Source organism: Eretmochelys imbricata, chromosome 15 (genome assembly GCF_965152235.1).
Source record: "Eretmochelys imbricata isolate rEreImb1 chromosome 15, rEreImb1.hap1, whole genome shotgun sequence".
Taxonomy (NCBI): domain Eukaryota; kingdom Metazoa; phylum Chordata; order Testudines; family Cheloniidae; genus Eretmochelys; species Eretmochelys imbricata.
The window spans coordinates 3383114-3654555 of NC_135586.1; the positions used below are offsets into that span (position 1 = coordinate 3383114).

Below are 271442 nucleotides of genomic sequence, written 5' to 3' on the forward strand. Positions count from 1 at the left end.
AAGTTAAAGCAAATTTAAAATTAAAATTCCTACAGCGCTTAATAAACGAGAAAACAATAGTCATTACCCAGCGAGAGCAAAGCCTCGTGGTTGTTCTTCATCACGTCCTTGTACAGCTCCTTCTGCCATTCCACTAGCTCCTCCCACTCCTCTGTGGAGAAATAAATGGTGATGTAATTGTACATGACCGGGGCCTGAAATGACAAATAAACCATGATCAGCAACATCTCTTCAGTCTCACCCTGACAGCGGGCAGCTCTGGATCCCAGCAGGGCAGCAAGAGTGTTTCCTGCGCATGTAGCCTGCACCCAGTCCAGCTGGTGCATCCCCTGTGGAAATCCCGTCCTGACAGCTCACCCCTGCCACCACAAGGCAAACGTAATTTGGGATGTCCCTGGAGATTTCCCACCAAGGTGACATCAGTCCCCTCCCCAATGTCTAAGTGGTTTGAATATTGTCCGAAAGGTGTGGAGTCCCAGCCATTGAGCAGGACTTCACTATGCAAGGTGCTGTACAAACACAGAGCAAAGAGATCAGTCCCTGCCCCCAGGGGCTTACAGTCTAGGTCAGTTCCTATATGTACACCCATTCGTGCCCTGATCCAGGCCTTAATACAAGAGTATATGTTTACTACCACCATGACACAGCTCTGAGAGAGACCTGCTTTCTACTGCTGTTCAATCATCATCAGTAGAATTGTTAAGTAAGTCCCAAGTGCATTACCCGGGATCATGTAGGACCCATAAAGAGCCCACCTGATGCTCAGCTCCCAGGCAGCGTCTGCAGGCAGGAACACAACGTCTTTGTTCCATGTAAGCTGGGGGGGGCACATTATGGGCCAACACAGATGGACACTCCGATGCACCATTGCAGAGAGGAATGGACCTTGAACAGCATTTTTGTGAGAGAGGAAAGCTTTGCTTAAAGGCCCCAGAAAGGACCCATTCCTTCCCCCTCCTGCTCCTCATCAGTAGGACCCTGCCTCTCTCTCTACTCCTGATTCCCCCACCTGCAGCATCATAGGACCCCTCTCATCTCCCAGGACCAGCTCCCTGTCATCCAGGTGGTCTGATGGTCCCTGTCCTCCAGACCTGCCTCCTTCTGGCTGATGTTGCTTGTTTGCTATGCCCAGGCTGGGCTCCCCTGCCCCTGCTGGTTCCCAGTCTGAAGGCAATATGGGTGGGGAAGCAAGACTGGGGAGTGAGGCAGGAGGGGAGCACAGACTAGCAGAGGAGTGGAACATCCCTGTGAGGGAGAAGGGCTGTGTCATCCCAATTGGTCCCACCTCCAAGGGGCGAGAAACCCTCCCTCTTGCCCATCACAGCGTGCTCTGCCAGTGACCTAGGAGCACATTATTCCCAGGGTGACACTGCTGAGATCAGGGAATTACAACAGGGGTCAGTGTGTCCCTTGGGGATGAGCTGGTGTCTTACAGGTTAATGAAGGCGGGCTCTGGGCTGAGAATATGTTACGCTCCCTGGAGAAGTCTGGCGAAGTTAAACTGTTATTTGTAACTGTGTTGCCAACACCCAGGGGTCAGAAATCATGAGACAGACCCCCCCAAGATCCTGAGACCAGCTTACAGATCCTGAATTTTTTTTAAAAAATTAATTTTGGTTCCCTTTTATCATTTAATTAATTATCATAGGGTCTAGGAGTCCCAGTTATTAACCCATACCCCATTGTGCCAGGTGCTGTACAATTTTATTCATCTTGTTTCTGAATCTTTAGAGGACACTGGGGTCATGTTTTCAGCCTGTTCTCTGCAACCACAAAGGCTAGAAACTTAAAATGCTAGCTGAGAGTCTCACATGATGACCTGACTCCAAGAGCTGGGGCTTTGTGGAAAACCCAACTATCTTGAGGCTGACGATCAAATCACGAGCATTGGCAACATTGATTTGAGGCAAGGTGGGATTTGTACATGTGAAAGACTATTGCTGTATAGTTCCTGATAAACAGGCCACCCACAGGCAAAACCCTAAGAAATTCAGAGGCAAAACCCTATCTGAGCAGAGCCCTCTCCAGCATCGCCTTCTGCGATTCTCCTCTGAATGAGGCAGATGGAGGGCTTGTTCCTCAGCTGTAGCTCAATAGCCATGGAGGAATCCATGCCTCTTGCTGGGACTGTTTTCACACTGGTTTCACACTGGTGTATCCATTTCTCCTCTAATTGATAAAGCACTAACTGTCCTAAATCTCACACACCTACACCCTACCATTTGCACCAAGAGATTTGTCCACAAGGGGGAAGTAAATAACCCCCTCTGGTGCTAATGCCAGCCGAGTGTTCGCAGTGGGGCAGAGTGGGGGTCATCATGGCTCGCCTCGCCAGCCCTATTCTTGCCTCCCAGGTGACTGGACTTGTTTGCAGCAGGTTTAACTAAGAAAGTGGTAAAAATGGAGCCTCAGCTCCACCAAGGCCTCCTCCGGTGCTAATCCTGCTTTAGCTGAACCTACGATAGACCACTTTGTAAATTCCTTAGTGTAGACAGGCCCTAAGTGAATATTTAAACTGGCACACAACATATGTTCAACGTGTGTGTCACAAGAACAGGTCAGATCCCGGCAGGAATATGAACCCAGAAGCTCAAATGACATTTAAAATAATGTTTGCCCAATTTCTATCCCAAGCAGCATGTGCCTGTGCCTCAGTTTCCCCATCTAACAAAAGGGAATAATGGCACTGACCTCCGTTATAAAGCACTTGGGGATCCACTGATGAACCGTGCTATGAAACAAGTGGGTATTATTATTAAGTGACTGACACCCCCAATCCAGTCTCCTTGTACTCCAGGTGGCTTAGACCTGATTTGGATTGGAAGGACCATTTTATGATCCTCCAGTCAAGATGCTACAGACAGTGACAAACTGAGGTATAGGAAGACAGTAGGTGTTTATGGTTCAGCTGACAAAATTCCCTATTCAGAGGGGAGAATTCCTGAGCCCAGTGGGACTTTATTCAGCATCTCACAGAAGCTTGCTCTCCCTAGATTGCTGGTTGGAGACTCTTACACTCTCTACAGCTGGATGTCTTGTTTGGATGGTGGCCCAGTGCTGCCCTGCTGCATTAAACTCTGCTCCTCTCCCTCGCCAGCATCACTAGGCCATGGGCTGCCCTTCCAAGTGCCACTTGTCCCAGAGACCCATGCGAGGCCAGCTGAGCTGCTGGGGTTGGAATACCCCTACCGCTCACTAGCCAGAGCACCGTGAGCGAGGAAGGTGGGGGCTCCAGGGGGCTCTGAGCTCAGCATCAACTCCTGGGCATCAGAAGGGCTGGAAGGTCCAGTGCTTAAAGTGGTCTGAAGAAAACAGGAGATCTCTCATAATCTGTGCAGGGCAGCTCTACTGGGAGGGAGCTGACAGTTCTGCCCTCAGTGACCCAGTTCAGAATTTGGGTGTTTGTTTATTTACTTATTGCCAGGTTTCCAACCCCTTGGGCACCACCCTTCCCCCACCAACCTCTTCAAGCACTGAGAAAGCCCCTGAGCAGAGCTGTGCTAGGTGGAATGAGCGAGCCCCCCCCCCTCCCCGCAAGCTCCACTAGACATGTGCCCCCAGCCCTCTTCTCAGCTAGCAGCTCTCCGGTACCCAGCCCCCTCTCCACCGCTGCCCAAACCCCTGTGCACCCCGTGAGCAAAGCCCCCTTGCTCCCCGGAGCCACTGGACTGTCCCTGACTTGCCCCCAGGCCAGATTCGATTCCAATACACCCAGCCAGCAGCTGCCCCCGGCCCAGCTTCCCGCTGCGGCTGGGCCCCCCGGAACCGGAGCCAGCTCAGGGGAGGCGCATCCCAGCGTGGGGGGCTCAGGCCGGGCCGCCCTCGAGGGCACGGAGGCGGCGGCAGGTTTGTCTCCTGGCCCCAGGCTGCGATCCGTGCCCCAGAGGCTGCAGCCGGCTGGAGAGACCCCTTCCCCGGCTGGGGGCCGCTCCCGGGCCGCCGGCGCGCAGGGGCTGGCTGGAGAGGGCCGGGCAGCGGCTCTGCGCAGCGCGGGGAGCGGCGCTAAGACGCGGCGTTTGCGGGCTCGGGCCGCGCTCGGCTGCCGGCGGAGGGGCCCCGGCGCGGCTCGGAGGGGCAGGCGGGGTCCCGGGGAGACGCGCAGCGGCTGAGCTCCCGCCTCGGGAAACGCGTCTCGCTGGCTACGAACCCGAGCCCCGGGGAAGCTGCTGCCTTTGTGCGTTTGCAGCGGGCTCGGCTCTTCCCTCCTGCCCGGCGAGTGCGCGGCGGCCGGGCCGGGCTCCGCGGCGTGGGGCCCGGTCCGCGGGGAAGCTGCGATTCCGCCTCCACTGCCGAGCTGCAGCCGAGAGACCGAACCTGCCGCTGCCAAGGAGAGGAGGCTCTGGCTGCCGGGGATGGCAGGGGCGCGCCCCGCTCAGGTAGGGCTTTGCCGTCGGGCCTCCAGGGGGGCCTGGGCTGTGGGTATCTCACTGGCTCTGGGGGCTGCTGCCGCTAGCCCAGGGGGTAATTTCCTGACCTGCCACAGACTTTCCAGGTGACCTTGGGCCGAGTCAGTGCCTCTGTGGGCCTCAGTTGCCATCTGTACAATGGCCTCATCCCCCGCCCCGCCAGCGGGGCAAGGGGGCGGGGCTGGCTTGTCAGGGTAATACACTAACGGTTGTGAAGCGCTTGGAGATCTCCTTTCGAAAAGTGCTGTACAGGAGCAAGGTCTTGTTGGTTATTATTACTGTGCCTCTTCTTATGTTCCCTGTGTAGCAAAGGCCCCTGTGCCAATGTTCCTTCAGTAGGTGGCCTCTGATCCCCACCCCAGTCTTCCCCGTCCCACCCCAGCTCATTCAAGGCATTATTCGGTGCTGTCTAAAATGCTCCCCCTTCCTCTCCCTCCCCCCCAAATACAGGAGGGTGTTTTGCAAATGACAGAAAATGCACTGAAGACTGAATTATAATGCAGCCCCCATGTATCAGAAATGTCCTACACCCGCATTAATGAATCGCAGCATCTGTCATGTGAACAGCTCCGCCTGGTGGCTGCGAGGAGGTCTTCATGGGTGTTTCCTAGCCAGATCTTATCCCCCGAGTCACAGTGAAATGTTCCAGCTTGGCCCTGACAAATGGTGATGGGACAAACCCAGCATTATGCAGCTTGCATTTGCCATGGGAGTCTCTGGGACAAGACCAGGAGTGATGTAAACCCTGGTGTGAGTTACAGGTTGGATTTGCTAGTCAGCGGGGTCTAATAAACAGCTGACGTCTCAAATGCAAACATGTGGCTACTGCAGCTAGGCAGGGAGGCCCCAGGTGCTGCTTCAGCAGGAAATCGCCACCGAGACAAAGGCCAGGCTTCTGCTCCCCATCCCTGCATCCACTGCACACTGTTTCCAGGAGAGCGCTCCGGTGACAGGTGTGAGCTGCCCCGGGGGATTCCCATCCTGGGTACACCAGCAGCGACGTGTGTGGTCAGCATGTGTTACACACGCAGGAAATGCTCTCCCTGCTCTGCCAGGACCCAGAGCTGCTGCTCTCAGGGTGTGACTGAAGCAGAGGCTGCCGATCACGGTTTATTTGCTGTTTCAGGCCCCAGTCACGTTTGACGATGTCGCTGTCTATTTCTCCGCGGAGGAGTGGGAGGAGCTAGCAGAATGGCAGAAGGAGCTGTACAAGGACGTGATGAGGGACAACTACGAGGCTTTGAACTCCCTGGGTAACAATTAGTGGTCACTCGTTCATTGGAAGCTGCAGCCCCCAAATAGGAGAGCTTCAAGTCATCCTCTGTAGTGTGATTACATGAAACAAAGAGCCCTGCCTTAAGCACCAGCCAGAGAACTTGCTGACTGGGAAGTCCTTCCATTTATTAAATTCCCCCTGTAACACATCCTGGTCCTCTCTGGTGATGGTGAAGGATCAGGAAGCCTATAACCACTGCACACGGTGTACAAGAGAGCGCTCCCTGCATGTTGTGTGGTACCATTTGTGGGAGTGGAATGGAGACATTTCCTGTGTCTAGGGAGAAGTTCGGATGTAAGTGGGCCGGTGGCTGAGGCCATGGGACACACCAAATATCATTCATCCTGTGCAGTAAGTGTAGGTACCTGAGTCTCTCGTGAGCTGTTCAGCTCATTTCAATCCATAAGGCTTTTTTGCCTCTGGATCTTCACTCTCTTCCCATGTAATTCATACACTGGGCTGGGATTAAATCAGGAGTGTCATTTGAAAATGGTGACAGAACAGTGAGTAATTGCTGAGCTACACATTAGGTGGGATGGATGGTCCAGTGGTTAGAGTGCTTGTTTAGAACTTGAGAGTCTTGAGTTCAGTTTCCTGCTCCACCACAGACTGTCTGGGCAAGTCACATGGTTCTCTGGGCCTCAGTTCCCCATCTGTAAAATGGGGATAACTGCCTTGCCCTGCTGCACAGGGGCTTGTGAGGATAAACACATTAATGATTGTGAGGGGCCAGCTAAGTACCTAGGATCAATAGATAATTCTCTTCTGTCATCACCAGGACATGCTGCCACTAAACCCGACATTATCCGGCTGCTTGAATGTGGGGAAGAGCCATGTGTCAAGGGTCACAAGGACTCTGGGAATGGAAAAGCTTTTAACTTTATCTGTGAGTAATGATTGACAAACTGTTCAGAAACAATGAGTGTGCGGAACCCAGCCGCCCCTTCTTGCATGCTGGCAATTACCTCTTTGCTCCCAGTAACAAACGCAGTAACCCTTGTTACTGGCGCATCATTTTGGCAGGTGTCAGCTGTGTATCCCCATCGATATATTTCCACTCCCATTGGAAATAGCAACGGAGCTCTTAATTTTCCCTTGCTAGTGGGTGAACGGCTCTGGAGAGCAAAGTGGAGCAAAGCAGAGGCTGCTAACGTGGAATTTGAAGTGGAGTGGAGAGGGAATGTTCTTGCTTGGAGCAAAAGAAGGTCACAGAGAACAGCCACTCCTTCTTTCCCAAACTGATCTAGAACTGACCGAATTGCCAAATTGGTACAGTTTGAGAGCTCCTCCCCTTCCTAGCAGAGGACAGAGGCTGTCAATCAATGCCTGTCGGTAATGCTGATCCTATTTATTCACTGGAAGCAAATGGAAACCTTTTAACAAACCTCTGTCTGTCTCTCTCCACTTTGTTACACTGTATTAACTGTCTGGTTAGCTATGAGATAACATCAGAGGAATCCAATTAACAGGTCAGAAATGATATCTAGGATGAAATTCTGGCCTCTCTGCAGTCATTAGCAAAGCTCCTATTGACTTCCAAAGGGCCAGGACTTCACCCTTAAAGCTTAGTGAGCGATTTCAGAAACATTTGTGAGACATATTGACCCAAGAAGGGCAAAGGCAGACCTTGTGTAAGCAGCTGGAGCTGCATTAATGTTAATGAAGTTGACCCACGTCCGGTAGATCTGATTTGGGCCCTCTGCATGCAGATCATAGAATCATAGAAGGTTAGGGTTGGAAGGGACCTCAGGAGGTCATCTAGTCTAACCCCCTGCTTGAAGCAGGACCAATCCCCAATTTTTGCCCCAGATCCCTAAATGGCCCCCTCAAGGATTAAACTCACAACCCTGGGTTTAGCCGGCCAATGCTCAAACCACTGAGCTATCCCTCCCCCCTAATTGCCAAGTAGGATGTAGTTCTGGGGTGAGATTCTGACCCCACTGAAGTCAATGGCAAAATTGACTTTAATGGAACCAGGATTTCACTCCTAATTTCTACATAAATCTGGGCGGAGTTTTCCAGCTGGTGCAAGGCTGAAAGTCCAACCTCATGGGAATGCTATAGAAATAAAATGTTAATGTCATTGAAATAAACTAGGGCTGTCAAGTGATTAAAAAAAATTAATCAGGATAAATAGTGCGATTAAAAAAAATTAATTGTGATTAATCACACTGTAAAACAATAAGAAAATACCATTTATTTAAATATTTTGGATGTTTTCTACATTTTTAATTATATTGATTTCAATTATAACACAGAATACAATGCGTATAGTGCTCACTTTATATTTATTTTTTATTACAAATATTTGTACTGTAAAAACCAAAAGAAATAGTATTTTTTAATTCACCTAATACAGGTACTGTAGTGCAATCTCTTTATTGTGAAAGTTAAACTTACAAATTTAGAATTATGTACAAAAAATTCATTCAAAAATAAAACAATATAAAACTTTACAGCTTACAAGTCCACTCAGTCCTACTTCTTTTTCAGACAATCGCTCAGACAAACAAGTTCATTTACATTTGCAGGAGAGAATGCTGCCCGCTTCTTGTTCACAATGTCACCAGAAAGTGAGAACAGATGTTTGCATGGCACTGTTGTAGCCGGTGTCGCAAGATATTTACGTGCCGGATGCACTAAAGATTCATATGACCCTTCGTGATTCAACCACCATTCCAGAGGACTTGTAGGGCTTGTAGACTCTAAAGTCTTGCATTGTTTTATTTTTGAGTGCAGTTATGTAACATCTACATTTGTAAGTTGCACTTTCACGATAAAGAGATTGCACTATAGTACCTGTATGAGGTGAATTGAAAAATATAAAGTGAGCAGTGTACACTTTGTATTCTGTGTGGTAATTGAAATGAATATATTTGAAAATGTAGAAAAACATCCAAAATATTTAATACATTTCAATTGGTATTCTATTCTTGAACAGTGCGATTAAAATGGCGATTAATTGTGATTAATTTTTTTGAGTTAATCGTGGGAGTGATTAATTGACAGCCCTAAATAAACCCATGATGTCATTGACTGCTGCTCTATAATTATGTTAACTGAACTATAGGCTGAGCGTATTCACAGGAGCTTTCTATTCTCTCCAGCCCATGCGATAAATAACATCTGGATTCTCTCTCCATTGCAGCAGATGCTGAGATCAGGTGGAAGAAGGAGACTCATCTGCAGAAGACTCTCAGGGGATTGGAAGTGCCCAGGCTGTTAGCAGGGGGACCCACAGAAGGTGGCCTCCAGAGCTCAGACAGGGAATTAGTCTGTCAGGCTCAGTCCAACTCAGAAGATCATCAGGGAAACTCTCCTGGAAGTGGAGTGGAGCCACCCACTCCTTGGCAAAGCAGGTTCACTGCAGCCACCTGGCAATGCTGCTCCCTGGGATGTAAGCAGGTGGCTCCCTTTGAACTCCCTGTGGGACTCCCGCGTGTGCTTGAGGGCAGGGTCTGGCCCTTGGATGTCCTTGCTCCCCAGCCATTCACTCCTGCTGAGACTCTGTGTAAACGCATCCAGTGTGAGAAATGGTTCACTCCACTGCCAGCTGCTGGTGGTCACGGCGGGACGCCCATGGGAGCAGAGACCTCCATGTGCCCCAAGTGCAAGGGGAGCCGTGGGGAGAGCTCTTATCTTAGTGCACGTCAGAGAATCCCCCCAGGAGAGAACCCCTGTATGTGCGCTCGCCGTGAGCCAAGCCCAGCCCAGCCTGTGCCCCAGAGACTCCCCCCGGGAGAGAACCCCTGTCTGTGCGCTCGCTGTGAGCCAAGCCCAGCCCAGCCTGTGCCCCAGAGACTTCCCCTGGGAGAGAACCCCTGTCTGTGCGCTCGCTGTGAGCCAAGCCCAGCCCAGCCTGTGCCCCAGAGACTTCCCCCAGGAGAGAACCCCTCTCTGTGCGCTCGCCGTGAGCCAAGCCCAGCCCAGCCTGTGACCCAGAGACTCCCCCCAGGAGAACGACAGTATAGATGCCCCAAGTGCGAGAAGAGCTTCTGCTACAGGCAGGAATACACGTGGCACCAGAGAGCCCACCTAGGCGACAGGCTCTATAAATGCAGCGGGTGTGAGAAAAGTTTCCGCTCCAAGCAGGAGCTGGTTTGGCACCAGCGGGCCCACGCAGCAGAGAGGCCATACAAGTGCAGAGAGTGCGAGAAGAGCTTCCGCTACAAGCAGGAATTCACATGGCACCAGAGAGCCCACGTGGGCGACAGGCCGTATAAATGCCCCGCCTGCGATAAGCACTTTCGCTACCAGCAAGAGCTCACGTGGCACCAACGGAGCCACACCGGGGAGAGGAGCTACAGGTGCCTGGGCTGTGAGAAGAGCTTCCGCTACAAACAGGAATTCACGTGGCACCAGAGGGTCCATGTGGGAGAGAACCCCTACCGATGCCCCACATGTCAGAGGACCTTCCGCTGCAAGCAGCAGTATGCAAGCCACCAGAGGGCCCACAGCGGGGAGAGGCCCCATAGATGCTCTGAGTGTGGTAAGGGCTTCAGCCGGAACTCAGCCCTTCTTAAACACCAGCGACTCCACACCGGGGAGGGACCTTACTGCTGTCCTACCTGCGAGAAAAGCTTCCACCAGTGCGCACACCTTCTCAAACACCAGAGATCCCACACACGCAAGAGAGACCGGCCGGATGGGCAGAAGCCTTCTGAGCGGAGGCAGCCCCAGCAAGACCCGAGCAAGGCTGCAGGCAGAGAGACCCTGTAAACCCCCAGAGCCTGCAGAACGTTTCAGGGGGAGCGCTCGCTTTCCTGAGCATCCGGGAGGCCGAAGCAGGAGAGGAGTTCGGCTGATGAACCCAGCATGTGAGAGCCTCAAGCACAAGCTGAAGTCGCACAGTGCCACATGGGAAAGAGCCTGGAAAGGGGCTGAACAGGTGGAAAGCTCAGTGGTTTGAGCATTGGCCTGCTAAACCCAGGGTTGTGAGTTCAATCCTTGAGGGGGCCATTTGGGATCTGGGGCAAAAATTGGGGATTGGTCCTGCTTTGAGCAGGGGGTTGGACTAGATGACCTCCTGAGGTCCCTTCCAACCCTGATATTCTATGATTCTATGAAAGGGCTGTAGAGTCAGAGTCCCTCGGGGACCCCGTGGAAGACACACACATGGCAACAAGTTATAGGTCAGTAGGACTTCTCTTCCTGTAGGTGCTCAGATACTTCGGTGATGGGCAGCAGGGTAGAACCCTGGAATCCAGGGCCCCGTCTGGCTGCTGACTCTGTGCCTTATTGTTACTAAATGAGTAGCTGCTCCTGTGCCCCTGAGGCTAAGGTGTTCACCCGCTCCAGTCCTGCTCCCCACACACTGCATCGTCAGCCTTAAATATGCCAGGAGATCTCCATTGCTGCGGGGCAAACCAACATGTTAATGCAATATTGTGCATTTGGAGGAGGATGTCAATGCCAAGGAGTCAGGACGGTTGAAGTGCCGGGACTCGCAGCCACTCTTGGCTGAGCCCTCTGGATAGCCATAACTCACAGCTGTAGGCAGGGTACTGGAGCGATGATGCTCTTCGGGCTCTCTTCTGGCTTCCACCCCTGCCCCAGATACTCAGATCAAACCGTTTTGCTGCCACCCTGCATCACACGTCAGCGTAAAGGAGCAGCTATGTGAGTGCCTTGCTCACTGTTACTTTGCTCAAATGTTGCACACGCAAGGTAACCGCGCCACCTCTAGAGGGCGATCTCATACTAACATAATGGGGCATTTCTGGTACTTGCCGTTATTTGAAAATCAAGGTCGCTGGGCCGTGACCCACCTGTACCCTGCTGCAAAGATCCCTCTGTGGGGAGATCCTGAGCATTGCAGGGGCTGTGAGGGCTCAAAGCGCAGCTTCCCATGTTCCTCCAAGTACAATCGCCTTTCTCACCAGCTCTCTTTCTGCAGCTTCGGCCCTGCATTACTGTGCAGACTGCGATATGGGAGCTGTAATTCTCTGAGCGCCCCCCCTTTCAGAGGGTGCTGCATGTGCACATCGGGCACCTCTGCAAGCTGACAGGGGCTCGGCTGTGATCCCTCCTTGGCCCAGCCCCCTTTGGGGAGTCGAATGCTGGAGCTAGATTCACACAGTCCATCAGCTCCTTCCTGGAAGGGCGGCTGGCTGAAGGAGGCGTTTTGGCTCCCTCTCACCGCGCAAAGCTGGCCCCATCGGGCGTTTTCTCGACAGCATTTCACACCCTCTTTTCATGCCATAGTCAGAACTTTTCCTGGGGCTAAATTCTGTTACACTGATGTAATTCCAGAGCAACTCCACTGACTTCAGTGGTGTTTACGCTGCTGTAACTCCGAGCAGAATCTGGCCCTTGCCCTAAGATCTTGTTGCTCCCTGGTGTTGCTCCGGGGCAGTGTGGTCAGTAGGAGCAGTAGCTGCCTCTACTCTTTGTCCTGTCTCCACCATCTTGTGAAGCAGGAGAGGTACCACAGGTGACTGTAGGAAATGGAATCTGCCACATGTGGGGGGTCTGGACTGTCCCTTGTCCTGATATGGGCTGAAATCCACTGGATGCATCCAAATCACTGACCCAGAGGCTGTAGCTGGCCCATTGCGTGTTTCCGCCACACCCAGGCTCTAGAAGAGTGCTCCTCTCTCCGGCTTTATTAATTAGAGGGTAGTGGGAAGGTGAGGAGTAGGCACTGGCTTGAGACCCAGGAGACCTGGACTCAAGACTCTGTGTGCGCCCTTGGCCCAGTCTCTCTGGCTGTTGGTCCCAGCTGCATAGTGGGGATAAGAGCAGGGCCCTGCTGCGTGGGATGGCTGCGCGCTGTTCTGAGGTACTTGGATTCTGCAGGGATGGGAGCAGGTCAGTACCTAGCCAGATATTCTCCACAGCTTGCTAGGCTATTCCACTATACTCGCTGACTCCATAGCATTTCACCTCCCCATGCCCGGTAGGGTCTGCTGAATGCGGTCGCTCAGTGCAAATGCCAATCCACTGGGGTTACCGCAGCTATAAATACATGCGACAAGCTTCCCTAATGCCACTTCTCTCATTAAAAGCATTGTTCCATTCTTAATGGCTCCTCCATGCTGCTCCTCTTGGCGCTGGGCGTGTCTGTCCTCCCCACCTCCCCAAAAAAAGACAGCTGGACTTCAGGAGTGCTTCACCCTGCTCCGTCGCACCCACCAGCTGCCTGCGCCATGCCGTTGCTGGTGCCATGAGTTACTGGGGGCCTCCCGCTTAGGTATCTTAGCAACTCGTAATGAACGAGTGCCGCGCAGCCTCATGTGCCTGCCCCAGTGACAGGCAGAGTAGGGTTATGTACAGGCCTTTCCCCAAGCGTCGCGTACTGCGGCCTCTTCTCAGTGGTGGAGCTGCGGCCTCTGCTGTGCATTAGATTGTACGCTCGTGGGAGCAGGGGCCTCACCTTCCTGTTTGCCTGTAAATTGCCTAACACAGTGTGGAAGCTACAAAAATAAATAGTAATAGATAAAAAATATGCCCATGGTACGAAATGCACTTGGGCACAAAGCTACTTATCTCTGTCTCTGTAGCTAGCTCGCTGTCGCGTCAGGAGGAGTGATCGGTGGGTTTCCCTCGTATGCAGCATTGGTGAGGCCATTGCGGGGTACTGTGTCCAGTGCTGGTACCCGCACTTGCCCAAAGATGTTGGGTTGAGAGATGAGGCACTAGAATGATCCGAAGTCTGGAAATCCTGCCGTATGGCGAGAGACTTAAGGAGCTTGAGCAATGTAGTTTATTACTGAAGAGATTATTATTAAAATTGATTGTGGTCAGTAGGCAGAGTCGTCCCTAAGGGGGACGGGGCAGGGAGAAAGTGACGAATCTGTCACTTCCGGGACCGATCATGCCAGCCAATTGGTCCAGCCTGCAGGACCCCCCAAAGCAGGGGGCCCAGAGCGGTTGCTCCAATTCACCGTACCCAAGGGATGGCTCTGTCAGTAGCTACCTACGTGGGGAGCAGATATCATATTTTAGGGGGCTCTTTATTCTAGCAAGCAAAGGCAGAACGAGATCCACTGGCTGGAAGTTGTAGTTAGAAAACTTCAAATTGGAACTAAGATGCAACTTTTTGACAGTGAGGGGAATTAACCTTTGGAACTGCTTAACCCGGAAGGTGGTAAAATTCTCTCTCACTTGGAGACTTTAAATCAAGACTGTATGGCTCTAAGAGACATGCTGTGGTTTGACCACGAGTCATTGGGTGCAATCTGGCCACTTACAGAGTAAGGAAAAATAATTGCCTTCGGTAAGAGTCTCTGGCCTGTGTATACAGAAGGTCAGACTAGATGATCATGGTGCCTTCTGGCCTTAAAATCTATCTAATCTATCTTCTCCCCCCGCCCCCTTAGCCAGTGACGGTGGTGTTTAGGTGCTAAGCACAGGAACGTTAACTCCAGTTTAGTTTTGGCAGGGTTGTAGACTGTGCTCTCCTCTATGTGAGGTTGTATTTCATAAGCTGACTTTCTTCATTAGAAGTTAGGGGAAAATTCAAGGGGGAAGGAGGGCTCTGAAGCCAAAATATCGCTGCCTTCATTGAGGCAAAGAGATGCTCTTAAGAAGGCAAGACATGGTTTCCTCCTGATTTCATGTGGTAAGGAGTTCTACAGCCAGAAATACTCACATTGGGAGAAGTAATGGCACTCACTTTATCGACACAATTTCCTTTAATCTCATAAGTATTGCAAGATACTTACAGAACTGTTCTCTTGGAACAAGATAGATCCATCATGAATACATTGTTTCGCTGCTGGAATTCAGACACCTACCATTATTATGTTTTACCTGATCCAGAATTTTTCCCTGGTGGCCAGCTCCAACTTCTCTTTAAGTCAGTTACAAGCCGCTCATCAATTCCAGCACAGATGAGATCAGGCCTTGTATAAATACAGCAGTAAGAGTGTAGAGGAGGGGCGGGCAAACTTTTTGGCCTGAGGGCCACTTCGGGTTTCTGAAACTGACCCCACCCTGCTTCTCACCCCCTGATGGCCCCCCCGGGACCCCTGCCCCATCCACCCCTCCCTGTCCCCTGACCGCCCTGGACTCCCAGCCCTGACTGCCCCCTGCCACCCCATCCAATCCCCCTCTCCTTCCTGACTGCCCCCAGGACTCCTGCGCCCATTCAAAACCCCTGTTCCCTGTCCTCTGACTGCCCCAACCCCTATCCACACTACTGCCCCCTGACCACCACCCCGAATTCCCCTGCCCTCTATCCAACCCCCTCACCTGCTCCCTGCCCCCTTGTCGCGCTGCCTGCCTGCTACAGCCACACCGCCCAGAGCACCAGGACAGGCAGCCGCGCCCCCCTGGCTGGAGCCGGCCGCCCGCCGCGCCGTCCAGAGACCGGGTCCTGCAGCCGCGCCGCCCGCCGCGCCGTCTAGAGACCGGGTCCTGCAGCCGCGCCGCCCGCCGCGCCGTCTAGAGACCGGGTCCTGCAGCCGCGCCGCCCGCCGCGCCGTCCAGAGACCGGGTCCTGCAGCCGCGCCGCCCGCCGCGCCGTCTAGAGACCGGGTCCTGCAGCCGCGCCGCCCGCCGCGCCGTCCAGAGACCGGGTCCTGCAGCCGCGCCGCCCGCCGCGCCGTCTAGAGACCGGGTCCTGCAGCCGCGCCGCCCGCCGCGCCGTCTAGAGACCGGGTCCTGCAGCCGCGCCGCCCGCCGCGCCGTCCAGAGACCGGGTCCTGCAGCCGCGCCGCCCGCCGCGCCGTCTAGAGACCGGGTCCTGCAGCCGCGCCGCCCGCCGCGCCGTCTAGAGACCGGGTCCTGCAGCCGCGCCGCCCGGCTGGAGCCGGCTGCCCGCCGCGCCGTCCAGAGACCGGGTCCAGCCGGGCTCTGCAGCTGTGCTGCCCTAGGAGCTCGCAGCCCCCTGCCCAGAGGATCACGCCGGTGGCTCAGTGAGCTGAGGCTGCAAGGGAGGGAGACAGCAGGGGAGGGGCCGGGGACAAGCCTCTCTGGCCAGGAGCTCAGGGGCCGGGCAGGAGGGTACTGCCGGCCGGATGTGGCCCACGGGCCTTAGTTTGCCCACCTCTGGTGTAGAGTGAGTGATCGGAAAAGCCAGATCAAAGAGAGACCTTAAAAAGAAAGAGAGAGGGAAATTATTGCCCAAACTGTAACTAGGAAGTTGAAGCAGCAAAGAAAGAACTTGGAAAAGTCCAGCAGGACAACTCTTCACGCGCCATTTCCAGCCATTTCCCAGAAAAAACGAAGCAAAATCAGTTGGCAAAGTTCCAGGGACTTTGGTCAAGTGGAAGTTTCAAATGCTACAATGGGGTAAAAAGATGCACATCTATGTATGATGCTTGGTATGATACATATTGGAAGGGATTGTCACAAGAACCTCAGGAAGTTAGCTGCCCAAACGCCCATTGAATTGCTCTGACCCTAAACGAGAGCTGAGGGCTGAGATTTATTTGTTCATTTCACTTCATAGCGGTCCATCTGCTCAGTGCTCTGGACACGTTCGTATAAAAAATGCATAAACCAAACTACAGCAATATGCCTGCAGTGTTCAAAAAACAACCCTAGAACGCTCCCAACCCTTCCGGCTTTCCAGGAAAACTCTTCAATGCTGGTTATCTACTGGTCTGTTTAACTCCTTTTATCCCTCTATCCCCATGTGAGGGAGAAATATGGGCCTCGTAGCACATCGCTGTGACCTTGGTGGGTAAGAAGAACAGGAGGACTTGTGGCACCTTAGAGACTAACAAATTTATTTGGGCATAAGCTTTCGTGGGCTAAAACCAACTTTATCAGATGGATTCAGTGGAAAATACAGTAGGAAGATATATATATACACAGAGAACATGAAACAATGGGTGTTATCATACGCACTGTAATGAGAGTGATCAGGTAACGTGAGCTATTACCAGCAGGCGAAAAAAACCCCAACCTTTTGTAGTGATAATCAAGATGGGCCATTTCCAGCAGTTGACAAGAATGTGTGAGGAACAGTAGGGGGGAAAAATAAACAAGGGGAAATAGTTTTACTTTGTGTAACGACACAGCCACTCCCAGTCTTCATTCAAGCCTAATTTAATGGTGTCCCGTTTGCAAATTAATTCCAATTCAGCAGTCTCTTGTTGGAGTCTGTTTTTGAAGTTTTTTTGTTGTAATATTGAGACTTTTAGGTCTGTAATTGAGTGACCAGGGAGATTGAAGTGTTCTCCGTGACGGAAGGTTTGGCGCTAGATAAGATTTAATTGTTGTTCAGGACTTTTCAAAATTGTATTTCAGTGCCTAAATATGGACTTAGGAGCCTAGCTTTAGGACTCCATTTTTCTTGCACTCTGAGCATATATGTGTGTATCTGCACATCTAGTAGATTAATACAACCAGTTGTGTGAAATCAGCTACACACATTTGCATGCACCAGTATAATTGGAATTTAATTTCCAGCAGCTCTCAGGTCCCACCAGCAGATGGTGGCCAAACACTCTCGGACTGAACAATCGGCTTCCTCCTTCCCATATCTGCTTCTTCACAAATTAACAACAGGGCCTTGGCGTCAACATCCAAAGCAGCAGCAGCAGCTGCTGCCTGGGGGACCGGGAAAGCCTCTCCCCACAGCTTGCGAGGCCCTTTCATCTCCTCCGTTCCCAGAGGAAGAGAGCAGCCAAAAGCTGAAAGAGCACAGCTGTCCTTGGTTTGTGCTCTAAAGGCTCATGGGCTTCTCAGGGCTAGTTGGTGGCTAAACGTGAAGCTAATAAACTACATAGCACCTTCCCCTTGTTTGTGTCACCTTGTGGGGCTCCAGTGGAGGCTGGAGGATATTAGCTGGGAGATGGCGATTGATCTCTTTGCCAGTGGGTGGCCACACTTGGTCTCCCCATCTGGGGGCCTCACTGAGATGAGCTGCGACTACAGACCTGCAGCCACCACAGCGCAAAGCATGGGTTGAACCCAGGCCGTCCAGCACCAAAACCACAGCCCTCCACTGCCTGAGCTAAAGGCACAACTCTCCCTCGTGTGGACAAGCAGCAGGCTGTTCTTTATTTGGTGGATGCAATCTGGTCAAGCCAAGCCACAGCGTTGTTCGTATCAACAATGCTCAAGACACAAAGACCTCCTGGAAGTTGTCATTTTGCCACAGCCAGCCACTGGGGGGAGCCCTTGCCACATGTACGAAGCCAAGGTCTTCTCTCCACAGCCACCCATTACTCCACTAGGTCCAGGTAGTTCCAAGCAAAGCTCTGTGATTGCCACAGTAACTTGGACCTAACTGCTGTTGTTTGGGCCCTGGCTTCTGCCACACTCCCTGTGGGGAGTCTGGCCAGTCTGCTTAAAATTCTATCCAAAACGTGAGGTTTGTATTGAATTAAAATGATAATGAATACTCCAAACTGTAGCGTGGTCCCCGGGACTGAGGGGTTCGAAGCACAGTCGCTGGATTTGGTTTTTGCTGGATAGTGGAAACAGTTCTCAGTGTTGCCACTGAAATTAGGTTTCAGAGTTGACTACCCATTGAGATGAATGGGCAGGTCCCAGCTCTTAGCTGTTGTCTCCGCTGGCCGCAGACTCATGTAGACTCCGCTTTATCCATTAGCAGTCAGGTCCCATTTTGAAAGCTCTCTTTGCTACCATAAGGGCTAGGAACATCAGGTTTTTCCAGGGACTAATTAGCTCCTAGAGCACACTTTAGCTGCAAAGGGGTTAACTCCCCAGACCCACAATTGCTGAATACACAGGGTCCCAATCCCAGGCCCCATGGGCAGGGGCAGCCCCCGGGGCATGCAGTGTTGAGTGCCTGGCTGGCACTTAACTAATCATAACACATTTGCGCGGAGGCAGCTGCAGTGGCTATTGGCGGAGGGGGGTTGCCTCATGCTGAAGAAAATGTGTTAATCAAAAAGAAAATACAACAGCTGTTCCCAGGATTGTTTATTTTCCCAATTAACTAGCAACATTATCAGTGCTATTAAAACCCTGGGGCAGGACCCAGAGCATTTCCTTTTTGGTCTTGCATTTTGCTGCTACCGCTGGCCTCTGGGCTCTGCTGACAGCAGCTGACCTGCCAGCATTAAGAATGGTCCTTAGCCAGGCCGGCTCAAGGTAACGCAAGCTAACGACATTGTTACCCAGGCGTTTGGTTCTAATCAGAAAAGAGATGCCTTCATAAACAAGCCCATCTCACTCAAACCCTGTGTATCTTATTGTTACTGCAGTTGCTTCAGCCAGGACCCTATTGTAGCAACTCTTGTACAGTATTGATTAGGTTCATTACGGTAGTGCCGGGGTGCCCCAGTCATGGCCCACAACCCCCTTGTGGTAGGTGCTGTACAAACAGAACAAAGATAGTCCCTGCCCCAGTGTAAATAAATACAGTGTTGTCAACTTTCTTGTCATGATTGCAAGACTCACAATATTTGGAGTTTCTCTTCAAGCCCCCAGCTCCTGGAGTCATGTGAATAGCTGAGAATCTCAGCTTTTGTTAAGGAAATACATTTCTAGCCCTCATAATTATGGAGAAAAGCCTGAAAATATGACCTTTAATGACTCAGAAACCAGAAGCACATTACATTGATCATGGTCTTAAAATCTCATGATTTTAAAGCCAATCTCATGATTTGGGGCAGGGATGTTGACTCATGGTTTCTGAACACTTGGCTTTAGCCAACTGCAAATCTAGTTGTTTGTGGTATTGACAAACCCAAATTTTTATTCTTTCTGCCCTGGAGCATCAATACAGTGATGGGAAAGGGAGCAGAAATCTGTTCTTCTCGGCCCAGTAGCAATGAAATTGTTCACTGGATCCTGTTTGCAGACTCTGCGCCTGGAGATGGCGTAGTGAGCCCGGCTGGATTTGCAGATCCCAGGTTAGCTTGTGGGGCTGGGATTTCAAAGTCCCTTTTAGTTTCTAACTGAACCAGTCTGACTTGCAGTGGATAACATCACTTGCAGATGGTTTTCATTGTGGAATCTATGAGGCCCTGAGATGTACCATCTCATAGATGCTAAGGCAGGAAGGGACTGGCATGATCAGCCAGTCTGACAAGACACAGGACACAAGCTAAATTTAATGCCAACAAATGCAAAGCAATGCACATTGGAAGGGGAGGGAAAGCTGTCAACTGCTTGTGCACCGTACAGGGTTCTAAATTGTACACAGCTCCAGGCAAAACCTCTGCTCAATGCGCAGCTCCTGTTGAAAAGGCTAACGAGCTGCTTGGACGTACAAGGAATGGGATGGAGAATATTGCCATGTCTTAATAAAAAACACTGCTGTGGCCACTTCTGGATGCTTTGTGCAGTACTAGTCACCCCAGCTCGAGAAGGGTAGCGCAGGTCTGGAGAGAGTTCAGAGAACAGTGATGAAAATTATCAAAGGCCTGGAAAAACTCTCCTCTGAAGAGAGATTGCCAAGATTGGGATTGTTTACTCTGGAGAGGAGACAGATAAGAAGGGATGTGATGAAAAATTTATGAAGTAAGGAATTGAATAGAGATGATAGATTGGGAGCGTCTGTTTTCCCTGTCTCATAACACAAGAACAAGGGGACATTCCATTAAGGTAAACTGCGTAAAATTCAAACTAGATAAAGGAAATACTTTGTCACACAATGGGTAATTAGCCCATGGAACTCATTGCCACAGGAAGTCATTGAGACCAAGAGCAGAACAAGATTCACAGAGGGACTGAACATTTATATAAACAACAAGGAGTCCCATCTGAAGAAGTGGTGTTTTACCCACAAAAGCTTATGCCCAAATAAATCTGTTAGTTTTTAAGGTGCCACCAGACTCCTCGTTGTTTTTGTGGCTACAGACTAACACGGCTACCCCCTGATACCTGAACATTTATATGGCTATCAAGAATAGTCAAAGTTGCCATAATTATAACACATTCAGAAGGGATATTAATCCTCCTGTTTCAGGGCTTCAGCCAATCTCTGGCTAATCAAGGTCAGGGTGAGAACTAAGATGGGGGCAGATTGTCCCACATCTGTTCCGCAGGGTTCTCACCCCTTCCTTGGAAGCATCCGGCACAGGCGCTGGCCTTGGCTCTGCCTGGCAATTCCCATGTTCGTGCCAGAGGCATTCACTCAGCAAACCCTGCACCATGCCTGTGCGTCTGCTTGAGCTGGCTGATGGACTGTCTCATTAGCCCCGTTTTACAGATATGGAAATTGAGACACACGGGGATGAAGCATCTCGCCCAAGGTGGCACAGCAGAGCAATGAGTAAACCAGGGACAGCTCTCAGCTGTCCCCACAACTGGCCACATGCCGTACCCACAGGGCCACACTGCCTTCCTCCAGCTTTCACAAGTGCACTGAGGGCTTGGGCGGGATTTGAACCTGGGTCTGCTCCTTCCTGAAGTGGGATCCATACCTGTAGGCCTACACGAATGCCAGCAGCATCACCGACTCCGTGGCCAGAGGAGCTGTATTTTGCCCATGTGTTTGCTAACTCCCGGTAACTAACGCAGGTTAAACTCCTCGTGGAGATGTTGTTGCTTTAACACATGAACTAGCAGCGGTATAAACCCCAGTGGGGAACCTCAGGTTCACCTTGGTCAGCTCACACTTGCTTAAACTACAGTTAGTGTCGTCCACACTAGGATTTTAACACCTGCTAGTTACCTGTAAACGTCCCGGTTTATTACTTAGAGGCTCTTGCTTTACATCCCTTTATTATTTTTTATTCTCTTGATTGACGTTCCCCCAGCTCCTCCCCCCCCCCACCGCCCCCTTCAGTTTCATCTCAAAATGAATTTCCTTCGGCGTGTGACCCTTGAAGGCTGGGCAACCCACAGAACAATGGGGCCATTTATAACACAGACACTTCACTGACCTTAGAAATCATTTGTTACAAAATAAAACACGAAGTCAGGTCAACAGCAAGTTCTGGGCCAGAGAGCGGCTCTGATAAGACGCTTCACTGACTATTAACAGCTTGAAATGCCAAGATCCACAGAATTATAGGGCCCCATCCTGAGACATACTGAGCACCCCTCCGCTCCCATTGAGGCACTTGGAAGTGAGGGACACTCACAGCAGCAGGCCCATAGGCTTCATATAGGGCTGATCCAAACCCCACTGGAGTCAATGGGATGTCAAATCAGCCCCAGAGGGTGGCAGGCTTATGTCAGAAGGAAGGGCTAGTGTTTGAGGCTGGCAGGAAATCCTTTGCGTTTGGGGTCAGGGAGCAGCAATGATCATGCATTAACATTGGATACGTACATCCTGTGTTCCAAAGGGTTCCAGGCTGGTTAAGGGACATCCCCCAGTGCAAAGCCTATAAAACAAGAAAATGCCAAGTGATGGGACTCCCCGCACTGGCGAGGCCCTTCCCTCGGCTGCCAGCTGATAAGGAAACACAAGGTACACAGCAGCTGAATCTCCCACATGGCACAACACAACCCCGCTTCCCCCGCAGCTACCTGGCACCCACCCACCAGGGTCTGTCTGGCCTACTCGCTGGGGCTGAGGTTGTTTTCCATTGTGCTGGGTGGGAGAGCAGCCTGGCCTGGGGATTGTGCAGCTTTCTCGCTAGCAGGGAATCCCCCCTTCCCTTGGGATTATCCCCGGGACCAGGGGATGGTGCTGACATGCAGGAGGGGCAGGGGCCCCAGCTGGGGAGGGCACCTCTTCACCTGAGCAGCCTCCCATCTGCAGTATAAGCTGCAAAGCAGCAGACAGGAGGTGGGAAACGAGGGGGGAAAGCGAGAAGAAGCGAGGGGCGCAGAGAAGAACCACAACAGTGTAGGGAGGAACATGGGCCCCTTGGCCTGCTTTGGGGCTAGCCCCTTTGAGTGACATGCAGTAGGCCAGTGCCCAGTGCATAGGGCCCTGGCATTCCAGATACCTGTATTCTCCTCCAGCTCAGCTGATGGCCTTCCACTCTCTTCTCTTTGCACTGCAAGCTCCCTGGTGTAGTTCCCAGCTCAGGCAGCCAGACACAGGCTAGCTCTGCCTGGGCTAACAGGCTAAAAATAGTGTGACTGTGGCATCACAGGTGGCAGCTCTGGCTAGCTCCCAGGGGGCCAACCTCCCCACCCACCCCGGGGGGGCGGTTCTCAGACATTAGCCACCTGCTGCCTGCCCCACCATGGCCACACGGCTAGTTTTAACACGCTAGCTTGAGCAGAGCTCGTGCATGTCTGGCTGCCTGAGCTGGGAACCACACCTCCCAGCTGCCGTGTAGACAAACTGGAAGGATCACTGTACATCTACGCAGCACCCAGCACAATGGGGCCCTGGTCTGAACCGATGCTGCTAAGTGCTACTGTACTCCAGATAATAATTTTCCAGCTGCCATGCTGCTGCCCTGGTACATGTGGTATCCACACATTGAACGAGTAGGTTAGGCATTTTCCCATGTAATTAAGAACGTTACCACTCCTCTGTGGCCTGCATGTGCTGGGGTTCTGTCTGTATTTCCGCTGGAAGCAACGCTGAGAAGATGTGATCACAGCTCGGGATTCAGCTGGCGTCACTGGCGATGGGATGGGGGAGGCAAGCTCCGCTGTGCGGGCTCGGGGCACGTCCCTTGGGCATGTTGCTGCCCGGGTAGGTCTGGGGGCACAGACGGTGCTCTTCAGAGGTATTTTTACAAGCCCCGGGGATAGGTCATCTCTGGCAGGCATGAAATAGCAAGCTCCAGAGACAGGGTGGGGATGGTTATCAGGGAATTCCCCTTCCCCTGTCCTCCTCCCTAATTTGGCAGTGCAATGTAGCCATCTCCCCCAGCAGTGGGCTGAAGGACACTGGGTGACACTGTAACAAGCTCTCTGTGGTTTTGGCTCTTTGTGGTAAGCTGAAGCCGTGGGCTTTGCAGAGGCACAAGTGGGTGTCAGGATCCAGCCAGCCCCAGCAGCCACCCGGCCCAGCGCTCACACCTCTCCAAAGGCATGTTCCCGCCCAATTGGGCTCTGCACTGACAAGCCAAGACCCTCCCCTGGGAATCCCAGGAATGTGCGGCTCTGCTCCTTAATCTGCTGGAGTGGGCTCAGCTCGGCCACTTCGGAATGCGGCCCCGGCCCCGGGGAGGGGCTCTTCCCCCTTTGCAATGGGAGGGGTCCCCTGTGGCTTACATGTCTCCCAAGACCCAGGGTCTCCCTGAAGAACAATACTCCTCCCCGATCCCAAAGCGCTTTACAGAGCACCATCCACAGGTTCCAGCTGGGGGAACTGAGGCACAGGGATTTACCCACACAGCAGGAAGGTGCTCCCATACAGAATCCTCCTTCTCCCCAGGGGCTAACTGGGAGCCTCAGCAGAGATTTCTCTCTGAGCCCTGAGGGCGTCCCTTCCACCAGGGCTGAGACACATGGGCAGGGGGTGGGAAGCTTGTACTGCGCTGTACCTGCTCTGTACCTCCATCTCCAGGGCCCCACCCCCCAGCACTAGGTTAACTTGAAAGCCCAGAAAATAGAAACATCGGGGGAGCTGCTTTCCCAGGGACTCTGGCTGGGTGCTGCTGGCCTGTATCGTTCTAGCTCCTGGGCTCATTGCATGTGGCAGCTCCCTGGCCTGGCTGAGCAGAGCCCACAGGCCAGATCCCTCTAAGCCCCCTGCCGGGGGATGGCCTGGGAGGCAGCGATGCCTTGGTTTATCTTCAGTAAATAAACCTTCTCTTCCAGGAATTGTTTTTTGCGAGCCCCCTCATGCTCTCCGTCCCAGCGCCAAGGCTCCTCCAGCCCCTGTTTATAAACAGTCAGCTTCCCAGCCCCCACTCTCCCTGAGCAGAGCAGGGGAAAGCTTTCTTTCTGGCTCCCTTAAATAGCTACAGTGGACCTGGGAGCCAGGATTATTCCTCCTCATCGTCTGTTTAACTGAGACTTTCCTCCCTCTGCTCCACCAGGAATGTGCACCCGCCAGGCAGTCATCAAGCTGGCCAACTCCATAGGCCTGGGAGAGTGGGTGGAGCACACGGGGATGGGGGCTGAATAAGGGAGCAGGCATGGGGGGTTTAAGGAGCTGGGGAGTGCTGAGAATGGGGGACCTGGAGAAGGCTGAAGAGGACTGAGGCTGGGGGGTAGTACAGGGATGTTAAACCACAAAGACCCCAGCATGGCTAGTGGTGTTAAATACAGGGGCCCTGGCACCGCAAGCCACATGTCACGGACATTCAACCAAGAAAGGCGTGGCACTGCCAAAAAATTAAACCGGGGCACTGACAGGGGTAGGGCCATGATACTGAAAGACACACTAGCACCTTTAGAGATGAAAATCAACAATCAGTTGGGCTGCAATTTCCTTGATTTAGCAAAGCCAGATAAGATAATTGCAGAGCACACACCGACCTCCATCTGCATGTGCTTATCAGAAAAGCATATGGTCCCTCCCCACCCCTGAGCCTTGTCCTCAATTCACAGATATACTAGTAACCTCCCTCGGCTGGGGATGTAACTTTCTTCCCTTTGTGCTGTGTCCTTGTGGCACAGCTCTACACCTAGAGGCGATAAAACACTTGCAGAAGCTGGTTTTAGAGTAACAGCTGTGTTAGTCTGTATTCGCAAAAAGAAAAGGAGTACTTGTGGCACCTTAGAGACTAACCAATTTATTTGAGCATAAGCTTTCATGAGCTACAGCTCACTTCATCGGATGCATAAGCTCACGAAAGCTTATGCTCAAATAAATTGGTTAGTCTCTAAGGTGCCACAAGTACTCCTTTTCTTTTTGCAGAAGCTGGTTACTCCAGTCACTGAATCAACCTAGGGCCTCACCCTGGGTTGTTCCGTGTGTAACTATCTGGAAACTCTTCTGGTCGCTCCATCTCAAAGAGGATGTGGTGGAACTGGAAAAGGTTCCGAGAAGTACAAAGGTAATCAAGGGTCTGGACAGCTTCTATAGGAGGAGAGACTAAAAAGATTTGGATTGATCAGCTTAGAAAAGAGACGACTACAGGGGGATCTGATAGAGGGCTATGAAATCAGGAACGGTGTGGAAAACGTGACTAGAGATGTGTTATTTGCCTGTTCCCACAATACAAAAACCAGGGGTCACCTGATGAAATTAGTAGGCAGCAGGTTTAATGCAAACAAGAGGAAGTACATTTTCATACAACACATAGTCAACCTGTAGAACTTATTGTCATGGGATGTTGTGATGGCCAAAAGTACTATAGGGTTCAAAAAAGAGCCAGATAATCTAATAGAAGATAGGTCTTTCCCATATCAGGACCAGGCTAGTCCATTTCCATCCAGCCACAGAAGCTTAGGGATCCAGTGGGTTTCTGTAACCTTCTTGTGCATTCTGAGCTGCACTTGGCTTCCCCGTGCAGCCAAGCTGCTGCCCACCACACTAGCAGCTTGTAGGAGCTCGCAGAGGGGACTCTCATTCTCCTTGCCTTAACCTGGCCATGTCTTGTGCCCCCAGATCATCTTTGCTTAATGAAGATCCTTAAGAGTCAGGGCAGCTGGCAGTGGAGACTGGAGATGTCAAGGGAGTCTCTTGAACTCTCATTGTCTTCTGCACAAGGTCTCCAGGCAGCCTGAGAGCTTTGTTTCTATATGATCTAACTGCCTGTTATCCATCCATCCATCCCAGATTTATCTATCTAATCACCAAAACATCCAGGGGCAGATACAACAGTGAAGTCTCAGCATTGCCCCAGTAGGACCATCTTCTCCAGTCCCCCTTGGTGGGGGTTCTTATGGGGTCCTTCTGTGTGGGGAGGTGTTTATAGGAGGAAGAAAGCTCCCCAGCTGACATGCTGCTATGCCACCACGTGGGACAAGGTATATCTTACATTATGTTCTAAAAGACATGAGCTCATCCTGCTCTTTTGAGGCAGGGAGTTCCACAGCTAGGAACCTTCCCCTGGGAATGCTTTGTGCACAAGCCCATGGGTTTTGTCATTGGGATGATGTTACCCTTGGAGATGTGCAGAGGGAAAGAGGCCACAGAAACTGTCCAGCAGAAATCATCAGGGTAGTGTCCAATCTGATTAGCATGGACTGACTCGCTACATTGGTAGTTCCTTCAAATGAGTGGCTCTGACCTGGTCTTTTCAGTCTTTTACATGTGAGAATGGACTCCTGGCTGGACTCAATGCCATTTCTCATAATGATGCCCATAGGCTTCTGGGTTCCCTAGCGCCTCCCAGCTGGAGAGAGCCAGTGGCATGACATTTGGGCCATTATTGGCAGGCATTAGCAGTGCTTTGCTTTTCGAGGGAAGGTTGCCAACCATTCTCTCACATGCTGAGGTCTGCTCACTCCTGGGTGCCGGAGTGCCTGCCATGAGCCCACCCATCAGCTTCTAGGGGAAGGGGTGGCTTTGCAGCTTCAAAGCACATGGGCACTAACCATAGCCTGGAAGCTCCACTCTGGATTTGGATTTTCTTCTGGGTTGGGGCCTGAGGTGGGACAGCACCAGGTATTCTTAGAGGGCATCCGCTGGCCATGCTCCGCATCTCAGCAGGGCTTGTGGTTTTGACAACCAGTGTGCTGTCTCTGGAAATACCTGCCCGTGGCTCCATGCATGCCTAGAAGACAGGATTTAATTTGAAGTGATGGGCAATTGGGCACCCTCACTGCGGGACAGGAAAGCCAGCAGCCCTGCGGGACAGAGCCTATCAGCCCTATTGGTCAAGGGATGGGTGTGGCATAGCGTATCATCACGGTGCTGATGGGATGTAATTGGACAGGTCTGGCCAGCAAACCCTGCTAGCTCACTCTTTTCCCTGGAGGGTGCTTGCATGAGATGGCTGTCGAGAGGCATCTGCACGGTCTCGTCCTAGCACTGGGGACGCAGACGTGGAGTAGGCCTCTCCCCACTCACTGGCAGGGCGCATTTAGAAGGAGCGAGCCAGGCTAAGAACCGTAGTGTTGTTTCTGATCCCCTGGATCAAGACAATATTTTCAGCCAGGCAATTTGCGCACCCTGGGCAGAGATACCACAACTCAACAGCAACATGGGCCCTGCCAGCCGTAACCATCCATGGCCATCCCCTACCAGTGGGGCTATCAGCATGCTGCTCCGTTGCTGGCTGCATTCAGAACACTGCATGTTTGTTCCCAGGATGGAGCAGCAGCCGCTATGGTCACATTGTGCATGCCCTGCCTTTAACGTTGTGGATCGATTTTAAGCACGCCCCATGTGTTGGTATTAATTATTAATTATTATTATATGCATGTCATTGTGTTAGACTTTAAGTTGTTGCAGAACACTCTGTGTGTGTGTGGATGTGTGTGTGTATTTTAATTAAAATAAACGCTTATTAATGGTTGCACAAGGCCCTCGAGTGCCCACAGCCACAGCCCCAGGGCAGCACACTGTGCCCTGGTCTACACTAGGACTTTAGGTTGAATTTAGCAGCGTTAAATCGATGTAAACCTGCACCCGTCCACACGATGAAGCCCTTTATTTCAACTTAAAGGGCTCTTAAAATCGATTTCCTTACTCCACCCCTGACAAGTGGATTAGCGCTTAAATCGGCCTTGCTGGCTCGAATTTGGGGTACTGTGGACACAATTCAACGGTAATGGCCTCCGGGAGCTATCCCAGAGTGCTCCATTGTGACTGCTCTGGACAGCACTCTCAACTCAGATGCACTGGCCAGGTAGACAGGAAAAGAACCGCGAACTTTTGAATCTCATTTCCTGTTTGGCCAGCGTGGCAAGCTGCAGGTGACCATACAGAGCTCATCAGCAGAGGTGACCATGATGGAGTCCCAGAATCGCAAAAGAGCTCCAGCGTGGACCGAACGGGAGGTACGGGATCTGACCGCTGTTTGGGGAGAGGAATCCGTGCTATCAGAACTCCGTTCCAGTTTTTGAAATGCCAAAACCTTTGTCAAAATCTCCCAGGGCATGAAGGACAGAGGCCATAACAGGGACCCGAAGCCTAGTGCCGTGTGAAACTTAAGGAGCTGAGGTAAGCCTACCAGAAAACCAGAGAGGCGAACGGCTGCTCCGGGTCAGAGCCCCAAACATGCCGCTTCTATGATGAGCTGCATGCCATTTTAGGGGGTTCAGCCACCACTACCCCAGCCGTGTTGTTTGACTCCTTCAATGGAGATGGAGGCAACACGGAAGCGGGTTTTGGGGATGAAGAAGATGATGATGAGGAGGAGGAGGTTGTAGATAGCTCACAGCAAGCAAGCGGAGAAACCGGTTTTTCCGAAAGCCAGGAACTGTTTCTCACCCTGGACCTGGAGCCAGTACCCCCCAAACCCCCCAAGGCTGCCTATTGGACCCGGCAGGAGGAGAAGGGACCTCTGGTGAGTGTACCTTTTAAAATACTATACATGGTTTAAAAGCAAGCATGTGAAAGGATTACTTTGCCCTGGCATTTGCGGCTCTCCTGGATGTACTCCCAAAGCCTTTGCAAAAGGTTTCTGGGGAGGGCAGCCTTATTGCGTCCTTCATGGTAGGACACTTTACCACTCCAGGCCAGTAACATGTACTCGGGAACCATTGTACAACAAAGCATTGCAGTGTATGTTTGCTGGCGTTCAAACAACATCCGTTCTTTATCTCTCTGTGTTATCCTCAGGAGAGTGAGATATAATTCATGGTCACCTGGTTGAAATAGAGTGCTTTTCTTCAGGGGACACTCAGAGGAGCCCGTTCCTGCTGGGCTGTTTGCCTGTGGCTAAACAGAAATGTTCCCCGCTGTTAGCCACGGGGAGGGGGGAGGCTTGAGGGGGTAGCCACGTGGTGGGGAGAGGCAAAATGCGACCTTGTAACGAAAGCACATCTGCTATGTATGTAATGTTAACAGCAAGGTTTACCCTGAAAGAGTGTAGCCACTGTTTTATAAAATGTGTCTTTTTAAATACCGCTGTCCCTTTTTTTTCTCCATCAGCTGCATGTGTTTCAATGATCACAGGATCTTCTCCTTCCCAGAGGCTAGTGAAGATTAGAAAGAAAAAAAAAACGCACTCGAGATTAAATGTTCTCCGAGCTCATGCTGTCCTCCCGCACTGACAGAGCACAGACGAATGTGTGGAGGGAAATAATGTCAGAGTGCAGGAAAGCACAAAATGACCGGGAGGAGAGGTGGCAGGCTGAAGGGAGTAAGTGGCGGGCTGAAGAGAGTAAGTGGCAGGCTGAAGACAGGGCTGAAGCTCAAATGTGGCGGCAGCGTGATGAGAGGAGGCAGGATTCAATGCTGAGGCTGCTGGAGGATCAAACCAGTATGCTCCAGTGTATGGTTGAGCTGCAGCAAAGGCAGCTGGAGCACAGACTGCCACTACAGCCCCTGTGTAACCAACCACCCTCCTCCCCAAGTTCCATAGCCTCCACACCCAGACATCCAAGAACGCGGTGGGGGGGCCACCGGCCAACCAGCCACTCCGCCACAGAGGATTGCCCAAAAAAAAGAAGGCTGGCATTCAATAAATTTTAAAGTTGTAAACTTTTAAAGTGCTGTGTGGCATTTTCCTTCCCTCCTCCACCACCCCTCCTGGGCTACCTTGGTAGTCATCCCCCTATTTGTGTGATGAATGAATAAAGAATGCATGAATGTGAAGCAACAATGACTTTATTGCCTCTGCAAGTGGTGATCGAAGGGAGGCGGGGAGGGTGGTTAGCTTACAGGGAAGTAGAGTGAACCAAGGGGCAGGGGGTTTCATCAAGGAGAAACAAAGAGAACTTTCACACCGTAGCCTGGCCAGTCATGAAACTGGTTTTCAAAGCTTCTCTGATGCGTACCGTGCCCTCCTGTGCTCTTCTAACCGCCCTGGTATCTGGCTGCGCGTAACCAGCAGCCAGGCGATTTGCCTCAACCTCCCACCCCGCCATAAACGTCTCCCCCTTACTCTCACAGATATTGTGGAGCGCACAGCAAGCAGTAATAACAGTGGGAATATTGGTTTTGCTGAGGTCTAAGCGAGTCAGTAAACTGCGCCAGCGTGCCTTTAAACGTCCAAATGCACATTCTACCACCATTCTGCACTTGCTTAGCCTGTAGTAGAACAGCTCCTGACTACTGTCCAGGCTGCCTGTCTACGGCTTCATGAGCCATGGCATTAAGGGGTAGGCTGGGTCCCCAAGGATACATATAGGCATTTCAACATCCCCAACAGTTATTTTCTGGTCTGGGAATAAAGTCCCTTCCTGCAGCTTTTGAAACAGACCAGAGTTCCTGAAGATGCGAGCGTCATGTACCTTTCCCGGCCATCGCACGTTGATGTTGGTGAAACGTCCCTTGTGATCCACCAGAGCTTGCAGCACTATCGAAAAGTACCCCTTGCGGTTTCTGTACTCCCCGGCTTGGTGCTCCGGTGCCAAGATAGGGATATGGGTTCCGTCTGTGACCCCACCACAGTTAGGGAATCCCATTGCAGCAAAGCCAAAGCCATCCACTATGACCTGCACATTTCCCAGGGTCACTACCCTTGATATCAGCAGATCTTTGATTGCGTGGGCTACTTGCATCACAGCAGCCCCAACAGTAGATTTGCCCAGTCCAAATTGATTCCCAACTGACCGGTAGCTGTCTGGCGTTGCAAGCTTCCACAGGGCTATCGCCACTCGCTTCTCAACTGTGAGGGCTGCTCTCATCTTGGTATTCATGTGCTTCAGGGCAGGGGAAAGCAAGTCACAAAGTTCCATAAAAGTGCCCTTACGCATGCGAAAGTTTCGCAGCCACTGGGAATCGTCCCAGACCTGCAACACTATGTGGTCCCACCAGTCTGTGCTTGTTTCCCAAGCCCAGAATCGGCGTTCCACAGAATGAACCTGCCCCATTAGCACCATGATGCATGCATTGGCAGGGCCCATGCTTTCAGAGAAATCTGTGTCCATGTCCTGATCACTCACGTGACCGCGCTGACGTCGCCTCCTCGCCCGGTATCGCTTTGCAGGTTCTGGTGCTGCATATACTGCTGGATAATGCGTGTGGTGTTTAATGTGCTCCTAATTGCCAAAGTGAGCTGAGCGGCCTCCATGCTTGCCTTGGTATGGCGTCCGCTCAGAAAAAAGACGTGGAACGATTGTCTGCCGTTGCCCTGATGGAGGGAGGGGCGACAGACGACATGGCTTACAGGGTTGGCTTCAGGGAGCTAAAATCAACAAAGGGGGTGGCTTTACATCAAAGAGTATTTCAGGCAGGACTTCACGGAGGATTCCAATAAGAAATGGTGCACCTAAGTTATTGTTCTTATTGGACCAAGGAGGTTAGTCTGGCCTCTGATTGATACATGGCTAGATTTACCTCACTGCACCTTCCCTGTGAGTGACTGCAGTGTGACCTAGAGAAATGAGTCCCCTAGACGGGGAAGGAGGCAAATGAGTACAAAACAAATCTGGTCTATTTCTTGTTTTGATCCACTCCATCTATCTTTTACATCTTTGGCTGGCAGCAGACGGTGCAGAAGGACTGCATGCCATCCACATCTCATGGCTGCTCGGCAGAAGATGGTACAGTACGACTGCTAGCCATCCTCATCTCTTGCCTGCCCGGCAGAAGATGGTACAGTACGACTGCTAGCAATCTGCATCGCCTGCCTGCTCACCATAAGACGGTTCAATAGGACTGACTGCAGGACTAAAGAGAATGACCTGGTCAAGTCACTCCAAATTTAGTCCCTGCGCCCATGTCTGCCCAGGCGCTCCCAGCCGACGTGGCCAGGAGCACCTCGGACACGACGATGACGGCTACCAGTCCTATTGCACCGTCTGCTGCCACAAGGCAACGGGTTGCTGCTACTTTGTAGCAATGCAGTACCGCGTCTGCCAGCACCCAGGAGACATACGGTGACGGTTACCTGAGCGGGCTCCATGCTTGCCGTGGTATGGCGTCTGCACAGGTAACTCAGGAAAAAAGGCGCGAAACGATTGTCTGCCCTTGCTTTCACGGAGGAAGGGAGGGAACGGGGGCCTGACGATATGTACCCAGAACCACCCGCGACAATGTTTTAGCCCCATCAGGCATTGGGATCTCAACCCAGAATTCCAATGGGCAGCGGAGATTGCGGGAACTGTGGGATAGCTACCCACAGTGCAACACTCCGGAAGTCGACTCTAGCCTCGGTACTGTGGAAGCGCTCCGCCGAGTTAATGCACTTAGAGCATTTTCCGTGGGGAGACACACACTCGAATATATAAAACCAATTTCTAAAAAACCAACTTCTATAAATTCGACCTTATTCCATAGTGTAGACATACCCTGTGTCTCTGAGCTCAGGCAGTGTGAAAGCTAGTGAGAGAAGCGGGTAACCCTGGGGCCCAGCTGAGCTGCAGAGCCGCTGATGGGAGAAGAGCATTCTGCAAAGAGCCATATGGGTTATCACATGGTCCCTCCTGATTGGGCCACGGTTAGAGGTGTTGTTCTTCAAAGCCATTTACAATGGGAAAGCATCTGACAAAAAACAGGCCAACACCAGAGCGAGCCTGTGTCAATCAGAAACCAGCTGCATCTCCCACTGAGGGATCGTATGCTGCTCTGAGCAAGGGGTGGATCCTTATCCTTGAAGGTAGCTAACCTTTCCTGTCTCATACTATTGTGATCCAGCAGCCTCCACAACACTAGCAGAGAGAGAACTGTCTATTGGCTAAAGCACTGGTTTTAGATGGTGCTTAGTTGTCCCAGAAACCACTAGAATAAATTAAATTATGTTTGATTCCAGCATAGAGAACTGGGGGTCCAGAGGTCTGAGTCCTGTCCCATCTCTGACACAGACTTGCTGTGATCATGTCATTGGGAAACTAATGTCACTGTTCCGTGCCTCAGTTTACCCATCTGCCAAAAACAATCACAAAGAGCAGGGATGTGATGCTAGTGTATTGTTGTTTGTCAAGTTAGCATCTGTAGGCTTTATAGGAAGGGAAACTGAAGCACAAAGAGGGGTGGAGCTGCACAAAGCCACACCACAAGGAAGCCAGGTCCCCATGACTCCCTGCTCTGTGCGGCCCTAGGAGGCACTCTGCCCGTCCATGAACTAGCCAGTGAGGGTATGCTGGGCTGGGCTGAGCCTTTCTGAAATGCCCAGTGACACAGGGCATACACGCCTCTCCTGTTTGTCCAGCTCCAGCAGGCCTGCAATGCCAGAACAGTTCCTTTTCTGTGCCTGCCTTGGACTCACTGCCCTGCTGCGACTGGATTTCAGTTCCCAGTGGAGCACTGTCCACACCCTGCCCCATCTCCCAAAGCAACATGGAGACTGACCCTGGGGAACCTGAGAAACAGGCCTGCTGCATGTTGACCAGAGCAGCAGAATGGCTACCCAACAGCTCAATGTCAGGCCAGTTGGGGGATCAGCAAGGTCAGGGGTCGCGAGTCCATCCCTCCCTCCTCCCTGGCTTTCCCCTGAGCATGCAGCATATCCTGCTGATTTGCCGGCTCTTGGATCCTCTGGGCCAGAGATAATACACTGTTGCTTTCCTCGGAAAAGTCAACTTCCCCTTCTCCTCCCTCTAGCATTTTGCTAAGACTCCGGTTCCAAGAACAATGTCAGCAAAATATTGGCAATCCGAGTGGGGCTAGCGATGGAGAGATCCAGGCAAATTATGTTGAACTCTATGGCGCAGTAAAATTAGGGTGATGCCCCAAACCATCCCCACCACATCTCTAAGGTGATGAAGGATCACACTACTGGGGTGGCCAAAATGAGGGGTTGTTTTCCATTAAGCATTAGCAGAGGGCCGCTCTGCCCCGCCTGGCTGGGGACTCACTGAGGTCCACATTACTGAGCCAAGAATCCCACCAGGCCAGGAGTGGCACGTCCAGCTGCTGAGCTGAACGTGATACTCAGCCTGGCTGACCTAGTAGGAGCTTGACGAAGATGCTCCCTCCCTGCTAGGAGCCTCTTTCTCTCCGTCATGGCTTGGACCTCAAGAAGCCTGTGACCCATGGTGCTGGGTTTTATTCCAGCAGCTGGGCCTCAAGCTCCTGGCCTTCCCAGCATTCCACATGCTGCAGGCCTCCACAGCCCAGGGGCAACACGGGCAGCTAATGCATCTCTGGATCTGGACAGCCTGGACAGGGCATCTTTAGGGGCAAGAGAGACGGCTCTGCCTCCAGGGCCCACTCACTCTCCAGCCTCGCTGCTGAGATGGCCCCCAGGGGCATCAGTTGCAATGGTGGGTTTCGGAAGTCATCGCCTTCCTCTCTGAGACCCACGAACTCTGTTCATGGAGGCCACAGGTTCTCTTGTCCCTAGATCTCTACACACAGAGCAAGAAATGCTGGCAATGGAGCCGTTAGATGCTGAGCACCATCAAACATGAAAGCTACAGATCTCAGTCCATCCCCATCACACAGATCTCTCACCCTCCTGTCTTTTCAAACATGTAACTGACATCACAGAGAACTCTCAGACCCAGCACTAACCTACCCTGGGACCCTGGGTCCCAAGACACTCCTCATATGGGCCTTACCAGTTAGGGAACTAGTCTCCCTAGGCCTGGACTCTGCATAGGCCCCCTGCCCAGGATCCAACCTTCCCTCTCTAGTGCGCAACACAAGTCGCCCGCTCAACCTTCACCCATGGAGTCTGGCCCAGTGCAAGTCTGGGCTTGCATTCTCTGCTGCCTTATTACCTTGTCCATAATGCTCATTGCCCCATCGAATGCCATTCACACCAGCCGACTGTCCATTCTCAGCTGCCTGCTAGGCACACAGAGCAATTAGCATGATAGCGATCTCCCAGGGCTGAGGGTTACCAGGTGTGAAACCTCTTCTGCTGCCTTTGAAATGGTCTGTTTACATCTGGGATGGGTCCCTTTGAAGCCTGGGGTCTCTCCAGAATACCTGCATGTTGTTTAGCTCTCCCCGCACTGTCAGCGAAGACAGGGGTTTTAATTAAAACAAGGCCACAGGAAGGCAGTGATTTTGCCATTTCCCCTGCTGGAGCACTGCTGATGGGTCTCTCAGGCCAAGATGAGGATCCATCAGCTTCAGGGGACAGGGAAGTTGTTTCTTGCTGCAAGGGGCATGCAGGTGTCTGCAGGATGACGTGAACTCCAGCCACACAGTTAGACAGTGACCTCAACACAGCAATGGGGCCATAAATCACACGGGAAAAACACTCGGAGCTGATCCACTGCTGTGCTACTCCAGATTCACACTGGTGTGACTCCAGTGGAGCGTCCAGTGCCTGGCATGTTCATAGCAGCTAGCATGAGTAGCCCAGAATCGTGGAGAGGACTCTCTTACACTGACTTGGGGGCCCTCTGCCCCATGTCTGCTAGCCATGGAGATGCCAGGTGCGACCCTATGCCAGAACCCTGCACACCTGTCCGTGTCTCAAAGCCAATAAGGGGATAATCCATGCCAAGTGAGATGCACTTGTTTCAAAGTGGGCTGTTGCTCAGTGGGAATTATGCAGAGTGCCCCAATTCCTTGCACAGAGACCATGCATGTCTAACGCTGACAGACGCCAGTCGTCATTGGGCAGGATCGAACCAGGGACCTCTAGAGCTTAGTGCATGAGCCTCTACCACATGAGCTAAAGGCCAACTGGCTCTTAGCTAAGGCTGGAGAGCAGACTCATTTAACTCTCTCTCGTGGTCTCGGTGCCACTAGGTGGGACAGAACACCACACCCAGGCGGTGTGTGGGTTACACGTGGACACCAGATGGCAGCTACTAGAGCTGGACAGAGGAAAATTGACAGGCATTTAAAACCTGTCCTGATGTTCTGGTACAAACATGAAATTTCACTGGAATTAGAAACATTGTGACCAGCTCCACAACATTCACCGGCCCCTGACAGAGATGGGCAGACCCCCATCCACCCAGTGTGGGTAGCAGCGGTCCCAGCTCTGAGTATAACAGGGTCAGCCCACCGTGTACAGCCAGGCACGACATGAAGTGAGATGGGGAGCCAGAGCCCAGCTTCCCACCTGCCTCATGGAGATGGGAAAAGCCACAGTGCTGCCCGCAGGTCACATCATGCAGGCGATATGTTGCCTTGGTCACCGTGGGCCAGATCCTGACCTGACGTAAGGGGTGGAGGGGCAGACCCAGTGAAGCCGACTCCATAGATGCTGCACCCGGAACAGCAAACCCAGGCACTGATGAACGGGCCCTAGGGCTTGCATCTCACACACGAGGCAGTTCTGCTGCAGGCCTGCAGACTCCCAATGGCCCCGAGATCGCAGGGAGTGCCTGCTGGAGGCATCATCAGCCCATATTTCTCACGCTGGAAACAGCCCACAGTCTGCCAGATTAACCCTCTGATGCCTGAGGACTCATCCCAGATCTCCCAGTAATGACCATGTGGCTTTTCCCCGAAAGTGAGGGCCTAGTGTATTGCAGTGTATTAGCTACCCATGGGATCTGAACTCACAACTGAGGAGCTGGGTATTCAAATACTTGGGTGCCTCTTAAAAAAAAAAAAAAAGCGGGAGACAGAGCCCACCCATAACTGCTTAACAACAACATCGATCTAAGAGCAACTGTTAGTCCAGACAGGGGGGTCCAGTGCCCAGCGGGACGCACAGGCATTTAGGAGCCCTGACTTCTATGCCTGGCTGTGCTGTGTCCCCTTTGTCTGCCTTATTTGTTTAGACTGAAAGCTCTCCGGGATAGGGACTGTCTCCTTCTGGGTCTGTGCAGGGCCCTGATTTCACTGATCTAATGCAAACAAGAATTGTATGACCAGTAAAGCTAGAATGGAAACATGTTTGAAAAATCTCTTAAGCAAGTTGAGATCTGCTCTGGGAATGAAACTGTCCCATCTTCACAAAGCCCTCATGAAAGGGCCTGGCCTCTTGTTTGTGACCTGCCTGGCAACGTTATGTTAGTAATGATTTTTGGGAATGTATCAACCCTTTTCCCTCCTGATTAACTGAAACTCAGGTTTAAAATTAGGACGGAAACATGATTGAATAAGAAGGATCTAAGTGTTTACCAAAAGGAAGCAGACATTGTCTCCTCTGGAGACAAGACAGAAATAGAGTGTGACAGACAGATGGACAAAGAAAGGGGGACAAACAGAAAGGCCAATTTTTTTAAGAAGGTGGAAACAAGACAGAGCAGTGTCTGCTGGACCCTTTTCTGAGGCTGGCCCAGGCACTGGGCAAAAAGCTGCTGGATTTCAGTTTTGCAGGAGGAGGAAGGGAGATTTGGCCTGATGTTTTCCCTTAAAAGGCATCTCCAGTTGGGCTGTCTTTGAAGTGGGATCCACACACATTCGGGAAGTTTGCTTGACAGGGAAGAGACCTGCAGACAATTTGTTTTTGTTACAGGATCTAATTCCAAACAGAGCCTGCCACGGCCGCCCATCTCTGGCTGGCATCCCTTCCTGCCTCTGGCCTGGGAGCTGTTCCTGGGACACAGCCCAAAGGTGGAGTTGTGGTGGGGTTAGGAGCAGGGGCCTTCCTTGAATGCAGGGGTGGGTTTAGGGAACTGCAGGCTATCGGCTAAAGGAGTCAGGGACAGGAGAGGTGTATTCAGCTGGGGTAAATTGGGATTAGAGCCAGCCATGGAAGGGAAATCCCCAGCTCATGTGGATTTGCCATTATAATGGGATTTGGGTTAGGGAAGCCGGCATGAAAGCAAAGCAGGAATGCTGCACCCCAGGAGAGGGAGGTGCCCTTCTAAAGGACGTGTGAGTTCTCCAAGGGGCTAAAACATAAGCCAGCGGCAGCAGCTGGGCAGTGTCAGTCAGTGGGAGCAGAGTGTCCCAGGGGAGGGGGGCTGCAGATCAAAGGGGGCTCAGATTGATCTGGTGCTGACTGGTGTTACACAGGTGGGAATGGGAGCAGGGGGTCATTAGGCCCAGGCTGCCCTGCAACTGGAGCTGTGTTGAAATAGCCCCTCATTTGGGATCTAATCAGAGGTGCGAGATGAGCCTGGCAGGCCCTTCCCCTCCCCTGCAGGGCTCTGCAGGAGAGCATCCCGCACTGCCGGGACCAGGGCAGCTTTGAGCCAGCCAGCCCACACACAGGAGAACTCTGGGGCTGCAATGGCTAGCAGGCCAGATTCTGATCTCAGTCTGGTGTAAATCCAGTGTGACACCACTGGAGGCAATAGCTTTAGATGGTGTCAATCCAGGGTGAGCGAGATCACAGTCAGACTCAGGGCCTTGCCCGCACAGGGGATCTGCCTGTCTACATTATGGATATCATTGATAAGCGATTACTGGAGCACCCAGGAGCCCCAGTCCTGGACCAGACCCCCACTGCGCTAGGTGCTGTACAAACACAGAACAAAGTGACCGTGCCTGCCCCAGAAAGCGCTTGAGGGCTCTAGCCAGGCTGCTACTCTGCTGGGCTGAGGGCAAAGGCACCATTACAACAATGACAGGCAAGACCCTGGGGAATGCAGACTGGGAGGATGGGCCCAGCGCTGCTCTTTAAGCCTCAAAATAAAGTGGCCCCAGGCCCTCCAGAGGCTGAAGGTCACACACATGCTGTGTTTTCCCAGTAGCTGGGGTCAGTTTATAGTCTGCGTTTCCTCCTCCACCTCCACAGAGAGTACAGTAATCTCCGAGTCTTCCTCTGACTGAGCACTCCCCTTTCCTACCCTGATTGCTCCTTTATGAGGGCGTCTTCCTGAAGACAGCCTGCGGAAGGCAAGGTAATGTAGAGCTGGTTCCTGTTTGCTGACTGCAGCCGTGACCTCTGTGCTCCGGGACTCTGGGCAGCCCCTGGGACACCACAACCACCAAAACAGTCCCCTGCGGCGCAAAACAGCCACAGCAAACTGGAGATTCTTTCCCCCGAATAACAGTGTCCTGCCCTGACACCGACTGGGCTTTGTGCCAGGAGAACGAGCTCTTACCAGCTATCTATGGCACCTATCTGGCCCCTGTCTCTGGGGCACCGAGGGTATGTCCACACAGCAACTAGACCCCCATGACTGGCCCAGGCCGGCCGACTCAGGCTGAGCTGTGGGGCTGGTCCACTGCTGTGTAGTTGTCTGGGCTTGGGCTGGGGCCCAGTTTGTAGGACCCTGTGAGGTGTGGGGGGTCCCAGAGCCCAGAAGTCTACACAGCAGTGAAACAGCCCCACAGCCTGAGCCCTGCGAGTCCAAGGCAGTGGGCATGGGCCAGCCAGGGGTTTTTGTTTGCTATGAAAATAGACCCCGAATGCCTCACAATCTTTAGCATATCTAGCCTCAGTCAGAACACCCTTGTGAGGCAGAGCAGTGCTCTTCTACCCATTGTACAGACAGAGAGCCCTGGCACAGAGAAGCTGTCAGTGAGGGTGGGGAGGTGGGGAGGAGCAAACCCGGGTTTGCCAACCCCAGGCTAGTGCCTTAACCACAGGGTCATCCTTCCATCTCCGCCCCGGCTGGCTTTTTCCATCCATCTGCCGCCATTCACCCAGTGCCGCTGCTCATGGAGTGAAGTGAATATTGTGTAACAATATTATGTAACAAAGCTCCAGGTTGGGTCGTCTGCAGGGATTCAACTTGGGAGCCTCTGGAGCTAGAAACTCCTGGAATCTGGTGCTGCTTGGGCCACAGGACGGTGTCCGCTAGCACACAGGCAACAGCTGGGCTGGGCTGCAAAGCGACCTTTGGTATAGCTCAGACCCCGGCCACACGGAAACCCCTCCTCTGGGTGCAGTGGTGATCGTAACACAAGTCAGCTGGGGATGGAGGCCAAGGCCCAAACGAGAGGGACAGCTGCCATCTTGGCCAACACAGTAGGGATTGAACAGGAAACCTCCAGAGCTAAAGCGTGAGCTGCTAAAGCTGTCTAGCTAGCCACGGTAACAAGCTGAATCCGCTGTGGATCAGGTACAGAGGGGAGCGTAACACACTCACCAGTGGGTTCCATGAGCACAACGTGTCAGCTGCCAACATGACCATCCTGCCGCGGGGATGCAGCCGATGGCCACGTCACAGGCCTCAAGAGCTGTTAGTCCTCCCGTGCCTTCCCTCAGCTCCCCAGAGGCCATCCCACCTTGCCATCTACCCACCAGCTGCTTCTGGAGCAGAAGTCACCTACCAATTCATAGAGGCCAGTTCGGCATTTGAACCCCAGGTTCTGGTGGATCTCTATTGTGAGGCCAGCAGGGATCATAGACTCAGACTTTTAGGCCAGAAGGGACCATCATGATCATCTAGTCTGACCTCGTGCACATGGCAGGCCACAGAACCTCGCCCACCCACTCCTGTAATAGACCCCTAAGCGCTGGCTGAGTTACCAAAGTCCTCACATCATGGTTTAAAAACCTGAAGTTACAGAGAATTCATTTACATAGTGTAAACCTGCAAGTGACCCATGCCCCATGCTACAGAGCAGGGCCATTCTTACCCATACGCAAAGCATGCGCCTGCGTAGGGCACCAGGAAGTTTGGGCAAATTTCCTGGTGCCCTGCGCAGCTGCGTGCTGCTCCAGCCGCTGCTCCAGTTCTTCCCCAGCTCCCTCCTCTTCTCCTGGGCCCCCGCCGTCCCAGCACTCACCCGCTCCCCTGAGCTCTGCAGCCGGGCTGGGCCTGCACACACCGGCCTCAGCTGTGCCACCGGTGAGTGCTGAGGGGTGGTTCCCCCCGCCCCCCAAGCCAGCCCCCTCCCCCCCGCGGAGGCCTGGGGCCCGTCCCCCTGCTTCTCCCCCACAGATGCCCCCCTCACAGGGGGGCTACATAGGGCCCCAGAATTGATAGTGACGGCCCTGCTACAGAGGAAGGCAAAAAAACCTCCAGGGTCTCTGCCAATCTGACCCAGCGGAAAATTCCTTCCCAAGCCCTAAAATGGTGATCAGTTAGACCCTGAGCATGTGGGCAAGACCTGCCAGCCAGACACCTGGGAGAGAATTCTCTGTCGTAACTCAGAGCCCGCCCCATCTAGAGTCTCCTCTCTGGTCATTGGAGCTATTTGCTGCGAGCCAATATGACTGATCTGGGGACAAACAGCCCCGTGCTGGGAGTCTGGGCCAGCATTGCACTGCATAGATGGCGGCTGTTGCGTGGTGCGAAAGACGTCACTGGGCCTAGACACCCACAGGGCGTAAGGGGGATGAAGTGATGCCTGGGCCTTGTGAAAGTGCCCCCTATAAACTGGATCTGAATTGTACCCGGAGGGTGAGACCCCAGGGCTGGGGGTCACTGAGAAGGCAGTTTACCCCCCACCCCCCACCCCACCCTCGGTGCCCAAGGGCTCACAGGCTTTTTAACCAGCGGCTTCCCCCTCCTTTGCCATTCAGGGTGTTCCATTCAGCTTTGGTTTCCTGGCTCAGGTGGGCTCCTGACGCCAGGCAATGGCAGGAGACAGAGCTCACTGACACACGAGTGCTGTTGCCAGGGTGAGGGAGTAGCAGAGAGGCCTGTAGATTTTATCCCCCCAAAAAGGACCTTGGGGTGCAATTGCCCCCTGTGCAGAGGGACAGCACAAGGCCTTTGCACCACTGGATTATTATTCCTCTGTAGTGTGGTTGTGGGCCAGGACCCGATGGCACTAGGTGCCAACCCACAACAGAACGATGGGTCCTGCCCCAAAGAGCTGGCGCGCTAAGTGTCACTAAAGCCATTAGGAGGCCATAGGACGTGTGTGATCCCTCGGACCAGGGGTGAAACCCACACACTGTAAGTCTCTTCCCACCCATGTCCTAGCACTGTCAGGCTCACATCTTCTACTCAGCGACACTTTCTTCCTGTACCCTTCACAGATTTTAAGCCCACAAGGGATCATGGGACCATCCAGTCTGGACCCTCATGGGGTCCCAGAGCCCAGGCTCTGGCCTGGGGCCGAATGTCTACACTGTGGTATTATAGGCCCACGAGCCCGAATCTGCTGACACTGGCTGGCTGCAAGTGTTGTATTGCAGTTAGACATCCCTGGAGCCCCACTCCCCAGGATCAGTCTCCAAAGGGGTTTTCACCCCCAGCCATTTCAGAAACATTTGGCCCTAATTCATGTGTTGAAAACGGACTCAGAACATGGCCTGTTTCAGGTCTGGGCTCTCTCCTCCAAGGGCTCTAAGAAAATCAGGGCTCCCATTGTCTTCAGTCCCAGCCATCAGAGAACCCGGGTGCCAGGGTGATTGTTGCCTAACCTTTCATTTTGTAATGAAATGCTTTATTGCCCTTCATCACGCCCCCTATTGTCTTAGCTGTGCCCTGCCCCGCCTCTGAGATCTCCGCTGTCTACCCCTTCTCACATGGCCCCATGGCAGCCACACAGGCAACTCTTTCCTCCGCTTTATTACCCTGTGCCCCCATTGTTGTAGCAAGTTGGAAGACTTCTTAATCTGATCTGGGAGTCACAATGTGCTACGTGCTCCAGTGAATCACGCTGGGGCTCAGACAAGGGGCACTGGCGTCTGCCTGCCAAATGCTCCTGTTTCAGATAATATGCAGAAATGCAGTTATCAGGGGCACCCATGAAGGCAACCAGCTGCCAAAGAGACACTCACCTTCTTTCAGAGCCCTTCCCCTCTTAAGTTACCTGATCCTAAGGTCAGGTGAGGGGCTTCAGTGAAAACATACCTAAACTGTCCTGATATGATTAAAAAGAACCACGTCAGTTAAAGAACTAACAGAATAAGGGAACAATACAGACACCATAGCCAGACCATCAGAATTAGGGTTAGCTAGCAATTAGTATTTACGGCTAACAGCACTGTCTGCTCAATACCACCCGTCAGCTCAGACACAAGATACCTTAGGCCCCATGCAAGCACCAATAGAGAAAAGAGATAATGAGATCGCTACAGAGCGCCAGAAACGGAGCAATTCGGTTTCCAGTCAGTACTACAGCTGAAGCCAAGTGGAGTGGAAAATAGCTAGAACAGGATTCACTAAAGTGGAATTTATCATCACCTAAAATTACTACTGTTGGTCACTTGTACACTCCATTGCTTGACAACACTTTGGTTCATTATGAAATATAGTCAAGAGACCAACTAACCAGCGTCAGTCGGGTTGATTGATCTAAGCCACTAATGCTGTCGTACAGGACACAGGTTCTATCCAATAGCAGGGGAGCCGGGAAGCCGTCTCATGCAGCGTTGTCACGTTCACCTTACGCAGAAGCTGTGTCCCTAAGCTCCACCCCTGAAGCCATCTTTTTATACCCTACCTGTTTACAAGTACCAGGCACTGTGTACGTCATCTTAACCACTCAGCCTTCTACCGTGTATTTCTGGTATCATGGTGTATCCCTCTTAGCTCTTTGCTCTGAACACGCACATTCCAGGGTCCACAGGGCGTGATGGCACCTCCTAGGTTTGCCCTAGGATAGAACAATCCTATGTCTTGTCATTTTCCTTTGGGACATTCCAGTTCTGGCCTGTGACAGTAGCTCCCTTCTGCTGCTAGCTCTCCTCTGGCCTGATCATGACAGCTTCCCTATTTGCTCAAGCCAAAACTTACGTCAGTGAATGCAAGGGGGTATGGGAAACTTAGCACAAGTGAGCAGGGTTATATAAAAATCATAAAAAGAACAGGAGGACTTGTGGTACCTTAGAGACTAACCAATTTATTTGAGCATAAGCTCTCATGAGCTACAGCTCGGGTCATCAGATAGGCCTTTTAACTGCTCTACTATTTGTGCGTAGTGTTTGCCACAGGGTGCTGTACTCACCACAGAAGCACCTCCTTGTGGCAGCATCTGGGGATTAGCTCTGCAAGTCTGACACCTTTTCCTGCGTGTCTCCTGACCAGCTCACTCTAGTTTTCCCCTTCCAGGGGTGGGGTCTGTGTGTGTACAAAAGTCTCTCCGTACCAACTCTTCCAGGCAGCCTTCCAATGCGCTGCCCCGCAGTGCTGCCACCTCCCCAGTGGCTGATAGGGGAACCCAGGCCTGCCCTCTACTCCGGTTCCAGCCCAGGGACCCTATAACCAGCAGCTAAGGTCTGCACCGTCCCACACCTCGCTGCCTTTTCCCTGGGCTGCTTCCTATGTTGCCTCTATCCGGCTCCTTCTCCACCCTCCTCCGGGTATGCCCTTCCCTCTGGGCCAGCTCCGGTCTCTCCATAGCCTTGGAGAGAGGGACCATGGACCTCCTCACTGCAGCACCCTTCTGCTCTCAGGTTTCAGAGTGGCAGCCATGTTAGTCTGTATCAGCAAAAACAACAAGGAGTCCTTGTGGCACCTTAGAGACGAACAAATGTATTTGGGCATAAGCTTTCGTGGGCTAAAATCCAGTGGGTTAGAAAGCTTATGCCCAAATACATTTGTTCGTCTCTAAGGTGCCACAAGGCCTCCTCATTGTTTCTTCTGCTCTCACCTACTTGACTTTAGACAAGCCCCACTTGTTCCTGTCCAGGTGAACCTCATCCCTTCGTTAGTCCTCACTGCTCCTGGCCTCTCCTCCAGGCGCAGCCTAGGCAGTTAATTGGCCAACCTAGCTACCTTAACCCCTGCTTAATGCATGCTAATATCTATCTGGGTGAATAATACATAGTATTAATATGATATGTGCAAATACTAGCCAGCAAATATTAGTCAACAACTACCCAACTTTGTGCAGATTTTTCCTTACCAGTTCTCACAACAAAATGCAAAACTGCCCTTTGCAGCCTCCCAGCAGCTGCTGGCACATCCCTTCCTTCCCCACACACTGCTCCCCACGGTGGATCAGGGACACTCTTCATAGCACAAGAAGCTCGTTATTTTTACAAACCATACCTTTTCTTTGACCTCCAGTAACCCCGTTGTGTGCATTTTCCCTCTGTCCCCCACGCAGTGCTGCTGGACAGAACGGCATTTACCTCTGTGCGTCAGTCATGGAGACATTATTACAAACAACAGGCAAACAAGAGTAACATTTAAAAATGGATTTTTTGAAATACGTTGATTGCTTCCCCCCCCCCCCCGTATCCATGGGTGCCAGCTGCTGCAATGCCCATGCTCAGCATGCCCGTAGGCAAGGAGCCAGCCCAGGGAGTGTTCGAAAAGAAAGCAAAGCATCACTTTCGGGGAGCTACCCAGTTATCCATGCTCAGAGAAGGGGCATGACCCTGAGATGCTGGGATCCCCCCATTTCCTGCTGGAGTCACAGCAGGCAAAGAGTTCTCAGCATCTCATGAAGTGGGTGGAGGGCAGCAGCCAGTATGCAGCACACTAGTGTGGGGGAGGAGAAATTCCAGCCAAGGACACTGGAGCAAACCCCACTCTTAAATGCCATGAGCTCTTTAGAGGCACAGAGAGCAAGCGGGAGCCGGCTCTTTAAGAGGTCGTCCTGCCTGGAACACAATTTATTTCCCTTGGGAGGATGGGGGCTCCCTACACCAGCAGTGCTGGGGGCTCTAGGTGTGTCATGCCTGGTGCTTAGATCACTGGATCGCCCTGTGGCTAGAGGGACTGGGCAGAGATGAAGCTGGGGAGTCACCTCTTTTACTGGCCAGAAAAGCCCCTTCGTGCACCACTTGACAACAGTGCCTGGGACATGGGGCCTCCTGGGTGGTGGGGGAGTGCACCATTGATGGATGCTTGTGATGCCTTTTGGGGTGCATTGGGCTGGATGGGGGGATAGAAACCAATGTCCGCTCGGTGCCCCACACTCACCCAGCAAGGGCGGCTCCTGACCTGCAGGGCTGAGCCCAGCTCCCGGCCCTGGTATTGCAATGCTGCTCAGATTTAGCCCAGCCACCCCTCTGCCATCTTACTCGCTAGACGTCTAGCTGAGGAGAAGTGCTTTTATCAGGAGACACTGCCCTAATCTGGCCTAAAAGAGAAGTCACCTATTTTGTTCATTAATTTTCAACCCCTTCTACGATCAGGCAGTAGGGAATCGTTAAACTAGGGACTTCTATAGCAAGAATGAATGTTGGGTCACATTATTATTATGATATGAATTGCAGTAGGGCCTAGGAGCCCCCATCATGGCCCTGGACCCTACAGTGCTAGGGGCTGTACAAATTCTGTACATTGAATGGAAATGATCCCAAGCCACGGCACTTGGATCCAGAGCTGGGTGGGAAATGTTCCCAAAATTCAAAGGGTGTTTGGATCAGGGGGTGTTGGGCCATTTATAAAGAATAATCTATTCAGCTGAATCTGCGACGTCATTAGTTGAGTGAGTTTGTTTTGCAGAGGCTATTTTTACTGATAATACTTTGTGCAGCTCTGTTGCCCCTTACCCCCAAGTGCATTGGGCTGGGGAGCAGATGTGAGCAGGAACGCGGGTCTGAGAACAGAGCCGTGCTGGATGACCCACAAAAAGTTCAGTGATTCTATCTGAATAAGGACCCAGAAGTCTGGCTGTTTATCTGGATCTTAGTCAAGCTCCTTGGGTCGGCAGGAATGTCGTGAGAACAGGTTAAGAGCTGCAGTTCTTGGCTGCCACTAGCTGGGACCGAAGCTCCATGAGAATGTCCTTTCTCATGGTATTTTGGCTTTTCCTCTCCCAGTGGAACAGAACAGGGGGAAAACAAGAGAAAGTGAACTGAACTATTCAGAACTGAAATGTTCAGAACTCAGGTAAGGGTCAGTTTGGGGGTCATAGGAAGGTTTGGGGTTGGGTGATGCTTATTTTATCCAAACTTGTTTTCCCACCGGTAGCAGCTGCTAGCCTTACTGGGAATGATAATGGTACATTTCCAGGCTGAGATTTTCAGGCGGACTAAGGGATTTAAATGCCTAGTTGCCATTAAAATGAATGGGGACCAGGAATCCAAATCCCTAAGCAACTTTGAAAACCTCACCCTTAAAGGCATTATTTCCAAAGAAGACCACCCAAGACACTTCAAAAGCCCCACAGCTCAATGGACAAGCAATATGCAGGGGATGCTTCATTCAGCACTGAAATGCTGCCACCTCTGGGGTGAATCATGGCAGCTGGTCAAAGAGAGCAGTCCCAGATCAGTTTGGGAAAATGAGTGAAGAGCGTGTTAGAGGAATTCACTTTCCACAGATTTATGTCAGAGCCAGCATTTTCCCACTTTTAGCAGGTGATACACAATGGAGCTCTGAATTCCAGCTTTCTCCTAAACAGGCCCTGTGCATTCCCTTTGGTGAGTTAGCACATGTCCATTCACTCCCACCCCAGCAAAGATCTGGTTGAGGTTATGAAGGGGAAGGGAATAAAGTTCCTTATTTTGGAGCATCCTCTCTTAACTGCATTAACTCTGCTATTGAACGGTCACCCAGGATGTTCTCTGACAGGTGCCTTAGAAATCATAAATACTACTGCGTCCAGTTGAAACAGCTGGGAAGGTACAAGGTAATTTCCCAAGTTAACACATGGCCAGGGTTAATACTGCTACACCTGTGAAAAGTGCAACAACTATGGGGGCAAGGCCTTGGATTTACTCACACTCTGAAAGACTCTGGAGGATCTTTCCCCTTTGGTGGAACCATCAGCAAAGAGAGCCAGCTTTCCCCTCTTCACAAGAGACATCCCCAGCCTTCAGCAGGCACCAATGTGCCTCCAGCCAGGTCTGGGTTTGGAGTGATGCAAGCATGTGCAAGATACGTGGTGGTGTGCATGGCCGCATGTGCCTTTGGGCAGGGGTGCGTTTGAGTCCATCCGAACTGGCTCAGACTCTGCTCCTGCAATGAGACCTGCTAGCATGGCCCCTCGGCACAAATGCAGAACAGCTCCCTGAGAAGGTGTCAGGTTGGAGGAGACCTTGGGGTGATCTGGGTCAACAAAGCAGGTACAGTGTGAGCTGGGAAAGCGGATGTGGTTTGGGGCCACAGAGGCATCAGATTCCAGGGTAGGGGGTGGAGTATCGCTCTCTATGCAGCTCTGCCGAAGCCGAAGCAAAGACAGCGCAGCGCAAGGGGTGCCCGAGTGCAGTCGCTGGAAGCGGGGGAGCATCGAAGAAGAGCAGCATGTGTGAAAGAAGGGTTGATGGGACTGACTGATGAGGAAGTTTAAACAATGGCTGAAGCAGGGCATGAAAACCATTGATGCCTGTCTGCGGCCGTCAGTGCCAAGGAGGGAGAGGAGCTGCATAGGGTGGCCTTAGGGACCAGGAACAATGGGCTGAAGCTACGGATGGGGATCATAGAATATCAGGGTTGGGACCTCAGGAGATCATCTAGTCCAACCCCCTACTCAAAGCAGGACCAATCCCCAACTAAATCATCCCAGCCAGGGCTTTGTCAAGACTGACCTTAAAAACCTCTAAGGAAGGAGAATCTACCACCTCCCTAGGTAACGCATTCCAGTGCTTCACCACCCTCCTAGTAAAAAAGTTTTTCCTAATATCCAACCTAAACCTTCCCCACTGCAACTTGAGACCATTACTCCTTGTTCTGTCATCTGCTACCACTGAGAACCGTCTAATTCCATCCTCTTTGGAACCCCCTTTCAGGTAGCTGAAAGCAGCTATCAAATCCCCTCTCATTCTTCTCTTCTGCAAACTAAATAATCCCAACTCAGCCTCTCCTCATAAGTCATGTGTTCCAGTCCCCTAATCATTTTTGTTGCCCTCCGCTGGACTCTTTACCAATTTTTCCACATCCTTCTTGTAGTGTGGGGCCCAAAACTGGACACAGTACTCCAGATGAGGCCTCACCTCAAATAGAGGGGAAACAATCACGTCCCTCGATCTGCTGGCAATGCCCCTACTTATACAGCCCAAAATGTCATTAGCCTTCTTGGCAACAAGTTTCAGAGTAACAGCCGTGTTAGTCTGTATTCGCAAAAAGAAAAGGAGTACTTGTGGCACCTTAGAGACTAACCAATTTATTTGAGCATGAGCTTTCATGAGCTACAGCTCACTTCATTGGATGGCAACAAGGGCACACTTTTGACTCAGATTCAGTTCTCATCCATTGTAACCCCTAGGTCTTTTTCTGCAGAACTGCTGCCATGCCACTCGGTCCCTAGTCTGTAGCGGTGCATGGGATTCTTCTGTCCTAAGTGCAGGACTCTGCACTTGTCCTTGTTGAACCTCATCAGATTTCTTTTGGCCCAATCCTCTAATTTGTCTAGGTCCCTCTGTATCCTATCCCTACCCTCCAGCGTATCTACCACTCCTCCCAGTTTAGTGTCATCTGCAAACTTGCTGAGGGTGCAATCCACGCCATCCTTCAGATCATTAATGGAGGAGGATGACTCTCAGGCAATGCTCTGGCAGCCAGATCTACTAGGCTCCAAGCAGTCTCCAAGAGAAGAACCCTCATGTGGGATATTTGGACAAAGCCCTGGAGACAAGATGTCAGCCCCTGGTGCGTGTTTGTGACAGGTCCTCTCTGGGCTGGATCTGCCCAGAATGTGAGTCTGTTACAGACCCTGCTGCAGGGCTTTAGCTCGAGCCATGCCACTCACACTTCCGGCTCTGGAGCTGCCCAGGTCAGTCACTGGTGTGGAAACAAGATGGTGGCCGTCACATACACACCAGAGAACAGTCCTGCACGGGCCAGCCAGGGGAGCTAACGGAGCTTCTCTTAGGTACTTAGCATAGGGCTGCCACCTGTCTGGGTTTGCCCAGGACCGTCCCTTGTTCGAGGCGGCTGTTCTGGGAACTCTGTAAGGCTGCTCAGTGTACACATCTGATGTTACGGGCTCAGGATCAGCCCAGCTGTCGCAGGGTTTTGTACCTGGGTGGTGGCATCGCTTATGTGGCTCCCGTCACGGCACTATCTGAGCAGCTTTCATTTCTGTCCCCAGACAAGCGCCATTGCTACTGGACAGAGAAGGGGCTGATTCCCCTTGGACCTCCCTTCAGCAGTGTTACTTCCGTGCCGAGACTTGCTCCCACGTCTGCTGTGCACACGGGCTGATTTTTCAAGACCCTTTTAAAGATCCAGGCTTTACCTGTCACCCCATTTCCACTTTGTAACCTCAGAGCTGACATCACAGGTAGGCAGGTTTTGTCATGCAAACAAACCTTACTGGTCACCATTGCAACCTTACTGGTCACTTAACCCAGTTATTTGTCCGGGAACATCCTCATCTTTTACAAATGAGCAGCGTTCTACGGTGGGTGCGGACGGTGACTATACTGTAGACTAGGCTGTGTCCTGCCCCTGGGCAGGTCTATAAGGGAACATAATGCAGGTCTCTCTCCCTCCTTTGCTTTCCCTATTCAGAGGTCAGGTACAGCCACAGTCCTTGCACTGGGCTGAGCACCAGGGTTGTGATGTTAGGACTGCGAGCGGCACTCGCCACCTAAAGGAGGCAGGGAGAGATGGAGCCCAAAATGGGACCATGGCTCTGCCCTAACACACACACCTCAATCATGGGCTCGCAAAGTGATTCATCTGCAGCCAAGGGGTGGGGTATGAACCCTGCTTCCCCTGCTGAGCTGTTGGAAGTATTGCACTGGTGTGAGTTACTCTGGCTGTGCACAAGCCCTAGTGTGGAGCAATGCCTAGAGCCCCCTTTGCTTTAACGGAAAAACTAGGGAGGAACCTTTAATGATGGACACCCGCCCCCACCATCAGTACTGCCCCAGAGGCAGGACCCTGTGTTTCTACACACACCTGGGGCAGGTCTCCATGCTCAGCAACAGCCTCGGCCCAGAATGGCTGCTTTGCCCATGTAAAGCCAATCAGCGCTTCTCTTCCCATGAATGCCCTTTCCTCCCACCTGGCCCTTCCTGGTCCAGGCATTAGTAGGAAGGCCTTGTAAGCCCATGGCCATGGCCGTCCCAGCTAATGGACTTTGAGAACAGAGCCAACAGCCATTGCTGCCCATGGGTGGGGGTGGGAATTATAGTGACATCTAATTGCAAAAACTTCAGTGGAGGGAAAGGGATGTAATTAAAACCCAAAAAAGGGCAAGACACAGATTAGATACAAAAAATAACTTGAGGAAAACATCCCATCTGGAGTTCAGGGCTTCCTGCCATTGTGCTGCGGGAGGGGCGGGAGAGGCAAGCGCTGCACAAACACACGGGCGCACCCTTCACCCCAGCCAACACCAGCGTCTTTTATAGACTCCAGAAGGGAGGTTTGCTCCCAGGAGCCGGCTTGCAGCCTCCTTGGTGAGTAACCATCCCTCTTCCTCCATTGCCCTACTCTCCAGAGGCAGACGCTGACCTGGCCCCAGCAGTGAGCCCAGTGCAGTTGCACCCCATTGGGACTGGGCTTTTCTTTCAAGGACAGTCTCAGACCTTCTTGGGGAGCCCCAGAGGCCCCCTGCCTGGGTGCGGCAGCTTGGAGAAGCTGACAGGCCACTGGCCCAGGTGCGCCTGAGTCTAGTCCCATGTCTGCCCCTCGCTCAGCGTGCGGCCTTGGCTACGTCATGGTCTTCCGCTGGGAAAGGGGGCGATGCACCTCCAAGGGCTGGAAGGGAAGGCCTACCGTGCCTCACAGAGATGCTGACTTTTATTTTTCCCTGTGGGTGCTCCCCCCCGCCTCTGTCCTGAGGCCCCGCCCCCTCCCCAGGCCCTGCCCCCACCCCACCTCCTCCCGCCTCTGCTTCGCCCCTCCCCCAAGACCTCCCCCACCTGCCGCTTGCTGTTCTCCACCCTCCTCCATGTGGCTCCCACCAACGGCCAAACAGCTGAGGCTGATGGGTGCTAAACACCCACCTTTTTTTTTTCTGTGGGTGCTTGAGCCCCGGAGCACCCACAGAGTCAGCGCCTGTGGTGCCTTGTGTTGTTAGGAGTGATCCCTGAGCTCTCCTGCACTGGGCAGGAGGGACTTCCCCAGGCGAGTGCTTCCCGACCCAAACGGGCTGGGACTGTACTGTCAGGGCGAGAGGCGGGAAAGTGCCTTTGGCGGCTGACTCGGGTTGATGTTGTTCTCCTTCTGCAGAGCATCCCCTGGCACAAACATCGTGCCCTCCTTGCTCCTGGGCTGACTGCCCTGTGTGCCGGGTGACTGTGGGTGATCTCCCTGCAGCCTGTATTCTGGATTTAAACATAGCTGTTCTGTTACTCTTTCCCCTTCCCGGAAGCATGGCTGCTTGGCTCCCCGGCCTGTATCTGGGGCCTTTATTTCTTCTTCCTGGACCTTGTATTAAGATAGACTTTCCCCTTTGGCCTGCAGAGCCCTTTGCTCTGCCCGCTTCAGCTCAGCCCCTGGGCACTTCCTACGCCACCACCAGCTTTGGTGTCCTCATTTGCTCATGGTTGAGTTTACACCAATGAAACACCCATTAGAGAAAGGGCACGTTACCAGACTTTATCCCTGGTGCAGCAGTCCAGAGTCACGTCAGCACACGAGGGAGCTCTGCCTGGAGACTGACACGTGCACCATTTCTAGGACGGCCAGACAGCGAACCCCCGTTTGTTGCAATGCTCCTTCTTTCTCTTTGGCTAAAAGCTGCGCCATGGCCCATTCCACCCTTGGCCCATTGAGATACACTGTGCTCATTGCCAGCATGTCCAGCCCAGCCCGTGAGCCTGAGCCTGCTTCAGGGAACAACAGAAGAACTTCTGATGCCACAGCACGGGGCCTATTTACCATGGTTGTTACCGAGCAGCTGACATTTCAAGGCAAACCTTCCAGTTTTACACCATGACTCTTGACGTCACTGCAGTGCAGTTACTCCTGGTGTACACCAGCGTGAGTAGAGAATCAGGCCCTCTGTTTAGATAAATACCAAAACCTCCTTATTTACCGTGTTTCCCACCCGTTCACTCCATGTGCTTCATTGCTAAGTCACATTCGCATGTAAAAATAGCGTCACTGGCCATTAAGAGTTTCCGATACTCCTCTGCTTGCTCCCTGCTTGGCATTACGTTGCATTAACATCATCCTGTCCTGGAGATGTCCCAGCAAGTTGCTGTGTAGATGACTACACTACCGCCAGCCAAGGACTCTCACATGAGATGGGGAACAAGCCCTTAGCAGCAGATGACCCCCCCGACAGATACATGGATGGTGAGGGAGGGGGAAAAGGGCTGAAATTGAACAATGAGCTGTAGTGCTCTCTTGACACCCCCATCTCTGAGTCCCTTGCCCAAAAGACGGCCAGGCCCTGCAGCCTGCGTATGGGAACAAATCCTCAGGCAACTGGGGAGTCGTGTCCCCTCCCTACAACCTGGGGTGGTCTGCGGAGCCAACACAATGGAATAGACTCTGCAAAGAGCCCACACCTTCCCCTCTGGGCACGAAAGGATAGGAAAGGACCAGGTAGTGTCCTGCAGACAGTGAGGAATGCCGGGCCTGATCCTGCTGCCCAGGAACCTCATAAAGCAGGATCAGTCTCTCCCTCCTCTTCTCCCCCTCCCTGCCCCGCCCACAGGGTTGGGAGGTCACTGTTCCAGCCAGCCACAGGCTTCCATGGGGAGTTGCCACTGGCCTGCAGCCCAGCATCCCTGATCCATATCATGGTCTCATGGGGAAGCCAGAGGGCATGGCCCCAGGAGTGACAGCTGGACCCAGGGGGGCACAGTTCACTGTGGGTCCTGCTGACTCGGGAGAGCCAGGGCTGTGATTGATTTGGGGACCGGGTTATCTTTCCCCTTCAGACATGGATAAAAAGGGCAGACTCAGCACCGTGCCCCAAGCACGGCAGGGCTTCCTGCAAAGGGCAGCACATGGTAAAATAAACAAGGAAGAGGAGCCGCTCCCAGTGATGAGAGCAGGGAACATCTCAGCTAATAGCTAGCATCCTGCCAAGACCCCGGCCCTCTCCCCCAGGCCCAGACTGAGGAGCTGCAGCTGGGGAAGCGCCACCTGGGGACTCCGGAAGGGAAGCATCTTTTGCAGGGCTTTCCTTGCACAAGCCTGTTTTTGTTGGGTGTATGGGAAAACAGCCACTGAGCCCATCATGTGTGCCAAACAAGCCCAAGGGAGGGAGACACTGCTTCCGGAGGCCTCCGAGATCCCGCTGGCTTTGGGGTCCCAGACTATAATGCCAGGGACTTCATGTCCATCAGAATCATTCTGGCTACAAGGATCAGGACTCAGCAGCCATTGCTGGGTGGGGGGCAGGATTTCTAAAGAGCTCAGCTCCCACGTGGGCATGTCAATAAGTGGCCTGTACTGCCTATCCAAGAGCTCAGGGATAGAGGAGGAGAGATGGGTATTAAGGAAAGAGAGAGAAACTACAAGGAACTAAGCATGTCGGGTGCTGAGCTCTGCTCCCATAGCTAGGATGTGCAGGGCGCTGCACGGACACAGAAAGACCTGCCCCCAGGAACCCCTAATCTAGGACAGACGGCAAACCACCCTGAGATGCCGGTGATGGGCAGGGGCCCAGGAGGGAGGGAAGGGGCTCCCAGCCCTTCAGGGCAAATGCATGAGTTAAGTCAACTTGTTTAGAGAAGGTTAGCAAAGCTCCACCGAGCAGGAATAAAGGGGGCATAATAACCCCATGCTGTTCCTGTCATTCAAAGGCAGCAGGGGCACATGGCTTTCATTCCGGGCTTGCTGCAGGCCTGGGCTGGAGTCTGGATTTTAATTGCTCCCTACAGCCAGGGTCTGCTTTTACGCAGCAATGCATTTACTGAATTACGGAATACATGTGAACTGGTCCCCCAGGGCCAAGAAATAACCAGAGAGTGAGAGCCGCACCACGCCGTCCCGCGGAGGAGGGAGCGGGATGCTAACAATGGCTATGCATCACTTTACAGCTTTGGGGGCCTGATTTTCAAAGAGGGGGGCAGTGATAACCCTAAATGACCAGGCACAATGGACTCCAGCCAGTGCCCTGTTCTCAGACAAGGTGGCACATACAGGTCCCGGTCCTGCCACCAGAGACATGGGGCTGGCAGGATCATCCCCGGTGAATCCGATCGCAGGACCGGGGCTGTGCACGCTATTGGCCTGAGTTTCAGAGGGGCTGAGCTCCAGCGGCTGCCCTTGGAGGGCATGAAAGCCAGTGGTGCTGCGCATCAGGCCACAGTTTGCACGAGTGCCTTCAAGGACCTGCTGCAATCCCCACAATTTAAAATTAAAAGCAATTAAGTCCAAAGCCAGGTCAAACACCAACACGCCTCCTGCCCCTCCCCCCACCGTACCAAGCCAACCTAGCCATTAAAACTCCAGTAGCCAGGCACTAGGAATAACAGACTCCTCAGATCTGGGGCCACGCCTTGTAGAGTGCCCCCTAGGAGTGCTTAGCATATTAACAAGGAGAAGGCTCCACCCAGCTTTCACTAACCATTTGCTCTAATCCTTAGGATAAAGGCTCCAGAAACAGATTTATCTTCTTACCAGCCACCTTCCCCTTATCACCCGGATCCTGTGGCTGGCAGCCCTTAGCAAAACACTGACCAAGGAAAGAAAAAACCCATGTGCTTCTCCCAGTGTTGAGAAAACACATTAAGGCCTTGGGTCCCCCGGGACGGAAAGGGAACAGCAACCCTTTCCTCCCTGCAACAGCCGGTCGAGGAGGGGCTGGACCAGCATGCACTTGGAAGGCAAACAGTCCTTCTGCATGTGGGTGTGATGAGTGTATGGGAAAGGGCAGGACACAGGTTGTGTGTGGCTAGTTGTGTGTTGGACGCACTAAGATGTGGGCGTGCTGTATGTGCAGGGTTATGGCCTTGCCCACGCCAACCTTTTCCCTCTCAAACCCCTTAGCACTGCTGCCTCGGTTCAGATGGGAGCAGGCTTGGTCAGAAAAGTGGTTGGAACCACAGCCCTGTCTGCAGTAATTCTCCCCAGCGCTGCTCCTGGCAGAGCTGAAAGAGCAGTGCCGAAGAGGGGAAACTGTAGGGCAAAAGGCTAGTTTAGATACAGTCTCTGTGTGTGTGATCGGGGGAACGTATATGTGGAGCAGAATGGGGGGGGGGGTATCTGGGTGTCCGTGCCGTATGTACATATGAAGTGTGTGTGTGAGACAAGGGGTGTTGGAGCCCACGTGGCGTGGTTTGGGTGGTTGTACACTGTATGCGTGCCTGTGGGGAGCTGGAGAGTGTGTGTGTGGCAGCTACCTGCTGTGTGGGGGGATCAACAGCGGGAATGAAAACGTGTGTGGGAGGGGGTTGAATGCACCTGTGTGATGCGGGGGGGGCGAGTGTATGTGTTGTGGGAGAGGGGAGAATGGGTGCGCCTTGGAGTGGGTGTGCTGTGAAGGGTGGATTTGTTTGCTTGTGTTGGGAGATGAATGTGTGTGTTATGATCTGTCTGTGTGTGTGTGTTATATTGTGCGGAGATATCAGGGTATGTGCTGTGTGTGGGTATGTGGGGGCGGATATGAGGGTATGTGTTGTGTGTGGGTGTGTTATGAGCATTTGTGTTGTGTGTAGTTGTGTGATTTCTCGAGGTTATATATGTAAGACTTCCCCATGGCAGATGTGTGTGTGTGTATGTGTGTGTGTGTAAGAGAGAGAGAGAGAGTCAGTCTAAAGGACAGTATGTGTGTGAGTGTGTGACTCCCGTGGCATGTGTGTGACTCCCATGGCAGTGTGTGAGTGTGTGACTCCCGTGGCATGTGTGTGACTCCCGTGGCAGTGTGTGAGTGTGTGACTCCCGTGGCAGTGTGTGTGACTCCCGTGGCAGTGTGTGAGTGTGTGACTCCCGTGGCATGTGTGTGACTCCCATGGCAGTGTGTGTGACTCCCGTGGCAGTGTGTGAGTGTGTGACTCCCATGGCAGTGTGTGTGACTTCCGTGGCAGTGTGTGAGTGTGTGACTCCCGTGGCAGTGTGTGAGTGTGTGACTCCCGTGGCATGTGTGTGACTCCCATGGCAGTGTGTGAGTGTCTGACTCCCGTGGCAGTGTGTGAGTGTGTGACTCCCATGGCATGTGTGTGAGTGTGTGACTCCCGTGGCAGTGTGTGTGACTCCCGTGGCAGTGTGTGAGTGTGTGACTCCCGTGGATGTGTGTGACTCCCATGGCAGTGTGTGAATGTGTGACTCCCGTGGCAGTGTGTGTGACTCCCATGGCAGTGTGTGAGTGTGTGACTCCCATGGCAGTGTGTGACTCCCGTGGCAGTGTGTGAGTGTGTGACTCCCGTGGCAGTGTGTGAGTGTGTGACTCCCGTGGCATGTGTGTGACTCCCATGGCAGTGTGTGAGTGTGTGACTCCCATGGCAGTGTGTGTGACTCCCGTGGCAGTGTGTGAGTGTGTGACTCCCGTGGCATGTGTGTGACTCCCATGGCAGTGTGTGTGACTCCCGTGGCAGTGTGTGAGTGTGTGACTCCCGTGGCATGTGTGTGACTCCCATGGCAGTGTGTGAGTGTGTGACTCCCGTGGCATGTGTGTGACTCCCATGGCAGTGTGTGTGACTCCCGTGGCAGTGTGTGAGTGTGTGACTCCCATGGCAGTGTGTGTGACTTCCGTGGCAGTGTGTGAGTGTGTGACTCCCGTGGCAGTGTGTGAGTGTGTGACTCCCGTGGCAGTGTGTGTGACTCCCGTGGCAGTGTGTGAGTGTGTGACTCCCGTGGCAGTGTGTGTGACTCCCGTGGCAGTGTGTGAGTGTGTGACTCCCGTGGCAGTGTGTGTGACTCCCGTGGCAGTGTGTGAGTGTGTGTGTGTGCAGTCACACAAGAGGGATCCTCCCCTGCGGCGTGTGTGCATTCCAAAGGCACCATGTTATCATAAGACTCAGAGACAAAGGCTCCCCACCCCCGCATCCCCAGAGCAGGGGTGGCTGGGCCCACAAGGTGGCTCCTACCAATGCCAACAGATCACCCCAAAGCTCCCCTCCTCTGCGGGTGGAATTTTAACTCAGCCCCTCCAGCTCCTCACTGGTGTCTATGCCCAGGGAGTAAGGTGGGGGGTGACCTTGTGTTGAGGGTGAGTGCATGTGGCTGTGTGCTGCCTGTGGAGGGAAGGAGTGTGTGTGTTGTTGCTTGTGTGTGCTGTTGACACTGGGGCACGTGTACCTGCGAGCTGTTGTTGCTGGGGGTGTGTAGGTGTACACTGTTGTGTGCGCTTGCTGCTGAGGGTGGGGGTGTGTGCAGCCCGCTATTATCGCTGGTGTGGGTATGCGCACTGGTGTCCGTGTGTGTGCACGCTCTGCGGGTGTGTGCTCCTGTTGCTGCTGTGTGTGTCTGTGAACCTGGGCTGGTATTCAGTTCCATCAGCACTCAACGGGGCTGGCCGGAGCCACCGCACCCGCCTCTCAACCCAAGCGAACAGGAGCCCACCTTGTTCCCTTCTGTCTCTCCTCAAGCTTCGCTCTGTGATGGGAGGCAGGGGGTGGGGGGGACACGCTGGAAGGGGGGGAGAAGCGATGTGCGGGGGCGGGCTGGGATTCTGGACGGGGGCAGGGCTGTGAGGGGGGGCAGGGGCTGGGAGTCTGGACCCGGGTGTGCCTGGGGCGGGGGGGGCTGGGATTCTGGACGGGGGCAGGGCTGTGAGGGGGGGGGCAGGGGCTGGGAGTCTGGACCGGGGTGTGCCTGGGGCGGGGGGGGCTGGGATTCTGGACAGGGGCAGGGGTGTGCGGGGGGGGGCAGGGGCTGGGAGTCTGGACCGGGGTGTGCCTGGGGCGGGGGGGGCTGGGATTCTGGACAGGGGCAGGGGTGTGCGGGGGGGGGCAGGGGCTGGGAGTCTGGACCGGGGTGTGCCTGGGGCGGGGGGGGCTGGGATTCTGGACGGGGGCAGGGGTGTGCGGCGGGGGGCAGGGGCTGGGAGTCTGGACCCGGGTGTGCCTGGGGCGGGGGGGGGCTGGGATTCTGGACGGGGGCAGGGCTGTGAGGGGGGGCAGGGGCTGGGAGTCTGGACCGGGGTGTGCCTGGGGCGGGGGGGGCTGGGATTCTGGACGGGGGCAGGGCTGTGCGGGGGGGGCAGGGGCTGGGAGTCTGGACCGGGGTGTGCCTGGGGCGGGGGGGGCTGGGATTCTGGACGGGGGCAGGGCTGTGAGGGGGGGGCAGGGGCTGGGAGTCTGGACCGGGGTGTGCCTGGGGCGGGGGGGGGGCTGGGATTCTGGACGGGGGCAGGGCTGTGCGGGGGGGGCAGGGGCTGGGAGTCTGGACCGGGGTGTGCCTGGGGCGGGGGGGGCTGGGATTCTGGACGGGGGCAGGGCTGTGCGGGGGGGGCAGGGGCTGGGAGTCTGGACCCGGGTGTGCCTGGGGCGGGGGGGGCTGGGATTCTGGACGGGGGCAGGGGTGTGAGGGGGGGCAGGGGCTGGGAGTCTGGACCCGGGTGTGCCTGGGGCGGGGGGCAGGGCGCTGGCCCAGGACAGCCCGGCCCCCGGGGGTGGGTCTCCGGCCCCGCCGCAGCGGGAGGGCAGTGGCGGGAGCCCCCTTTATAGGCGGCGGGCGGCGGCGGCGGGGCGCAGTGCGGGGCCATGGAGGAGGCGGCCGCGGACGCGCTGGGCGGCGAGCCCTACTATTACTACGGGGAGGCGAACGAGAGCGGGCCGGGCGCGCAGTGCGAGTGGCCGGCGGACTGGGAGGTCTCCTTCTCGCTGCTGCCCGTGCTCTACATGCTGGTCTTCGTGCTGGGGCTGTCGGGCAACGGGCTGGTGATCTTCACCGTGTGGCGGGGCCCGCGGGCCAAGCGCCGCTCCGCCGACACCTACATCGGCCACCTGGCGCTGGCCGACCTGGCCTTCGTGGTGACCCTGCCGCTGTGGGCCGCCTACACGGCGCTGCGCTTCCACTGGCCCTTCGGCTCGGCGCTGTGCAAGCTCAGCAGCTACCTGGTGCTGCTCAACATGTTCGCCTCCGCCTTCTGCCTGGGCTGCCTGAGCTTCCAGCGCTACCTGGCCGTCGTGCGCCCGCTGCCGCGCCCGCGGCCCCCGCGCCCCCGCGCCGCCGCGCGGCTCCCGCTGGCCGCGCTCTGGCTGCTGGCCGGCCTGCTGGCCCTGCCCGCCCTGCTGCTGCGCGACACGCAGCCCAGCGCGCCCGGCAACCTCACCGTCTGCGACATGGACTTCAGCGGCGTGGCCAGCCCGCAGGCCGAGCGCTACTGGCGGGGCGCGCTGGGCCTGGGCACCACGGCGCTGGGCTTCCTGCTGCCGCTGCTGCTCATGACCCTCTTCTACTGCTGCATCGGCGCCACCGTCAGCCGCCACTTCCAGCATCTCCGCAAGCAGCAGGAGAAGCGGCGGCTGCTGCGCACCATCGCCACGCTGGTGGTGGTGTTCGCCCTCTGCTGGCTGCCCTTCCACCTGCTCAAGGGCCTCTACGTGCTCAGCGAGCTGGAGCTGCTGGACCTGCCCTGCGCCTTCCTCGGCCTCATCGTGCTGCTGCACCCCTACGCCACCTGCCTGGCCTACATCAACAGCTGCCTCAACCCCTTCCTCTACGCCTTCTTCGACCTGCGCTTCCGCGCGCAGTGCCGCTTGCTGCTGGGGCTGCGCCCGGCGCTGCGCGGCCCGGCCGGCTCCGGCTCCGGCTCCGGCTCCTCCACGCTCAGCGCCCAGACGCAGAAATCCGAGCTCCACTCCCTGGCCACCAAGGTGTAGCGCCCGCGGGCGGGCGGCGCACGGGGAGCCCCGCGCCCCAGACTGACGCACTGCCGGGCTCGCAGCCCGCCCACGCTGGGTGAGGCGCCGCCGGGAGCTCGGCGCGGTTCGGCCGCGCTGGGCCGCTCCTGCTCCGAGGCGGCGGGATCCGCAGCAGCAGCCCCGGCTCTGGCCGCTGCACCCGCTTGGTCCCAGCCGCTGCTCGGGGGGTCCGGGTTCCCCGCCCGCCCGGCGCTCCCTGCCGGTTCGATTAGGGCCGGGAGCCCCCGGAGCTGGGCTGGTCCCTGCGGGAGGCTCCGTCCCTGTAAACCAATAAAATAGTTTTTCAGGAACTCTGCAGCGCTGGTCGGATTCTTGGTGGAGGCAGCGCTGGGGGGGTCCGGTGCGGGGCTGTGAATGGGGGGTCCGGTTTGGGCTGTACAGGATCCGGTTTGGGAGCGGGGCTGTGCTGGGTCGCACGCAATAACCGGGCAGCCCCTGGGCAGAGAATTCCCCATCCTTGGGGCGCAGCGAGGGGAGGCTCCGGGACTGGGGGAAAGCCCCGGGCTGATCCCTTTCACTTCCCAGCGGAGGGAAGGGTGCGGGGTCCAGTCCCGGGCTGGTCAAGGGTGGATGCCGGCCGAACTGCCCTTGCCACTTCAGCTGACGATGGAAAGAGCTTCCCTGCCGGGGCAGCCCCCGCCCACCCGCCCGCAACCTGCCCGCTCTTTGCCGGGCAGCCCCTCTCCCTCACCTCTGCGGGGCCGCTCCCCTCTGCCGCAGGATGTGCCTGGGACCGGTTCCGCCATGGGGAGCTTTAGGCGCAGGCAGCCTGGCTGGCCCCTGGGGTGCCCCTCTTTTGGGGTGACTCAATACCCCCAGGCACCCTCGCTCCCCGGGCCAGCTCTCTGCCCCTCCCCTCCAGCCCCCGGGCAGTTCTGCTGATCCCACTCATACAGATCGTGTAAGAGAAGGGGGAAGCCCAGGGGAAACCAGGGTTGATCAGAGAGCAGCTCCACTAGGGGAGAGGGGGTGGCTGGCCTGAGCAGAGGACACAAGGCCAAGGTGGAGTAGGTCTGGCAGGGCTATTCTCCTGATCCAGGGTGGAGGCAGAAATGGAAAGGGAGCCAACAGCAGCACAGCTAACCTGGGGAACTCACTGCCACAAGGTGTAACCGAGGCCAAGGACTTCGCTGGAGTCCTAACAGGAGTGGGCATTTAAATGGTAATAACTGTATCACCTGCACTTACACCAGAACATACCCCCCACCTGTAGAGGCATGAGCCAACTCCCGCCTGCCTGGAGCTGGAAGAATAAGTTGTGACATGAACCATCCGCAGAAGCAGGAGGTGCCGGGTCTGAAGGGGTCTAGCTGTCCCTGTGTGGTGTGCTGCCTGCCAGAGGTGCCATTAAAACACTGCCAGCTCCAGGCTCCAGCGTGCACCGGTGCTGTGACCTTCGCCATGGTCCCTGTTCCTAGAGTGGGAACCACCACAAATCCTGGGCCCAGTCTAAGGGCTGCTGGTGACAGATGCCTGGGTTATAACCGCACCCACACTGTGTGTCACTGTGCCCCCCACTAGAGAGGCTGCTGCCGAGCTGTTGGGGGAGGGGGGGGAGGGGGGAGCGCTCTAGTGGTAAATGAGATAAGCTCAAACTCATGGCCAGATGCTACCCTTAGCAGCACTGGTGTAAATCCAGAGTAACTCTGCTGATGGTGGTAACTGCATTTACATGTGTGATTGTGCCCCTGCTAATGTGTACACTCACACACACCATACACACACACAAACCACACATCTGCACGCACCTAGTATGAAAAATTGGGACAGGGTGGGGGGGTAATAAGAGCCTATATAAGAAAAAGCCCCAAATATCAGGACTGTCCCTATAAAATCGGGACATCTGGTCACCCTACACACACACACACACACCCCCCACACAGACACAAACACATTACACCCCTCCCCCCGAATTCTGGCCCTCTCTGACACTAGTGCCAGGATTCACCGTAAACCAGATTCCTTTGTATGCCACCATATTCCCATTGGAGGAGGAGTTGGGGATGGAGGGCAGGGGGAGGCAGCAGGCTCCATGCTTACCACAAACCCATTTTGAGGGTGGGAGAGGGACCCTGCCCTGCATTTGCTCGGAGCCCATCCTCAGGGACAAGGGCAGCAGCACTGGCCACTGGCAGGGCCGAGCCTGCCTGTGCTCGCTGGGGGACCAGCCAGGCGTGCCTGGGGCCGGGCAGAGGGCTGAGCTTGGGGGAAGGGGGCTGGGGGAAGGGTGGGGAGCGGTGATGGGAAAAGGCGGTGAGTTTGGGAAGGGATCAAGGTAAGGCGAGAGAGAAGCCTGGGAGTTGGTGGTTCTGGAAAGGGGGTGGGGAGGTGTGTCGGAGAAAGACGTGGCAGAGCACCTGGGGATGGAGGGAGTTCTAGAGGGCGACCCAAAGGTGGGAACAGTGGGTGTGCTTCTGACATTGATGGATGTAATCGCAGCTCTAGGGTTGAGAAGAGCTGGGTGGGGGATGGAGCACATGCTACCCGCCCCTGCCCCAGGACGTATTACATTACGATTCATTTTTTGCAGCACATCGGGAGCGAGCTCCCCGCTACAAATCAGAGGGCGTCTCAGTCCCTTCGTAAGGAACTTTCCTTGCCAGCCAACCTGCAGCTGAGAGCACTGAGCTGGTCAGAGCAGTGCAGAGGCTGGGGGGGATTCAACAGGGCTTCCTCTCACTGCCCCTCGCCAGTCAGGTGGGGCTGGGAGGGGCCAGGTTCAGGCCAAAGCACACACCTGGGTGTACAGGGCAGCAATTCTCTCCCATAACCAACACCCCTCCTCCAGCAGGACCCTACAAACTCGCTCGGCGCCGGTGCCCACGCACGGGTGGGAGCTTGCAGCACCCTGGCAGTCCTGTCACCAAGCCCAGCTTCACACTTCTCTTCTGGGCAGCTTGGCCTGGCACGAGTGGCAACACAAGCGGGGGGCCCGCAGCCCAGCAGCAGGGGTCCCTGTCATGAAGGGATTCACTCCTCGCCTGCATTTCCCCAGCGGAAGGCCAGGCGGCTGCCACACACCAGCAGTGTAACTGCTCGTCCAGAGGGCTGGGGCTGCTATCCCAGCACGTGACGCCAAGGCCAGTTCCCAGCCTGATCGCTGACTCTGACGGGGCTGAACTGGGCATCAGGACCCAGCCTTTCAGAACCACGGGATTTGTTTTTGAGGCTGGATTGAACCTGTAGGAGCAGTGAGCTCAGGGTGTCTGCAGGGAGGGGGGACAGAGAAGGGGGCTAGTAGGTTATAGGTCAGATCTGCTAGCTCCTCCTCCCCTGCACTGTCTGTAAGCTGTAAACGTAAAGAGCTCATGTTAGCCATCTCCCAGGAAGATCATGAGAGCTCAGGTTTCAGAGTAGCAGCCGTGTTAGTCTCTAAGATGCCACAAGGACTCCTCATTATTTCTGCTGATACAGACTAACACATTTATTTGGGCATCAGCTTTCGTGGGTTAGAACCCACTTCATCAGATGCATGGAGTGAAAATACAGGAGCAGGTATAAATACATGAAAGGATGGGGGTTGCTTTACCAAGTGTGAGGTCAGTCTAACGAGATAAATCAATTAACAGCAGGATACCAAAGGAGGAAGTGGTAAGCGACTGGCCCATTACAGACAGTTGACAAGCTCCCTTCCTGCCAGAGGGAACTCACTGCAATCCTCACCTCAGCCACCATAGTAGGATGTCTGTGAGCCAGGACGCCTGGTTTCCACCCTGACCCTAGGAGGGGAGTGGGATGTAAGGGGTTAAAGCAGGGAGAGTTGGGAGTGGGACTCCTGAGGTGTCCGGCAGTGACCCTCTGCAGCTTGGGCCCAGTGCGCTGTGCGATCCCACGGCCTGACGCTGCTGCCAGAGAGCCCAGCCTGTGCGTCCCACGTCTTCAATCCAGCCCATGCTTCCCAGCTGTGCCTTGTGTCTCGTTAAAAAACCTCCCTTCCCCTTGGGGGCTCATCCCTCCCCCGGACCTGCAGACTCCTGCCCCCTACCCCCACTCCCATACGCATCGCTCAGCCAGGCTGCTCATTGCCTCTCTGCTTGCTGCCAGTCTTGCCCTGAGACCCAGCAGACAGTGAGCCAAAGAAAGGCTAGCAAACCGTATTATTATTTGTGGGTGTATTCTCAGCCCAGTCGCTCCCCTGCCTGCTCCCTGCCCTGCCTGGTTACTGGACTATTACCTTGCAGCCCTTAGGCTTTTCACACATGGAAGCGAAAGCACCAGGCACCTCCAAGGCAGAGTGCCCCTCGCACCTCCCTGCTTGCCTCACAGGGGAGGCAGCCTGGGAACGGCTGGAGCAGGCCAACAGGAGCAATTTGTGACTATTTAACAGAGCATTGGAACACCATTAGCAGGGGACTTCAAAGGGGAATTGAAGGAGCCGCTGGGGGGCTGGGAGCCGGCAGGCGTCCCCACAGCCTGGCCTTTCACAGCCTCCTTCCAGCATACTGGGCAAAGCCAATGAAGCCAAGGTGGGGGAACTCTGCGATCAGGGCCGCAGAGCAGAGAAAAATCCTGGGGCTCCATTGCATTGTGGAAAGCCCAAGAGGAAGGAAGGAGGAGGGGCCAGGCTCTCCCATCTAATCCCCTGCCCCTCAGGGGCACTCCAGCCCCAGGGCCTGGCTGAGGCTTTTCAAGGGAGCAGAGATTTTAGGGCCTGGTTTTGAGGAAGAGCTCGGCACCAGCCCCCTGGATCTCAAGCCCCCTTCGAGGCATCTCCAGTTGAGCGCCCAACATCACAAGCGTCTGCAGGAAATCCTGGCCCAGAGTGTATGGCCGGCAGTTGGTGCGGCCTGACTCACCAGCCAGCTGTACGGAAGGTTACTCCAAGCCTGGAAGCTTTCACTGTCACTCTTGACAGTCTCTCCCCTTCCCCTGGCCTTGGATCAGCACCTGCCTCCAGCATCTGCCCAGTCAGCAGGGCCTCCCGCTCCATTTGTCATACCTCTGCCCTTCTCGAGGGCCCAAAGGACTTCTGCGTATGCCAGAGGAATTGTGCCCAGGCCTAGCAGAGCACCTTTGATCCCAGCTGCTCCTCACACTCGTCCTTCTCTCGGTCTCCACCCAGTGCTTCGGGACACCAGTGGCAGCTATGCCTTTCTGACCCGCAGGGAATGAGATATAAGATAAACTCACCACCCCCACCCCGCGCGGGAAAAGAGTGCCAGCACTCAGTGCCATTGCCCTGTACCCGCACCCACGGAAAGAGGGGCTGAAATGTTACTGTTTTACCCAGCCGAACAATCCCCTCTTCCCCCATCGACCCCACTGGCCCTTACTCACCATGGCTGCGGCTGGACAGCGGTGCTGTGCAAAGGTGCTCCAAAGCCAAAGTGTCAATAAGCATGTCTGGGAAGGGAGTTCTGAAACGCAGCTTTCGCTTTCCTCTGACACTGTCAATGCAAAGGTCTGTTTTAGCTGGAGCTGCTGCCCTTGGGCCTTGAGGGGTGCAGATGTCCCCTCCACACCCGCAGATCGCCTAGCCCCGATGAGAAGGAGAAGAAAGCAGATTAGGGAAGAATTGTTCAGTGAGACCCTGCAAGCCAGGGCTGCATCGGACTGAGGGGTGAAAAGAGCAGACAGCCTGGAGAAGGAAGGAGCAGACAGGAGAAAGGCCTGGGAGTCCCAGTAGGAAAAGGGAAAGGGAGATGCACCAGGACATAATGGGGCTTCTCAGGCAGAAAACACAAATGCTGCAGACTCTTGTTGACAAGTCCCAGGCCTGGATTACCCAATAGGCAGACTAAGCACGTGTTTAGGGCAGCAAAGCAGGGGGCACCAAAAAAACATGAGATTTTTTTTTGGAAAAAAGTTGATATTTGATATTTCAAAAAAAGCATCGAAGAAGTCATCATGGGAAAAATCAGAACTTTGTTAGACTTCCTTACACTCCACTACACACTCAGAGACTGACCCTTCTTCTATTGGTGAAACAAACACCATTCCAGAACATGGGGATGTGTCAGAGACTGTAACTGATCGTCCTACTCCTGGTGGTAAAACAGACATTGTTCTAGAAGGTGTGGATGTGTCAGAGACTGAACCTGCTCATGCTGTACATAATAGGAAAAAGATCCTGGTAAGTGGGTTGATTTCAGTACCAAGGATGTAGCTTACTGGATAGGTCGTGGACCAAATGACTGTCAACACCACACTGGGCTATTTGAGAAATCACCTCGGACTTTTACCAATGGCAAACAAACAAGATATTGTCCACAAAAAATATTTTTTGGCATGAAAGCGAATGGTGAGAAATACATTCGAGAATGGCTACTGTATTCACCGTCAACAGGGTCTGTGTACTGTTTTGTTTGCAAGCTTTCTGCATAAACCTTCAACATCCCAGTTTGCTGCAGATGGATTTAGTGACTGGCGGAATACTGTTTTAATTGAACAACATGAAAATAGCACTACTCCCAGAGAGTCAATGTTGACATATTTAAATCGAAGACAGGGCTTTGGATTGACACAAAAATGGGAAGAACAAATTAAAGGGGAGCGTGAATACTGGCAACGTCTTGCAGCATGTTATAACTGTTATTCAAACATGAGCTGAACGTGGTCTCCCTTTCCGGGGATCAAATGACACATTTGGATCATTGCAGAATGGAAATTTCTTGGGATTGTTGGAGCTTGTGGCTCAGTTTGACCCATTTTTAGCAGGCCATATCTCAAAATATGGGAATGCTGGCAAAGGTAACCCATCATACTTATCCAAGACAATATGTGACGAACTCATTGGTCTAATGAGTGACAAAGTTCATTCAGCTATTGTGGATGAAATAAGTACTGCTGGGTACTTCAGTTTATCTGTCGGCTCTACGCCTAATCTTTCACATATTGATCAATTGCGTATTGTACTAAGAGTGTCTGCCACAGATGTAAATTTATAACATTCCTCAATTTGAAAAGCCACACTGGTGAAGAAATGGCAAATCAAGTACTGCATTATCTGTGCCAACTTTGCAAAATAGAGTTCTCAAAGTGCAGAGGTCAATCTTATGACAACGCTGCCAACATGTCAGGGCGTTATCAAGGAATGCAGAAGAAGCTTTTAGAACAGAACAAATATGCCATATTCACACCATGTGCTGCCCACTCTCTCAATCTTGTTGGCCGCAGTGCTGTCGATTGTTGTCTGGTGGCAGTAAGTTTTTTCTCAACAGTCCACTTACTTTATACATTGTGACAAAGTTCCTCCTCTACCTTGGTGGGTCTTGGGCTTATTGGTGGATTTGCTCGTCTTGGAGCTTCACAGCAGCCCTCAGTTTGGCCATTTTTGTGAACCCACAGTCCAGGTAAACTCCTCCTGGGTCTGACCAGGAGTTGGGAGGATTTGAGCGGAACCTGGGCCCGCCCTCTACTCCAGGTTCCAGCCCAGGGCCCTGTGGAATGCAGCTGTCTAGAGTGCCTCCTGGAACAGCTGAGTGACAGCTACAATTCCCTGGGCTACTTCCCCATGGCCTCCTCCCAACACCTTCTTTATCCTCACCATAGGACCTTCCTCCTGGTGTCTGACAATGCTTGTACTCCTCAGTCCTCCAACAGTCCGCGTTCTCACTCTCAGCTCCTAGCGCCTCTTGCTTCCAGCTCCTTACATGCACACCACAAACTGAAGTGAGCCCCTTTTTAAACCCAGGTGCCCTGATTAGCCTGCCTTAATTGATTCTAACAGCTTCTTGATTGGCTGAAGGTGTTCGAATCAGCCTGTCTGTCATAATTGTCTCCAGAAGGTTCCTGATTGCTCTGGAACCTTCCCTGTTACCTTACCCAGGGAAAAGGGACCTACTTAATCTGGGGCTAATATATCTGCCTTCTATTACTCTGCTGGAGCCATCTGGCCTGACCCTGTCACATATCCCCGCCCCCCCTCTGCTCAGCACTACGGGGTTGGGCAACTTGGGATGTCAGGTAGAGTACTCATGACAAGCCATCTGCATTGCCATGGTGGCTTCCAGCCTGGTGTTGTATGGTGAATTGGAAAGGTTGTAGGGACAGGAACCATCTGGTCATCCTTGCATTGTTCTCTTTATTTCGCTGCATCCATTGGAGGGATGCATGGTCGGTCACAAGGGTAAATTGTCGTCCCAGAAGGTAATAACATAGTGTTTCCATGGCCTATTTCACAGCTAGGCACTCTCTTTCAACCACAGCATACTTCTGCTCTCTCGGGAGGAGTTTCCTGCTGAGGTAGAGGACTGGGTGTTCTTCATCTACGACCATCTGCGACAGGACAGCTCCCAATCCTACTTCGGATGCATCTGTGGTAAAATGAATTCTTCGTTGAAGCACGGGGTTACTGCAGAGGGTTGTCCGTAGATCCATGAATGCTTTCTCTGCGGCATCTGTCCACTTCACCATGTCTGGACCCCAGGCTTTTATCAGGTCTGTCAGAGGACTCGCTCCATTAGCAAAATGGGGAATAAATCGTCGGTAGTACCCCACACACCCAGGAATGCCTGGACTTGCTTTTTCCGATTCAGCCGGGGACAATTTTGGATAGCCTCTAGTTTGTTTAGTTGGGGATTGACCATGCTCCTTCCTACAATGTAGCCAAGGTATTTAGCCTCGGCTAGCCCTATAGCACATTTGGCTGGGTTGGCTGTGAGGCCAGCCTGTCTTAGCATGTCCAGAACCGCTTCCACCTTTCCTAAGTGGGTTTCCCAATCGGGGGTGTGAATAATCACATCATCCAGGTTTGCCGCTGCATAACTGGTATGGGCCCATTGGAGCTTGTCCATAAGACGCTGGAAGGTGGCAGGTGCCCCATGCAGTCCAAACGGAAGAACAGTATATTGAAACAGACCCTCTTGTGTTGAGAATGCCGTCTTTTCTTTCGCATCTTTGGCAAGGGGAATCTGCCAGTATCCCTTTGTTAAATCAAGGGTGGTCAAAAATCGGGCATTGCCCAGGCAGTCAACTAACTCATCGATACGGGGTATGGGGTATGCATCGAATTTGGATATCTCATTCAGCCCAGTGAAAGTCATTACAAAACCTAGTGGTGCCATCGGGTTTGGGCACCAACACAATCGGGCTTGACCACTGACTGTGGGACTCTTCGATGACTCCCAGCTCCAACATCCTTTTTACCTCTGCCTTGATCTCATCCCTTTTTGCTGCTGGGACCTGATAGGGCCTTAAAGTTACCTTTGCCCCAGGGTCTGTGATAATGTGGTGATATGCTTCAGTGGTCTGACCTGGTTTGGTTGAAAACACATCCTGGTATCGGTTGATCATCTCAGTTACATCCTTCTTCTGGTTTGGTGTCAGATCAGTGGATATCCTGATCTGCTCATTTAGGTTATTTCCCTGGAGCGGGGTCTCTTGGGCCACTACACACGTCTCTCGTTGGTGCCAAGGCTTTAAGAGGTTAATGTGATAAATTTATTCTTGTTTCTGGCATCCTGACTGCTGCACCTTGTAGGTAACTTCCCCCACGGGTTCAACCACCTCATAGGGCCCCTGCCACTGGGCCAGAAGCTTGCTTTCTGCTGTGGGTACCAACACCATCACCCGATCCCCTGGTTGGAACTGTCAGACTTTTGCCTGGCGATTGTAATGCGTTCGCTGGGCCTCCTGCGCCTTTTCCAAATGTTCCCGTACAATAGGGGTGACCCAGGCTATCCGTTCTCACATCTGCAACACATGGTCAGTTATATTTCTCCCCTCATTGGGTTCCTCTTCCCAGATTTCTATTGCGATATCTAGTACGCCACGGGGGTGGCGTCCGTATAATAATTCAAAGGGGAAAAACCCAGTTGAAGCCTGAGGTACCTCCCGGATTGTAAACATAAGGTAGGGTACCCCCAAATGCCCCCCCAAAAGATGAGAATGGGCCAGACTTAATACGGCATTCTGGTGTTTTTGTGGTATTAGGATCTGCTGTACCTTCTGCCCCTGTACTGGTGCAACCCGGTATAAGAGATTCTTCCTCATTATGAAGTAGGGTCCTGGTCCCTGGCTTTTCCCTTCCACGGGGACCCCCATCTATTTCAGACACCTCCTTCCTAATGTTGTCGTACCTTGGGTCTTCAGCCTGGTCCCGTCCAAAATTTCCTCTCCCGGGGCTAATCTGCCCAAGATATAGGGGTCCAGTCTCTGTTGCCTCTACTGGTTCAGAGGCGTTTGGGTGTGGGTCAGACTTGGGTGCTTCTCTCTCCTGGGTGGCCTCCTTTTCAGATGCTCGGGTCCGCCTACCTACGAGAGCGACCCTCTGGCTTTGGGCTAGTATTTGGGTTCCCAAGGCCTTATCTGCCCTGCTTTCCCTTTTCGTATTTCTACGCTGTCTGGGAGTGGAGAACAAGTCTGGGGATATTTCAGAGAAGGTTGGGGGTTGACGGTCTACTGTGGATGCATCACTACTTTCAGGGCTTCCCCTTTTCTCCAATTCCCCTACCGGGAGTAAGTCTTTGAACCCTGGGAAGTCCCTCCCTATGAGCACTGGGTATGGGAGCTTAGGGACTATACCTGCTACTACCTCAGTAGTGTTCCCCTGAATCTCGATTTTTACTTGGATGGTGGGGTAATAACCAACTGTCCCATGGACGCATGTTATCCCCGTAAGCTTAGCCCACAACAGCTGACTACACTTCACGAGCTTCCCCGAGACAAGCGTGATAGCACTCCCCAAATCAACCAGTGCTGTGGTCTACCCCATTTAGCTTCACTGGTCTAGTGTACATATGTGGGGTTAGTGAGACGCCCACAAGGTGGATTAGGAAGCATGGGTCTGCCCAGTTCCCCAGGTTGCACTGCATAGGCTCCTCGGTACTGGGACACTGTGCAGCTGTGTCCCCCCACTCCCCACAGGCGTAACGTCTGTATGGAGCCCTAGGCGTTCCCCCGGTCTCTTGGTTTGGGTAGTCTAACATCACAATCCTCTTCCCCGTCAGTGCTCCGACTCTTTGTGACTTCTGGTGGGCCTTCAGCCCCTCTCTTTTTCCACCTGGGTTCTCCTGGTGGCCCAGTCACCCGAGCTCTAAGGCTTGGTGCTGCTGGTTTAACCCGGGGTGCTTCTTCCTTAACTGGTCAGGTCAGCTCCCACGCCGTCCTTCGCCTTTCTACCAGCGCGACAACCTCGTCGTAGGTGGAGGGTTCGTTCTGGCTTACCCAGGTGCGAAGGTCTGGCGGTAGTCCTCTCATGTACTGGTCGATGACCAGAACCTCTAGTATCTCCTCCAGACTCCAGGACTCAGTTCATAACCACTTTTGTGCGAGATGGATGAGATCATATAATTGGGACTGTGAGGTTTTGTTTTCCTGGTACCTCATATAATTGGGCCCGCACTGCGGTCGTTACCCCAGATCTGGCCAAGATCTCTGCTTTCAGCTGGGGGTAGTCTGTATGTGGATGCCACACAGGAATGGAGCGAGGATGCCAGACCACTGTTCTCGGGGCCAAGCCTCCCATAGGGCTGTCCTCTCAAAGACCAGGAGGTATGCCTCTACATCATCCTCCTGCGTCATTTTCTGCAACCAATTGCTGGCCCGCATGATCTGCGTCCCATCATGGCCGCGGTTCAGCTCTGTAAGGGCCTTTACCTGGTTTACCAGTTCCCGCAATATAGCCCAGTCTTGAGTGGCCTGGTCCATCAGCAGGCGATTAGTCTCTTGCTGCAGCCGCAGTGCCTCCTGTTGGGCGGCTGCCTGGAAACGGGTAGCCTCCAGCTGGGCAGCCGTGGCTTGTATCTGTGCCCGCACTATATACTCCCTTGTGGTGAAAAAAAAAAAAACCCTCTTCCTTCCCCCCCCAAACACCCTCCTTCTTCTGCCACGCTGTGAACACCAGATCCCACTTCTCACACCAGTTGTGACAAAGTTCCTCCTCTACCTTGGTGGGTCTTACGCATATTGGTGGATTTGCTCACCTTGGAGCTTCACGGAAGCCCTCAGTTTGGCCGTTTTCGTGAACCCACAGTCCAGGTAAACTCCTCCTGTGTCTGACCAGGAGTTGGAAGGTTTGGGGGGAACCCGGGCCCGCCCTCTACTCCGGGTTCGAGCCCGGGGCCCTGTGGAATGCAGCTGTCTAGAGTGTCTCCTGGAACAGCTGTGCGACAGCTACAATTCCCTGGGCTACTTCCCCATGGCCTCCTCCCAACACCTTCTTTATCCTTACTATCGGACCTTCCTCCTGGTGTCTGATAATGCTTGTACTCCTCAGTCCTCCAACAGTCCACGGTCTCACTCTCAGCTCCTAGTGCCTCTTGCTCCCGGCTCCTTATACGCACACCACAAACTGAAGTGAGCCCCTTTTTAAACCCAGGTGCCCTGATTAGCCTGCCTTAATTGATTCTAGCAGTTTCTTAATTGGCTGAAGGTGTTCTAATCAGCCTGTCTGTCTTAATTGTCTCCAGAAGGTCCTGACTGTTCTGGAACCTTCCCTGTTACCTTACCCAGGGAAAAGGGACCTACTTAGCCTGTGGCTAATATATCTGCCTTCTGTTACTCTCCTGTAGCCATCTGGCCCGACCCTGTCACAACATTTTTCTCTGCCTCAACACACCGATGGGCAGTTCTTAAAACATACTTGGGCAATGATCGTGTGTTGAAATCTCTTTCTAATACTCGCTGGGACGCACATGCAGTGGCAACAAGTGCAATTCTGGAGTCCTACTCAAAGACTGTGGATGCATTAGAAAGTATAGCTGAAGACCAATCACAAAAGGGAGAAACTATACGAGAGGCAGAAAAGATTGCAAACAAGATGCAAGAACTAGAGTTTGTATTCATGTTGACCATGTGGAATGAAATTTTACGACACTTTTACCACACAAGTGAAGCTCTCCAAGAAAAAGAATTGGATTTGAAAACATGTGCAGACCTCTGTCAATCATTAGCAGACAACTTACACACGTTGAGGAATGATTTTGAAAGATTTGAAGACATATCAAAAGATATCTTGCCTGATACTAACTACTAAGAAGCCCAGTCCCGCAAGCGAATCAGGAAAAAACAAGCAAATGATAGCAGTGCAACAGAAACAGCATTGGATCCTAGAGGCAAATTTCACATATCTACTTACTACGCTATAATTGATACACTTGAAGCTCATATGAAGAGGAGAGCTGAAGTGTACAAAGAAGTATCAAGTAGATTTTCTTTTCTAAACGATATGGACTTATCTGAGGAACAATATTCACAAGGTTCCCAAAAGCTAGTTGACTCATACCCTGTTGACTCGAACATGAATCTCTGTGGAGAAGTGCGGCAGTTCCACTGTTATATGCGCACAAAGTTTAATGAAACAGGAAAAATTAAATTAAGTCACATTGATCTTCATGACACAATATTGAAAGACGGAATACAATGCGTATTTCCAAATGTAGAGATCGTACAACGTATTTTTCTAACAGTGATGATTACTAACTGCTCTGCAGAATGCTCTTTTTCTCAGCTTAAAAGAATAAGAAACCCTCAGAGAACAACAATGTGTCAGCACAGACTTGATTCACTTTCCCTAGTGTGCATGGAAGTGGACATGCTTCGCTGAGTCAGCTTCCATGAACTTATCCAGAATTTTGCAATCAGAGAATCTGGAAAGAAGCTATTTTAATTTCAGCATACATGTAAGTTTTGTGTCATTACGAAAAATAAAATTTTATTTTACGGTATAGTATTGTTTTTATTTTGAATTACATATAGGGGGGCATCATAATCTTTTCAGTGCCTAGGGCCTCTAAAGGTCTTAATCCAGCCCTGACCAGTCCACCAGTCCTGGGCCGGCCTCCCTTTGCAGTCAATGAAGAAATCAATTTCAGCAGCTCCCTACACCCCCCAACATTCCCCGTAGCATCAGGGGCCACATCCCTGCCCCTGCCGGACTGTGCCAGGGGACAGTAAGAAAAACTACAGCGTCATGTGCACTGACCTGAGAGAGCTGTGGCTGGTGTATGTTTGGCAGAAATGGACAGAAATGGGAACAAATATTTTCTAGTGTGCTAATGTTAAAGTTCTGTTAATTTATAAATTTTCACCATACTGGGTTTTAATTTCACATGAATGTTTTGTTCTGTTTCTGGTATGCAATACAGTTTTACATTTTGGAAATAAATTCCTCTTTATTACTTCATAACATATTCAACAGAATGCCTCATGCCACCAAAAGCACGTATTGCTTGTAATGGAGTAGGACCACAGAACTCTCAGGTTCAGTTACAAACACACTGTGCAGTAATTATAAATGCACAAGAAGCACTGCATAATTCCTAGGTTCATTAAAAGTCAATGTGACATTCATAAACATACACCAAGCACTACACAATTCCTAACAACCCTCAATGCTTCAGGGCCAGGTATGTCCAACACTCTGGCTGACGGTTAAAGTGGCCTTCCAGTGCTTCCCTCAGCTGCATAGCTCCATGTTGAGCTCTTCTAATGGCCCCTGAGTCTGGCTGTTCAAAGTCAGCAGACAGCTGCTTTACCACTGCCCTCCAATCCAGCAGCAACTTTGCCTCACAGATTTTGTGCAGGACACAACAGGCAGCTGTAACCATTGGGAAATTTAAATCCAATCTAGTGAGTGAACAACACCAGCGCCCCTTCAGTCTGCCGAAAGCACATTCAGTTGGCATTCAGCATCTGCTGAGCTGGCAGGTGAGTCTTTTCTTGGTGCTGTCAAGGTGGCCAGTGTATGGCTTCATAAGCCAGCGGAGCAAGGGGTGAGATGGGCCCCCCAAGATCATTATTTGCATTTCAGTATCACCAATGGTAATCTGCAAATCAGGAAAGAAAGTCCCTGTTGTCTGCTTCCTGAACAGTCGTGTGTTCTTAAAGATATGCACATCATGCATCTTCCCTGACCAGGAACGCCCAACAGGACCATCTGTGACTCTGGGGTAAGGCTGTTACAGTGCTCTGGGAGTTCATACTTGTTAGTGCGCTGGTGAAAGCTAACTATAGAACATGCAGCCAGTTTGGGGTGTCTGCCTTGCTTCTTGACAGTCTGCCCCAAGGTTGGCACACACAGTCGTGAACCACCCCAGGCAGCGTGACACAAATTTCAGCCCTAAACTGCTCATCTGGCTCTAGCTAAGGTCCAATAACCAGCAATGACACCACTTATTATAGGTTTTCTAGGGGTTTCTTTGTCAGAGCTTTTCCTTTCCCCACTGGAGTCAAACCATAGTGAGAAGGTACCTCCCAGACCTGATCCTGGCATAAATATTTTGGCCAATGCTTATAGCTGTATTGTTACTACGACATAGAATCAAAGAGTGTATAGGCTTATGGTGGGATTCTGGATGTGACCAGCACTACGGGGCCTTGGGACTACTAAAGGAATGCTTGTGGGGAAATTGAGACATTGTTCACCTTCAGAAACTTCTCAGGAAAAAATATTTCCAGCTTTATGGCTGGAGAACACAGGCCATGTTAACGTGAGGACACCCCCTGCCCTCCAGCTACCCGCTGTGTCAGGTTGGCGCTGTGCCCCACATTTGGCATCTTCAAAGGTCAGTCACAGGTTTATGACGGTTCCTCACACACTGGCCCAGGACCGGTGGGGGGGGGAGGGGGGCAGTGATGAGGGGCAATGGGGGACAGGAGGAGTGCCTCACACACTGGCCTGGGATCAGGGAGGGCTGTGATGGGAGGGTGATGGGGGGACAGGAGGAGCTCCTCAAACACTGGCCCAGAGCTGAGGGGGGCTGTGATGGGGGGCAGGTGACCCCAGTCGGTCGGGTAGGTGGGCCAGGGAGATACTCTCTGGGCTGGGCAGGTGACTGCCCAGCATGGAGCAGAGCTCTCTGATCTCAGCCCTCAGATAGAGCCTCCGATAGGGGCTCACTCCTCTTCCCCCAGTGCTGGCCCCCCAGGCAGGGGCCCTGCGAGTGGAGAGAGGATGCCAGCAGCTCACAGCATAAGACAAGGGCCCAGTGTGTGTGGCTTGGCTGCGCCCGTCCTGCTGCACCTTGGGATGTGCGCTGGGCCTGACTCGCTCCCTTCTGGGTGGAGGGGGAGGCACCAGCTGACCCTTTTCATTGCAGGGGAAGCGGGTGCTTCCAGACAGCTGCAGCGGGGAGCTGGCGGCTGGCAGGAAGAGGAAGAGGCTCTGCTTATCTCCCCAAACAAACCCAGTGGAGCCAACAAAGGCAGGGTCAGCACCAGGGTGCCCTGGCAGGGGCTGGGGATGCCTCTCCCTCTGCAGGAGGTTTCCCCGGTGATGGGGCAGCACGTGGGGATTAACATCTCCACCCACATGGCTGACGGTCCCACCACCGGGACAATGGGGTGCTTCATTGGCCTGCTCCCTGACTGCTCCTTCAGAGGGGGCTTCTCTGCTCTGCTTAGCCCTGATCCTAGCAGCTGAACTGCACCTCGTCCCCCTCCCTTCACAGCGGTAGCAGCAGTCACATACCAGGGCACAGAGGAGGCAGAATGGGGACAGTGATGGTGACAAGGTTAGGACAGTTTCCAAAGCCACTGGCTGGTTCAGGGGGAGGGAGAGGGAGAGATCTTGGGCTGGACTCTCCATCCTCCTGTGCCTTGTCCCATCATTTCCCTAGTACAAAGAGCCTTGATCAGGAAGTAGGGCCTTTAACCTCTAGGGCACCGTGTCAAACATGGTGCAGGTCAGCAATAGCCAGCCATGGTCACCAGCTGCTGGAGGCTCAGTGTCCTGTGTCACTGTGCAATGAGTTTACCTGGTCTCAGCGCAGCTCCCAGCAGGGAGGTGTTTGCTGTACATGAGCCCCAGCTGTCACTATTTACCTCCACTGCAAGAACTGAATGGGCCATCGAGAGTGCACTGCCCCTCAGCCCGATTGCTTGTGATGGTGGGGAGCAGGGCTCAGCAGCCCTGGGGCTCAGTCCCAGTTTATGATTTATGATCCTAAAAGCTCATGCTTCAGATCACCTACAGGGGCCAGGAAGGGATTCCCACCCCAGTGTAGTCTTCGGCTGCATCAGGGATGGCGGGTGGGCCAGGGCGCTGACAGGGTATGAGCATTCTCTCTCTCTCTTGGCTGCCTGGTTCTTCCTCCCATGCTCAGGGGCTAACTGATCACCATATGTGGGGTCAGGCAGGAATTTTCCCCCAGCTCAGCTTTTTCTCCTTCCTCCTGCAGTGTGTGGGTCACTTGCCAGGATTATCTGGGTATTCCTCACTGAATCGTTTCCTGGCCAGCGTGGGGGCCTCAGGCACTGGTGCACCTTGGACCCCTCTAGTCTCAGCTTGTGGCACCTACCAAGTCTCCTGTGGGCTGTAATACCTTGTCTCGATTCGGCTGCTGGGTTAGTGTGTGGGTGCTGGCTGAGGCTAGTAGCCTCTGCTATACAGGTCAGACTGGATGGTTCGTTTGTCTCCTCTCCTCTTAAACTCTCTGACGCTTGAGGGGAGGGTGGGGAAAACTCGCAGCACTGCTGCTTCCCAGAATGGTTCCTGTGGCTAGGAGCCCAGTCTCCAGGGCTGAAATTTCCTCAGCACTATATTCACTTGAAAACTACCACACCCAGCCAGAGTCATTAGATCCTCACCCACCCGCCAGTCCCTCCCTTCTGCTGTGCCTTCTGGACCATGTCTTGCCTATATGCTCAGGGTTTAATTGATGTGAATATTTCGGGTCAGGAAAATCAGATTGGCAGAGACATTGGGTTTTTTTGCCTTCCTTTGCAGTATGGGGCCCAGGTCACTTGCAGGTTTAGTGTAAATGGCAGATTCTCTGTAACATGAAGTCTTTAAATCAGGATTTGAGGCCTTTAGTACCTCAGCCAGAGCTCAGGGGTCTAGTATAGGAGTGGGTGGGCGAGGTTCTGGGGCCTGCAATGTGCAAGAAGTCAGACTAGATGATGGCAATGGTCCCTTCTGGCCTTAGGAAAATCTGAATCTGTGTGAAAACGGCTGGTGCAGAAGCGCTCTGGGTAAGACAGCAGTCCTGCACCGTCAGTAAATTCCTGGCCAAGGGGCCGTGTCATGCTTCTTGCCTTGGGCGCCACCTGCGGGCTGTTTTCTCACAACAGCTGCTTGGTGTTTTGGTACAGTAGAACCTCAGAGTTACAAACCCCACGGGAATGGTGGTTGTTTGTAACTGAACAAAATACGCTTTCAAAAGTTTACAGCTGAAAAATGACTTAATACAGCTTTGAAACTTTAATACACGGAAGAAAAATGCTGCTTTTAATCATCTTAATTTAAATGAAACAAGCACAGACAGTTTCCTCACCTTGTCAAATCCTTTTTATAATGTTCCCTTTATTTTTTAGTAATTTACACTTAACACAGTCCTGTTCTGTATTTGTTTTCTTTGGCTCTGCTGCTGCTGCCTGATTGTGTACTTCTGGTTCCAAATGAGGTGTGTGGTGGACCAGTCAGTTCATAACTCTGATGTTCTACTGTAATGTTAGGTCCTCAGTAAGCCAGGTGGCTCAGTGTGTTGCCAGTACGTCCAGGAGCTGAGAGGACAGTGACCAGAGAGCAGATTGTGTGTGAGTTCCCTTTGCGAGGGAGGGAGCAAACCGGACAGATGTCAGTCACCACTGGAAGGAGCTGGGACACAAGGCTGAAGGCGGTATAAGAACCTGGATAGGAGGGAGGCTGGAGGTAACAGTGCAGGGAGCCGAAATGCCCATGGGAACTCACCCACCCTTGCAGACATAGTGCAGAATGTCCAGGGTGAGTACTTGTCTAGCGCATGCCCAGGGTTAGTAGAGACCCCACACTATTGACTGCTCTCGAAGAGCCGCCAGCGTTTTGAAGCCTCCCCTGTCTTTGCCAGGAGCAGCACTAGTTTCCCCTCCCCACAGAACTGCCCGGCTAGCCAGCGTGCAGCACTCACTCAGCTTTGACTTCTGAGCTAGTTTTTAACCTACCTGAAGGGCAGAGGATACAGGCCACCAACTGTGAAAGCAATGGCTATGGACCCAGGAGACCAAAGCAGCACACAGATGCTTCTTCCTTTCACCATTGGTCATCGGTTTACATGAGTTTAACTCTTTACACCTCTTCACAAATGGGCTGGTGAGGATTCAGATTTTAGAGGGGTTTAAATAGCTGACCCTATATAATGAAGATGGATCTCTTGTTTCCTTTCTGGTTTGGCGTCAGTTTGGCAGAACCTCCTCTACGCCAGAGGAAAACATTTTTCCTAGTATTTGCTTGAACATTTCTTACAGCTGTGGGGTCAGAGGGCTCTGCACCTCTCGGACATTTCTTTGTGCATTCCTCAGCAATCCAGGCTGTGTTTGGTTGTGTGTACAAATCCTCCCCCGCAACAAAAGCTTTAATTTTCCCTAATGCAAAGGATCCCTCAGCGTCACAGAGCCACAATGTTGGCCTCATATTATTTACAGGCCTTGTTAATATCTGCTGGATTTAAGTACTTTCCCTGGAGAGGTTTCTGTTGCTGACATTTTTTAGTGTTGTCCAGCTGTTGGATGAGGGGCCTGTAGGCTTTATTACTGGAATCACAGTGAAGAGTCTGAGCAGGGCAGTATATCCTGCTCTTGTTTGCTACACGGCATGAGGCCATTAGAACAGTAGTTTGCCCAGCAGGAAGTAGCTGTTAGCTAGGAAAATGATGGAAAATTATTCGTATTGCAGCAGTGCGTACTGAGGCCAAACAAGCTTTTAGAGACTGGGCACTTAATCTTTTAACCCTTTGAAACCAGCCGCCCTCTGGTTAACTGGGGGAGGCACAAAGTAGCATCCCTCCAATGAGACGGACACCATCCAGGGAATGGCCCAGGGACAGGAGTCTACGGGCGACACTGTGCTAAGGAAGAGGAAGGGTTTCTGGCCAAGGGAGGCAGCAGCAGTTCAGAGGCAGACATGCAAGTCAGCTGGGAGGCTGGGCAGGGCAGCTGAAGCTTTTGGAGTAAGGTGAGGGTGCAGGAGAGGAAGGGAGGCTGAATGTGCTGGGAGTTAACACACGTCTCAGTGCCCTAAGGGTTATAACATAAGCTCCCCTCTTGAGCTTTTGCTTGTGGGAAGAGGTCACCGTGAGCATGCCGCTCTTGCTAGAATGCCAGTGCCTATACCAAGAGCTTTTTCGGTTAACACGATCTGCATTTCCCCAAAGCGAAGGGGCATTTCCTAGAGCAGTTTTGGCACAGAGAGAAGGGGAGTGATGAGGCTTAGTCAGCCCCCTTGGTGAGTGAGCATGGATGGCTACTGCATAAACACACCACCAGCCTGCCTGGGGTGCCCCATGTCTGTGACAGACCCTGGCCCCTAGCACAGGGGTTCTCCACCTGTTCCTTTCTGAGGCTCCCGGAACATGCTATAAAAACTCCATGGCCCACCTGTGCCACAACAGCTTTTTCCACATAGAAAAGCCAGGGCCAGCCTTAGGGGCGAGTAAGCAGAGCAACTATCTGGGGCTACGTACCACAGAGGGCCCCATGAAGCTAAGTTGCTCAGGCTTCATCTTCAGCCCCAAGTGGCAGGGCTGCAGCCCTATGAGGTGGGGCTAGGGCTTTCTGTCCCAAGCTTCAACACGTCTAACACTGGCCCTGCTTTGCAGACCCTCTGAAGCCTTCATGTGATCCCCCACGGGGCACCAGACCCCTGGTTGAGAGCCACTGCCCTACCAGTTTTAAATACAGCCTCCAACCCCCACATTAGAGAGGACAGGGCTCATCCTTCCTGCTGAGCTGGGGCTGGGTGCAATCCAATGACTAAAAGGGGGAACAGCTCCATTTCCAGTGCTCTAGTTAAAAACAACTGGAAGAGACCAAGTGGAGCAAAGCAAGAAAGAGCAGAGGGAGTGGCACTTAGAACACAGGGTCAGCTTTATTTTGAGCTAGTCAGGGAGTCCATCTGCCCCTCACAATTCACATCTCAAACAATGGCAGCACTGGTAAAGAATGTGCAATATGGGGCTGTAGAAGTAGTAGAAACCTTGCACTCTAACCCTTGCACTTCCCTGCCCTGAGAAATCACAAGGTACCAGGACCCCAGCAGGCTCAGTCCCAGCACTGAGAGCCTCTCCCCCCACCCACCCCCCATTAAAGCATCAGTAGGTCTAAGCTTCCTAGGCCTGCTAACAGAGCCCCATTGCCCCTGTTTGATCCTATGGCTGTGTAATGAGGGCTCTGAAGACCCCACCATCCATGCTTAGCTACAGCGTCCTTAAGGTTCACATCCCATCCCATCAATGAAGAATGTGTGCACTGATCTCCTTGTGTAGTTAGAATCCCTAGCTCTGAGCCTCCTATGACCCAGTTACCATAGCCCTGAGGGTCCAAGCCCCATCCAGCTTCTGCTCAGTCACTCAAGGCCTCAGAGTAGGTGTTTCCATCAAGTTGTTGCTAGATTTTTCCTTTCTTTATCTGAAGAGGCATCAGGTACAAGGTGCTGGAGAGGATGTTCTGGTGCCAAGAACTGGGCACAGATTACCAGCATACCGCCAAAGGAAAAAGGTTCTTGCACTTTTACTGCACTGAAGGGGGGAAAAAAAAAACAACACAAAACACAAACAAAACAAAACACAAACACAGATACCCTCCTGTCATACCAGGCACAGTTCCTGTTTCTTTTAAAAAATAAATATTTATAAACAAAGGGAAGAGATTTGAAGAACTACAATGTTAAAAACTGTCCTGCCAACAGCACCAATGTCTTTTGCATGTAAAATCACAAGAACAGGTTGTACACCGACACACCAATATGATACACAGTCTAATGGCCCTCCCCTTTCATGCGCTGCTTGGGTCCCCTCCACTGCAGGAATCCACATCTCAGAGATCACAGGGACCAACTCCTCCATGCTGCTTGCCAGTGCGGGGTCTGGACTGCTCAGTCTCCCTTGGTGATCAGATCCTCAATATATGCATCCAGCTCATCATCAGTATTAATATCGATGTCCTGAAACCAAAGGCGCAAGAGGAGGTTACTTACGTGGATGGGAGGCCCTTCGAGATGTATGGTCTCTTATCTGTATTCCACTGAGGGTTTAAGCGCGTGCCCAGAGCCAAGAATTTGAAAGTAGTAATGTTTGCTGGTAGGCTCATGGGCCCTTGCTTCACCTCATCGTTTTGTCCAAGGCAATAAAAGGCAGGGTGGACTGACCCTGGCCTCAGTTCCTTCTCCACCACAAACTGAACAGATGCACAGCGGAGGGAAAAGAGGGTGGGAAGTGGAATACAGATAGGGACCACACATCTCCAACAACCTCCAGTTGCATGTAAGTAATCGCCTCCTCTTCTTTGAGTGATGGTCCCTACTGTATTCCACTGAGGGTGATTAACAAGCTGTACCTAATTTGGAGGCGGGTGCAAGGAAGAGGATGGAATGGTGGTCCAGAAGACAGCTGTGCCAAACAAGGCATCCATCCCAGAGTTTTGCACCAAGGTGTAATGAGCAACAAACGTTCATACTGAACTCCACGTGGATGCCCTGCATATGTCTGGAAGCAGTACATTGTGAAGGGAGAGTGTAGTAGATGCTTGAGCTCTTGTGGAATGGGCTCTCCCCCCAAGGAGTGGAGGCTGACCCAATAACCAACAGCAGAGCATAATGCACCCTGAAATTCACTTAGACATCTTCTGTGTGGAGATTGCCTGCCCCTTAATCCTTTCAACAAACAGTCTAGAGGACTTCCTGAATGGTCTCGTCCTCTGCAGGTAGAAGGCCAAGGCCCTACAGAGATCAAGGGAGTGAAGGCGCCACTCCTCCGCTGAGGCATGAGGCTTCGGCAAGAAAGCAGGTAAGTGCATTGGTTGGGTGAGATGAAAGCAAGAAACAACCTTTGCAGAAACTTGGGGTACTGGCCCAGGGCAACTTTGTCACTATGGAACTTGGTGAAAGGGGGGTCCGCCCTCATTGCCCTCAGTTCACTTATCCTTCTCATGGGAAGTAATAACCCCAGGAAGGCAACCTTCATGGAAAGGAGGGACAGGGACATGAAGCCAGTGGCTCAAAGGGCAATTTCATTAAATGTCAAGAGAACGAAGTAGAGGTCCCACTGGGGATCAATAAGTTGAATGGGCGGGAAAGTTCTCAGGAGACACTTTCAAAACCTGGTAGCCAATGGATACGTAAATAGGGAGTGCCCTTCCATGGGGGGGAAGTCCACAGGGACAAGGCCCCTCTGTTGGGACAGGAGGCAAAGCGCTTCCATTTGGCCCACTAGCTTGAGCTTTGTGGACTCTTGTGGACTCTTTCCTGCTGCTTGAGAGGATGTTTTAGAATTATAGGACAGGAAGGGACCTCAAGAGATTATGTAGTCCAGTCCCCAGTCACAGCAGGACTAAGTATTATCTAGACCATCTCTGACAGGTGTTTGTCTAATCTGCTCTTAGAAATCTCAAATGATGTACTGCCAACAAACATTCTCATTCTAGCGAAGATGCCCATCCAAAAACCAAGCTCTGAGGTGAAGCATCTGTGGATCAGGATGCCTGATCCTGCTGCCATGTTGGGTGAGCAGCTCCAGGAAAGTTGGCAGAGGAAGCGAGGGAGAAGCTGACAGGAGAAGAAGGTGGGGAAACCAGAACGGGCCTGGCCAGAAAGGGGTGATCAGAATAATCATGACCCTCTCCTATCTAATCTTGTGGGGGACTTGTGGCAGCAGAGGTAGAGGGGGAAAGGAGTAATTGATCTGGTCTGACCAGTGGAGGACAAGGGCATTGCCTCGGGAATGGGTGCAGAGCCCCCCCCGCCCCCGAGCAGTATGTGCTGCACTTGCTGTAGGTGTGGGAGGCAAGAAGGTCCCTGGTTGGAGTCCCCCATAGGCTGAAAACGTCGTTAACTATGGTGTCGTGAAGCTCCCAATCGTGATCGACTATGTATTTGTTGCTGAGAGAGTCTGAAATCATGTTCTGAGTCCCCAGAAGATAGGCTGCTGACAACAGGATCTTGTGGGCAGTGCACCAATTCCACAGATGAACTGCTTCCACACAGAGTGTAGTTGATCTCGTGCCCCCATGTTTGATAATGTAACAAACACTGGTGGTGTTGTCAGAAATGATGAGAACATGATGGGAGCAAATGGATGGAAGAAATGCGAGACGCTCTCCATACTACCTGAAGCTCCAGGATGTTGATGTGCATTCTGGATTCCTGAGGGGTCCAAGACCTTTGTGTCATGCGCTCGCCCATGTGGGCGCCCCACCTGGCGAGCCATGTGTTTGTGATGATTGTTGTGTCAAGGAATGATGGGAGAAAAAGCATCCCAGTGCATCCCTAGCTCAGGTCCATCCACCAGAGGAGGGAAGAAAGCACCTCTCGGGGGACTGTTACAAAAAGCCAGTCAGCTGCGAACCAGCTGAGCGGCAAACAGCAGAGAGGCTAACAGAAGGAGTTTGCCTGGGATCTGTTTGAGAGGAGGTACACTAAGGGCTGCATTAGGGAGGCTGTGTTGGTGAGTATCTTGCGTGTCTGTTGTGGGGACAGTTTGACCATGTGCTTGATTGGTTGTTTGAAAAGTGTGAATTGGGAGTGCTTTGTTCCAGGTGAGCCCTGAGTAGGCCTGACTGTTATAAAAAGCCAGCCAGCTGCGAATCAGCTGAGCGGCGAACAGCAGACAGGCTAACAGAGGGAGTTTGCCTGGGGAGAGCCCACTGAGGCGTACATCTTGCCAGCTTTTCTGAGTAGTTACTACAACTCCTGTGGAAGCTCGTAGAAGGACGATAATATGGATGGAGAGTGTTCAGCTGTTGTGACCTGCACTGGATGTGCCATGTTTGTCTTTCTTCCACAGGACAGAAGCTACTTTGTCTGTACAAAGTGCAAGCTGGTCTCCATATTGGAAGAGAAGGTTCAAGGTTACTTACTTACTCGGCAGCTCGCAGAAGCTACTAGATCGCACACCCTGGTTCTCATGGGTGACTTTAATTTTCCTGATATCTGCTGGGAGAGCAATACAGCGGTGCATAGACAATCCAGGAAGTTTTTGGGAAGCGTAGGGGACAATTTCCTGGTGCAAGTGCTAGAGGAGCCAACTAGGGGGGGAGCTTTTCTTGACCTGCTGCTCACAAAACGGGAAGAATTAGTGGGGGAAGCAAGAGTGGATGGGAATCTGGGAGGCAGTGACCATGAGTTGGTTGAGTTCAGGATCCTGACACAGGGAAGAAAGGTAAGCAGCAGGATACGGACCCTGGACTTCAGGAAAGCAGACTTCGACTCTCTCATGGAAGAGATGGGTAGGATCCCCTGGGGGACTAACATGAAGGGGAAAGGAGTCCAGGAGAGCTGGCTGTATTTCAAGGAATCCCTGTTGAGGTTACAGGGACAAACCATCCCGATGCGTCGAAAGAATAGTAAATATGGCAGGCGACCAGCTTGGCTTAACGGTGAAATCCTAGCGGATCTTAAACATAAAAAAGAAGCTTACAAGAAGTGGAAGGTTGGACAAATGACCAGGGAAGAGTATAAAAATATTGCTCAGGCATGTAGGAATGAAATCAGGAGGGCCAAATCGCACCTGGAGCTGCAGCTAGCGAGAGATGTCAAGAGTAACAAGAAGGGTTTCTTCAGGTATGTTGGCAAAAAGAAGAAAGCCAAGGAAAGTGTGGGCCCCTTAATGAATGAGGGAGGCAAGATACTCCTAGTGACAGAGGATGTGGAAAAAGCTAATGTACTCAATGCTTTTTTTGCCTCTGTCTTCACTAACAAGGTCAGCTCCCAGACTGCTGCGCTGGGCATCACAACATGGGGAATAGATGGCCAGCCCTCTGTGGAGAAAGAGGTGGTTAGGGACTATTTAGAAAAGCTGGATGTGCACAAGTCCATGGGCCGGACGAGTTGCATCCGAGAGTGCTAAAGGAATTGGCGGCTGTGATTGCAGAGCCATTGGCCATTATCTTTGAAAACTCGTGGCGAACGGGGGAAGTCCCGGATGACTGCAAAAAGGCTAATGTAGTGCCAATCTTTAAAAAAGGGAAGAAGGGGGATCCTGGGAACTCCAGGCCAGTCAGCCTCACCTCAGTCCCTGGAAAAATCATGGAGCAGCTCCTCAAAGAATCAATCCTGAAGCACTTACATGAGAGGAAAGTGATCAGGAACAGTCAGCATGGATTCACCAAGGGAAGGGAAAGCAGTAGATGTATTGTTCCTTGACTTTAGCAAAGCTTTTGACACGGTCTCCCACAGTATTCTTGTCAGCAAGTTAAAGAAGTATGGGCTGGATGAATGCACTATAAGGTGGGTAGAAAGTTGGCTAGATTGTCGGGCTCAACGGGTAGTGATCAATGGCTCCATGTCTAGTTGGCAGCCGGTGTCAAGTGGAGTGCCCCACGGGTCGGTCCTGGGGCCGGTTTTGTTCAATATCTTCATAAATGATCTGGAGGATGGTGTAGATTGCACTCTCAGCAAATTTGCGGATGATACTAAACTGGGAGGAGTGGTAGATACGCTGGAGGGCAGGGATAGGATACAGAGGGACCTAGACAAATTGGAGTATTGCACCAAAAGAAATCTCATGAGGTTCAATAAGAATAAGTGCAGGGTCCTGCACTTAGGACGGAAGAACCCAATGCACAGCTACAGACTAGGGACAGAATGGCTAGGCAGCAGTTCTGCGGAAAAGGACCTAGGGGTGACAGTGGACAAGAAGCTGGATATGAGTCAGCAGTGTGCCCTTGTTGCCAAGGCGGCCAATGGCATTTTGGGATGTATATGTAGGGGCATAGTGAGCAGATCGAGGAACGTGATCGTCCCCCTCTATTCGACATTGGTGAGGCCTCATCTGGAGTACTGTGTCCAGTTTTGGGCCCCACACTACAAGAAGGATGTGGATAAATTGGAGAGAGTCCAGTGAAGGGCAACAAAAATGATTAGGGGTCTGGAACACATGACTTACGAGGAGAGGCTGAGGGAACTGGGATTGTTTAGTCTGCAGAAGAGAAGAATGAGGGGGGATTTGATAGCTGCTTTCAACTACCCGAAAGGGGGTTCCAAAGAGGATGGATCTAGACTGTTCTCAGTGGTAGCTGATGACAGAACAAGGAGTAATGGTCTCAAGTTGCAGTGGGGGAGGTTTAGGTTGGATATTAGGAAAAACTTTTTCACTAGGAGGGTGGTGAAACACTGGAATGCGTTACCTAGGGAGGTGGTAGAATCTCCTTCCTTAGAGGTTTTTAAGGTCAGGCTTGACAAAGCCCTGGCTGGGATGATTTAATTGGGGATTGGTCCTGCTTTGAGCAGGGGGTTGGACTAGATGACCTCCTGAGGTCCCTTCCAACCCTGATATTCTATGATTCTATAAGGTCTGGAGAAACAAGTATCGACCCTGCGTTGCATAAGAGAAACTGAAGATTTCCTGGACAGACATCAGGATATGCTTCTACAGGCACAACGTTCTGAAGATTCAGAGCAGGCTGCGCAGCGGGGACAGTAGGATGGTGAAGAAATTTGGTAGCATGTGACCTCCAGAAGAAGAAAGGGGAGTGTCCATGTACCAGCAATGCAGATACAGGTAAGCAACTGTTTTCATGTTCTCTCCACAGGTACTAATGCGGAGAGTGGACTAGATGATACATCTGAGGGAAGGGAACAGAACGAGACTCCGCCGATTGGAAGGCATGAGATGCACTGTCCAAGGGATGGGGGTTCCACAACCACCACTCCCAAGAGGAGGAGGCGGGTGGTGGTGGTCGGGGACTCTCTCCTCAGGGGGACTGAGTCATCTATCTGCCGCCCCAACCAGGAAAACCGAGAAGTCTGCTGCTTGCCAGGAGCCAGGATTCACGATGTGACGGAGAGACTGCCGAGACTCATCAAGCCCTCGGATCGCTACCCCTTCCTGCTTCTTCACGTGGGCACCAATGATACTGCCAAGAATGACCTTGAGCGGATCACTGCAGACTACGTGGCTCTGGGAAGAAGGATAAAGGAGTTTGAGAAGCAAGTGGTGTTCTCGTCCATCCTCCCCGTGGAAGGAAAAGGTCTGGGTAGAGACCGTCGAATCGTGGAAGTCAACAAATGGCTACGCAGGTGATGTCGGAGAGAAGGCTTTGGATTCTTTGACCATGGGAATGTGTTCCAAGAAGGAGGAGTGCTGGCAGAGATGGGCTCCACCTAACGAAGAGAGGGAAGAGCATCTTCACTAGGTTAGCCAGCCTGCTTGCGAGGACGGCTTTAAACTAGATTCACCAGGGGAACCTAAGCTCTGAGGTAAGTGGGGACGTGGGATACCGGGAGGAGGCACGAGCAGGAGAGAGAGAGAGAGGGGAGGGCTCCTGCCTCATACTAAGAAAGCAGGACAAACAGCAAGTTATCACAAGTGCCTATACACAAATGCAAGAAGCCTGGGAAACAAGCAGGGAGAACTGGAAGTCCTGGCACAGTCAAGGAATTATGATGTGACTGGAATAACAGAGACTTGGTGGGATAACTCACATGACTGGAGTACTGTCATGGATGGATAGAAACTGTTTAGGAAGGACAGGCAGGGCAGAAAAGGTGGGGGAGTTGCATTGTATGTAAGAGAGCAGTATGACTGCTCAGAGCTCGGTATAAAACTGCAGAAAAACCTGAGTGTCTCTGGATTAAGTTTAGAAGCGTGAGCAACAAGGGTGATGTCGTGGTGGGAGTCTACTATAGACCACCAGACCAGGGGGATGGGGTGGACGAGGCTTTCTTCCGGCAACTCGCAGAAGCTACTAGATCGCACGCCCTGGTTCTCATTGGCGACTTCAATCATCCTGATATCTGCTGGGAGAGCAATACAGCGGGGCACAGACAATCCAGGAAGTTTTTGGAAAACGTAGGGGACAATTTCCTGGTGCAAGTGCTGGAGGAGCCAACTAGTGGGGGAGCTCTTCTTGACCTGCTGCTCACAAACCGGGAAGAATTAGTGGGGGAAGCAAAAGTGGATGGGAACCTCGGAGGCAGTGACCATGAGATGGTAGAGTTCAGGATCCTGACACAGGGAAGAAAGAAGAGCAGCAGAATACGGACCCTGGACTTCAGAAAAGCAGACTTTGACAACCTCAGGGAAATGATGGGCAGGATCCCCTGGGAGAACAACATGACGGGGAAAGGAGTCCAGGAGAGCTGGCTGTATTTTAAAGAATCCTTATTGAGGTTACAGGGACAAACCATCCCGATATGTAGAAAGAATAGTAAATATGGCAGGCAACCAGCTTGGCTTAACAGTGAAATCCTTGCTGATCTTAATCACAAAAAGGAAGCTTACAAGAAGTGGAAGACTGGACAAATGACCAGGGAAGAGTATAAAAATATTGCTCGGGGATGCAAGAGTGAAATCAGGAAGGCCAAATCACACCAGGAGTTGCAGCTAGCAAGAGATGCTAAGAGTAACAAGAAGGGTTTCTTCAGGTATGTTAGCAACAAGAAGAAAGTCAAGGAAAGTGTGAGCCCCTTACTGAATGAGGGAGGCAACCTAGTGACAGAGGATGTGGAAAAAGCTAATGTACTCAATGCTTTTTTTGCCTTTGTCTTCATGAACAAGGTCAGCTCCCAGACTGCTGCACTGGGCAGCACAGCATGGGGAGGAGGTGACCAGCCCTCTGTGAAGAAAGAAGTGGTTCGGGACTATTTAGAAAAGCTGGACGAGCACAAGTCCATGGGGTCGGATGCGCTGCATCCGAGAGTGCTAAAGGAGTTGGCGGATGTGACTGCAGAGCCATTGGTCATTATCTTTGAAAACTCATGGCGATCGGGGGAGGTCCCGGACAACTGGAAAAAGGCTAATGTAGTGCCCATCTTTAATAAAGGGAAGAAGGAGGATCCGGGGAACTACAGGCCAGTCAGCCTCACCTCAGTCCCTGGAAAAATCATGGAGCAGGTCCTCAAGGAATCAATTCTGAAGCACTTAGACGAGAGGAAAGTGATCAGGAATAGTCAGCATGGATTCATCAAGGGAAAGTCATGGCTGACTAATCTAATTGCCTTCTATGACGAGATAACTGGCTCTGTGGATGAGGGGAAGCAGTGGACGTGTTGTTCCTTGACTTTAGCAAAGCTTTTGACACGGTCTCCCACAGTATTCTTGTCAGCAAGTTAAAGTAGTATGGGCTGGATGAATGCACTATAAGGTGGGTAGAAAGTTGGCTAGATTGTCGGGCTCAACGGGTAGTGATCAATGGCTCCATGTCTAGTTGGCAGCCGGTATCAAGTGGAGTGCCCCAAGGGTCGGTCCTGGGGCCGGTTTTGTTCAATATCTTCATAAATGATCTGGAGGATGGTGTGGATTGCACCCTCAGCAAGTTTGCAGATGACACTAAACTGGGAGGAGTGGTAGATACGCTGGAGGGTAGGGATAGGATACAGAGGGACCTAGACAAATTAGAGGATTGGGCCAAAAGAAATCTGATGAGGTTCAATAAGGACAAGTGCAGACTCCTGCACTTAGGAGGGAAGAATCCCATGCACCGCTACAGACTAGGGACCAAATGGCTAGGCAGCAGTTCTGCGGAAAAGGACCTAGGGGTTACAGTGGACAAGAAACTGGATATGAGTCAGCAGTGTGCCCTGGTTGCCAGGAAGGCAAATGGCATTTTGGGGTGTATAAGTAGGGGCATTGCCAGCAGATCGAGGGACGTGATCGTTCCCCTCTATTCGACACTGGTGAGGCCTCATCTGGAGTGCTGTGTCCAGTTTTGGGCCCCACACTACAAGAAGGATGTGGAAAAATTGGAAAGTGTCCAGCGGAAAGCAACAAAAATGATTAGGGGACTGGAACACGACTTATGAGGAGAGGCTGAGGGAACTGGGATTATTTAGTCTGCAGAAGAGAAGAATGAGGGGGGATTTGATAGTTGCTTTCAACTACCTGAAAGGGGGTTCCAAAGAGGATGGATCTAGACTGTTCTAGTGGTAGCAGATGACAGAACAAGGAATCTCAAGTTGCAGTGGGGAAGGTTTAGATTGGATGTTAGGAAAAACTTTTTCACTGGGAGGGTGGTGAAGCACTGGAATGCGTTACCCAGGGAGGTGGTGGAATCCCCTTTCTTAGAAGTTTTTAAGGTCAGGCTTGACAAAGCCCTGGCTGCGATGATTTAGTTGGAGACTGGTCCTGCTTTGAGCAGAAGGTTGGACTAGATGACCTCCTGAGGGCCCTTCCAACCCTGATATTCTATTATTCTATGACTGACAGTGGAAAGTACATGGTACGTCGCGTGGGTGAACAGACTCTTTGGAGCCACAGTTAAAGACAGCCAAGTCGGAGGTGAGCGAAGGTGATAACATATGTGCAAGCTGCCATGTGGCCAAGGAGGGATAGGCAATTCCTGTCCGGAACAGAAGGACCGTTTACTCAGACAACGAGTTCCTGCACAGTCTGGAACCTGTCCCTCGGTAAGAAGGGCCATGCTGAGACCATGCTGATGGAGGCCCCTATGAAATCCAGGGACTGTGTTGGAACCAGAGTTTATTTTTCAACATTTACACTCACCCCCAGGGGAGGAAAGGCGTCTGAGTGTCGTGGCGGTTGAGGCTCCAGGCTTGACCCTGTATTGCTCTGCTAGCAGCCATTCAGTCATCGGGACGGAAATATCAGGAACCCTGATGCCAGAAGTGGGTCGCTATGACAGAAAAATCTTTGGTGAAGACCCGTGGAGTAGTGGTGGATCCGAACAGCAGGCCCCTGTATTGGAAGAGCTGAGGGCCCACCGTGAATCTCAAGAACCTTCTGTTGGTTGGTTGGATGTCTGTGTGAAAATAGGCATCTTGCATACCAAGTGCTGTAAGTCACATGCCTCTTTTTAGTGACAGTATGTTGGCTGCTAAGGTAACCATACCAAACTTCGGCTTGCATATGAAACAATTGAGCCATTGGAGGTCCAGGATTGGTCTCCACCCATCCTTCTTCTTGGGTACCAGAAAATACATGGAATAGAATGCGGTGCCCTGATAGTCCGGCAAAATGTGTTTTATTGCCCCCCCTTTGCAGTAGGGAGTATACCTCTAGAGCGTGGATGCTGTCATGAGACTGGTCCCTGAGGAGGGATTGGGGCGAGGGATGCGTAGGAGGTAGTGTTGTGAACTTGATTGTATAGCCATGTTGAATGACATCCAGGATTCACTTGTCTGCTGTTATTGCTCTGCAAGTTGTTAAAAAGAGTGCTAGACAACCCCCAAAGGGGGTGGGCTGAGTGCATGGCAGGAGGAGGCAAAGCAGTTGGTGGCTCTCTAAGTACACTCAGAGAAATCGCTTCTGGGAGGACTGAACATGTGATGCTGAAGGCTGTGAAGGCAGTCACATAGGACGGGATTGCTGGGTCTTCTGTCGCTTGTGAGGTGGTTCATAGGGTTGTTGTTGGAAGAACTGGGGAGTCCTGAACTGCTCTGCAGGTGGCAGAATTTTCGCTTGGGTGCAGGTGTGTAGTTACCCAGAGATCGTAGCATGGGTCTGGAATCCTTGAAGGAGTGGAGGGAATTGTTGGTCTTCTAGTTAATCAGGTGAGACTAATCGAAAGGTATTCTGTACCTCCCTGGGGAAATCTATGGTATTCTGTACCTCCCTGGGGAAACCAGATGAATGTAGTTGTGATTTCCTCTGCATTAGGATTCCCATAGCCATCACATGCAAAGAGGTATCCACCGTGTCCACAGCGCCATTCTCATGACCAGTTTGCCCTCCTCCTGGATAGCCTGGAAACGGGCTTGACCTTGCTGGGGGAGTTTGTCAGTAAAGTCTTCCAATTTACTATAGTTGAGAGTCATATTTGTAGTTTGAGATCTGAAATTGGAGGCTAGCTGATGAGAAGACCTTGTGACCCAGAAGGTCCAGTCGCTTCCCTTGTCTGCCAGAGTGCAGTGTGAGTGCTGCTGCCTGGCCTATTCCATTGCCACTTGGATCACAATGGAATTGGGTGAGGAGTGGGACAATAGAAACTCAGACCCCTTAGCTGTAGGTACAGTAACTCCTCGCTTAACGTTGTAGTTATGTTCCTGAATAATGCTACTTTAGGTGAAACAATGTTAAGGAAATCTAATTTCCCCATAAGAATTAATGTAAGCGGGGGGGGGTGGGGGGGGGAATATTAGGTTCCAGTGTTACATACACACACAGTATTAGTTTTAAACAATTTAATACTGTACACAGTAATGAGGATTGTGACGCTTGGTTGAGGTGGAGGAGTCAGAGGATGGGATATTTCCCAGGAAATGCCTTGTGGCTAAAATGATGAACTAGCACTCGGCTGAGCTGTCAAGGGTTAACACGTTGTTAATGTAGTCTCACACTCTACAAGGCAGCGTGAATAGAGGGAGGAGACACAAACGCATGACAGTGGCTGCAAACATTCCCTGCGGAAACTGAACACGATGAACCACCCACGCTATCCCAATGGAGCACACCATTCCCTCCACTTTCCAAAGTGCCCGAGGCGGGGGGGGTGTGTGTGTATGTGTGTGTGAGAGAGAGATGCGTATTGCCCCTTTAAGTACTCTGACCCCACTCTAAGTACACTGCCTTTTTAAATAGATCAGCAAGTTGAGACAGCAGCTGCTGCCAGCAAGCTCCCTCTGTCCTGAGCCCTGTTGTGTGTCCCCCATGCTCTGTGGAGATGGGGTACAGGAGCAGGGGGAGAGGGACACCCTCACATCAGCATCCCTCTTCCCCCCATCCCCTGCACAGCAAGCAGGAGGCTCCCGGGAACAGCACATGGCAATGGGAGGGGGGACACCTGAACTGCCCGGCAATTGATACCCTGCTGGGCGGCTGCCACACAGGGAACTTAGGGGAGCCAATGGGGGGCTGCCAGACCACCCTGGTTCCAAGCCCCCACCAGCTCGCTGCAACAGGCTGCTCTTCCTGCAAGCAGTGGACAGAGCAGGTGGCTGCCAAACAAGGGAGCATTGCACAGCTTTAAACGAGCATGTTCTCTAATAGATCAGCAACGTAACAGCGAAACATTAACCGGGACGGCGTTAAGCGAGGAGTTACTGTAGTACTGCTTTTCCGCCCCCTTGGAGGCGGGTGCACAAGTGGCTGGGGTGTGCCAAACAGTTCCAGCCAGCTGAAGAATGGCATCGTTGATTGGTAGAGCCACCCTGGTTGGTGCTGAGGCCTGAAGGATGCCCAGAAACTGGTGCTGTTTGTCCTGTACTTCCTCTAGTGGAATATGAAGGTCCTCACCCCCCCCACCTAAGAGGTCTTAGAACTGGCGAAAGTCACCTGGAGGTGAGGGGGAGCCAAGATCACTGCTGTGTTTGGAGGAGAGGACGGAAATAGTCCCTGCTGTGGAATCAGCACCAGTGGAATCAGACGGAGAGGTTCATCCTGCAAAACCAGTTCTGACCACCTACTCAAGGATGCCTGAAGCGGGGATGGGGCAAACCCTCTCTTGCTGAACGGGAAGATACTGAAGATGGATAATATTGAGGCCAGGACCCATAGTGTGGCCAACGGGATGGATCCAGCAGATGCTGCAGAGGGTCCCATGGAGTGGGTTACCAGTGGCTTCTCTGCTGGGGGAGAGGAGGGTACTGCCAGGAGGCCCCTTCGGGTAACTCGTAGTGGCAGCAGTGGATGGGTGGCCCTTGTGCTCCATCCATATCCTCCGATGATGAAAACTAGGATTCCGGTTCCAAAGCTGGTATTGTTGGAACCCTATAAACTAGTGGTTCTCAACCAGGGTCTGGGGCTCCTGTGGGGTGGCGGGACACGGGAGGACGACGACACACGACCCGCATGCTGGTTTGAGGGGGTCCGCTAAGCATGGCTGGCGTTAGACTTGTTAGGGCCCAGGGCAGAAAGCTGAAGCCCCACCATGGAGGACTGCAGCCTGGGGCCCTGAGCTCCAGCACCTGGGGCTGAAGCTGAAGCCTAAGCAACTTAGTTTCGCAATTGCTTGTGGCATGGGCCACCGGGCAATGGCCCTGCTTCCTCTCCCTTAATGCCAGCTGTAGATTTTATATGGAGGAAAACAGCTGTGGCACAAGCGGGCCGTGGAGATTTTGCAGCATGTTGTGGGGGCCTCAGAAAGAAAATGGTTGAGAACCCTGCTATAAACTACAGGGGAAAGGACAGAAGCACGATCTGACTGAGGTAAGTCCTGGGTTGGAAATTGTACCTCCCTAGGCACAGACTGTAGAGGAAGGCTTAGGATCTTGCTTCCCCTAGAGCAAAGAGTTCATGAGGCCCAGACGCCATCTCCAACCTCTCCAGAGTCAGTGGCATGTGCTCTGTAGCTGGAAGTGGAGCTGGAGCGGAGGACAGTTTCAAAGCCGCCAGTTCCCTTGACTTAGGGCGGGCTGACTCGGAAGGCGTGTGCATCTCGGTCCTCGGTACTGGCCAATCTGCTAGCCTGTGTGATTTCTTGTCAAGCTTGTGAGCTTTGGAACGCACTGCTTCTCCGTGGCTGGAACTTGTGGAGGGTGCATCCTCCTCCTTGGGCCTGGAGGAAAACTTACTGCGTGCACATGGCGTATGCTTCCTTGCCTCTTGAGTAGGCCCCAGCACGGGGTCCGTAGTACTGGCAGAACTGGACTCTATCTCGGTGGTGAGAGACGCGTTCTTGGGTTTCTCAGGCTGATGTACAGCGGGGGTGCCCTGGCCTGGATCTCACTGCAGCCACATGGAGACCTCCATGAGGTGCTTCTTGAGGCAGAGATCCCGGCCTTCCTGGTTACTGCTTGGGAAGGACAAGCAGATGCTACACCTGGATGAAACATGGGCTTCTCCCAAGCAGTAGAGGCAGCGTTGTTGCTTGTCGCTGACTGAGAACAAGCGTGGGCAGGAGGTGCAGACCTTAAACCCTGGCGTCTTTGGTATAATCCAGTATAGGTATGGGTGCTGGGTTGGGGTGGAGGGACAGGTAAATGGATTCCCCAGTCTCTTATCTCCTAAAAACTACTACTAGACACTAAACTACAGTAAAAACTAGGCTAAAACCAACTATGTACAGTTCTAATTTTTTCTTTTCTTTTTTTAGTAGGTATGACTCAGACCAAGTGGCGGTGAAAAGGAACTGGAGATGCGGTCAGTCTGCCTCGCCCTTTGTCACCTCAGACAAAACCGTAAGGCAAAGCAAGGGTGTATGCATGGGCCAACTGACACTACTTTCAAATTCTCCAGCTCCGGACGCATAGCACATACAAAAACCCTCAGTGGAATACAACAGGGACCATCACTTGAAGAAGAAGAGATGTTACAGCAGATACATCAGGAGCAGGGGACGGGAAGCAGGGAGAGAAATGTTGTGATCTCTCTCTTCGGAAATCTCTGCAGCAACCCTTGCCATAACACTCCTGCCAATCCCCCTCAAGCCCGGCCTGCAGGATTCATTGCTATTCCAGGAGCTAAGAACTTCACATGTTTACACTGCAGATGTACGTGATGTGTACATGTGCAGATGTGATGTACACTGCAGATGTTTACACTGTAGCTGGCAGTGCTACTTACCGGTAGCACTGCCAGCTTTCCTATCTGTGGCCTTATTAATAGCCAGCCATCCCCCAAACCCTATTGGAGCCCTGAGGCTCCGCTCCCACCGTACAACCCTACGCTCAAGTTTCCACAGCAGACACCATCCTGTTTTAGAACTGGGCAGAAATTCCCTCCAGAGCACATCACCACTTCTTAACCAGCCCCAAGGATTGCTACTGAGAGACATGAAGTACTCCCTTTCCCCAGGAGTGGTGCACAGAGCTTCTTCTACACACGTGGTCTCTGGTGGCACAGAAAGCCAAAGCCAAGGGATGTTTCTCCTCTGCCTAGCTGTTGGTATAGTCATTGACACCGGAGGACAGTGGGGTGTAAATCAGAACTCCCCAATCACTCACACAAGGGGCAGCATCACGCACCCACACACAAGGTATAAAGCAGTGAAGAATCAGGCTCTGGGAATTTAACCCCACCTGCAACATAGAACACTGAGGGCTTGGCTACACTTGCGAGTTAGAGCGCATTAAAGCAGCCCCAGGTGCCCTAGCTCACTACCCGTCCACACTGGCAAGGCACGTAGAGCGCTCTGACTCCACAACCTGGTACTCCCCCTTGGCGAGAAGATTAACGCTTGTTGCGCCTTGGCTGAAATACCCGGGGGTCAGTGTGAATGAGGTGTTGCATTACTGTGCTTTGATCAGCCTCCGGAAACCTCCATAATCCCCTTAAGTCAAGTGGCTACTCTTTTCACGGTTTTGGAATCGCTGCAGGAATGCGGATATTCCCTTTGAAAGCTCTGTTTCTGACAGCCAGCATGCTTATCTGCTCCAGGACAATGCAACCATTACGGTGGAATGCTGTGTGTGAGAGAGAGGGGGGTGGGGTGGGCGAGGTGTGTGTGTGATGCTGTCTGAACTTACAAGACAGCGTGCTGACATGCTCTCAGCCCCTCAAAAAAACTCACTCTCTCCCCTCACATACACTTGTAGCCACGCCAGTACGCTTGTGGCTGTCAGTGTTGGACCAATTGCAGCGCTTTCCCTATTGCACTCTGCAAAGGCTCGTTTAACTCAAAGCGCTCGACATCTGCAAGTGTAGCCATGCCCTGAGTTACTGAGGACCAAAGACAAAGCTGGAAGTCAAGTCGTGGGCAAAGTGAAGTCCTAACTTTCCTCAGTGTCTCAGCTGGCCCCAATCCAGTGGCACTCAGTAATTTTAATCTGCACCTGGGGTCTCACCCACCTCCTGCACTTTCTGCAGAAGTGCCACAATATTAGTCCTCAGCTTCTGCAGTTTCTCCTCTGTCTCCTTAAGTTTTCTCTCTGAGCTGCGGAGGTTTTCCTCACAGGCTTTGGCGCGGGCATCAGCACGAGTCTGATAGGAATTGCACAAGTTCTGCAGACCCATCTCGTACTGTTTGAAATATTCTTTCTGTGGGTAGACGAAAAAGTGAGTCAAAACCCTGTGACAAGGGGCAAGATCAAGAAACACCAAAGGCCCACCCCCAGCAGCATTCCCCCAACAGCTGCAATCTGCCAATAGTAATGAAGGGAACTCCAGATGCCAACCTCTGATACTGACAGGAAAACAACAGAAAGTCACCAATTAGACTGTTCATTTCTGGCTTTTACCACAAAACGTTAGACAGACAGGCTGCCCTGTCCCTCAAGAGCAGAGCCCAAAGCTCAGAGATGCACTCTAACGTGTACCCTCCCTCTATCTGCGGCCACAGAGTCCCATACACCCTGCTCCCACCACTCCATTATGGTTTCCTCCCTGATTTACTGGTAGAAGCATCTAGGCAGAGCTAAAATGAAGTTGATTTGCCTCTCAAAGGACACCACTCCTTTTATTTTAGCATCTGGTCACCATCCATCCCATTTGTTTGCATTATAAAAACTGTGCCTTCATTTGCCTGATTTAAAAAAAAAAAGAAAAAAGATGGGTGGAAAAACCCTGAGCAAATCCAGTAATAAAACCGAAAACTTTGTTTCACAGGCTAGTTAAGGTTGCCTTGTGACAACAACGTCCTAGCATTTCTAAACTTGAGCAGCATGACCCTCAGTGGATCATAAGAGGCACTTGCTGGCTCACACTCCATCCACTGACAGAGGGATGAGGAGAGGAAGAAATCAGCAGAACTCCATGATCGTTCACCATTTGGCATCCCAATAGATCTCTGAAGAGCTATGATTTGATAAAATAAACATTGTGTCCACATTTCCTCAAGAGGATGAACACTCCTGGGGATTGGTTCTGCTTTGAGCAGGGGGTTGGACTAGATGACCTCCTGAGATCCCTTCCAGCCCTGATATTCTACGATTCCAGAAACATCCATTTGACCCCTCTATTCCCAAAGCAGAGAAACCCAGGATCTGAAAATTTTCCATTTGTAGACCCAGCACAAGTTTAGTGTAAAAGAGAAGCACTGAACTCACCAGAGGAAAAGCCATCAATTCTTCTGAACTCATGGAACTCAGCTCTTTCTTAGAGATGGGAAAATTTGGAGGTAAGAAGTACCGCAAACAATTCCTACCCAAGAGAAACAAGCAGCCACAAATAGAGTTTAAAGTCTTGTTTGGAGACTGAAATACTCAGAAATCATAACTGCTGTGAGCACCAAATAAACCCACCGGAGTGTCTGGACTAGCAAATCCACAGTCTCCTGGTTGCTGCTGGGACCGGTGGTGTCTGGCTCAATTCGGGCGCAGTCTGAGGTAGAAGGCTCAGCTGCAACCTCCTCTTCCTGCTGTGTGTCTGGACTCTGATACTCTGGAGAGGGAGGCTTCATCAACCGTACATCCTCACTGCCCTTCTCTACCCTAGGGGGGTAGCAGGGAGTCACATACAGCCTTCTCCAGACTACCCAGACCCTGTTAGTAGCCCCTGCCGCAGATCTGCCGTCACTCTGACAACAGCTCCTAGATTACACTGCTTCTTCCAGAGCCACCCCCTACATACAGATGCCTGTTCCCTTCACAATCACAGAGCAGCCTTCTCCAAACATTCCCGTGTACACAACCTTCCCAACGTAAGAATGGATTATTCCTCTTCTCAGCACCTGTGAAAAGCTAACAGGGTCCCACCTCTCCTCCCTGTTGAAGGGGGAGCATCTCCAGAGCCCCCGCAGCCAAAGATAATGGTTAATTACCAGCGATCTCTTGGTGTGGTGTCTGTAGGTACGTAATCGAATTTCACCTTCCAGCGTATGGCATGCTTGCCCATCTCCACAGCTGTGACACGGCCTGTGAACCATTCCTTGTTCACTCGTACCTCCACATGCAGCCCTTTGTCTGAGACACAGAAGGGTAGGTATTAGGGGGTTTGGACTGACGCTGAAAGCACATTTCACTCAGCTTTTTCCGGAGGGAAGCTCATGCTTCCTCAGTACTCTGCTGGGAATGAACCTAAATTTACGGAGGCTAAGCTCCCGAGCTTCCCAGGTGTGGGGCAGGAAAGACTTACAGATGGAGCAGTAAAGGCATCTCTGATGCTTGTCGCTCACAGAGAATGAGCACGGCCAGGAAACACAGTTCTTAAACCCCAGAATGCAGGGCATAGTCCCAGCGGAAGAAAGGTCCCCAGAGAGAAACTAATGCTAACTAACTTACTAATTAATTAATCTATAATTACTATATACACTAGCAACAACTACATACACCTACCTACACAAACGGACAAGGCCACACTCTTAGTCAAGCTCAAAGTGCTAAGGAACAGGGATTCCTATTCAGGCCACGCAGCGGTAAGAGGGAATTGGAGAAGCACCAACCTGCACAACCTATTATCCCCTCAGCAGCGAGCACAAGGGGACACACGACGCATGTGCGGGTCAACGGACACTCCTAAGGAAAGCTTCCAGGCTCTGGCACATGGCACGCATGCACACCCACATATGGAATACATACAGTGACCATCACTCAAAGAAGAACCTAGAGTTGTCACCACCCTTCACGTGTCCTGGGAATGGGACATGAGTCACTCCCCTTTGTGGAAGTTTTTCTTGTAACCCACAACAGGGATGGGACTGCCTGGGAACAAGTGAGGGGGCTATACTCCACAGACAGCCCTGCTGACTCTCTGCTGCAGTACACCACAAACAAGGGAGACTCAACGGATTCATGCAATGAGGCCCAAAGCCTCCTTCACCGTTAATATAAATGTGCAGCCCAGAGATTACAGGTCCCAGCATGCCATATTTCAGCACTATCAAAGCAACCTTAGCCATGATCAGTTAAACTGTATGTAAATTCCTTGGGGTTGGAAAAAACATGGTCACTTCTGGCACAAACATGGTAACTCGAGTTTAATGGGTTGCTCCTCACCTTTTTGGGCTCTTTTCAGATCTGCCAGCTCCTCCTCCCCTGCACTGTCTGTGAGCTGTAAGCATAAAGAGCTCGTGTTAGCCATCTCCCAGGAAGATCATGAGAGCTCACTAGCTCCCTTCCTGCCAGAGGGAACTCACTGCAATCCTCACCTCAACCACCACCTCGTTTGAGTCCTTCTTCTCCTCTTTCACTACCACTAATTTGCCCCGTTTCGTTTTCTCCTTCTTCTGCTCCGTTTCCTCCTCAGCTCCATCCTCCATGGTGTTAAATGTCCTCTTGCGGATGCTGGAGGCCTGCTGAGAGCAAGTGATTTCTGGCTGAATCTCAAGAATGCCACCAACCATCATCCATTTCAAGAGGGTAGGCTTTCAGACGAGCTCAGTGCCTCTACAGCCGCCTAAACAAAGGAGCCAGGGTTTCAAAAGAGCTCAGCACCCAACAGCTCCGGTTAAGAACAATGGGAGCAGCTGGATGCAGAGCCATTTTGAAAATCTGACCATAAGGCTTTCTACAGAAGGTCCTAGCACATATATATCACACATATATCCATCCCATGCCACAAGGGATAGCCACAAATACCACCAGTATCCATCACCATGAACCTGTTGTCATGTTTCTACCCCATACAGGGAAATCACTGGGGTCTCACACGAAGCAGCTGGGGCAAGTGATCCCACTAAGGATAGATCGTTAAGCTCTCACCTAGCACAGTACAGTTCTTCCAACCTATGCAGTTACTATAGTGTGTGGGGGAGGGGTCTCTCACAGCTGAAGGTGAGGAAGATGCTGGGTAAACACTGGGTTTGTCCATGTTGAGGGGTAGGGCTTTGATGATTTCCCGTCCTACCAAATAATGGACTCACCTGTGGAGGTTTGAGTGCTGCAGGTTTTTTCAGCACCGGTGTCTTTATAATTTTGGGGCTGGGAGTCTCACGCTGGCTCATGGAGTTCTGCAGAAGCATGGGGGGTGGCCTCGCAACATGGATCGGTTTGGCAGGAGTCCTGACAACTGTGCTGTTGGACTTTCCCGCAGTCACGATATGCTGCTGTGTCCTGGAAGTACTAGCTTCCTCCCTGGACAGCACACTTGCCAGTTTGGGGGCGCTGATGGCTGGCCGAGCCAGGGGGGCCTTTCGCAGTTGGCTGATGGACTTGGGGGGAGGCGGCGGCCTGCTGGGAGCATTTTTAATTACATCGGGTAAAGGAGGAGATCGCGGGCGTTGAGGTCTGCTCAGTGATTGGGAGTCCTGGGAGAAGAGAGAGAGCACAGGAGAGAGGAAGAATAAAGAGTCAGGAATTGCTCACAGAATAGTTCAGTATGGCACTGGAGCATACAGGTCTGCAGCAGTACAGGAGCTGTGGTACTTACCTCCACGACAGGCCGCGTGGTCACTTCCAGAGGTAATTTCTTCAGGTCAGCTTGGGACCGGATTGGAGTAGTTTTCTGTGGTAAAAACAGGAACACGGTCATTTTAAAAGCTGTCAGCGTTTCCCTAAAACCCAACATTAGCAGGTGGTGATCATGCTGGGGAATGTTAAACGGGTTCTGCTGGCTCACTAAGGCAGGTGGCTCACCCCACATCGAACCATAAAAAAAAAAAAAAAAGGGGGAGCAGCCCAATAAAGAGAGGACATAGGCTGTGGGCTGAGCAGTCCAAAGGGAGGAGTCCAAAAAGAAGTGAAGCCTGAAGTCTGAGCTAAACTTTGTTTTACTGCTGCTCATTTTTTTAACTAAAATAAACCCCAGGAGGTGTGAGGAACAGGATTTGGACTCTAGGCAGCATATGTTCTCCAGTTCGTCCATGATGCCTCCATCGTCCAATTATTAAATTTTCAAATAAGCACCTTCATGCTTTCTCCTGTGCTGACCCTCACACGTGGGAGGAGCTCCCGATAAACATCCACAAAACGAATGCACTAACCTCCTTCAAAACACTCCTTAACATTCTCTTTTTCCATTATGCCTACAAAAAAATTTACAGTGGCTAGTCTGCTGGTATGCTGAGGCTACTGCCTATCATGCTGAAGACTACCGTCGTTGTTTCCTTGTACTCTCTAGTCTATCTGCATCTATCTGTTGTCTTGTCTTATACCTAGATGGGAATTTCCTTGGGGGAAGTGAATGGCTTTTTGTTTTGTTTCTACACAGCCTAGCACAAGGGGGCGAGGCTATGACTAGGGCTCCTAAGCACTACAGTAATACAAATAAAATGAGAGAGGGTTGAGAAAGACATTTAACTCAGCAAAATTCATTTGCCCAAGGAGGCATCTCAGATTCTCTCCACCATGCTCAGCTCTAGGTCTCTAGATTCACCTGCAGAGCCTCCAGTTTCTCCTGCTGCTGGCGAATTTTCTCCGTCAGCTGCTTCTGCTTCTCCTCTTGTGATCTGATGTCTTTTTTCAGTGTTCCCAGGGGTACCTTCTGCTTCTGCTCTGAAGCTTCACACCTACAGTAGAGAAAATGATAATAGCCAAGCTCAGCAAGAGACCAAAACGTGAGTTACAACAAACTTTTACAGTTAGGGAGAGCAATATCGGCCTCAAGGAAACCTAGCTGTTTCCCTATTACTGCAATACCCTAATCTCAAGGACAATCAGAAAGATTCACAGATTGTAGCCAGGCAGAAATGCATACACAGCTTACTGGCTTTACAATTGAAGGGTTAAAAAAAGTCTTTAAAATAAACCTATTTACGCTGGGAGCCCACTGGCATGAGCCGCCCATTCAGAAAGCAGGAGCCACACAGGGAAATGCCACAGGCAACTATTCCAGCCAATGATGCCTCCAACTGTCAGTTCCTTCATTACTGCTGACAACTGAGGAGATCCCTCTGGCTACCATTACAGAGCCCCTTTTAACTGGTTTTCCATCTATTCCTGAATTTTAAAGCTGACTGGCACCAATTTTCTTGCCCATCAGTTCTACTGCAGAGGGTGATACTTTATGGGTTAATGATCTGGTATTTCTCTATTTTCCGTACAGAAACTTTGCCCTGGCTACCACAAACCCCATGAAAGGTCTCTGTGGTGCTTCTGCTTGGTAGCGTCTTGAGGCAGGTAGCCTTGCTCGCCTCAGACTGTCCTCGAACGTACTCTACACTGATAGTTTTAGACTCCACACTTGGCCTGTTGTGCATATGCCAGACTCCAGCGGCTTAATTCGTACTGCAACCTGACTGGTGTTGATGTGTGTGTCGTGGTTTGCGCTGGAGTTTACAAGCTGTGGAGACTGAGCTTCACCGAGAACACCTTAGAACAGCTGCCATGGGAGGACGGTGAGGACTCCTCTTCCCTATGCCAGTGCACTGAAGGAACACCATTAAGGAAACACCTGTGCTGAGGCAGTCTCCCTTGAGGAGAGGGTAGCAGAAAGTGGTCAATGTGGTGGACAGATCAGTGTCCTCCCTCATGCTAACGAACAAAGGGGAAGGGTGATGAGTAGCTTGAACCATACTATGGATGTTGTCCCATGGCCATAAATGCATTGGGAATACCCAACACATGCATTAGAAAAATCTCTTTGACCCTAGAGATCCTTGTGGAGGCAAGCAACACTGGGACGTCTGCAGGCGACTTCTAGGCCTCTCTGATAAACAGGCCAGTGTAAAGCTATTATAGCTTACTGGATCCTTCTCTTTCCTGAACTTCTGCTAGGGCCCTTCCTAGTTTAGGTACTGTATTTAAAGCATATGGAAGTTGTCTTCCCCAGTGGATGCAAAAGGTGTTCCATCAGGCAGTCCAGGGAAAATATCCAATTAGGAATGGGTTTACAAACGCTGCCCATCCAGATTACAGTGATCAGATGTGTTCACCTGTGCTGCAGAGCCCACACAGACATACACTATACCCAGGGATCCTGGCAGCTTTGTTAATGAGAACACCCCAAATTTTGGAGAGGAGGGCAGTCCCCGGTGCTCTAAGGACTTTCAGACACTGGGTAATCCAGAGAGCGATCCCCTCACTAACATGGACAATCAGCCCACTGCACTGTGTATAAGGAAAACATGGCTGCAGACAGTTGGAGTCCATTAATGATATAATCTCATGAATACTTTCTTAATCGGAGAGTATTGGATTAAATCTTTCTCCAGTGGGAATACAAGAGATGGATCTCCTAGGCTGCCTGTGCAGATTTCTATTCTTGGCTTTAGGAAGAGACTGTTTTAGCATGGAACACTTCTCTCCATTGGGGAAGGAGACTCCTCGCTGTTTTTCCATCCGTCATTAGGTTGCAATGGTCCTGGAAAGAATTCAGGAGGAACTGAAGGATCCGATAACCCAACAGCCTTCCGTGGGCCAAGGTCTGGTTCCTAATTCTGTGGCAGATACCCAAAGACGAATTTATCAGGCAAAGAGTCTAGCCTCAGATCCTCAATCAAAGCCAGTGCACCTTGCTGCCCCCAGCTTAGCAGCTCTGTCCCTGAGAAAAGACAGTTACCTTTTCCATAACTGGTGTTCTTCAAGATGTGTTGCTCATGTCTATTCCACAATAGCTGTGCATGCTCGCCATGTGCACCGGTGCTGGAAGTTTTCCCCCAAACAGTAACAGAAGGGGAGCCCCCATAGCGACCCCTGGAGGGGCGCCTCCATGGCATGGTATAAGGGGTGCTATGCGCTCCCCCCACCTTCAGTTCCTTCTTGCAGGACAACTCCAACAGAGGGGAAGGACAGTGGGATGTGGAATAGACATGAGTAACACATCTCGAACACCAGTTATGGAAAAGGTAACTGTCTTTTCTTCAAGTGATTGCTCATATGTATTCCACAATAGGGGATTCCAAGCTATATCTGTTGGAGGTGGGTAGGAGTTCACAAACTCTCGGGACGGAGCACGGCCCTGCCGAAGCCGAACCCGGTGTCCTCCCTGGTCTGGGAGACGATCGCATGATGTGAGGTGAACATGTGAACTGAAGACCAAGTGGCAGCCCTACAAATGTCCTGAATGGGGACATGGGCCAAAAAGGCAGCCGAGTCCTGAACCCTAATCGAGCACAGCCTCACAATTGGTGGCGGAGGGATTCTCGCCAGGTCGTAACTGGTAAAAAGCCAGAGCCCTTCTCACATCCAGCATGTGGAGGCGGTAATCCTCACTGGACACATGGGGCTTGGGGCAGAGGACTGGCAGAAAAATGTCCTGACTCATCTGATAAGCGGAGACCACCTTCAGGAGGAACGAAGGGTGTGGGAGGAACTGGACCGTACCTTTATGAAACGCTGTGTACGGGGGCTCGGAGGTCAGTGCCCTGAGTTCCAAGACCCGCTTAGCCAACATGATTGCTACCAGGAAGACTACCCTCCATGAGAGGTGCGACCAGGAGCACATAGCTAGTGGCTCAAATGGGGGGCCCCGTGAGGCAGGTCAACACCAGGTTTAGGTCCCACTGTGGGACTGGGGGCCTAACATATGGGAAGAGACGATCCAATCCCTTAAGGAATCGGCCAGTCATAGCATGGGAGAATACCGTGTGGCCCTGCACCGGTGGGTGGAAGGCTGATATGGCCGCCAGGTGCGCCTTGACTCTAAGTGAAGGAGATAGTCCAGAATCAGCTGGATTGGGGTAGCCACCAGAGAAACACCCTGCTCATCCACCCATCTGGAAAACTGAGTCCACTTTGCCAAGTAGGCTCGGCGCGTGGAGGGTCGCCTGCTTTCCAAGAGGACGTGCTGAACCCCTTCTGAGCACATCCTTATCTCCTGGCCTAACCATTGAGCAACCACACCGTGAGGTGGAGTGCCGCTAGGTTGGGGTGGAGGAGGCAGCAATGGGAGAGTAGGTCTGGGCGGGACAGCAATGGCCACAGCAAGGTGACTGCCAGCCCCATGAGGATCCTGTACCAATCCTGCCTGGGTCATGCCAGGGCAATCAGAAGGACCCGGGCCTTTTCTGTCTATCTTTTCCAGGACCTCGCCAATCAGCGGGATGGGGGAAAGGCATAGAGAAACTGGCCTGACCAGGACAGGAGGAAGGAATCTGAGATAGCGCCCCGTCCCAGCCCCCCTGGAGCAGAACCGGGGATAGCGACAGTTCTGCCGAGTCACGAACAGGTCCACCTGGGGAATTCCCCACACTTGGAAAAGTCCATGCACCACCTCTGGGTGAAGAGACCACTCGTGTTGAGAGGAGAAGTCCCTGCTCAAGCGATCTGTCCGTGAGTTCCGGGCGCCCAGTAGGTGGTAGGCCAGTAAGCAGATGCTGTGGGCTATACAAAAGTCCCACAGCCTGAGGGCTTCGTGGCAGACGATCGGGCCCCGCCTTGCCTACTGATGTAAAACAGAGGCCGTGTTGTCTGTGAGAACCCTGACCACACGGCCCTCTAGGTGTGAGTGGAAGGCCATGCACACCAGCTGTACCACCCTGAGCTCCTTGACATTTATGTGGAAGGTCAGGTCCTGAGCCGACCACAGACTCTGGGTCTCAACTTTCCTCACATGGGCCCCCATCCCAAGTTCGACGTGTCAGACACCAGTTTCAGCAACAGGGCCCTACTCCTGAACAGGACCCCATGGAGTATGTTTCCTGGAAAGGACCACCATCACAGGGAGGCAATCACTGGCTTGGGCACCGTGGGGACCTTTTCCATCCTGTCCCTGGCCTGGGAGAACTCTGAGGCCAACCAGAGCTGGAGGGGCCTCATCCTCAGTCTGGCGTGACAGGCCACACATGTGCACGCCGACATGTGACCCAAGAGCTGGAGGCACGGTCTGAATGTGGTCTCCAGAAACCTTGTGACCGTGTTGGTAAGTCCCCTCAGGGTCTCGAACCTGACTGGTGGGAGGAAGGCTCTGGCTGTCGAGGTGTCCAGGACCGCCCCGATAAACTCTATGCATTGAACCGGGACTAATGTGGACTTGGTGTTGTTTACCAACAGGCCCAAAGTGGTGCACATGGACAGAAGGAGTGCCACATGATCCCGCACCTGCGACCAGGAGCTGCCCTTGACCAACCAGTTGTCCAGATACGGGAAGATCTGGACCCCCCGGTGCCTGAGGTAGGCTGCTACCACCAACATACATTTTGTGAATACCCTGGGGGCAGTGGACAGGCCAAATGGGAGGAGGACCGTAAATTGGTAGTGTTCCTGCCCCACCGTGAAATGGAGGAAGCATCTGTGCCCCTCGAATATATGAATGTGGAAGTACGCGTCCTGCAGATCGAGGGCGGCGTACCAGTCCCTGGGATCCAGGGAGCGGATGATGGAGGCCAGGGAGACCATGCGGAACTTGAGCTTCACCATGTACTGGTTCAGACCTTGCAGGTCCAAGATGGGCCTGAGCCCCCCTTTGGCGTAAGGAAATAGCGGGAGTAGTACCCCTTGCATTTGAACTCCCCCAGCACCGCTTCTAGGCCCAGGAGCCACCCCACCTCCTACTCAAACAGAGCCTCGTGAGAGGGGTCCTCCAGGAGGGACGGGGGCAGAGGGTGGTTGGGAGGGGTGGAAGTAAACTGGAGGGTGTAGCCCCAGGAGATGGAGTTGAGGACCCATCAGTCTGAGGTCAGCTACGACCACTCTGGGAGGAAAACACACAACCGATTGGAGAAGGAAACTTTACTGAGGGTGGATCCCTGATGAGAACTTGCAGGGAGCCCCTGGGCGTCCCATCAAAACTGCCTTTTCTCTGCCTACTTGCCCTTGGAGGACCCAGGCTGGGGGGCAGGTCGAGACTGCCTCTGTAGGCGCTTCTTGTTGTCCTGTGACTTTTTTGCGGTCTTGTATTTTGAGCGGGTGGCCTGGGCAGGAGTCTGCTGCGGCTTGAACTTAGGTTTAGCCGGAGCCGGAATACAGAGACCCAGAGTCTGGAGCGGCGTGCGGGAGTCTTTCAGGCCACGCAGCTTTGTATCCGTTTCTTCTGCAAACAGAGCTTTGCTGTCAAATGGAAGGTCCTGCAGGGAGGTCTGCGCCTTGCTGGACAGCCCAGAAAGCAGGAGCCATGGTGCCCTTCTCATGCACACCACAGAGGCCATGTCCATTGCATCCGAAGCTGCCTGCAAGGTTGCCCTGGCAGCCGCTTTACCCTCCTCCACCAGCGCTTTGAACTCCTTCCTGTCGCACTCCTGGAGAGAATCCTCGAACTTGGACAGGGAGCCCCATAGATTGAACTCATACTGGCCCAGGAGAGCCTGGTGGTTCGCCACCCGTAACTGGAAGCTCGAGGATGAATAAATTTTTCTTCCAAATGAATCCAGCCTCCTTGAATCTTTTTTTTTTGGGGTAGGGGCCGGTTGGCCCTGCCGTTCCCTGTGGTTGACCGACTCGACCACCACGGAGTTAGGAGCAGGGTGGGTGTACAAGTATTCATGACCCTTGGCGGGCACAAAATACTTGCTTTCCACTCTCTTAGAGATGGGGGCCAATCAGACTGGGGTTTGCCACAGGGCATTTGAAATTTTTGCCACCCCTTCATGGAAAAGTAAGGCCACCCTGCCCAGTGCCGAGGTGGACAGTACATTAAACAGGGAGTCCAAGGGTTCCTCCACCTCCTCTGCCTGGAGGTTGAGGCTTGATGCCATTCTCTTAAAGAGTTCTTGGTGGGCCCAAAAGTCCTCCTACAGGACGGAGGGAGGAGGGGCCGTAATTGCCTCATCAGGAAAGGGCGAGGAGGCTGATGGGGTACTTTGCGTGTCCACCGGCACCGGAGGATCCACCACCTGCTCAGTCTCCGGGCACGGTGCCGAGGATGTATGTCCCACCGACTCCTTCCTCATAGGTCTGGAGAGGGAGGCCGATGGTCCTTCTGAGGCTCCGATCACTGAGTGAGTCCCCACCGGGGGCTGCATCGGGGGCCACGGAGCCCACTGGTACCATTGGGCCGGCCACGGGGCCCAGTGCCACTACACCTACTGTGGCAGCGGCGGAGCTGTCTGTTCGGCTTGGCCCATCAATAGAAAACTTCGAATGGAGGCTGGGCTCACATACGACCTGCCACTGTCCCTGGACGGGGAGGAGAGGCGGTGCCGGGAGCGATGTCGACCATGGGACCGCGATCCCAACGTGAAGGACCAGTACCGTCGGTAATAGCTGCTCTGCGATCGGCTCCGGCGGGCGGGCCGGCAATTGACGCCTGGGGCTGCGGGGGCAGTGCCATGGCGGGGTCCTGGAGCGGGATGACAAACGGGAACGGTGTCGACATTCGTGTCATGACTGGCTGCAATAGCCCCTCCAAGACGAGGACCTTTGGCGTCATCTGCCTCAGTCCCATCGGTGTTCGTTCCTCGAGGCGGAGCGGTGCTGGGAGTCTCTGACAAATGGAACCCAGCCAGACAACCTGGTGGGAGTTGAGGACAACCCATGTGGACTTTGCACAGAACGGTTGCTGGGCGGCAAACAGCGTCAGGAACGTTCCCTTGACCGAGACCAGTACCGAGACAGGGCAACTGCGGAGATCCCAGCGGTGGCTTGCCTCTGGAGTGTGGGGCCGACATCAGCGGTGCTCCTGGTACCAGCATGGACATGACATCCTAGGCCACTTGCAAGGCCTCTGGTGTGGAGGGCATCCGGACATCTGGGGAGGCCCGCTCCAAATGAGCCGGGCTACTTCGCTCGACTTGAGTCGGAGGCCTAGAGGCTGGTGGGGGATCGAGGACTGTCCAACATGGGTCTAGCCTCTGTCCCAGGTTTACTACGGTGCTGCGGCGAAGGCGGCCTCTTCCTAGCCTTCTTGGCATGCCCCGCGGACAGGGAGCGGTGCCGACTAATTGATGGCTCCAAAGGGTCGCTGCACACCTACACCACGGAGCACAGTGCTGACTCAGAGCGGTCCTCCAGAACTGGGGTCAGCACCAACTCTATCAGAGTAGCCTACTGTCCCTTTCTCTCTTGGTCCGAGGCTTAAACTACTTGCAAATCTTGCAGCTATCACTGAGATGGGTTTCCCCCAAACAGTACAAATAGTCTGCGTGCAGATCACTTTACTGGCATACGTTGCCTACAAGTGTCGCACGACTTAAAACTCTTAAAACCCGGGCACTCTAGCTAAACTAAACTAATCAATTAACCAACTACAGGTACCACACACTGAATGAACAAGCAGTTCTGGGGACGAGCTACAGCAAAGCTGGAGCAGAGCAGTTCCGGAGCACCTACACTGGGGGCAAGAAGGAACTGAGGGTGGGGGGGAACGCACAGCACCCCTTATACCGCGCCATGGAGGTGCCACTCCAGGGGTCGCTAGGGGCGCTCCCCTATGGGTACTGCTAGGGGAAAAACTTCCAGCACCGGTGCATGTGGCGAGCACACACACCTCTGGTGGAATACACATGAGCAATCACTCGAAGAACTCGGCTCATGAAAAGGCAAAGACCTCCAAATAAGTGAGGCCAACCTGCAAGTCCCTCCACTGTGCATGTAAAGGTTTACAGCAGGGTACAAACAGATCTTATTCCTAGTAGCAGTGTCTTTAGCTCTAAGAGCTGCTAAGTTTCAGGTACTAATAACCAGCCTTAGAGGAGACTTTACAAGGATAAGTCTGATTCATCACAATGTCTAAGTTTTATTCACATGGTGGTGTTAGTGTTCTAACCTTAATAAACCTATCATACTGTCAACAAACTGTTCATGCCACAGGACTATCCCAGCGAGGCCCTCCTCCACACTGTCAGAAGCAGTTAAGTCTGAAGAGTTCTACTTGAAACAGATTAGAAGCACCACAGTTCACGCAACTCTTAGTTTACTAGATACCAGTTCTTCGTGTATGAAGACTTCTATCGCATTCCTCACTATTATGGCCTAGCTCATGTTTCCCTCATATCAAACATTTTTTCCTGCCAATCTCAGGGATGCTGCAGTGTACAGAGGTTTGCACTCTAGCGATGATTCACCCTACATAAAAGGAATGGGTCTCCATTTAAGTTTCCACAAAATAGGGGAGCACAAGTTCTCTCACCTCCTAAAGTTTTTATTTAATTCAGGAACTTTCTTATTCTGAGCTAGCTAAGGTGGCTATTTTGTTCAACTCATCCTCAAGTATTTCTGTATTTAGACTTCATGCTTGTCTGGAGGTTTCTCTCCTTCCCCCAAACAAATCACCAATAAAGCTAAATTCTGGCTTACTTAATATGGCCTTTATCACTGCCTGTGTGGTTCTTCGTTTCCATTTGAAACACCCCTTGACCTACTTATTTTCCAAGACTGGGAATCCTATGATAATAGCATATTTAAGGAAACAGAATTACAGGTAAGTAATTTATCCTTCTTTAAAAGACATCTCAGAATTCTCTTATCCACCACCCCTCTAATAGGGATTCTGAATTTTCTTCCTCCCTGGAAAGTGAATCTACCATTGAGACTGTGTGTGTGTTAGTGTTTTTATGGAGGTGCTGACCAACTCCATAGCTAAGGCTAAGTTCCATTTTGCACTTAAAGCAGAGATTCAGACTTTGTTTTTATGAAAAAATACAACCCATCCCCCCCAAATTTGTGTGCTTACTTTGAGTACAGAATGAATTAATTGAAAATTAGTCCTTTAAGAAATTTAGCACCTACGTCAGGCTTTTATTTTCCTGGATGTTAACAGAATTACACAGACACTTCACACTTTCCATGTAGTTAAAATTAATTGAATTTATCCAGCATTTTGCAACCCTTAACTTGTAGCCTCAGCTTTGTTCTGTGGATGTCCCCAGTCATTAGCCCAACACCACTCTTAGCTTCAGACATCCCAACTGAAATCAACAAAAGTGTGTGTGTGGGGGGGAAAGCAGGAAGGTCCCCCCAGAGGAAGAAAGCCTCAAAGAAGATAATCCCTCATTTGCGTTGACTCAAACGAACAACAGCGTTGCCATCAGGGACATCAACTGGCTCACTGAGGCTCATTTTCAGTAGAAACATCCGGATTCACTGGGATTGTGAGCAGAATCTTCTGATGTAGGCAGAATGCCATTAGCTACCCAGTCAAGTGCCCAGAACAGCATGGCAAAAGGTACATTAACGCCAATTCCCTACCATGGCCCGCATTCATACTCACCTATCCTGCTCAGGGTCAGGGTTCATGGAGCACACCCAAGTATCCGGGTATTCCTTCTCCACGGAGCTCAGCTGGAATGGGAGGGTCCGCCATTTCAAACACATATCTGTTACACAGAACACACTACACAGTCAGCACACAGATTCTAAGCCATCCACATAGCCTGTCCTCTGGGTCCACAGCAAGCACATTTAGCTGTTGAGGACCTCACGACTTTCCAGGGCATTAGTCTGGTGACAACAACCCTTTCCAGCTGCTGGAGCACTTGGCATCAGGGACCACCTTCCATGTCCCTCCAAGACACTCCACTGTGTTGCAAAGTTTTGTTTTCTTTTAAAAAACAAAACCATAAAAATAACTGAAATGGTGATCAAGAAGGCTGAAACCAGTTAATGCCCAGGGTCTCCTTTAGTGACAAGAAAGACAATTGTGTGGGATGTTCCCATTTGATACTCAGGCTATTCCCACTTATAGGGAGGGAACACTCCCAAATGTCCTAGAAAATGTAGCACGGGGGGTGGGGGGGGAGGAGGAAGGCGAGAACTGAAGTGCAGTTCTGTCCTAGTGAGGGATTGTAAAAATGGCCCTGTGCAGCTTTATGTTCAGCCCCTCTGTGATGACTACTCCGTATTCCCAGCTTACAGATAAGACTATTAAAAAAAAAAAAAAAAATTTAAACTGCCAGCCTCAAAATCTCTCTGGGCTCTGAATATCTGGCTTGTGCATCGTCACCAGAAAGATATCTGGTTATGAAGCATGAGTCAGAAAAGCATCCAGCTCCCAGAGCTGTATGGGCTTTGTTGGGTAGCAGAAAAACTAACTAGCTATCTCCTGCCCATGAGCTGCTTTGCCTTCTGAACAGTAGTTTCTATTCCCTAGCCCACATGGCAGAACAATCTCCTAATCCCAGCCACCCTGCTCCCTCTGCCTGGTAGAGACGCACCGCACTGAATTGTGGTGGGAATCTCCATGGCTCGTCGGCGTTTGTAGCGCAGATCACTTGAGGGAGGTTGGTTCCAGTTTGCTGATAAATAGCCAAATTCATCCCAAAACTTGATTATACCTCTCTGGGCTGAAGAAAAACAGAACAAGAACATTCATCATGCTGCCACTATCAGCAGCATGAATATGAAGTCCTCCTTCTCTGGTAAGCTCTACCCCCTGTCCCACCAGCCACCCAGAGTCCCCTCCCCATCCCTGTCAAGTTGTGAAGCCTCATTACCAATAGCAACATCCTTCCAGTACTGAGCCAAGTGGTCCCCCATCGCCCTCAGCAAGTGTCGATACTCTTTAGCATCTGCAAAGTCCTGTTTATTGTGGGTGGGCTCCAGAACCAAGTAGGGTATGTCCACCACTCCTACCACTCCACCACATGCCCTGGGGGTGAGAAATAACTGTAACACTGTACACTGCTAACACCCACCAAGATACTTGTCCAAGGGAGCAGCATTGAACCACCACCAGTACCAATCACCGACTGCAACCAGTTGGCTCACTGAGTACCTCCTGCAGCAATATGCGTTTCAGACAGTGAAACCCTGGTGCTGCTTTTTCCAATATTAATATGGTATCAACCCCTTAACACCACAGATTTAGGGCTGTATTCTGAAGAAAGTTTTCTAGTGTGAAATGTCCACACCTGGGGGAATTCTGTGCCAAAAAATTAAGAATTCTACACAATATTTTAAACTTCTGTATATTTTATTTGTCAAAAACAACACAATATAATCATCAGGAGTCCCAGTCACCGTGGGACTAACAGCAGGAATATGGCTGGGCTGCCATTACTGTTCCCTGCACGTGTGGGTTGCCATTATTTTTTCCCCCCACACAGAAATCAAATTCTGCAGGAAAAAAATAAAATTCTGTGGGGAACATTAATTCTGCACAAATTCTGCATTGCGCAGAATTCCAGCAGGAGTAAATGTCTTTGTTTTCCTCACTGTGCACAAAAAGGGATCTTTGCTTTCAAGTATTGAATGTTCAACTAGCCCCAATAATCCTGCCTTGCCCTAAGGGTTAGTCTTCTTAGTGACAGAGAAGTGGTTAGTAAGTAGTGAGGAACTGTCAACTTTCATTTGGCACCTCTGGGAAGGGCTCAGTACCAAATGCTGGCAGAGCAGAAAAACCTTATGTCACTGCAGGGCAAACTCCTGTCTCTGCATGCAGAACTTCATTTTTACTGGGAAATCTGGGGCTTTAAATTACATAATAAAACAAAACAGACTATGACTGTGGCTGATACTGAGTGACTGTACTGTATACGGAGGGAATGGTTCATGCTGCCTCCCTAGCTCTGTTGTATAAGCTAATTTCAGTCCTAAGCCAAGGGAACTCTGACGATTTCTGAAAGGAACTCACATGCCACCCTCCAGCTGTGGGCCAACCTTCTCATACATCTTAATCAGCCGACTGCAGTTATAGATGAACATGCCATCCAAATCCCGCTGTTCGATATTCACCCCAAAGATGAAGTTCAACTCTTTAGGCTCCTTCAGTGCCCTGGAACAAGAGGCAGCAGGAATCAGAAACCTCCATGGTATACAGAGAAGAAACCCCCCCCTACCCCCAGCCCAAGTGACCTAGACCAGCTCTTTGCAACATCCAGGGATGCTAAACCAACAGCCATAAAATGCCCACTACTTCTGTCCTTATGTATTTCCTGATGATGTCACTGTTTACATTTTTTAAAAATTATTTACTGAATTCAAATTACAGGTTACATTTTGCAACACTGACACGTACATTTGTTGAGCTAACTATAGAACTGGCACATCATACTTTTTGACGTTTTTTGAAGGGGTCATGGTTCTAGCTTCTGGTCCAAGTATTTTTCTTTTAAGATGTCAAGGCAAAGGAGTTAGATTTGATCAGAGTCTGTAACTTGTCTATATGTTTTGTAGCAGATTATGCCCTTTAATGGTAACACATTCATTGTTTCATGATTTGTGGCTTGCAGAACATGCTAACTGTGCTTTGAAGGCAAAACTGGACTCAAATGTTTCAGTACATACATAGCATTATACCCAACAATTTTAGTACATAGCCCTTGGATTTCCTGGGGATGAGGGCTTACATTATTATGGATACTTATTTTGGAATACTGTTCCAACAGATTTTAAGCTGCAGACATACCCACACAGCACACAGAGCAGAGCTCCTTTCTAGGCATTATGGGCCAAATTTTCAGGAGAATTCCACTTCCATATAGGTACTTAAATAAAATGCATAGATTTTCAGCAAGCAGCTTCAGTGAAAATCTGTCTCCAGTTGTAACTGCTGAGCACTTTTGAAAAAGTGACCCCACATCTTTGACTACTGGGGATTATACCGGTTGGCATGTAGAAAAAAAAACGGTTACTCACCTTCTCGTAACTGTTGTTCTTCGAGATGTGTTGTTCACATCCATTCCAATCAGGTGTGTGCACACTAGCCGGAAGATTTTTCCTTTAGCAGCATCCGTAGGGTCAGCCTCGGTGCCTCCTGGAGTCACGCCTTCATGGCACCTAATATGAGGCCCTACCGACCCACCTTAGTTCCTTCTTACCGGCTACTCCGACAGAGGGGTAGGAGGGTGGGTATTGGAATGAACATGAACAACACATCTTGAAGAACAACAGTTACAAGAGGGTGAGTAACTGTTTTTTCTTCTTCGAGTGCTTGTTCCCATCCATTCCAATCAGGTGACTCAAAAGCCCAAGTTTAGGAGGTGGGGTCGGAGTCATCCACTGATTGTAGCACCGCTCTCCCAAAGGCCGCATCGTCTCTGGCTTGCTGGGTGATTGCGTGGTGAAAGTGTGTATGGAGGACCACGTTGCTGCTCTGCAGATTTCCTGGGTGGGAACCTGCGTCAAGAATGCTGAAGAGGAGGCCAGAGCCCTGCAGGAGTGCGCGGTGATTGAAAGAACGGGCACCTTTGCCAAGCGGTAACACTCCCGTATCCATGACATGATCCATGAAGAGCTATGTTGAGCGGGGACAGGAAGACCTTTCATTCTGTCCGCCATTGCCACGAATAACTGCTCCAATTTTCTGAACAGCTTCATTCTCTCCATGTAGAATGCTAGCACTCTGCGGACATCCCTGGAGTGCAGCTTAGGGTAGAATACAGGGAGGAAGATGTCCTGGTTGATGTGAAATTGTGAGACAACCTTTGGGAGAAAAGCCGGGTGAGGCCTGAGCTGAACCTTGTCCTTATGGAATACAGCGTAAGGGGGCTCTGATCTTAGGGCCCTGAACTCAGACACCCTCCTAGCTGAGGTTATCGCTACCAGAAACGCCACCCTGTCTGAGAGATAGAATGGGGAGCATGTCACCAAGCGCTCAAATGGCGATGCCATAGTCTGGAAAGGACCAGATTGAGGTCCCAAGCTAGGACAGGCTGTCGGACCCGCTGATATAGCCTGTCGAGACCTTTAAGGAAACGGTTGACCATTGGGTTAGCAAAGACCGAGAAGCCCTCTGCGCCTGGGTGGAAAGTGGAGATGGCCGCCAAATGAACCCTTATGGACGACATGGACAGCCCCTGCTGCTTGAGAGGGAGAATATAGTCCAGTATAAATTGCACCGAGGCGAGCGTCGGGGACGGAAGGTGCTGCACCAACCAGATTGAAAATCTCTTCCACTTGGCAAGGTAGATAGCTCTTGTGGAGGGTTTCCTGCTGCCAAGGAGAACTGGTCTGACCTGATCAGACCAAGAGAGCACCACTGTGTTCAGCCATGCAGCTTCCATGCTGTGAGGTGGAGCAACTCTAAGTTCAGATGTTGGAGGCAGGTGTGTTCCTGCATTATTAAGTCCGGGAACAGCGGCAGGGTGACCGGGGTTTCCATGGACATTTCCAGGAGTGATGTGTACCAGTGCTGGTGGGGCCAGCTTGGAGCTATCAATATCACCAAAGCTTGGTCCCTGCGAATCTTGAGGAGCACCTTGTGAACAAGAGGGACAGTTGGGAACGCATATAGGAGATGACCTCCCCATGGGAGGAGGAATGCGTCCGTGATTTAGCCCGGGCTGTGACTGAGGAAGGAGCAGAATCGCTGACACTTCCTGTTGCGTCACTTAGTAAACAGGTCTATTTGGGAAAAGCCCCATCGATGGAAAATTGAGTTTACTACGTCCAGGTGAAGGGACTACTCGTGGCCATGAAACGACCTGCTGAGACAGTCCGCCAGCTCGTTCTGTATTCCAGGGAGGTACAATGCTTGGAGGTGTATTGAGTGCTCTACACAGAAGTCCCACAGCACAAGTCTTCCTGACACACGGGAGAGGAGCGTGTACCCCCTGTTTGTTGGTATAAAACATTGCCGTGGTGTTGTGTATCAGTCCTGACAGACACACATCTCCCTGCTAGGTGGGTTCTGAAAGTCTGGCATGCCAGGCACGCTGCTCTCAGTTCCCTGACATTCATGTGTAGAGCGAGTTCCGCCTGAGATCAGAGGCCTTGTGTTCTGAGGTCTCCCAAATGTGTCCCCCAGCCCAAGTCTGACACGTCTGTCACTAGCAAGAATGATGGGTCAGGGCTAGTGAAGGGGACTCTTGCACCTACCACCTGTGGGTTGAGCCAGCACAGGAGGGAGTCAAGTGCTGGGCGAGGCAGGGTTATAATCCTATCCGGACTGGCCAATACACTGACACTAGCCACAACTGAAGTGGTAGAAATCTGAGTCTAGCACACTGTACTACAGGGATCAGAAACGTTTGGCATGCGGCCCGCCAGGGAAAGCCACTGGCAGGCAGGGCCGGTTTGTTTATCTGCAGCATCAGCAGGTTTGGCCGATCACAGCTGCCACTGGCCGCGGTTCACTGTCCCAGGCCCATGGTCAGCTCCCAGACTACTGCACTGGGCAGCACAGCATGGGGAAGAGGTGACCAGCCCTCTGTGGAAAAAGTAGTGGTTCAGGACTATTTAGAAAAGCTGGACGAGCACAAGTCCATGGGGCTGGATGCGCTGCATCCGAGAGTGCTAAAGGAGTTGGCGGATGTGATTGCAGAGCCATTGGCCATTATCTTTGAAAACTCATGGCGATCACGGGAAGTCCCGGACGACTGGAAAAAGGATAATGTAGTGCCCATCTTTAAAAAAGGGAAGGAGGAGGATCCTGGGAACTTAAGCCAGTCAGCCTCACCTCAGTCTCTTGAAAAATCATGGAGCAGGTCCTCAAGGAATCAATTCTGAAGCACTTAGAGGAGAGGAAAGTGATCAGGAACAGTCAGCATGGATTCACCAAGGGCAAGTCATGCCTGACTAATCTAATTGCCTTCTATGACGAGATAACTGGCTCTGTGGATGAGGGGAAAGTGGGGGACATGTTGTTCCTTGACTTTAGCAAAGCTTTTGACACCGTATCCCACAGCATTCTTGCCAGCAAGTTAAAGTAGTATGGGCTGGATGAATGGACTATCAGGTGGATAGAAAGTTGGCTAGATTTTCGGGCTCAACGGGTAGTGATCAATGGCTCCATGTCTAGCTGGCAGCCGGTATCAAGTAGAGTGCCCCAAGGATTGGTCCTGGGGCCGGCTTTGTTCAATATCTTCATAAATGATCTGGAGGATGGTGTGGATTGCACCCTCAACAAGTCTGCAGATGACACTAAACTGGGAGGAGTGGTAGATACGCTGGAGGGTAGGGATAGGATACAGAGGGACCTAGACAAATTAGAGGATTGGGCCAAAAGAAATCTGATGAGGTTCAACAAGGACAAGTGCAGAGTCCTGCACTTAGGACGGAAGAATCCCATGCACCGCTACAGACTAGGGATCGAATGGCTTGGCAGCAGTTCGGCAGAAAAGGACCTAGGGGTTACAGTGGATGAGAAGCTGGATATGAGTCAGCAGTGTGCCCTTGTTGCCAAGAAGGCCAATGGCATTTTGGGATGTATATGTAGGGGCATTGCCAGCAGATTGAGGGATGTGATCGTTCCCCTCTATTCAACATTGGTGAGACCTCCTCTGGAGTACTGTGTCCAGTTTTGGGCCCCACACTACAAGAAGGATGTGGAAAAATTGGAAAACGTCCAGCGGAGGGCAACAAAAATTATTAGAGGTCTGGGGCAAATAAGTTATGAGGAGAGGCTGAGGGAACTGGGATTGTTTAGTCTGAGGAAGAGAAGAATGAGGGGGGATTTGATAGCTGCTATCAACTACCTGAAAGGGGGTTCCAAAGAGGATGGCTCTAGACGGTTCTCAGTGGTAGCTGATGACAGAACAAGGAGTAATGGTCTCAAGTTGCAGTGAGGGAGGTTTAGGTTGGATATTAAGAAAAACTTTTTCACTAGGAGGGTGGTCAAACACTGGAATGCATTACCTAGGGAGGTGGTGGAATCTCCTTCCTTCGATATTTTTAAGGTCAGGCTTGACAAAGCCCTGGCTGGGATGATTTAGTTGGTGACTGGTCCTGCTTTGAGCAGGGGGTTGGACTAGACGACTTCCTGAGGTCCCTTCCAACCCTGATATTCTATGATTCTATGAATGAGAGCTGCGGAAAGGGCGGCCAACACATCCCTCGGCTCATGCTGCTTCCTGCAGCCCCCCATTGGCCTGGGATGGCGAACCGCATCCAGTGGGAGCTGTGATCAGCCGAACCTGCGGACTCTGCAGGTAAACAAACTGGCCCGGCCCGCCAGCGGCTTTCCCTGGCGGGCCGCATGCCAAAGGTAGCTGCTGATCCCTGCTGTACTATGTAGGTAGAAGCCTCCACGTATCCCAGGAGCTTCAGGCAATTCCTTGGTGTAGTGGTGGGGAACTGCCTGAGACCTTGTATGTTGTCGCCCAGGGACCAAAACCTCGCTTCTGGGAGGTATGCCCTGGCTTGTGTCGAGTCCAGCACTGCCCCTATAAACTCTATCCTCTGAACGGGGGACAGCACTGATTTCCCTTAGTTTCTAAGGTGCCACAAGTACTCCTTTTCAGTTTGCCAAACGTCATTCTTATGAAGCCGACCTGTGCCTCCACTTGAGACCTGGAGCAGCCCTTGAGCAGCCAGTCGTCGAGGTATGGGAACACCTGTACCTGCCATTTGTGCAGGAACGCTGCCACAACTGCCATGCAGGTGGTGAACACTCGAGGAGCTGCTGACAGGCAAAAAGGGAGGACTGCGAACTGATAGCGGTTGCTGTTCACCACAAACCTGAGGTATTTTCTGTGGGGTGGAATTATTGCTTTGTGGAAGTATACATCCTTCAAGTTGAGGGCAGCATACCAGCCCCCTGGATCCAATGAGGGGATAATGGAGGCCGAAGAGACCACACAGAACTTGAGCTTCTTCAAACTTGTTGAGTTCTCGCAGGTCTAAGATGGGCCTGAGCCCAGCCTTGGCTTTCGGTATTAGGAAATACTGAGAGTAGAAACCCTTGCCCCTTTGCTCCTGAGGAACCTCTTCCACTGCCCCTAGCGAGAGGAGCGAGTGAATCTCCTGTATAAAGATTTGCTTGTGAGAGGGGTTCCTGAAGAGGGACGGGGAAAGGGGCTGGAAGGGCAGGATGGAGAGTACCCACTGGTCCAAAGTGATACGGGACCATGCATGGTAGAAAGGGGATAGGATGAAAAGGTAGGCTGGGTAGATCCAGTTCTTGCACTGGTGTGTCGCCCTCGACATCACCCTCAAAAGGCTGGTCTGGGGCCAGGACGTGGTTTGGACTGGCCAGAGCCCTGGCCTGAGGATGGGTGCTGTCTTCTCATGCCGCTCCTATTCCAACTCCGAGGAGAATCCTGACAGTTCTGCAGTTGGTAGAACCACGAGGGAGGCCGCGGCCAGAAGTGCCTGCACAGAGTGGCGGGCGTGTGGAGGCCCAAGGACTTGAGGGTGGCTCGAGTCCCTTAGACTGTGGAGTCTTTTGTCCGTTTTATCAGAAAAGAGGGTTGAATCCTCGAAGAGGAGGTCCTGCATGGTTTGTTGGACCTCACAGGGGAGACCCGAGACCTGCAACCAGGAACTCCTCCTCATTGCAACCCCTGTGATCATTGTGCGGGAAGCCACATCTGCCGGGTCCAATGCCATTTAGTTGAGGGTTGCCACTTCGGTGGCCACAGCGCCGGATAGGGCTGGTGGTCACGGTGGGACCTGGACCGTCTGTTCCTGGTCCTATCAGAGCAGTAGGATTCCACCTCCGACTCCAAGGTCTCCGAGAAGGAGGACCAGAGAGGAGCAATGTTCCGCTGTGCTGACGAACAGTGCCGAGAAACTGTTCCGAGTGTGGCCCCCCCATGTGGGTGGACCGTGCTGGGGAGAGGTGTGCTGGAGATGGGAATCAATGCGCCATCATTGCCAGCTTGCCCCTTGATGGGAACGGGGGCCGGGGAGTCAGCGGCAACTTGTTTTTCCTCTGCAGGGAGGACAGTGCCATGAGATGCATAAAGTCCTGAGCTGCACTGAATGCCTCTGACATTGAGGGGTGCTGTAGCTGCCTGCCCTGTCAGTCCGGAAAGCGATGAGGCTTCAGACTCAACTGGACCCAGAGGAGGGCAGGAGTCGATGAGACCCTAGGAGGTAGAGGAGCCGAGGTGATGTTGCCCGAATCAGGTCTCCCTGCTGCAGGCTCCTTGGGCTTGGATGCGGGAGGCTCTCCAGGCTTTTCTTTTTCTGGGGCACTGAGGATTGAGACCAGTGCCTCACAGAAGACTGTCTATGGGCAGAGCTGTGACTCCTTGGGATCCTTCCTCGGTACTGGATTGTACACTGACGAGGAGGTGCTGGGCGTGGATTCTGCCGACCCCGGATCGCGGCCAGAGTGCCGCTTCCATTAGAAGGATCGTAAGTCTTTGATCTTGGTCCTTTAAGGTCCTAGGATGGAATCCTTTGCAAATTCTGCATTTCTCCTTCTGGTGGCTCTCCCCGAGACACCACAGACAGGAAGAGTGCGGGTCACTCTTAGGCACAGTCCTCACAGAGCTTGAACCCTGGGGACTGGAGCATACCCCGGTACTGGGGAAGAGTTGTTGGGGGTGAGGGGGAGGCCAAAAGGAAACTTCAGAACTACTAATACTATTAACTAACTAACAAACACTAGAAACTACTACAAACTATGAACACGAAGAGTGGACACTGCCCAAACGCACTTGCAAAGCAAAAACAACAGTTTGTTCCAGCTAGACGTCACCGGTGGTAAGAAGGAACTCGAGGTGGTGGGTCAGCAGGGCCCTATATTGGGCACCATGAAGGTGCGACTCCAGGGCGGCGCCCAGGCCGACCCTACAGATGCTGCTAAGGGAAAAATCTTCCAACTGGCGTGCAGGCAGCACACACACACCTGATTGGAATGGATTCTAAGAACCACCATGGTTGCACTGATGTACATTTGGTGCAAAATATTTAAAAGTACTTGTCTACATTTTACATAAACTATGGTTCTCTAAATTAAATTGTAAATTACTGCCCAATGATGCAGAGTGATGAGCCATCTGTGCAATCCATACTTAGCACCTTGTAGAATTTAGACTGGTAGATCCAGGATCAGACTGAGTGTTCCTTTGGATCTTGTACAGCACTGATTGCTATATCAGCACTTGCATCAGTAATAGTTACAGAGCATAATGTATCCAATTTTTGTTTCCCAGTTTACATCAAGATTTGTAGCTCTCATGTGCTTCACCCAGATTAATCATTTCATGCCTAATCTGGTGAAAAGCTGGAAGCCTTTTTTGGAGCTATTCAACTATCTGTTCATAATATTAATTCACGTTCTCTTGTTTTCTTTAAGGGCTTGTCTACATTACTTGCTGGATCGACGGGCAGTGATCGATCCAGAGAGAGTCGATCGTGTACACACCATAAATCGACTGCCGAGTGCTCTCATATCGACTCTGGTACTCCACCAGAGCAAGAGGTGCGGGCAGAGTGGACCAGGAAGCATCAGCAGTCGACTCACCGCAGTGAAGACACTGCGGTGAGTAGATCTATGTACGTCGACTTCAGCGGTGCTATTCACATAGTTGAAGTTGCATAACTTAGATCAATCCCCCCCCCCACTAGTGTAGACCAGACCTAAGAGTATGAAATGTGCCATGTATGTGTCAGTTCTGATGATTTGCAATTGTTAGATGGAAGGTTATCCTATGCTACTGAAATATTTTAGAATAAATGCCTGACAAGTTGATCTAGTCAATGTCCATTCTCTTATTATTTGTATTAATGTGATTCTATGCTCCTAGGTGTAGCCAGACTAGGAGATACAGAGATATTTTTAACTGCAGGGCTCTGCTTCATGGCCCGATAGATCAAAGGCACAAAATATCTCCTAACAAAACCGATCCATTAAATCCTTTTTAAGTTCACTTTCTGGAGGTTTTGGGTTGTCTTAGAATCAAGATATCACAGTTGGGAGGCTAAGGATACATCTACACAACAACAAAACCTGCGGCAGTAAGTCTCAGAGCTTGGATCTACTGACTTGGACTCATGAGGCTTGTGCTACAGTGCTAAAAATAGCCATGAAGACGCTCTGGTTCAGGCTGGAGCTAGGGCTCTGAAACACCCCCTCCCTGGGCTTCAGAACCCAAGCTCCAGGCTAAGATGCAGCAACTACACACCTACGTTTAGCACTGTAGCACAAGCCCGGCGAACCTAAATCTGTAGACCTGGACTCTGAGATTTGCTGCAGAGGGTTTGGGGTTTTTTTGCTGTGTAGATGTACCCTAAGTAATAAAGGCAGAAGCTAGGGACAGCAATCTCTTCCTTCCTGTGTTGTAGTCATTACTTGGGACTCTGCTGGCCCAGAGCAAAGCTGGTATGGCAGCCTTTTAAAGAAATTCTTTGTTAATGAGACAGCAACGTTTTCAAAGAGAAGTGCACATTACTAAGATGAACATTTTTATGAACGTTAACTTTGGAGATAAGGAATATCGGAAGAAGTGCCCACTTGGCTAGCAGTTGACAGACTTTATCTAGTGTTAAGTGATCATTCATTTTGTAAATTGGATCGATCTCATTGTCACATTCATGCCCAGATATTTAAGAGACAGAACATTCTTTAGTGGGGTAAGTTTTGATTGAACCAATTGTTGGGAGACTACCTGGAATATTTGTGTCCCAATTGATTTTTAATCCTGAACTTTTATTGAAGGGAGCCAACATTTTGAATACTGCAGGCAGAGATGTCAGGGTTAGGACAACACAAACAGGTAATTCACACAAAGAGTTTTGGTGTTAAAACTTTGCCAGTTGGACTCCTGTGACTTGAGAATTTATGCAGATGTGAGCTTCTGTGACAAAAGGAAGGGGGACAGTGCACCTCCATTGCCTGGTTCCCCTCTGGAGCTCAAAGGCAGGAGAGTTATTTCCAGTTTCTAAAAGGCTTCTGGACGGGATATGCAGTAGTTGTCTCATTGTACCAATTTAAGAGAAAGTTTCATTTTTCACTGGGTAGTAAGCAGGTTAATGGAAGCCTCTTTCAATGTGAGCTCCCAACAGAACTCCTCCTCCTTCCCTGTTACAAGGGGCCAGAGTAGGTTGACTTACCTTGCCAGACAGACAGTGGACTTCAACATACAAAGCCTGTTATTGTTGGTAATATCAATTCTGTCCCATTTGCTATATTTTTGTTGACATTTCATAAGACTATCAGGGCTTGTGCTAGAGAAGGTGCATTGGGTTTAGTATATTAACGAAATCAGAACCAAAGCAAGTTAACAGTAGGAAGATTATCTAGCAGGAGTTCAGAAGTCACCTATAATTCCATTTTTTTAAGTGAAGAGTTTGTTGGGAGTCTGGGAAAGGTGTTGTTTTGTACAATAGGGCTCCCTTTACATCCTGGGACCTTGCTCAGTATCTCGCTTTCTAGACTTGTATAGTTCTTCAGTTAGGGAGAGAGTCCTGCCCTGTCTAAAAACTCTTTGCTTACCTGGGGACTTGCGGGGAGGAGAGAGAGAAACAGCACATAGGGTTTTATGCTCTATTATTTGCAGACCTGAAGTTACTTGACAATTCACTAATTCTAGCTCAGAAATAAATTTGGCCAAATCGTTGTGTCTGGTTAATCAGGCTGGGAGTTTTCATTTTGTCTCACATATTCATTTCCGCACCCTCTGAAACTTTTCAGACATGTTTAGCCAGGGTTAGGCTATCTACTAGAGCTAAGTTTGTTTTTGCAGTTAAGAGCTTTAATGTCTGCTTAGATTTTACAGCCAAGGTATTTATTTTTGATTTCTGAAGTTGATTTCAATATTTTTTTAAAACTTTTTTATGTAGGGAAGTATAATCATGTATGTTAGCTTTAAAGGTTTCCCAGCTACACTCGGGGGTAAGTGCAATGTTGCTGTTCCTAAAGATTTCTTGAATTTTAGTTCTTATAGTTTCACATTTGCTGTTTAATAGTGGGATGATGCACTTCCAAGAGGAGTTGTTTGCTGGAATTCACTAGGTGTTTTATGTCTATTAATAAGGGAGAGTAGAACATCCCCTTGGGCCCCATTCATAGGATTCTATTTTATGCAGCACTTCCATCAGAATGAAGAAATAATTAATAAGGAAAAGACGTTATGTACATGGGAATAGGAGGAAAACTGTCTCCCACATGGATTTCTGCATCCCTGAAGTCAACTCTTCTAAGATCAATTTTAAATTCAAACTATTTTCTCTCCTCCTGCTGTCTGTGGGAGAGTCTATCTAGGTCCACATCTAGCAAAGATTTTCGGTCAGTGCTTCCCAAAGTGCAGTACCCTGGGGGCGTACAAGGGAATTTGTGTGGGAGGAGGGGCAGGCAGACAGACCTCTCAATTGTTCTCAAAGTCTCAGCTTTCATTCTAAATTGCTGAGTCTCTAGCTATTATGGTTATGAAAAAAACCTTCAAAATGTGAAATGAGTATAACCAATTCATAGACATCTGCCTGAGTTTGCAGAAAGCCTGAATCAACAGATCCTAGCACAGCCTATTCCGGTCATTTTATATGGATGCTTACTCAATGACAATGATGACCATTAACAACAATGATATTTAAAAGTATTTCACTGCTTATGAAAGCGTGTAAGAAAGGTATATTAAGATCTATACCTGCATTTCCCAAAGTGGAAGGGAATTTATCAGGATGTGTGAGCACAGAAGGTATGCACATTAAGCAAGTCGGTTAAGTCTAACACCACCTTGTGGAGTCGCAGGGGGAATTCCATTTTCTTGAAGGAATCTCAGCTTTTGATCTCGTCATATGAATTTGCAGTGGCAAAAAGGTCAACAAAGCTCCCACCGGCATACTACTGTTTTCTTCTCTGGGCTCATCTTCAGTAGTGAAACTACCAAGATTAATCAGGTTATAAGACTAAAAGGAGTACTAGTGGCCCCTTAGAGACTAACCAATTTATTTGAGCATAAGCTTTCGCGAGCTACAGCTCACTTCATCGGATGCATTCAGTGGAAAATACAGTGAGGAGATTTATATACACACAGAACATGAAAAAATGGGTGTTATGCACACTGTAAGGAGAGTGATCACTTAAGATGAGCTATTACCAGCAGGAGAGCGGGGGGGAGGGAGGGAGAAAACCTTTTGTAGTGATAATCAAGGTGGGCCATTTCCAGCAGTTAACAGGAACGTCCAAGGAGCAGAGGGGGAAATAAACAAGGGGAAATAGTTTTACTTTGTGTAATGACACATCCATTCCCAGTCTCTATTCAAGCCCAAGTTAATTGTATCCAGTTCGCAAATTAATTCCAATTCAGCAGTCTCTCGTTGGAGTCTGTTTTTGAAGTCTTTTTGTTTTAATATTGCGACCTTTAGGTCTGAGATCGAGTGACCAGAGAGATTTAAGTGTTCTCCGACTGGTTTATGAACGTTATAATTTTTGACGTCTGATTTCCGTCCATTTATTCTTTACGTAGAGACTGTCCAGTTTGACCAATGTACATGGCAGAGGGGCACTGCTCGCACATGATGGCATATGTGCAGGTGAACAAGCCTCTGACTGTGGCTGATGTGATTAGGCCCTATGATGGTGTCCTCTGAATAGATATGTGGACACAGTTGGCAATGGGCTTTGTTGCAAAGATAGGTTCCTGGGTTAGTGGTTCTGTTGTGTGGTTGCTGGTGAGAATTTGCTTCAGGTTGGGGGGCTGTCTGTAGGCAAGGACTGGCCTGTCTCCCAAGATTTGTGAGAGTGATTAGTCGTCCTTCAGGATAGGTTGTAGATCCTTGATGATGCGTTGGAGAGGTTTTAGTTGGGGGCTGAAGGTGATGGCTAGTGGTGTTCTGTTATTATCTTTGTTGGGCCTGTCCTGGAGTAGGTGAATTCTGGGTACCCTTCTGGCTCTGTCAATTTGTTTCTTCACTTCAGCTGGTGGGTATTGTAGTTGTAAGAATGCTTGATAGAGATCTTGTAGGTGTTTGTCTCTGTCTGAGGGGTTGGAGCAAATGCGGTTGTATCGTAGAGCTTGGCTGTAGACGATGGATCGTGTGGTGTGGTCTGGATGAAAGCTGGAGGCAAGTAGGTAAGTATAGCGGTCAGTAGGTTTCCGGTATAGGGTGGTGTTTATGTGACCGTAGCTTATTAGCACCGTAGTGTCCAGGAGGTGGATCTGTTGTATGGACTGGTCCAGCCTGAGGTTGATGTTGGGATGGAAATTGTTGAAATCATGGTGGAATTCGTCAAGGGCTTCTTTTCCATGGGTCCAGATGATGAAGATGTTATCAATGTAGCGCAAGTAGAGTAGGGGCATTAGGGGATGAGAGCTGAGGAAGCGTTGTTCTAAGTCAGCCATAAGTCAGGTTATAGGACAACAGTCACCCAATCCTGCTGTGACATGTTATTGAGGCCATGTCTACACCTGTGAATTAAGACTGACATAGCTATATCGCTCATGGCTGTGAAAAATTTCATGTCCCGTACACTGTAGTTAGGTCGATTAACTCCCACTGTAGATTCTGTTAGTTCAACAAAAGAATTCTTCAGTCAACCGCCCACAGAAATGGATAAACTACATTGATGGAAAAATGCCTTTGGTCAAAGCAGGAACCTTCTACACAATGGAGCTACGACGGCATAGCTGCAGTGCCATAGCTGTGCCTGAGTCCTATTACAGACCTAGTGCCACCACTGGGTAGCCTGGTCATAGTATGATTTGGTCCCATCCACTCAGGCAAAGCCAAGTCATGCTGGAGTAGCTATTGCATTACACCGCAACCCCCTGATCATGCTAGTGCAGCTCTAACCTCATCTTCTGGTAGTAAAGGAAGCCTTCAGGACATAATAGAAGTATCACCAAGAGAGCAGGGAACCCCCCATTCACCTCAACGGGAGAGAACTTAATTATGAACACTTAGGATGACCTCTGCGGTGTCATCATACTGAAAACGCCCAGCTTACATGCTTATCCAGAATGGCTTCATGGACTCCGCAGGTCCTGACTTTGCATTCATTTGAAAGGATGCCAGTGTTGTCTAAACAAATAGTCCACTATTCCTTTCACTGCTGGACAATTAAGTTGCTTGGTATCAACATCAAAATCGCCCATCCCAATTGATTACTATATGGATTACAAAACAGTGTGGGTTTCTAGAAAACCAGGCTCGCAAGCCACAACAAATACATTTTAGCAAGTTCAGTAAGGAAGAGGGGCCTGGAGAGCCCCAAGCTATCAGAACAGCAAACTCCTCTCAAGGTCACCTTGCAAGGTCAAAGGTGCAAAGCTCTGAATAGCCTCACCTACATGGGCTTCAGAGTAGAACTGGCTATGTTCCTCCAACAAGGTCAACTGGGTGGTCCCTGGGGGTGAGCCAAGATAACAGACACCTGCTCAAGCCTGAGAGGGCTACAGAGCAACAGCTCGGGACAACTGAAGCCCCAAGCGGCCTTGTACTCACCGCTGCTTTGCCTCCTTGATCCGCCGCTTGACATCAGCCTCTCTACGCATGGTTATGGCTGTGTTCTGGACTTGCCGTAGAGTCACCTGCAGACACAAAGCACCTCACAGTAAAACCAAAATTAAACATTTCTGTAGCACCTCTCCTTCCAAAGGATCCCAAAGCATTTTACAGACTTAGACACAGAAATCTTCTCACTAGCCACAGTAAATCAATGAAAACAGCTACCTCTGGGGTGAAGCACAACAATTGTTTAACCACCCTCAGCAACATTACACGACAGATTAGAAGAGGAAACAAAGAATCCTGTATCCAACTGAAACAGTAGGGGAATTTAGGAAGACAAAATGGAATTTGGGTAAGACACTGGGACTAATACGCCAGCTCATACAAATAGTGCTGTGGGTTAAGGAATGTGGTTTTACAGTACTTCTCGTGAAAAAATCAAAGCAACATCTAGCAGTAGGTTGATGCATTTTTAATACTGAGTGCCACCTTACTTATCACCTGGTATTTCCCTGAAGGTCTCCCATCCAAGTACTGACTGGCCTAGCCTTGCTTAGCTTAGCTTTCAGAGCTGGCATGAAAGTTGCACAAGGTGTGGCTTCGGAGGAATACCGCTTGTGAGAAAAGAAAAAAAAAATTCTAGCTACGAAGAGGGCAAATTTAGGACCAAACCGTAAGCCCAACAGGAGTGGTAGCCACAAAAACATCTGGAAATTTACTACTATCCAGGCTCTCTTCTTTAGAGCAATGGCATTGAACAAAGGACCTTTACAATCAAGCTCACCAGGACCCTATACTGACACTTTGCCAGAGTCTCGCCTGCCCACTGCATATACATCCTGGGGTACTTCACCCCAGGCAGAAGCAATGCTCACATGGCTCCCTCAACTGAGTAGAAACAAGCCACTGTCAAACCTTGCAAAATGTAAGCACATCTGTTGAAGAAAACAGACATTAAGGATGCCTGGGAAGACTGAACACAGAATCAGCACAATAACATCTCCAGCAGGAATGGCCACCTGTCCACACTGAAACACTGGTTAGTACTTGGTATTGCCAACTCCACTTAGCTTAGGGAGGGGTGGCTCTGAACCCGCAGCAAACAGACAGAGAAATGCAGAAATCTCACCCTGGAGTCTCGTGTGAGATCCCCGCCCAGGCGAAGTTCTAGTGCACGGGCTTTACTCTCTGCCTCTCGAGCCTTCTCCTCCGCTGGAAGACATACAAAGTAGTAATATTAATACTGAATACTCAAGAACGCACCACAAGCATGCATGGCACTTCCCAGAAATATAGACCCCAGAGAGCTTACAGTCTACATCTCACTAATACAGGCAAGGGAGAGATGACAAGCTGACATAAGAAGGTACAAAATAAAATCTTGGACATGAGAGGTCAGACTACCAAATGTGAGCCTAAGGCTGGGCAAATGAGGAGAAGCTAGTGCTAGAACCAAGGAGAGTGGAGGAAAGCCAGGCACCAGTGAGTCAGAAGGAGGGATCTCTAATCAGACACAAGCGTGTTTGGGGCACTGGGAGTGAGGGCAAGAAGTAGAAAGAATAAGAGGCACAACAGCACAAGTAGGAGACAAAGGGAACATCAAAGTGTGAAGGATGGCAGAGAGCAGGTGAGCAGGGAAAGAGAAGGACTGAGAGGCAGAACTGTGCAATGTTGTGAAAGCGAAGAGTTTAAACTTGACGTGGAAAGAGGCAAGAAGTTAGCAAAGAGACCTGAGTTGTGTGTGTGTGGAGGGGGGACATGGTGGGGTGGGAAAATGTTACTGTAACAGTAATTTCTTAGAAAGACTGAAGAGGGGAGAATCTTAGAGGAATTAAGGGGATTTTGCCTGGAAAGGCTCAAATTTGTGTTATGTACAAAGCACAAGGAACCCAAAAGCATGAAGTTTAATCTAAAATAGCAATCAGAGCGTTTTTGTCCTTCATTGTCCATGAAGAAGCTGACACTCACATCTACTCAAAGCCCATTTTGTAGCCTTAGAGACTGAATTGTGAGAAGAGTGAGAGACAGGACAGTTCCAGACTCTAGCTCGTGGTATCAAAATTCAGACCATCTATTGGTCTATCTACTTGACACTCCAATCAAAGCCACAGCTGTCTCTATGCATACCTCAGTTAGAAAAATAAGTACAATAAGAGGAGATCTTGAAGATGTGCGGTCCACATGCATATTCCACTAATGGGTGCACGTGCACTTCGTGTGCTGCAGTTTGTAGTTTTTTGGCCAGCAGTGTCTGTAAAATGCAAATGTGCCAAGAGTCCTCACGCTCCAGGTCAAAGGCATACGAGGGCAGTGCAAGCCAACTGCCACTTAATTTCCTCTCAACTTCAGAATCCAAGGTGTAAGGACTCTGAGGTAGAGTGAAAGGAGGACAGGCAGTGGAACATGCATACAGTCAAAACATCTTGAAGAACTCAAATTACTACAAGGTAAGTAACTTGTCATTCTCAGGTTCTTGTCCATATACACAGGCCACTAATGGGGACTCCCAAGCAGGGACCCTGTGCAATAGAGCTTGGAGTCTTCAATAAAACAAGGACTGCAGCACCACTTCACCAAAGGCAACATCGGACCTGGAGGGCTTCAGGCCAGATAGAACATTTTGTGAATGTGTGAACCAACATCCAGGTTGCCCATGCAGATGTCAGAGGTAAGCACATTCCTTAGTGATGCTTCTTGAGCCCTAGTTGAGAGAGCCTTGAGTGTAGTAAGCTAGTTTACTTTGGCCACCTTGTAGCAGGCATTGACACAGAGATCCAGTTTGACAATCTTTGCATTGATATAATTGAGACATTCATTCTCTGCCATGCAGATGAACAGTCTGGGTGAGGATCTGAATAGTTTTGTCCTCTGGAAGTAGAAGGTCAAAGCCTTTCTTATTTCCAAGGTGTCAAGTGTCACCTCCACCCTTTTTGTGCGAGGATTAGGAAAGAACACCAGTAGTGGATTTGCTGGTTTAAGCAGAATTTCATGGCCACCTTAGGTAGAAATCTGGGATGTGTTCTCAGAGATACCTTGTCCAGATAATGGAGAGGGAGAATGTGTGAGGTTGGGGTTGAGCCATCAGTGCCTAGATCTCACACCGATCCTTCTCACCAAAATAATGGCAATCAGAAATGTCGTCCTCATAGACAAGCGTAATAGAGAGCAGGTTGCCACTGGTTTGAAGGATGTACCCATGAGAGCTGAAAGTTCTGGATTAATATCCCATGGGGAAACAGGTTCCGGTGGAAATACCATAATCAGAAACTTTAACAACTTATTTAGTCGGATAGGAAGAGACGCTGGTTTTCTGTCAGAGTGATTGGTTGAAACCGCTAAGAAATGTACCCTCACTGAGTTCAAGGACAGGCTGTTCTGTTTCAGCTCCAGAAGATAATCCAGGATTTGAGTGTGATAAGACTGCCCGTCCTAAGGTGCCCTCTAGCAGCAGGTTGAGGCAGAACAGGCACGTCTGCCTCAGTTTCCCTCCTTCAGAGTCCCCAGTGACTCCACTCAAGCTTTCTTGACTTGGTAATACCCTCCTTAGGGGATAGTTTATTACAAAAACAGTTCAAATGACCCATAACAAAAATCACAAACAATCAATTTCTCTCACACAGAGCATACAGTCCTTAAAACCCCACTGTTTCAGGAAGAAGCTCCTACTGGGAGTGCTTCCTTGCCATTCTCCAGCATCTTCCACTATACACCAGCTCTTTTATTGCTCTTCTCCTTTACCAGGATAGCCACCCCAGCCCTTCCAGTTGGAGTGTCGCACCATTCTTCCCAGCAGAAACTACCCCCTCGGCTAGGAGAGCTTCAGTATTCTCTGGTCCTCTGGCTCCAGCCCCTCCACTGCTCTCCTGCCTTCAGCCCTCTTTTGCCCTTGGCTCTCACTCTCCAGTTTAAAAGCCAGCAGCAAGCAACTCCCTCTGCTACTCTCCTGACTTCAGCCCTCATTCTCTGGCTTCAGGATCAGTCGTCAAACCACTCTTTGCTACTTTCCTGCTTTCAGATACCCTCTGCTTCTTTCAGGGACCTTCTGCAATCTCCTGGTCTCAGGCAGCAATCACCTGCCAAAACTCTCACTCCCATACAGCGCTCACCTGGGCTTTTCCTGATTGACTCCACTGGTGTGCTAAGGTCTCTTCCCCCTCTAGGGCCCAGTTACCTCTTTTACACCCCAACTGGAGTGAGCAGATGAATCAGAGGTGCACTGGACTTGTTTCCTCTCAAAACGAACAGTCACCCTGTAACACAGGCACAGAAGAGTGATGAGAAATGATGTTTTCTCACTGATGCCAGTGAAAATCTATCATCCTTTTCGCCAAGTAAGTTTGTTTCAGTCTTTTCTGCTATTCATGAGAACATTTCTGACTGGAGAAGAGCAGGCTTACTCTATAGCCAACATCCATTGAGGCCCCAAGTTGCGAGATGGAAGGATCTCAGTTCTGGATGCAGGCTCTCTCCCATAGTTTGCAACACCAGAACCCAGAAGCAGAGGTAAAGTCTTGGGCTGAACAGCTGATAGCCTCCGGAGGCCTAGGAACCAGAATCATCTTGGCCATGTCGGGGCTGTCAAGTGCAACCTGGCTGAGTCCTATTTGACCTTTGGAGCAGGGGCCAGAGGATAGGCATGTATCAAGGCTCCCAGCCACTGGATTAGGAATGTATCTGCTAGGGAATCTGGTTTTATTTTCCCCTGGAGCAGAACATCAAACACTTTTTGCCATCTTGTGTTGTGAATAGGTCTCTTAGTAGGTGATCCCAATGTGAGAAGACGTTCTGAACAATGGAATTCTTCAGCTCCCATTGTGATTGGGAGAGAAGTGTCTGCTCAGGTTGTCTGCCAAGGTGTTCTGCAGATCTGGTCAGCTGTACACTTACAGGAAAACTGATGCCTGATACACCAGTTCCAAAGTCTGACAGCTTCTTGGCAGAGCAGGGAAGACCTCACACTGACCTGTTCAGTGTAGAACATGGTGGTCATGTTGTCTGTCATTATTTGGACCATCTGCCCTTTGATATGATGGAGAAAGGACTCAAAAGCCTTGTGCATGGCTCGGTGTTCCAGGAGGCTGATGTGTATCCTTGCTTCTCTTGTAGTGCAGCCTTGTACCCAAAAGTCTTTCATGTGTGTTCCCCATACCACAAGTGATGCTTCTGTCAGCATAATATGGGATGGAAAAGCAGCTAGAAGGGGGCAGGCATTTGCTAGATCCTTTCACCTTCTCTGAGATGACAGTACTAGAGGGAGTACACAAACACATGTTGAGGTGTCTGGCGGGCATACAGACCAGCCTGAACCAACCCTGCATACAGTGAAAGTGAAGTCTGGTATGCAGCGTCACAAAGGAACAGGAGGCCATGTGACACAGATGGGCAAGACATATCCTTACAGTGGTAAGTCTGATTCCAAATCAACAGATTCCAAGGTTGACAGATTCTCAGATGTGTTTGGGGAAGGCAGGTCATGGATTTGGTGGAGTCAAGGATCACGCCGATGAATATGATTCTCTGGATTGGACTCAAGTTTGATTCCTGTATGTTGACTTTCAGGCCTAGTGTGTGGAACAGACTGAATGTGAAGCAGATGATTCCGAGGTCTGATAAGATTGTTCTCAAATCAACCAATTGCCTGGGTAGGGTTATACCACGATACCTTTTTTTCTTAAGTACGCCTCTACTGTTGCTAGTGCTTTGGTGAATACTCTTGAGAGACAGAGTCCGAAGGATAGCACACAGTGCTCGTGGCCAACCGTGAACATCATGTACTTCCCATGCTGTGGAATGATTAATAGGTGATAGTATGCATCTTGTAGATAGACAGATGGAAATCAGGCTCCTGACTCCAGCGTAGGAATTATCTATGCTATGGTGACCATCCTGAACTTCAAACTTGAGTGTGAACACATCAAGGTCTCTTAAATCCAGAATATATTTCACACCTCCCTTTTTTTTTTTTTTGGAAGAAGGACATCTCTTCGGTAGACCTCCCTTCCTTTGATAACAAGGACGTACCATCTTGATCCCTCCAAAAGAAAGTAGCAAGAGAACCTCTTGTAAAAGAGCCCTGGGAGAAAGGTCCCTGAAAAGGGACAGAGAAGGTGATTTGGGGGTAGGCGTTGTTTGGAAGTGGACAAGATACCTTGACGTCACAGTATCCAAAACCCATAGGTCTGTGGTGATTAACCACCAGGAATAGGGATAAATGATTTCCAAAGTGTGGGAATGGAGTCTTTGGAGCTATGGGAGTGAATTCAGACCTCTCAAAGGTCCCGTCAAAAGTTAAGTTTCTGGAACACAGCAGGTTGAGAGGTCTGTGATGTGGCCAGTCTGTCACTGGAATAATTGACCGGGGGTGGGGGTGGGGGGGTGTTCAGCAGGGAGTTGACTAATAAATGTAGGCAGGGGTGACCTTCGGAGGCACATATGGCTGTTTCATGTGCTTGCTTTTTGGGGTCAGTGTGTAGACCCTGAGGGACAATTGGGTAGCCTGCAAATCCTTCAAGCTATGAAGACTTTTACTGGTCTTTGAACTGATCCTCCAAATACAAGACCCTCTACTATTGTCTGTGCCTTGCAAGGGAAGCCCAAGCCCTGCAACTACGATGATCATCTCATGATTACAGCTATAGCCATGGATCTTGTAGCAGAGTCCTCTGCATCTAGGGCCGCCGGAAGACTGGTTCTCATCACCATCTGACACTAGAGGCATGAATTCCTCTTTCATTTATGGCAGGACCTTGTCTCTAAAGCACATTCATTTCTCAGGGATCCTGAGGTCACACCTGGCCAGAAGGGCCTGGTAGTATGACACCCTAAATTGCAACCTCACCAAGTAGTAAGCTTTTCTCCCAAGTAAATCTAATTTCTTTGGTCACAGTCTTTGGTGTTGCTCTAATCTGGCATGGTTTCTCATTGTCCATTCTCATCAGCAGGGAAGAGGGCATTGGGTAGATATAAAAGAATTTGACCCCTTTAGAGATCGGACTTGACACTATCTACCTTTCATGAGGAGGAAGTCACAAATGCTGGTGCTTTCCACGCCAGTTTTGCGAGCACCTACAGTGAAACATGCAAATGGACAAGCATTCAAAAGAGAACTGTTTATTACAGTACCTATGGTAATCAATGTAGATCCCACTGTAGGTGTGTATGTGCCTCACGCATGTGAGGCTGGAGGGTTTTTTGAACAGCAGTGTCTGTAGGAGCTGCACATGCTCCCACACAAAGGCATGAAGGACAGGGTGGCCGACCTGCCCTCAGTTCCCTTGCAATTCAAAGCCCGTGTTTCTGAGAACTCCAGAAAGTGTGGATGGAGGGCAGGTCATGGGATCCACACTGACATCATCTCCAAGAGCTGCAATTAATGTAGGGTAAGAAACCATTCCTTCTTCAAATGTGTATCAGTGTGGATCCCACCGCAAGCGACTGGAAAAGAGCATCCTCCCTGGATGGCGAGAGTAAGGAATTTCAGCTCTATCAGTCAAACAGTTATTCCAGTATTGCTCTTCTGACCTTGGCATCTGACCTGGTTGCCATGTCAAGGTAAAAAACAAGAAAAGTCAGTGAATTGCTCCATGTTGCAGCATTGCAGTTCTCAGAGACTGGCACATTCCCAAAGCAGGCAGAAAACGCTGCCTGTGCTCTGGTGGAGTGTCCCCCGGTGTTCAGACAGAGGCTCGCCAGCTGTCTGAACACGATGGCACACAAAAATGCTCCACAGATGGGTTGTCCTTTTGATAGGCTAGATATGGCCACAAAGAGGCAGGAAGATAGCCTGAAAAGTTTGGTCCTGTTATGGTAAAAGAGCAAACTCTGGCCATACTCTTTCTCCCAGCATCAAGTGTGGTTTCAGGAAGACTTGCAAAGTAATTGGTTCAGGCTGAATTTTGAAACCATCTTAGGATGAAACTTAGAACATGGTCTCAACACCACCATGTTCCTATGGAAGGATGTGTAAGACAGTTCAGCCTTGAGGGCTTGGAGCTCACTGACTCAATCAGAAAGACTTTCTTGATGGTCATTGGTGTACTGAGCGATCTGACAGCGGTGGAGGCTCTGTGAATTTTAGGAAGACAACATTGAGTTCCCACATGGGAGTTGGCTCTCTAACTGAAGGGAGATATGACGGAGGCCCTTAAGGTATTTTGTTACTGTCGCATGGGAAAATAGTATGACTCCACTGGAGTGTGACACACCATTATTACTGCAAGGTAAACCATGAGAGAGTTCAATGCTAGCCCACCATATTTCATGTGCAGTTTGTAGTCGAGCATTTTCAATATCAGAACCTCTACTGGGTCCAGATTGTGTTGGGCTGCCTATGTGGATATTTCCTCCCCATGCACTCATTTTGAAGAGTAGGTCTCTCTAGCAAAAGGTTTTATGCTTAGTCTGAGAATTTACTGAACCTGCAGAGAGCAGTCTGTCACTAGTGCTCAACCAGTCAACATTCAAGGCATCAGTGCAATGACTGCAGATCTGACCTTGCTTATAGAGATATTATGTCTGGGCAGAATGGAAGGTGTATGTGAAGCCGCCTGGACATCTGCAACAGTCTTACTGGCTGAGACAGTTTTGGCTGGCTGACAGAGGTTATGGGGTAACAGAAGTTCATAGCCTTATCCAGCCTGATCTGAGATATTATCCTGGGGATCAAGGGATGCATTAGAGAAGGAAATGAGTCCTTGAGCCCACCCAAGGAAAAAGGTATCTAGCAAAGACCCAGGGCTCACACCCGCTCTGGAGCAGAAGTATGAGCATTTGGTGTTGTCCTCTGTGGCAAACAGATCTATTATTGGAGTCCCCACTGATGGAATACTGGCTCTAGACCCGACTTCTGCGGCAGCCACTGGATGGTAGGTTACTGCAAGTCTGCTAGGTCACTGCTGATCCCTGGAATATGTACAGCCAATGTGGTTACTTTGTGTTGACGATAGCACATCCAAAGCCTGATGGCTTTTGACACAGTCTCCCACAGTATTCTTGCCAGCAAGTTAAAGAAGTATGGGCTGGATGAACGGACTAACAGGTGGATAGAAAGTTGGCTAGATTGTCGGGCTCAACGGGTAGTGATCAATGGCTCCATGTCTAGTTGGCAGTCGGTATCAAGTGGAGTGCCCCAGGGGTCGGTCCTGGGGCCGGTTTTGTTCAAGGTCTTCATAAATGATCTGGAGGATGGTATGGATTGCACCCTCAGCAAGTTTGCAGATGACACTAAACTGGGAGGAGTGGTAGATACGCTGGAGGATAGGGATAGGATACAGAGGGACTTACACAAATTGGAGGATTGGATCAAAAGAAATCTGATGAGGTTCAACAAGGACAAGTGCAGAGTCCTGCACTTAGGACGGAAGAATCCAATGCACCGCTACAGACTAGGGACCAAATGGCTCGGCAGCAGTTCTACAGAAAAGGACCTAGGGGTTACAGTGGACGAGAAGCTGGATATAAGTCAACAGTGTGCCTTTGTTGCCAAGGCGGCCAATGGCATTTTAGGATGTATAAGTAGGGGCACTGCCAGCAGATTGAGGGATGTGATCGTTCCCCTCTATTTGACATTGGTGAGGCCTCATCTGGAGTACTGTGTCCAGTTTTGGGCCCACACTACAAGAAGGATGTGGAAAAATTGGAAAGAGTCCAGCGGAGGGCAACAAAAATGATTAGGGGACTGGAACACATGAGTTATGAGGAGAGGCTGAGGGAACTGGGGATGTTTAGTCTTCGGAAGAGAAGAAGGAGGGGGGATTTGATAGCTGCTTTCAACTACCTGAAAGGGGGTTCCAAAGAGGATGGATCTAGACTGTTTTCAGTGGTAGCAGATGACAGAACAAGGAGTAATGGTCTCAAGTTTCAGTGGGGGAGATTTAGGTTGGATATTAGGAAAAACTTTTTCACTAGGAGGGTGGTGAAACACTGGAATGCGTTACCTAGGGAGGTGGTGGAATCTCCTTCCCTAGAAGTTTTTGAAGTCAGGCTTGACAAAGCCCTGGCTGGGATGATTTAGTTGGGGATCGGTCCTGCTTTGAGCAGGGGGTTGGACTAGATGACCTCCTGAGGTCCCTTCCAACCCTGATATTCTATGATTCTAATACATGCACAGGTTAGACAATTAGTGTCAGAAAGAGGAGAATGTTTCTGTGCTTAAGGAAAGTGTTATTTTCTGGATCTCTGAGCTCTATATAGAATGTTCACAGAAGGAATCAATTGGAAAGCTAGTTCTGTGCAACAGAGGGAAAAGGCTAGGCTTATCCATATGACTATCATAAACATACAGGCAGGGCACCCGAGCAATCATGGTGTTCACCACAGCAGTTGCCATTATAGGGCAAGTCAGGGGGGCAATCCTGGCTTCACCATTCCTGCACTAATGCAGGACCCATGCACACACCCGGGACTCACCTATCCGAGCCATGTGCTCTGCTTTCTTCACTTCCTGCTCCGCACGGGTCTTGAAGCGGTTTGAAGTGTATTTATACATCCTGTGATGAACAGAATTTATTCATTAGCGATCCCATCAGCCAGCTCAGGCACAACTATACAAAGGCTACATGTAGCAGGAATGGCAAAACAGTCCACAGGTTATGCAATGTGCCAGAGGCCACCATCAGCCTTAATAACTATCTTGTCCGGAGACTAAAGGTCTCCGCATTCCCTTTTGGTGTGGAGAATGGAGATCCTTCATCCAGCCATTTCCCCACCCAACCCAGAGCCCCCTGACCAAGTTATGCTGACTTCTCAAGCAGTCCTCCCCCCGAAAGTTTGCATTTCATATGCTATTATATCATATTTAAAGTAGAGCTGGGCAAACACTGCGAACATGGAGGTTTGGGAACTTCAAACAAACTTCTGACCTGGCAAAACCAGAATTTGTGAACTTCATTTCTTGTCATTTAAATCCATCCCATTTGGCAACATGGTCCAGTGGCCAGGGCACAGGACTGGGAATCAAGAAAAAGGGTTCTATTCTTAGCTCTCCCACTGACTCACTTTCTGACCTGCAAAAATCTCTAAGGAGTCCATTTTCAAAATTAGTCACGGATTTTTGGCTTTTACCTAAGTTGATACCCCTTGGGTCTGGTTTTTAAGAGGTGCACAGAACCCACAACTCCAAAGCCAATGGGAACTAGGGTTTCTCAGATGGCACCAAGACCACTGGCTACTTCTGAAAGTCTGGGTCTTAGCCTCTGTGCATCCTCCTCCCCACCTGCAGAATGGGGATAATACTACTGGCCTCCCTTGCACAGCACTTCTCATGCAAAACGAGAAATCAAAGCTAAGTATATTATTATCGCATTGCGATTCCATTTATAGAACAAAGCATGTTTTACTAGCTAGAGGGCAGCCTGTGCTTTGTATTAGTGACAGAAGAACCCCTTCCCCCCACACATATGGACCGGTGTGTGCGCCCTACATATGGCACAGATTCTCTTTTCATTAACACTCCTCCTACCTGATACTCTCTAAACTGAACACGAATGTAACAATTACAAAAACCTAGGGCTGGATGGGACCTTGAGAGCCCATCTAGTCCAACCCCCTGAGCTGAGGCAGGATTAAGTATACCTAAACCCATCCCTGACAGGTACTTATCCACCTTATTTTTAGAAGCATCCAACAACAGGGATTCCAGAACCTCACTTGGAAGCCTATTCCAGTGCTTAACTATCCTTATAGTTACAAAGTTTTCCATAGTATCTAACCTAAATCTCCCTTGCTGCAGATTAAGTTGACTATTTCTTGTCCATTCTTCAGTGGACAGAGGATTGATCATTGTCCTCTTTATAACAGCTCTTAACGTACCTGAAGACTTAACAGGTCCTCCCTCAGTCTTCTTTTTGCAAGACTAAACATGCCCAGTTATTTTTAACCTTTCCTCATAGGTCAAGTTTTTTAAAGCCTTTTATCATTTTTGTTGGAGAGTCCAGAGGACAGCAATTTGTCCACGTCTTTCCTAAGTGTGGCATCCAGAACTGGACACAATACTCTAGCTGAGACATCACCAGAGTTGAGTAGAGGAGAACAATTGCCTCCTGTTTTACCTATGATACTGGTGATAATACACTGCAGAATGACACAAGCCTTTTTTGCAATTGCATCACATTGTTGGCTCATATTCAATCTGTCATCCACTACAGCCCCCAGATCCTTGTTCCCCATGTTGTATTGGAGCATCTGATTTTTTCTTCCCAATTGCAGTAATCTGTACTTAATCGAATTTCATCTTATGGTATTCATTGTCAATGTCATTTTGAATTCTAATCACGTCCTTCCAACCGCAAGCTATCCCTCCCAGCTTGGTGTCATCTGTAAATTTTATAAACACACTCTCCACTCCATTATCTAAACCATTAACAAAAATATTGAATAGTACTGAACTCAGAACAGACTCCTGTGAAACCCCACTAAATAGATCCTCCCATTTTGACAGTGAACCGTTGATAACTACGAAGTACAATCTTTCAACAGTTTTATACCCACCATATAGTAATTTCATCTAGACATTATTTCCCTACTTATCAGAATGTCACTTAGAAGTGTATGAAAAGCCCTTGTGACAGGGTCAGGCCAGATGGCTATAGGAGAGTAATAGAAGGCAGATATGTTAGCCACAGGCTAAGTAGGTCCCTTTTCCCTGGGTAAGGTAACAGGGAAGGTTCCAGAACAATCAGGAACCTTCTGGAGACAATTAAGACAGGCTGATTAGAACACCTGCAGCCAATCAAGAAGCTGCTAGAATCAATTAAGGCAGGCTAATCAGGGCACCTGGGTTTTAAAAAGGAGCTCACTTCAGTTTGTGGTATGCGTGTGAGGAGCAGGGAGCAAGAGGCACTAGGAGCTGAGAGTGGGAACGCGGACTGTTGGAGGACTGAGGTGTACAAGCATTATCAGACACCAGGCGGAAGGTCCTATGGTGAGGATAAAGAAGGTGTTGGGAGGAGGCCATGGGGAAATAGCCCAGGGAGTTGTAGCTGTCGCACAGCTGTTCCAGGAGGCACTCTAGACAGCTGCATTCCACAGGGCCCTGGGCTGGAACCCGGAGTAGAGGGCGGGCTTGGGTTCCCCCCAGATCCTCCCAACTCCTGGTCAGGCACAGGAGAAGTCGACCTGGACTGTGAATTCAGAAAAACAGCAAAGCTGAGGGCTGCCGTGAAGCTCCAAGGCGAGCAAATCCGCCAGTAAGCACAAGACCCACCAAGGTAGAGCAGGAACTTTGTCACAACTGGTGTTGGAAGTGGGATCTGGTGTCCACAGCGTGGCAGAAGGAGGAGGATGTTTGGAAGGGGAAAAAAAAAAAAAAAGGAAGAGGGTCTATTTTTATTTTTTCTCACCACAATGGAGGAGGTAGTGCGGGCACTGATACAAGCCACAGCTGCCCAGCAGGAGGCTACCCGTGTCCAGGCAGCCGCCCAACAGGAGGCAGTGTGGCTGCAGCAAGAGACTAATCGCCTGCTGATGGACCAGGCTGCTCAAGACCGGGCTACGTTGCGGGAACTGGTAAACCAGGTAAAGGCCCTTACAGAGCTGAACCGCGGCCATGATGGGACGCAGATCATGCGGGCCAGTAACTGGCTGCAGAAAATGACACGGGAGGATGATGTAGAGGCATACCTCCTGGCCTTTGAGAGGACAGCCCTGCAGGAGGCTTGGCCCTGAGAACAGTGGTCTGGCATCCTCGCTCCATTCCTGTGTGGGGAAGCCCAGAAGGCCTACTATGATTTGCCTGAAGAGGCTGCGGCAGACTACCCCCAGCTGAAAGCAGAGATCTTGGCCAGATCTGGGGTAACGACCGCAGTGAGGGCCCAATTACATGAGGTACCAGGAAAACAAAACCTCGCGGTCCCAATTATATGATCTCATCCATCTCGCATGAAAGTGGTTATGAACTGAGTCCCGGAGTCTGGAGGAGATACTAGAGGTTCTGGTCATCGACCGTACATGAGAGGACTACCGCCAGACCTTCGCACCTGGGTAAGCCAGAACGAACCCTCCACCTATGACGAGGTTGTCGCGCTGGTAGAAAGGCGAAGGACGGCGTGGGAGCTGACCCGACCAATTAAGCAGCACCCCGGGTTAAACTAGCAGCACCTAGCCCTAGAGCTCAGGTGACTGGGCCACCAGGAGAGCCCAGGTGGAAAACGAGAGGGGCTGAAGGCCCACCAGAAGCCACAAAGAGTCGGAGCACTAAGGGGGAAGAGGACTGTGATGTTAGACTACCCAAACCAAGAGACCGGGGAACGCCTAGGACTCCATACAGACGTTACGCCTGTGGGGAGTGGGGGGACACAGCTGCACAGTGTCCCAGTACCGAGGAGCCTATGCAGTGTAACCTGGGGAACTGGGCAGACCCATGCTTCCTAATCCACCTTGTGGGAGTCTCACTAACCCCATATATGTACACTAGACCAGTGAAGCTAAATGGGGTAGAGACCACAGCACTGGTTGATTTGGGGAGTGCTAACACGCTTGTCTCGGGGAAGCTCATGAAGCGTAGTCAGCTGTTGTGGGCTAAGCTTACGGGGATAACATGCGTCCATGGGACAGTTGGTTATTACCCCACCATTCCAGTAAAAATCGAGATTCAGGGGAACACTACTGAGGTAGCAGCAGGTATAGTCCCTACATTCCCATACCTGGTGCTCACAGGGAGAGACTTCCCAGGGTTTGGAGACTTACTCCCGGTAGGGGAATTGGAGAAAAGGGGAAGCCCTGAAAGTAGTGATGCATCCACAGTAGACTGTCAACCCCCAACCTTCTCTGAAATACCCCAGATTTGTTCTCCACTCCCAGACAGCATAGAAAGATAAAAAGGGAAAGCAGGGCAGCTAAGGCCTTGGGAACCTGAATACTGGCCCAAAGCCAGAGGGTTGCTCTCGTAGGTAGGCGGACCCGAGAAGCTGAAAAGGAGGCCACCCAGGAGGGAGAAGCACCCGAGTCTGACCCACACCCAAACGCCTCTGAACCAGTAGAGGCAACAGAGACTGGCCCCCTAGCTCTCTGGCAGATTAGCCCCAGGAGAGGAAATTTTGGACGGGACCAGGCTGAAGCCCCAAGGTACGACAACATTAGGAAGGAGGTGACCGAAATAGATGGGGTCCCCGTGGATGGGAAAACCCAGGGACCAGGACCCTACTTCATAATGAAAAAGCATCTCTTATACCGGGTTGCACCAGTACAGGGGCAGAAGGTGCAGCAGATCCTAGTACCTCAAAAACACCAGAATGCCGTATTAAGTCTGGCCCATCCTCATCTTTTGGGGGGGCATTTGGGGGTAGAGAAGACCCTGACACGGTCCTGCGACGATTCTTCTGGCCCGGAGCACATGAAGAAGTGCGGAGGTACTGTGCGTCCTGCCCAGAGTGTCAGCTGCACAGTCCTCGTCCCTACTTGAGGGCGCCTTTAGTACCCCTTCCCATTAAAGAGGTCCCCTTCGAGCAAATAGCCATGGATCTTGTGGGACCCCTGGAGAAGACAGCCTGGGGCCACCAATATATACTTGTCATTCTGGATTATGTTACTCACTACGCAGAAGCCGTCCCCCTGCGGAACACGGCCTCTAAAACGATAGCTAAAGAGTTGGTGGGGATCTTTGCCTGAGTGGGGCTACCAAAGGAGATATTAACAGACCAAGGTACCCCATTTTTGTTGAAGCTAATGAAGAGCCTCTGTACGCTACTCCATATACATATCCTGAGAACTTCAGTCTATCATCTGCAGACCGATGGACTGTTAGAAAGGTTTAGCCGAACCCTCAAGGCAATGATAAGGAAAGTGGTAAGTCGAGATGAGAAGGATTGGGATACCCTACTACCCTACCTTATGTTTGCAATCCGGGAGGTACCTCAGGCCTCAACTGGGTTTTCCCCCTTTGAATTATTATACGGACGCCACCCCCGTGGCATACTAGATATCGCAAAAGAAATCTGGGAAGAGGAACCCAATGAGGGGAGAAATATAACTGACCATGTGTTGCAGATGTGAGAACCGATAGTCTGGGTCACCCCTATTGTACAGGAATATTTGGAAAAGGCGCAGGAGGCCCAGCGAACGCATTACAATCGCCAGGCAAAAGTCTGATAGTTCCAACCAGGGGATCGGGTGATGGTGTTGGTACCCATGGCAAAAAGCAAGCTTCTGGCCCAATGACAGGGGCCCTATGATGTGGTTGAACCTGTGGGAGAAGTAACCTACAAGATGCAGCAGTCAGGACGCCAGAAACAAATTTATCACATTAACCTCTTAAACCTTGGCACCAACGAGAGACGTGTGTAGTGGCCCAAGAGACCCCGCTCCAGGGAAATAACCTACATGAGCAGATCAGGATAGCCACTGATCTGACACCAAATCAGAAGAAGGATGTAACTGAGATGATCAACCGCTACCAGGATGTGTTTTCAACCAAACCAGGTTGGACCACTGAAGCATATCACCACATTATCACAAACCCTGGCACAAAGGTAACTTTAAGGCACTATCTGGTCCCAGCGGCAAAAAGGGAGGAGATCAAGGCAGAGGTAAAAAGGATGTTGGAGCTGGGAGTCATCGAAGAGTCCCACAGTCAGTGGTAAAGCCCGATTGTGTTGGTGCCCAAACCCGATGGCACCACTAGGTTTTGTAATGACTTTCACTGGCTGAATGAGATATCCAAATTCGATGCATATCCCATATCGATGAGTTAGCTGACTGCCTGGGCAATGCCCGATTTTTGACCACCCTTGATTTAACAAAGGGATACTAGCAGATTCCCCTTGCCAAAGATGCGAAAGAAAAGACGGCATTCTCAACACAAGAGGGTCTGTTTCAATATACTGTTCTTCCTTTTGGACTGCATGGAGCACCTGACACCTTCCAGCATCTTATGGACAAGCTCCTACGGCCCCATACCAGTTATGCAGCAGCAAACCTGGATGATGTGATTATTCACACCCCCGACTGGGAAACCCACTTAGGAAAGGTGGAAGTGGTTCTGGACACGCTAAGACAGGCTGGCCTCACAGCCAACCCAGCCAAGTGTGCTATAGGGCTAGCCGAGGCTAAATACCTTGGCTACATTGTAGAAAGGGGCATGATCAAGCCTCAACTAAACAAACTAGAGGCTATCCAAAATTGGCCCCGGCCAAATTGGAAAAAGCAAATCCAGGCATTCCTGGGCGTGTGGGGTACTACCGATGATTTATTCCCCATTTTGCTACCAGAGCAAGTGACAGACCTGATAAAAGCCTGGGGTCCAGACATGGTGAAGTGGACAGATGCCACAGAGAAAGCATTCATGGATCTACAGACAGCCCTCTGCAGTAACCCCGTGCTTATAGCCCCAGACTTCAACAAAAAATTCGTTTTACAAACATCTGAAGTAGGATTGGGAGCTGTCCTATCGCAGATGGTCAGAGATGAAGAACACCCAATCCTCTACCTCAGCAGGAAACTCCTCCCAAGACAGCAGAAGTATGCCATGGTTGAAAGAGTGCATAGCTGCGAAACGGGCCATGGAAACACTATGTTATTACCTTCTGGGATGACGGTTTACCCTTGTGACCGACCATGCATCCCTCCAGTGGATGCAGTGAAATAAAGAGAAGAACGCAAGGGTGACCAGATGGTTCCTGTCCCTACAACCTTTCCAATTCACCATACAACACTAGGCTGGAAGCCACCATGGCAATGCAGATGGCTTGTCACGAGTGCACTGCCTGACGTCCCAAGTTGCCCAACCCCGTAGTGCTGGGGGGGTGTGGGGGATACGTGACAGGGTCAGGCCAGATGGCTATAGGAGAATAATAGAAGGCAGATATATTTGCCCCAGGCTAAGTAGGTCCCTTTTCCCTGGGTAAGGTAACAGGGAAGGTTCCAGAACAATCAGGAACCTTCTGGAGACAATTAAGACAGACAGGCTGATTAGAACACCTGCAGCCAATCAAGAAGCTGCTAGAATCAATTAAGGCAGCTAATCAGGGCACCTGGGTTTTAAAATCAGGCAGGCTAAACAGGGCCCTGGGCTGGAACCTGGAGTAGAGGGCGGGCCCAGGTTCCCCTCAAATCCTCCCAACTCCTGGTCAGATCCAGGAGGAGTCTACCTGGACTGCGAATTCAGAAAAACGGCCAAGCTGAGGGCTGCCGTGAAGCACCAAGACGAGCAAATCCGCCAAGAAGCGCAAGACCCACCAAGGTAGAGCAGGAACTTTGTCACACCTTACTAAAATCAAGATATATCACGTCAACAGCGTTCGCCCCAGCCACTAGGCCAGTAACTATCTAAGAAGGAAGTTAAACTGGTTTGGTATGATTTGTTCTTTGACAAATCCGAACCAGCTACTTCTTTATAACCCTATTTTCATCTAGGTGCTTACAAAATTATTGACTTATAATTTGTTCCAGTATCTTTCCAGGTATCAAAGTTAGGATGTCTGGTCTATAATTCCCCAGGTGCTTTTTATTCCCCTTTTTAAAGATAGGGTCTACAATGTACCCTACATGTATCCAGCCGTCTGAGACCTCACCCATCCTCCATGAGTTCTCAAAGATAACTGCTGACAGTTTTGAGATTGCTTCAGCTGGTTCCTTAAGTGTCCCTGATGTGTATTCCAATTTGGTGTGTGTGCGCCCAGCGTGCTGGAACCTTTTGTCTAGCTATACCCACAAAGGGACGGCACTCTCGCCTCGTGGCTGTGGCTCTTCACTTGGCTATATCAGGCAGTGCCACCCCAACCTCCCTCAGTTCCTTTGCACTGAAAGTCTCACGCAGAGGGGGTGGGTTGTGGAATACATGTCTGCATCACATCTCAAAGAACCACAGTTACAGTAAGTAGCCATTTCTTCTTCTTTGAGTAGATGCAGACATGTATTCCACTTAGATGACTCTCAAGTAGTACCCCAATCTGGAGGCAGGGCTTGGAGTCTTCTGGAATAGGGATCACAGAACTGCACTTCTGAGGCCTGCGTCTGCTCTGGACAATGCAGTAATAACATAATGGTCCGTAAACATATATGCAGCCAGCCTCCAAATGTTCAGTATGGAAATGTCATTGAGGAATGCTATGAACGTCGCTTGCACCCTCATGGAGTGAGCCCATATCCTCTGAGGAGGCATAGCCAAAGCTATTTCATACGCAGTTTTGATACAAGATATTATCCATCTAGAGATGGTCTGAGCAGAGACTGCTTGCCCCTTCATGCAGTCCGTATAGGGGACAAACAGGCAAGGTAAAGCATGAAACTATTTAAGTCCTGTCTAGACAAAATGTCAGACGTCGCCAGACATCCCAGTTATGGAGACGCTGTTCCTCAGGGGAAGAGGACCTGTGTTTTTCCTTAAGTCGCAAATTCATCTGAATCAGGAGGTGTAACTGAGATGCCACCTTAGACAAAAACTTTGGGTGCAGTTGAAGTGTCACTTTGTCCTTGGAGAACTGCGTGTAGGCTGGCTTGGCCATGAGCGCTTCCAGTTCACACACCCTTCTTGCAGATGTGATAGCTATCAGGGACACAGTTTTCTGAGACAGGAGAGGCAGTGGACAGGACTTAAGAGGCTTGAATGACAGGCCCATGAGAACAGCCACAACCACATTTAGGTCCCAAAGGGGCACCGGTTTTCAGACTGGAGAATGAAAGCGGAGAAACCCTTTCCAAAATCCCGTCAACCATGGCACTGGAAAAAATGGACTTCTCTTGAACAGGGGGATGAAACGTTGATATTGCTGCCAAACACACTTAGTGAACTGACCACAAATTGACAAGACAGCCAGCAGCCAAAGTAAGTAATGCAGTGTCTACACTGCGTTGCCCTAACTGCACCAACATACGCCCTATGCCTCTGGTGGAGGTGGAGTTATGATGTCAGTGTAGGAGGACACTTACATCAGTGGGAACAAGGCTAGAGTGTAGACATTGACATAATAATTAGTGTAGTGTAGTGACTAACTGTGTAGTGTAGACCAGCCCTTTGTTTTGTTTTCTCGCAAACAGGTTGATGGTGCGGGCGCCCCCATGTTGCAAAGATGACCTGGAGGACACGCTCCTTCAGAAGTCACTTTTGGTTTAGGGAGAAGACCCTGCTGAGATGGCCGGTGAGATGATTTTGCACCCGTGGCCAGTGGACTGCTACCAGAAAGATGTCTTCAACGCAAAATTGCTACAGATTGGTCACCTCCAGGCAGAGTAACCTGGAATGTGCTCCCCCTTGTTTATTCACATAGTACATCATAGTGGTAACATGCGAACCATTGAGTGTCTTATGCGGTCCCTGAAGGCACAACATACATTGTGGATGGCCCAAAGTTCCAACACGTTGATATGGAGTGAGGCTTCCTGTTCCAACAAGAGGCTCTGCAACCTCAACAAGTCCAGATGCGCCCCCCGCAACCCAGAAGGGAAGTGTCAGTTGGAGATGGTCAAGCAAAGGGGACTCCTTGGCACACGTTGTGTGGGGACTCTCACTAAGGCAAAGAATCTAGGACTGGTGGACGCAGGTGAACCAAACTGTGCAGAGAATGCAGGGCAGGGTGGTAGACTGTCCTGAACCACATCTGAAGAGGGAGAAGGCATAGCCTGCAAAACTGGACCACTGGTGGACATGCGACCCAATAGGCTCAGACACATGGGGACTGTCGTGGAGGGCTGAGATTGCAGATTGAGGAAGAGCTGTTGCATTGCCTGGAAGCAGTCGGTTGGCAGGAACGCCCTCTACCTCATGGAATCTAACAGGGCTCCAATGAACTCGATTTTTTGAGTGGGAGCTGAACAGGAGAACTGTATACTGAAAGTGGCATTCTCCTACCACAAAACAAAAACTTCCTGTGACTCAGAAGAATTGCCACATGAGAGTAGATCCAGAGCAGCAAACCAGTCATTCTGAAACTGCACAGGGAAGATAGCTAATAGAGTGATCATGCGGAACTCACATACTTGATGGATTTGCTGAGGCTGCGAAGGTCAAGAATAGGTCTCCACCCTGGCCTGGGATTTCAGTATCAGGAAGTACCAGAAGTAAAAGCTGTGGCCAGAGTGTTCTGGCGGAACTTCCTCCACCGCTTCCGAAGTCAGAGAGCTGACCTGCTCGATGAGACTGTTTTGTGAGAGGGGTCCCTGAAGAGGGATGGGGAGGGGTGTGAAAAGGGTCTGTGGAGAGGAACTGGATTATGTAGCCCGATATGACAGTGTCTAGGACCCAGCTATCAGAAGTAATCAAGTCCCAAGCATTGTAAAAAAGTGGGCCAGCCTGTCCTCAAAGGGATGGAGGAACAGAGAGGGTGGGGTAATGACTGGACTAGTGCTCTGACTAAAAAGAGTCAAAATGGGTACTCAGACAGCACCAGGGGGAGAGAGTGTTGAGTGCCCGAAGCCTGAGCCTGACTGCATCCTCTCTTGGGATCTATCCCTTCTTCTAGGGTATTCCCACTGTTTCGGGGGAAAAGACTGCACAAAGGAATGCTGCAGGCAATACTATTGCTGCACCCCATAGTGGTGTCTTTGTGCAGATAGCACGTACATGCCCAAGGATTTCACAGGAACCCAGGAACCCTTAAAGCAGCAGCATGACCCATCTGTCATGTCTGGGAATAAGACTCAGCTGTCAAAGGGCAAGTCCTCAATGGTTTGCTGGATATCCAAAGCAATCCCAGGGTTTTGCAACCAAGAAGCCATCCTCATAGGTTCCGCTGAGGCCATCACCCTGGCCAAGGAGTCCACAAGGTTGAGGGTGGACTGCAGGGATGTTCTGGCTACCAAGCAGTCTTCCACAATGAATGCCCAAAACTCCGCACGTGAGGCCTTGAGCAAATGGTTGTTGAATTTGGACATGGCTGACAAATTGAGGAAATCATACTTGTACAGCAAAGCTTGTTGATTTATGATCCTCATCTGCAGGGATGATGAGGTATAGATCTTCCTGCCCAGAAGAACCAATCGCTTGGAGTCTCGGTCCTTGGGCATAGACTGGAACCTACTCTGCTGGAACCTCTTACCACCACGAAATTCAGGGCCCGAAGGGAATAGAACCCCCCAAATCCTTGCATGCAAACAAAATAGCACTTTTTCATGCACTTAGTCAGGCCGGTGGTGTACTCCACAGGGCTTTCGCCAGCTCAAGGAGCACATCGCTGACTGGGAGGGCCACTCTCCCAGGGATGGCGGGCTGTAAAATGTCCACCGGTTTGGTGTGTTCTCTTGGAGAAACTCCTCCTGGATGCCCAGGGATGCAGCTACATAGCGTAAAAGGTCCTCATACGCCTTGAAGTCTTCCGGAATAGAAGGGGAGGATGAATAAGGAAATATGGCATCATCTGGAGACAAGGACGAGAGTCTTGGCTGAGCCAGAACAGTCTCTCGTGCCCAGGAAGACGGACCCGGGAGGACTCCGGCAGCTCAGCAGAGGGGAAGACCATTGATACCTGGGTTTACAGCTAATCCACGTGACTTCAGCTTTGAACAGGACTAAGAGCAGGATCTCTGAGAGCAAGGAGCATCCCACCAAGTCCAAGGAGGCCACTGATACGGTGGCCAGTAGGAACCAAGACATGGACCTCTGTCTCAGCCACGGGGCACGTGCCAACTCTAGGAGTCATATTGATCCATTGGCAGTCCCCAGAGTTCATCGGGTAATGCAGAGTGGGAGGATGACGCCTCCAACTTGGAATCAGAGACCCAGGATCTTGGCAGCCTGGGAGGAGCAATGCCTAAGGGCGTCAACAGGCATTCTGATTCATCCATTGTCCAGAATGAGGTGGGAATTGGTGCCCCCAGTGATGGCAGTACTATTGGCACCAACCATGCTGGTGCCAAAGGCAGCGTCAGTCCCAGCGCAAACACCGGTACTGGAGTGCCCGAGTGCATCGATGTTGAGAGTGGTGTGAGCTGCCATGGGAGTATCTTTGGTGTTGATTGCAGCAGGTCCAAAGATAGTCCCCGTGCCGAGGTCCCCTGCACTGATTCCAGTACTAGCTTCATGCCCATCACAGGAAGAGAAGCATCTAGGTACGGTGCAGAGAGGAACAAAGGTTCAGTGGCACGCTATATTGGAGGGGCTGCCAATGGCACAAGCCTTGGAAAACCCTGGACCAGCGGAGAGGATGGAAGGGAAAGGCAGAGCATGTCCGCCACAGCCTGATACATTGACACAGTGCACAGTCAATACCAACACTGCAGACGTCGATACCGGACTCAGACGCCCGGAGGCCAGAACCATAGTCAACAATACGGGATTTCTGCCCTTGCCACTTGGTTCTTGGGAAGAGTCAGAGGAACCTGCACCATCCTGCATGCCGGAACTGGTCCTGTGCTGGTCTGTGCTTTTTCTGGGGAGGCAGAGGAGTCTGCCCGCAACCTGGAGTGGTCCCCACTAGTCTTATGACATCTATTCCTCGGCGCCAACAATGGAGAACAGCTCCTCAACATCTTGGGAGAGTCGACTGCCCCGGACCAAGAGGCAGCAGCACTCTCTGAACCCAAGGGTGATCTTCGACCCAAGTAGGGCCTCAGTACCGGATCAGGCTGAATGGCCTGTTCAATCAGGTGCTGCTTGAGATGAAGGTCCCACGCCAACTGAGTCCACTTCTTGAACAACCTACAGAACGGCCAGTGCTTTTTAAGGTGGGTCTCACCAAGCCAAAGCAGGCACAGTGTGCGGGGGTTGTTGTTGGGGATCGTCCCTCCACATGAGGGACCACGGTGAGGGCATCAATGGGGAACACTATCGACGAACTACTAAAGATACAATAAACTAAGCTAAGACTAAATGCAAGGTTGTGCAACTACAACCATACAAAGCTCCGATTCCAGCTATAGGTGGTGAGAAAACATAGGGGTCAGGGCAGTGCCACCTCATATAGCCAGGGGAGGAGTCACAGTCATGAGCATCACCCCTCTACAGTTACTGCTACACAAAAGCCTCCAGCTCCAGCATGCTGGGCATGCACACACCTGAGTGGAATATATGCATCTACGCGAAGAACTACCAGCTCTACAGAACTCCTTTATCCCTTAGAACTAATAGGTAAGGTCCATGGAAAGAAAATCTGAGTTTGCTAGAGTCTGCTTTTTTGAAATCCTTATTCTGCTTCTCTCACTCTTTCCCCTTTCCTTAGAATTATGAAATCTATAATTTCATGATCACTTTCACTCAAAAGGACTTCAACATCCATATTTACAACCAATTCCTCTTAGTCAGAATCAAGTCTAAAATGGCTGCCCTCCTGGCTACTTCCTCCATCTTCCAAAGGGTTTTTTCCCCCCTGCATTTGGTGAAAGAGGCTCATGGACATTAGAGACCAAGTACAGGATCTTGAGACCAGAGTGGCTGAACTGGAAGAACTAAGGGTGACAGAAAGATACAGACAAGATGTTCTGGAACACAGAAGAACAATCCCACCCACAGTCTGATAGCTTCTGTGCTGTTCAAGAGGATGAAAGTCTCAGGGAAGGAGGAATATCATGCAGCAGCAGAGGGAACTGATTCCATAATTGGAACCATCCTTCCAGATGATGTCATGGTATCCTCTTGCGCTGAGGATTTCTCTCCAGGGGAGGGACCACCTCTTATTAGGAAGAGAGAAATAATAGTAATCAGAGAATCATAGGACTAGAAGTTACCTCAAGAGGTCATCCAGTCCAGTCCCCTGCACTCAAGGCAAGACTAAGTATTATCTAAACCACCCCTGAAAGGTGTGTGTCTAACCTGCTCTTAAAAATCTCCAATGATGGAGATTCCACAACCTCCCTCAGCAATTTATTCCAGTGTTTAACTACCCTGACAGTTAGGAAGTTTTTCCTAATGTCCAACCTAAACTGCCTTCCTGCAATTTAAGCCCATTGCTTCTTGTCCTATCCTGAGGTTAAGGAGAACAACTTTTGTCCCTCCTCCTTGTACCAACCTTTTATGTACTTGAAAACTTACGTCCCCTCTCAGTCTTCTCCTCTCCAGACTAAACAAACCCAATTTTTTTCAATCTTCCTGCACTGGTCATGTTTTCTAGACCTTTTATCATTTTTGTTGCTCTTCTCTGGACTTTCTCTAATTTGTCCACATTTTTCCTGAAATTTGGTGCCCACAACTGGACACAATGCCCCAGTTGAGTCCTAATCAGTGCAGAGTAGAGCAGAAGAATTACTTCTTGTGTCTTGCTTACAACACTCCTGCTAATACTTTCCAGAATGATGTTTGCTTTTTTTTTTTTTTTTTTTTTTTTTTGCAACACAGTGTTACACTGTTGACTCATATTTATCTTGTGAGCCACTATGACCCCCCAGATCCTTTTCTGTAGTACTCCTTCCTAGGCAGTCATTTCCCATTTTGTATGTGTGAAACTGATTGTTCCTCCCTAAGTGGAGCGCTTTGCATTTGTCCATTTCTCCAGTTTGTCCAAATTTTAATTCTCCAAAGCACCTGCAATTCCTCCCAGTTTGGTATCATCTGGGAATTTTACAAGTGTACTCTCTATGCCATTATCTAAATCACTGATGAAGATATTGAACAGAACCGGACCCAGAACTGATCCCTGCGGGACTGCACTTGATAAGCCCTTACAGCTTGACTGTGAACCACAGGTAACTACTCTCTGGGAACAGTTTCCCCACCAGTCATGCACCGACCTTATAGTAGCTCCATCTAGACTGTATTTCCCAAGTATTTTTATGAGACAGTCATGCGGGACGGTATCAAAAGCCTTACTAAAGTCAGACAGACCACATCTACCACTTCCCGCATCTCTACAAGGCTCATTACCCTGTCAAAGAAAGCTATTAGCTTGGTTTGACACAAATTGTTCTTGACAAATCCGTGCTGACTGTTACTTATCACCTTACTATCTTCTAGGTGTTTGCAAATTGATTGCTTAATGATTTGCTCCATCATCATTCTGGGTACAGAAGTTAAGCTAACTGGTTAATTCCCCAGATTTTCCTTATTTCCCTTTTTATAGATGGGCAAATATAGTGCCATTTTCCAGTTTTCTGGAATCTCTCCTGTCTCCCATGACTTTTCAAAGAGAGTCAATGGTTCAGATATCATCTCAGTCAGCTCCTTGAGTATTCTAGGATGCATTTCATCAGGCCCTGGTGATCTGAAGACATTTAACTTTAAGTAATTTTTAACTTGCTCTTTTCCTATTTCAGCCTCTGATCCTACCTCATTTTCACTGGCATTCACTATGTTCAATGTCTAACCGCTTCTAACTTTTTTGGTGAAAATTGAAACAAAAAGTAATTAACCATTTCTGCCATTTTCAGTTATTGTTCTCCCCTCCCCCCCATTAAGTGATGCGCCTCCCCTGTCCTTGGTCTCTCTCTTTCTTCTAATGTATTCATAGAATGTTTTCTTGTTACCCTTTATGTCTCTAGCTATTTTAATTTCATTCTGCACTTTGACCTTCCTAATTTTATCCCTACATACTTGTGTTATTTGTCTATATTCATCTTTTGTAATTTGACCTAGTTTCCACTTTTCATAGGACTTTTTTTTTTTTTTTTTTTTTTTTGGAGTTTGATGATTGATGATCTCCTGGTTAAGCCAGGATGCTCTGTCGCCATACTTCCTATTTTCCCTACGCAGTGGGATAGTTTGCTCTTGTGCCCTTAATAATGTCTCTTTGAAAAACTGGCAACTGTCTTCAATCATTTTCCCCCTTAAACTTGCTTCCCATGAGATCTTACCTACCAACTCCCTGAGTTTGCTAAAGCCTGCCTCCTTGAAATCCATTATCTTTATTGTGCTGGTTTCCCTCCTACCATTCCTTAGAATCATAAACTCTACCATTTCGTGATCACTTTCATCTGAGCTGCCTTCCACTTTCAAATTCTCAACCTGTTCCTCCCTATTTGTCAAAATGAAATCTACAACAGTCTCTCCCCTGGTAGCTTTCTCCACCTTCTGAAATACAAAGTTGTCTCCAATACATTCCAAGAACTTGTTGGATAATCTGTGCCCTGCGGTGTTATTTTCTCAACAGGTTTCTGCGTAGCTGAAGTTCCCCATCACAACCAAGTCCTGGGCTTCGGATGATTTTGTTACTTGTTTAAAAAAAGCCTCCTCCACCTCTTCTTCCTGGCTAGGGGGTCTGTAGTAGACCCCTACCATGACCTCACCCTTGTTTTTTACTCTTGACCTTTACCCAGAGACTTTCAATAAGTCTGTCTCCTATTTCCATCTCAACCCCAGTCCAAGTGTATACATTTTTAATATATAAGGGAACACCTCCTCCCTTTTTCCCCTGCCTGTCCTTCCTGAGCAAACTGTACCCTTCTATACCAATATTCCAGTTATGTGTATTATTCCACCAAGTCTCTATGATGCCAACTATGTCACAGTTGTGTTTATTAACTAGTATTTCAAGTTCCGCCTGCTTATCCCCCATACTTCTCGCATCAGTATACAGACATCTAAGATACTGATTTGATTCCCCCCCCCCCATGTTCTCTCGTCTCTCCCTTAACCCTGCTATAATGGCCCATGCTCCCCCCAGATTCCGAACTTTCTCCCAGGTCTCCATGTTTTTGACTTGGATTGGGGGGATTATTAGAAATAAAGATAGTTGGGTTTGTGATAACCGGGAGAACTGCATGGTAAACTCCCTGCCAGGTGAAAAGGTTGCAAACCTCTCAAGCCATCTGGACAGATGTACATGCAGTGCTGGGGAGGCTCATGGTATAGGTAGGTACCAATGACATATGGAAAATGTAGGAGGCCAAATTTAGGCTGCTAGACAAGAGATTAAAGTCCAGGACTGCCAGGATAGCATTTTTCAAAATTCTTCCAGTTCCAGCTGGATAGGGCCAGACAGACAGGCAGAACTGCAGGCTCTCAATGCATGGATGAGATGATGATGCTCAGAGGAGAGACTTAGGTTTATTGGGAACTGGGGAACATTTTGGGAAAGGAGGCACCTATACAGGAAGAATGGGCTCCACCGAAACCATAACGCTGGCATGTAGAATCAAAAAGGTCATAGAAGAGTTTTTAAACTAAGAGCTGGGAGAAAGCCAAAAAGTGTGGAGGAGCACATGGTTCAGACAGACACATCCCTTAGTGGAGGATTCATTAAAGAGAATACTCTATGTCCTAGTGAGGAAGAGAGGATAGAAGTGGATAAAATACACATAGGAACTGAAGAGAAATGGTCAAATGAAAAAGAGTGCTATTCAATTATATCACATGAAGGCAGACATCTGAATATTGCCAAATTTTATAAGTGTTTATATACAAATGCAAGCAGTATAAATACTAAGAAGGATGAATCTGAGTGCCTGGTATTAAATTAGGCTCTAGGTGCCCCTAAACCTCCGACTGCTAGAAGCCGGGACTGGACAACAGGGGATGGATCACTCGATAAATTGCCCTGTTCTGTTAGTTCCTTCTGATGCGTGTAGCACCAGCCAAGGTCGGAAGACAATATGGCCATTCTTATGTTCTTAAACAAAAAATTGTCCCCAATACACTCCAAGAACTTATTGGATATTTTGTGTTTTGACGTGTTACCTTTTCAATAGATGTCAGGATAAATAAAGTTCCCCACTGCTACCATGTCTTGAGTTTTGGATATTTGTTATTTGTTTTAGAAATGCCTCATCCATGTCCTCCTCCTGATTTGGTGGTCTATAGTAGACCCCTACCATGACATCACCTTTTCCCCCCCATAGTCTGATTCCATGGATTTGGAAGTTGATGTCTGAGTGAGTTTAAAATGAGGAAAAACCAATTTTTCCCAGACATCATACAAAAGTTAAAACTGCTGTATCTAAAAACACCACCACCACACACTTAGTGTTTCTAGACATTCGGCCTACTTTCATTTCCACGTGATATAATTTTCATAATACCCCAGGTGGGAATTTCCCAGCCATACCAAACTGGTTATTGCTGTCTGAAACAAAGTTGTGACATGGCCAAGAACATGACCTTCACTCCTTTGTATTCCCTGAAATGGAACTGAACCCCATCGGTTCCAGGTAGGATTTTCAGAAGCCTTGGCCTTTTCCTTGACTTTAATGGGAACAGAAGTAGGCAAACACTGATCACTATTGAAAATCTTGCTCCAGGACTTCAAATTAGCCACCATCTCTTGATTTTTATGGCTTCTACAGGGTCTTATACATGGCAAACACACCCAGCAAGCTACCAGGGATATAATGGGACCACAGGGGCCTTGCGGGTCAACATGGTCCCCTAAGTAATGGCTCCTACCTGGGCTTGTAGAGGCAACAGGAAAGTCGCTTGGTTTGCACTTTGTGTCCATGGATGAAGATCCTCATTCTGGGATCAATATAAAGGACAGCAGCATAGGCACGGAAGGAGCGACGCTCCGGCTTCCTGCAAGAGGAGGGAGCTTACAGAAACGAGATAGTCTAGTCAAACCCAAGCAGTGCCCTCTACTCCACTTACCAGAGAAGACAGCCCATCCTACCCAGCCCTGAGCAGCACCCCAACACTCTCCCCATATCAAGTTTATGACTTGGTATGGGGAGAGTGTTGGGGTGCTGCTCAGGGTTTGGATAGGATCTATTTGGTTGGTTTAGGACCAATTTGTTTATTTTCTTGCTATAAACCAGCTTGAAGGGTGGACAAAACAGCCTACCTGGCTCGTGTCTGCATTCCACCACGATGAGCCACCCTGAGCACTGTCCCAGGTTCCCCTTCACTGAGAAAGCCTTTGCCCATCCATATCAGTCTCCCCTTTACTGAGCAAAGAGCTCTAACTGTGCGTGTCTGCCCAGTGAACCAGACTCCCTTACACTGAACAGACGGTTCACATCCCAAAAAGGCCCCACCCCCAGTCCTTTGAACAGAGAACCCAACATTCAAATCCAGTCCTACTGCCCCCTCATCTTGGTTAGGCAGCTAGCCTCGCCTGAACTCCATGTCTGGTCACAATGTAGGTGTAGCCACCCAACTCAGTCACACTCAAACAGTTCGGGGGGGGGGGGGGAGGGGGAGGAGGGGAGGGCTAGAGATTTGCCTTCCGTCCCAGTAATCCCTTCTTTCAAATGATTATAAAACTCACTCTGTACCCCAGGTCCCTCCCTCCCCACATCTGAATTAACCAAGTATCAGTGCCACATTTGCTAACGTGCTATTGTCCTCTTTGGGCATCCAAAGCACAAGAATAACTTACATGAGCTGTTAAGTGCATCTAAGATGCATGGCTGCATAGCAGCCTATTAAACACCACACAGGCAGGCGCTCAGGGCTGTGGCAGAGAGAGATGCCTTTCCACCAGCCCCGGACCTGCTGCAGCTGGAGCAGAGGCGTCCCTCCCCAAGCCCGGTCCCAGCCTGGGGAAAGGCGCCCCTGCCCCAACCTGCCGCAGCTAGGGGAGAGGCGCTCCTCCCCCGGCCCCAACCCAACCCAGCTGCGGCTGAGGCACCTCTCCCCCCACAGCCCAGGTGCTGCTGTGGGGAGAGAGAGCTGGGGGGAGTACTCTCTCCCTAACACAGCCCCAGGACAGCCTGCACCCCAAACCCCTCAACCCCGGCCCCACCCCAGAGCCCACACTCCCAGCTGGAGCCCTCTCCTACCCCCATACTCCAACCCTCTACTCCAGCCTTGAGCCCCCTCCCACACGCCGAATCCCTCCACTCCACCCCCACCCAATGAATTTCATTCTGCACGTTCTTGGACAAAATTAGAGGGAACACTGAGCAGGAGAGCCAAGGAAAGTCTGAAATCCCAACCTGATGCACTCCAAAATGCAGAATTCTCATCAACTCACCGCATAAACAGGACACATCAACCTACAACCACCACAAGCCATTCATACAGACAACCCCAGCATCTGTTGCACTTACGTTCCTTCAGGGGGTGTTTCTGCCATCTGGATATCTCGGGGGTCGGAGGTCACATCCAGCTCTGGCTCCCCATTATCCATCAGTTTGAGATTAAAGATAATCACCAAGGTCCCTGAGTAGGTGACAAACTTGAGGTTAGCTCCATCTAATGCCATCCAAATTTCTTCTCCTGTTTCATCTCCAATTGCCACATGCCCAGCACCAGTTTACACTTACCCTTCTCCCCAGGGATTTTCTTAAACTGCTCCATCACCTCTTGTTCCGACTTGAAGGGGGAATACTTGTAAATGAGCTCAGTCTCAATAGAAAATTTCTCCATGTTGTCGGTCATGGGCTCCTGGGTACGTGTGTTCCAGGTGGGCAGCGGGACAATCACCTGTGGAAAGGATTGGATGGGGATTAAGATAAAGCTCCAACCCTTTCTCTTGAGAAAGACACACTTCACTGGCTCCCATGCTTGGGTTAAGTTATTTCTTCTGATGGCCTCTACCTACAGCATTGATCCCCTTCCTACCCCCTCCAATAACAGCTGAGTATTAACTCAGTGTCCAACACCCAAAAACCGTGGTTTCCCATCCCCTCAGAGTTACCTTTTTATACAGTTCAGCTTCTCAGACCAAGATATTTTACCCCAAGTACAATGGAAACCACAAGAAAAATCAACCTCAGAACAGGTTCTTTTCCTCTTAGAAGCTCAGATGAGGTACAGAGAACAATAGAAGGTTCATCTTAGCAAATACCCAGCATTCTATTTTAGACTGACAAAGGGCATGCAAACCTCATCGATGCCTTCTTCCTCGTGAAATGTGCGCGACAGGAAGAGGCAGGTCATGGTGGTGTCTTTCTTAGTGAAGAGGATAAAATCCTTCCCAATCCGCATGGAACCCCTGGAGGCAGATTTCAGAGCGTGTGGAAAGTCAGTCTGAAAAACTCAATACTTCCTACTACAAGTCCCGGGCTACCAGGGTCCCTTCCCCTCAACTATATTCATTTTGAAATGCAACAAACATGAGATAATATCTGAATATCTCAAAATGGTTTAAGACAAACATCTTGTCATGCTATACAAACAAAAATCATTCAGGCCCGAAATAACTTGATTCACCCCACAAAAATGACAATCCAGACAAGGACATATTTTCGTAGGATTAGATGGAGGCCTGTGGGCTTGTTCCCCAAAACATCCAGCACCAGCTATAGCCAAAGGTAGGATCTTCTAGCTCCACAGAAAACCTGCTCCAGACTCACGTGGATGCATATACAGCATAAGGCCAAGTGGGCATCACTTTCTCCAGCCATGTGGGCAGCAGCAGTGGCAACCAGAAGAGCTTACAGGGTGCAAACTATGGAATCACTACAACCTTCAGAGCTCCTTGCCCACAGTGGCCAGCACTAGCTCCAGGGCACTGGACCCAGTGGCCTCCCGAACAGCCCTGCCCAACCTTACTCTCCTTTCCCATTTCTACCTCTCTCTGCCAGTTTCCTTCTCCCCCACTCTTTCACCATTTGCTTCCCCTGAAGCACTCCCCCAGTAAAGGAAAATGGAAGTTACTTATTTGTAACTGGAGGTTCTTTGAGATGCGTGGTCCCTTTTTGATTCCACACATAGGTGCACTGTGTACGTGTATACCCGAGTCTGGAGATTTTTAGTAAGCTGTGTTCCTTGGTCCGCACATGCACAATTGCTCTCCTCGTGCCCTGAACCAAGGATAGAAGGGAAGTGTGGAATGATGATGCTCCAGTTCCTCCTCTTACCATGAATCCAGTCATGATACGCAATGGAGGGATGGACGACAGATAGTGGAATACAGACCACACATCTTGAAGAACCTCCAGTTACAAGTAACCAACCTCCATTTCTTCGAGATGGACTGGAGATTAGCAAACAGGAGTCAAACAGGAGGTGGGTGCAAGGATGCAGATGGTATGGATATGGGCAGTACTGCCATTCCCACAGCTTTATCTGCAGCAGAGGTTTGGCCTAATGCATAATGTTTTGTGACAGTATGGACAGAGCTCCAGATAGCCACCCTACACACATCTAATAGAGGTATGTCTCAAGAGGTTGCTTGTACTCTAATGGAGTGGATTCTCATGCCCTCCCAGGGTTAGAGAAAGGATATCTGCTAGTTGGTAAAGAAGGATGATGCCGCTTGAGCTCCATTCAGAGAGCGTCTCTGGGTAGATGATAATGCTTGACCCTTGATCACTTTTATTTTGCTGAGGCAATAAATAAATAGTCTACATGTTTTCCTAATTGCTTTTGTTCTCTGCAGATAGAATGCCAGTGGCCCGCTGGACATCTAGAGAAAGAGTGAAGCCTTCTCTCCTCATCAGAAGTATGAGGCTTTGGAAAAAAAAAGTACCAATAAGTGGATGGTTTGATTTATGTGAAATTCAGGAAATACTTTAGGAATGAATTTTGGTGGAAGTGAAGAAAGACCTTTTTATGAAAAATGGTATATAATGGATCTTCCATGAGTGCTCCCAGCCCGCTCACCATTCTGGCTGATGCAATGGCAACTAGGGAGGCAACTTTCATCAACAGGTGGGACATGGAACAAGTGGCTATTTGTTCAAAAGGAGATGTGGTAAATACTGAAAGTATTAGATTAAGATCCCATTGTAATGTTGGTTTAACCACTGGTGGGAAAATTCTAATTAGTCCAATCAGAAATCTAATTGTCTTTGGAGGAGTGAAGATCGTATGATCTTCAAACACAGGATGAAAGGCGCTCACTGCTGCGAGGTGGACTTTATTCCAGTAGGTTGGTGATATGCATGTTGGCTTCTCAAGGGGTCCAGGTGCCTTGTGCAATGTGATTGTCAATGTGGGCTCCCCAACATAAGAGGGAAGCATCCATGACAACAGTCACCTCGGGTAAGGGTGTGAGAAAAAGAACCCTCACAAACTTTTTCTGGGTTTGCCCACCAGGCAGGAGAAGCCATCATCTTGGCCGGGATTGTTATTCTGGCACTGTCATAGAAACATAGAATATAAGGGTTGGAAGGGACCTCAGGAGGTCATCTAGTCCAATCTCCTGCTCAAAGCCCCAGCCCTGTCGTCTGGTAAGTAGACAGACTGAAGTCAGGTTTGTAGACAGTGGAGGTGGAGCCTGGAAAATGGTGTTACGTGAGTGCATGAGGCCACATGGCCTAGAAGGGAAGGGCAGACACTGACTGGAGTCTGAGGTTTGATACAGACCTATTTTATCATATTGCTCTTGGTGCGGAATCTCTCCATCAGGAGAGGTAGACTCTTGCTGTAGTCAAGTCCAGAATAGTTTCTATGAAACCTGTGGTCCTTGTGGGAATCAAAGTTGACTTTTCTTCGCTGATACAGATTCCCAGGAGAGATAATAGACTAGAAATGGGGTTGCTGACTGGATCTCCATGCTGGATCTGCCCATCAGTAGCCAGTCGCTGAAATCTGGAAAGACAATAAAGCTGTTTCTTCTCATCCAGGTCGCCACCACTGAAAAAGACTTTTGCAAGACGGTAGGTGCCATAGCTAGTCTGAACAGGAGGAGTCTGAATTGGTAATGGTCTTGTGGGAGAGATGCTCACATGCAGAGAAGGTGGGGAAACCAGAACTGGCAAGGTCAGAATGGGGTTATCAGAGTAACTCTGGCTCTCTCCCTCCTGATCTTGCAGAAGAAACGCGAAAGCAGGGGTTGAGGGGGGGAAAAAGGTGTAATTGATCTGGTCTGATCAGCGGATGACAAGGGCTTCGCCTTGGGAATACGTGCCAAGATCCCCTCTGGAGCAGTATGTGATGATTTGCTATTGCCATAGAAGGCAAAGAGATCCCTAGTCAGATCTGGTCTGGTTGAAAATGTCGCTGACCTACGGTGTCATGCCATTCATGGTCAGTCACCAATTTCCTGCTGAGAGAGCCAACAATCATGTTCTGAGTCCCTGGAAGATAGGCCGCCAACAACAAGATCTTGTTGGCAATGCACCAATTGCACAACCAGAGCACTTCTGCACAAAGCGCCAGTGACCACATGCCCATTTGTTGGCATAATAAACTGTAGTGTTATTTTCAGAGTAGCAGCCGTGTTAGTCTGTATCCGCAAAAAGAAAAGTAGGACTTGTGGCACCCTAGAGACTAATGAATTGAAGTGAGCTGTAGCTCATGAAAGCTTGCTCAAATAATCGGATGCATTCCGATGAATAGTATTATTGTCCAACATAATGAGAATATGATGGGAGCAAACCAATGGGAGAAATACATGACACCCTCTGTACCGCTCAAAGCTCCAGACTGTTGATATGCACTCTGGATCCCCAAGTGGTCCAAGTCCCCTGGGTCATGTGCTCGCTCATATGGGCACCCCATCTGGCAAGCGATGCATCTACGATGATCTTCATGGCCGGGAAGGATGGAAGGAAGGGCATCTCTGTGCAGACCTGACGAGAGAGTCTGTCCACCATTGGAAGGAGGATAGTACATCTGGGGGAAGCTGTCAGCAGAAGGTCCATGGTACGTCACGTGGGAGAATAGACCTTCTGGAGCCACAGGTGAAGGTACAGATGGGCGAAGGCACAGATGGGCGAAGGCAGTGATATATGTGAGGCCACCATATGGCCATGGAAAGAAAGGCAAGTCCTGACTGGAACAAAAGGACTGATGACCACTTGGCAATCAGCTCCTGCAGCATCTGAAATCTGTCCCTCAGTAGGCAGGCTTGTGCCAAAACTACATCAATAGATGCCCCAATGAATTCTAGGAACTGTTGGGGTCCAAAATTGATTTTTCAATGTTTACATTCACCCCCAGGGAAGAGAGAGGTATAAGCAACATGGAGGTCGAGGTTCGAGCCTCCCTCGTGGATCATTCTGCTAAGAGCCAGTTACCAAGATACAGGAATATAAGGACCCCCTTATGCCAGAGGTGTGCTGATAGTACAGACAAAACTTTGGTAAAGACTCATGGAGCCATGGTGAGTCCAAATGGTAGGACCCTGTATTGGAAGTGCCAAAGGCCAACTGTGAACTTTAAGAACCTCTTGTGGGTTGGATGGATGTCTATGTAAAAATAGGTGTCCTGGATATCAAGAGCTGTAAACCACATTCCTTTTTCTAGCGAAGGGATGATGACTGCTAAGGTGACCATGCAAAACTTCTTGTTTTGCATATGACCCGACTGAGATGGAGGTCTAAGACTGGTCTCCACCTACCCTTCTGCTTGGCTACAAAGAAATAAATGGAGTAAAATCCTGCGCCAATAGGTCGGAGGAACTGCTTCTATCACTCCCCTTTTCAGTAGGGAGTCCACCTCTAGGGTGAGGATACTGTCATGGGAGTGGTCCCTGAGGCAGGATCAGGGCAGGTGATGAGGAAGCGTTGTGAACTTGATTGCATAGCCATGTCAAATGACATCCAGGATGTACTTGTCCATTGTTATACTCCAATCTGGTAAAAAGAGTACTAGACACCCCCCTAAAGGGTGTGGGTCAGGTGTAGGGCAGGAGACAAGGTGGTTGGCGGCTCTCTAGGTGCACTCAGAAATATTTCTTCAGCAAAGGCTGAGCGTGTAATGTTGAATACTGTGATGACAGACCTGAAGGACGAGCTCTTTGAGTCTTCTGCTGCTTGTGAGGAGGTTCACAGGGCCATTGATGGAAGAAATGAGGTGCTCTGAACCAACATGCAGGTGGCCTGAGGGAAGAACTTGTACTTTGGGTGTAGATACCTTGGGGACCATAAAGTGGCTCTGGAATCCATGAGGGAGTGAAAGGAATCATTGGTCTCCTGACTGAAAGGAAGGTCCTCTATAGTATTCTGCACTTCCCTGGGGACATAACGGGTGGATCTGGCAGTTTGTTAAACTTCTTATCATGCTTGTGACCCGTTTCTCTGTGGCTAGAACTCATGGAAGATGCATCATCCTTCTTGAGCCTGGAGGGAGACTTATGGCCATGCTTCCTTGCCCCCCTACCGGGCCCCAGCATAGGGTCCGTAATACTGGTACCAGCAGAACCAGACTTAATCTCCATGGCAGGAGGCACGCTCCTGGGCTTCTCAGGCTGATGTATGGAGCGGGATGCGAAGAGACTGATGCTTCCAGCCTGGATCTGACTGCAGCCTCGTGATAACCTCTATGAGGTGCTTCTTGAGGTGGAGAGCCTAGTCTTCCCAGGTACAGTTTGGGAAGGACAAGCAGATACTGCACCTAGATCAAATGTGGGCTTCTCCCAAGCAGTACAGGCAACGTTGCTCATCACTGACCAAGAACAAATGTGGACAGGAGGAGCAGATCTTGAACCCCGATGTTGTCAGCATAATCCAGGCATGGATGCTGAGGGGTGGGGAACCAGAGAAATGGAGTCCCCAAGTGTCTTAATCCTGAAAACTAACACAAAGACTAAAACTACTGAAAAAAAAAGCAACCAAAACTATGTATAATTCTAAAAACAGGTGGTGGTTTTTTGTTTTTTTTAAGTGCATCAGAGAAAGGTGAGAGAACAACAGCAGCTTTGACTCGGATCATGTGGTGGTGAGAAAGAACTGTGCCCTCAGTTCTGCCTGCCCAATCCTTTGTTGCCTCGGATGAAGCCATGAGATGGAGCAAGGGCACATGTGCGGACCAACAGAACTACTACTTCTAAATTCTCAGGTTCCAGACACATAACCTTGAGTGGAATCCAATAGGGACCATCATTCAAAACTTCACTCCTTGGTGAAATGAAGTAGCACTTCTCAACCCTTTTTGGGGAGGGAATGCACAAGGCAGGAGTTCATCACACTACTCTGGCCTCACTGACTGGGAGGGTCACTCGACTGGGACTCAAGGGTTGTAAAATGTTCAATAGTCTATTCTGAGGCTCTTGGAACCTCCTTGAGCTGGATCTGGAGCTCAGATGCCACTCTTTGTAAGAGTTCATGATATTGCCTGTGATCATCAGGCAGAGCTGGTGAAGATGGGGTGACTACTTCATTTGGCAAGGACGATGAAATGGCCACTGAAACTCCTGAATCTGGCGCAACTTCCTCCTCTTCACACTCTGATGAAGCCAGTTGGTGTCAGCTAAGAGAGGGTAGATAAGGTTCATGCACAGATCTGAGGTGCCTAGAGAGTAAGGGTCCCAGGGAGGGAGGGATAGCTCGGTGGTTTGAGCATTGGCCTGCTAAACCCAGGGTTGTGAATTCAATCCTTGAGGGGGCCATTTAGGGATCTGGGGCAAAAATTGGGGACTGGTCCTGCTGTGAGCAGGGGGTTGGACTAGATGACCTCCTGAGGTTCCTTCCAACCCTGATATTCTATGACTCCAGTAATGCCAGCATGAGCAGTCAACCAGTTGGAGCCAACCTCATGGCACTGGGAAGTCAAATCTTGGCAGAGACAGGACCCTGATCTACTGGAGCTTCTGACCAGACTCATCTCCCTATGAAGGGTAGAGGTTCATCTGGAGCCTCTGACTCATCAGATCAGAAGGTAGGTTCCCAACTGACAAGCAGAACCATCAGTACCAACAGATGGATACTCAGATTTGTGGATGGTAGAGATCACCCCAGTGTCTTCGAGGTGGTTTCTTCCAGGTGTGATGCTATATCTAAATAAAGTTGGACTTAAGAGGAGAGGGGATTGAGGACAGGGAGAGCAAAAATGTACTCCAGGGAAACATAGGTCTCAGACCACCTCAAGGTGCTAGGTGTATGGGTGGTTGGGCCGCTAGACCCGAGACTTCCCTGGATATAGTGGACATTGAATCCTTTTGGGGCTCTGTTGGTATCGGTACAGAGTCTGATCTGGATGTGTCCTTTGGCTTATACATCAGCATCAAGATTGGTAAAATGGATCCATACTCCTACGGGCCACATTCTCCTGCAGTGGCTGTTTACCTGGGCCTAAGTCCTTATCATCCATGTGCCTGACTTGGACAGAATGGATCTTTTCAGAGCATATTTTACAGAGGATCTGTACCGATGCTTGTGACAGTGCCCCTTACTCTAATAAGAAGCCTTTCATTCTCTAGGCTTGGAAGTTGTAGTCTCAGCTCCTGAACTCATGTTCAGAGAGGCACTGCCAATTTATTGAGACCAGTGTACAGAGGGGGCTCCTTGGCCCAGATCCAACTGGGGTCTCATGGCTTTTTCAGTCTGAGCTCTCAACCCCAAGTCTGAGGAGGGAAGCAATGGCAGATGCAGAGACGTGAACCTCACTGAGACAGTAAAGGCAGTGCTGGTGTTAGTCACACACTGAAAAGAAGCAGGGGTAGGAAACACGGAAACAAGGCATAGCCCAGGACACAAGGCATAGTCCTTGCCTTCAGGAGAGAATTTTCCCAAGGCAGGGAACAAATAGTGAAAATACTAAAATACTACTATTTACAATATATAAGTACAGATTAAAGAAAATGACAGAAGCAGCTGCAGACCCAGAAGATTCTGACTCAGGTCATGTGACAGTAAAAAGAAATTGGAAGAGGGTTGGTCCATACCGCCCATTGTACTCTTGGTTCAGAACACAAAGAGAGTAACTGCATGTGTGAACCAGTGGACACTTTTTACTAAAAGTCTCTGGACTCAGACATACAGTGCACTTGTGTATCCATATATGGAATACAAATAAGGACCATCACTTGAAGAAAACTAGAATTTCTGTAACTTGCCTTTGCATTAGAAAACTGTTCAATTGAGAGGCAGCATGCTCCGGCAGATGTTGCACTGGACCGGACTCAAGATACCTGGATTCTATACCGAGTTCTACCAATGACCTGCTGCATAACCCTGGGTGAGTCACTTCTCTTTGTGCACTATCCACCCTTTGTCCATCTCGTTTATTTAGACTGTGAGCTCTTCAGGGCAGGGACTGTCTATTACTATTGCTCTTGTTTGTACAGTGCCTAGCACAATGGGATTCTGATCCTGGTTGGGGCCTCTAGGAACTACTGGAATCCAGAAACCCATTAATCTAAATTCTGGGTCAGACATTTCCCCCTGTCCAATTGCCCAAATTCACCAGACTTTAAAAAAGAGGAAAAAAGTGGAAAAATTAGTGGTCCAGGCCACACTTTTCAGAGGCGACTAGTGATGTTAGATATCCAGCTGACACCTAAAACTGAGACACCCAATAGTCACTTTTAAAGTCTTGGTGTCCCCAAAATAAGCTTTCATTTTGGTATGTTACTCCAGGGGGAATTCTGCACATCTGTGGATACACAGAATTCATCTGTCCCGCATAAATTTTGTCGTCCCGTCCCGTCCCCACCCCGCATAAAATACATTCTGCCCAAGAAGTATTGCATTTCCACCTTTTGCCCACCAGAGGCTGCTCTAGCCCAGAATAGCCAGCCACATGGACACAGCCAGCTGTTCTCGTGCCACAACAGCCCCTGGTGTGCAAAAGGCAGAACTGCAGCATTTCTGGGGCAAAATGTATTTTCTATGGGGAAAAAGAATTTCTGTGAGTGCCCAGTGTTGCAGAATTCCCCCAGGAGAAGACGTTCATCACAGCACCCTGCCTGCAGAGTCAGGTTAGGACAGAGTGTGGCACACAAGACTGTTGGGGGTGCGTGTGTCACAGACTGGGATTCAGAAAGGCTAGTGGGGGTGGGAGGGGAGACAGACTGGGCATGGGCTCAGGAGCTTGTGGGGTGACAGTGTTGAGCCACAGGAGGTTGGTTGCAGGAACACTTGGGGATGGGGGAAGGAGGCTGCAGAGACCCATGGGGATGGAGGGATCCAGGGACAGGGCAGATGCGTCTGACTGAATGGGAAAGGCTTGTGGTCAGCTAGGGTCTGCACGGGGGAGGCTTCCCAACTCCCTAACAATCCCTCCCACCCCACCAAAAAAACCTTCTCACAACCACACCCAATACCCTCCAGGTTCACTCCCAGGCTACTTCCCTCTCCCTCAGCTCCTCAGTTACCCCTGACACCCCCAAGTCTTTGCACTGCTTCTGACAAGTGCAGGAAATACAGTTCTGTATTCAGAGTAACAGCCGTGTTAGTCTGTATTCGCAAAAAGAAAAGGAGTACTTGTGGCACCTTAGAGACTAACCAATTTATTTGAGCATGAGCTTTCGTGAGCTACAGCTCACTTCATCAGATGCATACCGTGGAAACTGCAGCAGACTTTATATATACACAGAGAATATGAAACAATACCTCCTCCCACCCCACTGTCCTGCTGGTAATAGCTTATCTAAAGTAATCTTCAGGTTAGGCCATTTCCAGCACAAGTCCAGGTTTTCTCACCCTCCACCCCCCCACACAAATTCACTCTCCTGCTGGTGATAGCCCATCCAAAGTGACAACTCTTTACACAATGTGCATGATAATGAAGTTAGGCCATTTCCTGCACAAATCCAGGTTCTCTCACTCCCTCACCCCCCTCCAAAAACCCACCCCCATACACACACAAACTCACTCTCCTGCTGGTAATAGCTCATCCAAACTGACCACTCTCCAAGTTTAAATCCAAGTTAAACCAGAACATCTGGGGGGGTAGGAAAAAACAAGAGGAAATAGGCTACCTTGCATAATGACTTAGCCACTCCCAGTCTCTATTTAAGCCTAAATTAATAGTATCCAATTTGCAAATGAATTCCAATTCAGCAGTTTCTCGCTGGAGTCTGGATTTGAAGTTTTTTTGTTTTAAGATAGCGACCCCCCATGTCTGTGATTGCGTGACCGGAGAGATTGAAGTGTTCTCCGACTGGTTTATGAATGTTATAATTCTTGACATCTGATTTGTGTCCATTTATTCTTTTACGTAGAGACTGTCCAGTTTGACCAATGTACATGGCAGAGGGGCATTGCTGGCACATGATGGCATAAATCACATTGGTGGATGTGCAGGTGAACGAGCCTCTGATAGTGTGGTTGATGTTATTAGGCCCTGTGATGGTGTCCCCTGAATAGATATGTGGGCACAATTGGCAACGGGCTTTGTTGCAAGGATAAGTTCCTGGGTTAGTGGTTCTGTTGTGTGGTATGTGGTTGTTGGTGAGTATTTGCTTCAGGTTGCGGGGCTGTCTGTAGGCAAGGACTGGCCTGTCTCCCAAGATTTGTGAGAGTGTTGGGTCATCCTTTAGGATAGGTTGTAGATCCTTAATAATGTGTTGGAGGGGTTTTAGTTGGGGGCTGAAGGTGACGGCTAGTGGCGTTCTGTTATTTTCTTTGTTAGGCCTGTCCTGTAGTAGGTAACTTCTGGGAACTCTTCTGGCTCTATCAATCTGTTTCTTCACTTCCGCAGGTGGGTATTGTAGTTGTAAGAAAGCTTGACAGAGATCTTGTAGGTGTTTGTCTCTGTCTGAGGGGTTGGAGCAAATGCGGTTGTATCGCAGAGCTTGGCTGTAGACGATGGATCGTGTGGTGTGGTCAGGGTGAAAGCTGGAGGCATGCAGGTAGGAATAGCGGTCAGTAGGTTTCCGGTATAGGGTGGTGTTTATGGGACCATTGTTTATTAGCACTGTAGTGTCCAGGAAGTGGATCTCTTGTGTGGACTGGACCAGGCTGAGGTTGGTGGTGGGATGGAAATTGTTGAAATCATGGTGGAATTCCTCAAGGGCTTCTTTTCCATGGGGCCAGCAATGCCCCTCTGCCATGTACATTGGTCAAACTGGACAGTCTCTACGTAAAAGAATAAATGGACACAAGACTGTCCAGTTTGACCAATGTACATGGCAGAGGGGCATTGCTGGCCCCATGGAAAAGAAGCCCTTGAGGAATTCCACCATGATTTCAACAATTTCCATCCCACCACCAACCTCAGCCTGGTCCAGTCCACACAAGAGATCCACTTCCTGGACACTACAGTGCTAATAAACAATGGTCCCATAAACACCACCCTATACCGGAAACCTACTGACCGCTATTCCTACCTGCATGCCTCCAGCTTTCACCCTGACCACACCACACGATCCATCGTCTACAGCCAAGCTCTGCGATACAACCGCATTTGCTCCAACCCCTCAGACAGAGACAAACACCTACAAGATCTCTGTCAAGCTTTCTTACAACTACAATACCCACCTGCGGAAGTGAAGAAACAGATTGATAGAGCCAGAAGAGTTCCCAGAAGTTACCTACTACAGGACAGGCCTAACAAAGAAAATAATAGAACGCCACTAGCCATCACCTTCAGCCCCCAACTAAAACCCCTCCAACGCATTATTAAGGATCTACAACCTATCCTAAAGGATGACCCAACACTCTCACAAATCATGGGAGACAGGCCAGTCCTTGCCTACAGACAGCCCCGCAACCTGAAGCAAATACTCACCAACAACCACATACCACACAACAGAACCACTAACCCAGGAACTTATCCTTGCAACAAAGCCCGTTGCCAATTGTGCCCACATATCTATTCAGGGGACACCATCACAGGGCCTAATAACATCAACCACACTATCAGAGGCTCGTTCACCTGCACATCCACCAATGTGATTTATGCCATCATGTGCCAGCAATGCCCCTCTGCCATGTACATTGGTCAAACTGGACAGTCTCTACGTAAAAGAATAAATGGACACAAATCAGATGTCAAGAATTATAACATTCATAAACCAGTCGGAGAACACTTCAATCTCTCCGGTCACGCAATCACAGACATGGGGGGTCGCTATCTTAAAACAAAAAAACTTCAAATCCAGACTCCAGCGAGAAACTGCTGAATTGGAATTCATTTGCAAATTGGATACTATTAATTTAGGCTTAAATAGAGACTGGGAGTGGCTAAGTCATTATGCAAGGTAGCCTATTTCCTCTTGTTTTTTCCTACCCCCCCAGATGTTCTGGTTTAACTTGGATTTAAACTTGGAGAGTGGTCAGTTTGGATGAGCTATTACCAGCAGGAGAGTGAGTTTGTGTGTGTATGGGGGTGGGTTTTTGGAGGGGGGTGAGGGAGTGAGAGAACCTGGATTTGTGCAGGAAATGGCCTAACTTCATTATCATGCACATTGTGTAAAGAGTTGTCACTTTGGATGGGCTATCACCAGCAGGAGAGTGAATTTGTGTGGGGGGGTGGAGGGTGAGAAAACCTGGATTTGTGCTGGAAATGGCCTAACCTGAAGATTACTTTAGATAAGCTATTACCAGCAGGACAGTGGGGTGGGAGGAGGTATTGTTTCATATTCTCTGTGTATATATAAAGTCTGCTGCAGTTTCCATGGTATGCATCTGATGAAGTGAGCTGTAGCTCACGAAAGCTCATGCTCAAATAAATTGGTTAGTCTCTAAGGTGCCACAAGTATTCCTTTTCTTTTTACAGTTCTGTATTGTAATTTAAATGAATTACTCAAAGTGATCACTCTCGTTACAGCGTGTATGGTAACACCCATTGTTTCATGTTCTCTGTGTATATAAATCTCCCCACTGTATTTTCCACTGCATGCATCTGATACAGTGAGCTGTAGCTCATGAAAGCTTATGCTCAAATAAATTGGTTAGTCTCTAAGGTGCCACAAGTCCTCCTGTTCTTTTTGCGGGTACAGACTAACACGGCTGCTCCTCTGAGACCTGTCAAAGTTCTGTATTAATATTATTTGTCAAAAAAATTTTACCTGAATCTTTTTTTTTTTGGTCTGTATTGTTAGACATACTTGTTAACAGATATTTTGAAATAAATTACCAAAATAATTGAAGCTGGCATTATTGTGTTATTTTGACAACTAAAACATGCAGAATTTTTAATTTTCTGGCACTGAATTTTTAGGTTTTTTGCAGAATTTTTATTTTTTTTGGCACAGAATTCTCCCAGTAGTATGTGCCCCAAACCAAAAGAGCAAATTCTGAGAAAATCAGAACTTCATTCCCAATAAAGATTCACAATCATCCCAGAAAAGTCTTTGGGAATCCAGCACTGGTAGCCACGTTGTATCTACAGGATTCATCTTTAGAGGTCACCACCATAGCCTCCTATTAGCAAATGGTCAATTCAAACCTCATTATGATATTGCCATGTAGTGTAAATTATTGTGATGTCATAGCCCTAGGACCAACTTCATTGCCTGAGAAAGGGTTACAAGGAAAGTGACAGACATACAGAGAGTGTATCCAAAGCTAACAAATAAAGCCACCCATAACTCCCTTATGGTAGCTTTTTAAATGGGACTTTAAGTGTTTCCTTTTTATAGAAGAACATGAAGCTCAACATTTGCTGGCCCTCTATAAGCCAAACTTCAAGATCTCAGAAGGCTGGCTTCTGTTATACCTACGATTTCAAGCCGTTCCCATACTGCCCAATTTGAGTAGACTCTGGTGATCGTTTGGACGATTTACCAAACTGAATCACACTTGCAGCATCACCTGGAATGACAGACAGAAAAAGTATGTAAAAAATATTTTATACATATATTCTCTCTCACACACACACACACAGAGGTTTTTTACAAGACTATCATGATTACATTACACAGTGACAGATTATATTACACAGTCCAAACACTGGAGGCCAGAAAAAAGGTTGGTTATGGCTGTGATTTTTTAAAAGATATTTTTATACCAGCAAAAGGAATAATGCAGATTCAATCATAACGGCAAAAGAACCTTTGCGAGTAACGCTTACTTCATTCAGTGAAACAGTATAAACTATTTTGCTAGTTGAAGCTGCATTTACTTTAAAATGGTTTGCTCATATAGTTATACAAGCAAACCTTTTCTAGTGTAGACTAGACCCAGGACCCTTCAGAATTCCACAGAGATACTGTTCTTCTCTCACAAAATAGGGAAATCATCTTCTGCTCTTAGGTCCAAAACAATTCCAAATACCTTCAGGTTAAAAGAACCCAGCAGGACACCTACAGCAAAGATTCTGCTGCAAACATTATTCAATATCATCAACATTTTGTAAAATACAAAAGCATAAAACTCCACATAAGTCTTTGCACCCATTTCCAAGTCTTTCCTCTATGAAACAATGATCATTTTAACAAAATAGCACTACTAACCAGAGATATGCTGATAAAACAATTGTAAATTCACTGGCAGGTTTCTAGAGCATTGGCTCAAGAATGCTTAAAATGGTATTAAAGTAGTATCATTCCAATATGTAAACAAAGAGTATTAAATATTACAGTTGTATTAGCATTAGATACATGGTGCAATCACAATGGAAAGGATGTGACGTGATAAGAGAATATGATTATTCTGAGGTTGTAGGTTTTGGGGACTATTTTTTTATTTGCTTTCCACCACATTAATTCAGGTCTTCCATTATATGTGAGATGGGAAGCCAGCATTTGAAACTACACGCAAAGTGTTAAGCTTCTGTAAGTCCAAGGGATAATGGCTCAGCAAATGATTCCTTTGTGAGGTAACTGAATCCTCAATAAATTCTTTACTGAGATAAGAGGCTACTTAACTATAACAGGGGATTCTTTAAGATGCATGGTCCTTATTTGTATTCCAAAACACGAGTGTGCATGTGCGCCATGCACCAGAGACAGAAGATTGTTGTATCAGTATCCATTGGCCTGCACATGCCGCAGGCGAGGTTATATGAAGCTGTGAGGGATGACACCCCACCACAGTCACCCTCTCACCATCGAGCAACATGGACCACAACAGAGGGGACGGAGGGTGAGTATTGGAATACAAATAGGGACTATACATCTTGAAGAACCTTCAGTTACAGATAAGTAACCTCCTCCTCTTTTTCAAGTGATGGTCTCTATATGTATTCCAAATGCAGTTGAGTACCAAGCAGTGATCAATGTGGAGAAGGTTGCAAGGATGCAAGAGGTACTGCAGTCTGAAGGAAGGCACAACCCACGGCTGCATTGGCTACTGCCCCCTGGGCTATGGCATAGCAGGCCATGAAGGTAAGGACAGGATGCCATGTCACCGCCTGGCAGATGTTATGCCAGGATACATCTGCCAAGGAGGTGGAAGTGGCCGCCTATGTCCATGTCAAGTGTGCCATGATCCAGCTGGGCGGCATGGCATTAGAGAGCATGCACGTATGCAGGCCAAGACCCACTTCGAGACACACTGGAAGGAGAGGGCCTGACCTCGGGATCTGTCTGCAAAGGCGTGGAGAAGCACGGAAGTCACGGGTCCTGTCGAGGTAGAAGGTGAGGTTGCAACAGACATCAAGTGAGTGCAAGTTCTATCTCCCAGACTGGCATGTGGCTTAGGATGTAAGACTGGTAGGTAAATCGACTGCCTGATGTGGAAATCTGAAACCACCTTCACCAAATTTCTCCTGAAGGTATAAGGAGACCTCGTCCTTATGGAAGACTGCCAGGTGGACCAGGACAGAGCTAAGGGAAAGGCCCGAGGCCTAAGGTTCAAGGAGGTGATGGAGAAAGCATCCAGGGAAAGGTTATGGCGCCAAGCTCAGGAGATGGAACAGGCCTATTTCACTATATAGCACACTCTGGTGGAGGCCCGCCTGCTGTGGGTAAGGATGAGGCACACTGGTGCCAACCAGGTGTTAACCACACACAAGCCCCATCCAAAAACCAGGCCATGAGAGTAAGGGGGCCAGGATTGAGGTGGTGGACAGTACCCTGGTCTGGGGTGAGGTCCAGGATCAGGCAGAAAGCCAGAGGAGGTTGGGAAACCACAACTGACCGGGCCAAAATGGAGCGATCAGCAGTATTGTGGCTTGTGTCCTGGCAGATCTTCTGTAGCACCTTGGGAAGGAGGGAAATGGGGCGAGAGGCATAGTGGAGTTTGCCACCCCAAGGCAAGAGAGCACCACTTTAGGAGCTGGGCTCCGTGGCCCCCCAGGAACAGTAAAGGAGGAATTTGTGGGTCTCTCACATGGCAAAAAGATCCCAGCAAGGGGTATCCCAGGCATAGCAGAGTGAATGGAGAGTGGGGTCATGGACTTCCCACTCGTGATTGAGGTATCTGTGCTGGCTGAGCACATGGGCCATGGAGTTCTGCGTGCCTGAGAGATATGCTGCGTTCAGCGTGACACGATGGCGGATGCACCAGTTCCAAAGGTGGATGGATTCTGTACAAAGAGACAGAGACTTGGTGCCACCATGCCTGTTTATGTAAGCCACCACCGTGATCTTGTCAGAGGATTTGACCTGACACAGATGAGTAGCAGGAACATGCGGCAAGCCAAGCGGACTGCTCAAAGCTGGAGGACATTGATGCACTCGTGTGCCTCATGCTGAATCCAAAATCCTGGGCAATGTGCTCACTCAGAGAATGCCCCAACCGGTGAGGGAGACATCTGTGGTCAAGGTGACAGCTGGGACAGGTGTGGTGAAGGGGGTGCTGAAGAACACCTTGGAGAGTCGATCCACCAGACCAGGGAGGCCCAAACCGAGCAGGGAACAAGCAGTGTGTCATCCAAGTGGGTTGCATGAGGTCAGGCAACTGACAGGAGCTACAGCTGTAGATAGCACATGTGTAATTGGGTATACATCGTTATGTAGGTGAACTGTGGTGCGGGGGTTGCGGTGAAGGTCCACAGCTACAGCCATCAAGGCGGCGAGGCGGCCTGCCAGGAGAAAGGCCCCAGCTGCCATGGACTCGAGAGGAGCATCAAGGAAGTGGATCGTCTGCGTCAGGATGAGCACCGATTTCTCCTCATTAATGCAGACACAGAGTGGCGAGGAGAGAGCGCAGAGCGTGAATGGCGGATGTAGCCTGGTGCAGGAAGGCGTGACGAGAAGCCAGATGTCCAAATATGGACATGGAGCATCCCAGACTCCGGAGCTGTGCTGCCACTACTGCAAACTCTTCTGTGAAGACCGTGGGGGGCTGTCACAATGCCGAAGGAAGGGCCCTGAACTGGTAGTGGTTAGTGCCCTCACGGAAGCGAAAAAATTTGTGGTCAGCCAGGTGGATGTTGATATGAAAGTACGCATCTTTCATGCTGAGAGCTGTGAACCAGACTCCTCAGAGAAGGGAGGGAATAATCAATGTGAAATGAACGTACAGAACTTTGTCTTGCAGATGAAGGTGTTGAGAATCTGGACATTGAGTATAGGGCGGAGCCCTCCACCCTTCTTCGGGATGAGAAACACGGAGAGTAGAAATCCTAGCCAATGAAGGGGTGGAGCACCGGTTCTATCACGCCCTTGGTGATGAGGGCATTTGCCTCGTTTTGTGGCAGGGATTCCCTCGTGGGAGCCCAGGGAAGTCGGGAGGTGAGAAACCTGATAGAGTAACCGTGCCGTACAACCCCCAGCACCCAACAGTCTGTGGTGATCTTGCTCCTGTTGTGCGGAAAAGGGGAAAGACAGCCCCAAAGGTAACGGGGGAGATGGGAGGACGAGGGTGGTGATGCAGGGGACTCTCAGCGTCAAACTTCTGCGTAAAAAAAATGTGGTTGATGAGGCAAGGAAGAGGTGGCTGTGGCAGGAGCAGACGTCTGGGGCCACTGGGATCAGTGTCTTCAAGGTGGAGCATCCTCACAGTGGAGATAGCGGTCTGGTATGGTGCACAGGACTGGGGCTGGGAGGGTTGTTATTGCTGGTCTTCACCAGGGTGGTGGGATGTAAATGCCTAGAGGCCAAAGCGTCACCCTTGAGTCCTTCAGGGAGCGAAGGGACTTGGCAAAGACTGATGAGACCAGCTTGTCTTCATCAAAGGGGAGGTCCTGAATGGTGGTCTTGACCTCCTGTTGGAAGCGAGAGGATGGCAGCCACGACTCCCTGTGCATGACTACGCCAGTTGCAAGAGAGCAGGAGGATGCATCTGCGACATCGACCACCTCTTGGCGGCTCATCTGGTCAGTCAGGTGATCTTCTTACACAAGGGCCTGGAAGCCTTGCCATTTGTCCAATGGCAAGTCATCCAGGAACTCTCTGCTAGCTTGGCATAATTGTTAAAGCCATACTTTGCTAGCAAAGCCTGGTAATTAGAAATGCAAAACCGCAACACCATGGAAAAGTAGACCTTCTGGCCCACAAGGGCCAGGCGTTTGGCCACCCTGTGTGCTGGCCATGCATATGATGCCTCAAGCATTTGGTCGCCGTGTGAACCACCAAGGAAAGGGGTGGGTGGGGGGAGCGAAGAAGAGAAAGTCTGTTTCCTAAGACAGAACAAAGAACCGGCTATCTGCCCATTTGGGCATGGGAGGCGGCATGTGCCAGACCATCCACACTGGCCGCAGGACAGCATCGTTGATGGGCAACACAGTGCAAGCCAGTCCCTGGGACTGGAAGATATCCAGCAACTGGTGGTGGTAGTGGTCCTGGAGCTCCTCCAGGGGTATGCCCAAGTTACTAGCAACCCTCTGCAGCAGCTCCTGATACTACTTATGACTGTCAGGAGGCGAGAGGGTGGGGGGAAATCAGGGTATCATCCAGCAAGGAGCAGTGATGGTAGGGACTGTCGGAACCCATCAATACCGGCTCCACTTCTGAGTCTGAGCTGTCTGGGTCTGGTGCAGGGGCCCAGACCGAAGGTTAGGTGCCCTGAGAAGGTAAATAAGGCCAGTGGTGCATTCGATGTTACTGACACCTCACGCTTCTTTTTAGCTTTGCTCTCAGATTGGGGAAGCTCACCATGTGTCTACACAGGATATCTCACCTGACCGGGCGCTGCTCGGAGAGGGAACACTGAGCTTGGCAGCAGTCTGTGACAGGGGCTGCTACAATGCCCATGAGAGTGTTTGCGACTCACACTGGGACTTCTCTGGCACCAGCGGCACCTTTGGATCCGAGGCGCGAGAAGTGCTAGGTGGGGGGCTCACCACTGGTGAAGGGTGTTGCACCATCAGAACTGACAGTTCCTGGTCAGACTGGGTACGCAGCCAGGGAGTCTCTTCCATGAGGAACATATGGAGGCGGAACAGGTGAGCCCCACAGCAGGAAGGGGTGGCAGATTTAGCAATGGGCAGCTAGATGGACTTCCCCAAGGCAATAAAGGGAGTGGTGGTACTCATGACTCATGGAGTATGAGCAAGGGCACGACAAACAGTTCTTGAACTGCCGAACGTGGGGCATAGTGCCGGGGAGAAGCAGGGGCATAGCTTGGCCCCAGATGCGGTGAGGATTAAAACTATAGAAAAAAGAAAGAAATACTAACACTGTACAACGAACAAGCATGTTTGCAGGCAAGCTACGAGTATGGAGGAACAAGGATTCCAACTCCAACCATGCAGCAGTAAGAGGGAACTGAGGGGGCATTGTCCCGCACAGTCTCATATAACCTTGCCTGCACCATGAGGCTATGTACAATGCACATGCGGGCCAACTGACACTGCTGAAAAAAACTTCCAGCTCCAGCGCATATGTGCACCTGTGTTTGGAATACATATAGGAACCATCACTCAAAGAAGAACAGAGTTATCACAAAGAATCTATTGGGAAGAAAATCTACAAATGCAAAGACTATGTGAAATTCCTTAGTTCAGACAAGACGACTGGAATGCCAAGGGGATCAATATGACTGGCTCTAAAGGTCTAAATACTCATGGAAATTCCATTTTGTGTCAAGTCAAACTAAATAGGGGAGGACACTTCAGAGCAGCTTTTAAGAGCTGCAGTGATCTCTCTCCTCTGGGAGAGGGGGCTAAAGAGTGCCTTCATCTCCCTGCCCCTAACAACCTGCCAGGAACCCTGAAATCTCTAAATGTGTGACCAAAGAAAACAGACTGATGCTTTAGTGTGGTCGTAGCAGTAGAGACCCCATCTATGTGTATGGTTCTTTGCCTGTCCTTTTAAATTAAGTTTCCAGCCTGCATGACAAATATCTTTAGTTAAGCTTTATGTTCATGTTCCTTTTCATGCAAGTTTTTGGTGAATAAATGGTATAGCTGCATTGCTTTCTGACTGCACTGTATTCTAAAGGAAGTTGCTCAGGGATCTACCTCTAGGGACCAGCTACCAGTCCACTAATTGGTCCTCATTAGCCAAAGCAAACAGGCAGAGTGTTTGAATCACGTCTGAAAAACCTAACAAGGCTCCTTGTTTTGTCTACTAATCCTCAATAGGCTTTTGGATTCCATGAAGCATTGAGGGAAGAGACAGACCTACACATCACAGGGTGAGTGCTATAACTTTGGCACTGAAGCACAAACTAGTTGGAGTGAGCAGTAACGATAGAACTTGTTTATACTATAACTTTAGCCATATTATTTGTAGCTTAGTTGTTGTTTTGTTGTCCACAGGGCACAGAGCAAAGAACCACTGAATAAATATCCCAGTACCTAGAACCATATAGCAAGTGGTTGAGTTAGTGGACTTGAATTATTGAAGAAAGGAAAATTTTCAGATAGACTCCTTTTCCCATTCTTCATATTCAGGTCCACTGATCCCGATAACGGGATTTTAATCAGAAATGCAGTTGTACAGGGAAGGTATTAGTTTGGAGCCAGAATTTACCCATTGATCCATGGTATTTCTAAGGCTCATTGGTATCTATGCACAGAAAAAAGAACTAGGCACAACAGAGGCTTGAGTTCATTGTGATGCTATGGCATCCAGCACTTTCCTGCCAAGACCAAACCGGAACACACTTGGATGTCTAATTTCAAGTGTAGCAAAGGTACAACTCCGGACCATGTAGTCACCTTGCCGATTTCTTCATAAAAGAGATACAACCTCATGAATCATAAGATGAAGGATAAACAAATTAGCCTTCAGAGGGAACCCTTAGCTTTACATGCTTCCAACACACAACACCATAGCCATGTGGTCATGAAGGATTTAGATGTCTAAACTCTTCCTTTAAATCGATGTTTGAATAAAAAAAAATCAGATCCATTCCAAAATTAAAGTATCGCTTCTTTGGTGTGGCAAGTGCATTTCTATCAGCATTCTATGAATAAGGCCTCAGCATGGAAGACATGAACATAACCTTAGATGACAGGAGGGACCAATGGAATGGCTTAACTAGGCATCTGGTAAAGTTAACAGTTTGATAACAGTTTATTATGGAGGTCTGTGACCATCTTAAGTATGAATGATTCTAAACCTTCTGGATGACTGTATGGGAGTAAATCTTGCCTGGTCTACAAACTCTCAGGACATATGCCTATTGAGGAATTTTCAGGCCCGTTGAGAGGCATGCATTAGTCTAAGGTTTGCTTATTTCTGCCTCAGTGTTTAAATGTCAAGACATGCAGAGAATATTGTCTATTGGTAGAATGGTTCCTTGAGAAGAACAGAAATTATTCAGAATATTCTTTTCTGTAACCATTTCCTCTGAAATCTGAGCCCTCTGAGGTCTGGATAAGCCAGAGGAGCTTTTCTGTATGTTAAGCACACTGGATGTTCCATGGCCTAGTCTGTTATGTCATAGAACTACAGCTTTCTCAGCCATAATGAGATGAGAATGATTAGACCCAATCTCCCCTGAGCTTACGGAGAACCCTAGTTCATGAGCAGGAAGATACGACAGACTTAAAGGTGATATTTTGCATATGACCACCCATGTCTGCTGCTTCTAAAACCTTATAGATGAGCAAAAAATATGGGTCTCTTGGGAACAAAGTTGTTTTTTTTTTTTTTGGTGGGGGGGGGGGTGAAACAGCTACCTGCCCCTCTCCTTGGCTCTCCATATTTTCTTGTTGAGAAGAGGAATAGGTGAAGGCTTCACTCTACAGGATCTACTTGCTATCAGCTTAGCCAGGAAATTGAGATTACCCTTCAAATAGAACAGTGGTTCTCAAACTTTTGTATTGATGATCCCTTTCACACAGCAAGCCTCTGAGTGCGACCCCCCTCCCCTGATAAATATTTAAAAAAAAAAAGTGTTTTTAACTTAACACTATTATAAATGCTGGAGGCGAAGCAGGATTTGGGGGTAGCAGCTGACAGCTCACAACCCCCCACCTTATAACCTCAAAACCCCCTGAGGGGTCATGACCCCCAGTTCGAGAACCCCTGACAGAGGCTACACAAGGACAGGCAACTTTCCCACCCAAACTACGAGGGAATGAGCTTCTTTGTGTAGAAGAGCGCTGTCTGTTAATGTGTGGATCAGCTGTTGTGTTTTGTAATCAGTGTTATGGCTTTCTAAATACTGGTACAGGTCTTGTTAGAAGTTAGCTCCCAGCCATATAGGCTGCCATCTGTGGTCTCCACTGTCAATACTAGATCAGAGCTCGCCTGCCCTTGCATGAACCTGTTCTTGGCTGACCAACTCTCAACTAAGATACCACGATGCACCAAGTGATGAACAGTTACAAGGGTGTCCTGAAGCCTCTCTCTTTTAAAGGAGCACAGATCAATAGTTATCTGAGAAAGGACAGACACGTATATACCATTTTGTGTCCAGGCAGGTATCAATACACTGGAAAATTTCTGAACAGACTTAAAGGGAGGTAGCAATATGAGTGGGTTGAGCCCTGCAAATCTCAAGCATTTTCTGTCGGAGGCCCTGATTGGAATATGTAAATATGCCTTCTTCAGAGATTGCAAGGAGAGTGGGTTCTGGGTTTACATATGGAATGTCTACTTAAAACACTACAGTGGCATAGCAGCAGCACTGCAACTGCACCACTGTAGCGCTTCACTGTAGACACGACAGCAATGAGAGGGGTTCTCCCGTCACTGTAGTGACTCCACCTCCTTGAGAGGCAGTAATTAGACAGATGGAAGAATTCTTCCATTGGACTAGCATTGTCCACACCAAGGATTAAATCAGCATAGCTATGTCTCTCAGGGGTGTAGATTTTTCACATCCTTGAGACACAGTAATGTTGATAAAAGTTTTCAGTGTAGACTAGCCCTTTGTCTCTGCAGGTATTGCTTCATGTCTTTGAGGTCCACCACCACCCAGATGCCACTAAACATCCATGATTAAGAATAAAATTGAGTAGAGCCTCTTTTGGGAAACTCCTTCTATAGCTCAATTTTAAAGATAGGTAACAAACCTGTGCATATCTTGACTCTCTTGGATGTTCCTAGCCATAAGGAAAGACTAAACACAGCTCTAAGATAGAGAGTAATTGGTTCATTCTCTGAGGTTGCTCTGTCAAAGACATTTGCACCCACCAATCCATAAAGAGAAGTCTCTCCTCAAATTGGCTTTGGGCCTCAGACACTGAGCGTCAAAACTAGGTGTTTGACATCTTCTGGAGGAGGGAGTTGGTTTGAAGTCTCCCCTAACCTCTACCTCACCTATCAGGTTTATTTAATCTTTCTTGAGAACTGCCACACTGTCTATGGTACCTGGAAAAGAACAGGCTCTAGAGGAACAGACTGTTCTTTTGGAATGTCCTGTATTCTCTTGTCTGTTTAAAGGGAGGCAAGATTTCTTGGCCCTTTTTTTGATGCATCTGCCACTGCCTTAGCCAAGTGTTCACCAAACATCTGCCAGGTATTATGATGTTGCAAGCTCACTGGATTCAAGAATGGTTTTCCAAGACCAATGCCTTCCCACAATGGCACTTGAAGCCAGAGCTCAAGCTGAGAACAAGAGTACCATAGGGTTCTGTTCTGTTCAATGTGTACATGAAGCTACTAGAAGATACTATGAGTATATCTGGGCTGCAATGCCATAAGTATGGAGAGTTATGAAGGTATTTCTAACATGCTCATCTCTTTTGTAGCAAAGAGCCACATGAACAGCCAGGGAAAGCAAACATTTGTTCCAACACATCATATATTTCATCCTTCCTTTGTTGAGTTCCATGTTTAAGTGAGATTGTTCTGGTCTGTCTACAGGACAAACATTGCCAAGCCATTCTAAGACCACATTTTTGGAGGGGAGGCTTGTACAGAGAAGTGTTTTACACTGAACACAAGGCTCAGCCTGATTTCTGGTGGTAGGAAAGTCTGGTAGATGACCTCCTACAGGCCCTTGCAAGTTTCATCCTGAAGTCAGTTGGCTGCAACATCTGCCCTGAGTGGGTATCAGAGAGAGATCACCTCTGAGATTGCTAGATCCTAAACCATCACATATAAGAGCTGAGACCTTCAGGAAGATCTGGAATTGGATGGGGATCCAGTGCAGCATGCACAGCAACATGCTCTTTTCAGCAGTTCTGTTCAAGTTTGGTGCTGCATAATGAACGAGGTAGAGCTTCCACATGGCTCCTATGTGGCCTTCATTACTGGCAGAACCCATTGTGGTCATCCAGCCTGGAGGCAATGAAGACACAGATCACTGTGATTAGGTCTGCATCACAAAGAATCACTCTTCTGGCCTGCTGAGGAGTCAGTAAGAGCTGCATATCAACTTAAATGGCAGATGATCTGAAAGAGCAAAGACCAGGTTCCATCCAATTCTTCAAAGCACCTCCCCTCCCCCTTCCTACAAGGATCGCATTTATCCTTCCCAGACCAAGGATGAACCAACACTTTCACTCAAGCACCAAGTCAATTGGCAAAGGATATAATTCATCTCTGATGCACAGTGTTGTCATGAACTGTTACTACTGAAGCCATATCATCCTCTAATATCTTCTAGTAATTCAATATACATGCTGAAAGATAGACACAGGTCTGAATACTGCAAGATTCCACAGATGAGAGCGCTCAGGGAAGACTAGAAACCAACCACCATAACCCTGTCGGATAGGTCCACAAGAAATGACACTTAGCCAATTCAGTGTGACTCCACCCATCCTGCCAGGTCACCCCGACAAGGCTGTAATACAGAGAGGCAGTGTCAAAAGTTGCTGGTAAGTCTTAAAATATTAACATGGATGTCTGCCTTCTGTCCAAGACCAAAAGACGAACATGTGTTAACCTTCAGGACACACTGTAAGACCCAAATTGTCTCCCTGGCCCACAGGAAGTTGAGGGAAAGGCTGAGACTGGCACTTCAGAGGTAGTTATGCTGATAGGTTGCTGCTGTAACTGTGTTCTCACTAAATCAACTGCTGAGTCTGCTATTAACTGTATAGTTTGCCAAGAGTACCCAGAGCCTGGGATAGATGCCCTTATGTAGTTAGTACAAACCTCAATTAATCAAATAAATGACTGAGAAACTTCTAGGTTATTGATATAGCGGTGCTCCTGGAATCTTTTTTGCCCCACTTTCTTAATAACCTTACTCAAAGAAGGGAAGACAGACAGGGCTTTGATTGGTAAGATCTTCTGCAACCCATGTTAAACTATTGCAAATTTTATGGCAGCCAATACCATTCTGGGATAAGGTATTCATATGCTTCGGATCAGCAGATGATCTAGGTGGGTGTCACTAATCATGAGAGTAAAGGATTCATTTATCTGGTGGCATGGACTTCCCATAGTTCTTAGAGGTCCAGTAGTGATGTGCCCGAGTCAAACTTGTGAAAGAGGGTCTTCAGAATCCATCTGCTTGGTCCTGGAAAAGCTTCCTGAGTTTAGCCAGACTTTTCTGCAAAGCAGGCAGAGAACTCCTCAGCAGGACACATTTGGGTCCAAGACAGACTGAAGGAAGTCTGGTTTAATTATTCTCGTCACCGTTTCGCTGATTCCATGGCAGAGGCAAAGGTGGCTCTTAGTCTCCCTTGCAGATGTGACATGGATTTGTATAGACTCCGTGTGACAATCAGTTTCAATTTCTGTCTTGTGCCACTGCTGATTTAATTGTCTGACCTAAGTTTTTATACCACATGCATCACTCATTGCGCCCACCAAAACCATAGGGATGTGACACTGGCAGAATACTTGTAAGGATTAAAGTTATTTTTCCTCAGCCTGACACTGCAAATACAACTTCCTGTCACTTACTTGAATCCATTCCTGCTCCATCATCCAAAAAACATAGCATGAAGCCACCTCTCAGGTCCTCTCGTCTTTCTACAACAAGAGAAGAATTAACAGAACCATTACACTCAAATAGGAAGGGGAATTAAAAATTATTTGAAAGCGTCCAAACAGTTTTCATGACTGGAGTAGTACAGCAAGCAGGACTCAAACTTCAAGCTGACTTTTGTGTGGTACAACTACAAAATGGTTAGTCACCATCAATAAAATCTCTTAGTAGAGAAAAACAGGAGCAGATGACATTGTAGGTGTTTTTATTACAGAAAAATTATTACTCTCTTTCATCAGGAAAGAAAGGTAGTCTAAGCTCACATGCTAAATCAAGGCAAGTAGAGGAAGCTTACATCTTAAATTTCTGAGAAGTAAATAATCAAGCTGTGTATAATTGTGGTCACCTATGTTCCAAAATGAGAAACTGAAACAGGTGCAAAGAAGAGCTACTAGGATGATCAGGGGAATGAAGGGCCCAGAGCTTGGATTGTTTAGTAAAGCTAACAGAAGGCTGCAGGGGGTTTTCTGCTCTCTGTAAATACATTAGGGGGATAAATACCAGGAAGGGTGAATAGCTACTTAAGCTAAATGACAACGTAGGCAGAAGAACAAATGGATATAAACTGGCCATGAACAAATCCAGGCTGGAAATTAGAAGTAGGTATCTAACCATCAGAGGGATGAGGTTCTGGAACAGTCTCCAAACAGAAATTGTGGGGGCAAACATTAAGAGATGGTCACAGCTGGAAATGAGACCTTGGGAGAGGCCCTGGTCTCAGAGGTGACACTGCGCATTCTCTCAGGTGCTTGACTGGCTGGTTCTTGCCCACATGCTCAGGGTCTAACTGATCACCATATGTGGGGTCAGGAGGGAATTCTACCCTACGTCAGAGCTGGCAGTGAGCTTGGAGGTTATTCACTTTCCTCTGCAGCATGTCGGTGCAGGGCACTTGCCAGGATTATCTGGGTTTATCTCAAGGAATCATTTCCCTGCCAGTGCAGAGGGCTCTGGCACTGGTACATCTTGGTCCCTCCTATTCTCTGCCTATATCACATAATACTCTGGTCTCCTGTGGGTTGTAATACTTTGGTCTCATTTCAGTTGTCGGGTTAGTGGGCGGGTGCTGGGTGGTGTTGGTACCCAGTGCTACATGAGGTCAGACTGGATGATCTATTGGTCCCTTCTGGCCTTAAATTCTATAAGATTCCCTTACTCTGGTACAGGATTCTAGTAGATTCAAGACCCATCTAAAGACAATGCAAGGCTCCCCTCACCACCCTCCTACACCTCTCCTTCTGAATGATTTTTTGATATTAGAAATGTAATAGATTTGAAGGCATTACTAATGGGACACTTGACCTTAGGGAGTGTGTCCAGTACCATTTTATCTACTTGTAAATCCGTAATTTGCTGGGTGTATTTTGCAGTCCTCCTGACATTGCTGGCATCGAAGGAAAGACAAGTCTGACTTACCTATATAAATATCTATTCTCGTGGCATCAGCATCTCTACAAAGTAACAAAAACACAATCAGCGTCCAAAGAGCGAATGAAGGTGAAACACTCTAGGAGCCCAAGAGGATTCTGCATGTATGAGTGGGAATTTCAACAGGAGTGATCATTATGGATCAAAAACTGTGTAATTCTCTAAGTATGCAGTGTTGTTGTAGCCGCATCAGTCCCAAGACATTAAAGAGAAAAAGCAAGTTAGGTAGTATCTTTTATTGGACCAAATTCTGTTGGTGAGAGACGAGCTTACACAAAGCTTTTCTTCAAGAGCTGTGTGTAAGCTCGAAAGCTTGTCTCTCAACAGAAATTGATCCAATAAAAGATATTACCTCACACACCATGTCTCTCTAAGGCTAAGCATCAGCACCCCTAAAAGAAATCGAAGAGACTTTGGTGTACCATTGCATTTTTGGCCTTCCCTTGTTCAGATCCAAACTCCACCACAAGACACTGATGCTGCATACTAATTAAACCTGGTTACAATGCAAATACCTATTCTGTAACAGACACTCATTTCATGAGAGAAACAAGTACATGAAGAAAAAAATATCTTTGTACATCATGATGGAATAAGCCTGCAACTTCAAGATTCTTTCAGCTTTTGAAAGACATCACTTACCTTCTACTCAAGCAAGAGTTCTTCGGAGTCTGTGCTCCCCTTCATGTCTGGAACCCCCCTCCCTATCCCAATGCACCAGATGCCCTTCCTATTCTTCAAACTGCCATAAAATTCACTTTTACAAAGCACAAGAATGCAAAACCACATCAAAAGGCTAAGGAAAAAAAGGATGTAAAATTGATCCTTCTTGGTCTCCCAACACACTTCGTATTTTCTAGCTGTTTACACTATCAGTTTTTCAAGATGGGACCCTGTCCTCCTCTTGGGCAGGGCCTGTATCTTATGTAGGACACAGGTGCACCATCACCATTCAGCTATAAGCTTCTGCATTACATCTTTCTTCTTAAGATCTACTGGTAGTGAAGGTCACTCAGCTGCTTACCCTAAATATGTAAGCTAGATAAACCACAGCAACTTAATTAGCTCCCAATACAAACACAATCTCAAATACATACCTGGCATTATCTACAAGCTCAGCAAGGGCACCAAACAAGAACTCATGAGTGGTTCTGAAATGTCAAACACTGAGAGTCAGGAAGGTTACTGCAATATTGAAGGAGACTGTATATCTCTCAATTTAATATGTATGTCAAACTAATTTTTATCAAGTTTCTAACTAATTTGTAACATACTTCCTCGCCAATCAATGTAACAAAACTAGAAATTAGTGGTGCACTATTTATAGAATCATAGAAGATTAGGGTTGGAAGAGACCTCAGGAGGTCATCTAGTACTGTCAAAAACAGGGGACAAATAAAACAGCTACTGATTAAATAATATTAAGTTTAGATTTTCTTGATTCAAACTGTGATCTTTGTGTAGTGGCATTAAGAGTATTAGCTAAGGGGAAAATTATATTCCAGTTCCCCTTATTACGAGGTGTCAAAACAGTGAATCACTGACTGGCACTCTTCTAGCAAGAAGTAATCAATACATGTGAATCCTTGATTACTTACTATACTGACTGGTTCTTTTAAACTAACTAAATCAAATCATTTTAACTAATAAAAGATGCCCTGGCAATGACTACACTGCACAGGATTGGAGGTTTCTTTTCCTTAAAAGCATCTCTTCAAATTCCAAGATTTAAATTTCTGATAAATATGAACTTGGTATGCATTCACATGCTTACTACTGTTGCACAAATCAGGTGATATTTGCCAGAGAAATCAGTAGCTGCAGCTGTTGCTAATCCAGAAAAAGATGCTCATGAGCCAGCATGGTATGTTTAATCGTATGATCTTAGGAATTCAATGTCAAAATTTCTCTGACTGAATCCCAGTTCACTATAATCCTGAAGAATATTTGAGTCCAAAGTTCTTAATTGTCATAATTCGTAAGAGGTGCCCAATCCAAAATTGTAACATTCCACGTGGTTGCTCTGCGGTACTCTTTTCCAGCAAAACCCTTTACCGGCTCTTGTTCCGTTTTCTTTAAAACCTTCGTTTCTTTTTTTGTCAAAGACCCATAGATGTAAAATTTCTGCTGTACATCCAACATGGTGTTGCATCTTCAAAAGCTAATCGGTTTTCAAATGCAGACTAGCTATGACCCTGTGAGAACTTCAGCTAAACTATGGGAAATGCAGAAACTGGATGAATGGTGTTCCTTCCCTGGTTAAATTAAATGACCAGTATAGAGTGGGCCACATCTAGAGCTAAAAATGCACGTTTATTGACTCTGAACTTTACAAGAACATTAAGTAGGACTGTCAAGTGATTAAAAAAATTAATCACAATTAATCACACTGTTAAACAATAATCGAATATAATTTAAATATTTTGGATGCTTTCTACATTTTCAAATATCTTGATTTCGGTTATAACAGAATACAAAGTGTACAGTGCTCACTTTATATTTATTTTTTATTACAAATATTTGCACTGTAAAAAAGAAATAGTATTTTTAAATTCACCTCATACAAGTACTGTAGTGCAATCTCTATCATGAAAGTTGAATTTACAAATGTAGAATTATGTACAAAAATAACTGCACTCAAAACAATGTAAAACTTCAGAGCCTACAAGTCCACTCAGTCCTATTTCCTTGTTCAGCCAAACGCTCAGAAAAGTTTGTTTACATTTGCAAGAGATAATGCTGCCCGCTTCTTGTTCACAATGTCATCTGAAAGTGAGAACAGATGTTCACATGGCACTCTTAGTAGCCAGCTTCGCAAGATATTTACATGACAAGTGCTCTAAAGATTCATATATCCCTTCATGCTTCAACCACCATTCCAGAGGACATGCGTCCATGCGGACAACAGGTTCTCCTCGATAACAATCCAAAGCAGTGTGGAGCAACACAAGTTCATTTTCATCATCTGAGTCAGATGCCACCAACAGAAGGTTGATTTTCTTTTTTGGTGGTTCGGGTTCTGTAGTTTCTGCATCGGAGTGTTGCTCTTTTAAGACTTCTGAAAGCATGCTCCACACTTCATCCCTCTCAGAGTTTGGAAGGCACCTCAGATTCTTAAACTTTGGATCAAGAGCGGTAGCTATCTTTAGAAATCTCACATTGGTACCTTCTTTGCATTTTGTCAAATCTGGAGCGAAAGCAGTCTTAAATTGAACATGTGCTGACTCATCATCTGAGACTACTAACATATGAAACATATGGCAGAATGTGGGTAAAATAGAGCCAGAGACATACAATTCTCCACCAACAAGTTCAGTCACAAGTTTAATTAACATTTTTTTTCAAGGAGTGTCATCAGCATGGAAGCATGTCCTCTGGAATAGTGGCCAAAGCATGAAGGGGCATATGAATGTTTAGCATATCTGGCATATAGATACCTTGCACTGCCAGCTACAAAAGTCCCATGCAAATGCCTGTTCTCACTTTCTGGTGACACTGTAAATAATAAGTGGGCAGCATTGTGTGTCTTAGTGATTGACTGAACAAGAAGTAGAACTGAGTGGACTTACAGGCTCTAGAGTTTTGCGTTGTTTTGTTTTTGAGTGCAGCTATGTAACAAAAAAAAGTGACATTTGTAAGTTGCACTTTTACGATAAACATATTGCACTACAGTACTTGTATGAGGTGAATTAAAAAATACTATTTGTTTATTTTTACAGTGCAAATATTTGTAATAAAAAAATACAAAGTGAGTACGTGTTGTAATTGAAATCAACATATTTGAAAATGTAGAAAAACATCCCAAAATATTTAATACATTTCAATTGGTATTCTATTGTTCAACAGTGCACTTAATCGCAATTAATTTTTTAATCACGATTTTTTTCAGTTAATCACGAGTAAACTGCGATTAAAACGACAGCCCTAATACTAACACCTAATTATAAAGGTATTTTGTCCAAATGAGCCTGTCAGATATATAACTATTATTAAACTTTCATATCCACTACAAAAATCATTAGAACGGACCTATCATCTGAACTCTGATTAGAATAAAAGTAGTAGTATTCAGGCTGCACCCATAGGTTCAGAAGGATGGGATGTTTCTGGTAAAGTGATCAGCAATGAAGAAGCTGACATTAGCTTTCAGGAATCACTACATTTATACGAATGCAGCCCTTCACATCTTTCAGACACTGTTTCACTTCACCTGCAGGCTAAGGATGAGAGAGCCCTGTATCAGTTTACATTTCGAAGGTTCTCTTCATAACCAGAAGAGCTAGAAACTTTATTTTCTTTTAGAATGAAAGCTTAAAATTTGCACAGAACACAGGAATACCAGTACCACAATCGCTAAATCCACAGAAAGTGCGGAAATTCCCTCATGCACAGATTTCCAGTACTCCAATCAGTTTAAAGACAATTACAAAAACCCACAAACACAGTCCACTGAAAATATATCTGGAGAATGTTCCACAGAGTGGATAGTCGCAAGCAAATGGATGAGTCAGAATTAATATACGTTATACTTCTGCACCTTTGACACTACATCCCAAAACACTTCAAACTAAAACTTAGTGAATCAAATATTTAAGAATATGCTTTGCTGTGTTATTAAAAAAGATATAAATATGGATTTAGAAACAAAACAATCACAGAAATGAAAGGGCTGAAAAAACAGATCCATCACACCATAATCTAAGGAGCGACAAAATGATTAACCCTTTTCTAACTAACTTTTTCCCACTGCACTCATCACAGTGGTATCTGAATGCCTATCAACAATGTAGTTCCCTCATATCAACTGAGGCAAAGAGACGAAACCTCGCTAAAACTGAGGTGAAATGAAATCCAAAAATATTTATCCCTAGTTAGGGCATATTAACATGTAGGTTTCTTTGGAGTATGTATAAAAAAGTTTACTCTCAGAAATGGCATCTTCTCAAAATGATCTTAAAGATCATCAGAGTCGAATGTTAACTCAAAAACCAAGCCAAGAAGCTGATTTGCATTGTTAATAAGTATCTTCATTCATAGCAACAACATACCTACTTCCTCCATGTCAAAACTACCTGACAAATAAGTACTTAACTTCCATCTATCCTATGCAAGGCCTGACAGTGTAATGGTTCTCTCACAAGATGCTTTCTTGTTGTACAGAAAAAAGCCCATGAGCTGTTTCGGTTGTAAACATGTCAAAAAACATGAATCAAATCTAACTAATGCAGTAATATCTGCCCAAGTTTGCAATAAGAGTCTGAAACAATAGCTCTGAGAGGTGTAAACTCTCCCTTTCATTTCAGTGTATATATTTACTCAGATGTCTCTACTTTAAGTGTCTTCATTATTCGCTATTTCACTGCTCAGTCAAATCACGTAAGAAGAGGAAATATATTGTGAAGATCTACAAAATCTACTCTGAGGCATAGTTCATTTTGACAGCACGAATAGGTGGGCTTGGGAAAGTACTATTACTACAACCTCCCACTCAAAAATGAGCACCACCAAGAGGGAGCCAAGCCCTAAGGAACACAACAATGCCATGGGTATGATGTATTCAGACCACACTGAATGGAAGCCAAATTCAAGCAACCCGGAAAGCAGGTGTGATTATATTCTGAACATCTGCACAGTCTATTGAGAGCAACATCTGAAGTGAACAGGAATTATTTTGTGAGTGGAGCTTGGAAGGGTAGCCTATCCTACCCAACAACCAATCTGATTCCTGATCCTACAGGTATGTAAAAGCAATGGGCACCTAATTAATACCACAGAATCATGATAAGTCATCTTCTCTGTAGCAAAGGAGGTCCCAGCAATGCACCAAATTCTACTTTGGAAGTTTGGCATCCTGTTAGCAAACAGAGCTGTCTTCTCGTTATTACTGTAACAAAACCTTCATCCATTGGCTTATTGTATCCTTCACTTATAGGCAGAAAATATTTTTAACACGTAAAGAAGCTGCTTTTTTTTTTTAATTTCTCAAATCTATTGAGCAGCTATCGGAGAAAAAATAAAACTTCTTTTCCACTTAAATATACGTCTGTCATTCTAACTGTGTCTAACAGGTCAGTTCTAGTTAAAGGGCCAGCTTTCGTTTTAACTTGGCCACAAATATTAACTCTTGACCGCAGGCTGTCATTAGAAGATTTATTTCCAAAGATAAATTTAGTGGTACAAATTTTAACAAATTGTAATGCATAGTTGGTTGAAGCAAACACATTCAAGCATACAGAGAGACAAGTTAGCCAGATCCATGTGCATTTTTGTGTTCATCTCTTTTTAAAAAGTTTTCAAGCATTTTAAAATATAATTTTGTACCAGGTTACTCAATAGCTTTTAATAGTTAACACAGTTTAACTTTTTCTCAAAAAGGAAAAAAGACCAGCTAATTTTAAAGCATCTGTTGTATTAGGGATCCATAATTAAGTGTTAATAATAACCATACTTTAACCTTACATTGAGCTTTTCATGAAAGGATCACAAAGGTCTTTTACATGCCTTAATACAACTCTTAGGTTGTCTATACTAGTAAAATGAGTTATATTTAAATGCTTTAATTAGCAAGCTGTCAAACACACCAGATAATGTCTAAAAACAAGTTCGTCCGTTAGCCATGACCCCTGAGGTTGACCTTTAGTGTCATGACTAATGGCGACCAGCTAACCCTTTTAAAAAACATGAATCTACCTGAACTGGTAAATAGTGTTTAGCAACGTGCTAACTAAAACATACTAGTTCATGCCGGGTTGAGGTTTTTTTTAAAAACCACAACTCATTTTCCCAGTAGACAAAACCTAAGAAGTAAACAGCTATAATCAGGAACTATGTATTTTTCAGTTCCGCAGTCAGAGATTGTGCTTCAAAACGTAATCTGTCATTTAAAAAGTTTCTAGCTCTCATGACTATGAAAACAACCATGAAAACATGACAGTGTCTTCCTTAGTCTACAATTGCCTGAGACTATGGTTCTGAAAGATGAATACTTCACTCATCTCAGAGTTAATTCTGAAACAGATTAAAATTTAAAATGTCACTTCTTAATTTTACTATTGATCATTTGAAGAGAAACAACCAACTAAGGTACTTATTCCACAATCTCAAAATGCTGCTCATCACTTGTTGGATGTCAAAAGCCCTAGTTGTGCCTCACCTATTTTCCAAAACCTCCATCTTCCCTCCTAACAACTTCTATCATGCAATTATGCGATGCAAAATCCATGAAGAACTGAAACTGTGATGACAACATAAAATTACTTTAATATAAAAATAAACATGCTTCACTATAATGACTGTACTAGTTAATCTCATTTATTAGAAATCTACATTTTGTAGCTGAAATGCAGATGCTGCAGACTTTCCAATCTGCCATACTGGAGCACTGCAGAATCTTGGGACCTCAAAGCACAATTTAGATCCAGTTTGCCATGGAGTTGGATATTTAAGACTTGAGCCATAGAGGTAGAGCGACTTGACATCATGGTCTCTTGGTCAGTCAATGACAGCACCAGGAACTGAACTCGGGAGTCTCAACTCCCGGTCTTCATACACCAACCAGAAGACCTAACAACATTTAAAGTAACTGTACCAGTTATAGGGCAAAGCAATGACTGGAACCACAGCACCATTGTCCCTCAAATGACATAGTGCCACTATCTTCTCCTGTGCCCAAGAGGTATAACTGCTATTTTTTTCAATCCATGGGTTGGAAATAATTACCGTTTGCCAAGAGCAATCATTATAGAGACTCAAAACTTTGCCAAGTAATCCAGCTCTCTTCTATATCTAGTACTATTAATAAAAAACTTCACAATTTAATTTAGAACTAAACTTAAGGTAAAAGTCAGTCAGGGTTCTGTGCTCTGGCTCTATCCGTAGATGTCTAAAGGAGCCAGATGATGCCATAGCATACCATTGAGGCTCCCTCACTCTCATTTTGCCTCAGTATTTGAAAAAAGGTAACAGATGAGACAAACCATCAAAACCTACGTTTGCACTATATTTCTCCTATTAACACAAGCAGACATAGCCAATTCTTCTACTTGTTCCCCCTTCTACAAAGCAGCCATAAAGACAAAGAGGTATGGTTCCTCCAATGGCCAACTGACCAAAATCCAGAGAATCCATCACTAGTTTGTATTGTTATGCCCAAACATATTACTGTAAGGATAACAAAACCTCGTGCTTTATGGAATTCCCTCCCTCCTAGACAGCATTACACAGCTGATTACTTGCAATCTGCAGATTTCTGACAGGTGTCAGTATACCAAATTTGATTTTCCTAAAATACCAATGTCACTTTGACTCCAGGAGCAACACTGGGTATGTTCTAGACAAGTGGTTCTCAAAGCCGGTCCACTGCTTGTTCAGGGAAAGCCCCTGGTGGGCCGGACTGGTTTGTTTATCTGCCACATTTGTAGGTTGGGCTGATCGCAGCTCCCACTTGCTGCTGTTTGCTGCTCCAGGCCAATGGGGGCTGCAGGAAGGGCGGCCAGCACGTCCCTTGGCCCATCCCTTGGCCCGTGCCAGTGGGAGCCGCGATTAGCCGAACCTGCAGATGCGGCAAGTAAACAAACCGGTCCAGCCCGCCAAGAGCTTTCCCTGAACAAGCAGCAGACCGGCTTTGAGAACCAGTTCTAGACCAGTGGTTCTCAACATGCAGCCCGCGGGCCACTTGTGGCCCAATCAGCACAGAGCTGCGACCCATGTGACATCCTCAGGGCCATTGAGGTAGTATTTGGTTGCAGCACACAATGGTAAACAGGTTGAGAACCACTGTTCTGACACTTAGATGAAAATAGCCAAACTCAAAATAGCTGAATCAGCTCTATCAGAACATTTTCCTTTTTGTGGACTTCCAATACACTGTACCAAAACACAACAATCCTTGAAAGCCAATTGGGGGCAGAAAGGAAACATTCAAAAATACAACTGAATAAAACATGCAAGTGTTAACCAAACAAAACGTTCTAAAGGAAAAACTGCCTTTATCAAGAAAGAGGCAACAAGAGAATGACTTCTCATATTCAAATTACTCTACACAAAAGCACATTCTATAAACTCTAGGGAGACCACTTTTTTCCAATCTCTCTCCACGTATTACACTTTCCAACAGCTATCCTACAATATCAGATATTTAGGTAAAGTGCTTATATTTTTCTAAAACAATGCACACATGAGCAGATACACAAAAAGAGTCCCTTTGTTAATAAATGCTCCAGGGGCCTAGGTGTTAAGACTCTTGGATTCTATTCCCAGTTTTGCTACTGACGTATGATCTCAGACATGTCATGTCATCTCTCTGTCTGCTCATCTTTACAATGGGTATAATACCTACCTACCTCTTAGAGGTGTTGTAATACTTAATATTGGTAAGTGCTTTGTGATCCTTGAGTGAAAGGCACAATGCATGTGCAAAAATTATTGCATGTCTTCCTTACCCTGTGATCTACAGATCCTTCAGGGAAAAGACAAATATCAGTTTCCTCAGCAGACAAGTTATTTTGGGGAGAAAACCAAACACAAAGAACATCCTTCTTGCAAACTGCCTTCAACTGTTTGGTTTCCTTTCCTGAAGACACCTTTAAAGGATTCTGCCTTTCTGTTGCTGTTAAGATTCTTTGATCAAGAAGAGTAACCAGCAGCAGCATAAATATTTCATTCCTTAAGATCCACCGTCGAGTTTCATCTGGTTTTGATATAAATGGCTCCAGCTGACTTGAATTATACTGAAGATACAAATCATGCTTATGTAGCTGAAGCCTGTGTTCAAACACTGTAGAGTAGCCTGGAGACGGGAAGACTCTGGGGACCCTTTCTGGATTAGCAAGGCAATTTGGCATCGGTTCTTTGTAAAATGAGTGTCCAAAGTTCAAGACTGGCCGCGAGTGGCTGTGGGTGGGCCACCACAGGGCGACCGAGAGGCGAAAAGAAACCTCCAGGCCCAAGCTGGTCAATGGTAGGAAGGGCTCTGCACTGGCCAGGATACTCACGAGTTGGTATGCAGGTACTCGAAGGTCAGCTGGGCCCGGTTCAGGCTGCTATAATTGGTAAAAGCCATGGCTGGCCCGGGCTGCCCGGCAGCCCCTGCCCCAGATCCCCACCTCAGGCGGGCACAGCGCAGCGCCCAGCGGGCTCTTCCGGGCCCCCAGCCCGCTGGCACGGCCTCCCAGCCACGGCCGAGCTGCGGGGCTTCCCTGCGCCGGCCGCCGCGGCGAGGCCCCACTCCCGCTCCCCGATCAACGCACCTCGGCGGGAACCTCGAGGCCTCCGCGCCCGCCCCTCCCCCGCCGCCCGTCACGGCCCGTCGCAGGGGCCGCCACCTGCCCCGGGCGCAGCCGCCATGCGGGGAGGGTCCGCCCACGCCAACGCCGCTGCGGACCTCGAGCCCGCGCCTCGCCGCCGATTGGGGCCAACGCCCCGGCAGGCCCCCCCTGCGCCCCGCCGCCGCCGCGTAGGAGCCCCGCTCCCGCTCCCGCTCGCCGCCCCCGGCAGCACGTGCCGGAGTCCCCCGCTGCCCCTCCCCGCGGCCTCCGCCTGCTCCTCGCCGAGCGGGCCAGGCCCTGCTGCCACCGCCGCCGGTCCCGCTTTGTCTGCTCTGGGCTCGCTCGCGCGCGCCGCGCTCGCAGGCTGCGCCCGCACCGGCCCCGCCTCCCCCTTGGGAGGGGCCTCGCCGCTCGGCAATGATTGGCCGGGCCCGGAAGCACGTGACAGGTGAGGCATGGCGCCAGCCGCAACGGCTTCGCTCACGTCACGTGACGAACCCGTCCTTTCGAGAGAGCGCGGCGGCTGGGCTGGCCGCCTGGCGCGCGCACGGGGCTGTGGGGAGTAGCAGCGGCAGCGGAGCCTCTGCTTGGGGGGACGGCTGGGCCCTGCCCGCGTGTGCGGACACCCGCTCCCGCACTCTGATTGGCTGGGATCAAGCGCCAGCCACCGCAGGTGCCCCCCCCCCGCCCCTATACCGTCCGCCCCAGCGCGTGCCCCTGCAACCCTCGTGTGTCTGGCTGCGCGCTGCTGCCCCTCCCCCTCCCTGTGTGTCTGGCTGCCCCCGCCATCTCCCCCCGCCGCCGCGTGTCTGGCTGCCCCCACCCCGCCGCGTGTCTGGCTGCGAGCTGCTGCCCCCGCCCCCCCGCATGTCTGGCTGCGAGCTGCTGCCCCTGCAACACCCTCTCTGCATCTGCCTCCAAAGTCTGTTGCCCCTACAACCTCCCATAACGTGGCTGGCTGTATGCTGGTATCCTGCAACACCCCCCTCCCCCCATACACACACACATGCGTGGCTACTCGCTGCTGCCCTTGCAACTTCCCCCCCCCCAACGCTTGTCAATATGCTGGTGCCCCTACACACACACACACACACCCATGTGCCTTGCTGTGTGTTGCTGCCTCTGCAAATGCCTCCCACTCCTGGTGCTATCCTGCCACCCTCACTATAGTAATTTCTGCAGGCTACAATGTGCAAACTTGATCCTAAAAACAGTAAAAAGAACAGGAGGACTTGTGGGACCTTAGAGACTAACCAATTTATTCGGGCATAAGCTTTCGTGACCTACAGCTCACTTCATCGGCTGCAGTGTCTCTTCTCTATATGGCTCTTACCCACTGTTGAAGTCCAGGACAAAGCTACCATGGATCTAATGGCAAAAGTTTTGGGCCTTATCGCTTAATGAATCTACTGCCTTAAAAACAGATTTTAACAGCCATTCAAATAGGAGAGAGATGCCAAAGGACAGAAAAGAGCTTGGTCCAGACTAGTCAAGGAACCAAGTTTTCATTTATTTGTCATCTTTGATGGAAGAGATCAACTTTTGCTACAAAACATTTTCACTTGCATCACCCCCTACCCCATGGCTCCTGTCGTTCAGTCTGCAACAAGAAATGAAGAGTTTGGATAATTTAGGAAGTGAAAGATCCCTTTTATTAAAAAAACTACTGAGAAAGAGATGGTAAGGACATAATTGAAGAAATTAAGCATACATGGACCAGCCCCATGACAGGAATCTGAAGATATTAACACTACTGCCCTACTAATAATTTTTGAAAAGTTGTAGGAAACTGGAAAGGGACAAGAAGATAAGAGAAAGTCAAACGTAATGACCTTTAGCAGGGTGATTCTGGCCGTTATCTTCCTGTAACTGCTTACTTCTAGTAAAATCATAAAAACAATCACTAAACCTTTGGAGAGTAAAGGAACTCTGGCCAGCATAGATGTATAAAGAACAAATTTTGCCAGACAAAGGTGACTCCTTATTGGTACCTGCTCTATAGTTAGGTCTGGAAGGATTCAATTTTTCTGTCAGTAAATGTCAAATTTGCTGTACGTACCAAACTGATGAAAAAATATTTCCACCAATAAATCATATTTTAGGCAAAGTAAGAAGAATGCTGCTTGAGAACTTATTAGCGTTTTATGTAAGGAGGTTTACTTTGTATATTTTGATGTGATGTTTAGTTGACAATTTGTGTTTTAATGGTTATAAAGCTTTACCTTTTTGAATCTCAGTGTCTGCTGTTAAATAATTGTCTGATCGCCCATCATTTCTCACAACTGAAGATTTAAAAATTAAAAATGCTTAAAGCCCATAATTTTGTGCAACTGTGAAAATTTAAATTGATAAAAATTTGAAAAAAGCTTAAAAATAAACATCCATCAAAATTGTAAAAAAAAAAATTGAATTCTGCCAAGCCTAACTATAGTTAATATTGTCACAGAGTTCAGTTTTCACAGTTTTGTAAATATCTCACCAAAAGGGCAAAAAGCAAATTATACCATATGTTGAGCACTATTTGAGTTTTTCATGGTGGTTTGATAAAAAAAACGGATCCCAAGACAAATAATAAGTTTTTGAAAGGAGAGGCTACTAACCTGGTGCAGTAACTGGAGTTCTTTGAGTTATGTGGCTCTCTGGGTGCCCCACTTCAAGTGCGCATGCACCCCATGTACCTTTGTTTGGAGATTTTCAGTAGCAATGCCTTTTTGGCCCACGTCTGTACTCCAGATATCCTTGCGCCCAGTACAGAATATATATATATATATATATACCGGTGCACCAGCAAACCACCATCATTTCCTTCTCTACTTCAAAGTCCCATAGGCCGAAACTCCAAAGCTCAGGGGAATGAGGACTGGTAGTGGAGCACCCATAGGGACCCATAATGTTTCAAAGAACTCCAGTTACCACACAAGATTATTAATTTCTCCTCCTTCAAGAAGTGTTTCTGTGGGTGCTCCACTTTGGGTGACTCCTGAGCAGTATCCCCAGGAGGAGGAGGGAGCTTCAGAGTTGTATCTAACACAGAAGAGAGAACTGAATTGCCAGCCATAGGATCTGATCTGAAAGTATGAATCAAGATATCAAGTTTAGAGAAAGTATGTATTGAGGTCCAGGTTGCAGCTCTGCAAATTTCAACAACTGGAACATCTTTCAATAGTGTCATTGAAGTAGACTGTGACCTTGTAGAATGGGCTAGTACTCTAGAAGGAGGTTGAACATTGGCAGCCTCATAATAAGAGATTTTCAACTGGAGATCGACCTAGAGAGTCTTTGGGTGGAAAAGATCTGGGAAACTTTCTAAAGCATTTGGTTCTATCCACACAAAAGTCTAATGTCCTTCTGACATCCAGGGTATGGCAAGCAGCTTCCTCCCAGGTGTGGGTGTGGCTTGGGGGATGATGAATAACCTGGTTAATATGAAATTCAGAAGATACTTCAGGTAGACATTTAGGATGTGGCTGCAATGAAATTTTTTCCATAAAGAATACTGTAAAGGGAGGATCTGCCATTAAAGCCCGCTTTTCTCCGACTCTCCAGACAGAAATGATGGCCATCCAGAAAGTCACAGATAGGTGGAAGCAGGGAATACATAGCCAATAGCTCAAAAGGAGGCAATTAAGAACCAAGTTGAAGTTCTATACTGGGGTGGGCTCTTTAATTTGAGAAAATAAGGTTGTCATTCCCTTGACGAATCTTGTCGTGGAGTGGGCAAACACTGAGGATCTTTCTACTTGTGAATGAAAAGTGTTGATAGTGGCCAGATGAACCTTGACGGCACTCATGGAAAGACCTGACTTTTTTAATTCCAACATGCAATCAAGAGCAGCAAAGAGAGAGAAATCCCAACAGGCAAAAACTGTTGCCTGACACACCGGTGGTGGAATTGCTTCCATTTTTTAGGGTGTTTTGCATAGATATATTCCTGATGTTTAACTGGACCTGTTACACTTCTGCTGAATACGAAGTCTGTGTCCGTGAGAATCATTGAGGAGCCAACCTCTGAGCTGAAGAATTCTCAGGTTGGGGTGAAGAATCCGACCAGGGTCCTAAGACAGGAGATAGGAAATGGGTGGAAGTCTTAATGGTGGACGAGAAGTAGATGAATCAGGTAAGGATATCATACATGTCTTGACCAAGTTGATACAACGAGAATGACCCTGGCTTTATCTTGTTTGATCTTGTTCAACACTCTGAGGACCAATGATGTCAGTGGATATGCATAAAGAAGACTGTTTAAGGAATGAGGAAGGCATGGACTGGCAATCCAGCCCTCTTCTCAGGTAGAATTTCCTTCATTTCCTATTGATGGTGGTGGCAAAGAGATTAATTTCTGGAAGCTCCCAGGTCAGGAAAATAGGTTTGAGAATTCAAGGGTCCAGCTTCCACATATAATCCTGGGAGAAGCATCTGCTTACATCATTAGCTATGGTGATTTGTGCACCTGGAAGGTAAGAAACTGAGATGAGGATGTAACTGGCTGTACACCAGTTCCATAGTTGTATTCCTTCAGTACAAATGGAGGAGGATCTTGCCTGCCCCCTCGCCCCCAAATGATTTATGTAGAACATGCAGGCTATATTTTCTGTCATGACTTTGACAAATTTTCCCCTGATTAATGGAAGAAAGATATATATAGGTTTATGTGTTCCTGACTGCTCTTAGTTTCAGGGGGTTGGCACGCAGAACAGGCTTTTGGGCAGTTAGTTTGCCCTGAACGTTGTGCATGGCTAGGTGTGCTCCCCATCCCACGTTATAGCTATGGTAGGAAGAGGTTGGGTGAAAGGAACGGGGGGAGGGTGTGAAAAACACAGACTTTAGACAAGTCTGTCCACTACTTGAGTGAGTCCAGTACTCAGCCTGAATCAGACACCAGCTTGTCCAGTCTGTTTGTTTGTGATAGACTGTTCTGAGCCCTCCCTGGAAGCAGCAAAGATGAAACCTGGTATGTTGTGTTATGAGAGTACAAGCTGCTATATGTTCTAGGAGTTGAAGACAATTTGTCAACATCTGGGTGCTTATTTGAACCTTGGAAATGAAGTTTGTTAGAAGTTTGTCCACAGGTAGGTAAGCCTTGGTTGCAGAGAAGCCCCCTATGAAATCTATCCGTTATACTAAATTGAAGACTTAACCTGTAGAATAGGGACATGGATGTCTGTACTGCGGAAGGAACTTCATCTTACGACCAGCTGTTGAGCAGCCAGTTGTTGAGGTAAGGGAAGATGATTATAGCTTGTGTAGGTGAGCAGATACCACTGCCATGACCTTTGAGAACACCCTTAGGGGGCAGAGGAGATGCCAAAAGGCATCGATACTGAAAGTGATCATGTTAACAGTAAAATTAAGAAACCTCCTATAAGACCAGTAAATTGCAACATGAAAATACACATCCCAAAGGGCGAGGGTCATGAACCAAATTCCAGAATATAATGTAGGAATTACAGCTGCAAGAGTTACCATCCTAAATTTCTGTGATCTCACAAAGGTGTTTAGGCATCTGAGCTCTAATAGTGGTCTCCATTCCCTGTTCTTTTGGAGGACCAGAAAATACTGGGAATAGAATCACTTCCCCTGGTGCTGTACTGGAACTGGTTCTATGACTCCCTTGCATAGAAGGGCGATGACTTCCTACATCTGCCCTTCTATGCAAGATGGGTCCTGGAGGAAGGATAGAGGTAAAATGGACAGAGTAACCTGATGTTATAACTTCCAGAAACCATTTATCAGACATAATCTGTTCCCATGGGAAAATTGATCTCCAAAGGGTGGAAGGTGGGTAGACTGCAGCTGAAGATTCCTAAAGCAGATATGTTCTAGGCCCTTGACTAAACCATCAAAATTGATAGTTGGTCACAAATGATGGTTGGGTGGTGGTAGCACGCATGGATAGGAAGTTTTTTCCTTTGAAACCTCAGCTTTTCTTTACATGGTTCAATAGATCTATGATAGTTAGAGAACCAAACCAGTCAGGATCTCTGTCCAGTTTGAGATCTACTACATTTACTCTTATTTGCAGGTATGTAGATACTGAGCAACCTGAGTGTGTCCCTTGAGTCCTTAAAGCTTTACAAAGAGATTTGTCTGTACACTGAAAAAAAATTCAAGTCCATTGAAGGGGAATTCTTCTATGGTATTTTGGAGCTCCCTAGGAAAACCAGACAGCTGCAGCCATGACACTTAATGTACTCAATGGGATAACATGATTTTGGCAATTAATTGATCTTTAAATATTCATGGTAAATAGGCCCAATGGCCTGTGATGGGATGTTAGATGCGGTGGGATCTGAGTTACTAAAGAGAGTTCTTTGCTGGGTATCTGGCTGGTGAATCTTGCCCATATGCTCAGGGTTCATCTGATCGCCATATTTGGAGTCGGGAAGGAATTTTCCTCCAGGGCAGATTGGAAGAGGCCCTGGAGGTTTTTCGCCTTCCTCTGTAGCATGGGGCGCAGGTCACTTGCTGGACAATTCTCTGCTCCTTGAAGTCTTTAAACCACGATTTGAGGACTTCAGTAGCTCAGACATAGGTGAGAGGGTTTTCATAGGAGTGAGTGGGTGGGTGTGGCCTGCGTTGTGCAGGAGGTCAGACTAGATGATCATAATGGTCTCTTCTGACTTTAATATCTATGAATCTATGATGTTGACAGTGGAAATTGATTGAGCCGCACGGTCAACTTTATATAGGAAAGCTTGCAATGATATCCTCGCTAAGAGCTGACTCTCAGCTATGATATACTTGAACTGCTCTTGAAGTTCCTGGGAAGTTGTTCAATAAAATTATTGAATTTACTATAATTAGTGTGGTTTTACTTCACCATCAGAGCTTGATAATTTGCAATCCTGAATTACAGCATTGCTGAGGAGTAGATCTTACACCCAAAGAGATCAATTCATTTCTGGCCTTTATAGTAAGGCACAGATTTTGCATGGTGTGGCCTGCCACATTCGTTAACCATTTGCACAACTAAAGAATTTGGTGGCAGGTGGGATGAGAAAAATTCTGAATTTTTTGCTAAGATCTGATACTTCTTGCCTTTCAGTTTACACACAGGCAGTGCCAAGGCAGGAGTCTATCAATGGTCTTAGCAGGTTCTAGTGGAGTCTCATTCACTGATACTAACACTTGTCCAAAGGTTGTGTAATTTAAGAATCTCTTAATACCAGTTGACAAGGGGGTTACAGGAATATGCTGATGCTGGCATGTACATTCCGGTTCACCACAGAATGTCATGTGAGGTCGCAAATGAAAGCCAGGCTCATGGTGATTATGAATGTAATTGTGAAATGTACGTACAGGTACCAAGTAAGGAGAGAGAGAGAGAGAAAGAGACTAAAATATGTGCTTAGAGTCTGTATCATGGTACTAGTTACGAACGGAGGTGAAAAACAGGTATTCTGTCAGACAAAAATATTTACTGATCTCTGTCGATATGTAAATTACGCATGGTAAGCATACACAATAGAGATCCATTTACATACAAAGTCAAATGTTAATGTAGAGATGTGAATCAACAGGAAAGGAACACAGGAAAAAAAACAATCCATGGGAGGTTATCCTGTCTGTAAGTAGACAATGAACTTTGGAGATATTTCTAGAAGGCAGACATCCTGGCACCCAGCATCTAGGAAGTAAACAGTGTGTTTGCATTCATGAAAGTGGGGCCTCAGCCAACCTTGTTTGAACATACTGAAGAGAACTTTGGGTGAGATACATTTCCTTAGACAGGAGGTTAACCTGTTAGTTAAGGTTACTCTCTACGAATTGTGTTGATGATTTTGTTTTTTATGTAACCTTTTGTTTCCAATATCCTTATTCACTATCACTTGACTCTCTGTTCTTTGATAATAAACTTACTCTTGTTTTCACTATAAATATACCTCAGTGCTGTGGTGTTAAGTGCTGGCCTGAGTTGAATCTTACAAACTGGTGTGTACTGTTCATTTGGGAATGGCAAACCTGGTAATTCTGTGAGTATTCAGTGGATAAGGGGCTGGATGCTGCATTAAATGTTCGCTATGTAGAGCCTGTGGAGAGAGCCTGTGGAGGCCTGGAAGGCAGTGCTTGTGTTAAGTTGTGCTGAATGGAACGTATATTCCTGTTTTTGTGTCTTTTTGTAACTTAAGGTTTTGCCTAGAGGGATTCTCTATGTTTTGAATCTGATTACCCTGTTAGGTATTTACCATCCTGATTTTACAGAGGTTTTTCTTTTACTTTTTCTTTAATTAAAATTATCTTTTAAGAACCTGATTGTTTTTTTTCATTGTTCTTAAGATCCAAGGGTTTGGGTCTGTGTTCACCTATGCAAATTGGTAAGGATTTTTATCAAGCCTTCCCCAGGAAAGGGGCTGCTTGGGGGGATATTTTTGGGGGGGAGATATTTCCAAGTGGGCATGTCCCCTGTTCTTTGTGTAACACTTTGGTGGTGGCAGCTTTTAACCTAAGCTGGTAAGAATAAGCTTAGGGGATCTTTCATGCAGGTCCCCACATCTGTACCCTGGAGTTCAGAGTGGGGAAGGAACCTTGACAGTACGTCACAAGAGTAAATCGCCGGCCTAAGAGATAATAATGCAGTGTTTCCATGGCCCATTTGACGGCAAGGCATTCTCTCTCAACTACTGCATACTTCTGTTCTCTTGGGAGCAGCTTTCTGCTTAGGTAGAGGATCAGGTGTTCCTCTTCTCCCACCATTTGTGATAGAACCACCCCCAACCTCCCCTTGGAAGTGTCTGTTTGTAAAATAAATTCCTTGTTAAAGTCTGGGGCTATGAGTACAGGGTCATTACAGAGGGCCGTCCGAAGGTCTGCGAACACCGCCTCTGCTGCGTCGGTCCACTTCACCATGTCTGGCCGTCGGGCCTTCACCAGGTCCATTAGGGGACTTGCCCTAGTGGCAAAATGGGGACTAAAACGTTGGTAATAGCCTACCATGCCTAGGAATGCGCAAACCTGCTTCTTTCGGGTCGGCTAGGGCCAGTTTTGAATCGCCTCTAGCTTATTGGTTTGGGGTTTCACTATGCCCGTTCCTACAATATATCCCAGGTACCTAGCCTCTGCTAGCCCTATGGCACATTTAGCAGGATTAGCGGTGAGACCATACTGCCTTAAGGTGTGCAGTACTGCTTCAACTTTCTCCAAGTGGGTTCCCCAGTCTGGCATATGGATGATATCATCTAGGTACGCGGCTGCATAACTAGAATGGGGGTACAGCAGCTTATCCATGAGGCACTGGAATGTGGCTGGGGCCCCATGTAGTCCAAAAGGGAGGACGGAGTACTGGAATAGCGAGTCCGGGGTGGAGAATGCTGTCTTTTCTTTAGCTTCTTTGGTCAGGGGAATCTGCCAATACCCTTTTGTCAGATCCAGTGTAGTCAAGAATCGGGCTCTATCCAGTCGGTCAACCAGTTCGTTGATGCATGGTATGGGGTATGCAACGAATTGGGATACTTCATTCAATCACTGAAAGTCATTACAAAATCTCATTTTACCGTCAGGTTTAGTCACTAGAGCGATTGGACTGGACCACTGACTGTAAGATTCTTCAATAACCCCTAATTCTAACATTTTCTTTACTTTGGCCTTGATTTCTTCTCTTTTGGCTGCTGGGATTCGGTAGGGTCTCAGTGTTACCTTGGCTCCGGGGATCATGCAGATATGGTGATAGGTCTCAGTTGTCCACCCCGGTTTTGTGGAGAGCATATCTTGGTTGCAACTAATCATGTCGGCTGCCTCGATCTTTTGGATCGGCATCGGGTGATATCCTCATTTGCTCGTGTAAATTATTCTCCTGGGGAAGGGTCTCCTAGGTGACTAAGCTTGCCTCTCAACGTGCCAAGGTTTTAGAAGACTGATGTGGTAAATTTGCTCCGGTTTCCTGCGGCGTGACTGCCGCAGCTTATAATTCACCTGTCTTACGGCTTTGATCACTTCATAGGGACCCTGCCACTGGGCCAAGTTTACTTTCTGCTGTGAGAACCAGTACCATCACTCTATCCCCTGGTTGGAATCATCAGAGCTTTGCTTAGTGCTTATTACGGGTTCGTTGAGTGTCCTGTGCTCTCTCCAAGTGTTCCCATACAATGGGCGTAACTCGGGCTATCCGATCCCTCCTCTGCAGTACATGCTCGACTATGTTCCTTTCGGGATTTGGCTCCTCCTCCCAGGCTTCTCTGGCTACATCCAATATGCCCCGAGGGTGGTACCTGTATAGTAGTTCAAATGGAGAGAAACCCATGGAGGCTTGCGGAACCTCCCGGAGGGCGAACATGAGGGAAGGCAATAGAGTATCCCAATCTTTCCCATCCCGGCTCACCACTTTTCTGATCATGGCCTATTTAATCTTTCCACAAGGCCATCTGTTTGTGCGTGATATACAGAGGTCCGTAGAGCTTGTACGTGGAGTAGTGAACACAGATCTTTCATCAACTTGGACACGAAAGGTGTCCCTTGATCAGTCAATATCTCCTTGGGTAGCCCAGCCCAGGCAAAGATCTGTGCTAGCTCCTGAGCTATTGTCTTGGAAGCTGTGTTGCGTAGGGGAACAGCTTCCAGGTATCGGGTTGCATAATCTAGTACAACAAGCACATGGTGGTGGCCCCGAGCTTTCTTCTCTACGGGCCCTACCAGATCCATGGCTATGCGTTCAAATGATAGCTCTATTATTGGAACAGCTATCAAAGGGGCCTGCAAGTGCAGGCGACAGCTACGTAGCTGACACTCCGGACAAGAGGTGCAGTATCGCCCGACATCTTCATGTACTCCTAGCCGGAAGAACCTCCGCAGGATTCGTGCCTCGGTTTTCTCTACCCCTAGGTGTCCTCCAAATAGGTGACTGTGGGCGAGGCTCAATATGGCTTTTTGATGTTTTCGTAGCACCAGGAGTTGATGTATCTCTTGCTCCTGCATTTGCACCATGCGGTACAGATCTTTCTTCACTAAGGTCCGGGACCCCGGACCTTCCCATCCACGGGTATCCCATCTATCTCAGCCACCTCTTTCCTGGAGTTATCATATCTGGGGTCCTCCGCCTGGTCCTACCTGAAAATCTCTCTTCTGGGACTAACCTGCCCGAGCTCCCAGGGGTCAGCTTCTCCTTCTTCCAACGGCTCGCCACTGTCACAGCTGGGGCCAGTCTCTGATTCACCTTCTGTTGTGGTAGTTTCTCTGATGGCTGCTTGTATCCATCTGCCTACTAGGGCAGCCTTCTGGCCCTGGGCCAGGATTTGGGTTCCCAAGGCTTTTGTGGCCTTCGTCTCTTTTTTTTGTCTTTTGGGGGGCTGAGAACAGTTCCTGAGAAATCTCAGCGAACATCAGGGGTTGACATTCCCCCGGCGATGAGTTGCTCCCCTCAGGGTCCTCACCTCCCTCCAGCCTTTCCGGGGGGAGTAAACTATCAAATCCTGGATAGTCCCTCCCAATGACTACAGGATATGGGAGTTTAGGAACTACACCCACGGTCACCTCAATGGAGTTCCCCTGAACCTCTGTCTCCATCGGGATGGTGGGGTAATGGCTCATGGCCCCATGCATGCACGTCACTGCTACGTGTTTGGCTTGTAGAAGCTGGCTACTTTTTCCCAGCTTACCCAATATGAGGGTGATAGCACTCCCATAGTCCAAAAGTGCTGTAGTCTCTGCTCCCTTTATTCTCACTGGCCTGGTGTAGTTATGCGGGGCTAATGCGACCCCCGCAAGGTGGATAAGGGAGCATGGGACCCCCCCAATCCCCCAAGTTACATTGCATAGGCTCCTCGGTGTTGGGACACTGTGCTGCTATGTGTACCCACTCCCCAGGTGCATAACATCTATAACTGCTTCTAATTACTCCCCTATCACGGGGGTTAGGGGGTTTAGTCCCAGGGTTCCCCCCACTCAGGCCAATCCCTTCCTTCTGGGGTCTCCGCTGGTTTCCCTCCCCTCTCCCTTCTTCCACCTAGGACTCCTCGGGTGTTTGGCTGCCTTCTAGGACCTTCTAGGACTGGGGTCGGGTGCTTACTTCGAAAGGGGCCTTCCTTGGGTAGTCGGGTCAGTTCCCTGGCTGTCATGCATCTTTGTACCAGCGTGATCATCTCGTCGTAGGAGGACGATTCGTTCTGGCCTACCCATTTTCGGAGATCTGGTGGTAGTTCCCGCATGTAATGGACCATGACCAGGGTCTCCAAAATCTCCTCCAGGCTGCATACCTCAGGCTGTAACCACTTTCACACAAGGTGTATGAGGTCGAATAGATGGGAGCTTGGGGGTTTGTTCTCCTGGTATTTCCACTCATTGAACCTCTGGGCCCATACTGCTGCTCTCACCCCTGATCATGCTAGGATCTCTGCCTTCAGTAGGGATAGGATACAGAGGGACCTAGACAAATTAGAGGATTGGGCCAAAAGAAATCTGATGAGGTTCAACAAGGCCAAGTGCAGAGTCCTGCACTTAGGATGGAAGAACACCATGCACCGCTACAGACTAGGGACCAAATGGCTCAGCAGCAGTTCTGCAGAAAAGGACCTAGGGGTTACAGTGGATGAGAAGCTGGATATGAGTCGACAGTGTGCCGTTGCCAAGAAGGCCAATGGCATTTTGGGATGTATATATAGGGGCATTGCCAGCAGATCGAGGGACGTGATCGTTCCCCTGTATTCAACATTGGTGAGGCCTCATCTGGAGTACTGTGTACAGTTTTGGGCCGCACACTACAAGAAGAATGTGGAAAAATTGGACAGAGTCCAGCGGAGGGCAACAAAAATGATTAGGGGACTGGAACACATGACTTATGAGGAGAGGCTGAGGGAACTGGGATTGTTTAGTCTGCAGAAGAGAAGAATGAGGGGGGATTTGATAGCTGCTTTCAACTACCCGAAAGGGGGTTCCAAAGAGGATGGATCTAGACTGTTCTCAGTGGTAGCTGATGACAGAACAAGGAGTAATGGTCTCAAGTTGCAGTGGGGGAGGTTTAGGTTGGATATTAGGAAAAACTTTTTCACTGGGAGGGTGGTGAAGCACTGGAATGCGTTACCTAGGGAGGTGATGGAATCTCCTTCCTTTGATATTTTTAAGGTCAGGCTTGACAAAGCCCTGGCTGGGATGATTTACTTGGGGATTGGTCCTGCTTTGAGCAGGGGGTTGGACTAGATGACCTCCTGAGGTCCCTTCCAACCCTGATATTCTGTGATTCTATAGTCAGTGGCATCTGTGGCAGGCAAGTCAAAGTAGGCCTTCTGGGCCTCTCTGCACCAAAAAGGGGCGAGAATGCTGGCCCACTGCTCCTGGGACCATGCCTCACACTGAACAGTCCTTTCGAATGAGAGGAGGTATGCTTCTACGTCATCTTCCAATGTCATCTTTGGCAGATAGCCAGTGGCCCTCAGGGTGCACATCTCGCCGGACCCCCGGGCCTGACTGGTGAGGATCTTCAGCTGGTCCATCACCTCTTCAAAGGGGGCATGATCTTGGGTCTCCTGGCCCATTAATAATTGATTGGTTTCCTGCTGTAGCCTCATAGACTCCTGTTGCGCCATTACCTGAACCCGGGTGGCCTCCTGCTGGGCTGCCATGGCTGGTACTGCTCAGTTTCTCCCACAGCGCGGCTTCCTCCTACAGCTCCTGACATGCGCATCCACCTAACTGGGAGGCTTTTAAATAGTTTCAGCCAGCCCCTGATTGGCTTCAGGTGTCCCAATCAGCTGTCTTTCCTGCCTTCTGGAAAGATCATAATTGGCCCCAGGTGTCTTAATTGACCTGGAAAGCTGCCATTTGCTTATCCTGGTAACAGGGATTTGTTTAGACTGTGGCTAATATATCTGTCTCCCACTACTTTACTATAGCCATCTGGCCTTGCCCCGTCACAATATAAAATGACAGGGTCAAAATTAGCTGTTACACACTGAAGAAACAGATCTTGGAGTCATTGTGGATAGTTTTCTGAAAACATTCACTCAATGTGCAGCGGCAGTCAAAAAAGCAAAAAGAATGTTAGGAATCATTAAGAAAGGGATAGATAAGACAGGAAATATCATATTGTCAACCTCTGGAACTCCTTACCAGAGGGTGTTGTGAAGGCCAATACTATAACAGGGCTCAAAAGGGAGCTAGATAGGTTCATGGATGATAGGTCAATCAGTGGCTATTAGCCAGGATGGGCAGGGATGCTGTCCCTAGCCTCTGTTGCCAGAAGCTGGGAATGGGTGACAGGGCATGGATCACTTGATGATAACCTGTCTGTTCATTCCCTTTGGGGCACCTGTCATTGGCCACTGTCAGAGGACAGGATACTGGGCTTGGTGGACCTTTGGTCTGACCCGTTCTTACGTTCATATTGCCGCTACATAAATCCATGGTATGCCCACTTCTTGAGTACTGTGTGCAGCTAGGGTTCCCCCATCTCAAAAAAAGATATGTTGGAATTGGAAAAGGTTCAGAAAAGGGCAACAAAAATTATTAGGGGTATGGAATGGCTGCCATATGAGGAGAGATTAATAAGAGTGGGACTTTTTAGCTTGAAAAAGAGATGACTAAGGGGTCTATGATTGAGGTCTATAGAATCATGACTAGTGTGGAGAAAGTAAATAAGAAAGTGTTAATTATTTCTCATAACACGAGAACTAGGGGTCACTAAATGAAATTAATAGGCAGCAGGTTTAAAACAAACAAAAGGAAGTATTTTTTCACACAACGTCCAGTCAACCTGTGGAACTCCTTGCCAGAGGATGTTGTGAAGGCCAAGACTATAGCAGGGTTAAAAGAGAACTGTATAAATTCATATAAAATCAATGGCTATTAGCCAGGATGGGCAGGAATGGTGTCCCTAGCCTCTGTTTGCCAGAAGCTGGAAATGGGCAACAAGGAATGGATCACTTGATGATTACCTGTTCTGTTCTTTCCCTCTGGGGCAGCTGGCATTGGCCACTGTCGAAAGACAGAATACAGGATTAGATGGACCTTTGGTCTGACCCAGTGTGGCTGCTCTTATGTTTGTTCTTATGTACTGACTTTGCACTTGAGCACTCTGCAGGGTTTGTACTTCCATCTCCAACAGATACCCAATAGCAATATTTACCCCAGCTTCATCCAACTTGCACTCTTAACGCAAATCCTTAGCAGTGCCCTCAGCAGCGTTAAGGCAGAATAACTTCCCAAATGTGTGGAATGTGGGACAGTCAGACGTGTGGCTCTGTTGAGATGACTGATATAATAGATGGCAGGTCCCTGTTTCTGCAAATTGGTGTTTTGAGTTATTTGTGGCTGGTTGTCTTGGGTGGCTTGTCTGACCCATACGTGTCTTGTCCACTCTTAAGTGTTTTGTCTGGTGACCACTGTCATTAACGGTACAGACAGAGATGGCCACTTGTCCCTAGGTCCCACTGTCTGCCCTTCACCCTCTACTTCCCCAGTGTCTGCACTTGGGGGAGTTCTCTGGAGCAGTTGCATCCTGGCAGAGGACTGGTTCTTCCTTCCTTCTTGTGGGAGAGGAGAGTCTGGCTGGAACAGGGGTCAGCCTCTCAGACAGCCCCTGGATAGGGCTTCACAGGCTCAGCTTCTGAAAGTCAATGCCCCTTTGTGGGGTTTACCCTTTCCTTTATATTTATGACAGCTATCTCCTGTTCGACTGGCCTACCTCTGTTATTAGCAGTCTCTGTGTGGAGCAGCCTTCTTCCTGGTCACCACCCTTTCTATGGTAAGATTTCCTTTTTATACCCCTCCAGGCTGAACAAGCTGTGAAGGTGCACCTCGTTAGTGCAGCACAGGCCCAGAGGAGCTCATTAGCCTCCTTCCTGGCCAGTGGGAGGCCATGCTCCTTCACAGTAGCAGGTAAGTGCCCCTCTTGGTTGGTATTTTTCTCATCCAAGATTTTTCCTTTCCACCCTTGACCCTGCTGGCTCTCTCATTCAGTCTCTTAGCTGGCTTGGGATCTTTTGAGAGGAAATGGAAACAGTGTCATCAAAGTTTCTGACATTTGGCTCTCCCTGAACCCACATGGGCAGGACCTCACTTTCAAACTCTAGATGCTCCCAGTCCTTCAGAGGTGATCTCCCTTGTTGTCAGTAGCTACCGGTGTGGTGCTCTGCTCTTGTTCAATGATGATAACAGTTGGCTGCATGCGTGTTCCCTTTGTGTGCTCCCCCGGCTCTTCGCAGATCACTGACACAGCAGACTCTGAGAGAACCCCCAATGACCACAGACTCTAGTAAGGTATGAAGGCACCCGGCTAGGTTTATTGTCAAATGAAGCACAGTGATAGTTCCATATAGACTCTACAGGGCATACTACAAATTTGTGCTCCCTGGCAATGGACACAGCTCAGTCAGTGGTGGGACACTTCACTGCCCCCTAGGCTGGACAAGGATGTGCACTCCTGGACCTACGTTTATACCGTTGCAGGACAGATTACTCATCATACTTCAAACGAATCTATCCATCATGTTGTCCTTTTGACCCTGTCTTTAAGATGCACCTGCCTGTTCCTTGTTATGTCTGTTGAGTGTTCTGATGCCGTCTAGGTGCAAGTTCCTCTCATTAGCCCTTATGTGTGTGTGCACATGCTTCTAACAACCTTTTCTTGCCAACTTCTGTGGGTGGGACCTGCCTGTGGCTCGCAGCCCAGCTTTGCTGAACACTGCCTGGAACTACTTTGGTTCAGGCTTCAGGCGTCAGACTGGGCCTCTGATACAAGAGTTTATGTTTCAGGGCCTCCTCTTACTACATGCCTTTTCACTTTAGAGCATTCCTGAGTCCCTGTGTGGACTCAGGCTCCTTAAACCTGATATTTGGCTCTCCCTGAACCCACGTGGGCAGGACCTCACTTTCAAACTCTAGATGCTCCCAGTCCTTCAGAGGTGATCTCCCTTGTTGTCAGTAGCTGCCGGTGTGGTGCTCTGCTCTTGTTCAATGATGATAACAGTCGGCTGCGTGCGTGTTCCCTCTGAATCCCGTGTCGATGAGCTCCAGGTTGGTCCTTGTTGTTCACCAGGCTCAGCTCCCTTCATTTGTCACTAACTTGTTTTGGCATCTTGCCTTTGATTTCTTTTGAAATCAAGATACTAATGTTACTCTGGCACTGCAGCCTTTTGTTGAGATCAGGAAACTTCCTCAGCTGACCACTTTGTGCATTCCACATTGCGAATTTCGTTTAGGATGACTGGCTTCGATGTGCTCTGCCTCTGGATGGGCCATCTCTTATGTTGGGAAAGACTAGATTTGGTACCAAATTGTTTGCACATACCTCTCAGATCCAGTTGTTGGCTGGCACCTGTGGTGTCACCCCATGGTATTTTAGGATGTTACAGAGGCTGATGTGAACATTTCTATTAGTCATCTCAATCAGGGAGCATTGAAATTCCACACCCTCCTTACCATGTTTACTTTGAGATGGCTGTTCAGAGCAGCTGTCTTTCCATGTGTTCTCCACAGAAGGGGCACACTCAGTTATGATCAGGCAAATGCACCAGAACCTTTGGCTGTGCCCTTTTCTCATGTTCCTCTCCTGTCACCATGAGGGTGGAACAGGGACTGCTAAAATTTGTGGGGATACTGCCATCAATTCTGTCTGCCACAGTTACAGGACAGCCCATAGCTCCCTACTTCTCCATGGCAGGAGTTGTTTGGACACAAGATTTAGGATATATGCTGAGCCTCGCAGACTCACCAAACCCCTAGCTGTAAATCGCCATGAAAGAGACTGGGATGAACTACACAGCCTTAGTCTGTGTTATAGTAGCACTACTGCCTGGCCCTGCAGTGTTCATTGTCTGCCGGGTCCCCGTGGTGGGACACCCCTCGCCTTTGGTAACGTCAGGGAACTCCATCTGAGTGCCACTGATCTGAGTGGCTTTGCCTAAGCAGTCAAGGGGGTTGGTTGCGTGATGGAGGCCCTATCCCAAGGCCTAGTATTAGAGTAGGCAAGGTTGGCTTCATTGCCACTTGACAAAGGCAATTTCAGGTAACGGAGATACCACCAGCACTTTAGTTTTTCACCTTATGTTACTACTTGTAGGCTGGTGAGCCAAACCAATGAGGGGGTTGAACCTGTCACAGCTGAGCCTCTGTTAGGTATCTCCCAGAGGAGCTATTTCAAGTGGGAATCCCATGGAGGTAGAAGTCTCAGCCTGCAAGTGAGTAACCAGACCCTCTTAAGAGACTCATATTTAATCCTGAGAAAAGTGTGTCCAACCCTGGTACAGTGTTTCCTGAGTTGCTTGCAGATGCTGTTGTGCTGTGTATGTGCACAGACGAACACACTCAGAAACCTGCAGCATGGTTAGGAAAGTAAAAATGTCTTGGAACACCTCCCTGGCAAGTGACCCACAACTTCTCCGGAAAGAGAACACAGTGTGGTCACAACTCCAGGTATCTAGTGTCCCAGGCTTGGGTAGCTGCTGCCACCACTAAGCTTCATATTTTGAAATTTTATATCATGTCCCCACTCACTCTATGCACTTCTTCCAAGGAACTGGTCCCCAGAAGTGTGTGTTCACTGGTACATATGATAGGTGCTCTTCCACTGCAGGAAAAGCAAGACTTGGTTAACAAACTCTTTACTTTGTTACTTACAGATAAACCCATGAATGACATCAGTTATTGTTCATCTAGAGGTGCCTTCTTTACCCTCTCAAGCACAGGAATGTTTTATTGCAGATCCTAATTCAGACTTCCTTCGCAGAAGCTGCTGAGTCCTGCTTCCTCTGGACTCATTTCAAAGCCACTTTCCCAGTAGCCTGGACTCATACAGTCCCCAATGCCACTGGATGATCTCTGGTGTCTTGAGACCCCATTCCTGGCACCTTCACTGAGATGCTGGAACAACCCACCTCCAGCCAGCTGGCTTCAACTCTCCCCTCCAACAATCCTCACTCAGCTGCTGGCATTTGAACAGACATTCCATGGTGGCTCCTAGCAACCAAATGGGCCTTTACAGAATCCCCCGATGTTAAATCACCATCTCGTAGCCAACCACAGGTTTTACATCCCGCACCCCCTATGTAAAATAACATTAGGTAAACACATTACTTAACATTCTCCACAAGTGTGATTATTGAGCAATACTCTGCCTCTGGCTTTGGGCGTAAGAGCCCCTGGAAGAACCTGGGTAGGTGTTGCAAGAATTACGGTCCCATACTGTTTTTGTGCTGACCTCATTTACAAGGTCCTTCCCATGAGAAATTATAGCACAGCCACAGGCAACTCAGTAGTAGGGCTCTCAGTTTTTCCATTGCCCTGATTTTTTACAAGGAACTTCAAAGGGTCTCCCATAAGGAGCATAATTAAAGACTGAGAGCCTTGTGTTGGTTCACAGTGCTCTGGCTGTACTTGTTCCAGTGATGTCATGCCACACTCCAGGCTCTTCACTGAAAGATTCCCTCCGGGTGCTTTCCTCTTGGAATCTGACTCTTTTCTAGAGTGGAACATGCAACTCAGCTCTCTGTACTCCACAAAGCACCCCAGATTGCCTTGTATTATTTAAATGGGCAGTGCTCATCCCTCCTGCCCATAAATGAACCACAGCATTCAGTGAAAACACTCTGTAGTTTACATGACATATGTGGGATCTCTGAGGATTTGTTTGATTTGCTGCATGTGAGCCCAGAAATTTTGAAGAGTCAAGTATTTTCCCCCTAATTGTTGCTAATGGGGTGTTTTGCCCCAGCTGGGTGAATGTGGACCCATTCCTTTTATCTGTAGGCATGTCTGCCCAGCCACTCCCTAAAGAACATTGCTCATTGCTGCCCTCACCTGCCTCAGCCAGCAGTTTATATTTGCAGGTTAGTTCAAAGGGGAAATACCATGAACCCCCTTTTTATGGAACTGTCTTCTTTTCTCTTACTCAGGGAGCTTCTTTCCTGTGCTTTACTACTCTCTAGAACAGCCTGATTTAACAAAGAGGTAAGAGAACCTCTCTCCATGAGACACTGAGCTCAAAATGTACAAACTTGATGGCTAAATCCATACCTGAGCAGCTAAATAAAAGCCTGAGGGCCTTTTCCACAGTGTTGAGTGTGGACTTAGTTAGGAGCTAGAGGTGCTCAGTTCCTCTGAAAGTCAGGTCACTGATTTTGGTCCCTAAAGAGGTATGTAAGTGCCTAACTTTATTCAGCCAGGTTGGAAAGTGTTGGTCTAGGAATGGAAAATTGAGATACTGGCTGCCAAAAGTAAGTGTTAGGAAATACAGAGTATTCTGAAGTTTGTATGGAAGTCAACAGAGGAATGCAGATAAGAGCTGTAGGTGTGGAGTAGAATCTGGACATTTAGGGCTTGTCTTCACAGGAAAGTTAGTGCAGAGCAGGCTAGGGTGTGAATTTACAGCACACTAGTTTCTCCACGTGAACTCCTGTGATGGGGTGAACCAGGCCCTCTGAAGCCGTCTGCTGAAAGCTTTCTGGTCTTGCCACACCTTGTCTCAGAAAGGAGCAGTGGAGGTAAGTCCTCCAAGCTGCATAGAGAGGTTGCAGGAGAAACAGCCAATCAGAGAGAGGCTGTGAGGAGCAGCCAGTCAGGGCCCAGCAGGCTCACATAAAAGGAGCTGCAGGGCGAGAGATAATCAGTTGTTGCCTAGAGCCAGAGGAGCAAGGATGGTGTTCCTGGCTGGCTGTCTGAAGAAGTGGCAGGACTGTGAATAGAGCAGTTGCTGGCAGGGACCAGGGGAGCAAGAAGGAGCTCCTGGCTGGCTGCTGGGACTGAGTACAAGACATCAGCCCTATGGTAAAGGTGAAGTGTTTGTGAAGGTGCTGGGGCCGTGGGGAAGGGGCCCTGAACTATTTATTGTCCTACCTGGAGAGCTGGGGCCAGAAAGGCCCAGAAAGGGTGAAGAGTCTCCAGGGAGGAAGCCCTGTGGGCATGGCCCATACCAAAGTCAAGGGACTATTGGAAGGTTAGCCCAGAAGGGGCTGCAGGACTGAATAAGGACTGAGCCGAGGGAGGGCTTCAAGAAGACACCAATGGAAGAGGGGTACTGGGACAGGCCCTTGTTGGACTGTTTAAGAACCTGAGCCCAGAGAGGGTTGCTGGCCAACACCAACTGAGGGGTAGTAGGATAGGCCCCATTGGACTGTTTATCCCAGAAGTGGTGTTTTGGTTTGTGCTTCACGTACACACTGCGAGAGGTGAGTCCCACCCTGTTACAAGTCCCTGTGTGGACATTCACTGCATAGTAAAAGTGCCTTCAGGCAGGTTAACTTAGTACACTTTGTAGACCCCAATAAAGCAAAGCAACATCATGTAGTAAGAGACAAGAAGTGTGTCGCTGGCTGGCCCTTTAAGGGGAATGAGGCTCAGCTTTGCCAGTGACCACTGATCTCGAGCTAATCTGAACTAGCTGAGAGAGTGAGAGGGTTGCACAAAAGGCTGAGAGAGCTTGTGACATTGACATAATCTGGGACCATATAGATCATTGTTGCAACCAAGGTCCTGTAATGGCACCAAATCTTGTATAAAGGGGGTCAAATAAGGTGTCTCAGACAAGGTTATGGTTTGCTGCTTATGATTATGCTGTCTATATGTGTGCATCGTTTTTGTAGTTAAAAGTTATGAATATTGGTTCTATACTGTCTGTATTTCAAATGTATGCTATGATTCTGGATGACACCCAGGGGTGAAAGTAAAATTGAGCTCTTACTGATATGGGGCCGGCTCTGTGCCCCCCGCCCTCCCTGGAAGGCGCAGGGCCTCAGGTGGAAGGGGCGGGGTTGGGGTCAGCGTCCCCCAGCCAGCCCATCTGGCCCACGCCACCTAGGGCTCCAGTGGTGATTTAAAGGGCCTGGAGCCCCACACCCTTTTAAATTGTGGGCCTGGGGCAGCTACTTCTTTTGAAAGGGGCAACGACATTAAAGCTACAGCAGCGCTTTCAGCGGGGTCCTTTGCCATGGCAGCGCTTTAACGTCGCTGCGCCTTTTGCGCCCCATGTCGGTGGCCCTGCCAGTAGGAACCCAGTTAAAGCGTTAAAGCGCTGCCACAGTCCTTAAAGCGCTGCTGTGACAGTGCTTTAAAGTCACGGTACGGGTCAGTACTGGCGGCTACTTTTTACCGGGACGCCGTACTGGCCTGTACCACCTTCCTTTCACCCCTGGTGACACCCCAGACAAGTTGGTGTCAGCTCTGCCTAGCCTGCTTGATGGCCCATTAAGGACCGTCAGCTATACAACTGACCCATTGAGAGAAGGCAGACACGAGGACATGCCTATGGACAGAATTCTGAGGTGTTTCCAGGCCACGTGCTGGTCAGCTTGTCTTTGGAACAAAGAAAGACGGACCACATGGCAAGAGACTATAAAAAGCTGCTGCAGCTCCTCCATCTTGTTTTCAATCCTGCTTCTTACCTCTGGAGGGACTTTGCTAGAAATGGAAGCTCTAAATAAAGGACTGAATGACCCATCCCAGCTGTGGATGTTCTCCAGAGTCTGGATTTGAACCTGCAGTTTATTCCATCAGTGCTGCAAGCCTGAACCAAGAACTTTGTCATCACTGTATGTCACTGATTCCATTTAACCAATTCTAGCTCTCATCTCTATGTTTTTCCTTTTATGAATAAACTTTTAGATTTTAGATTCTAAAGGATTGGCAACAGCGTGATTTGTGGGAAAGATCTGATTTGTATATTGACCTGGGTCTGGGGCTTAGTCCTTTGGGATCTAGAAAACCTTTTTGCTTTTACTGGGGTATTGGTTTTTATAACCAGTCATCCCCATAACGAGTGGCACTGGTGGTGATACTGGGAAACTGGAGTGTCTGAGGGAATTGCTTGTGCGACTTGTGGTTAGCCAGTGGGGTAAAACCAAAGTCTTCCCTGTCTGGCTGGTTTGGTTTGCCTTGGTGTGCATAGAAACCCCAGCGTTGGGCTGTAACTGCCCTGCTTTAAGCAATTTGTCCTGAATTGGCACTCTCAGTTGGATCCTGCCAGAACCAGCATCATTACAGAGCTCCATTAGCACTCCTGGTGGCACCTAGATAGGGTTGCCAACACTCCGGGATTGTTCTGGATTCTCCAGGAATTAAAGATTAATCTTTACTTAAAGATTATATCATGTGATGAAACCTCCAGGAATACGTCCAACCAAAACTGGCAACTCTACACCTAGGGGATAAGGCACAATTAAAGATGAATCCCAGCTGTGGGGGGATCTGGGTGGTTACTATAAAGAGAGGAAGCCTGGAACAGAAGGGAGCTGCAGGGAGAGGGGGAAAGAACTCTTCAGTGCTTCCCTTGGCAGTAGAGAGTGGAGCCAGGGTAGACAGGGAAAAGCCACTGAGAATGAAGCAACCTTTGGTGGTGAACCCTGATTAAAGGGCAGGGGCCAGGCCTCCAGGCAAGAACCCATGGGAGCGGTTCATCTGAGGAGCAGAGTATGGGGGAAACGCAAGAGGGATGAAGGCTCAAGACTGAGGAAGGGTAGTCATGGTTTAAAATTTATATTTTCATTCGGGATTTATTGGGGTATTCCAGGATCCCTGAAAGAAGGATGAACCTAGAGAGACCTTGGAGCCTGGGAGGATAGTCATGAAGCCCTGAGACAAGGGGGTACCTGAGAATCTGGGCCCAGAGTCAGGGACCAAAGACCTGACACAACGTCGTTGGACTTCTGTTTATTGGCGTTTATTGTTACATCAGAAGGGCTGAGACTTTCCAGTGACCTGATGGGAAGGCTGAGTCATGAGAAGAGACAGACCACTGCACAATCGGAGTGGCTGTTGGCAGGGGAGTGCTAGATGAGGCAAATCTGCTACACCACACCCTGCCATGGGTGGACACACCAACGGGGAGTTCACTCTTCTGCAAAGTGCTTGCTATGTGGAATGGCCCTGTGTGATGACCTTGAGCTAAGACCACCTGGGAGAAGTCAGATTCACAATCTTTCCTGGGCTTGTCTGCCCTATTTATGGGCCAGGCAAGGAAGAGTTAAAGGCCTGGAAAATCAAGGCAGCTGGAATATGTCAGTCTACCAGGCCCAGCTGCTTCACTTGCTAAGGAGGAAGACAGCAGCAGAGTGAGGAAGACGCTACCGTGGCCAGAGGGGAGAGTGGGCTGTTCAGACTGAGTATTTTGAGATTTGTTTCCTGGAAGGGCAGTTCTTTATTTTGGGTATGTAAGAGCTCACAATGTGACACTCCTGAAGAACCCCAAGGCAATCTGATTGGGTAGTATGTGTGTAGTATTCTGTTTATGAGAAAGATTGAGGGCTTCATAAATACAACATGTGAGTGGTATTTGTTCTGGAGGAAAGGTGGAAGGGAAATTGAAGTCACTGAAAGAGAGATTCAGGAACCCCAATCAGATTGTGACCAAAGGGAATGGTCACCAGAAGATTCTTTTGGTGGGACAGAGGTGGAAAATGAAGGAAGATGGAGGAATATGAATGGGCAAACCTTAATTCTGGTATTAACTAACTTTTGCATGTTTGACTTTGAAACCTTAATGTTCTTTTAATGTAAATTTTTTGGATGTAGTTTTCTGAGGTTTTTATTAGAGCATAAGCTTTCCAGTCATTTGTTCGGATACAGACTAACACGGATGCTACTCTGAAACCTAAGGTTTTTATAAAACTTTAACATTTAAAAAAAAAAATATCACATGGAAACAGATTGATCCCTGCCACGGGGTCCACTCATCACAGGTGGTGCCTCTTCCTGGCTGCTCTGGGGATTAGTTCTTTCCAGGCCCAAGACCATCTTCTGCTGCTCACTGCACACCCTGCTGCTGCGCTCTCTCTCACTCTCTGTGGCACAGGGTGTTCCCTCTCTGTGACTTGGCCCTTCTGCCAGGTCACTGTGCATGTTTCCCCCTTCTGGGGTGGAGCCCATGGTTCCCCTAACCCCTGTCTCTGTCTTTCCCCCAGTCTTCTCCTTCCCCCATTCCTCAATCTTGCTCCTGTCCCCCTTCTGATCTTCTTCCCTCCTCTGTCTCTGACTCTTCCCCCTTGTTCTTGCCTCTGTCCCGCCTTCTGGTTCCTGTTCCCACCCTTATCAACCCAAACCCCCCTCACCCCGCTGCATTTGAATAAGGGGCTTTCTTCCTTCCCCTCTTCCTCCTCACTGTCCGGACACCAGCAGGGAGGCATTGAGAGCACAGGAGAGATGGTGTCCCTGATTTCCTCTGGTCCAGTGTCTGACATCACAACAATCTCTGGAAGCCAGGACAGGAAATCACAGGGAAAGTCCTGCTTGGCCTCTGCGGGCCAGGGTGGAGCACACTCCATCACTTTGTGGGAATGGTTCATTCACGGTCTGGGTGTACATAGGAGCAGGGAGGGGATGGAGCATGCTCAGTGCAGGTTGAATCTTTGGAGAATTTAGCTGCACAAATCTAACTGGTCTCAACTGAGTATGGGCAAACAGATTTTTCAAAGACTTAAAATTTGACCAAATTTGGGTGGTTTGTCACAGGAGCGGCAAAAGACACATCCCTGGCACCATTGCATTTCCTCCTGCCAATTTCATGTCCCTGCTCCAAAGCAGAGTGGCACTAGAGTTTTTCAACCCAATGATTGTAAAAAAACAATTAACATGGACAAAACAATGCATTTCCCCCCTTGTTAGCTGAAATGCCTGAACCACTTTATCTGACATTTAAAGTGAGCCTGAGACACACACCTCATACGGAAGATTTCAGCCTAAATGGTTCATGTTTGGCAAAGTTATAAGCCACTGAAACATGGTCTTATAATAGAAAATGGTGGGCACCCTTCAGTACAGTGTCTCTACCTGCGCCACCCACAGTATTCATAAATTCATAGAGTTTCAGGCCAGAAAGCACCATTAGATCAGCTAGTCTGACCTCCAGTACTGCACAGGCCATTATGGGTTTTCATTTCACCCAGTTATTCCCATGTTGAGCCCAATAACTTGTGAGCATATCTCCCAGAAAGGCATCAGCAAGTCTTGATTTGAAACATCAAGAGCTGGGAAATCTACCACTTCCCTAGGGAGTTTGTTCCAATGGTTGATCATCCTCCCTGGCACAAGTTTGCATCTTCTTTCTAATTTGAATTTATCTGGCTTCAGATTCCAGCCATTTGTTCTGCCTTGCTCTACTGGTATTTTCTTTCCATCCTCTCCCCCCTTCGTAATGTGCAAAGATGGCATCAGAGCTTTTTTCTTTTCCTTTTTTAAGAAAAAAAAAGGCAGGGTGGATTTTTTCACTAGGTTTTTACTAGTTTTGGCACTTTCCCTCCTCCCCTCCCATCTGGTCTTTTTACCCTGATGCTGAGCTGTAAATGGGAATCATGCCTGTTAAGTCCCAACTTTCCTGTTGTTGCTGCAGGACAGGCAACATGGGGTGGGATAATGATCTCACAGTAACTTGAAAGCTGAGCTGTGGGGTTGCCAACCAGTTTGTGATGTCATGTCCCACAGGTGTGCTAATCCTCCTGCAGAAATTAGCACCTACAGACTAACTTGGAAAGTCCATTTCCCAAACATGATCCACATGTTGGGTTTTGCACCAGGAATGAAACACTGCAGGGAATTGTCCTTGAAAAACAGACCCAGCCCCAGAGTCCTCATACTGTAGTGTGGGGGCGTCGCCACCCTCTGAGATTGACCGGGAGGAATTGGTGGGCGAAGCCAGCACACCCCCACCCACCACGCCGGAAGCAGACGGGTGGGACAGGAAGTATAAAAGACAGGCCCAGCTGATCAGTCAGGCTGGAGCTGCCAAAGGTGACAGACATCTCCCGCCCACCATTGAGGCTGGAGCCTGAAGAGGACCCCTTTAGTGCTGAGGACAGGCCAGAGCTGCCTGAACTGACTGCCGCCAGAGAAGCCAAGCAGCTGCTGGGACTGCTGCTGCTGGTGTACCCCGAGGAGATGGAGGACAATCCTCAGGTACAGGTACACTCTGAGGGGGAGTGTAGGAAGTAGCCCAGGGATACCAGACTATAGTCCAGTTGTGTTGTTGCCTGAATATAGGTCAGCGTGTTTTGGGCAGATCCCTGCAGACCCAGTGGTGGAACACTCCACCACTGTTAGGGCCCTGGACTGGGACCTAGTGGAGTAGGGTGGGCCCAGGTCCCCCTACCTCCTGCTGCCAACCCCACCCCTGAGGTGGCAGCCTCCCCACCTTAGGCCAGGAGGCCTGCATTTGTCTGCCATCTGCCAGAGCTAGGATATCAGACTGGTGCTGTGCCCTGCTTGTGGGCCTAAGACCCCTAGATTCTTTGGCGCTGTGCCCTGCTGCAGTCAGTGCCCTGGACTACCTGCCACATAGCCCTGCTTAGAGGGCCCAGGGCCTAAGAGACTGCTAATCCCCCCCTCTAATCTTTGCCTAGAGAGGGGTCTGAGCATGAGGGGGCATGGCCACCCTCTGAGATTGATGAGGAGGAACAACCATGCACTCCTACCATGTGTCTGTTTCCTTGAAATGTAGGTTGTTCCTGCCACCCCCTCCTTTGGGTGAGGAAAGAGGGTGCTCAGGAGCCACCAGCTTACCTTGGCAGTGGGATTGCTTAGTCTTTCTCCCACATTCTGCCTGTTGTTAGTTGCTGCCTCTGCCTGTAATGGGGTATGTAAGCCCCACACTGGGGAACCAAGGGTTAATAAGCAGCGCAGTGCTCAGAAGGCCCCACCTCAGGTGCACTCACAATGGAGGCAGAGCTCAGAAAGGAGCAGCCTGGATCAGTCAGGGCAGGCAGAGAAGGGAGCAGTCCTAAGCTGGGAGCTCCTGCAGAGAGGCTATGGGAGCTCCATACTGCCTGGACTGGACCCCGCTGCTGAGCCAGCAGAGGCCCCATGGAGACTGGGAATAGAGAGCCACAATTGGAGGAGAAGAACCTCTAGATGATGGCCAGAAGGACACCCGCCCCCGCACCCGTGAGTCCATAAACTGGCCCCTACTGTGACTTTGGAGGGGCAGAGGCTGTGGGAGGAAGCACGAGCAGGAGTGTGTGAGAGGGAAGGGCTCCTGCCTCATACTGAGAATGAGGGGCGATCATCGGGTTATCTCAAGTGCCTATATGCAAATGCACAAAGCCTGGGAAACAAGCAGGGAGAACTGGAGGTCCTGGCAAAGTCAGGGAATTATGATGTGATTGGAATAACAGAGGCTTGGTGGGATAACTTGCATGACTGGAGTACTGTCATGGATGGGTATAAACTGTTCAGGAAGGACAGGGAGGCCAGAAAAGGTGTGGGAGTTCCACTGTATGTAAGGGAGCAGTATGACTGCTTAGAGCTCAAGTATGAAACTGCAGAAAAACTTGAGTGTCTCTGGATTAAGTTTGGAAGCGTGAGCAACAAGGGTGATGTCGTGGTGGGAGTCTGCTATAGACCACTGGACCAGAGGGATGGGGTGGACGAGGCTTTCTTCTGGCAACTCGCAGAAGCTACTAGATTGCACGCCCTGGTTCTCATGGGCGACTTCAATCATCCTGATATCTGCTGGGAGAGCGATACAGTGGTGCACAGACAATCCAGGAAGTTTTTGGAAAGTATAGGGGACAATTTCCTGGTGTAAGTGCTGGAGGAACCAACTAGGGGCAGAGCTCTTCTTAACCTGCTGCTCACAAGCAGGGAAGAATTAGTAGGGGAAGCTAAAGTGGATGGGAACCTGGGAGGCAGTGACCATGAGATGGTCGAGTTCAGGATCCTGACACAAGGAAGAAAGGAAAGCAGCAGAATATGGACCCTGGACTTCAGAAAAGCAGACTTTGACTCCCTCCGGGAACTGATGGGCAGGATCCCCTGGGAGAATAACGTGAGGGGGAAAGAAGTCCAGGAGAGCTGGCTGTATTTTAAAGAATCCTTATTGTGGTTACAGGGACAAACCATCCCGATGTGTCGAAAGAATAGTAAATATGGCAGGCGACCAGCTTGGCTTAACAGTGAAATCCTTGCTGATCTTAAACACAAAAAAGAGGCTTACAAGAAGTGGAAGATTGGACAAATGACCAGGGATGAGTACAAAAATATTGCTCGGGCATGTAGGAATGAAATCAGGAAGGCTAAATCACACCTGGAGTTGCAGCTAGCGAGAGATGTCAAGAGTAACAAAAAGGGTTTCTTCAGGTATGTTGGCAACAAGAAGAAAGCCAAGGAAAGTGTGGGCCCCTTACTGAATGAGAGAGGCAACCTAGTGACAAAGGATGTGGAAAAAGCTAATGTACTCAATGCTTTTTTTGCCTCTGTCTTCACGAACAAGGTCAGCTCCCATACTACTGCACTGGGCAGCACAGCATGGGGAGGAGGTGGCCAGCCCTCTGTGAAGAAAAAAGTGGTTCGGGACTATTTAGAAAAACTGGACGTGCACAAGTCCATGGGGCCGGATGCGTTGCATCCCAGAGTGCTGAAGGAATTGGCAGATGTGATTGCAGAGCCATTGGCCATTATCTTTGAAAACTCATGGCAATCAGGGGAAGTCCCGGAAGACTGAAAAAAGGCTAATGTAGTGCCAATCTTTAAAAAAGGGAAGAAGGAGGATCCTGGGAACTACAGGCCAGTCAGCCTCACCTCAGTCCCCGGAAAAATCATGGAGCATGACCTCAAGGAATCAATTCGGAAGCACTTAGACGAGAGGAAAGTGATCAGGAACAGTCAGCATGGATTCACCAAGGGAAAGTCATGCCTGACTAATCTAATTGCCTTCTATGATGAGATAACTAGTTCTGTGGATGAAGGGAAAGCAGTGGACGTGTTATTCCTTGACTTTAGCAAAGCTTTTGACACCGTCTTCCACAGTATTCTTGTCAGCAAGTTAAAGAAGTATGGGCTGGATGGAGGCACTATAAGGTGGGTAGAAAGTTGGCTAGATTGTCAGGCTCAACGGGTAGTGATCAATGGCTCCATGTCTAGTTGGCAGCCGGTATCTAGCGGAGTGCCCCAAGGATCGGTCCTGGGGACGGTTTTGTTCAATATTTTCATTAACGATCTGGAGGATGGTGTGGATTGCACCCTCAGCAAGTTTGCGGATGACACTAAACTGGGAGGAGTGGTAGATACGCTGGAGGGTTGGGTTAGGATACAGAGGGACCTAGACAAATTAGAGGATTGGGCCAAAAGAAATCTGATGAGGTTCAACAAGGACAAGTGCATAGTCCTGCACTTAGGACAGAAGAATCCAATGCATCGCTACAGACTAGGGACCAAATGGCTAGGCAGCAGTTCTGCAGAGAAGCACCTAGGGGTGACAGTGGACGAGAAGCTGGATATGAGTCAACAGTGTGCCCTTGTTGCCAAGAAGGCCAATGGCATTTTGGGGTGTATAAGTAGGGACATTGCCAGCAGATCGAGGGACGTGATCGTTCCCCTCTATTCGACATTGGTGAGGCCTCATCTGGAGTACTGTACCAGGTACTCCAATAACTGGCTAACAGTTTTGGGCCCCACATTACAAGAAGGATGTGGAGAAATTGGAGAGAGTCCAGCAAAGGGCAACACAAGTGATTAGGGGTCTGGAACACATGACTTATGAGGAGAGGCTGGGGGAACTGGGATTGTTTAGTCTATGGAAGAGAAGAATGAGGGGGGATTTGATAGCTGTTTTTAACTACCTAAAAGGTGGATCCAAAGAGGATGGATCTAGACTATTCTCAGTGATAGCAGATGACAGGACAAGGAGTAATGGTCTCAAGTTGCAGTGCGGGAGATTTAGGTTGGATATTAGGAAAAACTTTTTCACAAGGAGGGTGGTGAAACACTGGAATGCGTTACCTAGGCAGGTGGTGGAATCCCCTTCCTTAGAAGTTTTTAAGGTCAGGCTTGACAAAGCCCTGGCTGGGATGATTTAGTTGGGGATTGGTCCTGCTCTGGGCAGGGGGTTGGACTAGATGACTTCCAGAGGTCCCTTCCAACTCTGATATTCTATGATTCTATGATTCTAAGTGCCCAGGGAGCAGGCATGATGGCTTCCACCCCAGGCTGCATATACAACCTGCTACTCATAGGCCCTGGGTCTGAGCCCCGTGGACCAGGGAGGGCCTGAGTTCCCCTACTACCTACCCCACAGGCTCTTGTTTCTGGGCAGCGCAGACATAGACCCTCACCACTGGGCAACACTCAGTTCACAACAGCAGTCAAAAAGGCTAAAAGTTAAGAACTATTAGGAAAGGGATAGAAAATAGATGAAAAATATCTTAATGCCGCTATATGAACCCATGGTGGACCCACACTTTGGATATGTAGTTTTAGGATTTTATGTCTTATGTATTTTGTATAATTTAGAATGAAGGATAAAGAATAATAATGTAGCATGTATTAAATATATTGATGTATGATATGATTTGACCATATTCTACCAGCCACCCTTTCTGAAAGCAGAAAGGAATGGCCTACTGTGCCATTGGTAAAGATGCATCAGCCAGAATCTTGAATCTGAAGGTGATTTCAGGGCAGTAACAGACCTTTAGGGTCACCACTTTGTTGTAGGTTTAGCATTTTGAAATAAGTAAAAGAATGCAATTATTATTTTCTCCTGCGTTGCAGTTTGATGTTCCTGTTCAAATGCTTTGTGTAAATCAATCCTGTTTTGTGTGTGAATGAGAAATGTGTGTGTTAGAAGATAAGTGTGAAGGCCATCACCAGACCAGATGTTGTAGGGAGGAATAGAGGACGGACGTAAAGGCAACACGCCCCTACTGAGATGTCAGAGGAGGGCAGATTGATGACTCTAAACGATGTGGCAGGCACCCATCAATAGGGACAAGATAGCTATGATCGAAATCAGCATAGGGTAACTCCAGGAGAGACTAATGAAAGAACAAGATAAAGGATGAGAAGAACAATTTAAGAAAACAAGCACTTGTCAAACAACAATTGATTACGCAAAACTCATTGGTCCTGTAGAACTGATCAATGAAATTGTTTTTAATTGTTCACTTTATTAATATAACTTCATAAGTAAAGTTTTATGAATGAAACTACATTGATTCATAAAACCAGGTACCCCAATAACTGGCTAATTGAGTTTCACTTTCAATCCAATTGCTGCTTAAATCGCTGAAACTTACGCTGTTTCAACATTGTAACTTCTGCTCACTGTTTGTCATTCCTTACACTTGTCCATATTGTAACTCAAACTCCCTTTTAAAATGCTCACTCCATTTTGTAAAAGCTTGCTGGAACCTTCATTTTTGCAAAACCCTGCTGTAATCTTATTAGTTAATTTAGATGTGTGAATGAGGTATGTATGGATGATGGAATCAACCTCCAGCCCCAGCCTGTCCTGATGAAATAAAGTGTAAACACCAATGGCTGAAGATGCAGACAACAGCCCAAAGCAAGAAGAGTCCACCCTAAAAAGAAAAGAACAAAAGTACAATTGAAGAAATATCAAAGCCAGATCCCAGGCTGAAAGTCATGTCTGCAATTGACGGGTGATCAATCACACTGAACCCAGAGGCAGCGAGATACAGCAAGACTTATAGACTCTGGATTCAAACTAAAGCCTACAAAAAGGATCGATGAGATGGAAGACTTTGGAGGGTAACATTCTGCTGCCAACATGGAAGGGCATCGGTGCATGCCCAACAAAGACCCAGCCCTTCTTTGTACCTGGCTTTCCTGGCCAGTTAGCTGCCACAAGCTATGAACCCAAGCCACAAACTCAAGCTACATTCAGGACTGGTAACTATACAGCAGCTGCAGAACATTTGGGGTGTGTGTGTATATATATATATACACACACATACATACATACACACATAGGTATTAGATATTAGTTATTAGTCATAAATCAAATTGTCTAATAATAAACGTGACATCTTGTCTCGTCCCCTAAAACGATCCTGTGTAGTTTTGTCTGCATAACAGTCCCAATGAAGGAAAATCACTATAGAAACAGGGTGCCTTGCCATGAAACTTTGGGTTTGTCCTGCCAAGACTTCCCTGAAGCATCATGTTGCGACCAGCAGAACCTGGCTCCTCTCTACCTGTGATCAACCTAGCTGGCCACTAGATTGATCCGGATGCTGGACTGGTAACTATAACATCGACTGGCGGGACTCTGTGTGTGTGTGTGTGTGTGAGATATTGAATGCATATGCTAATTGTTGCATCTCCAATAAACGCGGCATATTGCCGTTTCCCCTGAAAAAGATCCCGTGTACTTCTTATAAGCATAACAGAGACAGTGTCTGGTTCTGGTTGCCCCATCCCAAAAAAAAAAAGATATAGTGGAACTGGAAAAGGTTCAGAGAAGGGCAACAAAGATGATCAAGGGTCTGGAATGGCTTCCATAGAAAGAGTCTAAAAAGGTTAGGGCTGCTCAGCTTAGAAGAGTGAGGACTAAGAGGCGACCCGATAGAGGTCTATGAACTCAGGAATGGTGTGGAAAACGTGACTAGAGAAGTGTTATTTACCCCTTCACACAATACAAAAGTCCGGGGTCACCTGGTGAAATTAAGAGGCAGCAGGTTTAATACAAACAAGAGAAAGTATTTTTTTCACACAACGCACAACTAACCTGTGGAACACACTGGCACAGGATGTTTAAAGGGTTTTTAAAAGTACAAAGGGTTTAAAAAAAGACTGGATAAGTTCATGGAGGATAGGTCCATCAAGGGCTACTAGCCAGGATGGCAGAATTGCAACCCCATGCTCAGAGCGACTCTAAACCTCTGACTGCCAGAAACTGGGACTGGAAGCCAGGGAGGGCTCACTCCATAAGTGAGCCCTCCCTGGGATTCTGCACACTCCCCCTGAAGCTCTGGTACCAGCCATTATCGGAGACGGGATACTGGACTGGGGGACCATGGTCTAGCCCAGTATCGCACACAGCTCTTCTGTTCTTATGTCTCATTGCCTGTTAAAAGGCCACTCCCAACCTTCCTGTTGCTGTTCGAGCAGGATTTTATGTGCATCTGCACCTGTAGGGAATGTGCTCCTTTCGGGCCCCTCAACACTGTGTTAAAGCACTGCTGAGGCTTTGTGATGGGGCGTTCACCCCCCACCAACCCTGAAAGGGTTAAGGAAGCTCGGGTCAATGTGATAGGTGCCACATGTGGGGATTAGACTGGAGGAAGGACCCCGATTGGAGGATGAAACTCCGCTGAGCAGGTGTGGGCTGGGCTACTATAAAGCCAGGAAGCTGGCAACAGAAAGGGCTGCAGTGAGGGAGTAGGAGCCTGGCCATGAGGGAAGGATGGACCCTGAAGAGCAGGGTGGAGAAGAAAGCCTGTTGGAGGTGAGTAGCAAACAGCCCAGAGAGTGACCAGCCCGGCTGGGGACTAAACAGACTTTGGCTGCGTGTTGCAGGGTCCCTGGGCTGGAACCCAGAGCAATGGGTGGGCCCCAGGTCCTCTTCCAGCCACTGAAGGAGTGGCATTGCCTGGTCAGTGGGTCCTATGTGACTCTCTATCCTGGAAGGGGAACCCCAGAGGGAGCTGGCAAGAGGGTTGAGTGACAAAGAGGAAGCTGGAGCTCCTGGAGGCAGGGCTGAGGCGCCCTGCAGAGTGAGAGAGAGGGGACAACGGGGGGAGAGACCACAAGGGGAAGCATTGGACCTGGAAGAGAGCTAATTCCCAGAACAGCCAGGAGGAGTGAGAACCCTGAGACAGGCTAGCATGGCACAGGGCTCCTCAGGTGGACTGGCTCAGCAAAACAAAGCAAACGTGCCCCAGCCCTTTCCCTGGTTGCCCTGTGCTAATCTGGCTGGTCTCCAGAAGTGCTCTAACCCAGGTGGTGCCATATGGTGGAGGGGGGCCCTTTGATTCTTATGGAGAAGACTACAGGGTGCAATGACTTGTCCACAGCGAGTCCCTGAGGTTGGCTTCACCACTGCTGCAAATTTTGACGGGGGGTAGTGCATAAACCTGTGGCATAAGCCTAAGTATTCGAGAAATATACACACTAACATTGAAAGGTGGCTCAACCCCACCTGCAGGCCTCCCCTGCTGCATTCGGCCCCTCCACCTGCAGGTTTGTTTGTTTTTTCTCTCTCTAGCAATGCAGAGCGGGTTTCATTCTGGAGTTCTGGTTCCCAAGGTACACAATACGTTCAGATCTTACAGCAGACATGGCCTTATTGCTGATTAAGCTCATTACCATTAGACATATGGAGAAAAACTCCATTCTAATGACCCATTATTTCCCCAATAAGTCCAGTTCAAATCACTGTCTCGGGCTATCCCAATTTATAAATTCACCCTCTGGAGGATGACAAATCCATCCTGCCTTTGTCCAGATCAGCCTTTGACCCTTTGATGAGGAATTGCCTGGGGGCCTCACTCCTGAACGTCAGCAGAAATATTCCCACTGGAGTTAGCTGCCCCTTTAGGCCCTTCAGCTGAGAGCTGCTACTGGAAGTGCCTCCTAGGGCTCTAGCTAGCTTTAAATATACAGCCTCAACAGGGCATGGAGGCCACCGCTCCACTCCTGGAACTGAGATGCTTTCCTGCTTGTGTTCAGTCCCACTGGTTTCACTCAAACTGCTTTCAGAAGAGAAATGCCCAGCTGAAATCCGTTTCCTGGAGAGAAAGCCTGTGTCTCAAGGGTTTGTCTGCTTTTCACAATGCCTCTCTTCTTTCCCCTCTCAGCTGCAAGGGAAGTGTCCCGACACTAGGATCCACCCTGTAGTAGCTGAGTGGGCTGTCTCTCTGCTGATGGCAGTCACCACCTCTCTCCTTTGCTATCTTCTCCCACCCTCTTTCTCTTGAATTCTCAGCAACCCTCCTGTCCCATCACCAGCTGTTACCTCCAGCTGGGACCTTCCCCCTGGCTCCATTTACACGAGGAGTGGGCTGGTACTTGTTTCCCCCTTGGCTGAATGCCTCTAAATTCTGGCTCTTTAGCCTGAAAGCTTCTTAGAGCAGAGAACAGATAGTCTGTGATGTGTGCAGAGCTGAGCTCCCGGTCAGTGCTAAGAACCCTGCTCAGGATGCTGGCTGGGTAACTGCGGATCACTGGGCAGTGCTGTCACTGCTTAGCCCTGCAGTCTGTATTGCTTCCACAGATCTGGCAGAGAACAGGAAATTGGCCACATGCTGTAAAAGCCACCAAAGCTCCATGGAAACCCATGAAATCCCCGTGTTTCGCTTGCTGCCTGTGTACAGAGCTAGGCCGAGGGAATGTGCAGGCGTGGCAGTACCTGCCTTGCAGAGGAAGGGCTGGAGTCAGGTGGGACTGGTGCTCTCAGGCTGAGCTTACAGACAAGGCTACTGAAAGCAGGAGAAGAAGAAAGATCTCAAGGGAAAAGGCAGCCACAGCCCTTCCCCACAAGCGCTAGTGGAAACTGCACTATCGTTATTTATTGATGGGTCCCTGTCTCCTGGCCACCACAGGAGGACACTGGGCAAGGACACAGGGAGAGGGAAGAATCTGTGGTAACAGCTTAGACAGACTTCACTTATTTTTAATTCCTCCATCTCCAGTGGCAAAGTGTGTGCTGCACTGAAGGACTCCACAGGATCAGGCTGGCCACCTCTTCATCATTCTGGTGCTTCTCTGGCTGCTCTGTGAATCTGTGCAGGGCTCTTTGTGCAACAGAACGTCTCCCAGGCTTACAATGTTACAAAGCACTTGGACTTCTTCCTATGGATTTCCACGGCAGCCCTGCTATGGCTGTCCAAAGGAGGAGATGCTCCCTGCTGCGTTCAGCCACTGCATTGCCATGCAGCTTGGATGCACGTAACTCAAGCAACATGTGATCTGTTAATGTACGTTGTATCCAGCATCATTACCAAGTAGCTCATTAACAGCGGATCCCTTTTCCAAACCCTAAATGGGGAAGCTGCTTGCCTGGGGGGTGGGGATGGAAAATGGGCAAAAGATTTAGAGCTGCAAGTGACTCAGTGCTTTGGTATATTGTATTCTCAAATATTTATTTTTATGTGCTTACAATATTTTTCTTCATAGAAAAGATTTACAATTGACCAGTACTCCATTGAGTCTAAATATTTGGCTCATTGCTTCTGGCCACTGCTTTCCAAGATTTGATGCTTTGCTGATTGCACAGTTCTCTCCCTGGGCTCCACAAGGTTTGCCCACCCACGCTGCACTCTCCAGTGTTTACTGATGACTCCGGCTTTAAAACGAACAACCTCCAAACAAGCAAGCAGCAAGAGAATGAGGAGACAATTTGTCCCTGGCTAATCCTCAGAAATAGTTCTGCATCTGGCAATCCCTTCTAATGAGAGTGGGGGAGATTTGGGGGGGGGGGAAAGCTTGCGCATGGGAAAAGGGTGGGACAATGAGGTTGTGTGATGGTTATGGAGAATTACACCATAAAGCTATACCAGACAGATACCCGCTTCCCAGAACCCAACCAATACCAGACGGCTTCTGGGAGGGAGTGGATGTGATCAAGGTAAAGCTTATCCCCATGGGTTCATGAGTGAAGCTGCCCAGAGGCTGACTGCATTTGTAACACCATGGGGACTCTGAGTGCACTTGCATTCCCTTTGGGTTGGCAGATACACCAGCAGCTTTCTAGTGTTGCTGGGATTCGTGCCTGAGGGTTTTCTGGAATGAAATGTGATTTTCATTTTTAAATGGCATCCTGGTACATAACAAGGGATTGGACCAATGTGTGGAAGATGTAAGAAAAGCATCTGAGAGATTGCAAGGCTGGGGGGTCAAGTTAAATCTTGGTACGTCTGACCTCTTCCATACAGCCCCTGGCTCCTGGGGAGATTTATATAGAGTGGAGGAATTGGAGCTGACCCTTGAGATGTGATGGCCATTCAAAGCGTGCAGCAAAAGAGACCAGGAAGAGCCTGAGAGATAAAAACACTAGTACATGTCCTGGGCTACTCCCATGAGGCCAGGACATCCATTTATTGCATTGCTAAACCCTTTTATGAGCTTTTGAAAGGACCTAATGAATAGAAGAAGAGTCAGAAGATAGGAAAAGGTGATATTTACCACTTACCTTTGGTCCAGAAAGTCCATGGGACAGAAACCCAGTAGGAGACCTTGGGGCAGCTGGTGGACAGTTTACAGACACAGGCACACACAATTTCCCGTCACTTCCTATCACCACTTCAACCAGCCATTTATTTTGCATATCAGTGCTGCCTCCAAGGGGCTAGTGCAATGCTGTGTCAGTGGCCAGGGGATAGCTTGTAACAGTCTACAGGTTATGAACATTTACCCATGCAAGAAAGAGCTAAAGCTTTCAGTCAGGGCACTTCGAAGCCTGGCTTTGAAACGGGCTGTTTCTGGACAATTTAGGGTGTGTTTCTACTATTGCTCTACCCTCTTCCATTTACAGAGACAACAGCCCCATCACATATGTCACCCTATGGCAAAGCTAAATGGCACAGACTATTGGTGGGTGCCAGGGCTAGCAAATTTAGGTTTTCAGAAAGAGGCCTGGGAAAGCCAACATCAGTGCAGACTTCCTTCCCCAGACATCCCTGAATATGGAGGGACAGATACTGCAGAGCACCCAGGAGTGTTCAGGGGATGCTCATGATTGATATATACAAGCCGAGCAAGAGGGGAAAGTTCACTGGGTCCCTGAAAAGGAAGAAGGAAGGGCTGATGCCCCTCATGCTACCCCCACCCCCTGTTAGCCAACTGGTAGAATACAGGGGGAGAAGCCCTACCCTGAGGGAGGAGTTTAGCTGAGGAGCTCAGCAGGACATTGAGATTTCAGGAGAACCCAGCTATAAGACACCTGATACAAGACTAGGGCAGAGTTAGGATTAGGAAGGAAGAACTCCTGTACAGACTGGTAGGACTCAAACACCAGTGTGCGCTACATGAACCACATAGGCCATTGGGTTGACACTGTTTACATGAGAACAGGGCTCACTTCAGGAGTGACCGTGGTTTTCATTCAACAAGAGAGAGGGTCTCTTGGCTCTGGGGTGGGTGGGGGAGGAAGAAGGAGATCATTGTATCAGCAATGTGTATGTGCATTAAATGGAAAACACCTTCTAGTCAGGAAAAGCTGCCATGCAAAGTATTCCCACAGCATCCCCTTGCCACTCCTCCACACTGAGTATATACATGTGGACAGGATGAGGGTGGGGAGTGAATCCACTGCAGTGATAACAGCCCAACTCAGCTAACAAAGGGCTGCCCAACAACCAATAAATCATACTGAGGCTTTCTCCTTCAGATCCAGGGGAAGGCATTTGAGGATCAGCTGTTCAAGAGGCTGTGTGCATACGGTGAGATACACAGCTCCCTGCCACCCACTGTCTACAAGGCAATCCAGTTGAAAGTTACAGTAGGGCACTATTAGCAAAGCAACTGTCTGGACACTGAGGAGCAGCAGTCACCTTGGAAGGACTATATAAACCAAGCCGTGCAAATTATTCTCCACGTCTTTTGCCGCATGGCTGGTCTCCATCGATAACTCTTTTTTGCTTTGTGCAGAACAAGGAGGGTAACAGGCATGCTAGCTACACAGTCTGATGGCCAGAACACCTGGCAAGAGCCTAGGAAATGACTATGGAAAAATAGTAGAAAATCAGCATCAAGAAGAAAAGTTTCTTAGGAGTGGGAAGCTCCTAGTGCTGTTTTGCACCCGGCAGGCAGAGGCCTGCTAAGAAACCTGCCTGACCATGGTGACCCAGGGAAATTCAGATCGTGTTGGGAGGGCATGATTTATGTTGTGGAAGAGAGAAGGGGAGAGGATCCTGTCTATAAGGTGAAGCCTGAAAGATGAATGGGTGCAAACTAAAGTGAAGTCCTTCACCAGATTCTTCTAATTCCTTATGAGTGCTCCCAGCTGGGAACCAAGCCAGAACCAGCCCACAAGGGCAAAGCAGCACAGAGGCAAAGGAGATATCAGGCTTGAGGAATCCAACAAGATGAATCAGCTGGAGGTGCCGGTAGCTGGATACAGACTCGGGTATTAGCTGAAAATCACTTATAGCTGCCACCAGAGAGCAGCACAACCACTGCACTAGTCCCATGCCTGAAAGACTGAATGACACTTCTAGGGCACTAAGCGTCATCATGAGAAGAAATGGGATCCAGAGACAAATGCCAACGCCGGTGCCAATTCAACACTCCTGGGGAGCAGCTGCCCAGGGGAAATTCTCATGCCTACTGCCAACACCCACACCACCAGTCATGGCTCCCCAAACAGGGACAGTAGCGACAGGACCCTGAAGCCAGCGCTTTCTCCATCAGCACGTGTGAGTTTTGCCTGTGACTGGAAACCCTCCTCATGGCAATCACACAAGTGCTGGAGATTCCAGGACCAGAATCAAATGTCGAGATTTTCCATAAAATCACAGGTTTAAAAGGTATCTGAGGGCACTGTCATGGGAAGTCCTGAGGGCGCTGTTTGCACTAGGAAGCTACAAGCGAGTAATGTAGGGCCATGGAGGCGTGAGGACAGACACTCAATGCTGGTATTTATTCGTGCAAAGCCTGGCAATCTTCATATCCCAGAGGCAGTGCAAAAGCAGTGTGACATCTTTGTTAGAATGGGAGGTGTCGTTCCAACCTGGGCCCATGTGGGGAGCTGCTCATTGTGGCAAGAGCCCCCCAGTGCTTGACAGTGAGGCGTGGAGGAGTCAACTGAACCTTTCTCTGGAAGCTGTTGGCAAGTCAGAGAAGCCCAGTGCAATGTGGGATGTATGTGTGAGTCTTTGTTCTACCTTCATATTGCACTCAGCACCGCAATGTCTGACCACCGTCCAGCCATGCATTAAGCAAGTGACTTAACATCTGTCATGGGTTTGTTCTCTCTGCCTCTCCCTGGGGAGAGACGTGTGTGCAGGGGAGTGCTGGGGTTTGGATTGTTTTAATACACACACACACACTGCTATATATATATATATATATATATATATATATATTAGAGAAGACAAAGTCAAAGGAATGCCTCTGGCACTTGGAGCAGGAGGTGGGGAGGTGTAGGGTGGTCCTTAGTCCCTGGGGGAGTTTTCTCCACAGTCTGGGACTGGCCCCAGAGGAAGTTCTGTTTCTCACACAGATGAGCTTGTTAAGTGAGATACTGTTGTTACTAATGTGATGGGTGCATCTGTTTTTTGGAACAGAGCAATTCCACCCTGGGTTGGATGCTTGAGACAGCCATCTGGAGATCCCCTGGTACCTGAAGACAAGACCATTGTTTTTTATGTAAACCAGCATTTCTGAAACTGGGGGTCCCAACCCAAAAGGAGGTCACAAATGTATTTATGGGGGGTCATGGTATTGCCACCCTTACTTCTGCGCTGCCTTCAGATCTGGGCAGCTGGAGAGCAGAAGCTGCTGGCTGGGCACCCAGCTCTGCAGGCAGTGCCACCACCAGCCCAGCGCAGAAGTAAGGGTAGCAACACCACACCAACACCTTTTCTTCTACCTCGCTGCCGGCGGTGATGCTGCCTTTAGAGTTGGGTGGTGGGAGAGCAGCAGCTGCTGGCCAGGCCTTCAGCTCTGCAGCAGCAGTGCAGAAGTAAGGGTGGCCTGGAATGTATCACTGTATGAACACATCTGCAAAATTTGCTCTTTATGCCGTGGCCAACCGTGAAAAATGTGTGATTTCTCAATTTAAGTAGACCCTACTGATTTGTCTGGAGCAATCAGCTTTGCTGGTTATTCATTGCTGTGGGTAAAATGTGCACAGTATGTGTTTTTATTCCTTAAGCTTCTCACGCCCCCCCGAATACATTCTGCATCATAGAATCATAGAATATCAGGGTTGGAAGGTACCCCAGAAGGTCATCTAGTCCAACCCCCTGCTCGAAGCAGGACCAATTCCCAGTTAAATCCCTCCCCAATGGGGCACCCCCCCCCCAGTTTGAGAACCTCTGCTCTAATACTAGAGCAGAGGGGAGCTGCCCACTGTGCTGCAGACGGAGATGGCGTCTCCCATCAGTGCAGGGGTGAGTCTCCCAGTCTCTTACCACTGGACAATTCTCCTGCCCCAGCACAGGAGCCATTAGTTCAAGCCCTGCTAAAGCCTGTGGCCCTGCAGCATGGCTCCTCCATCCTCCCCTTGTCACGCTGGGTTGTTGCATCTTGATGCAATATCATCACTGTCCCAGGCTGAAATAGACCTCGGTTTCCATCTTTCCCCTGCAGACACTTGGTCTGTGAACCTCAGCCCTGGCAAGCCATGGGGGTGGCAGCAGAAAGGAACATGCCCACCTTGGAAGGCCCAGATACTGCAGCATTGCTGAGCGACAGCTCCCAGGAGTGCTTGGGCCAATTCAAGGCCTGTGGAAGTCCAGGTGCATCAGTGGTGGAACACTGCTTTGGTTTTTCTATGGCAGATTATTTCCCCTTTCTTTCTAAGCCCTGGTCTACACTAGGACTTTAGGTCGAATTTAGCACCATTAAATTGATGTAAACCTGCACCCGTCCACACGATGAAGCCCTTTATTTCGACTTAAAGGGCTCTTAAAATCGATTTCCTTACTCCACCCCTGACAAGTGGATTAGCGCTTAAATCGGCCTTGCCGGCTCGAATTTGGGGTACTGTGGACACAATTCGACGGTATTGGCCTCCGGGAGCTATCCCAGAATGCTCCATTGTGGCCGCTCTGGACAGCACTCTCAACTCAGATGCACTGGCCAGATAGACAGGAAAAGAACTGCGAACTTTTGAATCTCATTTCCTGTTTGGCCAGCGTGGCAAGCTGCAGGTGACCATGCAGAACTCATCAGCAGAAGTGACCATGATGGAGTCCCAGAATTGCAAAACAGCTCCAGCATGGACCGAACGGGAGGTACGGGATCTGATCGCTGTTTGGGGAGAGGAATCCGTGCTATCAGAACTCCGTTCCAGTTTTCGAAATGCCAAAACCTTTGTCAAAATCTCCCAGGGCATGAAGGAAGAGGCCATAACAGGGACCCGAAGCAGTGCCGCGTGAAACTTAAGGAGCTGAGGCAAGCCTACCAGAAAACCAGAGAGGCGAACGGCTGCTCTGGGTCACAGCCCCAAACATGCCGCTTCTATGATGAGCTGCATGCCATTTTAGGGGGTTCAGCCACCACTACCCCAGCCGTGTTCTTTGACTCCTTCAATGGAGATGGAGGCAATACGGAGGCAGGTTTTGGGGACAAGGAAGATGATGATGATGATGAGGTTGTAGATAGCTCACAGCAAGCAAGCGGAGAAACTGGTTTTCCCAATAGCCAGGAACTGTTTCTCATCCTGGACCTGGAGCCAGTACCCCCGAACCCACCCAAGGCTGCCTCCTGGAACCAGCAGGCAGAGAAGGGACCTCTGGTGAGTGTACCTTTTAAAATACTATACATGGTTTAAAAGCAAGCATGTGAAAGGATTACTTTGCTCTGGCATTCGCGGTTCTCCTGGATGTACTCCCAAAGCCTTTGCAAAAGGTTTCTGGGGAGGGCAGCCTTATTGCGTCCTTCATGGTAGGACACTTTACCACTCCAGGCCAGTAACACGTACTCGGGAATCACTGTACAACAAAGCATTGCAGTGTATGTTTGCTGGCGTTCAAACAACATCCTTTCTTTATCTCTCTGTGTTATCCTCAGGAGAGTGAGATATAATTCATGGTCATCTGGTTGAAATAGGGTGCTTTTCTTCAGGGGACACTCAGAGGAGCCCATTCCTGCTGGGCTGTTTGCCTGTGGCTAAACAGAAATGTTCCCCGCTGTTAGCCACAGGGAGGGGGGAAGGTTGAGGGGGTAGCCACGCGGTGGGGGGAGGCAAAATGCGACCTTGTAACGAAAGCACATGTGCTATGTATGTAATGTTAACACCAAGGTTTACCCTGAAAGAATGTAGCCAATGTTTTATAAAATGTGTCTTTTTAAATACCGCTGTCCCCTTTTTTTTTCTCCACCAGCTGCATGTGTTTCAATGATCACAGGATCTTCTCCTTCCCAGAGGCTAGTGAAGCTTAGAAAGAAAAAAAAACGCACTCACGATGAAATGTTCTCTGAGCTCATGCTGTCCTCCCACACTGACAGAGCAAAGACGAATGTGTGGAGGCAAATAATGTCAGAGTGCAGGAAAGCACAAAATGACCGGGAGGAGAGGTGGTGGGCTGAAGAGAGTAAGTGGCGGGCTGAAGAGAGTAAGTGGCGGGCTGAAGACAGGGCTGAAGCTCAAATGTGGCGGCAGCGTGATGAGAGGAGGCAGGATTCAGTGCTGAGGCTGCTGGAGGACCAAACCAGTATACTCCAGTGTATGGTTGAGCTGCAGCAAAGGCAGCTGGAGCACAGACTGCCACTACAGCCCCTGTGTAACCAACCGCCCTCCTCCCCAAGTTCCATAGCCTCCACACCCAGACGCCCAAGAACACGGTGGGGGGCCTCCAGCCAACCAGCCACTCCACCACAGAGGATTGCCCAAAAAAAAGAAGGCTGTCATTCAATAAATTTTAAAGTTGTAAACTTTTAAAGTGCTGTGTGGCATTTTCCTTCCCTCCTCCACCACCCCTCCTGGGCTACCTTGGTAGTCATCCCCCTATTTGTGTGATGAATGAATAAAGAATGCATGAATGTGAAGCAGCAATGACTTTATTGCCTCTGCAAGCGGTGATTAAAGGGAGGAGGGGCGGGTGGTTAGCTTACAGGGAAGTAGAGTGAACCAAGAGGTGGGGGGTTTCATCAAGGAGAAACAATCAGAACTTTCACACTGTAGCCTGGCCAGTCATGAAACTGGTTTTCAAAGCTTCTCTGATGCGTACCGCGCCCTCCTGTGCTCTTCTAACTGCCCTGGTGTCTGGCTGCACGTAACCAGCAGCCAGGCGATTTGCCTCAACCTCCCACCCCACCATAATCGTCGCGCCCTTACTCTCACAGATATTGTGGAGTGCACAGCAAGCAGTAATAACAGTGGGAATATTGGTTTCGCTGAGGTCTAAGCGAGTCAGTAAACTGCGCCAGCGCGCCTTTAAACATCCAAATGCACATGCTACCACCATTCTGCACTTGCTCAGCCTGTAGTTGAACAGCTCCTGACTACTGTCCAGGCTGCCTGTGTACGGCTTCAGGAGCCATGGCATTAAGGGGTAGGCTGGGTCCCCAAGGATACATACAGGCATTTCAACATCCCCAACAGTTATTTTCTGGTCTGGGAATAAAGTCCGTTCTTGCAGCTTTTGATACAGACCAGAGTTCCTGAAGATGCGAGCATCATTTCCTGGCCATCCCACGTTGATGTTGGTGAAACGTCCCTTGTGATCCACCAGAGCTTGCAGCACTATCGAAAAGTACCCCTTGCGGTTTCTGTACTCGGCGGCTTGGTGCTCCGGTGCCAAGATAGGGATATGGGTTCCATCTATGGCCCCACCACAATTAGGGAATCCCATTGCAGCAAAGCCATCCACTATGACCTGCACATTTCCCAGGTTCACTACCCTTGGTATCAGCAGGTCTTTGATTGCATGGGCTACTTGCATCACAGCAGCCCCCACAGTAGATTTGCCCACTCCAAATTGATTCCCAACTGACCGGTAGCTGTCTGGCGTTGCAAGCTTCCACAGGGCTATCGCCACTCACTTCTCAACTGTGAGGGCTGCTCTCATCTTGGTATTCATGCGCCTCAGGGCAGGGGAAAGCAAGTCACAAAGTTCCATGAAAGTGCCCTTATGCGTGCGAAAGTTTCGCAGCCACTGGGAATCGTCCCAGACCTGCAACACTATGCGGTCCCACCAGTCTGTGCTTGTTTCCCAAGCCCAGAATCGGCGTTCCACAGCATGAACCTGCCCCATTAGCACCATGATGCATGCATTGGCAGGGCCCATGCTTTCAGAGAAATCTGTGTCCATGTCCTGATCACTCACGTGACCGCGCTGACGTTGCCTCCTCGCCCGGTATCGCTTTGCCAGGTTCTGGTGCTGCATATACTGCTGGATAATGCGTGTGGTGTTTAATGTGCTCCTAATTGCCAAAGTGAGCTGAGCGGCCTCCATGCTTGCCTTGGTATGGCGTCCGCTCAGAAAAAAGGTGCGGGATGATTGTCTGCCGTTGCTCTGACGGAGGGAGGGGCGACTGACGACACGGCTTACAGGGTTGGCTTCAGGGAGCTAAAATCAACAAAGGGGGTGTCTTTACATCAAGGAGTATTTCAGGCAGGACTTCATGGAGGGTTCCAATAAGAAATGGTGCACCTAAGTTATTGTTCTTATTGGAACAAGGAGGTTAGCCTGGCCTCTGATTGATACATGGCTAGATTTACCTTGCTGCACCTTCTCTGTGAGTGACTGCAGTGTGACCTAGAGGAATGAGTCCCCTAGACAGGGGAAGAGGCAAATGAGTACAAAACAAATCTGGTCTATTTCTTGATTTGATCCACTCCATCTATCTTTTACATCTTTGGCTGGCAGCAGAGGGTGCAGAAGGACTGCATGCCATCCACATCTCATGGCTGCTCGGCAGAAGATGGTACAGTATGACTGCTAGCAATCCTCATCTTTTGCCTGCCTGGCAGAAGATGGTACAGTACGACTGCTAGCAATCCGTATCGCCTGCCTGCTCACCGTTAGACGGTTCAATAGGACTGACTGCAGGACTAAAGAGAATGACCTGGTCAAGTCACTCCAAATTTAGTCTCTGCGTCCATGTCTGCCAGGTGCTCCCAGCCGACGTGGCCAGGAGCACCTTGGACATGACGAGGACGGCTACCAGTCGTACTGCACCGTCTGCTGCCAGAAGGCAATGGGTTGCTGCTACTGTGTAGCAATGCCGTACCGCGTCTGCCAGCACCCAGGAGATATAGGGTGATGGTTACCTGAGCAGGCTCCATGCTTGCCGTGGTATGGCGTCTGCACAGGTAACTGAGGAAAAAAGGCGCGAAACGATTGTCTGCCCTTGCTTTCACGGAGGGAGGGAGGGAACAGGGGCCTGACGATATGTACCCAGTACCACCCGCAACAATGTTTTAGCCCCATCAGGCATTGGGATCTCAACCCAGAATTCCAACGGGCAGCGGAGACTGCGGGAACTGTGGGATAGCTACCCACAGTGCAATGCTCCGGAAGTCAACTCTAGCCTCAGTACTGTGGAAGCACTCCGCCGAGTTAATGCACTTAATGCACTTAGAGCATTTTCTGTGGGGACACACACACTCAAATATATAAAACCGATTTCTAAAAACCCGACTTCTATAAATTCGACCTTATTCCGTAGTGTAGACATACCCTAACCTGCCCTCCATGTGACTCTGGCAATTTCCCCTCCTCAAACCCCTCCCTTTGCGAAAAGCAGCTTTTCCCGTCCTCTGAATTCAGCCAGATTTATTACAAAACGCCAAGCTCTATCTAACAAGCCTATTGCTTGGCAGCATCCTGAGAGCAGAAAATACAATCTGGAGCCTCTGGGAGGCTTGGCGGGGGAGTGCAGAACGACCTGCGTCATTAACAGAGGGCTGCTTCCTATGGAAAGGTCACCCGCACAGGACAGACTAATGAGGAGAAGCCTGGGAACATGTGGGATCCTTCTAGATTAGGAGTCAGGCACTGTCGCCTCCCTTAACCCTTTCCTCCCGCCCCCCGCCTCCCCCCCCCCCCCCCGAGTACTCCCCTTCCAGCCCTTCCTTCCTTGGGCATAGCAGAGTTCTGGGATTGATTTCTCTGAGATCCAGGAGATAAGTGGAGAGCCAAAAGGTAACCTGAAAAGGAGAAATAACTGTGTGCACACTCAGGGTGATGGACAGGTGGAGGGAGTCTCCTAACAGGAATGTCAGGTCTATGAAAAATAACTTGGCAGCTAAAGTGAAATGCATTTAAAGCTAAAGCCTCGTTAGTACTTGGGGGAACAAGAGGAGTTTCCTGCCAGAGGCTGCAGCCCAGCTGGAACTAAAGTGAGAGCCTGAAGCTGGTTCTGGGCTGGGAGGGCAACATGCTCCAGTTGAGTTCGTACACCAAGAGCCACCCCTGGGTGGGCCATTCCAATGGGCTGAGAGCTAGGGCTCAGATTGGGAGTGGGGAGGGCAAGGGGGAAAGTGACATATTCTACTCAAACGCTGTCCACAATCCCAGAGCCACTGGGTGTTTCGGCGAAACTGACCAGAAGTGATACAATTAACACGTTGACATAGCGTCATTGCTAGGCTCCAGACTTAACATGCCACTGCTCTGAATGGGGCAGCTCCCGCCTTTCAGAGCTATCATTCCCTTCCAATCTGTCTGCAGACTCAGGCCTGCATTGGGTCCCATGCAGAAGGTTTTCTTGCAATTGTGAGTGCTAATCTGTAGACACTCATGCGTCTCCCATAGAAATGGTGGGACCACCGAGCCCCAGCTCCATCCACCCTTTGTGGGAAGCATGGGCTCTTTGGAGCGCAAAGTGAAAAAGACACCCCTTTGATTATGTATACTAAGGCACAATTCAGATCCAAGGAGCTTGGGTCTGCACCACCCCCTCTCCTTGAGGTCAATAGGGGATCTGGATTCTGAGCAACGCAGGCAGCCCAGTCACCCCTATGGAGTGACTTTACATGCCCCCAGTGCCTGCCCCTCTTCTGGGAGATGGGGGCTAGGCTGACTCTATGGAAAGGTGTGAAAGGCAGAGGAGGAGATGGGCCTTTCTGGGAGCAAGCCAGAGCCATGCAGGTCAGACGCAAGGCAGGAGCAGTGTAGGATCCAGAACTCATTGGAGGACGTGACTTGGACAGAATACATGGGAAACTCAACAGTACAACTCTCTCTGAGAGTGGGGCAGCTCAGTGCATCCAAGCTGACCATACTGTGACCTGTATGCACTGTGTTGTAGCCGTGTTGGTCCCAGGGTATGAGGGAGACAAGGTGGGGGAGGTAAGATCTTTTCTCGGACCACCTTCTGTTGGTAAGAGAGACACACTTTTGAGTTGCACAAAGCTCTTCTTTGGGTCTTCAGAACACTCAGGGTATGTCTACACTACGAAATTAGGTCGAATTTATAGAAGTCGGTTTTTTAGAAATCGGTTTTATATATTCGAGTGTGTGTGTCCCCACAGAAAATGCTCTAAGTGCATAAAGTGCATTAGCTCGGTGGAGTGCTTCCACAGTACTGAGGCTAGAGTTGACTTCCGGAGCATTGCACTGTGGATAGCTATCCCACAGTTCTCGCAGTCTCCGCTGCCCATTGGAATTCTGGGTTGAGATCCCAATGCCTGATGGGGCTAAAACATTGTTGCGGGTGGTTCTGGGTACATATCGTCAGGCCCCTGTTCCCTCCCTCCCTCCGTGAAAGCAAGAGCAGACAATCGTTTAGCACCTTTTTTCCTGAGTTACCTGTGCAGACGCCATACCACGGCAAGCATGGAGCCCGCTCAGGTAACCGTCACTGTATGTCTCCTGGGTGCTAATAGACGTGGTACTGCATTGCTACACAGCAGCAGCAACCCATTGCCTTGTGACAGCAGACGGTATAGTAGGACTGGTAGCCGTCATCGTCATGTCCGAGGTGATCCTGGTCACCTCTGTGAGGTCGATCAGGAGCGCCTGGGCAGACATGGGCGCAGGGACTAAATTTGGAGTGACTTGACCAGGTCATTCTCTTTAGTCCTGCAGTCAGTCCTATTGAACCATCTTATGGTGAGCAGGCAGGTGATACGGATTGCTAGCAGTCCTATTGTACCATCTTCTGCCGGGCAGGCAAGAGATGAGAATGGCTAGTAGTCGTATTGTATCATCTTCTGCCGAGCAGCCATGAGATGTGGATGGCTTGCAGTCCTTCTGCACCGTCTGCTGCCAGCCAAAGATGTAAAAGCTAGATGGAGTGGATCAAAACAAGAAATAGACCAGATTTGTTTTGTACTCATTTGCTTCTCCCCCCAGCCCTGCAGGGGACTCATTCCTCTAGGTCACACTGCAGTCACTCACAGAGAAGGTGCAGCGAGATAAATCTAGCCATGTATCAATCAGAGGCCAGACCAATCTGCTTGTTCCAATAGAACAATTACTTAGGTGCACCATTTCTTATTGGAACCCTCCGTGAAGTCCTGCCTGAAATACTCCTTGATGTAAAGCCACCCCCTTTGTTGATTTTAATTCCCTGTAAGCCAACCCTGTAAGCCATGTCGTCAGTTGCACCTCCCTCCGTCAGAGCAATGGCAGACAATCATTCCACGCCTTTTTTCTGAGCGGACGCCATACCAAGGCAAGCATGGAGGCCGCTCAGCTCACTTTGGCAATTAGGAGCACATTAAACACCACACGCATTATCCAGCAGTATATGCAGCACCAGAACCTGGCAAAGCGATACCGGGCGAGGAGGCAACGTCAGCGCGGTCACATGAGTGATCAGGACATGGACACAGATTTCTCTGAAAGCACGGGCCCTGCCAATGCATGCATCATGGTGCTAATGGGGCAGGTTCATGCTGTGGAACGCCGATTCTGGGCTTGGGAAACAAGCACAGACTGGTGGGACCGCATAGTGTTGCAGGTCTGGGAAGATTCCCAGTGGCTGCGAAACTTACGCATGCGTAAGGGCACTTTCATGGAACTTTGTGACTTGCTTTCCCCTGCCCTGAGGCGCATGAATACCAAGATGAGAGCAGCCCTCACAGTTGAGAAGCGAGTGGCGATAGCCCTGTGGAGGCTTGCAACGCCAGACAGCTACCGGTCAGTTGGGAATCAATTTGGAGTGGGCAAATCTACTGTGGGGGCTGCTGTGATGCAAGTAGCCCACGCAATCAAAGATCTGCTGATATCAAGGGTAGCGACCCTGGGAAATGTGCAGGTCGTAGTGGATGGCTTTGGCTTTGCTGCAATGGGATTCCCTAACTGTGGTGGGGCCATAGATGGAACCCATATCCCTATCTTGGCACCGGAGCACCAAGCCGCCGAGTACAGAAACCGCAAGGGGTACTTTTCGATAGTGCTGCAAGCTCTGGTGGATCACAAGGGACGTTTCACCAACATCAGCATGGGATGGCCGGGAAAGGTACATGATGCTCGCATCTTCAGGAACTCTGGTCTGTTTCAAAAACTGCAGGAAGGGACTTTATTCCCAGACCAGAAAATAACTGTTGGGGATGTTGAAATGCCTGTACGTATCCTTGGGGACCCAGCCTACCCCTTAATGCCATGGCTCCTGAAGCCGTACACAGGCAGCCTGGACAGTAGTCAGGAGCTGTTCAACTAGAGGCTGAGCAAGTGCGGAATGATGGTAGAATGTTCATTTGGACGTTTAAAGGCACGCTGGCGTAGTTTACTGACTCGCTTAGACCTCAGCGAAACCAATATTCCCACTGTTACTACTGTTTGCTGTGCACTCCACAATATCTGTGAGAGTAAGGGCGCGACGATTATGGTGGGATGGGAGGTTGAGGCAAATCGCCTGGCTGCTGGTTACGCGCAGCCAGACACCAGGGCAGTTAGAAGAGCACAGGAGGGCGCGGTACGCATCAGAGAAGCTTTGAAAACCAGTTTCATGACGGGACAGGCTACGGTGTGAAAGTTCTGTTTGTTTCTCCTTGATGAAACCCCCCACCTCTTGGTTCACTCTACTTCCCTGTAAGCTAACCACCTGCCCCTCCTCCCTTCGATCACCGCTTGCAGAGGCAATAAAGTCATTGTTACTTCACATTCATGCATCCTTTATTCAGTCATCACACAAATAGGGGGATGACTACCAAGGTAGCCCAGGAGGGGTGGTGGAAGAGGGAAGGAAAATGCCACACAGCACTTTAAAAGTTTACAACTTTAAAATTTATTGAATGCCTGCCTTCTGTTTTTTGGGCAATCCTCTGTGGTGGAGTGGCTGGTTGGCCGGAGGCCCCACCATCGCGTTCTTGGGCGTCTGGGTGAGGAGGCTGTGGAACTTGGGGAGGAGGGCGGTTGGTTACACAGGGGCTGTGGAAGCAGTCTGTGCTCCAGCTGCCTTTGCTGCAGCTCAACCATACACTGGAGCATATTGGTTTGATCCTCCAGCAGCCTCAGCATTGAATCCTGCCTCCTCTCATCACGCTGCCGCCACATTTGCGCTCAGCCCTGTCTTCAGCCCACCTCTTACTCTCTTCAGCCCGCCACCTCTTCTCCTGGTCATTTTGTGCTTTCCTGCACTCTGACATTATTTGCCTCCATGCATTCGTCTGTGCTCTGTCAGTGTGGGAGGACAGCATGAGCTCAGAGAACATTTCATCACGAGTGCGTTTTTTTTTTTCTTTCTAAGCTTCACTAGCCTCTGGGAAGGAGAAGATCCTGTGATCATTGAAACACATGCAGCTGGTGGAGAAAAAAAAGGGACAGTGGTATTTCAAAAGACACATTTTATAAAACAGTGGCTACACTCTTTCAGGGTAAAGCTTGCTGTTAACATTACATACATAGCACATGTGCTTTCGTTACAAGGTCGCATTTTGCCTCCCCCCACCGCGTGGCTACCCTCTCAACCGTCCCCCACGCCGTGGCTAACAGCAGGGAACATTTCTGTTCAGCCGCAGGCAAACAGCCCAGCAGGAACGGGCACCTCGGAGTGTCCCCTGAAGAAAAGCACCCTATTTCAACCAGGTGACCATGAATGATATCTCACTCTCCTGAGGATAACACAGAGAGATAAAGAACAGATGTTGTTTGAACACCAGCAAACATACACTGCAATAAGAAAAGGAGTACTTGTGGCACCTTAGAGACTAACCAATTTATTTGAGCATGAGCTTTCGTGAGCTACGCTCACGAAAGCTCATGCTCAAATAAATTGGTTAGTCTCTAAGGTGCCACAAGTACTCCTTTTCTTTTTGCGAATACAGACTAACACGGCTGTTACTCTGATACACTGCAATGTTTTGTTGTACAATGATTCCCAAGTATGATTCCCAACCTGGAGTGGTAAAGCGTCCTACCATGGAGGACGCAATAAGGTTGCCCTCCCCAGAAACCTTTTGCAAAGGCTTTGGGAGTACAGCCAGGAGAGCCGCGAATGCCAGGGCAAAGTAATTCTTTCACATGCTTGCTTTTAAACCATGTATAGTATTTTAAAAGGTACACTCAACGGAGGTCCCTTCTCCGCCTGCCGGGTCCAGGAGGCAGCATTGGGTGGGTTCGGGGGATACTGGCTCCAGGTCCAGGGTGAGAAACAGTTCCTGGCTGTCGGGAAAACCGGTTTCTCCGCTTGCTTGCTGTGAGCTATCTACAACCTCCTCCTCATCATCATCTTCTTCGTCCCCAAAACCTGCTTCCGTATTGCCTCCATCTCCATTGAAGGAGCCAAACAACACAGCTGGGGTAGTGGTGGCTGAACCTCCTAAAAATGGCATGCAGCTCATCATAGAAGCGGCATGTTTGGGGCTCTGACCCGGAGCGGCCGTTCACCTCTCTGGTTTTCTGGTAGGCTTGCCTTAGCTCCTTAAGTTTCATGCGGCACTGCTTCGGGTCCCTGTTATGGCCTCTGTCCTTCATGCCCTGGGAGATTTTGACAAAGGTTTTGGCATTTTGAAAACTGGAATGGAGTTCTGATAGCACAGATTCCTCTCCCCATACAGTGATCAGATCCCATTCCTCCCGTTCAGTCCATGCTGGAGCTCTTTTGCGATTCTGGGACTCCATCATGGTCACCTCTGCTGATGAGCTCTGCATGGTCACCTGCAGCTTGCCACACTGGCCAAACTGGAAATGAGATTCAAAAGTTTGCGGTTGTTTTCCTGTCTACCCGGCCAGTGCATCTGAGTTGAGACTGCTGCCCAGAGCGGTCACAATGGAGTACTCTGGGATAACTCTCGGAGGCCAATACTGTCGAATTGCGTCCACAGTACCCCAAATTCAACTTGGCAAGGCCGATTTAAGCGCTAATCCACTTGTCAGGGGTGGAGTAAGGAAATCAATTTTAAGAGCCCTTTAAGTTGAAAAAAAGGGCTTCATCGTGTGGACGGGTGCAGGTTTACATCGATTTAACACTGCTAAATTCGACCTAAAGTCCTAGTGCAGACCAGGGCTCAGCATACCTGACCCAGCCCTGCAGAGCTCTGTGTAAGCATGAAAGCTTGTCTCTTGTGCAATAAAAGGTATTACCTCCCCGCACCCTGTCATAATATGACCTGCAGTTGTACAGCCCTGGGTGTTTGGTCCACAAGTATGTGTCAGTATTTGGATGCCAGAGTGCCAAGGGACAGCTAGTACTGTTGGAAGGGGTGTTAGTTAGCCAGTAGGTGGCGCTCTGACCTCTGAGTCGGCACAGACCCAATGGTGATAGGCGTCACTGTGCTGTTACAGATGCTGTGAGGCTGTTTCGGAATTACCAGAGCTGCCTGCTCACAGTGGGAGGGACCCCTGTCTGTGCCCCACCTGAGGAAACTCATCCCAGCCACTGGCTGCTGGTAACAGGGGTGACTGGAAGTATCTACATGGGGAACTGATATTGGATAACAGGCGCTTCAGCCCAGCAGTGAAAGGTCTACCATGATCCAATGGCTGGAAATTGAAGCTAGACAAATTCACACTGGAAATGAGGAGGAGAGTCATTAGCCACTGGAACAATTTCCCAAGGGTCGTGGTGGATTCTCCATCACTGACAATGTTTAGAACAAGATAGGATGTTTTTCTAAAAGCTCTGCACTAGGCATTATGTTGGATACTGGAGGTCAGACAGACGATCACAATGGTCTCTTCTGGCCTTGGGATCTATGAACACAAGCGCTCCACTCTGAGCTTCCCGAGCCCCACTCTTTCCCTCTGCAGGCAAGCAACTTATACATCCCACTTCGTTACACTCGAGTGCCCAGTGCCTCATCTCCTGGACACCCACCATGTACATCGATCTGCTGCCTCCATTGGAAACGGGGCACCCCAGTTCACGGGGTTCACCTCTGTGCAACACACTCTGTAGCACAAGGTGCTTAGACAGGTTTATAGTAAAACCAATTTGAAGTTCATTTAACAGAGCGTAGGATAGAGATTCAAATACCAGGAATGAGAAGGGTTTGGAAACACGAGGTTACAGGTAAAGGTAAAACCTAAGCTGCAATCTACTGTCTGTACCTATTAATAAGCTTCTCCCCCACTGGTGAGTTCTTGCAGTGCTTGTCACTGGACATCGGCCATGCAGCACAAGTGGGGGTGTAACTTGCATTGGAAAAGAGTGGGGCGAATGCCTGCTAGTAGCCAGTGGCTGGGGAGTGTTTCCCCTGGTGGGCACAGACAGAGCTCCCTCCCGCTGTGAGCAGGTGGTAGTGAGTCATCTCAGACACCTCAGGTAACCCCCAAAAGTGTCAGAGGTGCCATCTCCCAAATGAGCAGTAAAACCAAAGGTCCTGCCCATTCATGGTCATTAGAGATCCCCTTGTGCATTCTGTAGGGGAACAGATACAAACCCTGGTGTCCTGAGCAAAGTCCAGCTCCATTCCAGGCGCCTCCCTAAATTCCCTACCATTTCCAATGGATAGTGTGTTCTTCTCCGCTTCCTGCCAACTAACCATTGCCTAGCACTGCTAACAGCTGTTACATTCCAGCCCAGAGGTGGCTGCACTCCAGAGCTGCAGGAAGTGAACAGCGTTTGTCTCTTTTCTGCTCACAGGCATGTTGGGAAGATGACTTAATGGCTGTGAGGCACTCTGAGTGCATCTGCTGGCATGCTCTGGGAGTCTGACTATTACGGTGACGGGCTGCTTGGAGGGAGGGTCAAAGACACACCGGCAGCGATAGATGCAGTGCTATCTGGGGGAAATACACGTAGCCAGCTCAGTGTGTCACCATTCCCCTGGGCAGCATGTGAAAAATGAGAGGCTCTGGATATTTCCCAGAGTCACAGCATCACTGGCTGCACAGGAGGTGTGATCGGAGAGAGACCTGGCCAACAGCTTGGGCTCCTCTCGGCTTACCTGGGGCAGGGGAAGGCTGGAGGCTTGAGGAGCCCAGCACATGGAACAGTGGCCTGTCCTAATCCCTCCCTGCCGGTGGTGAGTAAGGGGCAGGTCAGCACAAGTGACAGCGGCACGTGGGGATGGAGCTGACACAGCAAAGCTGCCAGCCTGCTGGCTGGGAGCCAGCCCAGGTGAAAGGCTCACGGGCCATATTGTGAGTGCTTCACAGAGCAACGTCATTAGAGCAACCCAGGACAGGCCCTGACTAATGCAGCCTGACTCATTCACTCTGTATACGATTGGGCTGCGCACCCCTGAGAAACCTCGCGCTAGAGCCAGACACAAGACCAGGGAGAAACTCAGCACAGGTAACAGCAAAACACCCCGTGTGTCCCTGGAGCGCTGGGACACAGCCCATCTAACGCTCTGTCCCAGGGTGGCTCCAGGGGTCTCCCAGTGTCACCTCTCAGCACAGGCTCCTCCACAGGAGAGGAGTCCAGCATGAGCACAAATGCCAGACGCTCACAGAACAGTGCTTAGATGGAGCCACTTGCCCGCTGTGTCCCAGCTGGGACATGGGCCAGGTGCAAGGGGACTGGGAAACGCAGGACAGGTGCCACGGGCTCAGAATTAAATCACCGTGTGGAGAACAGGGAACTGTAGAGCATTCCACAGGTTCGGCTCAGTCGGCACATTTAACATGTACAGCTTCTGTGCTGGGCACTCAGTGCAGCTCCCTGTGTGCAGGATGGGAGCCAAACAGAGCACTGGGACACTCGCTGCATGTAATGGCATTGCAGCCGCACCCTCTGTGTGTCACATGGGTGCCAGAGACTTGGGTAATGAAAACCTCCCTCTCTCTAGTGTTGCTCCCTTGCTCACCACCTGGTGCAGCATCACAAGCCCCAGCATGACCCTGCACAGCACCATGCCAAGTCAGAGACATGAGAAATGAGTCTCACGTAATAGTGCCCCGAGCTCTTGCCAAGCAGGACGTGAATCAGGCCTAAGAAATGAGAAGCTCCCCCATGGAACAGCATCTTGACCCCATTTCCTTTGTCCGGGGTGTGAGCTGGATATGAGACCTGAGAAGTTCAGCACGTGTAATGGTGTCAAAAGCTAACTCTGGGCAGGCATGAGTTAGAGCCTTGTGGCCAGTGCACATAACAGCTTCCCTGTGTGGAGATGGAGCCATGGTGTGAGAGGAACTCAGCACGGATATCTGTATCACAGCTCAGCGCATGGCCTGGCAGCCAGAGTCAGCGAGATGGGAGACGCCACTCATGCATGTCACTGTGTAATGGGGGGGAAAGTCTCACATTGATTTCCAGCCAGGAGAGAGTTAGCTCCTTCTGAAGCTCTCACACAGATGCTCAGAGTAACTTTAATGGGGTAGGATGCCCACCTATGGGAACTAGCTCCCAGCATCCTCTGAGATTGTTCCCAAACTTTGGGGGAGGGTAAAGTTATTTAATTGACCCAGTGATCACAGTTAATTAACGCCCCCTCATCCCAGCAGAAGAAGAGGGTGCAGTGGATCAAGCAGACCGGCCAACGTGGCACTTTAAGCAGATGACCCAACGGCTCTGAGTCTCTCCCCCCATCTTCGCACTGCTGTGCCATTCTCACGGGGGTCCCTGGCTGCTCCTGAACCCGCACTCAGGAATTTCCTCCTGAGTCCTCCAGTGAGGGAGGCGTGCAAGTCGTCCGCACCAAGTGGAAACATATTGTGATGGGCCAGATGGCTATCGAAAAGGTGTGGGAGACAGATATGTTAGCTCCAGGCTAAACAAATCCCTGGTACCAGGATAAGTTAATGGCAGCTGCTCCAGTTCAGTTAAGACACCTGGGGCCAATTAAGAACTTTCCAGAAGGCAGGGAGAACGCTAGGTTGATTGGGACACCTGAAGCCAATCAGGGATTGGCTGAAACTAGTTAAAAGCCTCCCAGTTGGTCAGGTGGGTGCGGATGTCAGGAGCTGTGGGAGGAAGCTGCACTGTTGGAGAGACTGAGCAGTACACACCATATCGGGCACAAGGAAGGAGGCCCTGAGATAAGGGTGAAGTGGAACTTGAGGAAGTGGGGGCTGCTGTGGGCGAAGTAGCCCAGGGAATTGTACATATCATATTTCTAAAAGGTCAGCTACCATAGCTGATACTATTAGGGTCCCTGGGCTGGAGCCCAGAGTAGAGGGGAGGCCCGGGCTCCCCCCCACCTTTGACCCCAATTAATCACTGAGACTGGGAGACAACAGACACTGTGCAAGGGAGGATAGCTTCTCCTCACCTCCCTCGCTGGCCTCAGAGGCTCATTGTGACCCTCCACGTAACCCTTCTCTCTCTAGAGACAAGGGTCACAGTCTACTGAGCCATTTTCATCATAAGCCAGCATAGACTCCTGTTGCGCCATTACCTGAACCCAGGTGGCCTCCTGCTGGGCTGCCATGGCTGGTACTGCTCAGTTTCTCCCACAGCGCAGATTCCTCCTACAGCTCCTGACACGTGCACCCACCTAACTGGGAGGCTTTTAAATAGTTTCAGCCAGCCCATGATTGGCTTCCGGTGTCCCAATCAACCTAGCTGTCTTTCCTGCCTTCTGGAAAGATCATAATTGGCCCCAGGTGTCTTAATTGACCTGGAGAGCTGCCATTTGCTTATTCTGGTAACAGGGATTTGTTTAGACTGTGGCTAATATATCTGTCTCCCACTACTTTACTATAGCCATCTGGCCTTGCCCCGTCACAATATAAAATGATGGGGTCTAAATTAGCTGTTACTACTGAAGAAACAGATCTTGGAATCATTGTGGATAGTTCTCTGAAAACATTCACTCAATGTGCAGCAGCAGTCAAAAAAGCGAACAGAATGTTAGGAATCATTAAGAAAGGGATAGATAATAAGACAGGAAATATCATATTGTCAGCCTCTGGAACTTCTTACCAGAGGGTGTTGTGAAGGCCAATACTATAACAGAGTTCAAAAGGGAGCTAGATAGATTCATGGATGATACATCCATCAATGGCTATTAGCCAGGATGGGCAGGGATGCTGTCCCTAGCCTCTGATGCCAGAAGCTGGGAATGGGTGACAGGGCATGGATCACTTGATGATAACCTGTCTGTTCATTCCCTTTGGGGCACCTGCCATTGGCCACTGTCAGAGGACAGGATACTGGGCTTGGTGGACCTTTGGTCTGACCCAGTGTGGCCGTTCTTACGTTCATATTGCCGCTACATAAATCCATGGTATGCCCACTTCTTGAATACTGTGTGCAGATAGGGTTCCCCCATCTCAAAAAGGATATATTGGAATTGGAAGAGGTTCAGAAAAGGGCAACAAAAATTATTAGGGGTATGGAATGGCTGCCATATGAGGAGAGATTAATAAGAGTGGGACTTTTTAGCTTGAAAAAGAGATGACTAAGGGGTCTATGATTGAGGTCTATAGAATCATGACTAGTGTGGAGAAAGTAAATAAGGAAGTATTAATTACTTCTCATAACACAAGAACTAGGGGTCACTAAATGAAATTAATAGGCAGCAGGTTTAAAACAAACAAAAGGAAGTATTTTTTCACACAACGTCCAGTCAACCTGTGGAATTCCTTGCCAGAGGATGTTGTGAAGGCCAAGACTATAGCAGGGTTAAAAAAAGAACTGTATAAATTCATATAAAATCAATGGCTATTAGCCAGGATGGGCAGGAATGGTGTCCCTAGCCTCTGTTTGCCAGAAGCTGGAAATGGGCAACAAGGAGTGGATCACTTGATGATTACTCGTTCTGTTCATTCCCTCTGGGGCACCTAGCATTGGCCACTGTCAGAAGACAGGATACAGGATTAGATGGACCTTTGGTCTGACCCAGTGTGGCCGCTCTTATGTTTGTTCTTATGTACTGACTTTGCACTTGAGCACTCTGCAGGGTTTGCCCTTCCACCTCCAACAGATACCCAACAGCAATATGTACCCCAGCTTCATCCAACTTGCACTCTTAACACAAAACCTTAGCAGTGCCCTCAGCAGCGTTAAGGCAGAATAACTTCCCAAATGTGTGGAATGTGGGACAGTCAGACGTGTGGCTCTGTTGAGATAACTGATATAATAGATAGCAGGTCCCTGTTTCTCTAAATTGGTGTTTTGAGTTATTTGTGGCTGGTTGTCTTGGGTGGCTTGTCTGACCCATACGTGTCTTGTCCACTCTTAAGTGTTTTGTCTGGTGACCACTGTCTGGTGACCCCAGACCTTCCCATCCACGGGTATCCCATCGATCTCGGACACCTCTTTCCTGGCGTTATCGTATCTGGGGTCCACCGCCTGGTCCCACCCAAAAGTCTCTCTCCCGAGACTAACCTGCCCAAGCTCCTAGGGGCCGGCTTCTGCTTCTTCCAATGGCTCGCTGCCGTCATGACTGGGGGCAGCCTCTGGCTCACCTTCTGTGGTGGAAGTTTCTCTGTCAGCTGCTTGCATCCATCTCTCTACTAGGGAGGTCTTCTGGCGCTGGGGCAGGATCCAGGTTCCCAAGGCCTTCATGGCCTTCATCTCTTTTTTTGTCTTCTGGGTCTTTCAGGGGGCTGAGAACAGATCCTGAGAAATCTCAGCAAACATCGGGGGTTGACATTCCCCCGGTGACGAGTCACTGTCCTCAGGGTCCCCACCTCCCTCCAGCCTCTCTCGGGGGAGTAAATTATCAAACCCTGGATAGTCCCTCCCAATGACTACAGGATATGGGAGTTTAGGAACTACGCCCATGGTCACCTTAATGGGGTTCCCCTGAACCTCTATCTCCACCCGGATGGTGGGGTAATGGCTCATGGCCCCATGCAAGCACGTCACTGCTACCCGTTTGGCTTGTAGCAGCTGACTACTTTTTACCAGTTTACCCGATATGAAGGTGATCGCACTCCCAGAGTCCACAAGCGCTGTAGTCTCTGCTCCATTTATCCTCACTGCCCTGGTGTAATTATGCAGGGCTAATGCAACCCCCACAAGGTGGATAAGGGAGCATGGGACCTCCCAATCCCCCAAGTTACATTGTATAGGCTCCTCGGTGCTGGGACACTGTGCTGCTATGTGTCCCCACTCCCCACATGCATAACATCTATAATTGCTTTTAATCACTCCCCTATACCGGGGGTTAGGGGGTTTAGTCCCAGGGTTCCCCCCACTCAGGCCAATCCCTTCCTTCTGGGGTCCCTGCTGGTTTTCGGCCCCCCCTTCTTCCACCTAGGACTCCTCGGGGGTTTGGCTGCCCTACCTTCCAGGGTTAGGGTTGGGTGCTTGCTTCGAAAGGGGCTTCCTTGGGTAGTCGGGTCAGTTCCCTGGCTGTCATCTGTCTTTCTACCAGCATGATCATTTCGTCATACGTGGACAGATCGTTCTGGCCTACCCATTTGCGGAGATCTGGCGGCAGTCCCTGCATGTAATGGTCCATGACCAGGCTCTCCAAAATCTCCTCCGGCCTGCACACCTCGGGCTGTAACCAGTTCCGTGTGAGGTGTATGAGGTCGAATAGCTGGGACCTCAGGGGTTTGTTCTCCTGGTATTTCCACTCATGGAACCTCTAGGCCCTTACCAGGGCCATCACCCCTGTTTGTGCTAGGATCTCTGCCTTCAGATGGGTATAGTCAGTGGCATCAGTGGCAGGCAAGTCAAAGTAGGCCTTCTGGGCCTCTCCACACAAAAAAGGGGCGAGAATGCTGGCCCACTGCTCCTGGGGCCATGCCTCATGCTGAGCAGTTCTTTTGAATGAGAGGAGATATGCCTCTACGTCATCTCCTGATGTCATCTTTGGCAGACAACCAGTGGCCCTCAGGGTTCGCGTCCCGTCGGACCCCCAGGCCTGGGTGGTGAGGATCTTCAGCTGGTCCACCACCTCTCTCAAGAGGACATGATCTTGGGTCGCCTGGCTCATCAATAATTGATTGGTTTCCTGCTGTAGCCGCATAGACTCCTGTTGCACCATTGCCTTAACCCGGGTGGCCTCCTGCTGGGCTGCTGTGGCTTGTACCAGAGCTCTGACCACCTCCTCCATTGAGGTACAAAGCAAACAAACAAACCAAAACAAACAAACAAAAATCCAAAACCCCAGTGCACTTTTTTTTAAACCTCTTTCTTCTGCCACGCTGTGAACAAAATCCCACCCTTGACACCAGTTGTGACAAAGCTCTGTCCTTGTCTCCGTGGGTCCCGTATATCCTGGCAGATTTCACTGGCCTCAGAGGCTCACTGTGACCCTCCACATAACCCTTCTCTCTCTAGAGACAAGGGTCACAGTCTACTGAGCCATTTTCATCATAAGCCAGCGAGGGAGGTAAGGAGAAGCTATCCTCCCTTGCACAGTGTCTGTTGTCTCCCAGTCTCAGTGATTAAGCGGCGGGGGGGGGGGGATAAAGGGGTGGGGAGCCCAGGCCTGCCCTCTACTCTGGGCTCCAGCCCAGGGACCCTAATAGTATCAGCTATGGTAGCTGACCTTTTAGAAATATGATATGTACAATTCCCTGGGCTACTTCGCCCACAGCAGCCCCCATTTCCTCAAGCTCCACTTCACCCTTACCTCAGGGCCTCCTTCCTTGTGCCCGATATGGTGTGTACTGCTCAGTCTCTCCAACAGCACAGCTTCCTCCCACAGCTCCTGACATCCGCACCCACCTGACCAACTGGGAGGCTTTTAACTAGTTTCAGCCAGTCCCTGATTGGCTTCAGGTGTCCAAATCAAGCTAGCATTCTCCCTGCCTTCTGGAAAGTTCTTAATTGGCCCCAGGTGTCTTAACTGAGCTGGAGCAGCTGCCATTTAACTTATCCTGGTACCAGGGATTTGTTTAGCCTGGAGCTAATATATCTATTTCCCACTACTTTTCTATAGCCATCTGGCCTTGCCCTGTCACAATATCTATGCCAAGGTCAGGTACTTGAGCTGGGCCCTGAGCTGGTGAGAGGACAGACTGAGCCAGGCCTCTAGTCCTAGGCTCCAGGCTCAGCGTTGTCTGCAGCATTTAAACCTTTGTTTTTAAAAATGCATTTTGTAATGTAGTGTGCCGCGGCAGCTGCCTGTGCACAGCCAGGCCAGAACGGAGCCCCGAGAGCTGGGAACAGCCTCAGCTAGCTCCAGGGGTGTTGGCCCTGAAGCCTAATGAGAGCTGTAATGGAAAGATCATTACCTGTTGCACTGAATATTTTGGCAGGAACATCCAGGCGTGGTGCCCACGTCAGATGCCATTTCTGCTCGTGTCCTTCCTCCAGGTCAGACAGGCCCTGGCTTGAGACTGGCCCGAACCATTTGCACCATTGTATCAGCTCAGAGCAGTGTAGTCACCTCCGGGCTGGGCAGGCGCAGAGCAGCTGTTGGCCCTGCCCCAGAGGGACTCAGAGCTGTCCCTGACTCCTGCAATAGCAACACCAGCCCCTGCGGAGTCAGCCCCAGAAAGTGGGGACATGAGCAGTGATGGCAGCAGGGGGCAGCGTCTGGGGGGCAGAGACCTGCATCTGTTCCAAGCCTGGAGGCAGCCTACAGGAAGATGCTGAGGGCATGTGGAAGGAGCCCAAGGGCCATGCTCAGAGGTAGGGTCAGTGGGGGCATCTCTGTTGGCCCAGGGCAGGGTTTGGTCCCAGAAGGATGTAAGGCCAGAGGGCTGGGAGGAGGCCAAAGCGGGCAGCAGGAAAGGAGCAGAGACACAGGCAGGGGGCAGAGCCTCGTATCCTGAAGATCCTCAAATATTTTGGGGGGTGCAAAGAACCTGACCTCTTTGCAGGAGGGGGGGGAGCCAGTGACGGGGGGAGCAGGTGCAGAAACTCTCAGCAGCAATGCAGATGGGCTGAGTGGGCTCTGCTAGAAGACATGGTGGGGCAGGTGTAGTGGTTACAGCTGGGACAAGGAGGCTGGACTCCTGAGTTCTGTTCCCGTGTGAACCTGGGGAAATGGCGGCTCAGAGAGGAGTGGCAGCTTGCTTCTCCCTGCGCACTGATGCTCCCTGCCTGGCCAGCAGAGGGCCCCAGAGGAGGGCTCAGAGTGGTCGCGTTTGCAAAGCCCCGAGCAGCCACGCTGGAAGGGGCCGGAGCAGCCTGAGCGCCTAGCACCAGGACAGCCGTGCGCAGACGGGTGAAGCAGGGGCACAGGGCACAGCTCATCTGTCCCTCTCCAGGCCCTGACTCTCCTCTCCCCCGCTTCCCCAGGACTGCTCTCAAAGCCAATGGGGCAGCACAGTGGGGAAGCGAGAGGAGACCCAGCCCTGGGCCCTTGATGCAGAGCTGCATCCCACACCGCCGTGTGCAGTAGGAATTCCCCCAGTTGCTCCAGGACCCTGAGTGAGTCACCTCCAGAACAGGCCACAGCCCCCGGCTGCACACCAGGGACACGGTCTCTGCTCCTAGCTGCGCTTCCAGAGCTTGCTGCAGCAGGTCAGACAGGGCACTGGAGAACCAGCATGCTGGGGAGCCACAGGACACACTCAGAACCCGCCACCCAAACCCCACCAGGGAGCGGCTCTGACCTCCAGCCCTGCCCCCACCCCCCTTCCCTGGAGTACAAACACCTGGGCCCAGCCGGAACAGGATCCATGGGCTGCAGCTGGGGCATGGGCAGCCCACTGAGTGTTAACCCTCTCCCTGCCAGACATCGGACGGGATCTGCATATCCGTCACAAGCCCCATCTCGCCCAACTTCTCCTGCTCATCCTGCTGGGAAGGCTGATTCTTACAGCCGCCGTGAAGGAGAACAGACACCTCACAGGGGCCAGCTGGACAGCCCTCCATGCCCAGGTGATGTGCCAGCCAGCGTCTCTTCTACACAGCCCCCTAGAGAGCCCCATGGACTGCCCCCAGGAGAGTTCAAGTCTCGGCACGCTCAGTCCTCCACTGAGCTGGTGGCTGGACCTCCCACAGGGAACGCCATGGGGCTGGGGCTCTATGCTGCTCTGGGAGGTAGACAGGAGGCCTGAAATGTGGAGGCAGGGGACTTCCTGGTCTCAGTTGCCCCCCATCTGCCATTCAGGTCTTGTCTATCCTGCTTTGACGGGCAATTTCTGTGGTCGATGAGACTCAAGCAAGTGAACCTGAGTGCTCACACAGGACTGTGATGCCGGCCGTTGGCAGCTTTGAGTTCCATTTGCTTTGCTCACACCCTTCATCCTCAGCACCCACCGGGGCAGGGGAGAGCCCTGGGTGAAGGTGCAGCATCCTCACGGCCCTTTCTGCTCAGGTGAGGGTGGAGAAAGCACCATGCTCCTCCCAGGAGACCTCTGGCAAAGCTGGAGCTGATCATGCTGCTCCGCAGGGGAAAGCCCCCTCTGATGCCTTTGTGAGGACCCCCCACTTTCCACATCAGAGCAAAGCATGGAGAGCCCAGCAGTGCGGGATGCTCTCTGGCCTATGCGGGGCTGGAGGTCAGCCCAGACCATCCCAGTGGCCCCTTCTGGCCTCAGAAGCTCTGACTGCAGCCCTGTGTATAGCACTGAGGCTGGCTGCCCCTGACAGGCCAGTGGGTTCGTTTGGGTGTGAGCGGGTTGAACGAGCCCCAGGGTGCAGCACAGGGCTATGAAGAAGCCAGGGAGCAGGCTTATTGTGTGCCAGCTGCCCCCGAGGGTGGGGAGGGATTCTCCTTCCCAGGCCCTGGCTCTCTGTGCCTACATCCAGGCTATGTTCAGACTGTAAACTCTGGACCCTGGTACGATTCTCCCAGGCCTGGGGCCCCAGGAAGCAAGAGGGAGGGGCTGTGCCACTTGGCATGACATCTCAGGAGGGAGGGATGCAGTCTTTGGGGGCATTTCACTGGACGGCTCAGGAGCGGGCTGGCTTCCCCCCTCAGCGTCATGGGTTCAAATCTTACCTAGGACATTCACGGCTCTGCATGAACACAGGTTCAGTCTAAGCCCCAGTGGCCAGGTGGCCACAAGCTACATCCCATGTGACGCTAGGGACCTGTCTACGCTACAGAGGGAGCCATGTTCAGCGTCACCAGGCTTTGCCCTGCCTATTGACGCTGGGCTGTCACCAGTAGAAAGGCCAAGGAATGAGGAGAGGGACTGAACTCCCCGCTCAGCCCGTGAGCTGACTGGGAAGAGTGAGGACGCCTAGCCTGCTGCTGCTCCCATGTGCCAGGGCTCCCCATGGGCCTTGGACATTCCAAGCCAGCACCCAGGCCAGGAATAAAATTGCACTGTGTATTATTCTGGAGCATTTGCAGCGTTGAGGAGTCACCCTGGCGATTCCCTCTCCACACACAGTTGCAGGATCCTTATTCCCATCTCACTCTTCTGTGTGCAGGGGCACATCTAGCCCTCTTCCCCCACCACTGCCCCACCCAGTAGCACCTCTCAAACCTGACGTGTTCCTGAGAGGCAGGTGTGTCCCATCTGCTGGAGCAACCTGGGTATATGCTGACAGCCCTGTTATTTCTTTTTATGGAGTGAGGTCATCCGCCAACGTTCCCCAGCTCAGATGTTCCCATCACCAACCCCCCAGCCCTTCTCTGGGCTCTCCTGAGCCAAGAATGCACCGTGCGCCTCCATGCCCGACTGAGGGGCCTGTAAATATCTCCCAGCTGAGTTTGTGCCAGAATAAGGAGAGCGGCACAATGAGCTAGCAGGACAACCGACGCCTTCTTCAGAAAGTCTAAACTGAACTCAGTGTCGCTGACACACACTCAGTAACCACTGACACCCGCTGCCAGGGGGAGGGCCAACCCCCACCCCTCCCAGCGAAGGGAGTCGCTGAGCATCACAAGGGGATCAGAACTGTGAGCCGTCAGCTGCATTAGCCACTTATCCAGGGATTTACAAAGGAGGATGCTTGCCAGACAAACAGGATTACTTTTTTTGGTAGAATCACAGCCCTAGAGGAGGAGAAGGCGGTGGGTGGGGTGCATCGGAGCGTAGTGAAGCATTTGATACTGTGTCTCATGAAATCTTAATTGAAAAACTAATTCCAATTGTGGTGGGTCAGAAGAGAGCCACCTGGGCCGAATGCTAGCTGACAGGCCATCAGCCGGCAGGAACGAGGAACCACATCGTGTCTGCAGGGCACTAAGGGATCCGCATTATGTGTGGCCTTATTCAACAGCAGTCCTGCTCCAGAAGAGAGAGCAAATAACGCCCAGTGAAGTGTGTGGATGGTCCTTGCCCTGCTGGGAGTTATTGTGATAGAGAAACAATCCCCATGTGAGCAAACCACACGCCAAGTGGCCCAGAACACCCTGAGCAAAGACCAGTTTAATTATTAGGGTGGTTATGCTGGAAGGTGATATGGCCATCTGGGGAGTTTTGGATCCAAACACCTCGTTAAAGCCAATGGATGTGGCCAAGCCCCCTCCTTCAGTCTCAACAGAAGGAGCACTCAGGCCCCTTGATGTAATAAAGACAGATGCAGACAAGGGAGGTGACTGCCCAAGGCTATAGGCCGTATGCCCAGTCAGAGCTACCCCAGGTAGATTGACAGGGGTTTCCCTGGCTGCAAACACAGAGGCTAGGATTTAGGTTGCAGGCTGTGTGTGTTAGAGACAGAGAGCCAGCGGAAGTGTGACTCTACATTGAAGCAGAGGCAGTGGGCTCCTTGGGCACACAGCTTGCTGGAGAGGCAGGCCTGGGGATTTCTGAGCAAGCAACTGCCTGTTGCTTGTTTCTTCTGTGATCAAACAGGACTTTTTGGACGTTCTGTGTCAATAAACAGGTTTGCACAAAGACTAGAGCTGACTGGTATCATTTATTCCTCACCTAACAGAAACAACCCTGCAAAGCCCTGAATATGCGTGAACCGCCCGGCCTGAAGGGGCATTAAGATTGTAGTGTTGCCAGGGGACCCTGTGCAGGGGGCTGCACGGGTGCATAGCAAGAGACAGCTCTGCCCAAATAACTTATCATTTTGGGTCCTCATGCTGCTAACACTTGTGCACATGCTTCACTTTAGCATGGTGCATTCAATGTCCTAAAGCAAAATATATCCAGGATTTATTGGACAGGACAGGCCAAGGGGAGGGAAAGCAACTTGCTCACAGTCACCCAACTGGCCCGTGGCAGTACCAGGTCTGGAACTCAGGTCTCCTCTGAGTCCCCACACAGCAGCCTATTAGGTTATCTTCACCAGTGCTTGGGAGGAGGGAGTTAGCAGCTTGGCAAACTTCACCCAGGACTTAACTTGCGAGGAGGAGATGGGAATACCCAGGAGGATGGACAAATGATCCTAAGAAACCTAGCAAGGTTAGAACCCTAGTTGGGGAATGCTAAAAGGAGATTCAGCTGATACATGGGAGGGAGTAAACATTTCCTCGGAGTGAGAAGCCCCTTGGGACCCGGTCCTGGTTAAGGTAATGCAGTAACCCTCATTGGGCACCTGTAGCATGTAAGGATACTGCAGTTGGCCCATCCTGTGACCAGGTGTTGGAACCCTGCAGGGGCTGCTAATTGGTTCCTGGGCATAGGTGGCAGTTGTTAGCTAAGCAAAGGGAGTGGGTTCAGGCCCCGGAAGGGTCTGTCTTGGATCTGAAGCTCTAGGAAACAGCCATGCCTGGGCAGATGACTTGGGCTTCAGTTTCTTGATAAAGCCAGGAAGAAGGGTGAGTTTGGGCACTGATCCAGAGGGGTGCATCCTCATTACTTGGGACATTAAACTACCTAGCACAAGTGACTAGAGAACAGATGAGGAATGCTGTTGTATTTGCAGGGAGAGGGACTTGGGTTTTCATGGATCTTTCCCGTCTCTAAACATCTCTGTGGGCCAGTCCATAGACCAGTTAGGTCAGCTTAACTATGTTGCTCAGGGCTGTGAAAAACATCATGCCCTGGGCAATAGTTAAGATGACCTCAGCCCCACTGTAGACACCATTAAATGCAACGACTGCCTCTCAGAGAGGAGGGTTTACTACAGGGAGGGGAGAACCCCTTCAGCCACTGTAACATTACACTACAGCCGCAGCAATTCTAGTGTAGACAGCCTGAGGCCATGCAAGAGGGTGCATTAAGCAAACTGCCCCTGCTGGGGAGCAGCAGGGTAATGGTTACCAATAACAGCACTTAAAGGGACGCTTGCAGGTCCAATTTACACCCAGATGTGGGATTTAATAAAAAGCTGTCACAAACACAGAGGGGACAGCGATATTTCCATGATGTGTTCAGTGTTTGTTTCTCATTCCAATGGAAAGAGTTTCTTTTTAAACAAACCAGTGGTCCCCAGTGGCATTGGCTGAGCCAGCGCATGACGAGCCAGGAAGGGAAATATGCTGAAGAGTGCAGTGACAATGACAAGCGTGTTTGTGCAGCCGGGCCGGGGGAGAGGCACAAAGTAGCAGAACCTTATGAACCAGGAGGAGTTTTTTCGATGGCAAACAGCCAGGTTTAATCATCTCTGGGAGTATTAAGGCAAGAGGGCCAGATCCAGGGCTGCATACAAAGTGCAGCTCTGGTGTGGGGGCAGAGGGGGAGGGGGATTTCAGCTACCCCAGTGGATGCCCCTGTCCTGGGGCTGACAGCCTCTGTGGGGCTCTACTCTATGCCAGCTGCCAAAGGTGCTCAGTGGTTATATGCGGAGGGCATGCCCCCTCCACTGGGGGCAGTGGTGCATAGGAGCCAGGGTGGCAGTCCTGGACTGACCGACGAGTCCCGTCTCTGTGGATCGATGCTGTGACTGTCATGCAGTGGAGAATCTGGGCCTGGCTTTTAACCTGGCAGCATCCCTGGACGGGGCTGCAGAGCCACACCCCACCCAGCGGGCAGGGAACGTGCAAGATGCTGCTGGCTGATGCTCTATAGCTGCATGAATCGGCATGTGGACCCCAAACCTGGTCTCTAGGCCCTCAGGTCATGAGTCGCTGCATTCATCAGGGGAATGAACTTCCACGGCTCTGCCTGCAGCCGCCCACCTGTTGTGTCTCCCCCCAGCGCCCCTTTGGGAAATCAGGCCCTACTTGTGGGGAGCCTCTTATTGCCAAGGGTCCACGCTGCCCACCGGGAGAGAGACTTCTTCGATCTGGGGCATGAAGGTGAAAAGCTGCTAGAGAAGCAATCACACAGCCCCAGGCAGATTCAAGACACCTGGGACATGGCTCCCCAGGCAACGCCTCTGCAGCCATCCAAAGGGGTTCTGCCAGCACTGGCGTCTGGCTCCTCCCTCACATGGGTTTCACCCCTTGCCATAGAAAGGAGCACAGAGCAAGACCCTCTGTCTGCTCCCTCTCCCCCAGACCTCGAGCTGAGTCACCAGGCCACGCACTACAGAAGAAGGCATGAAATGAAGCCGAGAGCGCTGTGCTCTCCGCGCAGGCAGCTCACGGGATGTGGTCTTGGCCATACATCCCCCCGCCAGCATACTGACAGGCCTGGGATCTCTAGGTGCAGATGAGGGAGAGGGCAGTGAAGGGGTGAAAATCATGGCAATGGAGTTCAAAACAAAGTCTGGAATCTGGGGCGTGTCTGGTGCTCAAAATAAAGGGCTGACTTTCCATATTTAGTCCAAATAAACACAGGCCAGGCTGGGAGCAGGGAGCTGCCAGGCTGGAGCCTCCCAGTGCAGACCCAGCCCAGATGCCCACATGGGAGGCAAGACTGAGCCAAGAGACCCCGCGCAGCCCTTGTGTCACCACAGCACCCCAGTCCCAGGCTTTCCGCAGGCACTCACAGGGACCCTCCTCATCACAGCCATGGCCCTTGGGTAGCTTCTGCTGACCCAGAGCCCCCAGGTCCTGCCCTGCCCACGAGCAGGGGGAGGAGAGAGGGCAAGTGCTGCTAGGAGGGGGCAGCATCCTCCCAGGCCATGTGAGCAGCTGGCAGGTTGCCATGGGGACAGCGACACCTGCAGATCAGAGCACATTCCCTTCCCACGGCACTGAGGGAGCCGCCCTCTCTGCACAGCCTGACCCCGATACAGAGACGAGGACAGAAGCAGCCCTGGATCTAGCTCCCCACCCCTAACCCCAGCGGGTTATCTCAGTCTGTCTCACTAACCCTCCCTAGCCTCACAGCCATACCCCCATCCTCTCACAGCCCCCCAGCCCCCAGATATGCAGCTGGCCCAGCCCAGTCTGCCCAGATGCCTGCCCAGCCATGGGCGCTCCCCCACTCTGCTGCCAATCTGCTTCCACCCCCGATCTTGTTCTGGGCCAGAACAAGAACTTGGAAGAGGGCCCCTTGTTCAGCCTGACTCTCGCAGGGACAGTTTCCACCCCACTCCCTAGCAGGGCACCTCCCCATGGCCTAGCACTGAAGAGGCTGCTGGGGCTTGCTCACCCTCTCACAACAGCAAAGTATGGAGGGGTACAGGAGGGAATGTAAAGACCAGCTGGCTGTCACTGCTAGCCGTTCCCCCCGGCCACTGAGATCTGGGAATGCCCTCAGAGCAGGGCTGCTATGGGAAAGGCAGCAGGATGGGGTGGTCCAAGCATAAGCTGTTCTTGCCTCATGCCCCCAGCTCAGCACGTGACTTTCAGTGAATCACTGATATCCCCAGATCTCAGCTTCCTCTTCCAACACTGTGACCTCACTGCATTAATTAGTGTTTTAAAACACACTGAACACCTGACAAGCTACTAAAGCGCTATAATTACCCAGTTAACAAAGGTGTGCCCCTGCCCCTCCCATCCCATTGCCTTCTATTGGTAGAATCAGAGCACCACAGCTGTGTGTCATGATCCCTGTTTTACTAACAGCTGCTGGTGATTCTCCTTTAGCTCACACAGAAGGGGTAGAAGGAGCAGAGTTCTATACCTGGTTGCAGCCCTGTGATTTCAAATGGCCAGTGCAGCACAATAAAGTCTTCAGGGGCCACAGGTTTGTTTCAACATTTCAAATTGTCTTTTGGTATCTTCTACAGCATCCACCCATGCCGTGCCACTAGTAACCCCCCTTCTTCCCCTGCTGCCTTTGGACCTGCTCCTCTTTGGTTTTGTCCTTGGCCGGCTGTTTGGATTCTTGCAATTTGTACTGCTCACCACACTGTGGTATCCGGGTACCAATACCATGCCATCATCGCCAGACAGACAGGAAGGCTCTTCTCCCCATTAGTGCACTGTGATGTGGTGTGGCAGCCCAGTACAAAAATCATCAGGCATCTCCTGGGAGAGCATCAACCCCTGGCCATGCACACAGAGACCGTCAAACCAGAGCCTATGGGCAGCCACTCCCCAGTGCTCCCCACTGCAGAGCGCAGCCCCCCAGCTGTCTAGCCATCAGCACGGGGTTTGTAGGAGTGGGGGCGTTAAAGAGTGATTTCAAGGAGTGGCCTTGCGGGTGTTTTCAGGGTGCTCCTTCCACACATGGGCAGCATGGGAGAGAGCACAATGGCGTTGGCAGGGAACATGCCAATGGGCACTGGAGGGTGGCATGGGGCTGGGTAAGGGACAATATGGAGGGCAGGGATAGGCTAGGAGGGGACGGAGGACAAAGACAAGGCATCTGGGGAGTGGAGGGGCAACAAGTCCAGGAGATAGTAGTGGGGCAGTGGGTGCCAGCAGCAGCCAGCACAGGCTCAGTCCCCTGAACAGGCAGCCCCCCAGGTCCCCCCCGGCACAGGCTCAGCCCCCCAGGTCCCCCCCGGCACAGGCTCAGCCTCCCGAACAGGCAGCCCCCCAGGTCCCCCCCAGCAGCGCAGGCACAGCCCCCCGAACAGGCAGCCCCCCAGGTCCCCCCCGGCACAGGCTCAGCCCCCCGATAGCCCCCCAGGTCCCCCCCGGCACAGGCTCAGCCCCCGAGGTCCCCCCCGGCACAGGCTCAGCCCCCCAGGTCCCCCCAGGCACAGGCTCAGCCCCCCGAACAGGCAGCCCTCCAGGTCCCCCCCAGCAGCGCAGGCTCAGCCCCCAGAACAGGCAGCCTCCCAACCCCTTCTCCCCGGCGCGGACTCCCTCCCCCCAGCCCCTGCCCGTCTCCCCCAGCCTCCAGAACAGACAGCCACCCATGCCCTCCCGCCAGTGCGGGCTCAGCCCCCACAATAGGCCGC

General features: G+C 49.8%; 3 protein-coding genes across 5 annotated transcripts; 2 read left to right on the top strand and 1 right to left on the bottom strand.

The window, feature by feature from the left end:
* Window positions 1–4352: 4352 nt before the first annotated feature.
* Window positions 4353–10401, top strand: LOC144275695 (uncharacterized). The gene is made up of 4 exons (XM_077835177.1): window positions 4353–4376; window positions 5533–5659; window positions 6461–6568; window positions 8831–10401. The coding sequence occupies exons 1-4, from the start codon at window positions 4353–4355 to the stop codon at window positions 10399–10401; spliced, it is 1830 nt and encodes a 609-aa protein (XP_077691303.1).
* A 49064-nt stretch (window positions 10402–59465) lies between these two features.
* Window positions 59466–60587, top strand: LOC144275712 (apelin receptor B-like). The gene has a single exon (XM_077835202.1). The coding sequence runs from the start codon at window positions 59466–59468 to the stop codon at window positions 60585–60587; it is 1122 nt and encodes a 373-aa protein (XP_077691328.1).
* Window positions 60588–78696: 18109 nt separating this feature from the next.
* On the bottom strand, window positions 78697–199127 carry MORC2 (MORC family CW-type zinc finger 2). Of its 3 annotated transcripts, none has more exons than XM_077834864.1 (26): window positions 198750–199119; window positions 189855–189908; window positions 188746–188780; window positions 187245–187313; window positions 174882–174972; window positions 161489–161597; window positions 160927–161086; window positions 160711–160822; window positions 159110–159235; window positions 140344–140423; window positions 131066–131148; window positions 129931–130016; window positions 115508–115648; window positions 114369–114523; window positions 114090–114218; window positions 113147–113252; window positions 103499–103631; window positions 102554–102628; window positions 102048–102431; window positions 101334–101477; window positions 101182–101236; window positions 100008–100149; window positions 99490–99678; window positions 99295–99388; window positions 98099–98287; window positions 78697–82425 (listed from the first exon to the last, which is right to left on the bottom strand). In XM_077834864.1, the coding sequence occupies exons 1-26, from the start codon at window positions 198815–198817 to the stop codon at window positions 82357–82359; spliced, it is 3078 nt and encodes a 1025-aa protein (XP_077690990.1). In that variant the 5' UTR covers window positions 198818–199119; the 3' UTR covers window positions 78697–82356. The 3 variants fall into 3 exon arrangements, with proteins under 3 accessions (XP_077690990.1, XP_077690989.1, XP_077690991.1); XM_077834863.1 differs by having other exon boundaries at window positions 101334–101480; window positions 198750–199118; XM_077834865.1 differs by lacking the exons at window positions 78697–82425; window positions 98099–98287; window positions 99295–99388 and having other exon boundaries at window positions 99531–99628; window positions 101334–101480; window positions 198750–199127.
* Window positions 199128–271442: the final 72315 nt, after the last annotated feature.

What these genes read in the sequence shown, in the direction of transcription:
- LOC144275695 (XM_077835177.1), top strand. Translation starts at nt 4,353, where the DNA reads ATGGCAGGGGCGCGCCCCGCTCAG. An exon ending in CGAGGCTTTGAACTCCCTGG is followed by an intron (nt 5,660 to 6,460) that starts GTAACAATTAGT and finishes TGTCATCACCAG; the next exon opens with GACATGCTGCCACTAAACCC. An exon ending in AAAAGCTTTTAACTTTATCT is followed by an intron (nt 6,569 to 8,830) that starts GTGAGTAATGAT and finishes TCTCCATTGCAG; the next exon opens with CAGATGCTGAGATCAGGTGG.
- MORC2 (XM_077834863.1), bottom strand. Translation starts at nt 198,817, where the DNA reads ATGGCTTTTACCAATTATAGCAGCCTGAACCGGGCCCAGCTGACCTTC. An exon ending in CCACGCGGCCTGTCGTGGAG is followed by an intron (nt 102,432 to 102,553) that starts GTAAGTACCACA and finishes CTCTTCTCCCAG; the next exon opens with GACTCCCAATCACTGAGCAG. An exon ending in AATTGATGGCTTTTCCTCTG is followed by an intron (nt 98,288 to 99,294) that starts GTGAGTTCAGTG and finishes GTCTACCCACAG; the next exon opens with AAAGAATATTTCAAACAGTA.
- LOC144275712 (XM_077835202.1), top strand. Translation starts at nt 59,466, where the DNA reads ATGGAGGAGGCGGCCGCGGACGCGCTGGGCGGCGAGCCCTACTATTAC.